Genomic DNA, 268763 nt, shown 5'->3' on the forward strand with positions numbered 1-268763 from the left:
TGTAAACTAGATATTTCATCACTTTGCATAACATGCCAGTTTCTCTTTGCATGCAAAACTTTCCACAAGTTTACTGTATGATCTCTCTCAAATAAATGCACTACAGTTCGAGAAATATATATATAGTACAATTTATTACAACATTACAAATGTTTTTACTGTTACTTTTGACGATTTAATGTGCCTTTGCTGATTAAAAGTATTTATTTTTATTTTTTAAAGTGACACCAGACCTGGGCTGGGTTTTCTGATAACGATTGATTTTAGCGCTTAAGAACGTTTTCTAAGAGTAATTTTACGATCGTTCGTTATTGTTTCACATGCGTTTCCCAACAATGCATGTAAAGCAATCACATGTAGCTGTGCTTTAAGTGCTACTTAAGAGTCGCTGTCCGTTTGTCAAGTGCTGAAATGTCACCTTATAGAATGGCTCTTAGTTGTAGTACACGATCGTTTATTGATGTTAACCTAATGCTGCGTTCCAGACAGACAACTTGGATATAATCACTGTAATACAATACAACATTATATTATAATATAGTGTACAATATTATACTTTACATAATTAATAATATATAATATACTTTATATACTTGTGTTAGGTAAAAAATGTAAGTCGCTTTGGATAAAAGCATCTGCTAAATGCATACATTTATTTAGATTATTTATTTATATACAGTATATAGAAAGAGAGAGTGACACGTTATCTCGCGGTCTAATACAAAGCTGGTTTTCGTGCATTTCAGCAAGTAATTGACTTTTTTCCCCTCACGATTTGAAGCATTTCCTACATTACTTCTCTTAATTAGTTTTTTTCAGTCATTAAATTTTTTTAATTATTTAACTTATAAATTAATAAAATAAATTACGAGTTATAAAGTGTACAATAAAGCACAGTCAAATTCTTATATTATAATCACATTGCACTTTATGCGCTTTATGATTACTCCAGAGCACTCTACTATGATTTTCAAGTGCTACTTAAGTTACGATGCTTTTGGGAAACAGACCGTAATATTAAGATCAGTCATGCAGTCGTTTTTACGAACTTCTTAGGCTTACAAAGCTTTTGGGAAACTCAGCCCTGAATGGATGTGCATAATTAAAAATATCTATATTTCCAGTTGTTTCGTTCCAAACACGTATAACTCATATTTTCCTGTGTGTTGCCGTCATGTTGAATCACATCTTCTTACATGAATCTTCTCGTAGGCAAAGGCAAAAAGACGTCTCATTTAAGCAGGTCCTCATCAGGCTTCGAGTCCAGCCATCTCTCCTCCCCTGAGTTTCCCATCACACCCCTCTGCCATTCCAGCAGGTTGAACCCACGATCCAAACAGGACGGTCCACGTCCACTGCAGATCGACTCCATCAAGAGTCTTCATCTGAGGAGAAACCATGGCGTGCTCAGAGGAAGATTCCTGAGTCGCAGCTGCGGTGCGCTTGATCAGCCGTCCACTCAAGCTGAGCTGAGGAAACTTTACTTCTCACTAGAGGAACTTCATCTGCAAAGTCCTGAGAAAAAGCAGCCATACGACAGCACTGAGGAGAATCTTCTCACACCTAGCGAGTCTAAAGAGATTGGAAACAGAAGTCAGCCGTCCTCAGTGGAGTATGATGAGGTGCCTGTAGATGATGTTCCTCCAAGCACACAGCGCATGAAACCACCAGTTCCTCCAAAACCTCTTCCTCTGCTGGCATCGAAGGGCTTTGATGCTGGTTTCAGTAGAAAGGAGGTTCATACAAGCGTATCTGAGTCAAACTCCTGTTCAGAAGTTCCCAGGATCTCCAAATCGCTCATTTACAGACCTGCAAAGAAAGTTCACACTGGAAAAACATCTAGCTTTGAGACTTTAGTGGAGGAAAAGTTGTGCTCGGATGGCATCGATCTCACAGAAGAGCCATATTCTGACAAGGTATGTCTGCCTTTTTTTTTTTTTTTTTTTTTTTTACTTGATTTATTGGCATTGAAGATAAATGGTGTATAATGTCTTTGGTCTTTAGACTGAAAAATATTTATTTTATTTTATTTTTTTATCTGTACTTCATCAGAATGATAGAAAACTTGACTTTTGTGACACTTAGGAACACAAAAAAATAGAAACATGCATTAGATGGTCTTAAAAATAGTCACACTTTACATGGTCAAAAAGGACTGCCATAATAATGTAAAATATGAAAATAGAATCTGAAAAATAATTTTGGGGTGTAATAATGTTTATAAAACATCTGCAAAAAAATGTTTTATGTTTTTGTTTTGTAACTTAAACACCATAATTGTTTACTGTAATTAACTGTTATTCGAAAATAGGATTAAATATTTTTTCTGTGATTTTATATTATAAAAAAATAAATTATGAATATTGTCTAATACCATTAAATACACTAAAAATACAAAATATTAAAAAATATTACTAAATATATAGTAAAATCATTTCTTTAAAAGAAAAAAATACTATCAATGAATGGGGGAAAATAAAAATGACCAAAACAGAGCAATTTTGGGTAGAAGTTTTTGTGTCTGTCTAAATATATAAAAAAAACATATATTCTAAATATTGTATTTTAAATACTTGTGTTCCATTTTTTACCAACACACTGTATTAACCGAAAATAATATTATACATTTATTTTTATAGAAATAAATGTTGAAAATAGTCTAATGGCTTTCCCTCAAAATGCAAAATGCTAAAGAATAAATATGCAGAATATAAAAATCTTTTTTTTTTTTTAAGTTATGCTTATTTTGTACCCTGTTGACTTCACCAAAGGGTTAAGTAAGATTGCAACAACATCACAAAAAAATAAAAACGCTCTATAGAAACTAGTTTTGCATGGCCAAAGATCAAATTTTATTCAGAAAAAATGTAAAATCTAGTTAATATTCTTCATTTCTGTTTTTCAGCATGGCCGTTATGGAGTGCCGTTCTCTCTAGTCCAGAGATATTCTGAAGATCTGGACAAACCTTTGGGTGACATTGCCATTGTGATGGATCAGACGAGAGTCCATCAGCTTCTGAAGCAGCATCGTATAGCGGTGAGTTCATCTGCTGAAGACTCGCAGCATGATGTTCTGGACAAATGTGTCTGACTTTGACTTTATTTTATATCTCACAGATCCCACTGAGAAGTTTGTCCGAGATATGTGTGATTCCATAACGGATTTCAGAAGTGTGGGAGCAGCTTTACAGAGCGACAGATGATCGAAAGCACACTGAACTGATTCCTGATGAATCGGCTGAATGTTTTTCCAGCTTGCATTTGTCCTTACCTGACTTTTTCTGTCCTTTTAGGGTTTAGACAGCACTGTAGAAACTGAAATAGATTGACTTTCATGTGTGGCTGTGTTTAGAATGAAGTCACTGATGAGTGATTTGTTTTTGAACTGTAATGGTCTAAATGCAACACATACATTTGTTGTGTAATATGCTTTGGATATATTGGATAGACCGTAATTTTATTTTTACTTTTGTATATTATTAATATTTGATATATATTACAAAATCTCCCCAAGCTAAAAAAAAGCATGTTTTCTGTACGCTGCATTGTCTTATATTTTTTGTTAACGTTCTGATTTCAAAGCATATTTATTTCCTTCTGTAATATAGAATTTTTTTCTTGTAACCTTTATCATACCTATTTTAATCTGTAACTTTCTGTTATGAGAGGTTGAAGGGTTCTGTTATTTTATGGACTAATGCAAGTGGGTGTGAATGAACTGTGATGGTTATAAATGGATTTTAAGAGACAAATGTGTTTTAAAAACTAGTAAAGTCAAAAGCCCTAATTCGTTTATTTCCATATGGTTTAGTCATTTGACTACATACAGTTCTAAGAATTAGCATGCATAATTTGCAAAGGCTGGAAATGTAAGATAATAGGTTTAAATAATAATATGTGACTCATTACAGTATGTAATGTAGCACGGGTATATTTGTAGTTTATTTGGTTGACAGTGAATTCATAACACCGCTCAACCAATCAGAATCAAGGACTGGAACTGTCTGTTTCATAAAGCAAAAACATTGTATGGGTCAAAATGATAGATTTTTCTTTTATGCCAAAAATCATTAGGATATTAAGTAAAGATCATGTTCCATGAAGATATTTTTTTAATTTCCTGTTGTAAATATATCAAAATGTATATATATATATGAATAATTCCGGTGAAAAAGCCTCCAAGTGCCATCTGAAATTTTCTTCTAAAATTAGCTTTGTTATTTTTTTAAATCAGGCTCCTGGTTTCTTTTCATTTCCATTAAAGTGAAAATAACTGGATATACATTAAATCATGCCTACACTTGCCATACCAGTAATAAGAATAAAGTCCATTGTCCATTCCCTCAATGCAGATTAAAAATATTTATAACATGTACAGATAGTGTTACTGTAATAAATCAAAGACAAGTTTATTCAAGGTAAAAAGAACAAGCACTGTGCATTGGCAGATACTACTGTAATATTTCAAATACATTTTACAGAATGTTAAAGCAGGGGCACATTTAGGTAACACATTTATTTACTATCAGCTTACTAAGATCCGCTGCAGGATAGACTGTCCTATTTAAAAATCATCATCCAAAAGCATCATGGGGATTGGAGTTTCACTTGTCGTTTTTGAATTTTTAAAGCACTGTTGAAGCGCAGATACTAATATAAAACATTTTAATATGAGTACAGTAGTTACCATGGTTAGCAGCACAACCATAGACAGTAAAAGAAACACAACAGTGGCGCTGTTTGCAAATACACTGGGTGACAAAAGTTGTTGTTCCCACGGTTGTGCCGCCAGGGGGCGCATTGAGACCAACAATTAAATAAAAAAAATATCCCAGAACGTACTTCAGCAGTGATACCTGAAAAATGGGCACCTGCCTTTAAATTCTATGTAAAGTTATTTAAAATAATAATAATAATAAACTTTGAAAGTGGTGGATTAAAAACATAAAATAATCAGTTTTGGTATTCACATCTTGCCTTTCTATCACACGATGCAATTCTCGCGAGATTTGCCTGTCTGAGACGGTTACTTTAAGGTAGGGTCCTGAAAGCTTAATCGTATATTATAGTCCTCCGGGCCGGGGCAGTGCAATTATTCTTTGAAGTGCGTTTTGCTGATAAAATGATGTAACTTTCAAATCAGCGAGAGTCTTTTTTAGAAGAGAAAGAGAAGCAACTATGTTGCTACACATGGCGCTGGGCTTAAAGCATTGTATTCATTTTTTACTGTGTTCGAAGACCTCTGACACAGATATACATGAAGATTCACACTGCGCGCGTGACCTACTGTGCACAGAATGTGTGATGCAGTACAGAACATCCTCTGCTCTAAACCAAACTGTGTTTACAGCTCAGGTTGCGCGTGGAGTTGTGTCTTATGAATCATTAATGCTTGCGCTTGCTGAAATTTCTATAAAATGATTCACAAGAACTAAATTATCAAATAAATATTGGATTATATAGTGGTTTGGGTCCAAATATAGAAATAACATTGGTTCTGAATGATTACCATATCCATGTACCATATCGTATTTAGGCTAACGTTACATAATGCATGCATGGTGCATGGATGGTAATAACTAATAAATGTGTTGATCTGTTCTGATGGGTCAAGGACAGGATTGCATTTTGTTTGAAATGTATAAAAAATGCATTAACATGTAAAAGAAATGCAATAAGCTAAATTTTAGAGAGCTTTTTGCTAACTTAATTGCATCTTAATATGTTATTTAATTGTTGTTTTTAAAATATGCTTAAAATGTACTGCTGAATGGGCTGACAAGCATTCAACTAAAATACACTTCAATGTAATTTCTTTTGAAAATGTGTCATGTATTATATATATCTTTAATTCTGCATTTTTAATGATGAAGTTACAATTTATAAAATGTAAAATATATAAATTTAAATTAAAAATATAAATATAGTTCGAATCCACTGTGAGACACTAATGTGTCCCTGAGCAAGACACTTAACCCCTAGTTGCTCCAGAGGCGTGCGACCTCTGACATATATAGCATTTGTACGCTTTTGGATAAAAGCATCAGCTAAATGAATAAATGTAAATGAATAAATATTAACTTATTTGCTTTTGTATGTTATTCAGTATCAAGTCTTTCTTCTTTCTAGCATGATTCAATATTATTAAAACATGATTTAAAACAAACTTTAATATATAATATGTAATATGCTGTTAAAATAGAATTTGAACACAAAAATGTATTATGAAGATTGTTGGTAACCAAACAGTCATTGGGGAATGTAAACATTTTTGGTTACTACAATTCTTCAAAATATATTCTCTTGTGCTCAATGATGAAAAAATAAAAACTATCCCTTTAAAGGTACAGGTTGTAGGCCTTGCCACTAGAGGGCGCACAACCAAAACAATAACAATCACGTGGTTTGATGATGCTAAGAAAGAGCGTGGAATGATCAATCAGACTGAAAGATAAATCATGGATTTAACGCGAGTTCAACGATTTGCGCGAGTGGATTATATACAAAGTCAATGCACAGACTTGATCAGACGCGTCCTCACGCAGGTCTAGAGATGCGATGCCCCGCGTTTGGCGTGTATGGCCCATAACACTAATTTTGTTGATCGTTATAATAGCATACGTTTTCTGTAGAAGTGAATCAAAACACCTCACCAGTCGAGTAAAACACAAGCGAGATCGGCATCTCTTTCTAGTTGAAGTTTGTCGCGAAGCTACTTCCGCATATGTTTACAACACTGTTGTCATCTTTTACTGTCTATGGTGGTCATGTGGTTTCTACATCAGTAAAGGCGGTAAGGGTAACTAACGTCATTGACAGGCGACTGCACTGCCCTGTGAAACTGTTTAAAATGGGAATTTTCTCATGATTTACAAGTAGTTAGAGACTTTAGACATTAGAAAACATTAGAGATATTGTTAGTAATCAGCGGGACAAAATATATAACACCAGCCTAGTGGTTTTTGGATATTTTACTGCAAATATCTTACAAATTGTACCTTTAGGTTGACTATTGTTTCATATGTATTAAATTGTCTGCAAGGAAAGATTTTAAAAAAATATACTTATACAATCTGAAGTACACTTCAAGTCCATGTTCAATACAATTAAGCAAACTTTCACAAGAGTGTGTATAGTTTGATTTGCATATAGTAAACAGATTTATCAACTAAAAGACAGTTTCAACTTTTTCCTCTCAAGCTCACTGTAACAGCATAATGTCTGCCCTGTCTTCTGTTCTCGTCCTGCATTCAAAAACACACAAGGACACAATCTTCCATGAGTTTGACAAGCTCAGAAGAAGGGAACTGCTCTGTGACATAACCCTCAATGTAGAAGACGTGCACTCATTAATGTTCAACGCTGAAAAACAGGTAAGCCAGTCAGTGTACAAGCTGGATGGCATGGCCACACGGCGAAAACCTTCTCGGCTGTGCTCGAGTTTACGGCGCAAATGTGTCTGTGGACAAGAGCAGCTATGAGCAGCTGGCACAGATTCTGGACATCTGAGACTTGCTCAAAGACTTGCACACAAGAGGACCTTCAAAATGAAATTTCAACAGCAGAAAATGTGATGTTTACCGAGGGATATAGTGTTGATGAATGCATAAAGACAAAACGTAAAAGAGCGAGGCCGAAGAGTCAACATTCTTTTCACTTTTACATTTAATACCATTGATACAGATTTTAATTACATTTTTTATATTCTTTTCACAATGTTTAAGTAATTTTATTGTGTTTTTGACATTTTTATTAATAGTTTTTTTATATATATGCCTATATATGTTGACCTAAGCTTCTCTTCTCCTTCAGTTGACAAACTCTGGCACGCAGAGCCACGACACACATCCGCCACCGGAAATCAGACGTGTTTACTGAACATGTAGTCAAGAAACATGGAGTAATACACACAAACAAGCAAAAGAGACAAAAAAACATGAATGGTGTAGACAAACCTGCTCTCTCTGGTAAAGAAGTTGTTCCTGCTGTTGAAGGATTGACTCATAAAACTGGGAATATCGCTTGAAGACACTCCGCTCATGATTCATTGCAGAAAAGCCAGTTCAGTCAAACACTCCTGGAGATGAGCGCTGGAGAACATCACCTAGAAAACACTCAGTGTTTATATAACAGTCCATTATTAATTATAAACCTATATCATAACCCCATACTCTTTAAAATAAATGTTCTTTATTGGCACTGAAATTTTTATTAAGAACCTTTAACATCCATGGAACCTTTAAAGTGGAAAATGTTCTTTATGAAGAACTGTCCATTGAAAGGTGGTACTGTCTCTTTTGGGACCTTTATTTTTAGAAGAGTAGCATGAAATATTTACCTGTCCATCAATCTCACGCTCAACACCGCTGGATGAAATGCTCCTCAATCGACGTTTCCACAGTTCTTAATGACATGTGAAGTCATGTGAATCCCATGCATTTCAGAGAGGACTATTTTGTTGTTGTTCTTGTTGAGATGAAAATCAATATCCTAAATATAAGAGACTAGCTGTGGTGAAGTTTATTGGCTTTCTAATGACAGCCTGCAGAGAGAATCAGGCCCAGCGCCATGCTCCCACCGTGCTCTTTGATCTCCTCTGGGTTCCTGCAGGAGAAGAGGATGCTGGGTAACTGCAGGGAGCTATGTGTCATGCAGAGAGCGCTCTGATATCACTAGAGCATTATGGTGGTAAGACTTAAACATTTACAATGAATTTTCCTCAAAACTGCATCACTTATTTAGTTTGCAGTCATAAAGCATATTGATTTGATGATTGTACAGATCTTTCCTTTACAGATCCCAGTGTTTGTAAATAAAACCAGGTAAACATCAGTGTTATTTTAGTATACTATTAAAGTTGTTATTTTATTTTGAATTAGATTTTATTTTTATATTTGATACAGTTTTCATTTTTTGTTTAGTTTTTTTTTTTTGTGCTTTTGTCCATTTTACTATTAGTTATATATATATATATATATATATATATATATATATATATATATATATATATATATATATATATATATATATATAAGTTTGTTTTGTTCTTTTTATTTCAGGTTTATTATTTGTTCTTATTTCAGTTTAGATTTTATTTATTTCCAGTTATTAATTTTAGTGCTTCAACTTAAACATCACATATTATATAATTTATACATTTTATTCAAATATTGAATCAGCTTTATTTTTATGTAATGTTTACATTTTAATGTTCCTTTATTTTTTATTAATTTTGTTATGTACTTTTACCATTTTAATTAGTTTTTTCTTTTTAAATAACACTTGTTTAATTGCAGTTTTGTTTATTTCAGATTTAGTTTTTATTTCCACTTCATTTTAAAGCTTCGACTTAAACTTAACATACTATTATAATTTATAAATTATATGCTATTATAGTTTTAACTTTTACTGTTTTACATTTTATTTTAGTTTATTTTATGCTTTTGTCATTTTCATTTTGTCACATTCATTTTTCTTAAATAATACTATTTAGGATTAAACTGTTTTTATTTCAGTTTTAGTTTTTAGTTCAGTTTATTGTAGTCCATTAGTAATTTAATTTGGGTTATTTGTCCAGGCAACATATATCATTTTCGTTTAGCTTAATTACATTTTTATTTAGTATTTAGTGTTTAAATGGCAATGAGAAAAATATGAACACACTATGAATCCATGCTCTCAAGTAACAGAAATGCAGAACACAGACTCTAAGATCAAACCTATTTTGTCACAAAATTGATTTTTTATTTATTTATTGCAAACCAGTAAATTTATTTTCCTGTCATTCGAACTTTAACTTCTTGCTGTGTCTAGGCTAAATGAGTGTGGTAGTTAGTTCCCAATCGATTAATTGTTTTCATAGGGATTTAAAATAAAATATTTGTTAATAAGTTTAAAGCCATGAAACAAACCAACCAGCAATGAAATCAAACAAACTAAATTTGATTTGAAACAAAAAAGTATTTAAGAATCCTCAAAAAGATATAAGATTTACAGTCACAGGTGCATCCTGTTTGCTATATGCTGGACAGGCCTGGTGATTCCTCACCTGAAAACTGGCCGGTTCTAGCAGCTCAGGAACAGAAAGGAAACTGGCTCCTCCTATCATGCTGTCACTCAAGAGAGGGAGGGCGTGGCTCATGTTTTCACTCACAGTCTGATAGGCCGAGAGGTTTCCAGCGTCGGAATGCCTCCCTTTTGAAAAGAGACATAAAGTACTATGTGAAAACAGGTCAATAATCTAATACTTATTTTCTGACATTTACTTAAGAACATCCAAGGTTATTATAGTTAACTAAAGCTAAACCTATATATATATATATATATATATATATATATATATATATATATATATAAATCTATGTTAACTGAAATAAAATATTTAAAAAGTTACAATTATTTTATTGTAACAAGTTGTCAAAGTGACATTTCTTATTTTAATTTAGTAACTGTATGTACTAAACTAGCCAAAACAAATGTATTTTACTTTTTAAATGTATTATTTTATATTTATTTATTTTTATTTATATTTTCTACTAGTGCTGTCCAACGATTAATTTTATTGCGATTAATCGCATACCAAATTTAAATTTTTTTGTGTACATTATATATGAGTGTGTACTGTGCATATTTATAATGTATATATAAATACACACACACATGCATGTATATTAAATATTTTTTTATATATTAAATATATAAGTTATATGAATATAAATATATACATGTAAATATATACCGTATGTGTGTGTGTGTGTGTGTGTGTGTGTGATAGGCTACATAATACATACACAGTACACACACACACACACACACACACACACACACACACATATATATATATATATATATATATATATATATATATATATATTATGTTATAAAAAAAAATTAGGTTGTGATCAATTGTGATTAATTGTTTGACGGCACTAATTTTTACAAATATTTTTACCTTAATGTCAATACTATTACTACTAATGTGTACTTTCTATGCAAATGTTAAGGACAATTAGGAAAAGTTATTATATATTATTATTATTATATTTAATTTTTTTCCTAATGGTTTCACCACTGGATATTTCTTCATCTGTAAATTGAAATAAAAATAAAAAAAAAATCTAAAACTGAACATTTCGATTTAGATTTTTCAAAAACTCGTAACATCGTTGTCGTTGGCCCGAATACTGTGAGATCTGTAATTTAGCAGCACCTGATCATGTAGCGCACTGCGGTGTTAAAGCTCAGGAGGAGCACGTCCCTGTGGAGCCTCTGAACTTCTGGGCTCACAGAGAGTCAATCTGTCGCTGGATGTCCCACAATTCAGCCCTTTTGGACAAACATCAGAAGGTACAGAAACACTGGGCTGGACGTCACCCAATATCTTTAACAAGAATACAGCGCGTTCAAAAGATAGAAAAAAAATCGAAAACACAAAAGAACTTTAAAAGTGTCTCTACTGTCAAAACTTTTGCTACAATGTATCAGTGTTTGCGCAGTTGCTGTAGAGACACAAGACGCGCGCAGACGCGTTTAAAATAATTGGCGGCAAATCACAGCTTTAGATCCAAACACAGGCGAGTTCACATTAATAGGCGCAAGAAGTTACATATCATAGGTTAAAATACAATTAAGGGCTGTCAAAATAAATTAATTGTTTTATTTTAGTTTGGATTGGTGCTTAATGATCACAGAAATTCCAGTGGCATTCCTTTAGACACTTTTATTATTTTTAACACACACACAAAAAAAACATGACTGTCGTGAAATTTAGCAGTGTAAATGTCGCACTGTTACATTTATACAGCAAGTGAAGGCATTTTGAACCCTTCCACGCCTGCTCTTTGAACCTGCAGAGGGCGATGAAAACTCACTCAAGTGACTTTATTTTATTGTGCCGACACAAGCAAAGAGGACAGACCTGTCTCAAAGCATAATGTATACCTTAAGTCATCATAAAGATCTTTTTTTATTAGTTATGTTTCACATAAAAGAGTTCTTATACTGATCTTATAAAATGCAAGACCTCAAACATCTTATTTTAACCGAGGTAGTCAAGTCTTTGGGTGAGAATATGCCGGAAACCAAATATATATATTTTTAAAATACTCACCTTAAACATATACAGCGATGAACTTTTCAATCAAACGATATTCAATGTAAAAGTAAATCATTTAGATCCATCTTCTCGGGATTTAAATAGCTCAACATTCCAAGTTGACTTGGATACAGAAGCACCGATTGGTTCGTGGCAAAAGCAGCCGATAGCCAATCAGAGGTCCTCACCAAGGTGCTGTCCCACCAATGAGTGCACAAGGACACGGGGCACATTTTACAGCTATTGTCCCTAGGGGGTTGTTTTCCTCCCTGCAGAGAGCAGTAAAACATTATGAATGATTTTCTTAACACAATCAATCCCACTGATTGTACGGCGCATATGAATGAGTGCGTGATTGCTACGTGTGCATGAATAAACAATAATTTTGGAGAAATATCAGCCATCGAACACAACTACAAGGACTCCGTCTGAGTTAACATTTCATACATTTTCATAAGACACGTCTCATTGGTAACCATAGACAACCTGGACGCCCTTCACAAACTAGGACAAGAAAAGACTTGGTAAAGGTTCGAAGTCTCTTTGGGCCATCACAGACTTGGTCAGTTTGGGAAAGTGGTTAGAAGCCATGTGATAAAACAAAACTTATAGTCTGATGAGACTGAACCCTAACACACGCATCATTTTCACTGTCAAGTGTAGTTATGTTTAAAGTGACAAAACAAGTATAGCAGGAAGAAAAAGAGGTGAGAAATTTGAATGTTAGTGATGTTTAAGCAAATATGAGCTGAAAAAACAAAGATAACTTTATGGCCTATTAAACATGCTTAAAAATATAATATTTTAAGCCACATCACTTGTGGAGTATTTATAGAACCCTGTTCTGTTTTTAAAAGTGTATTTTAGATGAAGGATGGCTTGGAGAGTAAACGGTTTTCATTCAATTAAGTCTGTGCATTCATTAACCACATAAAACTGTGCCACTTAAATCAAATAAATGAGAGGATTTTTGCCAACTGACTCTTAGACCTCATTGCATATTGTTTGCAATTATGCAAATAATGGTTTAAAAGCATTACATTTTCCAGTCAGGTAAACACTGTGAAAAAGAACATCATTTTTCGTATTTGGTTTAATGAAATGGGTTTATGCAGTTTAAGTTTCAAAAACACATTATTTTCCAAATACAGTACATTATTATTTCTCCTCTATGCCCCACCTTTGTAGATTTGTACAAAGCTCATCGTTCTGAAAAGCGAGGTGTGCTCTGATTGGCCAGCTATGCAGTGTGTTGTGATTGGCTGAAGCGTGTGGCGGAAAAGCCCTTACTATACTGTGATGCCTTGTGTCCCCGAGCACTGAGACAAAAACATTAAAACCCATTATAAATGAGGCATTTGTTGCATTCAGTGGGGACATAATTACTGATTACAATGACAATATACCGTCTTCTTCCCCATTGCGTTGACTCGCGCTGCATAAACATAAAACCACGTCTGCATTTGTGATCGGAGAACCAACAAACAACAAATGCTACTCTATACTGCTCAAAACTCGCGTTTGAATCATCAATGGCACAACGACATCTCCACCACATGAGAGCTGCAAAAAACAGCAGAATAAAGGTTATGCCCCATTTATTTGTGTGAACATTTGGGTGGTGTTATGCAAATACTCCCACATCATGACATAGACATGTGGGGGCAAGTTAGAATGAGCCGTTTTAGGTAAACATGGCTGACTCTTAACTTTTACAGAGATTATCTATTTGGATTTGAGACTTTAGTCTTTGCAACTTTACAAAAATGCTTTATGCACCAAGAGCTTGTAACACTCCAAAGAGAAAGGAGAAGTTGAAATCACTTCTTATGACCCCTTTAAAGGAAAATCACTTAAAAAAAATAAATAAATAAAAATTGCTGTAGTGTACTCATCCTCAGGTCATCCAAGATGTTGAGGAAATTATAAATGTAGCATTCCTTCACTTGCTAAACAATGGATCCTCTGCAGTGAATGGGTGCCGTCAGAATGTCCAGACAGTTGTTAAAAACATCACGATAATCCACACCACTCCAGACCATCAGTTAACATCATGTGAAGAAAAAGCTACATGTTTATAAAAAGCCAATCTTCAACCATTTTTAACTTCAAACCTTTGCTTCCAGCTAAAATATGAGTCCATAATTTATAACGTTGCTCCCTCCAGTGCAAAAGTTATCAGTAGATTATTGTGATGTTTTTATCAGCCATTCAGGCACTTATTCTGATGGCACCCATTCACTGCAGAGGATCCACTGGTGAGCAAGTGATGTAATGCTAAATTTCTCCAAATCTGTTCCAATGAAGAAACACCCTAAAGTAAATTTGGTGAACGATATATAACTTACTTATTTTACAACAAATTAAAATAAGGACTACAGAAACGCATTGTGTTGTACAAGCTTTATTTACATGCACCTTGCCTTGCACTACCTGGTTTACATTATCCAAAATTGAAATACACCGGTAAAGTCAAGCAAACACTGAGTGGATAGTAACTAACAGCCAATTGTGGTGAAAGGTGGTACACACGCAGATTACGTTCTCCATTTGTTAATTCCCTCTTTACAATTAAACTTCAAAATGAATGAAGATTGTAGCAGTTCTTTTGAGAAGTACAACTATCCTACCCAAAACAATTAAAAAAGCATGTGAAGGAAGCAAATTATGATGTTGAAAATGTATTACACAATTTAAAACTAAACATAACACAATCAACTTTTTATAGTCACCTTAAATTCTGTGACTCCAGCTGATTATAAAAAATCAGTGCTTAAGAAGCTTATGAACATTTTGGATGTGAAGCTGAACTTAAGAAAAGGTACATTCAACTGATGTTAAAACAACATTTTGTGTAACTACTGAACATCTGCAAGATGTCCCTGAATGGCACTACTATATCATCAAACGGAGTAGTTGCATTATTTCTCATCAGCCTTGAATTTGGATGTCTGGCATGTTCAAGCTCACCAATGAAATACAGTACATCATAGGTGCTTTGTCAAATAGCTTATCCGAACAGGCTTTAAAACTACAATGTGGCTGCCTTTCATTTTAAAACTATTAGGATGCTTAAAGCACACTGGCATCACAACTGATACGCACTTTCTATTAGCACCAGCCATTGTGTAGATATATACACATAAATGCTAAGAATGTGACATGTCATCCGTATGAACTGACCAGACACAATTTCACTTAGCACCAAATGCTCTTAGCTTAATTTGTTTTTCCCCTGCTACAAATTCACAAACATCTAGTGGTCCTTAATTAGCACTCCAGAATTTGTTACGGTTAATATACCTTATCTCTAGAATGAATCCAACATTTATGTGTATAGAGACACACACATACATATTAAGTGCACAGCACATATACACATAAGCACTACGGGCCTCATTCATGAACAAGCACAACAGAAATTAATGGTTTGCAGAGAATTTTGTAAAGCCATTCTTGTGTATATGGTTGCATGCATGTCAATGTACAGTAAATGCACAAAAACACTAAATAGAATCAAATGCAACCATTTAAGAACTGTTTAAAGAAGAATAAATTGTTCATAAAACCATTGATTTTACAAACAATTTATACAGAAATGACATCATGAATGAGGTCCTGCGTGTGTGTGTTTGTGTGTATACAAACAGAAATACAAATATATAGCTCATAATCTACTAGTTGATGGTTTACTTCATAAATGAACACAGTTTAGAGGTGACGGAGATTCTCATGTTCAATAATTCTGAGAAAGATAAATGCACAGGTTGTGTTAGGAAATCCATGGGAAACACTGACAAGTTAGTTTCATACAGCAGAACACTAAATATATAGCTTATCATCATATCATAGTTTACTTTTCTGTAAAAGGAGTCAAGGATACATCATGTTCACTGGTTTCACAAAAACACAACATCTTCCCTTTTTCAGTTTCACAAAAAAAAAAAAGTTGGAGAAAAAGATGGATTTTCCATGGCCATTTTTTTTCGGACAACAGAAACATTCTCAAATGGTTTATGTTGTAAACAGGCCATTTCTTTAATTGTCCTGAGGACTAGTTTGGCAAAAGGCTAGTATTTTGTTTCGAGGACTAGAAATCTATTAATCTCAATCACAATTACAAGAAACTACAACAACCTAAGGGTACCTACAGACTAGAGTTTACTTGATTTCAGTGGGGATAAAGTATTACAATGACGAAGAAAATACAAAGGATTTGCCAATGTGACAACCATAAATTGACGATATTTTAACTGTCTGCAGTGCAATCTGTCATAAGTACCTGTTGACTAGTGGGAACTCGAGTTCTTGTTTGGTTTTCAAACTGACCCAACTTTTTCCACCCTCCCAAATTCTTTCATAAGAGATTCTTATGGCGTAGGCACCCTCATATGCAGTGGTGGGTTTTAGGGGTTTCGTTTTCTAGATTAACCAAAGGAGGTTCACTTGTGATCTTCTCTCTATGATCCTCCATATAGGTACCAGCTGACCAATAAATATACAAGATTCTCAGTTGGTGTTCTGACTGAGCGACTCTTTTCACATTCCCAATTGCTTTAATGACAGATTTCTCTAGTTTGTAGCCACCCTTGTACGCAGAGGTGGATTTGGGAAATGTTTTTATTATAGACCAACCAAGGAAAGTTAAATTGCTCATGCTTTTATACATAGAAAACCTCCACTCTATGATCATCCACTTGTCGTAGGTACCAGTTAACCAATCACTTCTTGAGAAAACTGACTTCCACGTACCCAAATGATTTTGAGTTGGTTTTTCTAGTGTGTAGGCACCTTTTTGTATGCAATGGTGGGTTATGGGGATTTTATATTCTAAGTGGACTATTTAGACAACCTTCTCTCCACAGTGCTCCATTTGTCATAGAGACCACTTTACTAATGAGTATTTAAGATTTCTGGTTGGCTTTCAAACTGACTCCACTCTTTCCACACTCCTAAATGCTTTCAAATTTTGTAGTTTTAGATGAACTGAGGGAAGTACTGTTGGCCAAGCCTTCATATACGCATAAACAAACTAACCTCTACAATACTCCACTTAGCATATTCCAGCAGATTCAGTTCAATACCTAGTCATTGGCATTTAGAATAACCTGCAAGCATTTCAAGGTTAAATTTGTTAAAACTCTTCACAATGTCCATAAAGCCAGCCTCAATCATGACGATTCAGAACATACATCCACAAAACTACAACACTGACTGGGTAACTCATTGACACTGACTCAAACTCATTCCAACAGATGTCAAATAGCTTTTCTACAGCATAATGTACAGTTGCTTTACAGTGGACAGTTGGCTCAAATGCAGAGTTCGGCCTCTTCATTACATTCCTGGGCCTGGCTGCATCAACCTGGCACCCAGCTTTGTGAGGAGGTTCGTTTGGAAGTGGAGAAGCTCCCTGAAGTCAGGTTAGCATTCTGAGAAGAGATGAGATGCGAATCGAAGCTGAACTCCAGGCCCTCTGCATCCATCAGATCGTTGCGGGTGATGGTGTCCATGTCGCAATCGAAACTGCCACTTAACACCTCAAGATCCAAGTCAGATGGGAATTGGTCCTGAGACACCGACTGGATGGAGGTCACGCTGCCGTTGAGACCTGCCAACAACGAATCAGACGAGTTGAGCTGCATAGATGTGCTTCTGAAGGGAGACTGTTGGAGATGTTGCTTCATCAAGCTTTGGTAGTCTGACTCACTGCTCGAGGCACAGTTCATCCGCCATCCAGATGGCGACACCTTCTTGAGCCCCACTTGTCCTACAGGCCCAGCCTGGTTGGACATCATAGGGTCATTACGTAGCAACAGGACACTGCGACGGGCATTCTGGGAGGAAAGGGAGGCACTGGCTTGTGACATAAGTGGATCAGATTGGGTAAGAAGGACATCGCTGCGATTGTTGGACTCTGAGCTGAGCAAGTCCTGAAGACTTTGATCGCTAAAGAGGGAACCGCAGGAGAACGTAGCTTGCTTGTTTTCCTGGATTGTTTGCATTGGAGATTGCCTCAGGCCAGTGACGGATGGAGGGCTAAACATGGAGTTTGTGCCATAGCTGCCAGAGGGAATTGCCAGACTGCTCCCAGAGCAGCTGAAGGTAAACACCGGGCTTCCCTGTAAGTTGGACCCACTCTCGTCTTTGCCTGGAGATTGGGAAGCTGTCAGGCTGATGTTATCTAGAAGGTCGTCCATTAGGTTGTCGGAGAGGCCATCATTAAGGTTCATGGTTCCTGCAAGATCAGCTAGACGGGGTAGTTCTATTAGTCCAGTGGATGGAGACATACTACTAGGGCTCGAGTACAGCATGGGCGACAGGGGGGAGTCATCATCGGGAACTTCATCCACCTCAAGGTTGGCCAGAATTGGGGAAAGGCGTCCGCTTAGGGTGCTGGCATTAGAATTAGTGCGGGAACGGAAATCCGTCCAAGCGTCAAGCTCGTCGCTACTGCGGGAGGTCGGGCTGCCGGTCCATTTGGACAGGCTGGAGGAACTCTCAGAGCTTCCGTCCTGAGTCGCCTGAAGAGCAGCCTTCTTCTTTGTGGCACGGCCACGGGCGCTCTTGATGAGCTTATTACTGTTGTCCATTGAAACAGCACGTCTCCGTGGAGCTTTACCCCCTTTTCCGCCATCAGGGTTAACCATCCACCATGAACTTTTTCCTGTTCCTTCATTCTGGACCCGGACAAAGCGACTGTGGAGTGACAGGTTATGTCGTATTGAGTTCTGCAAAAAGAGAAAAGTAGATAATGAGTGGTGCATCATAAGACATGCTTGAAATAATGCCCTCATGTTCAAGCAAAATAATGTTGAACTCTACAGTGCACAATACTGAGTGACGAACAATGCCACTCTGACTTGATTGTTTTAAACAGAGATAGAAGGGTCATGTGACCCCTCTGACCAATAGAGTCCATTTGTGTAGGTCAAGAATTTAAAGCCTAGGTCTTCAACCCCTGCAGCTGGGTACCACTGTCCTGTAGGGCTGCACGATAAATCGCATGCAATATTTAATGTGCATCTTGTCAGTAAAGCCGATTCTGTAATCAACGGTAAATCTCCATCACCTGCGCGCTTTCACATGGAACAGAAATAACTACACAGAGGCATTGTTCACTGACAAGCTAGGCAAAACATGCACAAAATTATCGTGTTTTTGCGCAGCTTGTCAGTGAGCAACGGCTCTGTGTATTTAATTCTGCTCCATTTGAAAGCACCAAGCTGATGGAGATTTACAGGACCGGCTTTACTGACAAGATGCGCATTAAATATTGCATGCGATTTATCGTGCAGCAATACATTTCCAACCCGCTTCAGCGCACCTGCTTGTGTTTTTTCAAGTGATCCTTACGAAGACCATGATCAGCTGATTAGTTAAAAAGGATATAAACTAAGGATGCCCCTTAAAAGTCGACTAATCGTTAGTAAACTAAATGAGCTTTCTGCCGTCTCAGGCTGTAAACTTGAGCGTAGGCCTATATTAGACATCGCGCAATATACAGTATGTAACATGACCTCAATAATTTTTGGTGAAAATATATTGGCCATTATATTTACTTAAAAATTTATTACACCATGTTTTGTACATTCTACTTTTGCAGCTTCTCGTACATAACGGTGTAGTCGTGAGGAGCTTGTTTTAAACTAATTTAAAACATTCTTTTTTTTTTACCATTTATTAAGGTTTTTAAGGTACCTAATATTTGGATACTTAATTTCCAAGATTTAAATATTCTCAAATATTAAAAGTTAGTTGTCATTTGAAAGTGTGTAGGCCTTCTTGCATTTTATGCGGTTACATTATGATTTTGGCATAAAATGATCTTTAAAATGACAAAAATATTGAATATCGCAATTATTTCTGGGGCATTGAGGTTTGCAATCAAAAAGCCTGTGCTGAATTTCAACTAAATTTGCATAACACTTTTAAAGTATACAATTTTCCAAAGCAGCTTTATAGAAAAAAAAAAAAGTACTGTTCTCATTTGAATTTCTCACACACTGTTCAAATTGGTCTGGTCTCTGTGGTCAAAACCAATCTACAAGTAAATCAACCCATTCTACGCTGTCTGTTGGGCTGTGCAGATAATTGGTCTGTGCTCTTAAATTCAGCTTGGTAACTGAGTGTTTGGTTTTTGCCATTTCATGTTTGCAACAGAAAACAGGCAATATTAGGCACACCAGTGTAATCACTAATGAAACATCCCATTTGGTGACCAGGATTTTCTTATGATAATACTACCCCATAATACTAGTCAACACAACCATCTAAAACTTTTCCTACTGCAGAGAAATCTGAAAGATTCATGGAGACTTCCTCAATCGTGTACAAAGTTTAAGAGTGCAGTGCAGTGAAGCTGAATTAATGTGGACTGCAGCACAGAAGGTTCCGCAATCCATAATGCAGCATAAAGGGATGTGAAAAAATTCACGAGCGAGACATGGTTTTCCTCTTTGATGAATAGTCAAGCAGAGTCTAAAAATGGGGTGAATTTACCAAATGCAGTGTCTGCTACGTCTTGTAGAAAGCTGGACTTAACGTTGCTCAACACTGTCCATATCCTTTGAACCTCTCAAAGAGTGAATGGGCTGACCTCATAACACTTCACTTCCATTAATGCCTTTGCTTCAAGCCTATTACTGGATTTAATCAAAAACAGAACTTTCTACTCTCTAAGAAGTTTCCCAACTCATTCTTGAAGCAGCTTTCAATTTTTTGATTTGTTAAACTGGCTAAATCAATTTAAGGGACTGAGAATCTAATCTAAGACACATTCATCAGATCGTTTGTTGACATGCATAGCTACATCATTACCAACTAGACTTCCAATAAGAGCAATATCTTCAATGACAAATTCAACCAGGGTTCAAACCAGTTTTAATATTTAATTTATTCAGGTTTGCTCTTTCTGCAATTACAATAGCAATTGCAACTGAAGAGCATATTTTTGACATATGTTCTTTATGTTTATTATATCCAAATGTTTTTGAGTCCAAAACCTAAGTTTGTTCTCAATAGTTTTTATTAGATTCATATAATTTGCATTAGTAAACCACTGAATTAAATAAAGAGTCAGATTATGTGAATGTAGCACTGCAAATCATTTTAAAGATTGTGTGGTGCTGCTTTCTATTGAATTAAATCTACACAGGACCATGAAAATAACTATAATAGATGGAAAGAGGGGCTGAAATCATCTGAAAGCCATGATGCAGTCCCTTTTGAGCAAAGCACCACTCAGAACAGCACTGGAGCGCCGCCAGTTTGCACAAAATGCTGTCTCTCGGAGTCAAACACCAAAGCTCTTCACACGTTGCTACACACTGACCTACATAGTTTCCAGTCAGCTGATTGCTTCTTATGCTGTAGCCGAGAGCCAATCAGAAGTGGAGGTGGGGACAAAACAGCCAATAGCAACCATGACAGTGACGATATGCCCATGGTTTCTGTTTTTTGCCTCCTTCAGGGGCAGGCAGATGCAAACGCTCTGCAGGATGGCTTTATCTGCACTGAGCACGGCTGACTGTTTCTACAATCTCATGACAGAATCACCAATGTCTGTTTTAGCATACACACAGGATTTAAACAATCAATTTGGCAACTAACCTCGATGTTACTGTGGACTGCTATCATTATGATCTGCAAAACATACACTGACTCTTACATTTCTCAATGATTATGCAAAAAGGGCAAAAGTTAATCAAATTAATTTCAATATTAAACAACAAATTATAAATTCATTATTCTATTTAACTATTTAATACTGGAACGCTGCTTTTACACAATCTGTGATTTTAACGGCTTGTTCAGGAAGGTACCAAATCATCTTTTTACATCTAATATCAGCACAGCAGCATTACATCTGCAGGATTGCACAGGGATTTCCTGAGGTTTTTCTCTAATTCAAATCCAGCTATAACGAGAGCATTCATTAGACTTGATTCCATGTTGGATAAATTGCTTTTCCAGGCCAAGCTAATCCCTCGAATCAAACAGGGATGAGAGAAGCGAGCATATAAAAGCCCTATATTGTTGGAGTTTATTTTCAAAGAAAAAGGTGCGATCATATTGATAATACAAAGAGTGATTCGTGAAAATGTTTTAGATATTGCTACAGTACATGCATTCTTTTGATAATGCTTCAGTACTTTGAGGAAATTATGAAGAAAGCAGGGGCATTTAAAAGCTTTTTATCAGGGCACTTTCAAGAGTTTATCTGCTGCATTACGCCCTTTTGGCTTGACCACAACAGCATGCACTTTATCAGCAAACCACACATTTTCAGCATTTGTGTGGCACCCTGTAAGAATATAAGCACCGATATGGGGGGTAAATTCTAGGGACACTTTTTGCTATTGAGATGTCCCAATGAAACTGAATTCACCCTATTAGCTGCAACAAAATGGATTTCAAGAACATTAACAGTCACTGATCTGCACGTAAAGCAAGACAAGGTTAAAAACCAGCCCGTCTCTTTGACCTGACGTACCTTCCATCCTGCAGAGCTGTTGCTGTCACCTTTGTCCTTGAAGTATGCCACATTCCGGACCATCCAATCATAAATCTGGGCCAATGTCAGCCGTTTCTCGGGCGAGCTCTCGATGGCTTGTGTGATGAGATCCGCGTAGGAATAGTTTCCCCAGGCGTTCCTGCGGGCAGAGGATTTTCTGGGCTGCTGAGGAATCAGACCGTTGATGCTGGAGTCGTTGCATGCGGGCAGAGCATTTTGGGAAGATAGAGGAGAGCCGTAGGAGTCTTTATCACTGATGGCAGCACTGGTTTCTATAGCAGGAGTAGCAGCAGGAGCCTGGTTTCCTTCTGTCACACTGACGGGATTTGATGCGCCTGTACTGCCACTAGATGCTTGTGCATCATCGTCAGTGCCATTTTCATCCACCTCTTCCTCAGGAATGATTCCCACATCTGCTGGTTCTGCTTTCTCACCATTAGAATCCGGTCTGGGCAGAGGCCAGGTGCAGGACCTGGGCCTTTTTTGGGGCTCAAAATCAGGGTCTATGTCGACATCCACGTCCACAGCCAAGGGCTTATCTATCTCCTCTGCCATATTTCCCGGACTCCTTCAAATGAATGATGTATGGACGGCTTTTCTGAACACAACAGCAGCAGTGGCCTCGTGCATGCCATCTAGAGTCCACATTTCATGCGGGACACTTCAGGAATCGAACTGATATCGTGAGATGTTCAGGAATATTTCCAAATGCGCTCATGGCCACTTCCAGCACACCGAAGGATTCGTTCATGAATCTCGCTCGTTTTTGATTAGTTCTAAGCATTAAATAAACGACAAAATGAGCGAAAATGTCCCCATTCGACTCGTTTAATGAAGCTTCCGTGGTTTAAAAGAATCAAGAATGGAACATAGCGGACGGTCGGATTTGTAACATTGTTGCACGACGTCCCACTGCGAATGTGTTACATTGTAACATTACATCATAATGCGAATGTTACATTGTTTCAGAACGCAGCTGCCGCCTTTTAAAATCGCTGCTTGGAAGCCATCAGAAGGGCTGTACGTACGCGAAAGTGTCCTCAAACGATCAAGCCATACCTCCACAGCCTTCCCGCTGCAAATCAGCACGAATGAGTCCTAACACACACAGGATTTCCCCCAATAAACTTCCATGATCCCTCTTCCATGTCGGAGCAGGACGTTGCGTCCCGCCGCTTCCCGGGCGATCCAGCACTGCTGCTCCGCTACAAACAGCAGAGAAGAACAGCAACACAAAGATCACGCGCCCCCTGGAGCCAGACAGAGGAACTGCTTCTTAAAGGGCCGGAGAGCAGCACACTGGAGCTCACCATCCCCACCACTGCCACACACGTCTTCTTCACATTACACAGATTATGCCATTCGACTACATCGAACATACATGAGCTACATTTTTATATTCTTTTAAATATATATACTATCATTTCTTCATAGGTCCTGTTGGTATCTGCTGTAATAGGTTTATTTTCTATTAAATTGTATAGATTAAAATAAATGTTTTTATTATTATAATTATTATTTAAAAAATATTACAGCATCATTACTGTATCATTATTAAATTAGGCATATTGTTATTCTTTTTTATGTGACCTGCTTTTATCCAGCTATGAATGCAATCTTTATCTCATAGAAGTGTAATTGTTATTTTTTTATTTGATTTTTTTACTTATTTTTAAAGTTCTACTTATTTCTTTATTTTTTAGTAGAGGCATTTTTTAATTAAGGATTTTTCTATATATATATATATATATATATATATATATATATATATATATATATATATATATATATATATATATATATATATTAATAGGAATATTAAATAAAAATAACTCTGAGAACAATAAAATAAAATAGTGTAGAAAAGTAACTTTACTCTGACAGATTTGTGGCATCACTCATGAACAATGTCTGCTACGGATAAGATACCCGCCACAATGTAATACATAAAATTTAGGGTTTGAACAAATTCTTCATCCTAAGTATGAGATTGATTTAGCAAAGGTCCGAACATGTCTCCTTCATTATACTTAAATATGCATGACTAATATTCTCATATTATGTCTTGGACACAAATAATGATGAATAAACCATGTAAACCTACCTGTAAACAGAAGCACTAGAGAAAGCTTCAGAACAATCAGACATCAATAAAAGTTCAAATAATTTTAATGCAAACTATTTTAAATAGGTTGCATATCAGCTATCTGACAACTATAGGTTGTCAATAAAATATTCCACAAACAATTTAAATAACCATAAAGGCAGCCTGATTTCAAAATACATCTTTGGCAGATCCACATCCTTCCAACAAAAAACTTATAATTCAAGACCAAACCTCAAAAAGAGGCTAGTCTGTCGTTCATGTTTGCATGTTCGTTTATAAAGTGGAGCATTATTCCATATTAAAATACAATCCTCACCAAATCAAAATGGAGTTGATCCCAGAACCTCATGAGAGGCTGAGTCTTATGATAGTTGAGATGGCCACTGTATATGGAGTTAGTAATGATAAAAGCTACTTAGAGCTCCGATCTCCTGCAACCCAGTACTCCTCTGTTTGCATCTCAGTAAGGCGAGATATTGTCCTCTGGAAGGCGAACACCTCCTCTTCTCCTGTTAAGATCGCCAGTGAGCTGCCTGTATCCTGATGCATTAAAAGAGAAAATCAAATCACTGCCACCCATCAATGTGAAGAGATCATCAACACACCAAGGATAAAAATCTAAACATTTTTAAAGTTATAGTTAACCTAAAAACTGACTCCCCAGCAGATCATCCAAGATGCAGATGAGTTTGTTTTTCAATAAAGAAAACAATATTATGGATTATGGACTTGTATTTTAGCCAGAGGCAACAGTCTGAAGTTAAAAAACAAAGTTTTTGGCTTAATAACAAGATGTTAACTGATGGACTGGAGTAGAGTTGTGTGGATTACTTGTGTATTATTGTGATATTTTTTATAAACTGATTGGACTCATTCTGATGGCACCCATTCACTGCAGGGCATCCATTGCTGAGCAAGTGATGCAATGCTACATTTCTCCAAAACAGATCTGAGGAGCAACAAACTCCTCTACTTCTTGGATGGCCTGAGTTTGAGTAAAATTTCATCAAATGTTAATTTTGGGGCAAACTATTTTTTTTTTTTAAAGACGAGTAAAGACTTTTATTTTGCAGTATTAATAGAGCATTTTATTTTCATGACAATTAAGCACATCCCACCGGCTATAACGAAACCAAACATTCTCAATTCATTTACTCTCATTTTGGCCAGTACCCTGATATCAAAGATATTAGAACTTTTATTCAACAAGGATACAATAAAGTAAGAAAAATTGACAATGAAGACATTTATGTTCCAAAAGATTTCAAACAAATGCTGTCCTTTCTTTTCATCAAAGAATCATGAATTGCAGAAAGATTTCTGAAAGATCATGTGACACTAAAGACTGGAGTAATGATTAAAAAATCATCTTTGATCACAGGAATGATTTGCATTTTAAAATTCAAATACAAAACTGTTCTGTTTAGGTGTAATAATATTGCAAAAAATTTACTATAAAAAAATGAATTAAATTAAATAAAAAATCGTACCAACCCCCAAATTTCAGCTTGCAACAAAAAGGTTCCTTATTTAATTCTCAAAGAATATGAATAGGAAACCGGTTGTAACTTACCCTTGAAATGCCCTGATTATCCAATAAAACATGAGTGTCATGATGGTTGTGATGTTCTTGAACAAACATATCATCTAATGGAGCATCGGCCTGCAGCACGACTCACACTAGTGGAGATATTCCCCGAACTGTGAGAGGTTCCTTTAAGACCTTCCAACAGAAATCACAAGTGTTTCACCATGACTTAAACTTTGTGCTCATAGAGTCCATCAGTGATAGTTATGAAGCATCTGGCTTGCGTCTTCTTGTTTAAGGTGAGCAAAGGAATGTTTCCAGTGAAAACAAACACAGCCGATATCTCCATGTAGTCGATAGCTCCTATCGGCTAACAGTAAAAAACAACACATTACTCACTAATACAGTTCATTTCAGTGGAGGATGGTGAAACAAACAGAAAACAGACTTACTCGATCACACAGCTCCTCAAAAGTGCAGTCTGCTATGTTCCCACATGCTTTGCAAGTGTCTGCATCCTACCATGTACCAAATTTGCATAAAATATCAAATTAAAACACAATTAAATTCTCAACTCACAAAATTTTGGATGCATAACATAATGGTAACCTACATTCACATCTGTAGCAATATGTCATCTAACAAGCTGCATTGAAATTCTATTTACTGATAAACCATCTGCTAATTAAATGAGTGTTTTGTTATTTAGCAAACACATTAGCAGCCAACTTCTGTTTGAATTACATCGAACAGCTTATCGAGTGTTGCATCAACATCAGGTATTTAATAAATAATTCATCACTTCATAATACAATGTTGTTGTTTTTTTTACTCATACCTGGTCAAAGCACTAACATTAACTGTTTAAGCAAAGCATGTCATGTTTTGTGTGCATAAATTATTTTTAATGACCCTTCTTAATAAAGGACGACAGAAGCAAATCACATGATGATATTCAAAACATGGCACATCCTGTCTTGCCTAAGCATCAGTGACTCATCTAATAATGCATGTTTGGATTGTTTTTTTGGTAGCATTAGTGGAGCACAAATTTTACACACCAGCTTTAAACACTTCGGGAATACTTTTTAAGATGCAGGTCTTTGATTAAAGAAATTAGTCAACTCCCATAACTGATTAAAAGTGCATCACTAATACAGCAACATCTATTTTGTACAACCTACTGAATTTTTTCTTACAGGTAGAAGAGTTTCCCAGCTGCAGTGCGATTTCTTCTCTAATAATCTATTCCAGAGTTCAATACTGCTGTTTTCAAGACATTTGACTGCTGCTTTATTTGCAGCACGTATAAAAAAGTAATTTAACACGCATTATCACTGTTTTGACCTTATTCCCAAAAGTACAACAAGAGCATTAAATAAATTGCTCACCCTTAGGCCATCAAAACTGTAGATGAATTGGTTTCTTCATCAGAACAGATTTGGAGAAATTGAGCATTTCATCACTTGCTCACCAATTGATCCTCAGTAGTGAACGGGTGCCGTCAGAATGAGAGTGCAAACTGCTGATTAAAAACATTACAATAAAAAAAAAGGCTTCACAAGACAATAATTGGTGTGCTGGAGAGGTTTGGATTACTTGTGGGTTACTGTGATGTACTCAGCTGATGGGACTCTCATTCTGACGGCACCCATTCACTGCAGAGGATCTATTCTCGAGCAAGTGATGGAATGCTACATTTCTCCAAATCTGTTCTGATGAAGAAACAAACTCTTGGACGACCTGAGGGTAAGTAAAGTTTCAGCAAATTTTCATTTTTGGGTGAACTATTCCTTTAAGCACACTACATAACACCAATAAACACTGCACTAATAATCTAATAAAAGTGCTTACCTTTAGCACCGCGATTAAGGTCACAAAGTTCCCCCTCTGTAATCCATTTTTGTACAAATCTGTAAAACAAGATATTGTGCTCAAAACAAACTGGGATTTGGAAGCCAAGAGCTACTGAAAGAAACTGCACATTGTGTGATGGCTACACTCAAAAGAAAAAAAAATGGTGCATGATTTACTTTAAAACAATTTCCCCTCAGATATTGCTGGTAAACATTGCTGCTGTAGATCTTTCGTAACTGTCCATCTTGTAAGTGTTGAATGACCTCAATAAACTTAGTTCAAACACCTGTTCAATGGGAGACCGGGGCTAGTTGTCACAATGGTTGAAACTCACAAGCTATATGTTTTTTAATCAAGAGCTACGTTTTAACAAGGCTTGTTTTCTCTAGTAGTGGTTTTATATGTATGTTTAAGTACCTCGATCAAAACTGATGATCATTTATGTAAATACTGTCCAACAAACTAAAATTACAGTATTATCATAAATTCTGTAATAGCAGTTGAACCACTGACTTACATTAAAGACAAGAGTCGAGAGAAAAAGGAAATAAAAACCTGTTCTACTTTAAGATAAAACTTTTTTTGATATTGATTTTATTCGAGACATTTATAACATTTCTCTTTTTGTCTTGCCAGAATGTCAGTGTCAAAGACACAAAATGAAACAAAGTCATTCAAGGGTCATGTAAAGCAATTACCTCTTTTAATACAGCTGACAGTACAAGGCAGAGCTGGCTTCAATAGAAGCTTATTTTTCACACATAACCGGAGTTCAAGAGCCATGTTGTTTCAAACTGCGGAAACTTTGTTGAAAGTGCCCAGTGAACTGAGTGGGTGGGCGTGGTCTTTGAACAAGGGGAGCGATTACTCATGAATATTAATTATCTGACGTGCCCCTCCGCTCCAGTCAGCAAACAACGTCAGAATCACTTAATTTATATTCATGAGTTTAGCGTAATTCGCACTCTCCCTCATGAATAGTGAGAAGCTAGGCGTGGCTTAACAGTATAAACGACCTTCCACTGACAAACTACAAATGCGTTCAAATGCAGACATTAAACTGTTCTTTAAATGATAGTTTTGTTTTGAAAGTAAAATAAGGTAATATCGCTTATAGGGTGTTTTATAACACATATACCCTAGATGTTAATATTAATGAAACAATTTTGTACAGTGTTCACTGCATTAATACTCACTGGAAAATACTGCTGGCCTGACAGATAAGCATAGGATCCAGCCCCCAATCCATATATGGATAAAACCACAAAATATATTTGCTAAAATGTATTCAAAATATTAAAAAGCATGATTTTATTGATTTGTTTATTTTTTATGGCAGGATTCTCATGTGTATTCCTTAAAATTGTGAAAAAATTAAGTTGATATAGATCTTATTTTATAAAGTGTGATTAAAACTTTATTTTTCTTTCTTTCTTTTTTGTCAGTGTCCATGCTGTTGAGCTGTTCATTATCTTTCTTGTTCACAAGAACAAATTTCTTAACCCTTTGCATAGACTTGAGTATTTCTCGCTGAGATTTCCAATACTGTAAAATCTCATAAAATGTCTAAATAATAATAATAATAATAATAATAATAATAATAATAATAATAATAATAATAATAATAATAATAATAACAACACATTTCTTAAGGACAATGAAACCATTCTCCCTCATTAACTTGTCCTTGGTTTATCTGTTTGTATTTTTTCTTTCCTTCTTCCTTTTTTTTTTTCCCATTTTGATGCAATGCAGTTTCTTTGCAACTAATACTACCCATGTTAGTCTAATGTGTGCATCCATGTAAAGTCAGATAAAGAAGAATTTGATAATGAGTCAGCCAGATGTTCTCATTAAATAATAGAGTTAATGTTGACATATATAATGACAGCCAGCAGCTTACATATTAGCTTTACGGAAGAATCTTTTATGAACATGTGATGGGAAGCAGCCCAGGATCTGGATGCTTGTTTCCATGACAACAAGGACTGGGCAGCATCATGAACTCTGAAACACACGCTTTGGTTTCATGACATGCCGTGGATGATGAGAAAAGCAACTCTACTGAAGCTTTCCTGCATGCTTTTGTCATATTCTTATTGCTTTGGCTTTGACTGGAAGGTAAGGTGAGAAGGTTAGCATTATTTAGTTGTGCTCGTTGTATTTGATTATGTGTAGTGCTTTCATTCAGTGTCTATAGCTGCTTAATGCAGGCTCTTGCTGAATGGTGTGAGGGAGATGGATGTTAATGTGTGTGTATCCATGGCAAAAGCACTTGTCTTCTCCTGCACTCAATGCTTTAGTCTAATGAGAGGACTGAACCTGTGTGTGAAGACTCAGACTTCTGTAGCTCTAGACGTGCATTCAGTGAAGGTGAAGAATAATACACATATCTGAAACAAAAGGACAACAGCAGCTATAATTAACTGCCTTGTTAATAAGGGATAATAAGAGTGTGAAAATACAACTGTGAAAGAAAATCTTATTCATAAAAATTGTCATATTGCATATAGGGAATGTGTATCTACATTTGAGTAACAAAACTTTTATTTGATTTAATTTTAATAATAAAAAGGCTGTATAACAATATATATAATACAAAAAAAAAACTGAATGAAGATACAGTTTCAGTCTTTTTGCCCTAGGATTCCTTTAGTAATAGTTTAAAGGAATGACATTATTTAAAAATATAGATCTTTTGTAGGATTAGAAATACAGCTGTCACTTTTAATCAATTTGATGCATCCTTGCTGATTAAAAGAATTGAAATATAAAATCATATTTTCTGATATATCTGATCAGGCATATTGATATAAAAATAAATATAATAATGTCAACCCAATAAACAGGTGGAGAAAACTTTTTTTTAAACGTTTTTTTTATTCAATGCATCAAATGACATGTCTTTGTAATTATTTGTGAAATTTTGCAATTTCTGAAAAAAAAACCACACACACACAAAAACCACATATTCATTACTGTTTTTTTTTTTTTTCCAGAAATCTTCAGTAAACATTTTAACTAATAATTGTACAATAAAAATCTACTTAAAAATTACATTTTATTATTTACTTTTATTTTATGAAATTCAACAAGCATCCTTCCAAACAGTTTGAATTACAAACATGTTGATGTTTATGATTACTCCATTCTTACACCAAGTAATTTCCTTAAGTTGCTTGTGATCACTGTACATGCACTTTTTTATGACTGCACTCACAAAGAGCAGTTTGAACACTCATAAAATATTTTAAAGTACACTTACAGAAAAAATAGTTCTAAAATTGTCACTGAGGTGCCAAAAGTTATTTTAGCACTTTAAAGGTATATTATACTGTTTGAAAGGGTAGCAGTGACAGTTTTGTGCTTAACTTTCAAATCACTATCCTCAGCCTCCCACAATGAAAATGCAAAGAAAAGGGGAGAACCAGATTTAAGGTCAGCCCCTTCTAAATCTCACGTATGTGGCTACAGTGAATTCTATTACCTATTTATCACTCTCTTTCTATTCTCCGCACTGCTCTTTAAAGCAGCTGCTGCATTCATCCATCACGTCTGTTATTGATTAAATGTCAGCTGACCCGGCGGATTATCTTATTTAGTTATAATTAGATATTATGGCTGTATACTGAAAGCTTGTTCTCCCATTGGCAGCTGAAGCCAGGAATGGTGACCTCCAGAAGCATTGTTCCTGTATCAGCTCAGCACTGTTGATTTTAATAGAGCATTCGATCTCTAAATAATGTTCTGTTTTAATTTGTTAAAAAAACTTGGCTATTTTATTTGAGGTAATGAAATTAAATGCCACTCAGTTCAAGAGAAAGAGATTTATTTAAATTACAATGGCAGGAAGAGGAATTAACTGAATTACAATTCTAAGAAATTAAACACCCACACAACCGCAGTGTTTCATTAGTTCAAAACAGGGGTTACATTAATAGATAAAAAAAAAAACATGACTAATTATGCCTATTTATTTGCTGATATATATAGACTACCGTTCAAAATTTTGTCTTCAAAATGTCTAGATGTTTTCAAAAGAAGTATCTCACGCTCATCATCATATATTGATCTATTGAAGTTATTTGATAAAAACAGAAATATTGTGAAATAGATCTACAATTCAGAATAACATCTTTCTATTTGAATGTACTTTATATGTAAAGCTGAATTTTAAGCATCATTAATGTGTCCTTCAGAAATAATTTTAATATGCTGATTTGGCGCTCTTAATAATGATGAAAAGTTTTGCTGCTTTATATATTTGTGAAAACTTTTTTTAATCTTTGAAGTTCAAGTTCAGTATTTCAGAAGTTCAAAAGAACAGCATTTATTTGATGTATAAAACTTTTATAACATTAAAAATGTCTTTACTGTCACTATTGATCATTTTAATGCATCTTTGCTAAATAAAAGTATTAGTTGTTTCAGAAAAATATTTCTGACCTCAAACTTTTGAACGGTAGTGTAGAGTACGTTTTCATTCCCAATAGTTTATCTAAAATAAGTTAAATACTGTCAATACAATTAGTTGGAATTAAGAGAAAACATCTGGTACATATTCTTTCTCTCAAGTGTTAATACCATAATAAATGAAGCACAAGTTTTTTGATTAAAACATTTTCTGATGTTCTATATTTCATGGAACAAAGATATTTTGAAAGGCAATGACATCAACCCAACACTTGAATCCACTGACAGAATATAGAAAGTTATATGAAATATGTTGATGTTGTCATGCACGAGTCCCTCCATCATTCAAGCACTGTACTCTTCACTAAACCCAGCTGAGTCACCGGATCCTGAGGATTATTCTGCACCGCCGTCATGTTCAGTGAACCCCAGTGATTCACTCACATCCTGATTTCACTCATTCACTTCAACCCGCATCACTGCCCACAAAACATCACAGCAGGTAAGAAGGAAACCCTGCTTCATCTACAGGAATAGAAGCATAAATGGATGGAATATGGGCCGTGTTACATCAGAGGGGAAAATGATCTCATTCTTTCCTTTTTTTCCTCCAAATGTTGACGTCAGACCTCCACAGAGCCTACATGATTGGTACAAGATGTTTGGTTCATCAAAGATGCTTATATGTATGTGTTGATGAAGCATTAATAGTTTTTAATGCATTTGTAAGATGTTTAACTCTTTATGAATGTAATGTTTTTGGTTTTTGTTTTTCTCACAGGAGACTGATGTCAATGCTTTGAAGACTGGTATAAACATCAAATAAATGGCACAGAAATGAGAATCTTAAGTTCTACTGTCACATTGAGGGGAAAACAAATAAACATGTCATATTTTCACAAATATATTGTTTCTGACTCAATTATAAATTGCCATTTAAAAATGCATGTTTGTATTTTATACAAAGTAGTCTGACACAATGCTTCAACTGTGAAACACTTTTGGTAACAGATGTTCTGCTTTGCCAGTGAAATCATTATTATAATGTGATGAATCGCTTTTGCTCATCAGCTGTAAGTCTCCTTGGATAAAAGCATCTTCTAAATGTGTCAATATGTATATTTTTTGAGCCAGAACAGAGATGATTTATAGTTTATATAAAACTATCTTGCTCTCTTCTGCTACAGAAGTAGGTCTTGTGTTTCCACTAAAATAACTTGAAAGGCTGAAGCCAATTAAAATAAATGTGAGCAAAATCATATAAATATACAACTGTTTTCTAACCGCTTAATTGGCTGGTACAGCTGTTGAGTTTAAGACTCAAACAGGAAGCAGACTACATTCGTAAGTGATTAAAGAAATCCTTCTTTAACCTTCCTTCAAACAGAATCCGTTTAAAACCACACATACAATATCTCTGCTCTATTAGCCTTCTAGATGTCACTAGAAAATCATTTAAATAAGCCTCATATTCATGTTGTTTATTTTTTTTTATGTAAACATTAAATATTTGCACTACAAACCAGGATGTTTAGAATTCAGAGCATTTAAACATTCTAAGGCTGATGATGATAGACGAGGCAACTTTCTGAGCAATGTTGCTTGAGCACTTTCCCAATGAGAATGGGTAACACATTTCTATCTGGATACTTTACATCGGTCGTGGGCCTGTGTCTCACCTGGTCGCCCGTTGATGGCAATATTGTCCAAAAAGTTGTGCCGTGTATCAACAGCCTAAGATTCGAACACATTTACCAGCTGTTTTCCTTCACTTCTTTAACCTAATATTCTGGGCTCAAACTGACCCAAAATTCTCTAATCTTTGTCTAATGCCTAAAAGTAAAAACCAGAAAGCAATTCAATCGTTTAGAATATACATTTTTCTGTCATTTCTTTATTCCCCTGCATGTTTGGTTACACTATTTGTAGAAAATATCTGGTTCTAAATAAAAAATAATTTCTAAAATCATGTAAAGTGCATGCGACTTTGAATACGAAAAAAGAAGAATACTGTCTGTGTTCTGGAATTTAACTATATGTCAGATGAACACATTTACAGAAAATGGGAGTAAATGAGGCTGATCTCAAATAAACTGGTATTATTCCCTCACATATCCCATTGGAGTCTTTGAGAATTCGCAATAGGTAGCTAGTAATAAAGACCGTGCACCAACAGATTCGCACGTAAAGCATGCATTCTGTGGTAAATCGACTGTTTACTGTCACGAGCTCCCTAAGAGCAGGGTTGCAAGCATCCAATTTGCGCAAACGCAGGCGAGGAGCAGCATAGCGTGGTGGTGATGCTCGCTGCATGCCGCATGTCTCGCGTCGCATAGCGCACACACACAGACGGAAGCGGGCTCGCGTCAGCTTGGAATCACCTTTACACATTATTTGGCGTTCAGTAAACGCGACGAATCCCAGGAATTTGGGTTCGACACACGCGAAACCGGACGGTTTGCGAGCACCAGCACGTTTCCATCAGCCTCCAACGCGTTACTTGAAGGTAAGAGGCGATGCATGCGTGCATGTGCGGCTGTGAAACATTTATGAGCGTCGCAGTCATGTGTGTTGCTTTTTTTGCTTTTGCCATTTAATGCAGCGAAACGATCTGACAGGCGTCAATGGTGAATGGGTGAACGTGTGAATGAATGAATGCATGCACGAGTGACTACTCGCATGCATTATTACTAGCCTGCGTGGCCTGATTTGAGCACTTTGCGCAGGTTAAAGGTGTATTAAGCTTTAGTAGGTATATGTGATGCTTTTGGCGACAAAAGCTCACTGGTTGCTTGTTACTGCCAATTTGCTCAGAGACGAACCTTTGGTATTGTGTGATGAATTTGAGAGATGCACTGATGTTTCCCAGCCTCACTTGAGATTAGAGATTTCTGATGTGATATGAGCGCAGTGCAATGCACAAGCAAAAGGTACTGCGTCTTTTCTGCGGCTCTGGCGGAATGGTGCAGATTCACAGTGGTGCATCAATAAAAACACACGAAAATGCCCGTTTGGGATGGTAAATGTTAGTAGGCTCGGTTATACACGTATATGCAAATGCTGTTCTACCCATATTCTGTCACACCAAAAGGCTCGTGATGTATAAACAGCATCTAAAGCAAACGCACAGATGGTGACAGGAAGCTCTTCAACGGATCTTCAAGTCGTGAAGTCCAGAAATTCCTCCGTTAAAGATCACGGATAGTTATTCTGCATCGCTTCCCACTGGTTTCCCTTCTCAAGGTCATTCGTTCAGCCATTGGAGCTTGAAAAAGCCTCAGCACTATTACATAAGAGTGACATGAGATTGGGTCTTGGGTAATAATTCCTGACTGTCTGTAATTAAAGCAGCATTCTTATCAAATGTGTTCGAGGCTGCTGTTTTTCACGCTCAGGTTTGATGCAGGAGAGGCTGCAAACACAGACAGACGCTCCAGATGGAAATAAAGAGCTCCTCTCCAACCCCTCCTTCCCTGTTTGGAGCCTGTTTTACCTGATGCCCATTTACACACAAACTCTTGTGACTTTGATCTATTTCGAGAAGCACAACAGTCAGGCCGCTGGAGATGAGCAGATCACACTTGACATCATTGCGTTCATCATTTAATAGTAGCCTACTTTGTGTGTATTATATTGCGGAGATAGTTGTAAATAGCCTATACATTTGCATTCATATTTGAAATAATAGAATATGCTTGACATCAAATTGCTCCTTCTTTATAAATCTAGTTTATTTTGCAATGCGGAAGTAGGCGATTTTCTGGGAAAATGAAATTTCCAATGTGTTAGGCACAAATAATATTTTTGGAACTGACAGAATGTGGTATCATTCTGTTTATTGTCCATTAGCCCAATTATTGGCAATAACTTCAATTTCATATTTAAACAATTAACAAAATATAGGCCTGCAGTTGCAAGAAAGATCTTACATTGAGAAAACCTCAAATGACAATGCACTTTTCATTATATCTTTCTATAGCCTATATATATATATGTGTGTGTGTGTGTGTGTGAATAAATGCTGAATAAATATGTTTTCCATTGATGTATGGTTTGTTATGATTTGACAATATTTGGTTGAGATACAACTATTTGAAAATCTGGAATCTGAGAATGCAAAAAAAAATCAAAATACTGAGAAAATAATCTTTAAAGTCCCCCAAATGAATTCTTAGTATTGCATATTACTGATCAGAAATTTAGTTTTAATATATTTACAGTGGGAAATTTACAAAATATCTTCATGGAACATGATCTTTACTTAATATCCTAATAATTTTTGGCATAAAAGAAAAATCGATAATTTTGACCCATACAAAGTAATTTCGGCTATTGCTACAAATATACTCCAGAGACTTATGACTGGTTTTGTGCTCCAGGGTCACATATATAAATTAAAAAGTTTCATGCAATTGGGTCCCGGCCTTATTGGCTAATAATGTAATGTATAATAAAAAATAATAAAAAAATCAACATTGTCAAGAGTATATATATAAAATCGTTGGACAGCACACATTTTATAATAATTTATAAAATGTTTAAGAGTGATTATTTTTAAAACATAAATATTGTTTAGAATTAGCATTATTTCAGCAAATTTGTGTACTCAAAAATGATGTAGAAACAATTTTTACTCAAAAAAAATACTAGTGAATTTCACAAATAATTACAAATTCACAAGTACAAACTACATTAAATGTAAAATTCTGAAGTAGAAAAAAAAATAAAAAAGTACTGTCTTTTATAAGTACTACAATAATCTTTATTTACAACTTTGAAATAGATATATACTGTATATTTTACAGTGTACATATTATTTGATATTATTGCTATATTTCCGTAAACCTCCTACCAATACATGGTTTGTAATGGCTAAAGCTCATACAGATTATCAGCACTGGCTTTTAAACCGTGTGACCAACCACAAAAACTAAAACTTTAAAAAAGATTATTTTGTGACAGTTTATGTTGTTTCTCTATATATTGATATCAGTGTCTATACATGGATTTCAAATCTACACCCGCATCTCTTATTAGATACCTGGAAGAACATTCTATAACCCCATTATTTCTGTGTTTCTTATGCAGTAATCATGGGAAAACAAAACAGCAAACTGACCCCTGAGGTGATGGAGGACCTTGTGAAGAACACAGAGTTTAATGAACATGAGCTCAAGCAGTGGTACAAGGGCTTCCTGAAAGACTGTCCCAGCGGTCGACTAAACCTGGATGAGTTCCAGCAGCTCTATGTTAAGGTGAGAATCTATTGATCTGAACTCAATTCAAAGATCACCATTACCACTATTACCCCCTAACTGGGGCTTTTACTAATGGGATAGTTCACCCAGAAATTAATCTTCTATCATCATTTTCCCTCATGTTGTTGCTAACCTGTTTGACTTTCTTCTGCTGAAAAAAAAAAACATTATACATTACATTATATATAGATATCTCTACTTTGAGGATTATTGATAGTAACCATACAACCATGCAAGCTTTGAAAAAATCTAGATTTAATAATAAAAAAGAGCTAAAGAAATTTGGGGCCTGTAAAAAAACCATAAAAAAAAATAAACAAGAAACATCCGGCAACTGTTCAGGACTCCCTTTTAATTGCATTGCAACTTTGACAGCCACTAAATTTGAAATAATTTGAAATTTCACTTTGAAGATTATTTAAATTAACCATGCAAAAATATATATTTAATAAAAAGATCAGGAAAATGTCAAAAGAAAAAAAGAAGCTGGTTTGTTAAAAAAAAAAAAAAAAGTTTAAATAATATGATATTTTTCTTTGTTTTAAAAAAAATATAACTGGTTTAATAAAAAAAAAAAATCAGGAAAAAAGAAGACATTGAAACAAAAAAAAAACAAAAAAACAAAAAAAACAGAGCCTGAAAAAAATTATTCAGACGTGGCAATGATTCAGAAGACTTTAGCAAACAGCAAATATAAAATTCTACTTCAAGGATTATTGAAAATAACCATGCAAGTAAAAAAAATAAAAATATAGATGGATTTAATGAAAGGGTCAGAAAAGGAAAAGAGCTACAAAAAAGAAAGTAAGTATCATAATATGTTCAATATGAGACAGTAGGGTTATACATTTTACTGCAGAGAAGCACAAACTAGTAAAAGCGGCCGTCTGTGAAATTGTATTCATAGAACGACTGTGAGATGTGAGGACCTCAGTGAAACACGCTGTTAGATTTACTTGTACACACTGCGCAGTGCCCACTTATTTTTGAATGAACTGCCAAGGAATGAACCAGAAGCAAAGAACAGAACCTGCTGTGGCGGCTATCGAAATATTCAGACATGAAAATCAATAAGTGTCCACAAATCCCTCTTAAAGGAACAGTTCACTCAAAAATTAAAACGCTGTCATTATTTACTGACGTTCATGTCAATCCAGAGCTGTCTGTGGGCAGACGCTTAGAAGAATTTGAAAATAAAACAGTGAAAATATTGGCAAATCTCATTTTCTTTTTCCTGCAGTTCTTCCCTTATGGTGATGCATCTAAGTTTGCGCAGCATGCGTTCAGGACCTTTGATAAGAATAGTGACGGTACTATCGACTTCAGAGAGTTCATCTGCGCCCTGTCCATCACGTCACGGGGAAGCTTCGAGCAGAAGCTCAACTGGGCCTTCAACATGTACGACCTGGATGGAGACGGCAAGATCACTCGAGTGGAGATGCTGGAGATTATAGAGGTACAGAAAACCCCTTTACATGCATGGAATGAATGCCTCTTATTAAAAAAAGCACTTCCCACAAATAGTGTACAAAACGGCACCAGGAAGTCAAACTAAAAATATTGCAATTATTTTATCTCAGGTTTGTAATATCTGCGACCAGAATTATTTCTATGCATCAAAACACCTTGAGATTTTGATAATTGAGCAATAAATAATCAAATCAAATAATAAAATAAATAAGCATAAGTAAAAAGGTAGTTAAATTAGTGCTTTTATTTCCAAAAGACTGCAGAAAACTGCTTGTTTTAGGGGAAACCCAAAATAAAGGTATAAAATAATAAACATATAATATATATGATTAATAAAAACATGTCTGAATGAGTAACAAGGTTGGAGATTCATTTTATTTTTATTGTAAACTATTATGCCTTCATTCCAATAACTTGATGTTAACAATTTGTATTAAAGGTGAATCCAATTTATTTTAAAATAAAATATAAGCTCTGCAATTTTTACAAGCAATATTTAAGGTGTCTGAACAAATACCAAGTGATTTTGATATTTGAGCAATACAGGTAATACATAGGTAATAAATGAATTCAATAAATGTTGGAATGGGCAACAAGGTTGAAGATTAATTATTTTCAATAAATTGAAGAAAACTATTTATATGATAATGTCTAATAGTTCTCATAACACAATAAAATGCTTCCAATGCTATGAAGAAGATCTTTTCAGTTTTACATGAATTTTGGTAGTTTTTCAGCCAAAAATTTGAATGTTAGAACAGAGACCCTGAGATTAAGATGTTTTTTATAAATAAATATTAAATAATGAATACAATTAATACAAATAAGGTTGGAGTTTCATCTTTAATTACTATGTTTATTTCAAAATAAATGTGAGAATTTTTATTTGATAATATCTAATAGTTCTCATAACTGAAAATGTCACTTAAGATTTATTTTCTATTATTTTATGGCATTACTATTTAATTTTAAGACATATCTGAACAGAGACACTGTAATTTTGATTTCTGAGCAATAAATACGATGTAATAAATACAATAAATTAAAACCTCAGAATAGGCAAAAAGGTTGAAGATTCATCCTAAAATAGTGCTTTTATTTTCAACAGATTTCTTAGAAATTTTAAATGAAGTTTGCAGTTTTTGCAGCCAATTAGTACACATCAGAACAGAGACCCAGATTAATCTTTAATTAGTGTGTTTATTTCCCATTAATGTGAGAATTTATTTGATATCTAATAGTTCTAATGACAGAAAAGGTGACAGATGCTAATAAAATACATTTTCTATTCATTGATTTATTACCATTTTTATTTTAGGACACTTCTGAACAGAGACACTGCAATTTTGTTATTTGTGCCCCTGGAGCACAAAACCATTCTTAAAGGGTACATTTTAAGAAATTTATACATGAGATTTATACATCATTATAAGGAGATTTATACATAATCTAAAAAACTGAATAAATACACTTTCCATTGATGTATGTTTAATGATAGGACAATATTTGGCTGAGATACAACTATTTGAAAATCTGGAATCTGAGGGTGCAAATCTAAATATTGAGAAAATCGTGTTTAAAGTTGTCCACATGAAATTCTTAGCAATGTATATTACTAATCAAAAATTACGTTTTGATATATTTACAGTAGGAAGTTTACAAAATATCTTTATGGAACATGATCTGTACTTAATATCCTAATGATTTTTAGTCATAAAAGTAAAATAATTTTGACACAAACAATGTATTGTTGGCTATTGCTACAAATATACCCCAGACACTTAAGACTGCTTTTGTGCTCCCGGGTCACGCATGAAATAATAAATAAATGTCAGATTGAGTAGCAAGGTTGCAGATCCACCCTTATTTCGTTTCATATGGACTTGTTTAAAGGTGTGTGACGTTTGCAGCACTAACAGCATCGAACAGAGTTGCGATCTGTATATCTGAGTGACCCAACGGGCCTGGACGTGATTTGCTTGGTGATGCTAGTGGCACAGAATTCACACACTTCAACTTCATTTAAAATTAACATGCGTCATATTTATGGAAAGTGCCAATGGCAAAACTGAAAAGAAAAATAAATAAATAAGAAGGACATTTCAGCACGAACACTGGCAATCTCAGCGCCTCCTCGTGTCATTAAAGCCATCTTTTCTCCTCTCTGTGTGAAGGCTATTTATAAAATGGTGGGCACGGTGATAATGATGAAGATGAACGAGGACGGTCTGACACCAGAGCAGAGAGTGGATCGGATCTTCAGCAAGATGGATAAGAACAACGACGACCAGATCTCACTAGACGAGTTCAAAGAAGCCGCCAAGAGCGACCCGTCCATCGTGCTGCTCTTGCAGTGCGACATGCAGAAGTGAAGCATGCTCCGGACTGAACCAGTCATCCGTTTCCACTCTCATTTCCACAAGAGTAACATGTCTGGACTACTTTTAAACGAACTTTCTTTGTGTGATCGAACAACTAGTATGCATGAGAACGTTAACCGCTAAAGAGTTTAGAGTATATCCGTTTAAGTTTCCAACATGCAACAACATGAGACGTGTAAATCGAAACACGTCCGGTTGTTTTCACGCATCCATCGTCAGTGAAGTGCTCCGCCGTATTTCATTTCTAGCCGCAATACTTCCGATCACACGCACTACGTTGACTGCCGTGCTTCACGCGGTAATTCGGGAAGCGCGACACACTAAATATTACGATGAAATCAGTCTGTCGAACTTCAATACTGGACATTAAGGAGGGCGGCTTATCAAAGGTCCAAACGTGCTTGTACTTGAGAATATAAATGTAAGTTATTTGTGCTCCTAAGTGTAAAAAAATTCAGATTGAGTAGCAAGGGAGCCTTATTTGTTTCATAACAATGCTAATGTGTGAGTTTACATTCGCTCACGGTCCATCTGATATCTAGTCCCCCGGGTGCATGTTTTCACTTAAAGTGATGTGTGGTAAAATTCAAGGTACTTCAACTTCATTTAAAATTAACATGCGTCATATTTATGGAAAGTGCCAATGGCAAAACTGAAAAGAAAAATAAATAAATAAGAAGGACATTTCAGCACGAACACTGGCAATCTCAGCGCCTCCTCGTGTCATTAAAGCCATCTTTTCTCCTCTCTGTGTGAAGGCTATTTATAAAATGGTGGGCACGGTGATAATGATGAAGATGAACGAGGACGGTCTGACACCAGAGCAGAGAGTGGATCGGATCTTCAGCAAGATGGATAAAAACAACGACGACCAGATCTCACTAGACGAGTTCAAAGAAGCCGCCAAGAGTGACCCCGTCCATCGTGCTGCTCTTGCAGTGCGACATGCAGAAGTGAAGCATGCTCCGGACTGAACCAGTCATCCGTTTCCACTCTCATTTCCACAAGAGTAACATGTCTGGACTACTTTTAAACGAACTTTCTTTGTGTGATCGAACAACTAGTATGCATGAGAACGTTAACCGCTAAAGAGTTTAGAGTATATCCGTTTAATTTCCAACATGCAACAACGTGAGACGTGTAAATCGAACACGTCCGGTTGTTTTCACGCATCCATCGTCAGTGAAGTGCTCCGCCGTATTTCATTTCTAGCCGCAATACTTCCGATCACACGCACTACGTTGACTGCCGTGCTTCACGCGGTAATTCGGGAAGCGCGACACACTAAATATTACGATGAAATCAGTCTGTCGAACTTCAATACTGGACATTAAGGAGGGCGGCTTATCAAAGGTCCAAACGTGCTTGTACTTGAGAATATAAATGTAAGTTATTTGCATGCATGTCCTAAGTGTAAAAAACTACTCTCTCTTCATTTCGGCAACCTTGACGAATAATGCAAGGGAGGCCTTATATAAATGATAGTATCAATAACAATGCTAATGTGTGAGATTTACATTCGTTCCTCATCGGTCCATTAGATGTCCTCCCCGGGTGCATGTTTCCTCACGTTTAAAGATGTACCATGTGTGTGGTAAAAGCTTTCTGTAAGGCACACCTTCCAGCTCGGCCTCCGGCATGATTTGCATCTGCTGGTTTCACCCTATTTTGCACTGACTCCTAATATCCAGTATAACCAACCATTATTTTTCTTAACATTAAAAGACCACCGCTTACTTCATTTTTTTGTTCCTTTGTGCACATGCATGAATGGTTGCCTGTGAATTCGTTTTAGTAATTATACAGAAAGGGCAATATAACATTGTAAGCAAATCTTCCCTTGGAGGGCATTTGGTAAAGGATCCACTTCTTATTCAACCGTTTTTTGTTTTTTTTTGTTGTAAAAACATTTCTACTCCAGCACCCATGGATTTCAGCTGCATCGCTCAGAAGCAACTTTTCAATTATTTCCAGTACCCTCGTTATGTTATTCCCTATATTTTGTATTCTCCGTGTGTTATGTTCTGCTGAGACTTGACAAATATGGCATTCCAGATCTCCTACTTTCACATCTTGTGACATTCAGGATGGTGACAGTCCCTTTGGTGGAGAACAAGACACATCTTTGTAAAATGCACCTGCCCAATAAATAGTGTACATGTTTGCCCTGTAAATATTTGTAACTATTACGGTAAAGCCAAAATGAAGCAGTCCTTTAATTGTGTTATAAGAGTATGTGTTTTATTTGTGGCATGTCTTCAACTTGGTATGTAACAGTTGCACTGACGACATTGTGATTAAAATCAATAAACTATCTATGGGTTGTTTTCAGAACGTAGGTGCCTGGTCGTGCACAAAATCAGATGGTTAGTGATATCTAGGAAGAGCATTGTGGTTTATTACAAGAGATGCTGGTTCAAACTGACAAATACCAATTCTCAACATGCTGAAACTGTCATGAGCAGATGCTAACAGCTGGAAACCGAAAGGAAGTTTTATCCCAAAATGGAAAGTTACTCACCCTCAGGACATCCAAGATGTTGATGAGTTTCTTTCTTCATCAGAACAGATTTGAAGAAATGTAGCATTGCATCATTTGCACACCAATCGATGCTCTGCAGTGAATGGGTGCCGTCAGAATGAGAGTCAAACCAGCTGATAAAAACATCAAAACAATGGTGATCCAGGCAATGAATCCATCAATTAATATCTCAAAAGATGTGTGTTTATAAGAAACAAATCCATCATTAGGGTGTTTTAATTTCAAACCATCAATTCCATAATCAATAATAACGCTTCCTTCAGTGAGAAAGTCCATCTCCTGTTGTCCTCTCATGTCAAAATCCACCAACATATTAGTTTTATAACTGTTTGTTTTGGACTGTTTTCACTTGTAAACCTTGATTGATCTGTGTATATTTCCATCCTGATTCAGACTTTTTCACTTAAGAAATTAATATTACAGTACGTATAGAGGACTCAGATTTTAGCTGAAGCTAAGTTTGAAGTTAAAAATGTCTTGATGTGCTTTTTTCCCACAAACACACACTTCTCACTTTGCAATCGTTAATTGATGTACCAGAGTTGTGTGGATTACTGACGGCAACCCATTCACTGCAGATGATCTTTGGTGAGCAACTGATGTGATGCAAAATTGGTTCCGATGAAGAAACAAACTCATCCAATTACTGGATGGCCTTAGTACATTTTCCCAAAAAAAAAAATCATTATCAAGTGAATTATTCCTTGAGTCTCCTTTTTTTCTTTTTTTAGAACAAATGAACTTGATGAAATGGCTTGGACATCACAATAACACAAAATAGGCGCACACTTTGTGCTTTTAAAACATCCTTCGCAGACGAACTAGAACCATAAAACTTCTTTAAAAATAAATAAAAGCAAATGCATAATAAACATGTAAACTTTACACACTTTGAGTACAGTCTCTCCAGGCAATCTCACTCCTCCTCTGCTTCTCTCTCTGGATCCTCAAGCTGGTGGATCGTAATATGGGGACTATCAGAAAGATGGCTGAAAGATAATGCAAAGAAACATCAATGTCTATATCCAAAAACATTGACTCTATAATTCAGTGCTGTGTGAGGATACGGTGTTTCTGATCTCTGAGTTAACACCTTAACAAACAAGGCCCTGGGCAAAGATCAACACTTCAAAGAACAGTTTCTCTTTTACTGGGTTCACAATTTTGCATTTGATCAACTGATGTCTGCAAACGAAGCACTAGCTCAGCGAGTCAATAAGAAAGCTGCTTTTGGGGTGTGTGGTCTACAAACCATTTGCATTTCCTTCCTGAATAAATGTGACTATGAGGACAGGAGATAAATGAATGCTGTTACTCTGATTGGACATTTGGTATCTCACACACACACACACACACAAAAAACGTTCAAGTTTGGTCATATTCAGCACAAAATGATAAGTATACATAATGATAACTTTTGTTTTACTGAATTTATGCACATTTGCATAAAAAAAAGGAGGAGGAAATTTACCACAAGTGTCCAGATTACAGTAATGAAAATTTTTTCTTTAATTATCACAATTCAAACACAGTAATGGTCCTAAAACGGGAATCATACACACATTTTAATTTCTTAAAAATTATTTTTAAATAAAATGTCCAAAAACAACACGATGGCGATGACTTTAATTTACAAAAATTGTAACTTTATCATTTTTGTTTGGCTTTTGGGGTTTCCCATAATTAAAAACGACAACAATAACAACAACAAAAAACTATGCCATAATTTAAAATACCTTTATTTCAAACTAAGTATACTTCAAATCGACATATTACACTTTATTTTTAGTATTTAAAAAAGAATTTTGCTCAATGCACATTTCTTAATATTTTGCCTAAAATGTGTTTTAATATCACCATTGATGATTACATGATCTCTGTAAAATATCAGTCTTTAAATGCAAGATATTTAAAGTTTACTTGCAATAGTTCCACTTTAGCAAAATCAAATATGCTTAAGCGTATCTTTAGTTGAACCTCAGCACTACATAATTAAAGTACATTAGGTCCAAAATTAGTTGTTTACATTAAAAATACTTTTAACAATAGTTTAACAAATGCACAGATGCAGGGTATGAAAATACACATTTTAGTTTTACCCCCACTAGGGTCAGTTAGACAGGTTTCAGTGAGTTTCACCATAAAACGTGTAATAACTTGTATATTCTACCTGGTGGACTGAGGGGTGATGAAGATGAACTGTCGCTGATGCTGACGTTCTGAAAGTTCCACAAGCATGTTCATCGAAATGCTGCGATTGTGCATGTCCTTAAAAAAAAAAAAAAAAAAACTTCATATGTAAAATACTAATGTTTGACATATCAAATGTCTTCAGTAAAGTAATCATACAGGCAAGAGTATACACCATGAACACGTCGAACTCATCGAGGCACCGGAAGGGCGACTCTGTAATCTCCCAGAGTGCCAGGATGAAGCAGACGGTGGAGAAGGAGCGCTCGCCTCCCGACAGGGAACGCATGTCATTGACGTTGTTTTCTTGCTGACCGGGGGGTTTCACCTGAGCCGAACAAGCAACATACATCACAAAAGAACCAAGGATGGTTGTGTACTCACTTAACGCTAGGTATACAACAGAATCCTGAAAATATATTCACAATTTACACAACAATATTAAGCAGCACAACTGTTGTCAGAACTGATAATAATGTTTTTTCATCAGCAAATCGGCATTTGAAATAATATTTCATAATATTATTAATTTAACTGTATTTATGATAAAATAATTGCAGCCTCTATCAAAAAGGTAGCTTACAGAAATGGACAGAGTTTCATTGCTGTGATCGAACATCATCGAGCCACAGCAGTTCAGCTTCATCATGAAGTCGTTGAAGTACAGCTTGCACCTCAGAGAAAGTGACCTGGAAACACGATTTAAAACAGACTGTTCAAACCTGAAGAACAGGAGTGGAAACCTTTTAAACAGAAACAAAACTCTTACGTACAGTTGTTACGCTAAGTTACCGTCGCATTATTTTGCATCGGTCCTGACGGTCAGTCATGATGAGGTCCAGACGATCAATAAACTTCCTGAGATCCCTCAGCTGGCCGGACTTGCTTTTGTAATTACTGTGAGCCTCTGCGTACTCTCTAAAAATATATATTCTTCAGTCATTTATTTCAGCTATATTAAATATAGGCTTCACATTTATGCTTTTTAAATCTCTAACATGCTTCTCTGAGTCCAAACTGAGTCAAAATGAGTGGAAAAAAAGTAATTAAATGTATTAATATTAATAAAAAAACATAGTAAAAGAAAATATCACATGAAAATAAGCTAACAGTCAAAACTACCTTTCTTAAAAATAAAATATAAAATATAAAAAATATTATAACAGCTGAGCCAAGTCTAAACTACCGTATTTTCCGGACTATAAGTCACACTTTTTTTCATAGTTTGGCTCGTCCTGCCACTTATAGTCAGGTGCGACTTATTTCTCAAAATTAATTTGACATGAACCAAGAGAAAACATTACCGTCTCCAGCCGCGAGAGGGCGCTCTATGCTGCTCAGTGCTTCTGTAGTCTACACTGAACAGCATCTCTGGCAGCATAGAGCGCCCTCTCGCGGATGGTGACGGTAATGTTTTCTCTTGGTTCTAAATGAATGCGACTTATAGTCCAGTGCGACTTATAGTCCGAATAATTTTAATAGTGAAAATTAATTTTAATACTTAAAAAGGAAATAGAATAAAACCAGCTGTGCACACCTGATAACTCGTTCCTTGTCTCCGTGGCTGCTCTCTTCTGTACTGATTTTTTGTCGCAGGCGTGTGATTTCAGCATCAATGCCTCTGGCACTCTGATATACCTGCTGTCGCACAGGACAGATGGCTCTGGCTTTGGCTTCCCAATCCTTCAAAGCAACAAACAATGAGCAAGTGCAAGATTTCATCATACTGCTCTTTGGATGAAAATAATATGCACATTTTCTTATTAAGGAGTTTTCTATATGAGATTATATGATATGAAAAGGAGTGATTGCCTGTGTTTCTTCCTCTCTGAGTGACAGATCTTCTTTCATGGTCTGAACAGTAGCCTGATGATCCTCAAGTTTCTTCTCTAAGATCTTCAAGGTTTGATCAAGTTTACTGCACTCAGCCTCTGCCTTAACTTGCTCCTCCTATTCAAGACAGATCCATCTTCCAATAAACACTATGTGTGTGTGTGTGTTTTGAATGTGTCTTAAAGAAGACTTTTCTGCACACCAAGCATGAATTTATTTGATCCACAGTACAGCAAAAACAGTACAATTTTGAAATATGTTAGCTATGTAAAATAACCGTGATTTCAAAGCTGATTTTTTTGCATCAATTCTCCAGTCAAATGATCCTTCAGAAAACATTCTTATATTCTTTGCTGGTAAAAAAGAAAGAAAGAAAAAATAATTCATTATCGTCATCATGTTGAAAACAGCAGAGAATAATTTTTTCAGGTTTCTTTGATGAATAGAAAGTATTTTTCTGAAACAGAAATATTTTGTTTACAATATAAATGTCTTTATTATCACTTTATTGTATTTTTATTTGAAAGTATAACATTTCTATAACCCCCCCCCAAAAAAAATTCAAAAAAAAAATTCAAGCTTTTGAATGGTATAGTGTATGATGTTAATAAAAGCTTTCTATCTTAGATAAATGCTGATCTTTAGATATTTCTATTAATCAAAGAATCCTGGAAAAAAATGTACTCAACTGTTTTAAATATTATTATTATCATGATTATTATTATGATAATAATAATAATAATATATGTTTCTAAAACAGCGAATCAGGATGTTAGAATAATTTCTGAAGGATCATGTGACACTGTAGACTAGAGTAATATGATAAAAATTCAGCTGTGCATCACAAGAGTAAATCACATTTTAAAATATATTAAAATATAAATCAATTATTATAAATAATAAAAATATCTAACAATATTAGTGTTTTTGCTGTACAGTATTTGGGATCAAATAAATGCAGGCTTGGTGAACAAAAGAGAATTCTCTAAAAAACATAAAATATCTTAATGTTTAAAAACTTTTGACTGGTGTATATATATATATATATAGCATAAAATGACAATTCTAAAATTTCCAGGTTGTTCCATGAATTTGTGGGAATCCTGTAGTAGTTGATATACCACTGACAGTTTTTTTTAAGAAACCAAAAAATGTAAATATTAAAATCTCAAATGTAAAATATTTAATCTGAGCTGAGCGAACTGATCGTCCAGCGCTGTCTCTCACCTTCAGTTGTTCCTTCTCATCTGAGAGCTGCTCCACTTTAGTTTTCACATCATTATATTTCTGATTAATATTCATAAGCGCCGTCTCATGTTTCTTTAACTCATCCTGGGCCTCTTTCACATTTCTCCTCTCCGATTCCATCTTCTGTTCATTTTCTTCTGCTTCTTCTTCCTGTACATTTGACATTCGCTATTATTCCATGTCAAAAAACAATAAACATCAACGTTTGCCTGGTAAAACTGATGGAGAAGTCACCAGAGAGCTGACGTCTTCAGCATGCGCCTCTTCAGTGTTCTTAAGTTCGGTTATGGAAGCTTTAACCTTGTTTATACTTTCCTAAAAAAGAGCAATTAAAGCCAGCATCAACTACTGTATTCAGATATGTTTGGACATGAATCTAGACTCTATGATATGATAATATGATAATACCTGATTCTTTTTGCAGGCCATGATGACACTCCGCAGCTTCTCCTCCATGAACTGAATGTCTTTCTTCACAGAGCCCAAGTGAAGCTGGAACCGTGAAAGCTGAGCCCGATTGTTCTCCAGCTCGGAGTCCACTAGACTGGAAATCAGTAGAGATAAACACATACAGTACATTCAAGTATAACTGCCTCGGATCATGCCTTAAAGAACTGGGCTCCACAAGGGTTTGCATGAATTATCATCACTGCGCCAGCTTTAACTTGCTCCAGGTACAAACAGAGACACTTGCCGTATTTCTGCCTCTGGGTCTCCACCAAGATACTGGGCCAGTACTTCATGTTCAGCTGTGTAATAGCGATTGGTGTAGACCTGATCACCATCTCCAGTGAAGGCCTCACGACAATTCTTTGGGGGTCGCCCTGACCTTCCTCGCACGAGCGTTCTCCTGTTTAAAAACAAAAACAATATACATTTTAAATATCGAAATAATATCTAAAAATTAAATATATAGATAGACTGCATTTTATCTTTTTATATATACTTTTAACATAAACTATAACTTATTCCAGTGAATTTTCAGCATCATTACTACAGTGTTCAGCTTCACATGATCCTTCAGAAATCATTCTCATATGCTGATTTATTAAAAGGCTGTGCAATAGAAAAAATGTTTTTAGCCTTTGATACTTTTTTCAGAACTCTTTGATGAATTAAGAGTTAAGAGTATAATTATTTACTATCACTTTTTTATTGAACATATCAATGCAGAATAAAATAATTTATTAATTTAATAAAATTATAATAATAAATAAGTTTAATAAAAATGTATGGACCCAGCTTTTTAACTGTAGTGTTGTTGGTTACAAAAGATTTCTATTTTAAACAAATGCTGTTCTTTTTCACTTTTTTTAATTTGCCCTGTTTAGTAAATCTGGCCTTAAAAATCCCAAACTTTTGAACATTAAACTATAATGAAAAACAGATTTACTCAATTCTTAATCAGCTGAATGCAAAAAAGGTCTTTTATTTAGACATGTGCACCCTGTGTTACACATTATTATAAATGCTTTTACTTATTACTATTACTTCACAACTTACTTTGATAATCAGAATGCTCTCAATGCCCCTCATGTCAATCAGACAGTTTGTTATCACTGGGTTCTCGATATTGATGCATTCCAGCACAGATGGAAACTCAGGATGCTGGACTCCACTGACAAGAACACGTAGAAACATCATGTTTACTGTACCCTTATAAGACCTCTGGATCCATTTCTGGACATTTCTTACCGGCCTTGCAGGTTATAAACTCTGTCTGTGAATGGACACACGATTATCTGAGGCCTGCCGCCTCTGGGGAAGTATGAGGACATCAGTCCTTGCAGGACTTTTTCGTCCCTGTAATTATCACAGCAAAAACTTTTAATTAAACCTCGTACGCAACTCTCCACAGCCACGGCTAAACTGGGATCCTTTAGGCTGATGCATGCACCTGGTGAAGATTGGAAACAAGATTAGGAGTAATTCTGTGTGAATAATCTGGAGATACGGAAGGCCTCTCACCTATAGGTCCCACAGGTTTCTTGATGAATCGGCCCTGAGCGAAGGCTTTGTTGATGGACTCCATCAATTCTGGCATTTGATCGCCGAAGCGTCTCAGTCTGTTGGATCTGCTGGCCATTAGCTGCTTCTTTCTCTTCAGTCTGGACTCCAGAGAGACCTGGATGCTCTTTTCCTCCATGCTTTCCAAAAATGATAAAAACTCTAAAACTGTAATTTATCGAAAGCAAGATCATGTACAGATGGGTCTATATTTAACTCATCATTATCAACTGGTTTTTGCAACAGTTTTCAAAATGCTAAATATTTATTTTACTTATTCTACTGTATTTCATGTCAAAAAATTAGTGCTGTCAATCAATTAATCACAATTAATCGCAACCAAAATAAACGCTTTTAAATACATAACACTATTTCTTAATACATAATACAAACACATGCATGTATATATTTAAGAAAAATATGTTATGTTTATATATTATATATATAGAAGCATACACATGTAAATAGTTTCAAAATATTATACATAATAAACACAGTACACATAAATATATTATGTAAACAAAAACTTTTATTTTGGAAGTAAATAATCATTGGACAGTACTAATTTTTTTTTTTTTTTTTTAGCTAGATTTCAAGTCAAAGCCGTGCCACATGACATTAAAGGCCATCATGTTTGCATACACCTTGTGTCCCTGCCATAAGAAGTAAAGCTGTCAGACTTTACCTCAGTTTATCATATTCCTCTCTTCCTTTAAGCAGAGCTTGTTGTTTGTCCTTGATCTCTTGATTCAGAGCGCTGGACTCGTCCTCAAGCTTTTCCAGCTGCTTTTTGAAGGCAGATATTTTTTCTTGATGCTGTGCTTGCTCAGACTCATGGCTTCTTCTGCCACTGCTAAAAACCTCATCAAATTACGTAGTCAGTTACTTAAATCACGTTTTCAACCAAGTCAAACACACAGCATGATGTTAAACAACTTATCAACATATACAGCCTAAAATTAGAGGTGTTCCCTTAACAAAAGGACTCACCCATGACTTATTTTGTGAACTCGGTCCTGAAGAAGGCATTGCTCCTTTTCTAAGTTCTTCAACTTATTCTCAGCGCGGAAGTAAACCACCTGAAAAACTGGCACTTTAAAAATCTAAACAAACTCTTTAGAAATCAAGAAGAACCCTCTTTATAAAATCTGCCAACTTAAAGCAGTAGCTCACTTAGAAACTAAAACCATGCAATCATTTACTCTCCATCAGGTCTTTTTAAAACCCATATGATTTTCTTTCTTCCATGCAACACAAAATGAGATGGTTCACACTTCTCTTTTCCATCCAATGATAGCAAATGACTGGAGCTGACAAACAATCTGCACCAAATGTGTAAGCTATATTTAAGTCTTCTGTCGTTATTTAGGTTATCAGTTCCTGAAAAGTTGAATCATCCTCTTTTATGCAGATTTTTTGTTCTTGTGCATGATAACCTCTGGTCACTTAATGCCTTCAACTGCTTGGGGAAGAGAAGCACAAACGCTCTTCAAAATGTGTCTCTTTATATTCCATAGAAGAACAAATTTTGGGTGACATTCCTTTAATAATAATATAACACTGCAAACAAGCAAATGTTGCTCACATGTAAAGAGCTGAAGAGATATGCATGTTTTCATTTAAAATTAATGCAGCTATTACATAGCTCGAGATATTAAAGTACATTTGTGAGCAGGAGCAAAAACTCTGTAACAGTAACTAACAGAAAGAGAAAAGAAAGAAATCTCACCTCCTGATTTTTCTTTGCTTTCGTTTTGACTTTAATCTCGTTCTTCATCTTACAGCTCTCCTCGGCCAGACGCTCCTGCTCTTCTCGAAGCATGCAAACCTTCTTCTGAATGTCCTGCAATCTCTTTTCAGCGGTGGTAACTTTGCTCTTAAAAGCAAATAAGTTTTTAAGTCAGATCGACTAATGTTACATCTGGATGATACACACTTCACCTAATGAAGTTTAACAGCTACTAAAAACCATATATCACACTATCAGTCGTGTTGTTCTGTTAAAAACTTTACACTGCCGCTCAAAAACATAATAATTATGATTTATATTGTTTTTGAAAGATGTCTGCTTTTCCATATAAGCATATTAAAATGATTTCTGAAGGATCATGTGAGACTGAAGACTGGAGTAATGATGCTGAAAATTCAGCTGCGCATCACAGGAATATATTTAAATAAAGAAATGAAAGCGTCTCAGTCTGTTGGATCTGCTGGCCATTAGCTGCTTCTTTCTCTTCAGTCTGGACTCCAGAGAGACCTGGATGCTCTTTTTCCTCCATGCTTTCCAAAAAATGATAAAAACTCTAAAACTGTAATTTATTGAAAGCAAGATCATGTACAGATGGGTTTATATTTAAGTTATTACATTTTACTCTCATCATTATCAACTGGTTTTGGCAACAGTTTTCAAAATGCTAAATATTTATTTTACTTATTCTACTGTATTTCATGTCAAAAAATTAGTGCTGTCAATCAATTAATCACGATTAATCGCATCCAAAATAAACGCTTTTGCAAGCTGACAAACAATCTGCACCAAATGTGTAAGCTATATTTTAAGTCTTCTGTCGTTATTTAGGTTATCAGTTCCTGAAAAGTTGAATCATCCTCTTTTATGCAGATTTTTTGTCCTTGTGCATGATAACCTCTGGTCACTTAATGCCTTCAACTGCTTGGGGAAGAGAAGCACAAACGCTCTTCAAAATGTGTCTCTTTATATTCCATAGAATAACAAATTTTGGGTGACATTCCTTTAATAATAATATAACACTGCAAACAAGCGAATGTTGCTCACATGTAAAGAGCTGAAGAGATATGCATGTTTTAATTTAAAATTAATGCAGCTTCATGCAAACCTTCTTCTGAATGTCCTGCAATCTCTTTTCAGCGGTGGTAACTTTGCTCTTAAAAGCAAATAAGTTTTTAAGTCAGATCGACTAATGTTACATCTGGACGATACACACTTCACCTAATGAAGTTTAACTGCTACTAAAAACCATATATGACACTATCAGTCGTGTTGTTCTGTTAAAAACTTTACACTGCCGCTCAAAAACATAATAATTATGATTTATATTGTTTTTGAAAGATGTCTGCTTTTCCATATAAGCATATTAAAATGATTTCTGAAGGATCATGTGAGACTAAAGACAGGAGTAATGATGCTGAAAATTCAGCTGCGCATCACAGGAATATATTTAAATAAAGAAATGAATGAAATGAGAAAATAGTTCATGCAACTTCAATTTTTGATCTGCTGAGCATTAGACACGTCTTTCAAACCCAACAAAAACAGTTTTAATGTACCATAATACAAACATAGTTCTGCCAGATCAATACAGTTGAACACACAGACCTGACAGAGCTGCAGCTTTTCTTCATGTTTATGATTAGACTCTTCTTTTTCAATTTGTTCCATCAGTTGTTCAACAAGTCTCTCCTTCTCTCTCACCTAAAACAAACAGAGACACTGCTGAACAAAGACTCTCTAACGCAAGTGACTTTTCACACGTCTGCATGAAGCACTAAATCACGTACCAAACACCATGCCATCTTCTTTTTCAAGTCCTCCAGAGTCTGTCTCATATTGTCAAGCGATGACAAGCGCTCAAATCTTTCTCTCTTTTGCAAAAACAACTGCCTGAGATCTTTAAGACACTAAAAGTATAAAGATACAGCCAATGTGTGATGTTAGTGTTGAGTGCATGTGTAAAACAGGCATTATGGGTGGTTAAGTATGAGAAACACTAATAATGATGCTTGAATATGAATTAACAAATCACCTCCTCTTGTCTTTCCACCTGTTCGCGAGTCAAGGCTTTAGTCTGCTTGATGTGAATGTAGTCTTTCTTCATTTGCTCCAGAAGAGTTGCTTTCATGAAAAACTTAAGGAAAAAAAAGTGTGAACAGCCATACAACACTGCTTCAGTTATTGATGGCATGCGTTTCCAGGACCAAAAAGTGTAATTTTCAAATGAGATTTATACATCATCTAAAATCTGAACAAATAAGCTTTCGATTGATGTATGATTTATTAGGATAGGACAATATTTGGCCGAAATCTGAAATCTAAGGGTGCAAAAAAATCTAAATCCTGAGAAAATCGCCTTTACAGTTCTCCAAATTAAGTTCTTAGCAATGTATATTAGTAATTGAAAAAATTTTAGTTTTGATATATTTACAGTAAGAAATATACAAAATATCTTCATGGAACATGATCTCTACTTAATATCCTAATGATTTTTGGCATAAAAGAAAAATCTGTAATTTTGACCCATACAATGTATTTTTGGCTATTGCTTTAAATATACCCCAGCAACTTTCTGACTGCTTTTGTGCTCCAGGGTCACATATATGAAAAATAAATCACCTTGTACTTGTCTGCTTCACTTTTTGAATGCAGGAATTGTTTGCTCATTTCTTGATTCAGCACGGAAACAGGATTGTCAACCTGTAATATGACATTAATCCAGAAACAGAAATAAATCGATTACATGTTTGTGTGGTTTACTTTATGCAACATCAATACTAAAACAACTAGATGTTTAACTTAAAATAATTACTTCTCAATAACTAAAAGATTGCACTTAAAAGCATGCAAGTCATATGAGCTGATATCTTACTTAGTTTTTCACCAATAATACCTGGATGCCGAAATGGTCTAGTATAGCAGTTAACTCTTCCTTCTTTGTGGAAACGACATGACCTAGAAATAGAGAGTCTAAATATATACGAGGAAGTCCTATTTCTGAAATAACCTGACTGAGAGTAAGTCTTGATATTACCAGTTTTATTCTTGATTTTACAAGTCCTGCAACCGTCGCTTGTGATCCGATGCTCAATGCAGATGCTGTCTCCATAAATGTCACCTTTATAGGAGTCGTTCCCTCTGTTTTTTAATTTCACTTTAATGTCTGCAAAACTGGAAACAAAAGGATCTCATGAAAAATAAAAAGTATCTCATGAAGTGATACTAGTGCATTCTAAAATATACGAACCTCTCTTTATATTTGACAAAGCCCTTCAGAGATGTTCCTCTGTTGGTTATAGTTGCTTTTCCACCAAGACCCACTATAAGAGCTGTGAGAATGGCACTTTTCCCAGCTTAGATTGGCATAAAAAAAATGCATACAGTGCACTGGAAAAGAGTATGTTTTTATACCTGTCTAAAAATCTAAAAATCATCTTACAGTGATTTGAATTTAGTTATATTACCATAATCTAAATTACAATGCTACAAAATAAAGAAGTGCACCATTAAACTGACATCGTATTTATTGTTTTTTAATGAATAGTTGTATTTTTAGGAGTACCCGAGGTGTAAATCAGCTTAGATAGAAGGGCTCTTGAAGTCAAAAATGTTGAGAAACATTTATTTATACACTAGCAGTCATACTTTTGGACACATTGACCCATTATTTGCTATAAGTATTTTGCAATAGTATTCTGTTTACTTTTCCATCAGCATCCAGCCAAACAACACATTTTATCATTTTTTTTTTAAGAAAAATATATATTAAAAATAAAGAACATATAGAAATAAATACTAGCCTTTTTAAACCATAGTGTTAAATACTATTTATACATGTAGTTATTTGCATTTCAGTGTACAGATAGTTGCTACAAGTAGTCGTGACAAAAATGTTTACATTTTGTGCCACCTAACACGATAATTATTGTATAACACAATAAAAACAGATGTGAATTATATTTTAGTATAGGACAAGCTAGCATAGAGGTTTCCTATTTTTAGATGAATCTTCAGTGTTTTTTATAGTGTTGATTTTTGGCAAATTGTAGGTCAGTTTTTTAATTTGATTCCAAGACCATTTTTTTTTAATTAAACATCTCATATGTAGGCACAAATGATTTTAAATGCTTTCAAGAGTTCCAAAATTGTGTTTGACTGGTAGTTTAAATCATGAATGTTTTATTAATTCAGTCCAATTAAAAAAATGATAATAATAATAATAATAAAAAAAACTTACTTCCATTGTTCCCAACAATGAAGTTTACGTTTGGTCCAAATTCGAAAGGTCCGAGCAAATGGTGGCTCATAAAGTTCCTCAAAGTGATACTTTCTATCACGCCGATGTCTCCCACACTCTGGAACAGCACAAGATGTTATCTGAACCGGAACTGACACTACAACATTTAGTGATGGTATGTTATGCATTCATGAAATCACTAAACTGACCGAAGCAGAGAGTGACTGATCTTGCTGGACTTCATCCTCCTCATCATCCAGAACATGTGTTTTGCCATCTGTCCTAGGAGTCTTAGAAGGTTTTACAACATTATGGACACAAGACTTCCTCTTACTCATGACTGAAAGATGCCCAGCCTAGAAGAAAGGAGCACAGAAACACACCCGTATGCATCTTGAAGCGTTTCTAACGTGCTGTCAAACAGTTTGTTTCACTTATTCAGAGTTTTATGAAACATGATATTTCAAGCAAGAAAGTTCGCATTTGATGTCAGAAGCTGTCACTGAAATGCATTATAAAGGCAGGGTTGCCAACTCTCACGCATCTGGAGTGTCACGCCAGATGCGTGAGAGTTGAAGCACAGATGCTGCATCGCAGAGAGGAACAACAGATACTCTCGCGAACATGCCAGTATGACATCACTCAGCTGACATAAACGAACAGGTGTACAGACAGTAATAAAAGTAAGATCTATTACATGAATCATGTATATCTGATTGTGCTTACCCCTTTCCTCTGCATCTGGAAAGTGAATGCGTCTTCTTGAGGTCTTCCTGGTTGACTGGCGCACAACTTCAACAAACTCCACCCTCCTGCTATGACTGTAAAACTTCTGAGCAGTGCTTATTATGCTGCATAATGTCCATAAACGTCGTAGAATATTGTAGAAAAATTTTATGGCAAATTACCACATTAACCTTTTTATCAAACTCATTTTTAGTACTTTACAGTGAATTTCCTACACACATTGGTTAAGTCATTGTTATTATTTATTTATTTTAAACTGTCCATGAAAGTTGTGGCTAATGTAACTTGTGTTGCGGAAAACTTTTAAAAAAAATAAATAAAAATGTAATAAACATTTTACAAAATTAAATAATAAAAACTTTGTATTGGCTTATTTTAATTAATTGTAAACCACTTTTTTTTTTTTTTTTTTTTTACATGATCATACATATTTAAACGTACTGTTTAAAAGACAACACACGTAATGTTACATACTATTAAAATCGTGCGTTCCTCACGTGACCGCGCTAACTGACGTAGACCAGATTGATTCGTTAAAACATCCGTTTGAGTTTTTTGAAGTGCGTTTGTGTTTAGTTTACTTTATAAGCGCTGGAACATCAGTCATGCAAAATCATTTGTGTATATGATGGGGAGAAGTTCACGTTGGTAAGTTTTCGTTGAATTAATCGTTTGTTAAGAGCGGGAGGACGAATCCACTAGTTTAAACGGGTTTTGGGTTCAAAAGCTAAGGGCTTGGTTCATGAGCCTTTGAATAAGCCACACATCTAGCTCAGGACAAGGGCTGTAGCTAAATTAATCAATTTAATTTCTAGCTTCTGTGATGTCTGTTTTTTTTTTTTCTTCTTCTTGATCGCAGGTACAGATGTGTGGCTTCCTTTTATTGTAGCCTATAGTTTGTAGTTTGAATCCTCAATTAGTTTTTGATTACTTTTTCCCCTCTAGCGTTTAGACTAATGTTAGATTTCTATTCCACTGCTTAATAATGCATTTTTTTTTTTCATCTGCACTTGTCAACAGGTTAACAAACATTTGGTTCTTTGGGCTGTGTTTATTTCTTTAATTGACTAAAAATGAATAGTTTAATGTAAAGAGAGCCTTAAGGACTAATTATTAATTAAACAATTCTAATTTACTGTACTTAATCTCATGTCCAAGCCCATGCTGTTATTTTTTTTATTGAACAAAATATTAATATGTCTTTCTCTTTTTCAAATGTTGACAGTTGAAATCATAGTATATTTTTAAATGCATGCTGTAGATCTAATTAACAATACATCCATGCATGTTTCATTAAGTCCTCGTCCTACATTTGTTTTAGTTTTTCTTTTGAAATAATGTTACACTAAAATGCATGTCACAATATGGAAGTTAAGATCTGTCTGACATTATTTTGTTTTTATTGACTTTCATCTAGTGACCATGTGTGTACTGACAGATGACATAAATTGATTAAATGCTATAAGGAAAAAAAGCGACTACAAATATCAGTTTGACTAGTTGAGTCTGTGTACAAAGTCCAAACAAAGCTAATGTGTCTTGCCATGTGCTGTAAAAGATACTTAGGTGTACTGTCCAACGGGCCTATATCCTTGCCAGTATTTACATTTTGCATAAAGGCTCTTCCTGAATAGTTTCTGTTAAACATCACTGTTTTCACTGAATGAGTATTTATTTGTTTACATAACCTTCAACTTTTTTTCTTATTTTTTAGTAAAATACACAAAATACGGCTTTATCTAATGTTGGAAAGAAGCCCAAGTGAAGATTTTTTTCATTTTATTAAAAAGTAACAGGATGAGTTAATTACTGTTAAAATGTTATTATTTTCTCTTTTCTCTCTCTGTCTAGATTCTCCTTATAATTCTGCTATTTAACATTTTCGAGAGGCCAGATTCTCAACCAAGATGTGTTCAATTCCCAGTTTGCCAAAAATTGGATCCAGTATGACTGTTCAGATCACAAGAGTCAATTTAAACCAACAAACTGTCTTGGTACAATTTGGAGGTAGTTTAAATAATGGGCAAGAGACCAGGGAAGCATATCAACAACTTAAAAAAGACATTGAAGTCCCTAGGAAGCGCCACCATACTTTTGAAGGCAAACCTGGAGAAGTTTGCTTAGTGTATGAAGACAGAACTTGGCACCGAGCAAGGATACTTTCAAAGTCTGAACATGAATACAAGTTGTTCCTAATTGACGATGGTAAATTGCTTTGGGCCTCAAGTGAGGTTTTGACAAAATGTCCAAGAAACCTTTGCAGTCCACCTCCCAAAGTAGAGCTTTGCATACTGGCCAATGTATCGCCTCTGTGTCTTGAAAGTGCATGGTCTGTGGCTGCTTCAAAGTTCATTAGATCTTTGTGTGGGAAAGACATCTCTGGGTGTGTTCAGGATGTGTTAATGCCATCTAGAATCATCATTCTTGACATTCCAAGCATATCCAAACAAATGTATGAACTTGGATTTGCTACAAAGACGCCTAATGAAGACTTCAGAAGCCTTGTAATCCATTCACTGCATTTTCCAAGAAGAAACCCTTTCATACAGTCTGACCTTGATGCTACAAATGGTCAGCAAGAGCATGCCAGTGACCCTGAAAAGTTGCATCAATACTTGTGTCCTGAGTTGTTGCCTGGAACTATTGAGATCATAACTGTGACACAAGTTATTCATCCATTGAAAATCTATTGCAAATTGCGTGTCTTTTCACTAGAGCTAAAGAAATTAAACGATCAGCTCCATGAATACTATGAACACTCCTTCTCTGCTCAGATGCCAATGCTGCTGTATGATGGGTCTCCATGTGCAACCAAAGGCAGTGATGGCAAGTGGTATCGATCTGTACTTCAGCAGAGCACTGTCTCCGATGTTGTTAAGGTCTTTCATGTGGATTATGGAATTGGAGATTTTGTTAAACTTTGCAATATCAGACCTTTATCTCCAAGGTTCTTCAAATTGCCAGTTGTCACCTATGCATGCTCTCTACATGGTGTCATTGACAAAGGCATTGGATGGAGGACCGAACAGATAGATTATCTGAAGTCTGTTGTGTTGGATCAAATCCTTGTTGGGAAATTTGAGCATCACAGTGTGAACGAGGGTGTCTATTATATAACTCTTTATGGAAATGACAATGGGAAAGTGAACAACACTTTTGGCCACAGAGAGCAGTGTTTGTCAGTAACTGAGAGGACTTGTGATGACCAAACTCTCAAGACTCTAAGCAAAGTGGCACACAAATATATGTATGAGAGAAATGTGCCTGTATGTTCTCTTAATTCAGCTGCTTTAGCCAAGTGCTCTGATTCTCTTGAAGATGGCATTGTAGCCAGACCTTCCAAAATGGGAAAAAACCTACAGCCGGCAGAGGGACGTCATTCATCAAATGGTGCTGCAGCTCCACCTTTTCAGAACGAATCATATGTTGTTTCACCACCCAAAACTAAAGTGGGTGCAAATGAGCAGGTTCAAATAACCTGTGTCCAAAGTGTAAACCAGTTCTATGGCCATTTTGCTGAAAATACTGATACAGTTAGGAAAATTACCAAAGATATTGAACAACTCTGCTGCAAGCCAACACAAGAAAAGTTTTCAATTTACCCTAAGATGATGTGTCTTGCTAAATATGCTGATGGCCTCTGGCACAGAGGACAAATTGAATCGATGAATCCAAAAATACTCGTCCAATTCGTAGACTATGGTGACCTGGTGGTTTTGGAGAAATCTGATATTCTGCCACTTCCTCCGAAAGCTAGTGCAATTGCATCCATTCCCATTCAGGCTGTTCAGTTTGAACTTTTCAATGTAACATTACCTGAGCAATGTGAGCTTAATGAGTGGTTTAAAAACAACACTACAGACCGCATGTTCACTGTGATTGTTAAACAGAATTCTTCAGGCAAACTATCAGTGGAGATGTATGATGAGACAACCAACCTCAACTCAAAAATTAAAGAGCAGTGGAACCAAAAGTCTAAAAGAAATGGGTCTAACATCAGCAGAGGATTGGAAAAGGCTCATAATTTCAACAAGTCCTTAGAAGGCATGGAATCTAGTGCCGTGAGACGCAATTTCAACACTACATCACAAGCACATGAGAAGACCTCCAAGAAAGTCCCAAAACCAGCTATTCAAGGCACATTGGAACAAAACTTACAGGCTGTTACTAGTCACATGACTGGACACAGTAGAGCTAGGCCTAATGTTTTACAGCAGCAAGTGTCATGTCATTATCCAAAGCTCAGTGATCTACCCTCGAAAACGTTGAATGCAGGATATGTTTCAGACATCTATGTTTCACATTGTAATAGTCCATCAAGTTTCTTTGTACAATTGACAAGTGATGAAGATGAAATATTTTCTCTTCTTGATGCACTTAATTCTGCTCCTTTAAGTGATGCACAAGTTGAACTAGACCTGTTGCGGTCAGGTGACCTGGTGGTAGCAGAATATCCTGCTGATGGTGCCTGGTATCGTGCTGTTGTTCAGAACAAGAAAAATGGCATGGTTCATTTGCAGTTTATTGACTTTGGCAATGAGGCAACACTCTTGCCCGTTAAAATAAGGCAACTGGACAAGCAGTTCCTCAACACCCCCAGGTTCAGTATTCAGTGCACACTTGAAGATGGTAGAAGAGGAAAAAGAGATTGGACTCAGGAAGAGATAATGACTTTCAAAAAAGCAGCAGGTGAAAGCGGTGAGAAGAAAATTCGGTGCAAGTTCATCCTAGGGGACGTTTCTGCTTGGATTGTCAGTTTAGATCTTGAGGAATGGCCTTTGTTTAATGCTACTCTCAAACCAGGTGCTCAAACCAAATCCCAACTGCACTACAATGAAGAAACCTTAGCATTCAAGGAACCAGCTGTAACTCAAGGACAAATTGTGGACGCATATGCTTCATCTATTGCTGGACCAAATTATTTTTGGTGCCAGTTCAAAAACTCAGAGGATCTTGACAAAATCTCCCTGCTTGCACAAGAAATTGGAAACTCTAGTCAAGCAAAGCCCATTCAGCCAGATCAGTTATGTCAGGGACCATGCCTGGCACTCTTTTCTGACCAGCTGTGGTACCGTGCACAGGTTATCAATACACATTCTAAAACGGTCTCTGTTCTTTTTATAGATTATGGCAATGAGTCTGAGTTTGACCTAAACCTGGTTAAATCCCTTCCCACCAAGCTGTTAGAAATTCCCCCACAAGCATTTCTTTGTCAGTTAGAAGTTTTGGGGTCCGTAGATGGCACTTGGAGTGATGCTGCAACTGACAAATTCTTTGAGCTTCTGGTGGATGAACCTTTAAAATTGACTATTCAGAATAAAGTCATGTCCTCTGACCTTCCGGACTGTCCTCAGTATAGTGTACTTGTTGAATGTAATGGGATAAGTGTTAATGATCTTATGAAAGATTACTGGTGTGATCCCAAATCTCAAGTTTGTAGTGAAGTGACAATGGATGCTAAAACTAAACCCACTGCAGGAAAGGAAAGTTTTGGTGTAACAAGCTCTGAAACTGTTCAAAAAGATAATGTTCTCAACTCTGGGAAGTTAAATGGTGGTGCATCAAATAATGTAAACCCTGAACTTCATAGCTTTGTCGCTCAGATTTCACAAAACAAATTAGTTGCAGCCGAGACCCAAGAGCAAAGCATTACATGCCCAACATTGACCACAGCAGTTGGAAACATGATGGTTCCTGAAGTATCAGTGCAGTGTTTACCTCAAGCTGTAGATCTTCCTCTACGTATGATAGAACCAGGCAAGGTGTCTGAAGTTTATGTTTCGCACATCAACAGCCTGACAAGTTTTTTTGTTCAACTGGTAGAAGATGAGAATACATTATTCACCCTCACCGAGCTACTGAATTCCCATCAGCCATCAGAGAACAATGAAATTCATGCAACCAGTGTTCAACAAGGAAGTTTGGTGAGGGCCATGTTTCCTGAAGATGATTCCTGGTACCGTGCTGTCATAAAGGACATGACTGAAAATGGCACGATCCAGGTAGAGTTTCATAGATTTTGGAAATGAGGCGACTGTTTCTCTCCTTCAAATTCGCCGACTTGATGAGCAACTGCTGTCTTACCCGAGGTTCGGCATTCACTGCAGCTGCAGTCTAGATGATCGATTCAATGCGCAGAAGGGAATGACGGAGCAGATATTTCACTTCAAAAAATTATTTGGTGACGCTGGTGAGAACACGCTGTCTTGCAAGTTTATCAAAGAAGATGGCATCACTTGGGAAGTGAAACTGACTCCCTATGGCATCACATCTGATTCAAGTGACAAATGGGATAGTTTAGAATTAAATGCATCACCGGTAGTATCTGAACCTGTGAAGGAAACATTCCAGCTGCTCTTCAAGAAACCAGATGTCTCTTTGGGGCAGACAGTAGAAGTCTTTGCATCAAGTGTTGTTGGACCAGATTACTTCTGGTGCCAGTTTTCAAACTCTGAAATACTTGACCAAAATCACCCTTGTTGCCCAAGAATATGGGAACTCGAGTGAAAGACCTCCGATTAATCTGGATGATTTGGATGCTGGAAGCCCGTGCCTGGCTCTTTTCTGTGACGATCAGATGTGGTATCGTGCGCAGGTTATTAATAAATGCACAAACACTGTATCTGTCCTTTTTGTTGACTTCGGAAACGAGTCTGAAACCAGTGAAGACTCTGTTAAGGCACTGCCTTGTGATTTGCTAGAAAGTCCACCTCAAGCTTTTCTGTGCAGGTTGGAAGGGTTTGATCCTTCTAAGGGATCTTGGCACGGTGCAGCTGTTGACACCTTCTACGAGCTTTTAGTGGATAAACCTCTGAAACTGACTGTGCAGGGCATTGACACTTCAACTGATCCTAACAGCCCTCCATATTATGTTAATGTTGAGTCTCCACAATATCTTGTAAATGAGCTGATGACAAAATTTTGGAGCGGTTATGCACAAAATGATCAGAACCCTTCTGAGGTGATTGAATCCTGTGAAAAATTAAATATATCAACCTCTTATCAACTTGTTTCAGAGGATAAACTAAGGGTGAGCCTTGCAGTTTCTACAGAGGATATGCACACAATTGAATCTCATGGTGCAGAACAACATGGAGCTAATCAGATTGCAGCATCAGAAGTAAAACGGTGACTTGCATAGTGTACCTGAAAAGAAAGTGGATGATCAGCTTGATGGAGCAGATGTGATTGCTGCTGACACAAATCCTGATGTCACTACTGATGATCCTACAGGAATTCTTTCAGATTTAGAAATGCATGAAGTATGTCATGAATCTGATGATGGAGTTCCTGTTTTATCAGCTAAGCAAATGCTGCTGAACACAGAGGAAAGTATAAAAGATGTAGAAGATGGAGGATCTGAAAAAGGTTTGTGTGTGTTTCTGTACCTGATTTTTCTTCATATTGGATCAAATTGGTGATAATTACTTACAGGCGTATTTTGCTCACAATGCTTATTTATTTTTCAGATGACAACCTGAGGATGACCAGCAGACGTACAGATTGGGTAGCTGGTTTACAAAATCCAATGTTACCCATGGTATTTGCATTTTTTTTTTTTTTGGCATGTGGGCTTTTTTAACGAGTAATCTTTTAAATTAGTAACTGTATTTTTTTATTTTTTAGGTTTGCACTGAAGATTCCTGTGACTCTGTTAAGTGCATCTTCAAATGAACAGAATTTTAAATGTCATTTATTGTGAAAAGGTATAAATAGTTTTTCATAGGGAGAATGAATTTAAACTGACACATATTTGTTTCAAACAGACTGTTTGAATTGTTGAGCTTGATCAACATTGTTTCATTGCACAGTTCTGCTCTTCCTTCACTTAAGTCTGTAGTGGGGTTTCTCCTTAGTGTGTAGCTATTGTTCTTTATTTGGAGGTGTTTGAATAATTTGTTGGAATAAAATCTGTTCATATAATTGGGTTTGTGTTGTGGTTGATTCAACATTTTTAAAGGTGGAAAAAATTGGATATGTGTACTTGAAAATTTAGTTGAGACGTTTTCCTAATACATAGTGTTTATTCCTTTTTTTTACTCTCTAATGCCATGATTTGCTGGGTTTCAATGAATACATCAATCTCCAGTCAAAATAAATGTACAGTAAACTATGTAAGCGAATCTCCTGAATGTGTGTTTCAGGATTTCTATAGTCTATTCTCACAGTACAATATGCAGTACAAGGTTCTTTCTCAAGGGGGAGCACAGCGGCACAAAACCTTCGACGAGTATTCATTCAGATCTAATGGCTGTTTTATTTTTTATCTGTACTAAACATGTTACATTACAACGCATATATATACATATAAATTCATCGGAGTGGTACCTGACATGCTTATGTAAATCCGTCCAAACAATCTCCATCTTAAAAATGCCGTAATTGTCACAAGTGATTGGTCCATGATGAACCACGCTGAGAAAAGTAACTGTTGTCACGTGACAACACGGTCACTATAAGCGGCTATAGTTATTATGTACAATAGTGTAGCACGAACTTAAAATAGACTTTCAATTGAAAATATATATTGTGAATATTTGTTTAACAGAATAAAAAATTATTTAGATGTTTATTTTTTTTTGTTTCTCTCGAGTTGCTGTGGTAACAAGTCAAGCAAGAAAAGCAACAAACCGAAGGGTTTCAGTTCTAATGTTACTGATTAAAAAAAGATGACGGAGTTGCATCAGGCAGCAGCTTCTGGAGATTATGATCTAGTGGAAGAAATTGTGGGGAAAAAATCGTGTGACCCTAATCAGAGAGACTTAGACTGGAACAAGAAGACCCCGTTGCATTGGGCAGCATCCAAAGGCAGGTTGTAGCCTACTTTCTGGACCAAAAAGTGTTATTTTATTCAAAATGTATAAAAAAGATCATTATTATAACTTAATAATCTTTCTCAAATTACATGTAGCTTGATGGTGAAAATGTGACCTGGTCATTAACCCATTTTTCTGCTCTATTTTCACACACTAATTTTGTACTCAATATGCTAAAGTAATTTTTTAGTACTTTTAACATCTAAGTGCATTTGAACTAAAATGGGCTTTAAACATACGATATCTGTATTAAAGTACACTTTAACCCATCTTTCAAACAGAGTTCAAGTGTACTACAAGTGGTAAATAAATACATTTTTAAAACAATATTAAACGCATATTTCAGTTCATCTTCACCGTGTCTCAAAATAGATGTTAGATGTACTAAAAATTAACCTTTAGTATATTATGTACAAAAATAGAGCACTTTGAGTGCATTATGGAAGTGCACTTTTTTCCGCGTGGGGTTCTTGTGTGATGCTAATGCCATTTAACCCCTGATCTCGTTTAAGGCCAAACAGAGATGGTTCGGATATTAATTGAAAATGGAGCCAGGGCTTGTTTGAGGACGGATAATGGATGGACAGCCGCACATTTTGCAGCAGAGTCTGGAAAACTAGCAGTACTTCGACTCCTTCATTCCCTACATGCACCTGTAGACAAAGAGGATTCCTCCGGCGATAAACCTGTCAGGATTGCTGAAATCTATGGCCATGAAGATTGTGTTCATTTTCTTAAAAAGTAAGATGAATCTGTTGTTCTGTTTTCTGAATCACGTTTGTGAAATAATCAGTTCTTACTGATTGAGGCTGTTTAGTCAAAGAAGTGGCAGTGTGATCCAAAATGTTCAATAACAGTGTTTTCTACTTTCAGGGCAGAGATTGAGAGCAGAAACTACAGGCAAATGGCAAAGATAAATGGGCTGCCCTTAGACGATACTGATGAAGAATGGGAAAAGGAGAGAAAAGAAGCCAAAAAACAAGTCATTAAAAAGTAGGTTTTATCAGGACATGGTAGCAAAATACAAATTAATGGATGCTTATAGGCAACATCTGCAATTTTTGTTGCACGTCTAACTGAAATGAATATAGTAAAGATAGTAAAATATTAAACAAAGCTTGGTGGACGAACAGAATTAATATTCATGACTGTCAATAATTAAGAGTAATACCAAGTAGGCTATATATAGACATACAAGCATAAATATACATACATTAATCTACATAAAACTGAATAAACCATTTAAGAAAAAAAATTACTCATTCACCTATTTCATGCCAAAATTCATATTCATCTACAACTTTTACAAGTTCTGACTATTAGATATCAATAAGCATAAATATACTTACATTAATATATGTCAAATTTAATAAACCATTTTCAAAAATAAAAAGATTTCATTCACTAAATTGTACGCCTGAATTAATATTAATCTTTGACTTTCAACCGTTTTAAGTATAAGCTATAAAGGGCATAATTATACTTACATGAATATACACAAAACTGAATAAACCATTTTCAGATAGTAAAACTAATATATTCACTAAATTATATTCCAAAATTCATATTCATCTATAGTTTGCACCAGTTTTGAGTAAGAGTAGACAGAGTAGAGCATAATTATACTTACATAATTATACGAAAAAAGAAAAAGAAAAATTAACTCCGTCACCCCGGCAGAAATCTACAACAAAACCATAATATGACTAACATGACTACATCTACATGTGACCACAAAACCAGTCTCAAGTGTCAGTTTTTCAAAACTGAGATTTATAAATAATTTGAATAAATAAGCTTTCCGTTGATTATGGATTGTTAGGATTGGACAATATTTAGCCGAGATACAACTATTTGAAAATGTTGTGGAATCTGGAATCTGAGAGTGCAAAAAATCTAAATATTGAGATAATTTCCTTTAAAGTTGTCCAAATGAAGTTCTTAGCAATGCATATTGTTTATCAAAAATTAAGTTTTGAAATATTTACGGTAGGAAATGTATAATACATCTTCATGGGACATGATCTTTACTTAACATTCTAATGATTTTTGTCATAAAAGAAAAATCGATAATTTTGAAACATACTATGTATTTTTTGCTATTGCTATACATATACCTGACTGGTTTTGTGCTCCAGGTTCACATATATTGTTATCCTCTGAGCTAGAATATCACCAGTTATTGTACAGTTTTCTAGAAAAAAAATGTTGAATGTGACAGAATTGAATCCATGAAGTTTTTCAAGTTTCCCTTGAACCTCATGTCTTCTCTTCCAGTGCTCTTAGAAGGCACCGACTAAATGATTCACATGCAGATTTGGGAATAAAAACAACATTAGAACAAAACACATAGACACTTAATAAAATATTCTCTAGAGTGCAGATGTAACTTACTTTTAATCTGTCCAATCTTTATTTCATCGTAACTGAAGATGTCGCTTTGCCCGAGCTTTCACTTTTAGCATTCACTGATTGCTGATATAAAATAAATGTGGGAAAACAAACTGTGTTATTGCATGTGTTTGTAATGCATTTCGAATTTATAAAAGCATGTATTTCTCTCGTACATACTAACCTTGGATTGGAAACGCTTCTGAAGTGCATCAATAACCTTTGGGGAAAATTAAATATGATTATAATGGGCTTGACTGTAAAGTTTCTACAAACTAAAACCTTACAAATGTGATCAGTAATAATCAGCTGATGCAAATAAATGCAAATTTTCAGTCTAAATTCCTTCATCAGTCATACAGAGGGCATGTGTTGTAGGCATAGGTACCTTTTTCTCTACCAAGCAGTTTGTCAGCAGTATCAAAAAGCCCTGCAGGAAAATATTTGAATGTAAATGAACGAACGAGAATATAAACGGAGAAAGTGTTTGATGCTTGATCCTTACCTGCAGTGAATTGAATATTGTAAATGCATAGCTCACAATTTGGGCAAAAGGTTTTTGTGTAAGATCAAGGTACAGCACTAATATCCCGAGGAGCCAAGTTATTCCGAGGACAGGGCTTAGGAAAACTATTGTCTTAATCATACCCCTGGCAACGTCCTTGTTGTCCCGCGCCTTTGAATCCGACACAGTAGGAGTTACTATCTTCATGATCACCACAACCAGCGTGAAAAGGTTTACCATCACGATAGTTAAGGCAGGAATTACAAAGGAAAAGAGGGAGCCCTTCAGCACACCCTGATATATGAGCCAGCAAGTCTCTTTGGAATAGTATTTATCTTCTTGACCGTTCTCGAAAGTAATGAAGGTTGTAGCCACACATATTAAAGGGCATACGTAACCGACAGTGATAGACAATACCAAAAAAACCTTTTTCCTCAGCTGGTCAAAGACAAATATCAGTTGGTGAAGAAGCACGATACTTAAGCACAGCATCCAGAAGAAGACGGCGAGGAAAAAAAAGTGTTTGAACACTGTGAGGATGGAGCACCAGTTTTGGGGGATTGCTTCCGGTTTTGACGTTGCTAAAAATCCACAGTGTGCCATCAGCAAGCAGAAAGAGATGTTGACTAAGGCCACGTGCCGAAAATTGGAGATGTCTGACTTTACAACTGTATCCCACACCAAAAACTCAATGATTAAACACAGAACAAGTGAGACGATGGATACTCCTAAGCCAGCGTAGGTCAGTTCCTTCATATACGGAAGGGTTTCTGCATTTTTGGACATCATTATGGTGAAGGCAGAGTTGTGTGTACATGTGCACAACTTTTGTTTTCCCGCTCCACCCCACGTACAACCATCTTTAGACCAAGTATTGTTATGTTCATCCCAGAAAAGACAATACATTTCATGATTCCGAAGTCTATCTTCACCGTGATCGAACATCATCTGGACAGAGATGGGATTGGTCTTATTGTTTACAGTGGTGACTGACAAGATGGTGGTCTCTAAGGGCCTTGTTTCATACTTGGGTAAAATTTCGTGAAGGTTCCGGAATGCAACGACAACGACACTACTGTCTGTGCTGATGCTTGCATTAAAGTTGCTGCAATGTTCGCCTCCAGTCTTATTACAGACTTCCAGTTTAACATTATTTGATTTTTGAGGCTGACTCATAGTCAGATTCGAGTTGCTTATAATGTTCTCAACAGTCTGTAGATACGTTACAGATAAATTAGTGTTTTTAGTTTCAGGATTGTTCCAGGAATCTGTTTTATTCAAAGCGTTGCTTATAGCACTGACAAAGTTCTGCAATGTAAAGTGAAATGTGATTAAACATTGAGAAAACACAAGGATTTGATTATTGATTATTACTTGGAGTAACTTTTTTTTACGTTTTTATAACAACCACTCATCAAACTATTGCAATAGAGTTAAAAAAATAAATAAATAACAACCCTGTTCCCAAACCCAATATCACTGAAGATTTTAAAGATGTTAATAAGAGGGTCAACACACAATGTCACAAAGAAACTGAAGAGAAAACATACATACAGGCATGACAGTATCGTTCCATTGATTCGACTGCTGTTTAGACACTTTGTTCATGGCTTCTAGAATACCCACAGATGCATTAATATTTGCATATGAGTTGAATGTCTGCACAGTGGTCGAATCCTTTATTCGTATGAAAAGTCCGTCTGCATCATCCTTAATAAGGCCAATGCCTTTATTTAATGTCTGTTATTATGACAGCAACAAAAAAAAAAAAGTTAAAAGAATTTAGTGCTAAGTTTAAATCTGTCCAGCAATAACAGTAAATGACTGTAGATGAACATAAACAGTAACAGTAAATGAATACAAAAACATAAACAGTAAATGAATACAAAAGAATGATACCTCTATATCCTTTTTAATGCTGTTTAGTTCCAAATTCACACAAGTAGAGAATTCTTCTTTCCATCCTTCATTGCACGGCCTCATTTTTGAACCAACAGCAGAGTTCTCACAGGGTATAATGGCGGTATAGTTGTTTTTTGTAATGGGCCACACTCTATCTTCTTCGCAGAATTTTGAAATGCCTGTATTAAAGAATTATATACAGTACTATTGATTGGTTTTTCTCATCAATTGTGTTTTTATAATTCCAATAAAAAAAATTAATAAAAAGTCTAATATTCATCTTAGTTATTCAAAACATTCAAATACATTACTTCACTTTCCCCCTTTACTCACTATCATCCCATTCCAAACCCGTATGGCTTTTTTTCATCACATATTAACATTTTTAAAAAGAAAAATGCACCACAAATGTCATTCCAAATGATAAAATATAATCATTCATTGTTCATCTTCCACTGCAGCTCTCAAAAGTCATTTTGTAGTCTGTGGTCTTGCGCTCCAGTTAAGATTTCAAAGAGACAAAAAGGTAAACAACAGCAAAACTTACCAAGAATGACTGGGATCTCCACTTTTTGGGTTTTATTTTGGTTGGACTTGGCTCTTTTGTTGGTGAATGTGCATGCAACATTCAGTGTCTCATTCCTATTCATATTATATGATTCACAATTTATGATCGCCTCTGCTTTGTAAGTTAAAACATTGTTCTGGATTTCTAGAAAATACAGGGATATGAAAATCGTTTATCACAATGTAAAAAAGTATAAGTAAATAAATAAATATTTATCTTTCAATCACATTGGTTACGCCGGCTGATTGCACAGAGAGAGCAAAAGTGGTAATGAGATGCTCACCTGGTCCTATTTCTGTGAAACTAAGAGCAGTATTCCAAGTAACGGTGTAATTTTCTGTACTTTGTGAAATTTTACATTCAATGATAGCCTTTTTGAATTGGTTATTTATACAATCAGAAAACTGGGGAGTGCTCTTGGCCTGTATTTCTGGCAGAAGTGCTATGTCCAACACTGTACTTGCTGTGTGTTGTATGGACCCTTTTGCATACACGCACTGAATTGATCCTTAAGATAGATAGATAGATAGATAGATAGATAGATTCAGTTATTTAAAATTGTAATATACTTTTAAAGTTATGGAGTTATCCTAGTTGTGTATGCATGCAGAAACTTACCTTTCCAGCTGCCTGAAATATGATTTAGATGAACATTGTCCTCCATTGTCAAAACGTTGCTTGTAAAGTCTGCCTCTTGTCCTGTTGTGATCTCAGTTTTTTTTGTATTCCACTCATCTATTAAGTACCACCTTACCACTCCAATCTTTTCTTGCGGACGACAAGTTATATTTACAGAGGAGTCGATATCAATCGGACCCTGAGGACCTTTAATAAGGACAAAGCCTTTGGAGAAAATAACAAGGTGTGAGTGTGCAATAAACCTCTCTTTATAGCAAACCATTATAAGCATTGTAAATAATACTAATACTAATAATAAAAGTTAAAGGAGTGGTTCACCCAATGAATGAATGACTAAGTTACCTGTTGTTTTCAGATCAGAAGCAGGCAGACTGTTGGTAACATTTTCCAACTGTTCAAGCGTAACTGAGCCCATTACCTGCACCGTATAATTTACGATCACACTGCCACTCCTTTAAATCAAATGGGAAACGTTACTACATTTCATGCAATTTTTATGTGTGTCGATAGAACAGTAAAGAGGTGCTATCATGATTACCTGTAACTGTTGATAATCAGAGAATCAAAATTTTTCAATGTGCTGAATTGTTTTGCAAGCTAAAAGAAATTGAAATATACCGGTTAGGTATATATACAAACAGTGCAGATATTACTGGAGTTGATAAAGTTAATAAAAACCAACAATACAGTGACAGTTTTTAAGCATTGCACTTGACAAAACAGTGCCTGTATATTTTACAGTTCATATACTGTATTTCCTTTTTGCCTACAGTAGGCAAAAATTAATGATGACATAAAATTTGTATTTGTTCAAGTAAAAGCTAGATAGAATATAATGAATTAATTAAACAACATAAAATGTTAAACATCAAACACCATATTGAAAAAGTATAATAAAAACAATGTAAAAGCATAATATTTATCAATTTACTTTAAAATGACTTTTTTTTTTGCACTGATTTTCAGCAGTACATACCATTTGGATCATTTTCTCGTTGTTTTCCTTGTACTCGTCAGTATTTTTTTTGCTTGGATCACATAAAAGTATGCAAGACTCGTTTGCAAATGTAGTAACTCCATTGATGCTTACTGGACAGAATAAGAATTGTAGCATTTAATGAACAGTATTTATTTATTTATGTATTCATGTATTATTTTTTTTTTTTCAAGAAATCCTGTGCCCATATCAAACAATACTCTACCTCTTGATTTAGGCAGACACACAGCAATGTCATTAACATTCTGCCTGCAGGTGTCATTGCAGCAGCCATATTTTTTGCACATTTCCTCACTGTATGTGTAGTCCACCATGCATGAACAATTTTTATGCGTCTCATCCAGTTTGCAATCTGCAAACAACACATTATATGTTTTTTTTTTGTTTTGTTTTTTTACAGATTATTCAGAGATGTAGCAACTGCCCATAATTTCTATTTTTCTTGAAACCTATATGGGTCAGTTCCCTTATGCAGTACATTTTCATGTCCCCATCATATATTTGATCAATTATCGTACCTTATAAATACATTGTATTAGCTTTCCTAAATATCAGGTAAACATGGGGTGAATTTAACCTAAAAATTATTGATTTAGAAAAATTTGCTCTTTTTTTCTACAATTGAAACCTTCCAAATCCTTACTTCAATTAAATCTTCAAAGCAGTCTTTCAAAATGTGTATTCTTGGGAAATTTATTTTAATTTGGAATCAATGTGTAATTTTTTAAATTTCTTTCATTTTGGATTTTTTTTCTCTTTTTCTTTTTCTTTTTTCTTTTTTGTAGATATATTTAACTGAAGAAAAAAAAGCAAGCACATTTATTCTTAAACTTTCTAATGCTCAACAGGGAAGCCACAATTTATATTTTATTTTCATTCTTTGTACTCTAAAAATAGGGTGTTAACATGAAGGATTTTTGAATTACACTTTGCATTGTGTAATGTTTTGGGTTAAAGCAAAGTCCATAAAATGTACAAATTTCTGGCAGAAAATTAAACATTTTTCTAATTTTATTTTATTTTATATTTCTTTATTGTATTACTTTTTAAAAGTGTGAGATATGTTGAAGTGTAATCTCAAGCATTATATGTTTGTTTACCTGTTGTGATGGTGATGTCTGTTACAGATGCATTAGTTATGTTTATTATTTTCAGCTTTTTCAGATAATCAGTGATATTGTCGTACACCGATGACTCGATTTCAAGCTCTAACCAGTACACCTGTGTGGAACTATCTGCAATGTAGCATTGTGACAGTATTCAGTCTAACATGCAGACGATTAATGGAAAAATACATATTATTTATTCCATACATTGATAATGAGCAGAAATAAAATCTATGTATAATACCTGCCACAGCAACCTACCAAAGAAAAGCATTAAAGAGTTAATGCTAAATGTAATAAATTCTGTATATATGCATAACTGTATAAATACATACTGTATATATATATATATATAAAACTGAATAACTTTTATAAGAGTTAAATATTATCCCACCTTAAAAAACACTCCCAGAAAAAGGAGAATGATGACTCTTGACAGTTTCATTTTCGTGCCATCAATTTCTGGTGGATGGAACAGAGAGCAGTCATTTATATGAATATGTGCATATGTTTTGCATCAGTGACATCAGTAATACAATTTAAAAAATTTCATTTGCAACAAGTGATTCATTTTAAAGAGACATTAGACACAAGAAATGAATACAAAAATGTAAACTTTTCCAAAGTCTTGATTTAGTTTTATGGGTAATTGTTAATCACTGTAGTCTTATATAAATGCATTGAAACTGCTTTTAAGCTTCACTTTCGAGATTCGCAATCACACTATGCTGTTTATACTTGACCAGCAGTATTTCCACACATTTTACATATATTTTTTTGTTTTGTCAGTGGTGCATAGAATCTGCAAATCATTTGCAATCGTCCTCAATCATCTCTCCTACTTACTTTATGTAAACGTACGTAATTTTACATACAGTAATGTAAACGTTATTTGTTTTCCTTGCTTTTCTGAATACGGATTCACGCTTCAGCCCCCCACTCACCCACTGAAAACACAACCACATTTATTTAGATACAATACAAGGTTTTTATTTTCCGGTATTGTGACCAATACTGCATTTATTTGGTCAGAAATACAGTAAAAACAGTAATATTGTAAAATATTTTATAACTGTTTTCTATTTGAATATATTTGAATAAGTAATGTATTCCTGTCATGTAAAGCTGATGTGCTGCACTGTAAAAGATCAAAAGTAAGGCGGCCAGCTTCAGGACATTTGCGAGTTTTCTTAACTCCTTGTGTTCAAAGTATAAAACAAAAAGTTGAGAAAACAAAAATCTTCTGAAGCTGGATGCTTTTGACTTTTAGGTTTTCTCAACTTTGTTTTTTTTTTTAAAGTGTGCTTCATATTTTTATGGAAATGGTCATGAAGTACCATTCAAAGGTTTAGGGTAAGCATCAATTTAATGTTTCCTGCTGAATAAAACTATTAATTTCTTTTCAATTTCTCTTTCAAAAAATGAAGTTAAAGATATTTATAAATATCAAAGATGTCAAATAAATGCAATTTATTAAAGTTTCTACTCATCCAATAAGCCTAAAAAGGTTCAGTTGAAATGGTTATCTTCAGTACTGATGAAAATAAGAACCATTATTAATAATCGGAGACCACTTATAAATGATAATAATTTAATGAATGATTTCTGAAGATCATGTGACACTGAAGACTGGAGGAATGATGCTGAAAATACAGCTTTGATCACAGAAAAAAAGACATTTCAAAATTCACTCAAAGATGTTTTTTTTTCATGTTTTTGTAGCTGTGATGTATTGTTTTCTCTATGAAACACTCGTGGAAACTCACTGAAACAAAACTTCCCCAAAGGGATAATAAAAGCTTATATGAAGAACACTAGCTAGAATCCATTAAACATCAACGTACCTCTCTTCCTTCTCAGTCCTGTCAGCGGTGGATTCAGGATGCAATTTTTTTGCTGTGATCACTTTCATAAAAAGCTGCAAGCGGCTCTACAGACCATGTGAGAAAATGGAATGATAACCCGCTCAAAGAATATTTCCAATAACCATCCTGATTTGCATTATTTCGGTCACATGACTCAAAATATAGCCTACTGTATAGGAAACAACAGTTCCACTTAAATATATATTTTCCACTTAAAAATAATTTTTGATGTTTCATCAAATTTGTTTGTTTGTTTGTTTTTTTCATAAATACAGCACACTGGGTTCAGAAAAAAAAAGTACACCAGATAATAATAAAAAAAAAACTTCTAATCAATCTCATGAATGATTGTAAAGAAGCAGCATGTATAACATAGAGGTAAAAATTCAATTTTATGTGTATGTGTCCTTAAATCTGTCCTCAAGGTCTGGTAAATTGTTTCTTTATTAAGTAACCAGATGCACCATTTTCACCATAAAACAGGTGAAAAAATACCAAAGATGCACATTTAGTCAAACTTAGATAGGGTGCTGGACTTTTTGTCACACAAAACAATAAGAAAACACACAAAACCCCCCGAACAAGAGATCAGCATTCTGGTGTTTTTTCAGCTGCAAACACCACCATTGTAGACGTTTTGGTCATTTGCGTCATCTGATTTGTTAGAATGTAAATATGTATTTACAGAAGACATATTCCTGTATTATAAAACCCACAAATGACTCTGCTTATCTTGTGTCTCCAATACTGCCTTCTTCATTTGCATTTATTTTGCTTACAAGCAACATGTGCTCCACATGTTCAAGTTATAAACCCTATCTGCTCTAAACTTGTCAAACTTTATGACCGGTTTTGTTTGCTTCAGTTCTTTGGCGTCAGTGCACAGTTGAGGAAATGAAAGTTATATATTATTCAATCATTACTTCTGTGCATCTTAAGACAAAACAAAGGCACTGACATGTTTTATGATCATTCAGTGCAAGTTTCTTTCAGTTGAAACAGCTCAGACTTTCATTTAAGCCTCGTCTGTGAAACCAGAGGGGATTACGTTTCAAATCATATCCAGGTCATTTCAATTTCCATACACTTACATTCACGTTTAGACACTTTTATCCAAAGCGACTTACAAATGAGTACAATAGAAATACATTCTGTATTTAAGTGCTATTTGTGTATATACAAAACATATTTCAAGATTTAAAGCGGAAGCTTAAGATCAATCGCTTTTTTTGTTGATCAAAATAAATATTGTGTTCAAAGTTATGGTATAAAAAAAAATTGCATTGAACAGCACAGAATGTTCAAGAATGACCATCCCCCAGATGCTAGTTTGACTATCAGTAAAATCCAGTTGTTTGGGGAACCAAGCCTCAAGGAAGCAGATCCTGTCAACAGCAGGCTCATTCATTTACACTGAATAAACAAAAGTACCTACAGTCGCTAGTAACAAAAATACTCAAAATAGCACTACTCTATTTGCATTTTACTTTGCATGGCATAATTTTTATGGAATGATAACTACTGACTTTTGCTTTTCTGTGATAATTTATTGTCATTTCTGTATACTACTTAATATTGTAGCCCATATTACAGTATATGCCACACCCCTTTGACTCCCCATGTAGATTAGTTCATTTCAACAACTGAACAATCTGTAAATGGTTTTCTGGGGCCAGCTGCATAAACATAGACATTATGTTAAGACTCTTGTCTTAAGAACTATTTTGAGGTTAGCAAAGAAATCATCAGTCTCACTTTTCTGATTAAAATTCTTCAGGAACAAATGTTTAGATAAATGTAGCATTGCATCACTTGCTCACCAATAGATGCTCTACAGTGAATGGGTGCCGTCAGAGTCCAAACAGCTGATTACAACATCACAATAATCCACAAAGGACATGTTATTATGTATTTGATTTATATTGATGTTAAAAATGTCTTGATGGATTACAAACATGCAGCTTTTCCCTTCACATGACGTTAACTGATGGACTGAAGACGTGGTGTATCTCTCTATTAGTTTTATTGGATCTTAGTGCTGCGTTTGACACAATTGACCACAACATTCTTTTGCATAGACTTGAACACGTTGTTGGCATCAGTGGAAGTGCATTAGCATGGTTTAAATCGTACTTATATGACCGCCATCAGTTCGTAGCAGTGAATGAAGATGTATCATATCGATCACAAGTGCAGTATGGAGTACCTCAAGGCTCAGTACTAGGGCCGCTACTCTTCACGCTTTATATGTTACCCTTGGGAGATATCATCAGGAAACATGGTGTTAGCTTTCACTGTTATGCTGATGATACTCAGCTCTATATTTCCTCGCAGCCCGGTGAAACACACCAATTTGTAAAACTAATGGAATGCAAAGTCGATATAAAAAATTGGATGATGAGTAATTTCTTACTGCTAAATTCAGAAAAAACAGAGGTGTTAATTATAGGGCCTAAAAAGTCTGCTTGTAATAACCTAGAACATTGTCTAAGACTTGATGGTTGCTCTGTCAATTCTTCGTCATCAGTTAGGAACCTAGGTGTGCTACTTGATCGCAATCTTTCCTTAGAAAGCCATGTTTCTAGCATTTGTAAAACTGCATTTTTCCATCTCAAAAATATATCTAAATTACGGCCTATGCTCTCAATGTCAAATGCAGAAATGTTAATCCATGCATTTATTACTTCAAGGTTAGACTATTGTAATGCTTTATTGGGTGGTTGTTCTGCACGCTTGGTAAACAAACTACAGCTAGTCCAGAATGCAGCAGCAAGAGTTCTTACTAGAACCAGGAAGTATGACCATATTAGCCCGGTCCTGTCCACACTGCACTGGCTCCCTATCAAACATCGTATAGATTTTAAAATATTGCTTATTACTTATAAAGCCCTGAATGGTTTAGCACCTCAGTATATAAAATGAGCTCCTTTTACATTATACTCCTCTACGTCCGCTACGTTCTCAAAACTCAGGCAATTTGATAATACCTAGAATATCAAAATCAACTGCGGGCGGCAGATCCTTTTCCTATTTGGTGCCTAAACTCTGGAATAACCTACCTAACATTGTTCGGGAGGCAGACACACTCTTGCAGTTTAAATCTAGACTAAAGACCCATCTCTTTAACCTGGCTCACACATAACACACTAATATGCTTTTAATATCCAAATCCGTTAAAGGATTTTTAGGCTGCATTAATTAGGTAAACCGGAACCGGAAACACTTCACATAACAACGTACTTGCTACATCATTAGAAGAATGGCATCTACGCTAATATTAGTCTGTTTCTCTCTTATTCCGAGGTCACCGTGGCCACCAGATCCAGTCTGTGTCCAGATCAGAGGGTCACTGCAGTCGCCCGGATCCAGTACGTATCCAGACCAGATGGTGGATCAGCACCTAGAAAGGACCTCTACTGCCCTGAAAGACAGCGGAGACCAGGACAGCTAGAGCCCCAGATACAGATCCCCTGTAAAGACCTCGTCTCGGAGGACCACCAGGACAAGACCACAGGAAACAGATGATTCTTCTGCACAATCTGACTTTGCTGCAGCCTGGAATTGAACTACTGGTTTCGTCTGGTCAGAAGAGAACTGGCTCCCCAACTGAGCCTGGTTTCTCCCAAGGTTTTTTTCTCCATTCTGTCACCGGTGGAGTTTCGGTTCCTTGCCGCTGTCGCCTCTGGTTTGCTTAGTTGGGGTCACTTCATCTACAGCGATATCATTGACTTGATTGCAAATAAATGCACAGACACTATTTAAACTGAACAGAGATGACATAACTGAATTCAATGATGAACTGCCTTTAACTATCATTTTGCATTATTGAGACACTGTTTTCGAATGTTGTTCAGTGCTTTGACGCAATGTATTTTGTTTAAAGCATTATATAAATAAAGGTGATTGATTGATTGATGTGGATTACTTCTGGAATATTTTGTTATGTTTTTATCAGATGTTTGGACTTTTGTTCCGACGGCACCCATTCACTGCATTAGAGTGAAAATGATGGAATGCTGCATTTCTCCAAATCTGTCATTATGAAGAAACAAACTCATTTAAACAGCACAAGACTTTTTATTTCTTCTTATAGGCTATTTCAAAGATGAATTTCCTGTAAGGTTGATAATGCAAACGTAAAAAAATAAAATAATAATAATAGTTCACTACGCTGAACTTCTTGGGTTGCGTAGATCAATCAGCACATCGTTTTCCAGTAAGGCTTCTGCTTAACCTTCTTAAACACTTTCATTTGCAAGAGGAAACAACACTCAGATGTTTAAACACAAGCCTTCTTCAGTGAATCATACAGTGACATTTCCTACAAGCGTTCATAAAAAAGAAATGAAGTCCAAAGATCACCTGGTGAAACGTCACAGAACAGGTGTTAGTGATCACGAACTTAATTAACCAATCAAGCAAGCAATTGAGAAATAAAAATAAGAAATAAGATAAATGTACATCAAACCATCAGCATAAATCAAAGAGACGTTCATTAGTCCGTATCATATCAAACAATAAAGGGTTAAACGTTTTAATTTTAAATTAAAGAAAGCAAGAAATTTCAAAGTCCTCATGGTTTAGAATCTTTTAGTATACTTTTTAAAATAAATTCCAATAATTATCAGAAACCTGTCTAATTTATCATTGAGATGATTGTTTGTTTTTGATAAAAACTTATTTCATAGGCTTCTCCATTAGCTACAAACTCTGCAAACTATAGAGCAATTTGAGGCAGAATAGGTTTATTACAGTAATCCTTTTTTAAAAACATGTAAAATTATGGTAACTTCATATAGACGACTATTACCAAAACACTATCCATTTTTTCGAAGTCTAAATTGTATTTACTTCTGGAAATAAAAAGATAGAAACATAACTCTTGCTGTGGATAGTTTTCATGCTCTATCGTTAAAAAGGGTTTTCCGTTGAGTCAATTTCATTGAATATGTTGAATCTGTGGAAGAAAAGAATTTGGAAGAAAGTTTTGAGGAACAGTCTCGCATACAGTTCGAAGCTCGTGGATATCAACACACTTGGCTTCAGTCGGCAAAGTGTTAGATAGGCAACAATTATTACATGCAAATGTTTGTTTGTTTTTTTAGTTAAATGTGTCCTGACTTTTAGCGAACAGTCTTAACAGATCAAGGAAATTATAACAAAATATTGGAATGTTCTTTCAACTGAACCTCCTTTAGGTGATTTTTTATTTTATTTACTAAAGATCAAATAATATTGGCAATAAAAATTTGATATTTATACTGACAAACGTGTTTTTCCCTATTGTGCTGCCTGCTTGTCGTTAACAAAACCCAATCAATTCAGAATATGCTCATGCGAACATAGCATCATCACAGCAAACATCTATTTTACAAAGCATATCTGTCAGAGAGTAACGAGACGCAATAAAATCTAATCTGAATGAATGGCACACTGTATGCTGTTACATCACAGTATCATCTGCTTTGAATACATTGTAAAAAAAAATGTATCATTGTAGTTACAATACATAAAGGAGCACACTGTAAACATTTTTGGAATTGCATTTTAATCAGAATCATTGAGGTTGAACTGTAAAGGCTCTCATCTCTGGTTGCTGTAAGTTAAAAAAGCCCTTCCTCAAATCAGTATCATATTCTGCTATAGATTTATAAATAGGTGCCCTTATTGGATCAGAAAGTTCTGCTGAAAGCCTCATTTAGCAAAAAGTTCCCACTGGCTACACTTTAATGCCATTCATCTGTCTTTGTACGGTTGACTCACCATATCTCAGTTAAAGAACTGACATTTAGCCAAGAAATAGCACTCTGAAATGTCAGCATGACATTTGTCTGTTTATAAAGTTGCATTTACGACATCTCAGCTGAGCACCTGACCCTAAAATCATCTCACCCAAACTGCTTTAATAAAGCACAGCATTAGCCTGAAATTTTTACTTCGAACCATTTCTCTTGAAAATGGGCCTAGATGTTGCACTTGTGTAGGACCACAGGAACCACAAATGGTATATTTGGTATGTTTTCATTTTAGAATTGAAGTATTGTGGACATTTAGGGCCTTAGTGTGTTTTGTGCATTGGGGACACCTGCTGGACATATGTGGGCATAACCAAAACAAAGGTTGGCTATGTATTATTAATGCATGTATAATATAAGTAAATAAAAATAAGTATATATCTTATGTATACATCACTTATTTTTTTATTCATATTATATAAAATATTTTTGCATCTTAATTTATTGAAACTTGTGGCGATCATGTCCAGGGCATGCATCACCCCAAGATTCCTTAGATTGTTTGCATAAAATTATTTTCATGAACATTTTGATTTCCACAATTCCCATTACAATTCTGCGAAAACAGAAAAGTATTATTTTGATAGTGTTGTTTATTCTTATTTGAATAACATTTAAATACAAAAGTTAAATGTCCCTGTTTTTATTCTGGGGTGAAATATGGGCCAGACTTGTGAGGTTCACCCACGAGGGCTACAACAGCAGTAACACATGATGCTCACCTGCTTTTATTAGAAAAACTGATTTGCTGAACATTCTCTTTTGTCATTTGGATTTGTCCTTTATATTCAACGTTAACATTTTAGCACATGTTGTAAAAATAGTTTTCTTTGGTCTTTATGTACAGCAGCTACTCATACAAAACAATACAACTGTGACAGAAGCATACAGTCTATTACAAAAATGAACACCTTGGTAAAATTATTACAGGAACACATCTCTGTAATACTGACATCATCAGCATACATCATATTTAAAATACTCAGTTTGCAGGGCAACCCTTTCTAATTTTATTTCTATATGCTCCACATGAAACACTGGATGTGACACTGGCAATCTTCCTCTGTTCCAGCATCCTCCTTTACATTTCCAATAATTTCTTTATGACCATCGAGCTGTTAGAAGCAGGTTTACTACAGTAAAATCAGCTAAAGCCACAATGCATTTTACTGTAATTAAAGCCATAGGACCATCTTACCGTGTGCTCCGGAGGAGCTGTACAGAGAATATAACCCATTCAGCCCTACAGGTTTGCTGGAAGATGAGGATAAGCATTTAATATTTCCCTAAGCATATACTATACAGTGCATGCTGGTACTGATCTACAAGTCACATGGCAGTATCTATGACGGCAGGCACGACTGTGATGTTCTCAGAGTCGGCTGGTACGGTGATAGTAAAGTTAAGTGGAAGAACATGTACAGAAATGGGCATCTGGAACAAAAAGCCATTCATGCCAATCCAGAAAGCCATGACAAGTCCTGCAGCAAGTCCTACTTCCTTATTCATGTGGGTGGACTTATGGCTGGATTGATGAATGGAAGGAAGGAGCTTACGATGCTATTTGCACAAGGGAAAAAGATGCCGAAACAAAACAGACTGAGCAGCAGCCTCCAACCATCCCAATGATACTGCCTTAAAGAGAAATACAACCACACGCTTAGAAACTAATGTTATAAAAAGGGGTTGCATAAATGAATAGTTCAACTCAAATGTACTCACCTTCAGGCCTAAGATAGGTGATGGTTAGATCATTTGTTTGTTCATCGGAACAGATTTTGAGAAATTTAGCATTACATCACTTGCTCACCAATGGATCCTCTGTAGTGAATGGGTGCCGTCAGAATGAGAGTCCAAACAGCTGATAAAAACATCACAATAATCCACAAATTAATAATCCACACTACTGCATCCACAAATTTCATTCCTGGTTTAAATCTTCATATCATCTGTTCTCCTAATTATGTTCAAAAAGTCTTACAATATTGCTACAAATTAGGGTAATCGGTTTTACTTTAAAATGTATAATAAACATTTGTATTTTAAAATAGTTTTATTTATTTATTTATTTTTACTGGTAGAACGTTTGTTCAGAACTTTGAGAGAACGTTAGCCAATGTTCTGAGAACGTTCTCTGTTCGCCGGGTTTTTCAAATTCTCAGACAGAGGAGTCACTTTCACTCTTCACCGCTGTTTTCTGTCCACGAGCTTTGACGTAGATCTTTATTTCCTACTTCCTGGTCTAAACTCTGCCCAAGCCCAATGGCTCCACTTCACTATTCGCCTTTTAAACGCTGTACATATCAGTAGAAATGAATACACGAGTAACTTGATTAAAAATCCACTACTTTTCATAAACGGTAAGTGATCGCTTTCATTAATTATTAGTTGGCCGTCAGATGAGGATCTCTGACAGGCCTGACCTCAAATCAGCGCCAGTCTACTCAAAACTAAAATGTCAAATGCTTTCGTAATAAAAGCGGAAACATTTTTTTGTTAACGAAATTAGTAATGTAACTGTCTAGTCGTTTTGTGGATGTATAAATAACTCTGGATATTTCTTTGCACTTAATATCTTTTTAAATGGATAAAAAATATTGATAATATTACGTTATTTCTTGTTTTGTTTGGTTGTATTTCTTGGTTGTGTTTGGTCATGTATGCCCTGTTTGGAATCTTAAGGACACATTTTACTTTTATGAATGACATTGTTATTTTTCTTTATTATAATTGCTCATTGTGGTTGAATCAGCTAGTGATTTGGTGGTTATTAGTGGATATATAATGTTAGTTCTCACAGTTGTCCACTTTGCTTTGACATGTTGTTATCTAATGCAATGGCATCCGTTTTGTGGCATCCAAATGCTTCTATATAACAGTAGAGAAGATTGAAAGGATGGCATAATGACTTTCTCCATTTGTGTTCTTCAGTCTTTAGTGCTTTAGCAGAATTGGACAATGGCAGATACAAGCCGCCCTCAGCGAAAGCTGTCTCGAGCTGGAGAGAGTTTATACCAGATATTAGGCTTACCGAAAGGAGCTTCATCTGAGGATATTAAGAAAGCATACAGGTATTCTGGTTTATAGCTTATAGTAATCAAGAAATCACAAATGCAGCATTCCTATAAAGGCTTTGTGTTGTAATCCCCCACCTCAAGGAAACTGGCACTGAAGTATCACCCAGACAAGAACCCGAACAACCCTGAAGCAGTGGAGAAGTTCAAAGAGATTAACAATGCCAACACCATCCTCAACGACGACACTAAACGACAGATCTACGACGAATATGGCTCCATGGGCCTCTACGCCGCGGACCAGTTCGGAGAGGATGGTGTTAAATACTACTTCCTCATGTCCAAATGCTGGTTTAAGGTGAGTAGTTTGCGTCTATGTTTATATATTTTTTATTTCTATGTTTATATGCAATGTAAATAATAAAAGTTATGGCACTGCATCTTGAAAAAAATCGGAGAATTTGGAAAAACCTCTTTCTCAGGGCCGAGTATTGTTTGCACTTATCGCTAGTCTGTGATCATGTCCTGATTCTTGCCTCTTTATCTTGGATATATTTGCCTTCTGTTTCGGACTGTGTTTGTACCTTGCCTGTACTATTGCTTGTGTTATTGGATTTTGCCTTTTGTCATAGTCCTCTGGATTTGGGTTCCCCGATCGAAGACCCACACTTGTCCTAGGATTACTCTTTGTCTTGCCTGTGTTGTACCTGTTTGCCATTGTTTGACCCCAGCCTGTTATATAATAAACTCGGAAATAAAGCCTTGTATATGGATCTGCATGTCTCGTTCACCCCATAAAACCATGATGGCGTACAGTTTATTTTTGAGCAAATAAGAATGAAGATTTTTCTAATTATATGTATCCACTTTAATGCACTTAGCAAAATAACAAAAACACTCAGTTTAATGTTAAAGGTCTTGAAACTGAGACTGAAAAATAAGATTTTTTTTTTTTTTTTTTTTACAACATGTCATTTTCTGTTGCTGTTTGGGTGCAGTAAAATATCCGCAGATGTTGTGGAAAACATCTGGCACTGGGCATGATTTTAACCTTAAAATCAAGATTAGCCATAAATGTCTACAAAATCATTCATGTTGAAATCAGCCGAGAATTGAGGAAGTGGTTATAATGTGGCTCAGAGGAGGACAGGAATCATGTCTTACAAATGGATGCTGAAAGCAAAAATGAACAAGAACAACAAGTAATTGTTTTCTGTTTTTGTTTCAGGCACTTCTGGCATTGGGAATGATCTTCACATGTTGCTGCTGCCTTTGCTGCTGCTGTTGCTGTTGCGGTAAATGTGGCGGTTCAGAGAACGAAAATCATTTTCATTATGTGGATCCAGATGAGCTGGAGGCGGAGATGTCAGAGGAGCAGAACAGAGGTGAGGAGCGGGACTCATGTTTTCAGATCTGGAGCCCGCATCACTGCCTGATTCTGCCTGTGCCCCCAATTGTAAATCATGTAAATCACTGTATTTTGTGGTTTATAGGCAATGACACAGTAATAACAGGACAGCCTATTCCCAGTCCAGCACCCGGAAATTCAGGTGAACGACAGATGCACATTTTTAATAGATAGATAGATAGATACTATACAGTTTTTCTAATACTTTCATACAGCAAGGACACAAGGTAAAAAGAAATTCACAATATTACAGTTTTTACTGTATTTTTACTACTGCTTTGGCGAGCAGAGCCCCAAAGTGGTAGTGTATAAAACTAGTGTAATTATGAACTAGTGAAAGTCAACAATTATGAAACGCTCATTGGTCATTGAAGTGGTAATATTGCTAGCTGTTCTTGTTTTGTTTCTATTAATTAACTATTACTTTCTTTGCGTTGCTTAACAGGAAACACTGTGATTGTAGGAATGCCCATTCCTGCCCACTCAGGTGAATATCAGCATCAGTTAATAACATTATAACGTTATATTCTAAGTGATGTGATGCTAAAAAAAATGGTGTTCAAATTCAGATTCTGAGTTTATTTATTTTGCTGTGTTCTCCTGCAGATGGAGACTCACATGTGGCACAGGAGTAGAGCAAACTAGCACCTCCAGACTTATTAGGAAGACTGAATCACTCCTGTTTTTGGTTGTAGAAATGAGGACACTGCTGTAGAAATGCGTTTGAGCGTCAGTGGTTTGTATTACACAGTGCCTGTGCGTTTGATCTCCACACATAATGCTATTTCTGTTTACATTATTTTATTATAATTGTCTTTTGGTTGCTTGAATGTCTTTTGATATTTTTTGCAGAAACACTTTATTTTGTAATGCTTCATTTAAAGCAGCTGTATGTAGTTTTCATACCCGGAATTTCATATTAGACGACGTCAGAATGATTTTGATACTACAAGGTAAAAATGTTCATAGAGTTGCTTTAAATGACCTCTAAAGTACAATCAAATATATCTTGCACAACAAATTCAACCTGAAGTAATACCACTAAAATGTTCTGTTTATATTATTTAACAATACCAGAATAATTCATTTGTGCAAAATAAAATTTTCTATTTATAATCTTTAATAATCGTACATTGTGGAAAGTTAAACCATGCTTTTCCATTGAAATCTAATATATGCACTTTGTGTGCTTTTTATTACAGTAATTCTTAAGATCAAATGTTTGTATTATTAATGCTGTATTTATGTGGAGTCTTTGACCCTCCAATACAAAACCAACAGTCTTTTCTTATCTGTATATGCACATAAACATTGATATTTTATCTAACAGACAACTATATGTGGTTTCTTTTGCCACCATTTCAAGCGAACATTGAAATAACGTGTAACTATTTTATGACACACAATAATTTGGTATGATGCTGAAGATTAGACGATTCAAATGAATGTATATAAATAATGAACATTATGCAATATGATCATTATAGCCAGGGTTCAGAGTTTAAAGGACCACTGTAATCGTGCCTCACTGGTGATAAAGCTGCTAATTTGCAGGTGAATGTTTCGTTTATCATGGTAACATTGCACAGCCTCAGGGGTGCTTGAAGAAAACGTTTTGTTTATAATTGAAATTATATGATTTTATGTGAAATTATGGAAGATTAATAAATGTAGTTGATTACTCTCTGGGTATCTCTACTCAAGCTTTTTATGTCAGTTTATATGAATCTTTACAGCAATAAAATCTAAATAAAATAAGCTTTTAGAATGTTATTTCTAAATATTTTCATATTGTTAAAGGTTTTTATTGGTTATGTGAATATAAAAAAAAACACTAGGGGTTTTTAAAATTTTATTTTGCAAACATTATGGGAATGTTACTTTTGAATGTTGTCTAAATCTTCTGTATCGAGTAGTAACATGAATAACATAGACAAACATCTAAATGACATGTTTGACAAAAACGTTCCATAGATATAAAGTGTTTTTATGTTAATAACATATTTAGAGACCAGATCACTTTGAACGATCATTCTGTGAATGTGTTACTTGAAGAGTGTTTGTTCATGACAAACCTTACCAGTTCTGAGAAGGTTTCCTGTTAGCTGGGATGTGTTAAATGTGAGCATGTTTCTCCTTTATCTCTTTATCTCTAGTTTTTAAAAATCTTAACATGCACCCACACATTTTTCTTCTATCTTATAGCAGCAGCGTGTGAAACAACTGCAAACTTTAAATTTCATTTATCTACAAAACATTCTACAAATTTGTATTCGCACTTCTCAAAATATCTTGAGAATATTCTGTCCTGTAATTACGAGCACTATTTATTGACAGGATTCAATAAATTAAAACCAGTTGGGGTCCATTTATGCTCTAATAAAAAAATCCTTGATCACAATTTGTTGCACAACAAAACACGTTTGTTATAAACAGCAGCTTTGCATAAGTCCCTTTTAATGTCAGGCTTTGATAAATGCTTTTAATTTGGGGAAGAGGCGCAAGGCATTCTGGGTAGTGACCTCCATCACCTTCTCCAAGGGAACACCTTTGATCTTGGCGATATATTCTGCACTGATGCTGATATTCCTTGGTACATTCCTCACCTAAAGTAAAAACAGAGTTGTAAATACGTTTCAGCAACGTTTCATGTTTATGACAAAAAATAAAATCCACTGCACCTGTTTTTCAGGCCCGAGTGCAGGAGCATCCGTCTCTAAACACATGCTCTCCAGAGGAACCTGCTTCACCAGCTTCTGCTTCTTATAAAAGGGGGACAAACATGTAATGTGTGACTAAAGAAATTGTATTAAATTGTATAGATTTCACACATATACGGATATACACTTCCAATTACAAGTTTGGACACACTTGAGTGTCAACATGTTTATCAGGAGATTTTCTTGTACAGCTCCCTTTTAAATCAGTTTGTAGAAAAACATTTTGTCAGTATATATACATATCTGCACTAATTAACCCAACTAAAATAAAAAAAACTCATGAATTAGGTTGTCTGAAGTTGAAGAAGCTCAAATATAAGAGTTTTAATTTGATACTATAGTTTATTTCTGATTGGTACAATGTCTGATAGTAGAGCTGTAAACACTGTACTATCTGTAAAACACTGTAAATACTGTAAACAGACCTTGCAAATATTGGCATGAGAAGTAAAATGTTATAGATTAGATTTACCTGATCACTTCTGACAATGGATGGAGGTATTGAGAAAAAATAACCAGCTTTTACACCTTCCATCGCAACCGAAGGTTTTCCGTCAAATGCATGAAGAAGTGCATTCTCTACACCTGATTGAAACGGTATAATCATGAAAAGCAAACAGTTTATGAATAAACACTATGACTATGCATGCTTTGTTGCTGTACGCATTGCATACCCAACTCCTTCAGAAGATGGATGGTTGGTCTTCCAGCGGATCTTGAGTGTACATTCCTAATAGACCAAATGCAGTGCTATATGAAAGATCATAATATTATTTCCTGAAAAATACAAATCCAGAAGAGCGAGACATACAGAGGCAGATTCAGCTCTTTTGCGATTTCAGCCTGTCGAATGAGCACCTGTCTCTGACTGTCTTTCCCAGCGTCATTGTTGACTACACGTGGTGTGAAATCCAGACCGACCTGTATGTGATGACACACATTCGTGAAGACTTCATAACACTAATAATCTGGACTGACATAAGAGGATCCATTGGTGAGCAAGTGATGCTAAATTTCCCCATATCTTTTCAGAATTAAGAAAAAATCATCTTCTACTGTACATCTTAATTTTCATTTTTTGCTGAACTATTCCCCTAAGGGTTTAAGTGCACATGGCACATACAGGTGCATCTCAATAAATTAAAATGTCTTGGAAAAGATCTTTTATTTCAGTAATTCAACTCAAAGAGTGAAATTCGTGTATTAAATACATTTAATGCACATAGAATGATGCATTAAAAGCAATGCCCTCAGGTGGTGTTGGTCCATTGTGTTTTTTGAAAACCAAAGTCACTGCACACGTTTACCAAGAAATTTTGGAGCACTTCATGCTTCCTTCTGCTGACCTGCTTTTTGAAGATGCTGATTTCATTTTCCAGCAGGATTTGGCACCACATTGCCAAAAGCACCAAAAGTTGGTTACATGACCATGGTGTTGGTGTGCTTTATTGGCCAGCAAACTCACCAAACCTGAACCCCAGAGAGAATCTATGGGCTATTGGCAAGAGAGACGAACTGATCACCTCCATGCCACGCCGAAATCAGGCAGTAATTAAAGCAAAAGGAGCCCCTACCAAGTATTGAGTACATGTACAGTACATGAACATACTTTACAGAAGGCCAACAATTCACTAAATGTTTTTTTTTATTGGTCTTATGAAGTATTCTAATTTCTTGAGACAGTGAATTGGTGGGTTTTTGTTAAATGTGAGCCAAAATCATCACAATTAAAAGAACCAAAGACTTAAACTACTTCAGTCTGTGTGCACTGAATTTATTTGATACACAAGTTCCACAATTTGAGTTGAATTACTGACATAAATTAACTTTTCCACGACATGCTAATTTATTGAGATGCACCTGTAACTGTATAACCCATATCTACAGTCCATTCTTTACCTATAACCCAAAAGAATAACTAGTTAGAAATACAATATACGTCTAACCTCACCAATAGCCACAATATCCTCTTTGTATTTGTCGATCAGTGGTAATGCTGCGTCTAGATCCTGTGGGGCAGAAAAGAAGGAAACAGTGTCAGCTCTAAGACAGTCAATGAAATAAATCTATCTTTATATGGACATATATCAGACCTCAAGTAAAGCACCCCTGGGTTGTGCTGGATCTTGGACAGGATGAACTCCAAGACATGGCATAACGAATCCTGGGAACCTATAGAATATTAAAGCCATTTAATACTGAGTTTGCTCAAAATATGATGTGGTAAGATATCAGATATACCTTTGTGAGAGCTGTATAATTTTCTCAAATTCACCAGCATGCTCTGCTACTGCAAGAAGGGCAACAAGCCCAGCCTAAAAACGAAACCGTCAATATTATTGCATTCTTAATAAGGCAGCATCCTGGACAGCAGAATAAAACAGAGCTACCTTTTTAGACTCCTGAATGACATCGTCAATGTCCTAAAATATAAAACATCATTAAAGTACTCCTCAGATTGTATCAGTTTCATATTACTTAATAAACCTCGCACCCATATCGCTTACGCTGTCAAAATCCTCAGCAGATATATGACAGTGACAGTCGATATATCCCTGCATGGGTTTATTTATTTTTTTCAGATCGTTTATAACGACAGTCCAAACGTGGATCAGCAACAGCAGAACCGGATGTGACGATAAATTTAACCCTGTTACCAGAGCCTGTATAGTGTCTACGGAGAGCCTTCCCATTCCTTATTAAGTCATATTGTACCGAATTTTGGTTGCAGTACTACCAGAGTTCCACTGGGGGCGATCGCCATGAGTGCTAAATGAATGGGAGTCTATGGGGCTAGACGGCTAAATTTGTCCCTTTCACCCGATTGCCGTTGAGAAATCTCAGATATGATTGCAGGTTTTGCAAGTTCAACATTGGTTATACGTCGAAAGTTGAATGAACGAGTACTTATGTCCTTTCGATTTCTTACAGGTTGAGTTGTTGTTGCCCATAACACGCTAGCATTCTGCTAATGAATTTGAATGTTTATGATGTCATTGACATTTTAAAAGACTTTTTAAAGCAAATAAGTGACTCTAAAAAGTCTAACACCCAGCATTGTGTAATTTCTTTGCATCTCCTTTCGAACACAACATTCAAATTACTAGACAAAAAATTATATCCTGAGAAAAGTGGATTTTGAGGGGTATACCGCCATTGACCTCCATTCATTCTGCACTCGTCCTGTGAGCGCCCTCTTATGGAATCAGAGTGGAACTGCAACCAGTTCAGAAGCCGGAAGTGTAGTGAGAGTGAAACTTCTCGCCATATTAGACATTCTCTAATTTAACCCTGTTACGAATCCCAGTATGGCGAAGGTGTATATCATGAATATTAATCATCATTTAGAACTACTCGGCGAGCGTCTTGGTACGTAGATAATATTCATAAACCAAGTGTTTGTCGTAGTGGCGTTCACGCAGGTTTGCTTGTTTACCAGTTACAAAATGTGTAAGCTTCCGCTGTATCTGTATTTCACCTAGTAAACGATAAATGTTTATCATTAAATTAGTCATAACATGGTATATTAAAGTTCCATGGTTTACCATCGGATATTTCACTGTAGGCCTACTGTGATACTGTAATGTTACTGTTTTATAAGGAGAACAACACAAGTTTTGCATGAAAAACATGAAATCAAACCACCATTAAATCAAAAGAAACAAAAAGGCAAGAAAAAAAATATATGTATACTAATTTTTTTTTTTTTTTGGAAGTAAATACTACGTACTACTGACAACCTATTGATATTCCAATGAGTCAATCAATTATTAATAATAATACGAAAAGACATAGAGAAAAGATATAATATAGTTTTTCGTCATGAATGCACAATAATAGCCTATAACAATGCTAAAATCTTCTTAAATTGAAAAAAATGTTTATTGTTTTTAAATGCTAAATGTTAAATGCTTTTTGACAGATATAACCCAAATATGGTTTTGTGAGATTCACTCACAATTTATTATTATTATTATTATTTTTCAGTTCCTCAGGTTTTAAATTATTAACCCACATGTTAAGAAATGTTTTGGTTGAGGTTGAAACTGAGAAGACAACAGATAGAGAAAAATATTCAAAGTCTATTCCATTCTTTAACCCACTGGTGTTCTGATGTAATTGTGACCCTCGTGGTCAAAACAGACCATAGGCAACAGTGATGCGCGGGTCAATGTATTAATAACCCGCACCCGACCGACATTTTCAACTAACCCGCCCGCAACTCGGACCGCAAAAAAAGGAAAAGAAAATATTGTACCCGACCTGCTTCCTGACCCGCAATTTTTAATATGTAGGCTAGTAAATGCTACACTCTAAAAAACGCTGGGTTGTTTTTTCAACCCAACTGCTGGGTTGAGGCCGTTGGATAGGACTTTGGGATGTTTTAACCCAAGTTTGGGTTGAAAATAACTTTATTTTTTAACCCAGCGGGGTGGGTTGAGGACGCGGACGTGAAGGAGAGCACGCACGTCACGTCAAAATCGTACGTCTCCAGTGCGAGCAGCCGCCATTTTCTCAGCGTGATAGTAGCGAGAAGCGAGTGAAAGACTATGGTAAGTAACGTTAAATATTCAAAATGTAAAGTTATCTTTTATTGTTTACCCGGTTGTATGAAAGGCGGAAGGTTTTATGAAAGGCGGAAACAAAGGAGCTTAACGTTATATATATATATATATAAAAAACGGACGCGGTTTTCGCCTCGGACACGGAGGTCTTGCCTCATGTAACGTTACTGAACGGAGGATGTACTTTTAATATAACGTCTGTGAATGTATTTTGTCATATTTACATAAGATTTTACATTATCTGTTCTCTTTGAGGCGTTAACAGACGGTTATGGTCACGGTTACGCTCATGTGAATTTGTCTTTTTTTTCGCGGTTAAACTGAATGTATGTTTGTCTCCTAAAGGAAACGGCATTGTGTAGTAAAGACTAGCATAATTATTTTGAGGCTGTTGAAGTGTTAACTGTTAAAAGTATGTTTTACATGTAATATTTCAGACTTGTCAAGCTTGTGTCTTCATTGTCCTCGCGCTGAGAGTTAAAGACACAGAAGCTGTTTGTGTGAGGAGTCACAGACCTGTGTGAGGATGAGGAGGAGGTGTTCTTCTGAAGAGAGGGACAGACGGTTTAAGGAGAGTAAACTTCAGAATAACATCAAGTTATCTTTATTTTGACTAAGACTAATATAATGTGTGTGTTTTTTTTTTAGATGTTGAAATCCAGAGACAAGATAACTTCATTCTTTTGAGACTGATGTAAGTTAAATTATTATTACTTTTTTTTAGAAAATTAATGTTTCTGTTGTGTCCTGCCTGTTAACTTCACATTTTGATGCAAAAACAGTGTGATTTTATATATGTATGTATGTATGTATATGTTAATATTTTATTGAAACCATTGATGTCCCTCTTTGCAGAACTCAAACTAACTGGAGTTAAGGACACACAAGTCTGCTTGTGTGAGGAGGTGGTTTTCTCAGCTTCTTCTGAAGAGAGGGAAAGATCGTTTAAGGCAAGTAAACTTCATAATTTCATGTTATCAGTTGTTGTTTTTTTACTAAGAGTAAAATAATGTTTGTTTTTTGTTTTTGTAGATGTTAAAAGCAAGAGACATGGGAGAGCATCATTCCTTTGAGATTTTATGTAAGTTATTTTTAGAAAATAAATTTTTCTGTTGTCTCCTGCCAGTTTACTTCACATTTTGATGCAACAACAGTGTGATTACGTGCTCATTTCATTAAAACCATTGATGTCTGTGTTTTTTATTGCAGAACTCAAACCAACTTTGGAGTTGTCTGATTTGGAGAGTCATTATTCTTGGTCTTCGCTCTTAGAGGTAAAGTTCACACAAAAAATCATTTACTTGCCCTCAAGTCATTCCAAACCTATAAGACTTTTGTCTGTCTTTACAACATAAATTAATATATTTTTAGTTTTCTCATATTTGTTAATCCATTTATAGTTTAGATAATCAGTATTTTCAAGCTTCATAAATATAGAGTTATTGTAGAAGTAAATTCTGATATTTATATATGAATACATCTTAAATTATATGATAGCAAACATGTATGTTCAAAATAAAATACTGGTCTCCCAGACCAGCAATGGAGGACACAAAAAGAGAATATTAAATATATTCATACGTTTTCCAAAAAATTAGCAGATTTTGTATGAGTCTGGAAAAGCATGAGGAGAGTAAATTATAAACATTTTAATTATTTGGTGAACTAACGGTTTGAAGAGCAGCCCTCCACGTACATGAATATTGTGAGGTATGTGAATGTCATGTCTGTTTTAATGTTTCAGTAAAGAAGCTTTCTGAAAGCAATATTTATTCAAACAATATCGCATGTCCTCACACTAGTGCTGCCATTATAGCATTCTGGAGCCATTAAACAACCGCACAAAGTGTTGAAACTTTAAAACCGATTATTTACCTATCCTTACGGATGTGAATACACCTCTACCTGAAAATGGATAGTTTAATTAAATGTTTAATTTTTTCAAATGTGTTTCTCTTAGGCCACTGATGAAGAACAGGCGGTGACTGGGATGAATCCTGGTCAGAGAGGAGAATCTTCTTTCCCCTAAACTGATGCAGCGGTGGTTTTAAAGGAGGACGCTGCCCTGGATGATGTAGAAGATGTCACATGCTGTGCTGATGGGGTTTATGATTACATCAGTTATGCTAAAGAGATCATGAAAATTGACCGTGATGCATGATCTGTATTCATGGACTTTGAAACAAACTGTAAGTGTATAATTTGTTAAAAAAAAAAGTTAAATGCTTTTTCTGCGTTGTTTAGTAGAAGAGTTTACACTCTGTCATTCATACACCTGCTCACATTCTTTCACACACACACACACACACACACACACGCACACACACACACACACACACATGCGTCTGTTAAATGTTATAATATCAAAGTTAATGTTGTGATTTATTTGTGTACTGTCATGCCAGAATAGTTGGAAAAAAACCTAACTAATTGTAAATTTATTGTATGTGTTTTCGTATATTTTTATACAATATATACAATTGAACAAAGTCCAATTTGATCTTAAGTTATATTCATCAAATGTTCAATGCTTTGTTTATGAACTCTGTAGCTGTTAATGCCATCCTTTTCTGCATTTCTTCTAACATGTTACTTTTTGACTTTTCTCTTGTTTTTAATAAATATTTTCCTTTTGGTAATTATTATTTGTGTGTAAAAGTGATATTTAAAATGAACAACATTTGTAGGTTTAATGGCTAGCTCAATTTGGGTTAATTTTATTGTAGAAATGCATCGTTTCCCCACATGGCTGCACTCTGCGAGTTTATTTTCTGCCAGCAGGAGGCGCTAAAAGCGGGAGAGGTAGGTTTCTCCGGTAACGGGTGCTGAGCTCACAAACGCTGCCTTATCAAGTACATGCGAAATGATATCGAACATTTTCTAAATACAGTAGTTTTCCTTCTGAAATACAGTGATAAAAAAACACCCGCTCTGTTTTTTGAAACCCTGCAATATAGTCATTTTAAACCATAAAAAATGCAACCCAGCAGGCTGGGTTAAATATGATAACCCAACTGGTTGGGTTAAAACAACCCAGCGCTGGGTTCGTCCCTTTTTGACCCAGCGCTGGGTTGTCAAAATAACCCAAATTGGGTTGTTTTCAACCCAGCAGTTTTTAGAGTGTAATCATATCGTCATTGGGCCATAGACATATGAACTAGGCAAAAAAAGGAAAACTAAAAAAAACTAAAACTAAAACAAAATCCTTAATATATTCTAATTTTGTCAAAAAATATTTAAAAAAAATCGTCAATAAGCTCATAATTTGTTCTAATTTGCTCCGTTCACTCATTCCGTGGGGTCTCGCTCAACCCAGAATGGCCTGCTGGTTCCAAAATATGCAAGGAGACATTTAATTGTTTAGTAATAATAAACTGGTGTTTTCTGTGTCGCTGCAAAGATTAAGTTGACAAGGCCAGAGAGAAATGCACATTATGGATTAGCCTACATAATCAGAGAGTAGCCTATTTATTTTGGTTTTAATATTTTCATTTAAAAGTAGACATTTCAAGCTTTCTGTAATAGATAGCCTTATATTTCTCAAATCTGTGAGGCACACGCTGAGTTTCAGCGCCCTCCAGGTCACATGCAAGTGATCCTGCCGGCGCCTCATTACATTGTCTGTTATATATTTGCTTCTTATTTATAAAATACGGGCAATTGATTGATAAAACATTGATCAAAATTAAGATACAATTTATAGAAAACGAAAATCTTTATATTAACAATCTGATTTTCTACAAAAAAATTATTTTTATTTTTATTATCATCATTATCATTATTATTATTATTATTATTATTATAATTAATGTTGAAAAGAGCTGAGAATATTTTTTCAGGTTTATTAGGGGGGATAAATTGAAAGAACAGCATTATTAAATTTGTTACAGTCACATTTATTTGTTATTTATATTATTTACATCAAGCTTTTGAATGGTATAGTATTGTATATTGTTACTGAAACTTCATAATGTTTCACTTGATTATACATTTAGTCAGGAATTATATTTTGGAAAAAGTCTAACTAGTAAAATGTTTACAGGTTATGTGAAAACTAGTACTACAAGTATATACATAAATAAAAAGAGACTTAGGCCTACTCATGTTTATGATCTCTGCTGAATAAAGCACTTCATCCTTTTTTCTGAGGAAATCCATTTCTCAAATCCTCAACCACATCACATATTTTTGGGGTTCATTATGTCTTATTGCTCTCATCGCGAAGCAAACAGTAAAATAAAAAAACTTGAACAGTCTCGCTGCTTTTTCTTCTGTGTGGCCGTATTCAAGCCGCGCGCTTCAGTTTGAATCTGAATAGCGCGTTCAGCGCGGGGGCGTGGTCACAGTAAATATAATGAAGGGAGACGTGAAAAACTAGTTCATTTTAATGACGTGTTTTTACATTACGATCAGCGCAGACAGCACACCTTGTTATCTTTATTTTATAAGTGCGCAAAGTTCTGTTGTTATTATGTCTGTATTCAAAAAAAGTAGACCCTTTACAGATTCGATTGATGTATTACTCTTAACTGTACGATCAAAACTGAAAGTGTAATTTAAGTTCTTTTCGTGGTTATACATGCGTTAATCGACTACAGAGGGTTAAAAAGAGTTTTCTATAAAACAACACTTAATGAAGTCTTTAAAATCATGTTTTACCAAAAACAGGTCTTCACCTTTTCTCGTGCCGCTTTCATCTCTACGTGCAGACTGAGCTCCTGCGTCATCTTCGTGCCAGTTATTCAGCCAATAAAGTGTAGGCCTATGTATTTCAAAATTGTGTCTAGTACTATATTAATTACAAAGGTTTAATTGGCATCTATATTTCAAACGACCCGACCGACCGCGACCCGAATATCATTAAAAATATTTTTGCATTACTCGTAACCGCGGGCAACCGCGGGTGACTGCAGGCACCCGCTCATTTTGGATCAACCCGCGCATCACTGATAGGCAATAAGTGGAACATTTTCGAGAGGATTTCATGGTACTAGATGATATTCACCTCTGAATTATGCACCATTTATTTCTATATAAAATAATACAAATATTATAAAACAATTTAATATAATTTTGAATTAGTACAGTGTTTAAGTTAACAATAGTCAGCAAAGGTATTTAAAACCCATTGCACTTAAAGCAGATTAATGGGAATTAAATAAAGAAAATCACATGTAATACCGTGGTATAACCTCTAGATGCCTGTATGGCCCTATGAATTATATATATGTAATTTTAGAATGACTTTTAATTCTAAAAATAATATATGTATTAAATTTGTGCATTGTATTTGGATATATACAGTATTTAGACATTATGGAAATACTGCTTCATCCATTCTGATTAGTAGATTGTATATAAAAAATTTATTCATATCGTTACTTGTTTTTGTATTTATATAATTTTATATAATTTATAAAACATCCTGTTTTAAAATGCTTGATAGAGCATGGCCTCAGAAAAAACAATCATTGATAAAACATCATTATGTTTTGCATTTATTATTATTATTTTGTCATAATACATGGCTATTTTTGGAGAACAATGCAGAATAGAGAAGTTATGGCAAGCTATAGTCAACAAGAGTCTCCTTTCATGTAGATGAACTAGAAACTAAGCTGAATGATCCTCAGTTGTGATTTAATCCTGGATCTTGCTTTGTAAATTTGCTAAATAATAATATAATCTTAGAGAATGGAAACTTTGTCGTTGCCTTCGTGTAGCCTACCTTATGGCCAGTATGTGTTTTCAGCCATGTGCGTGACACTGTTGTGACCGCTGGGATATGGCACTGTATTAATTAATTTGTGGATATTACACCTGCTCAGATCACTACAACCCTGGACCCCTGCTGAAACACAAGTGAGAGAACTGCATGACCATTGACCAGAAGAGGGCAAGTGACTTAGACGTGAAGAATGCTGCAGCTAGCAGTGTCTTTCTTGATCTACCTACAGTAGATTTGAGTTTTTAATGCCTAGATCCATTTGTAATTGTGATGTATTGAGGAAAGTAATTAGTACAGTTGAGGTAATTTTACTTTAACATGCTGTAAGAGGCACTACAAGGACAATATGAAAGTAATATCCGTGTGATTATTATTAGAAACATCATAATTACTGCTTATACTTCAAACGGCTTGTGAGTGGGTATCAAAACATCATCGAAACTCGGGTGACATGGTTTTATCTATTATGACAATATAATAATCTAGTTTTTATATTATTTTAAAATGAAATAAAAGATTAGAAAGTACATTCACATACAGTGCACCAATGTTCAAAGCTGTTTTTTGTTCACCAAGGCTGCATTTATTTGATCAAAAAATACTGTAATATTGTGAAATAATTTTAGAATGTTAAATAATTGCTTTCTATTTGAATATATCTTAAAATTATATTTATTCCTGTGATCAAAGCTGAATTTTCAGAATCATTACTCCAGACTGAAGTGTCACATGATCTTCAGAAATCATTCTAATATTCTGATTTGCTTTTCAACAAATAGTTGTGCTGCTTAATAATATTTGATACAGTTTCAGGATTCTTGGTTGATTTTTTGCAACAATATGAATGTATTTACTGTCACTTTAATGTCACATTGCTGAATAATAGTATTTATTTAATAAAAATAGGCCTTTTACAGCAGCAGAGCATTAAGAGTTCTTGTGTTTCATTTTTTATACATTATCTTTTTCACCTTTATTTGCTTTTAAATGAAAGTATGGTTTTGTTTTGTCAAAAACAGGTATATGTGGAATCAGAAGAATGTAATCTATGCTGTTTTCCTTTCATGGCCCGCTGATGGTTATATTGTTCTGAGCCACCCAGTTGTATCATCATCTAAGACACAGGTATGTTTATTAAAATAATTATTGAATAATTGATTGTTGACTAAGCCCTGCCGTAAAACATTAGCAACCAGCCCTACCCTAACAGTTAAAAAAATAAAAATAAAGATTACTATTATTCAGCAAAGACACATTAAATTGATCAAAAGTGACAGTAAAGACATTTATAATAGATTCGTTTTTTTTTTTTTTTTTTTTTTTATGCATGAAGAAATCCTGGAAAAATAATAATTGTTGAGCATCAAATCAACATCTGACAGAAGACCAGAGTAAGGATGGTGAAAATTCTGCTTTATTCCATCACTTAAATTTCAATTTATTTTATTTAAGTTTGTTGCCAAGGCAAAATGTAATAGATTTTAATCAATTTTTATATTTATAACATTTTGTATACAGTTAAATCAAATAGTTTTTGTTAACAGTAGTTAACTATAACAGTCTTTCTTTCTTTCTTTACTAGCATATTGACTTTTAAGTTTAAGTTACGTAAAAAGTAAAGGAAGTGAATTGTGTTCTGTCTTTTGAATTAGATTTGACACAGAGACATGTTTGTTTGAATAGAGCACTGTGTGGCAGCCTGAACTACCCATAATGCTCTGCTCATGGCCGTCTTTGGAACCGGAGAGCATCACATGCTGCATTCAGACACACGTGCCACTGCTCCCATATCAGAAACTCCCTATCTGAGTTATTCAGGGCAGCTGTGCCAAGAATAGTCCTGCACTGTTTATGAACATCACAGCCGCTTTGACTCACTCTGCAGGGGGGAAATTCACAATTAGCAATACAAGGTTCCTCACATATGTGAGATTCCCTTTTTTGTCTTTTCCATCTTTCATCCATGTGTGTGTGTGTGTGTGTGTGTGTGTGTGTTTTGGCAGGTGTCCGGGTGTCTGGTCTGAGTGGGGTGAGCCGGCCGCTGGGAGGTAAAGAAGGAAGGACCCTTGGGCTTCCAGAGCCAATCTTCCATTACGTGTAGTACGACAGAATGAGGGGGTCTGCGAGGGGATTTCGTCCTGCTTTTTGCATGTGCACTAAGTTTGCTTCACTCTCAGAAAAAAAAAGTACAAAGCTGTACAAGGTTGGTACTCCCAAGTATCAAGTATCAAAATCTAAAAGCTACATTTTTGTACTTTATTTACTCCTAAATGGTATTTATTAGTACTATTTAAAAGTTCATATTCTTACCCTTTGATAGGCCTTAAGTTCAGCCTTATTGTTTTAATTATTAGATTACAATTGGAAACTTTGCTAAGTTAACAAAATAAAAGGTGAAATAAAATAAATAATGAAAAAATAGATAAAAGAGAATCGTTTTATTTCAGGAAAGACAACACTTCACTTTTTTTTTTTTACTGCTAATTTTACAGATTCTTTTTTTTTTTTAGTGTATGTTGTGATTTGTGATTTCCAACAACATGTTATCTGTAGCTTTTATGTTATAGACGTTAATGAATGTCTCAAATCACGTGAGTTGTGGAAAGTCATGTTGATTTTACTGGTAGCTTTTTGATGAATGTACAGTTTTTCCCTTAATTGTAGATAATCAAAACTGGGCAAAAAAATCATATATCATATAAATATCAGTTGTCACGTTGTATCTCCAATAATGTTTTAGCATGATATTTAAATGCTTAGTGTTATGATTAAAATATAAGGCAATGCAATCCAATGATGATTGAAAGATGCTTGATGAGCATATTTGATACTCATATGATTTTTCAAAAAAACAAAAAAAAAGTATAATCAAGTAAACTTAAGTTGCTTCAGTCCAGTAAGCGTTCATCTTAAAATGTTAGTAATAAAAAAAGTCATTCTTACATTTACTTTATAAAAATAAAATCTGTACCACAAGCCGAAGTGAGAAGCTTTTACAATTATTATAAAAGGCCTAAAAAAGTGTGAACCATCAATCAGATGACAGAAGACATGTAGTAGATTGCGAACAACAGGTTTTAGTTAGTTCTAGATCAGGATTAACATTTTTCTGCACACGCAAGCACTACATTATCTTCTGGAAATGTATAAATCTAGTTTATCATTCATACTTTATGTTGAGGCCGTGCTAATAAATCTGCCCGCACACTGAGCAGTATGGCATGCTGCAGGTGTGATATTCTAAGCTAATGTCCTTGCTTTCTTATGTCTGTGTTCATCTTCCCTCTCAGATTCCCTCCGGCTTTCCCTCCCTTCCTCTGCGCTGGGATCGTGGCGCTCCAGAGTGAGCAGAAACCTATTTCTGTCTCTGAGTATATGTTGCCAGCAGCGTGTTGTCACGGTGATGGACATCAGCCCTCAGCCAATCAACACGCACATGTTTATGCCAAGAAACATGATCATTTTCCACTTACTTCCCACTGCTCTTATGAGTAAGTAAGGTGCTGTAGCTGTGCCTAATGGAGAGAAGTCTGTGTAAAATGGGAGTCTTGGCAGTCACAGAGTGAGGATGGGAATTGCACTGTTTAACCTGACCTGAAGGAGAGCAGTGGCTTTCAGGGAGAAAATCTGGCCGGGTGAGAGAGTTTGATCTTAATTATGATCTGAACATGGTAATGTAATGGCAGTGTGAAGGCGTTTTATCCTGGCATGTGGTTATTGGATTGGTCTTTTGGTTGTATTTAGTGGTCACATCTTGTATGCTTTGGAGACCTTGTAAAAGAGATGTGAAGGTTTTCATTAGTATTGGGTCTTTTTTTTTTGTGACTATCTCTCTTATAGTTGTCTTTAAGCCAATGTTTTGCCAAAAAGTGTGTTTAATTGAGCACCATGTAGCAATTTTGAGCTGGCTACATTCTCAAAATGAAGGGTTCTTCATTGGAATTGTTGAAGCTTTAAAGGGATAGTTCACCCAAAAAGGAAAATTCTTACACTTGTTCCAAACCTGTATACATTTCTTTCTTCTGTTAAACAAAAAAGAATATAATTTGGAGAATGCTGAGAAACAGAAAGTTGCTGGTAGCCATTAACTTCCATAAGTTATTTATTTTTCATACCATGCACTGTATGCTTTAGATATTATTATGTACACTTGAGGTACTAATATGTTCCTTTCAGGTACCAATAGGGACAATTTAAGTACTAAGGTACCAGCCCAGTGACAGCTTTTTTGGCTACAAGCATTCTTCAAAATATCTTCTTTGGTGTTCAACAGAATAAAGAAATCCATTATTGCCTTGGAACAACATTAAGGTGAACTATCGCTTTAAAATCCATGAAACGTTCCCATACCACAAATCACTACTTTTAAGAGCTATATACTGAAAGGTTCTTTGGGGAAGGCAAAATGGTTCAGAACTCTATTTTGAAGAGTGTAGTAAAGCCAAAACTGTCAGAAATCTACAGGCCGCCTTTGGATTTTGTGTTTATGTATATTCATAGTGAATTTTGAGTATATATTATATATACTGGTAACTTGAGTTGGCTTTGGTCAGCAGGCATGTTTGAACAAGCATTAACTCTATCCAGACATGTCCTAATGCTTCTGATCGTGATGATGTACTGTATGTTGTCCTAGAGATTCTAGTCTTTCTCGCACACTTGAATTGAAGCTTGTTCATTGTTAGTTTTCACTGTGAAAAAGCACTTAGAATGTGTTGCCATGGCGATCAGAGAACACTGTTCATCTAACTCTTAGAAACTCAAGGGATTTATTTTAAATCTGAAGCTCGTGACCTTATCTAGTCGGAGAAAGAGTGGGAAGATGCACAATGAGAACTGAATTTTTTACACAGAGAACTACATTTTTTATTTTAGGTGTTCCATAGAATATATAGCAGCATACAGGTTCAGAACTACAGGGAAATAAATATAGATACAATTACAATTTTTAGGTAAACAATTTCTTTCTACAGTATAAATCATTAAAAATGTTCCTTGTTACCTGGAAAAGATGCATGTGATTTTCCTGACTCCCATCAGTTGTGTGCAGTGATGTATGTATGAAAGGGGCTCTAGCGGAGCATGTGATGTCACAGGTGCAGGAGGTTTACTTGAGGATGCCTGTTGGCCTATTCAGTATCCACTTATGTGAAACAAAGAACGTGAACGCAGCAGGAATAGTCGTTTGGTTGTCATAGGAACATTCCTCATTTCTGCACAGCACATGCGTGGTGATTGGCATTTACAGTATCATTTCCAGATCAAGGCCATTTGCGTATGGCACAATTTAGTGCCATTATCAAACCTGTCTAACAGGAATCTGCACATACTAGATAATCATGATGATAAGTCAGTTAATCACAGGATTTTCGATTTCTAAATATGTAAGTATGTAACAAAATGTAAATGAATATTTTTATTCAACAAGGATGCATTAATTTGTTCAAAAGTGACAGTAGAGATATTCATACCATTACAAAAGATTTCAAATTAATTATGTTCTTCTGAACTTTCTATTCATCAAGGATTCATGAAAAACATTAATTATGGTTTCCAAATGATATTAAGCAGCACATCTGTTTTCATCATTGATAATAAATACAAATCAGCATATCTGCATATTAGAATGAAATCTGAAGGGTCATGTGAACACTAGAGTAATGATGCTTGGACTCATGCACATTCAAAACACATTTAAATGGAAAACAGTTATTTTCAATTGTAATTATATTTCTCTGTATTACTGTTATTATTGTTTTTCTTTGTTTAACCAATAAATTCAGCCTTGGTCAACCTTCAAATCATCTGAATTTTTTTTTGTAACCAATCCCAACATGTTTAATGGCATTTTATTGTATATGAACACCTTTGACCTTTGGGAAAAAAGGCTAGTTCAACCAAAACACTGGCATAGTTAATAAGCACAACAGTACAAACTAAGGGTGAAGTAAACACGGGGGTCAATCCTCTGGTTTATGACTCCCATAACAGGCTCTGACATGCACAGACAGGCTGTATATATATATATATATATATATAGAGAGAGAGAGAGAGAGAGAGAGAGAGAGAGCACAAGGCACTGCAGCTTTCTGCATTAAGTATACTGTGGAAAGGCCCTGAAATGGCTGATCCTCCACAAGCATTGAAGGTCAAGTCTCTCGTCTCTCTATAAATATGATGGTGTGTCCCAGCGGGTGCTCCATAACACTGCTCGGCTTTTCCACTGTCTAAGGCACACACGTTCGCTGACCAGCAGAATTCTGCACATTTGCATGTGATTTGATAGCGTGCAAACGTTCCTCCGCCGCTGGCTGCCCGTGTCATTATGATGCATTACTGCTTTCTGTGAAAGTAAATAAAGTGATCTCCAGGACTGCTTCTGTACTAGAACACATCTGATAAACCAGACATCCACACAGCTTTCCAGACTCAGCATAACATAATTATTCAAGCACAGAGTGATAGTTGCCTGTGCAAAACATGCTGCACTATCCATGGATATCTCTGTGCTGTTTCTGACGAATTCTGCAGCACTTTTCTATAATGGTTCCTTTCTTCAGTGCGTGTATGGGATTTCTTAGCCTTGTTTTATTGTCCACCAGATGACAACCGTACACTTTCTAAGCGAGTATTTTGGCTTGTTTTCTCATACAAATATCTATACATTACATTCTTAACTCAAAACTTATTTACTTACATTTTAAAGATAAGTTTGTAAATTTGCTTGATTTCAGAATATTTTGAAATTTGTACTGGAAAAAGTCAAAAGTAAAAATAATGGAGAGATAATAAAGTCAATTTTTTTTTTTGAATTGTAAGTTATGATTTGAGTTAACATTCATGTTTTTTTTTTATTAAAACCACATGATATTGATCTTAATCTTCATCTCCTCATTTTGCTTTAAAAGCTAAAAGTAGGAATTTTTTTTCCTTTTTTTTATTCAAAATTAAATGCGTTTAATCTTAGGTAAAAGAGAAAAATATCTCCAAATGCATGGGGTCAAAAAAAGAAATCCTTGATTTAAGCCCAAACTAATTTGCTAACATGCCTTAATATAAGTCATATGTGCTTCTTAAGTTAATGCATCATAATTAAGTTGGCTTGAAAAAGCCAACTTACTGATCTACTATTTAATCTTATTATTATTAAGTTGGCTTGAAAAAGCCAACTTACTGATCTACTATTTAATCTTATTATTATTATTATTATTATTATTATTCTTCTGAGCCAAATTTTAAACACTATCTCCTCCTAGAGCTTTCAAGCTAGAACCACCAAACTCGGGTCAGACCTTCAGACTGGTCTGACTCGGGTTGCTATATCTTTTCTAACTGATTCGGCTTATGGTTTTCGTAAACCAGACTACCAAAACCACCTTAAATCCCATAGACTTTCATTACGGGGGTACAAACTTTTGAAAAATAAGGCTTATAATATATTTAAGCTGTCTACTACCAGGGCAAACCTTAAAAACTCTCTACTGAGAATACAGCTAAAACCAGCCTAAGCTGATCAGTTGTTTTGGCTAGTCTCCCAAACTGGTTTTTAAGTGGTTTTGACCACTCTCACGCTGGTCTTAGCTGGGTTTTAGCTGGTTTTTACTGAATCCACTGTTTTTAGCTGGTTTTTGCCAGATTCGCATAGAAACATGCTAACAACATGCTAGTTACTCACTAATCAGACTAGAAACATACTTCTAACAAGTTTTAAAGTGGTTTTGGCCACTGTCACGCTGGCCTTAGCTGGTCTTAGCTGGTTTTAGGTGGTTTTCTTTACTGAATCAACTGGTTTTAGCTAGATTATCATATAAACATGTTAATACCATGTTAGTAACTTGCTAATCAGACTAGAAACATACTTCTAACATGGTTTAAAGTGGTTTTGGCCACTGTCAAGCTGGCTTTAGCTGGTCTTAGCTGGTTTAAGGTGGTTTTCTTTAATGAATCAACTGGTTTTAGCTAGATTATCATAAAAACATATTAACAACATGTTAGTAATTTGCTAATCAGTCTAGAAACATACTTCTAACATGGTTTAAAGTGGTTTTGGCCACTGTCAAGCTGGCTTTAGCTGGTCTTAGCTGGTTTTAGGTGGTTTTCTTTACTGAATCAACTGGTTTTAGCTAGATTATCATAGAAACATGTTAACAACATGTTAGTAACTTGATAATCAGACTAGAAACATACTTCTAACATGGTTTAAAGTGGTTTTGGCCACTGTCAAGCTGGCTTTAGCTGGTCTTAGCTGGTTTTAGGTGGTTTTCTTTACTGAATCAACTGGTTTTAACTAGATTATCATAGAAACATGTTAATAACATGCAAGTAACTTGCTAATCAGACTAGAAACATACTTCTAACATGGTTTAAAGTGGTTTTGGCCACTGTCAAGCTGGTCTTAGCTGGTTTCTAACTGAATCAACTGGTTTTAGCTCGATTATCATAGAAACATGTTAACAACATGTTAGTAACTTGATAATCATGTCAAAAACATGCTTTTTAACATGGTTTTAAAGTAGTTTTGGCCACTGTCACGCTGGTCTTAGCTGGTTTCTAACTGAATCAACTGGTTTTACCTGGATTAGCATAGAAACATGTTAGTCACTTGCTAGCCATGCTAGCCACATGCTAGTCACATGTTAATCATGCTAGCAACATGCTAGTTGTATACTAATCATGCTACAAACATGCTAACGACATGCTAGTCACTTGCTAATCATGTTAATAAAATGCTAGCAACATGAAAATCATGCTAGAGACATGCTAGCCACATGCTAATCATGCTACTAAAATGTTAACAACATGCTAATCATGCTACAAACATGCTACAAACATGCTAATCATGCTAGCAAAATGTTAGCGACATGCTAGCAACATGCTAATCATGCTACAAACATGCTAACAACATGCTAGAGACATGCTAGCCACATGCTAATCATGCTAGAAACATGTTAGCAGCATGCTAATCATGCTACAAACTTGCTAGCAACATGCTAATCATGCTAGCAAAATGTTAGCGACATGCTAGCAACATGCTAATCATGCTAGAAACATGCTAACAACATGCTAGAGACATGCTAGCCACATGCTAATCATACTAGAAACATGTTAGAAACATGCTAATCATGCTACAAACATGCTAGCAACAAGCTAATTATGCTAGCAAAATGTTAGCGACATGCTAGCAACATGCTAATCATGCTAGAAACATGCTAACAACATGCTAGCAACATGCTAATCATGCTAGAAAAATGCTAACAACATGCTAGAGACATGCTAGCCACATGCTAATCATGCTAGAAACATGTTAGCAACATGCTAATCATGTTAGCAACATGCTAGCAACATGCTAATCATGCTAGCAAAATGTTAGCGACATGCTAGCAACATGCTAATCATGCTAGAAACATGCTAGAGACATGCTAGCCACATGCTAATCATGCTAGAAACATGCTAACAACATGCTAATCATGCTAGAAACATGCTAGCAACATGCTAATCATGCTACAAACATGCTAGCAACATGCTAATCATGCTAGCAAAATGTTAGCGACATGCTAGCAACATGCTAATCATGCTAGAAACATGCTAACAACATGCTAGAGACATGCTAGCCACATGCTAATCATGCTAGAAACATGCTAGCAACATGCTAATCATGCGAGCAAAATGTTAGTTACATGCTAACAACATGCTAATCATGCTACAAAAATGATAGCAACATGCTAGCAACATGCTAATCATGCTAGCAAAATGTTAGTTACATGCTAACAACATGCTAATCATGCTACAAAAATGCTAGCAACATGCTAGCAACATGCTAATCATACAAGTAACATGTTAGCAAAATGCTAATAATGCTACAAACATGCTAGCAACATGCTAGCAACATGCTAATCATGCTACAAACATATTAGTAACATGCTAATCATGCTAACAAAATGCTACCGAAATGTTAACAACGTGCTAATCATTCTACAAACATGCTAGTGGAATGCTAGCAACATGCTAATCATGCTAGAAACATGCTAGTCACATGCTAGAAACATGCTAGCAAAATGCTAATCATGCTAAAATCATGCTCTCAACATGCTAGAAACATGTTAAAAACTTTGCTAATCATGCTAACGACATGGTAGTCACTTGCTTATAATGCTAGTAATATGTTAATCACTTTCTTTTTTAAACTTCTTAACTTTTCAAACTTTTACATTTTTAAAACTTTTTAAGCTTTTCAAACTTTCTACATTTTTCTAACTTTCTGGCCAGGCTTTTTCAAGTCAACTTAAAGTTTGAAAACAAACTTTACTATCTAGTTATTATTATTATTATTATTATTCTTCTGAGCCAAATTTTAAACACTATCTCCTCCTAGAGCTTTCAAGCTAGAACCACCAAACTCGGGTCAGACCTTCAGACTGGTCTGACTCGGGTTGCTATATCTTTTCTAACTGATTCGGCTTATGGTTTTCGTAAACCAGACTACCAAAACCACCTTAAATCCCATAGACTTTCATTACGGGGGTACAAACTTTTGAAAAATAAGGCTTATAATATATTTAAGCTGTCTACTACCAGGGCAAACCTTAAAAACTCTCTACTGAGAATACAGCTAAAACCAGCCTAAGCTGATCAGTTGTTTTGGCTAGTCTCCCAAACTGGTTTTTAAGTGGTTTTGACCACTCTCACGCTGGTCTTAGCTGGGTTTTAGCTGGTTTTTACTGAATCCACTGTTTTTAGCTGGTTTTTGCCAGATTCGCATAGAAACATGCTAACAACATGCTAGTTACTCACTAATCAGACTAGAAACATACTTCTAACAAGTTTTAAAGTGGTTTTGGCCACTGTCACGCTGGCCTTAGCTGGTCTTAGCTGGTTTTAGGTGGTTTTCTTTACTGAATCAACTGGTTTTAGCTAGATTATCATATAAACATGTTAATACCATGTTAGTAACTTGCTAATCAGACTAGAAACATACTTCTAACATGGTTTAAAGTGGTTTTGGCCACTGTCAAGCTGGCTTTAGCTGGTCTTAGCTGGTTTAAGGTGGTTTTCTTTAATGAATCAACTGGTTTTAGCTAGATTATCATAAAAACATATTAACAACATGTTAGTAATTTGCTAATCAGTCTAGAAACATACTTCTAACATGGTTTAAAGTGGTTTTGGCCACTGTCAAGCTGGCTTTAGCTGGTCTTAGCTGGTTTTAGGTGGTTTTCTTTACTGAATCAACTGGTTTTAGCTAGATTATCATAGAAACATGTTAACAACATGTTAGTAACTTGATAATCAGACTAGAAACATACTTCTAACATGGTTTAAAGTGGTTTTGGCCACTGTCAAGCTGGCTTTAGCTGGTCTTAGCTGGTTTTAGGTGGTTTTCTTTACTGAATCAACTGGTTTTAACTAGATTATCATAGAAACATGTTAATAACATGCAAGTAACTTGCTAATCAGACTAGAAACATACTTCTAACATGGTTTAAAGTGGTTTTGGCCACTGTCAAGCTGGTCTTAGCTGGTTTCTAACTGAATCAACTGGTTTTAGCTCGATTATCATAGAAACATGTTAACAACATGTTAGTAACTTGATAATCATGTCAAAAACATGCTTTTAACATGGTTTTAAAGTAGTTTTGGCCACTGTCACGCTGGTCTTAGCTGGTTTCTAACTGAATCAACTGGTTTTACCTGGATTAGCATAGAAACATGTTAGTCACTTGCTAGCCATGCTAGCCACATGCTAGTCACATGTTAATCATGCTAGCAACATGCTAGTTGTATACTAATCATGCTACAAACATGCTAACGACATGCTAGTCACTTGCTAATCATGTTAATAAAATGCTAGCAACATGAAAATCATGCTAGAGACATGCTAGCCACATGCTAATCATGCTACTAAAATGTTAACAACATGCTAATCATGCTACAAACATGCTACAAACATGCTAATCATGCTAGCAAAATGTTAGCGACATGCTAGCAACATGCTAATCATGCTACAAACATGCTAACAACATGCTAGAGACATGCTAGCCACATGCTAATCATGCTAGAAACATGTTAGCAGCATGCTAATCATGCTACAAACATGCTAGCAACATGCTAATCATGCTAGCAAAATGTTAGCGACATGCTAGCAACATGCTAATCATGCTAGAAACATGCTAACAACATGCTAGAGACATGCTAGCCACATGCTAATCATACTAGAAACATGTTAGAAACATGCTAATCATGCTACAAACATGCTAGCAACAAGCTAATTATGCTAGCAAAATGTTAGCGACATGCTAGCAACATGCTAATCATGCTAGAAACATGCTAACAACATGCTAGCAACATGCTAATCATGCTAGAAAAATGCTAACAACATGCTAGAGACATGCTAGCCACATGCTAATCATGCTAGAAACATGTTAGCAACATGCTAATCATGCTAGCAACATGCTAGCAACATGCTAATCATGCTAGCAAAATGTTAGCGACATGCTAGCAACATGCTAATCATGCTAGAAACATGCTAGAGACATGCTAGCCACATGCTAATCATGCTAGAAACATGCTAACAACATGCTAATCATGCTAGAAACATGCTAGCAACATGCTAATCATGCTACAAACATGCTAGCAACATGCTAATCATGCTAGCAAAATGTTAGCGACATGCTAGCAACATGCTAATCATGCTAGAAACATGCTAACAACATGCTAGAGACATGCTAGCCACATGCTAATCATGCTAGAAACATGCTAGCAACATGCTAATCATGCGAGCAAAATGTTAGTTACATGCTAACAACATGCTAATCATGCTACAAAAATGATAGCAACATGCTAGCAACATGCTAATCATGCTAGCAAAATGTTAGTTACATGCTAACAACATGCTAATCATGCTACAAAAATGCTAGCAACATGCTAGCAACATGCTAATCATACTAGTAACATGTTAGCAAAATGCTAATAATGCTACAAACATGCTAGCAACATGCTAGCAACATGCTAATCATGCTACAAACATATTAGTTACATGCTAATCATGCTAACAAAATGCTACCGAAATGTTAACAACGTGCTAATCATTCTACAAACATGCTAGTGGAATGCTAGCAACATGCTAATCATGCTAGAAACATGCTAGTCACATGCTAGAAACATGCTAGCAAAATGCTAATCATGCTAAAATCATGCTCTCAACATGCTAGAAACATGTTAAAAACTTTGCTAATCATGCTAACGACATGGTAGTCACTTGCTTATAATGCTAGTAATATGTTAATCACTTTCTTTTTTAAACTTCTTAACTTTTCAAACTTTTACATTTTTAAAACTTTTTAAGCTTTTCAAACTTTCTACATTTTTCTAACTTTCTGGCCAGGCTTTTTCAAGCCAACTTAAAGTTTGAAAACAAACTTTACTATCTAGTTTGAGAATGTGATATTTGTACTGGAAAACAAGACAAAATATTCACGATATAAAATCTTGCCAAAATGTAACGCTTAGGGTTTGGGGTTTGATCAAACACTAGCCCTGATCAATATGAGCAGTAGTAATAGTGATGCTTGCTTGCTTGCTTTTGTTATACCTGAAGTCTCTATTGTTACTTTCCAGACTATGACTACAACACACTGACGGTATCTGTACTGTATCATGTTATCCTGACCCCTCCGCTCCTCTAATGCAGAACCCAGTTGTCTTCTCACATTGTAACTTTAGATGATGGTCACAGCAGGTCAAACATTTTTAGCCGTGTAAATTGAATTGTGTTGAGAGGTCAAGGTTACAGGCCAATTAAGAAGTAGTGAGGATTTACCCCCCTGAACGGGGCTTGATTTCAGTTACTTATTTACTTTAAAAATGGCAAGAAATTGTCAACATCCACGTGTGGACGAGATGTATCCTTCACAGAGATATATCCTATTTAAGGGAGGAAAAGCTGCACATGATTTGATGTTATTCAGACAATAATTTAAAGAGTGTTACTGTGAGCACTGATATTGTTAATCAATGATATATGCTTATGTCGAAGCCAACTTATTTTTAAATAATCATATTACAGCTTAATTCCTTTGAAAAACTATACTACCCTTAATTCTGCAAAGGAATCCCCACCAATCAGAGAATCACGGCAAGCAAAAGATACGCCCACTTCAATTAAGAAATGTGAATGACATAAGCTCTCAAATCACAACAAAAACAACAACAACAACAATAACAAAAACCCCACAAAAAACAAAGCAAACCTATAATAAATAGTTTCAATATATAAAAAAAATATTCTTCTGTAAATGAGTTATTTTATACTTCACCACTGGTTTTATTTGATTATGTCAGAGTCTTATATTTTTGTCTGAATTTTCATATATTTTTTTGCTTCAAGTCAAAGTTTATGTTTTGATTCTTCTCATAGTTGTTTGGTTTCATTCATGGCTTATAACTCTCAAACTAAGACTTTTTAAAAAGCCCTATGGGAAAAATGAAAGGGAAAGATATTCGGGAAACAGCGCTGCTGAAAAAGTGGCACCTGATTATGTTTTGATGAAAACACAAACTTTGTTCTGGAATAATGCACAACACTAAATCATGTAAAATAAAGCCAGTAACTCATGTTGCTTTTAAGATACTGCTGGTAATTTATCACTTCCATGAGCTAAACATGATTAATATGTGATCTATCAGGATTTTCAGTCCCAGACTAACGTTGTGTTTGGAATACCATATTAGCATACTGCTTGTTATTTCTGCTGTATATCACAATCCTATACATAGATTAAACCTTTTAATTTCAGTGCAGTTTAGGTTTTATGCTTTATTCTAATCCAAACCTTCCTGATTCCAACTCCTTTCCTCAGTTAGCATGGCCATTCACTTCTCCCTGTGCTGATGCAAAAGTGGCCCTGAATGTGGGCCGTTGCATAACCCTATCCGGGGCCCCTTTTCTATTTTGTTCCTGGATACGCGTCTCAATGAGGTATTTTCTGTGGTGACTCGCATACATCTGTAGCGCTTCTAATGTACTCTCATTGAGCAGGACATTGATGACTGTTGAGACTTATTTCTGGCACATTTGTCTTTTTTTGTAGGTGATGTACAGCGATACAGGAAGAAGGAATTATGAGAACAGCTGCATTTGATTGGAGACATTGTACAAGGCTGAATTTGGACACCAGGTTTGTAGATTGATAGCAATCACTGTGTTGTACGTCTTACTGGGACTCAAAAGCAGGTGTCTCGTCAAAGTCAGTCCTTGACTGCTCTGCTTTTTAAAGTACGATAAGCTCTTCTGTGGACATTTTGTTCCTTTTGTAGTTTTAAGATGCAGCACAGCTGTATTTCATGAAATGCCAGGCATCCCACCGGGTAGTGATGCCAAGGGGGGCTGATATATGACGTAATGACATTCTTTCAAGTCTGGTTATATTTTCCCGCCTCTGGCTTTGACATGTTGAGCCGGTTGTTGTTGTTGTAGATGTGTTAACACAGATGCTTGTCTGCTCATTCAATAGATGATCGAAGGTCAAACTTGGACACTTATAGTCTTTCGATGTTGTCCTTAATCGATGAAATCACAACATGCAACTTGGACAGATTTGATGTGATTATTGTCTCGTGTCTGAATACCGAACACCACTGACACATTTAACTTGTCAGCCCAGTTTTAAGAGGTGCATTTAGCCTCTGGCAGGTTTATCCACCATAATTCTCCTCCAATGTGTTGAGGACTGCACAGGATTGAGACTGACCTTGAAAAAAGCATATCTGATTGCTGTGTTTTGTCATTCCTACATCAACGCTCTCATCTGGTCGCTTTCTCCAGACTGAAAGGCTGTTTAGATACTAACTCGACCTATGGAAAACATTTGACTTCGTTGTAGAGCATGTTAAGATTTGGTTGTAGATTTTATAGCCTGGTGGAGCTTGATATTTCTTCTCTGATTGCGACGAGTTTGAATGTCCCAGTTAAGAGGTTTGAACCAGATAACCTTATGTAACCTCATTATATAAACTCTGATGTATGCAGATGGTAATTACAGGTGCATCTCAATAAATTAGAATGTTGTGGAAAAGTTCATTTATTTCAGGAATTCAACTCAAATTGTGAAACTCATGTAGTAAATAAATTCAGTGCACACAGACTGAAGTCGTCTAAGTCTTTGGTTCTTTTAATTGTAATGATTTTGGCTTACATTTAACAAAACCCACCAATTCACTGTCTCAACCAATTAGAATACTTAATTTTTAGTGACTTGTTGGCCTTCTGGAAAGTATGCTCATTTACTGTACATGTACTCAATACTTGGTAGGGGCATCTTTTGCTTTAATTACTGCCTCAATTTGGAGTGGCATGGAGGTGATCAGTTTGTGGCACTGCTGAGGTGGTAGTGAAGCCCATGTTCTTTGACAGTGGCCTTCAGCTCATCTGCATTGTTTGGTCTCTTGTTTCTCATCTTCCTCTTGACAATAGCCCATAGATTCCCACTGGGGTTCAGGTCTGGTGAGTTTGCTGGCCAGTCAAGCACACCAACACCATGGTCATTTAACCAACTTTTGGTGCTTTTGGCAATGTGGTGCCAAATCCTGCTGGAAAATGAAATCAGCATCTTCAAAAAGCAGGTCAGCAGAACGAAAGTGACGTGACATACAGCCAAGTATGGTGACACATACTCAGAATTCATGCTCTGCATTTAACCCATCCAAAGTGCACACACACACACAGCAGTGAACAAATACACACCGGCCACAACTTCCCCAGGGAGCATGAAGTGCTCCGAAAATTTCTTGGTAAACAGGTGCAGTGACTTTGGGTTTCAAAAGAACACAATAGACAAACAACAGCAGATGACGTTGCACCCCAAATCATCCCAGACTGTGGAAACTTAACACTGGGCTTCAAGTAACTTGGGCTATGTGCTTCTCCACCCTTCCTCCAGACTGTAGGACCTTGGTTTCCAAATTAAATACAAAACTTGCTCTCATCTGAACAGAGGACTTTGGGGAACTGGTCAACAGTCCAGTTCTTCTTCTCCTTAGCCCAGTTAGCCCATGCCTCCAATGTTGTCTGTGGTTCAGCAACTTCATTGACACGTCTGTGTGTGATGGCTCTTGATGCCTTGACCCCAGCCACAGTCCATTCCATGTGAAGTTCACTCAAATTCTTGAATCGATTTTACTTGACAATCCTCATAAGGCTGCGGTTCTCTCGGTTGGTTGTGCATCTTTTTCTTCCACACTTTTCCCTTCCTCTCAACTTTCTGTTAACATGCTTGGATACAGCACTCTGTGAACAGCCACCTTCTCTGGCAATGAATGTTTGTTTCTTACCCTCCTTGTTAAGGGTGTCAATGATTGTCTTGTGGACAATCTTCCCCATGATTGTGTAGCCTAGTTCTCACAATGATGAAGTCACGAGATCCAAGTGCGAGGTAAAAATGCTTTATTTGTAGCTCAGATAGTCAGCAATGAGAACATAGGAAGACGATGGCATAAACCCAGATGAATCACGTCCAGACCACTCAAGCAGCAGTAATCTCAAACCCAGCGCAGGAATCTCAGGCGGGCAAGGAGTAAGGTCCAGAGAAATAATCCAACTGGAGGAACAAAGCACAACAAGACAAGAGAGACAGACGAGAAATCAACAAACCAACATCACAAACCGGAAACCAGCCAAACTTAAAGGCAGCACAAATGAGTTGCTGCTGGTGCTCATTATCGCAACCGCTGCTAATTAACAGATTCACACAATCAGACAGAGACGCAAAATGAGCACACTGACCCATGAACCTTGACACTAGTGAACCTAACTGAGAGACCATTTTGAAGGCTCAGGAAACCTTTGCAGGTGTTTTGAGTTGATTAGCTGGTTGGCATATCACCATATTCTAATTTTTTGAGATCTTGAATTGGTGGGTTTTTGTTAAATGTGAGCCAAAATCATCACAATTAAAAGAATCAAAGACTTAGACTACTTCAGTCTATGTGCATTGAATTTATTTAATATACAAGTTTCACAATTTGAGTTGAATATCTGAAATAAACAAACTTTTCCATGACATTCTAATTTATTGAGATACACCTATATAGTTGCATGTCCATTCAAAGAGTGCAGGCAGAGGTGGTGTAAGTCACCAATATTATTTTTTAATATTGTGGCACTACTTTTTAAATTATTTGACCAATAAAATTAAAACTGTAATGTAATTGGTCACACATTTGTATTGTATAACGGATGTGAATTCAGTGGTTCATTCATTAATCTTTAGAATCTCTTTACAGGGTACTTTACTTTACAAGGTATGGTACCTTATATGTATTTGTATGAAATCATTTGGAAGAATTTGCCCTTGTATTTTAATTTTATTATTATTATTATTATTATTATTATTATTTATTATTATTTTTTTTTTTTTTTTTTTTTTTGCAGATTCAACACAAGTGTTCCTTCAATTTGTAACTTTTGTAATGCACTAAGAAAAAAAATATGTTAATTCCCTGTGAATGTTATTTATTGTTCTACTAAAGATGAAACAAGATTCAATACCTTAGATTTAGATAAGTTATTTTAATGTTTTTGAAAAAAAATATAAAAGCTCACAAATGCTGCTTTTATTTAATATTATTACCATTTAAAAACAACTGTTCTATTTGAATGCATTTTAAAATATTGTTTATTCAGGTAATGGGAAAGCTAAATTTTCAGCATCATTATCCAGTCTTTATCCAGATTCTTCAAAAATCATTGTAATACAGTATGCTGATCTAGTGCTAAAGAGACATTTTTATTATTAGCATTGTGAAAACAGTTTGTGCTTCTTAACATTTGATGATGTTAAAATTATGTCATGATACATTTTGTGTTCAGGATTGAAATGAATAGAAAGTTCGAAAGAGCAGCATTTATTTTAAATACAAATATTTTGTAACATTGTAAATATCTTATTGTCACTTTAATTTCAATTCAATTTAATGTACCCTTGGGAAATAAAAGTAGTATTTATTTATTTATTTATTTATTTTAATGTGACGATTTTCAAACTTTTGAATGGTAGTCAATATTATTCAGTTGATCTTTATTCATATATATATATATTATATTATATATATATATAGATAGATAGATAGATAGATAGATAGATATTATTTTTATTTTATTTTATTTTATTTTGAAATGAAAGAGTTTTCCTTTGAATAGCAAAGACATTCCTAATAGAGATTAAAGTGGAGAATGAATGATGGTGTTACAGAGATAAATTATGCTTGCACAGCCATGTACTTGTAATACTTGTAGTTTGGTTAATTCTCTAATGGAGGGATTCCTGACCTTACAGTTTGAGACGACCTTCACATCAATCACAAACGTCAGAAAGACAAAGAGATGGTGCTGGCAAACTGCCCTTCAGAAACACTCTACTCAGGGCATGGTGAGTTTATGGGCCATTTGTCTTGAAGATATATGGCTTTTCTACTTAAATAATTGCCTCAGAATTATACTGTACTCTTCAAGTTATTCTTCTTTGCTTAAAACATTTTGAATTTGTTTTTTCTGTTTGCAGACAATTTGGATTTGGTGCCCAGGCTTAAATGTATATAGATTGACTGAACATATGGAAATTATTATTTCAATGTTTTGAAAATTATGCTGTTGGACTGACTGCTGTACAATCACAGGGAACTGTTTAAACCACTGAAGGATTAACCATCCACTTTAAAGAGAAACTTTTCGCTGTTCAGTGTGATGATGTTCATTGTGTCAAAACCAAGGGCAATGTAGCAATTGTAGATAGCAAATACTTATCATGGAGGCTGCTAATACCTCAGGTGATGTGGAATGTTCCAAACAGATTACTGGTTTCAAAGAAGACGAAAAACACTTGCCATCCGAGATGACCCAAAGAGGCCAATCCTCTGGCACAGAGGACAAAATAAGACTTGCGGAGCAACCCCAGACCCCAGCTGTAAGTCCATCTCCTGGTATGGAGTCACAGGTCCTTGCTTCAGGAAATATTCTTACCTCAAAATCTAGAGAACAGTGTCACATCCAGCTCAGGAGGAAAAACGTTTCTCTCCCAAACAAACGATATCTTCAATCAGAATATGAGCTGCTGTCAGAGGGCCTTCTCAAAAAGGAGGAGAAGTTGGTTAAGACTGGGAAGTATGTATGCCAGTATTGTGGCAGAGCTTGTGCCAAACCCAGTGTATTGAAGAAGCACATCCGTTCTCACACTGGCGAAAGACCATATCCGTGTATTCCTTGTGGTTTCTCCTTTAAAACTAAGAGCAACCTGTACAAACACAGAAAATCCCACACCCATGCAGTGAAGGCAGGATTGTTTTCATTTTCAGAACAAGACAGCAAGCATACGGATGAGGAGTTGGTGGTGGCAGAAGGAGAGATGCATTCTGATGCTGAGCAGAGCAGTGACACAGATGAAGAAGTTGTGGAAGACTTATCCTTGTATACAACAAGCCATATCAAAGAAACAGAGGGTTTTGTGCAAGAAAAAGGGAGTATATTGGCAAAAAAGGACACTACTTTATCTGCTCAAGCATCACTCAAAAAGGAAACGGGCTCATCAGGAAAAGTATCTTTATGGCAATTCCGGGAAATGAAGGCACCTGCAACTATTGCTCAGGTGGACCAAATGGTTGAGTTCTCCACCATCAAGCAAAGACTGGCACTTCGGCTTTCAGAGAAGAAAAATCAAGACTCTGATCAGTCTCTTTCTCTGCCTAGTTCATACAGTAAAGGCAGCACTGATTCAGGATACTTCTCGCGTTCTGAGAGTGCTGAGCAACAATTCAATCAGTCAAGCACAAGTGCCAAATCGTATCAAGAGATTATGTTTGGTAAATGTTATAGGCCAACAACCAGGCCAAAGCAATCAATCACTGTACAAACTTGCATGACAGACATAAATGAAGCGACATCCAGCTTCATGATTACATTGAACAAAGGCATAATTCCAGGTGACACTGACTCCTCAATCCACAAAAGCAAAAAAGACCTAGTGCGATCAATAAAAATGGATTCTGAGTCCTTCCAAAGGGAAGATTATCAAGCATGTCAAATCTCTAGCTCTGACGTTCTGGAAACAGCGTCAGAGAGTAGTGTATTCTTGCGCAGTAATTCTCTTCCAACCTCATCTAATTCAAATCTGAATGCCCCACAAGGGCTAAGAATCAGTAACTCATTTGATGAGAGAATGGCAGGTGCTGATGTCACCTACCGAGGCGCAATGGGTATGAGAAAACTCATGCGGCAAGCTGCGTTTGAGCACTCCGCTACTGAAGGACATGCTGAATCTGACTGCTATGCTCATCTGGCTTGTAGCTTAAAATCAGACTTGAAACTTCACAGCATAGATGATCCAAAAATGGGTTCTTTAAACTATCAAGAAACTGAGTTGTGTTCCATATTTCCAAGCCATTTATCAGAAACTTCCACAAGGAAACGAAGAAAGGACAAAAATGTCATGGAGGAAGAGGACTTTCATGTACAAGACAAGCCTTCTGGACACTCAGAGGACAATGAGACAAAGCCAACTATTTTAGATACTGCCTTTTCTGACACTGAGAAAAGGACTGGCAGCAATGTTATCTCTGTCATTCAGCACACAAATTCATTAAACCGACTAAACTCTCCAGAAAGGTCAAGTGATGTTAGATCATTTCCCTTTGACAAAACTGGCATTTACAGATTCATGGAGAAGAAGCATAGTATGGAGGGTCACAGAACAGAAGGAGCAGACTGGCAATGGCGATGCAGTGGTTTTCTGCACCAAAAACTTAATTTGAGTAAGCAACCAACATCTCAGCCTACTATCCAAGTTCCAGAGATTAGAGTAACCGTGGAGCCTGACAGGTCGGAAAAAGTTCTGGAAGTAGGGGTCAAGCAAGGGGATAAGCATGCTGAAGAGTTCCAGTGGCCACAGAGGAGTGAGACTCTATCACAGTTTCCATTGGAAAAGCTACCACCCAAAAAGAAACGCTTGAGATTAGCAGAGATGGAATGTTCTTCTGGGGAATCTAGTTTTGAATCTGCTTGCACAAGTCTCTCCAGAAGCCCAAGTCAAGATAGCAATTTGTCTCACAGCTCAAGTTTTTCCCTGTCCCTCGACAAAGAGGAGACCATTAACCTTGTGTCTCTAACCAACCCAGATGAGTTTAATAAGCCTTTGGAGTTCTTATCTGTTCCAGGACGTTTACAGAGTCATCACAGAGAGATGATACGTTCTGCTTCAGAGCAATCAACTTATAATTTACCCTCAGAGTTTCCAGGATATCGAAGCAAGTCTTTCGATTATGGTAGTCTTTCTCCTTCATCTACATCTAGGCAAGAAGAGGTTACAATGCGTAGAAGGGCATTCTTAGTTAGGCAGGCAACATTAAGTGGTGAACCTGAGATGCAAGGCGGCACCATCTCAGATGAAATGAGCAAGAGATCAACCTCACCAAGCAAACCGTTTACACTTGAGGGATCCATTGAGAAAATTAGGTATTCTTTGATTTCTGGTAGTCCTTCTCCCCAACACAAACAATATTGCCGAGTGCAAGCCTCATCTCAGTATGCAAAACCCAATGTTTGCAGTGTTTATGATATGGATATTGTAACGCATTTTATAAAGAAGGAACCTGAAGAATCCAAGGTAGCTGAATCTTATATTAGCTTAAGGAACACCCAAGAAGATTGTTCCCAGAGTTTAGGCAATGTTTTGTCCACAATAGCAGTGCTTTCACAAGCTCAGCAAGTATTAGCCAGTCAAAGTATGTCCGGTTTGCTAGTGCCTGTTAGAATTCAGATGCAAGTACCATCTTATGGGAATGTAACGTACACTAGTATATCTCATATTCTGGATTCTCAAACACAGAATCCTATGTCATTCATAGAACACAAAACACAATCCCCCTGTCAAAGTCTTGCCATTTTCATGTCACAAAATAACCCAGATTTTGAACCATCTTCAGGATCAGGGCACCCTAGGCGACTACTTCGCAGCCCACAGGCATCACCAGCAAAGCTAAATACAGGCATACCTCTATCCTTGACCTCCAAAACCATCTCAACTACAGAGGCCCCCAGTGGTGGAGCAAACAAACGCATGCTCTCACCTACAAGTAGCATTGAACTTTTCATTGAAGCGAAGCAACAAAAACGAGTCAAAGATGAGAACATTTATGGACAGATTGTTGAAGAGCTTAGTGCTGTGGAGTTAGGACATCTTGAAGGTGAAAGAGAAAGTACCAAGAAAGCTTTCAAATCAGGAAGCACACCAGAGACATGTGAGCCCACTGAGGAGATAGATGTGGATGAGCCCAGCCAAGACTTTTACAGCAATCTAGAGTTACAATCTACTGCCAGAATTCCTCAAGATACTGCTATGATGGAACAAAAACCAACACCTGAACTTATAATGGCCAGTAATCTTCCTGGTTCTAGTATAGGTGCAGTGCCCTTGTCAATCACAGGTGCTTTACTTTTCTCCAAGTTTCCAGGTCTTCACACTACTACATGTGTGAGCTGGTGCTATCTCAACTCCACTAAGCCAAATAGTACCCAAACAGCAGCACATTTTTCAGAGTATGCCTATTGGTTTGTGAGATGCCGTAACCCTAACCCACCTGATCTTAGCACTGGGATGGTTCTTGCTCTTCTCCGATCTAAACAGAGGAGGCAGGATTCTATTTATTCAGTCGCCAGCATTTACCAACCTGGACTGCTAGTGAACTCAACCCCCTGGAGGCCGAAGCAAGAACAAGTATGTTATCTGTTGTTGGTTTTTGCTGATTTACCACTTGCTGCTGTGCTATATTTAACTGTACGTTTTTATTTAGCCATCTGTTCCATAAGGTCTGTTGCACTATTGCAGGTATCACTGGACTACAGAGAGGAAGATAGAAAGCAAGCTGTCAGGCTAAAGACATTAACAAAGACATTAGCCAGAGGTGCAAATATTTACGAGAAGATGTGGAATCCACCATACGACAAGCAGAGCCAGTCCGCGTGAAGATTTTTGAAGGAGGGTACGAATATGTAATTTGATCATGCTGCTGTTTATATGTGACTGTAGTAACGCATCGAAATGAAAAAATATTGTATTTTCTCTATCAGGTATAAGTCCAATGAGGAATACGTGTATGTGAGAGGCCGTGGTCGGGGAAAGTATATATGTGAAGAGTGTGGCATTCGTTGTAAGAAGCCAAGCATGCTCAAGAAACACATTCGAACACACACGGATGTGAGACCCTACATCTGCAAGTGCTGCAACTTTGCTTTCAAAACTAAAGGTTGGCTTTACCACATTTACATTCAAACGTGATTGCAAAAGATTGGGATAGAAAAATAACCCCTATTTTATTTAGGGAATCTCACCAAGCATATGAAGTCAAAAGCTCACGTCAAAAAATGCCTTGAACTTGGAGTTTCACCCACAGCTATGGACAATACAGAGGATGCTGGTAGGAAACCTTTTTTTTTTTTTACTACTTTTTCATGCAGATGTAAAGATTTAGAGTATCTAGCTTAGTTCCTTTTTAAGAGCCTTAAGCACCCCAAACTAGTTCCATCAAGGTTCTAAATGTTATGAGAATGTTAGAAGCACTAATTTCATTTTCTTCTCTTACTCCCCTTGTAGATGACACACAGAAGTCCTTAGGCATCATGTCAGTGGAAACAACCATTAAACATCAGTTCTCAGATGCAGAAGATTCTGATGGCATTGATGAGGATGAACCAGATGATGATGAAGATGATGAATGTGATGGTGATTCTACACCAAAAACATTGTCCAGAAGCACAAGTCCTCAGTCCTATGCAGTCAACAAGACATGTCTGTCTGGCTGTCTCCCTAAACTCTTTGACCCAAGCCACAATCCACCGAAGGAACAGCTTGGAGTTTGTTCACGGATTATTGATGATGATCTGACCTTTGAGCAGTCAAGCAGTTCCTCTGAGCCTTGCCCACCGCAGCGGTTGTCACCTTGTTGGGATTCACCTTGCCAGAGGTACATGTCCCCAAGAGGAGATCTCTCACCACAATGTCACCTGTTGTCAAGTCGTGATTCATCTCCTTTAAGGGCAGTTTCCCCAAGGAGAGATCTGAGGATCAGAAGGGATTTTTCACCTATCCGGCAGCTGTCACCTGTTAGGCCTACAGGTTCGGACCCATCAGGGCAGCGAGCGCAGTCTCCGCTGGGTCAACAAAAAGGGGTGCTCAGGACAGTGTCCCCGCGGAGTGGGTCTTATCAGCACAGGACCCTCATGGATCAGGGAAGGAGTGTGAGATTTCAAGATTCTTCCCTTCGACCGGTCATCGGAGTGCGAACAAACACCGGAATGGTACGCTTTAAGATTTACATTTATGCATGCTTTTATCCAGTATGACATATACTGAATTCATCCTACACAATCATTTCTTGCATTCCCAGGGATTTTAACCTATTACCTTGGCATTGCTAGCACCATGCTCTACTGATTTAGTGTGCTTTCACACTTGGTTCGCTTGCCTGGTCTGAACTCGAGTTCGATTGCCCCCCCCCCTCCCCATGCCCCCACTGGACTGAATTCATATTATTTTATTTGGGTCCAAACCATTTGTCATTTGCATCATCAATTCAGCAGCTGTTTACCCTGTTGCTTAGCAACAGCAGCGCAGAAGAAGGTGGCAAATGCATAACATTGCTCTCTGCACTTTTATATATTTACATTTTTGAACCGTTTGTTTCGTTTACAAAGCTTCGGTACATAACAGCACTTACGTCTGTCTTACGAATGTACTGCAAATTATCTAAAGAACGTTTGCAGGAAAGTGAGTGAAACACATTTTTATCAAATAATACGTCATTCACTTCCGCAATTCGGTACAGTTGCATTCACTTTAGCAGCTAACCGTACTGAAGTTCACATGAACCGTACTCCAGACCACCCTTTTTAAGTAGACCTGGGTAAGGTTCCCAAGTGCGCAGTATTTCAATATGAATTTTGTTCATATTGAAATATTTTGGCATCAATGGCATCAAACCAGGCACCAATGTTTATCCTTTTAATAGTGTTTTCGGTTCTTTTTGACAGCCGTGATCATTAATTTTTTTTTTATAATTAAAATCTTTATGATAGAATATAGGGATGTAACGATTCACTGCAGTTCAATTTGATTCCCGATTCTGATTTCACTCTTTGAATCGATTCACAATATTATTATTATTATTATATATTATATATATATTATATATTATATTATATATTATATATTATATATTATATATAAGGCAAATTATAAATAATTTTGTTTTGGACAAAAGCGTGTGCTAAATAACAAAATTTAAATATAATGTAAATGTAAATAACAAGCCCCAAATCAAATAAATAACACAAATAAAAAATATATCTTTATATAAAAACAACACAAGGCTTTCCCTGTGAAAGTATGCATAGAAAATATCTACATGAAACAAAAAGAGCAGATGAGCTAAATGAAATACAGATTCACTCTCTGCCAGCAGTTTGAGCTCAAAGTATTTCCTTGGTTTCCGCTGTAAACAAAGCAGCACTGCACTTCTGAACTTTAATATGTATTATACAGAGGCAGGATAAAAAGACAAAATACCATCTAAACTTTTCTAAAGACAGTTAGTTCCCCTCAGACATACATTCAATTACATTCAATTTTGTCATTTATTTTGATTTTGTCAACTCTATCATGGCCTGGACAAAGGAGAGTTTTCTCCAGCTTAATATTGACAAAACCAAAGAAATGTGCTCCGGGGTAATTAATGCACGCACATTTTTTAAACCCTTGATAATTAATGGAGAGGAAGTTGAGCAGGTGGGATCTTTTAAATATCTGGGTACAGAAATTGATTCCCAGTTTAAATTCGACAAGCACTCAGAAAGTGTCTTTAAGAAAGCATATCAACGCCTAGGCTTATTGAGGAAATTGAGGAGCTTTAATGTGGAAAAAGATATTCTGATTGTTGTGTATAAATCCCTTATCGAATCTGTGCTTACTTTCAACATTGTATCCTGGTATAACTCTCTTTCTGTTAAATGCAAAAATAGACTTCTAAGGATTATAAGCATAGCTGGTAAAATTATTGGTGAGAAACAAGTAACCCTGTCTGATCTTTATATTGTGGCAGTAAAAAGCAAAGCATCTGCTATTGTGACAGACTCTGCCCATCCTCTGCACAGCTCATTTGATTTACTTCCATCTGGTAGACGATTTAAAGTACCTTTGGCGAAAAAGGCAAAATATAAGAAGTCTTTTATCCCGACGGCCGTTGACATTTTAAATAGGAAATAGGGGAGGGGGTTATCTTAAATTGTGTGGTTGTCTGTTGTATTGTATTGTTGTTAGCTGTGTATTGATAGTTGTATATTGTTTGTTGAGCCTCTTGTCTAAAGACAATTTTCTACCCTTGTGGGGATAGACAATAAAGCTTTTTTGAATTTTTGAATTTGAATTTGAATTAACTCCTACCCCTAATTGAATCGCGATTTGTTTTGCATCAACCATTTTGAATCATCACATATTTCAATTGGTTTTCAAGCGGCTCGTGGTTAATAGCTACATCCCTAAATAAAATCTGCATAAAGAATTGATGCATTTAGCAGACGCTTTTATCCAAAGCAAATTACATTGCATTCAGTCTAGCAATTTTTCTCCTAACATGTGTTCTCCTGGTATTTGAACCACCAACCATGCGCTTGTTAAGGCAATACTCTACCACTTGAGCTACAGGAACACTTTAATGCCAGAATAACGGCAGCATTTTTGGGTAAAAAATTGTTATACAGTCAATTCTGGTGCCAAGCCTTAATGGCATAACAGAATAAATATATAAAAAAAACATTCCACACCAAATCTACACCAAGTCCAATGACTTTAATTCTCAGAAAATCAGAATGAATTGGTCAGCATCATGAACAACATCATTTTTTTTTCAGGATCAAGGGGATACTCCGAATCTGTGCAGCCGTCAAGGTCTGTCCACAAACCTGCAGCCAGACATCTTCAGCCATTTGCCTTTGCACTCTCAAGGACAGGTGCCAACGCCTGTCCCGATGATCCCTATTGGGGGGTTAAGAATGCCCACAATGTCAACATCTGGTGCTGCTGGGGAGAGAAATTTGCTCCCGTCAAATCCACAGGAGAACATATTAGAAACTGCTAGGTCTGGCTGGACCTCAGCCCCTGTCCTAGATCCTGGAGTTGCCTCCAGTGGAGAAATAGCAACCTCTTCCACTGGCCTTCCTAGCAAAGATGATAAGAAAGAGGAGAGCGTCTACATCTGCGCTAAAGCTATCGCATCCCTCAGAATCACATCTGAAGATGCCGCTGATAAAACGCCTGAAAGCTGACTTTATAAGCACTATATAACTGCATTCAGAAGTAAGACTATAATTCAAGCTCAGACTAGAAACGTATTTTATGCAAGTATTGAATCATTGTGTTCAACATACATTACGTGGGTTCTTGTGCCGCACTGGCGGTAGCAAACTTCTGTACTCAAGGGGGCGATAGAGTTACCTATAAGTGTCTGTGCTTTTATCCCAGATGTTTTATTATTCAGGTAGCTGCTGTAAACATGCCAAGTTTAACAAACTTTAACTAACTTGCTCAGTAGTTGACCCTTAGCGCCCCCTTGCAATCTGACATATTTCAGAAGACCAAGATGCGCAAAATCAAACTTAATTATAGTGTGTTTTTGGCCTTAGAGTCTGACAAAGGAGTTTTGGTAACGTAGGCAGAAACAATACACAGAATATGCACAGCATCTTGCATTTATGTTCAGTGCTCATGCCATATTCTCCTCCCATATCAGTTACAAATATAAACATATACAAGCTTTCAACAATACATGCAAAAGAAATGGTATCAATATTTCATGAAAACTTGAGTTCTGAGTTTCACAGGACTGGAAGTGCATCATTTGCGTCCCAAGTATCGCCGTTCTTACTGAAATTGTCTTTGACTTTTGCTTGTGCCTTTAAGAAGATGTTTGCATATCCCTCCATGAGAGAAAGTCATTTGATGTACCCTGTTTATGCACTTAACAATAGTGGTAGTCATTAAGTTGAACTAATATTAAGTACAGTGGTTGCTTTTGAGATTGCATTTATTAAGTGCGTTAATTGCATTAAGCTCTGCTATGACATTGCCTTGTATGCTGTTGTATATTTTTGCTAGCATCTTTATAACTTAACTGCATTATGATTCAAGATTAAAAATCCAAAAGTGTTGATAAATTCTTTAAACAGTTTAAACCACCTCCACCGTATAGTATTTTTCTAAATGTATCATACCTCGTTTCCTTATTTAATCTTTATGTTTCTGCACTTAAGTAAAGAAGTGTCATTACAAGGCATTTTTAATATAGACCTGCATATGACATCATATTAATATATAAAAAGCGGTAAGTATCATGCATAAAGTTGACTATTCAAAGCACTTTCTAACGAGCTGATAGACTGAATGCCGTGTCCTCAATATTGAAGCTCTTTTAAATGATTTTTCATTGAATTAATCATATGGCTCACACATTCCAGTCACTGTTAAGTCAACTATATGTGCACACACATATATACGCACACACGTATTTACACAAACACACACACATAATTGCTATCATGTACTGTAATTACTTTTGAAGAGTGGCTTGTGTTGAAGTAAGCAAACATGAATTGTATATTTGAAGGGATAGTTGCTTTTTCAGGTTTTTCTTGGCATCATATTGAAGGGGTCTTGTCTGGTGAAACTGTCTGACTGATTGAATGTATGCATTTTTAGCCTGTCATTTTAAATGTCTCTAAAGAAGGTATAAGTGCTATCTCATATTAAACATACGCATATCATATGAAGTAGCAGTCAGTTTATGGTATTTATATGAATAGTCTTGAGTATTTAAAAATGCTGTGATGAAGTTAAACTGAGTTTATACTGAAGGAACTTTCATGTCATGTTTACAGTATTACATATTAAAGGTTTTGAGGTATCTAGGTTGAATTTATGGTATTTTAGAAATTACAGCTGATATTTATCTTATGGACTGGTACATGGTCATCATTTATAGAAGTTCATGAATATTTATTTTGTTTTGCCCATAATGGCAGCTGATTTCTTCTTATTTAATTGTTTGTTTTTGTTCTACTCTGATTACAAGATGTCCTTTAAAAAAATAAAAAAATAAAGTTCTATTATAAAAACGTTCACATTGCTCTTACCTCAAAATGAAATATGCACATATGAAATATATAAACAAACCAGCGTAATACATATATATTAATCTCTAATGTTTTAAACATCCAGATTACTTAGCACATAATTATATGCTTTTTTTTTTTGCATTATTTTGTATTTTTCTAAATCGCTAATTTTATAGTAAGCATAACGATTTCAGCAAAAAGTTTAATATTTATAATGAAACATACATCTACAATAATAAACAAGACGGTGACATTTCATTACAAAACAAGTCATTGATTATTTTAGAGACTAAGTCAGGTGAACACTACATTATTATTGTGCAAAATATTTACAAGCACTTATTACAGTATTTCACAGTGAGTCAGAAAATAATTGTAAAACCTGGATGGAAGGAATGCAGTTTGATTCAATGAAAAATGTCTATTATACATTGCATTCTTTTGTGTGCTATTTTTAAGCTGGTCACTGATGTGTTAAATAGCCCAGCCTTCTGCAGAGGATTTCAAAAATCTCTGCCATACACAAAATCATGGTGATAATTGTGAAAATGTACATTGCACTGAAGACGATGGTCTCAGGTACCACGCACTTGGTGAAGTTGAATGAATCAGAGAAGTACAGCCAATGAACCGGGAATCCAAAGAGACAACTCTGGATCCAGAATGCTGCCACCTCCAGGACGATGTCTAACAGTACAGAAATGAGACCACCTTGTATGTTGGTTGTTCTAGAACATTGGTCTCAAACTCAATTCCTGGAGGTCCACAGCTCTGCACAGTTTTTCTCCAACCCTAATCAAACACACCTGATCCAGCTAATCAAGGTCTTCAGGATTACTAGAAACTTCCAAGCAGGTGTGATTTGGAGCTGGTTGGAGCTAAACTCTGCAGAGCTGTGGCCCTCCGGGAATTGAGTTTGAGACCACTGTTCTAGAATATCCTCTTGGTCTATGTTTTTATATGCCGCATACAGATGGAATACGGCCCCTGGAACAAGAACCGTCACTACTGTAGCTGCAGGGCCCACAACCTGCAAAAACAAAAACCTTCCACATTTAATTATTTTGTAAGGTAGGTGCATTTAAAAAAAAAATAGTAAATCGCTTTGTAAACCTTTCTTGAAAAAGAAAAAAAAGGGAGAGAAAATAAAATAGACAAACAAAACTGTTGAAATCTGTTGACTTAATGTTGTCGCTAGTATGAAGCATCCGATAATGCAAAAAACCTAATAATATGATTTCTTGATTGTGCCATAAAAATAGTGAAACATCAGAAAAAATAAAATAAAACCTTCCTCCATTAATACCAGAGGTACAAAAAGACAACAAAAAGGGAAAAACAAAGGGATTAGACATGGTCCACACATACATCAGCAGAAACAAAATACAGGCCTTTGAGGCACATTAGGGGAACAGCTGACAAAACTACAACAAATGTAAGGTTTAAAATTAAATTAAAGAAATGTACATTTGTACATGTTTTCAAAACAAGCTTGTAAATACTTTTAAAATATTGCTTATGCCTTTTTTTTTTTTGGAAGTTGCATGCATTGCAAACATGCATGCATACTTAGTCATTTTTGCATGTAGCATTTTCGAGTTTGATTTAAAAAGCATAACCAGAATGAACAAACAGAATGAACAAGTATTTGTAAACTTACTAGGCTGATCCCAAGTAAACAGTTTGTCCTCCACATTTAACCAAGCATTAAAGCAAGACTTCATGGGAAATAATTCTGTCCCAGCATCGTCACATATCAAAGCTGATGAAGCTACTAGTGAAAAGATCAGCATTTATCCATGTGGCTTTCCTATGCGATCTGTGCAATTCCATGCAAACAGAAGGTCATACCATGCGATCCTGAAAACGTGCCGCTCTGCTGATAGACTTTGTTCACACTGAGATGAATGGAGGCTTGGTCAAAGTATTGGTTACTAGAAGAACTGCAGTGGACTGTATAATGAAGAACTTTCGAGGGTAAATACTGGAGTTGTAGCTTACTGTGCATGCATACTTTCAAAATAATGTGGTCTTTTTCAAATAATTTGTACATTATTTTTTTAAATATGTTGCATTTGTTTCATTATTTCATTATGATTAAGCACGTTACTGCAGAATATACATTTTTTACTTGAAATCAGCATAGACTAAAGGTAGTACCATGAATACAAATATGCTGCACAAATAATTTGTATACAATTTAAATCATATTATTATATTTTTTACATGATTAATTCATGAGATTTTTTTTTTAATTAAATGACAGTAATGGTAAATGGCAAGAAAATATACTTAGCTGTCATGAAACAAATCCCACAATAAAAAAAAAAAAAAAAATGTGCTAAATTACATATTCTTGACATTTCATGAGATTCACAATTTCACATTACAATATAATTTAATTAGTTATGATTAACTGGAACTATATAATATTGTTTATAGGCTAGATGTTTTTAAAAAACACAAAACATTTTTTAAATTAAAGAATGTTTTTGTGGCATACATGACTGGTAACAATATTGTGATCCTAAATTGTGATGCAAAAAAAAACAACAAAAAAAACAACAACAACAGCAAAAACAAAAAGTAAAATTCATGAGATTCTCAATTTCATATTATAATATTCAGATTCTAAAATGCTCTGATTTGTTTTGAAACATTTTTGCCTTTGTCATTCATGTCTACAGATTTCCCAACGATCAGACAGAATCCACGCATGATATTCTCAATCTACGGAGCATGGTTTGAGAGTCAGCGTGTTGGACGATCCCTCCTGATTATTTTAAGGTCTGTCTTCCTCCAGCAGCTGCTGTGTTTGTCCTGAGAGCTTCTGCTCCTCTCACTCACTCATTCCCTCACTGCTCCTGCTGGTAAGTGTTTCCTCTCGTCTCCTGAACTTTACCCAACATCTCATATACTGTCTTTATAGCTTTTAAAACGTGAACTGGTTTGACTGCATGTTTGTCATACGGTTAAGGTAAATATATATATCGACGTGCTCCGCATGTTTCAGTGTAACACAGCGTGTGTTTTTAGACTCAATTTCTGTGTAAAAGTCTTGTGTGTCTGTTGAATCCTTGAAGATATAAGAGCAAGAGGAATGGAAATATATTCAAATGCATGAAAGTTCAGTGTAGGTCAACTGGAAGGTAGAAAGCATTCTGAAAAATAAAACTATTTTGCATTTAAAAAAATGTATATGTATATATATATTTATACTTTTTTTATTATTATTATTAAATGTGCAGTGCAGTTTTACAAACTATCATTTGAACACTCATGAATGCTGACATGCTGGAGAATAAACAGACAAGCTGACCATATTGAGAGTCTCTTGAAATAGACTCCAGGCCATGAACAGGTGCCATGTGCTGTTCTTGTGAAAGAGGGAGTCATCAGCCCGGACAGAGCGGCTAAATTTAACCTGATGAACGGGGTAAACAGACAGTCAGAGGACAAACAACCCCAAGCAGCTCTTTACAATAATTAAGAGCAGATACACATAAAGCAGTCATCGCACTTCATGATCTGATCTGACTGTTTCACTGTTAAACATACGGGTGATTTTCAAGTGATTCTATAAGAATTTTTCTATGAAAGATTCCTTTAAAGCTCTAGTTGTGAAGTTTAAAGTATGTCTAATTTGAAATAATTTCTGAATAGTGTGATACAATCATGGAAATTCTATTTCACAATATCTTTGGGTATTTATGTTTACAATTTGTTCATTAGTTTAGAAGCAAAAATTGCTGTCCCTGTTACTACATTTCATTACAGGGAACGTTCTCAGAAAGTTCTGGCAAGGGCCTCTGTTCTGGATCAAAGTTCTGAACAAACGTTCTTCCAGGAACAGGAATAGCATGTTCAGTCAAAATGATGTGGTCTTTAATAATGTTCTTAAACTTTAGCACAAAAACTGCATTTACATCACTCATGGAATGTTTTTTTTTTCCTTAATTGTTTTAGTTGGATGTTCATCTCTATTTTTTTTAAAATGTTGTTACTTGTTTCAGAATGTTCAGATTCACATTCAAATGTAACATCCTCATAATCTTTCCGAAATGAAAAAATGGAATGTTCGTTAACATTCTCATAACTAAGAGAAACATTTGTTGCATTTAAAAAACTCAATGTTTTGAATGTCCAGACAACATTTACGATTAATATTTTCATAACATAATGGGAACATAAAAAATAAAAAAAAAAATATATATATATATGTATGAATTTCTATCATTCATTAATATAAAATATTAAAAAGATGTATTTCTTTGTATTTTATGAATCAAAGACTACTAAATAAATCTTAAATGTTTTTCTCCAAAAATAGAAATAATTACCATCACATTAAACATTATAAAAGATTGATACATTTTTCATTTTTTGTAATGTCATAAAAATGATTTTTCTAAGCTGAAAATACATAAAAGATTACTGGATTACATAGAAAACAAAATTTCAAATTTCTTGTTAATTTCAGTGTTTCTTGAATTCTTGAATTGTTTGTAAAATTTACTAGCAATTTCTGAGTAAAAATTGTTTCAAAGTGAAAAAAAGGAAAATAATAACACCAACTACTAACAGGATTTAATGGGAATCAAAACCTGTGATGAGATAGCTCTGTTGTTCAATCTTAAAGCGTCTCTATCCTTTCTCAGAAGCAGATTTCCATCAGAATGGAGAGCTGTTCCCAGTCTACAAATGGTGACACCAAGGCTGAAGTGACCCATGACCTCACCGAGGATCTGAGTCAACAGCTGGAGGACATCATCAGCACCTATCAGGTGAGCGAACAGCCAGGTGAGGCCGAGGATGTTGAGGAAGAGGCCGTTCAAGACAAAACCAAAGACCAGAAAAAGGAGAAGAAGATGCTGAAAGGCCTCGGTGAGTCACATGCAAGAAATTTAACCCCATGTTAATCTATCTGAAATGTCATTAGTGATCAATTAAACCAAATTATTTTCTTACTTAATGCTATCAAACTCTGTGACCAAACAACATTGTGTAACAAATCACAGGGAAGGAAGCCATGCAGCTCATGCAGAGCCTGAATAAACTGGGAAGCCCCGAGCAGAAACTGGAGGCTCTCATTAAAAAACACGCTGAACTGGTGAGTACAGTCATCAACAACGTTCTGCCTTTAAAACATAAAAATAAATCACTTTTTAACAAGCTACCTCATTGAAAATACTAGTTAAATGAAAAAAAGGTAAATTGACTTTGTGGAAACATTTCAAGTATATTAAGAAAAAGAAAGACTTTGCATCCTTCTATGTTAAAACTCTTTTATTTCAGTGCAGTTTTGTTTTGGATTGTCCTATAGTAAACGGTCTTACACATTTCAAATAAATCATTTCTAAATGTAAATGAATAATAAAATAAAAATTCCATTACAAAAATCATCTTAATAAATAAATAATCATTTATATAGTACATATAAAGCATAATAAATATTGAGCAGAAAAAAAAAAACTTTTATGTTTATACTTTTGTGATTTAATAACCTGTTAGGTATAATTTTAAGTATATTAAAGCAAATAAAAAAATATAAATACTTTTTTTGTTTAGGGATATCCTATATTAGTCTGTCTTGTGTTGTACATTTCCATTTTAATTAATTAATTAATTAATTATAGATAGATAGATAGATAGATAGATAGATATTTAGTGTACATGTAACCTGCAGTTGGAGGAGCACCGCTCGGACCAGAAACAGCTGAAGGTCCTGCAGAAGAAACTTCTCCAGGTGCTGAAGGAGAAGGATCAGCTTCAGAGTGAACACAGCCGAGCCGTTCTGGCCCGCAGCAAACTAGAAGGCCTGTGCAGAGAGCTGCAGAGACACAACAAGACGCTAAAGGTGACAATATCATGCACATGCTTGTGTTAAAACATCAGAGCTTGTTTGAACCATGCACCGGTATCTGCTAATGAGCACAAATCAAAACCTGCAATCAATATTAAAAAGCAAAAGTGTGTCGTTTTTTCCATTTTGAAACATTCTTAGATTTTAAACATTGTATCAATGTTGAGAACTCGTACTGAAACCACAGTTTTTCCACTCCGAAACTGCTAATAAATTCACAAATAACAAGTAATGCATTGAATTTAACATAAAAAATTTGAAGGAGAAAGACTTCATACTCTAATAATAAAAACATTTATTTTTACTAAAACTATAAAACATTGACAAATACCATATTTTGGTGCAGGAGGAAACTCTACAGCGGTGCCGTGAGGATGACCTGAAGCGGAAGGAAATCACCACGCATTTCCAGAGCACACTGACGGACATCCAGGCCCAGATCGAGGAGCACAGCAGCCGAAACAACAAACTGTGTCAAGAGAACAGCGACCTGGCTGAGAAACTCAAGGACCTCATATCTAAATATGACCAGCGAGAGGCGGTGAGGGAAAACCAGTCCACATAGTTTTTTATCCTTTTTTATTTCAGTGTTAGTTATGTTCTAACATGAAGGTCAATTTGTCCAAAATGTAGATGAGTGTGTTTCTTTATCTGAACAGATTTAGAGAAATTTTGCATTAACAATAAATCCCTCACCTATGGATCCTCTGCAGTGAATGGGTGCCGTCAGAATGAGAGTCCAAACATCTGATAAAAACATCACATTAATCCACAAGCAATCCACACCACTCCAGTTCATCAATTAGCATCTTGAGAAGCAAAAAGATGCATTTTTTTTAAGAAACATATCCAACATTATGATATTTTCAACAACTTCAAACTGTTGAATCAGGAGAGAAATATGCAAAGATCAAGGCAAGCATTGTTTACAAGTGAAAACAGTCCAAAATTATTCTAAGCACATTTGGGTAGATTTTGATGTGAGAGAGAAAAACAGGGGATTCATTTTTCACTGGAGGAAGCATTATCATGGATTATGGACTATTTTTGCAAGAAGCATTAGTTAAAATATTAAATGTCTAGATGATTCATCTTAATAATGTATTTGTTTCTTACAAACACGCAGCTTTTCATCTCACAAGATTTTAATTGATGGACTGGAGTGGTGTGGATTATTTTTATGTTTTAAATCCGTGGTTTGGACTCTCATTCTGACGGCACCCATTCACTGCAGAGGATCCATTGGTGAGCAAGTGATGGAATGCTACAAATCTCCAAACCTGTTCAGTTGAAGAAACACGCTCATCTACAGGATGAGTAAAAAATCATTTATCAAATTAATATTTTTGTGTAAAATAGTCCTTTAAATATAATGTGGATAGCAATAAACACATTTAATAAAAACTGAGAGGTTGTGTTTTGGCCTCCATGCAGAATCTTGAAAAAGTGTTCAAGCACAGAGACCTGCAGCAGAAATTACTGGAGACAAAACTCACACAGGCCAACATGATGCTCAAAGAAGCTGAAGAGAAACACAAGCTGCAAAAGGAACATGTGAGTAAAACGTCCCATGATTTCATATAATAAAACATATTCTTATTGCACAAATTATATTTCTGCTAGTTTGAGTCCAGTGAAGTATAAATACATTGCTGCCATTGTTCAATGTAGGTAACTCCTGAAATAAGTTTACTCTTGTTTTCTGGGATTTTTTTTTTTACTTCCGATCTATAATTGTTCTCCAGTTACTGAAGCAGACTGCAGAGGCCAAATTACAGGTTAAACTTCTGAAAGAACAAGAGACTGACATGAAGGCTCAGGTACATTTATAATGAATGATACACATCACTATTGTTCTCTCAAATTTGTTCTGAAATTAACAAATTTCTATTCTGTCAGCTTGCAGTATATTCTGAGAAGTTTGATGAATTCCAAGGAACGGTGTCTAAGAGCCATAATGTGTACGCCAGCTTCAAACAGGACATGGACAAGGTGTATATCTCTGAAATGATAAAATCTTTTTTATATATATACATTCCTCACATACCCAATCCCTCCAAACTAATTATGTATATATTATTGAAACTTCAGCACATACCTTTCAGAAATGTGGATAGGTCCAACATAGAAAACATTTCAAACGTGTCGAAACTCGTTTAAGAGTCTTATATTAAATGCATCAATCTTTAGTGTGTCTCTCAGACCCTGGACAGAACATTAGGGTTCATTTCTAGCATGTTTAATCAGGCTTATTATTGGTGACTAAGACTTACACTAATAAAAACATTTTTGTTATTTAAAAAAAAAAAAAAAAAAAAGATTTTTTTTTTTTTACAGAAAATCTTAAACTACAGAAAAATTAGAAATGTTGCATTGGCAACCAAAACTAAAACTAAGACTAAAACAAGTTTTAGCTGAAGCAGCAAAATAACTAACTAGAAATGAATAAATCTAAAACTGCAACTAAAACTTAAATAAAAATATATTAAACCTAAATAGTAATATATAAAAATAAAATAAAACCCTTTCTCCAATAAAATAAATGCTGAGTTCTGTTAATTAAAAGAAATAAACTGAAATAAATCTGAAATAAATTAGTTGAAAATCTTAAAACTAGACACAAATTAGAAATGTTGCCTACGTTTAAGCTGAAGCACTAAAAGTACTAACTCCAAATGAATAGACTTAAACTAAACTATAACTGAAATAAAAAAACTGAATTAAACCTAAACAGTAATATCTAAAATAATAATAATAATAATAATAATATGATAAAAGCACACAACAATCTTCCTAAAACTATAGCCTAAAAAATAGAAAACTGAATTAAACCTAAACAGTAATATCTAAAATAATAATAATATGACAAAAGCACACAACAATCTTCCTAAAACTATAGCCTAAAAAATAGAAAACTGAACATTTAATTTAAATTAAAGCAAGTTCAAAATATGAATAAAAATATAATGTGAAATATGAAAATATGATAGGCCTACTACATAAGAAGATGAACTGACTTTAACTGAAACTGAGTGTTTACTGTTGTTCTTTTGTATTATTACATACAAATTTTCCTATTTAATACTGTAAAGCTGCTTTGACACACTGTCCTTTTAAAAGTGCTATATAAGTAAAGGTAAAAAGCAGCTTGCTGTCTGTCTGATTTGATCTCTCTTGATTTGTCTTACAGATGGCAAAGAAGATGAAGAAGTTGGAGAAGGAGGCAGTGGCCTGGAAATCCCGTTTTGATGGCTGCAATAAAGCTCTCATTGATATGGTTGGAGATGTAAGTTGCTCAGGTTATATATCAATCATACTTCAATATGGTTGAAATCAGTTAAACATAGTAGGTTCTCCAAAGAACCTTATAGTAATTAGTTCTTAGTTATAACAAACCTTTTTAACCTTTTGATTCACTGTAAAGAAACTTTTGTGCAATGGTTCCATGCATGTTAAAAGATCTTCACTGAACCATAGATGCCAACAAAGTTGTAAACATGTAAACATTTTTAAAGTTAACCCCCATTATGCCATTTTTATGAATCCTAATATTGTTTTGGGAGTCTCCTACAATGGGATTACATGCATGCAAGGTCACATAACCCTTTTGTTTTCTCAAAATATGCATTTAATATCAACTCATTCTCCAGCGTTTCTCAAACGATTAATTCGAAGCAGTTCAAAGATCCAGTTTCTCTAAAGTCCTCTAATGCTCTGATTGGCCGAGGCTGTTGTGGTTGGTCTACCGCGTACAACGTGTTCCTGAAACAATATGCCTTTTTCAATAATTCTGTATTTGAAATGCTCTATAGAAAATATAAACATCTATTATTTATCAAACTTACAGGTTGTGATTCAGTGGAGCAGCTGGTCCAAATAAACAAGATATTGATCCATTGCCCAACAGCAAGCGTTCTGTAGATCCCACGTTGAGCTCGCAGAGATTAGACAAGCAGTCATCAGTAGAATGACGTAACAATAGGCTCGCATTATGCAAATGTGTTACCCAAAGTGGGATTCGAATTACTAACGACTCATTTCCCCTGTTCAGAGTTGATTTTTTATTTTTGGGAGACAATAACTTTATCGTGCACTTTTTAGTTTTACAACTTTGCAGATCGTTTACTTTCACATACAGCTACATTACACACTGCATGAAAGGCAATATTGGAAATGGCATAAAAGAGGCACTTTAAGGATTTATCAACTATCTGTACGCAGAAAGCGCTGAAGGAGAAGGAGTTTGAACTCATCACCCTGAAGACCCAGAAACTGGAGAATCTGTGTAGAGCGCTTCAGGACGAGAGGAAAACCCTGTATGAGAAGCTCCACGGGTCCCAACAGCCTGGAGTCGAAAACTCGGCTGCTAGCGAGCCAATGACTACTGAGGAAACTACAGAGGAAGTGGCAGTTCCTAAAGAGGAAGTGACAGGCCCAACAGAAGCGGTCACTGAAGATGCAAACACCCCCATTGAACCAACCTGTAAGTCTCCCGCAGATGTGACGCCACTGGCCAAAGAGCTTGCCAACCTGAAGGCAGAGAAAGCTCGGCTACAGGAACTCTCGACAGCATTCACCATCCATCGCCATCTGCCGCCAGAGGCCTACGAGGACTCGAACATCTGCGTTGAGAGCGCAGACGACGCTCAGGGTGAGCAACAGGTCGACATGGAGTCCAACTTCACAGAGGAGACGGTCACAGACACACTGTCCGAAGAACAACAAGATCTCAGAGACAAAGACATGCAGTCGGTCGATTAGACAGACTAATCTCAATGTCAGTTTGTCCCATTAACAAATAAACTTTATACAACTACATCCATGTGTATCGCGCTTGTTTGAACTTTGAAAGCATGCACTCATGTAGTATTATGTATAAATGGTTATTTATGTTGCATACATTGGAGAAACTTCATTGCAACTGTTGGAAATAATAGATACGTAATCATTTAAATGCTTTTTATATTTGATATAGTATTAACTCCTCAAGCTAAAAAGCCTACAGCCAGTTATTTCCAATTGTTGAAACAATTGAAATTGTTTTTCGAGTTGGGAGATGAGAACCTGTGGATGAACATTGGTGAGTAATCAGTAGTCGAATTGTAAAAACATTTCTGTGGGGGTGGTGTGGTCAATATCTTTGGTTATTTTTGGTTATCTTGAAGTAAATTTTACTCAATTCAAATTTTCCTTATTAAATTAACAATTTAAACTTTTTTTCCCTTCCTGGTGCCTGAAGTTGAGTAATTTTGGTCAATGTAGATGATTGATATTTTGTTGAATGTGTTTTTGTGCTGGCGCCTTGGCTAGTTTAGGTGAGTCATGGATAGTAAAATAAAATTGCCAGTTTAATAAATGATTTATTGAATTATTCAAATCAAATGATTCTTTCAAAATGGCTGATTCCGTTAGAAACATCTGAATGGACCATTGGCTCACTCGATTAATTCAAAAACAGATTCATTTCAAGCAATGAAACACTGTATTGCACTGCACTATTGTATAAAATGAATAGCAGTGTCTCAGTCCCTCACAGTCACACATACAGCACAATAACATTATACAGGGAAATGTCTTTAAATTCTAATCAAGGAAAAATCTTAAAAAACTTGAGCCAACTTGTGTGCAGTTTGTTAGAGTAACAATACAGTGTTACTAGCAAGTTCTGATTGGGCAATCACCATTTTTATGTTTGTGAATTATTATAAGTAGAAGATTTTAACATTTTATTTGCATGATAAGTTTGACATAATACACAACATCAATAATCAAATGGGGATGGTAAGGGGGGATGGTGGTTTTACTAACGTCATAATTTTTTATATCCCCGGTTTAGCCCCATTTCTTTATGAAGTAACTCTGACGTCATCAATATGATTAATTTTCTTAGCACCCCCATCCCCCCCCCCCCCCCCACACACACACACACTAGCACTGGTAGAAAAAAAGATTCTTGCCTGAATGGGAGATACCATCCCCCTCAATTCGACCCCTGAGTATAATTAGAAACCCAAGTGAAGTACATATCATGTTACAAAAACCAATAACAAAGTATTAGGGCCAAAGCAGATGTATAAACATCATCCCAAAATTGTAAATCATAGATCATACATACGGTTGCTTTGATTTTGAATAAAACTTTTAATTGGTCAAATCATTTTAGAGGTCTTAACCTGTTAACCTGCACTGCGATGCCGTGTTTACACTTATTTCAATATTTACGAATACAAAAAACTGAAAATAAGATTACTTCAAAATTAATCTTAATTTCACTGTTTTCATAGCCTATCTAAAGAATGTTGTAGCTGCTACAATGTAAAAAATCACTTCAGGATTTGACAGTTATGGAAGGAATTCATTATTCATTTGTAATTATTGTGGGCGTTGGTCTGTATAGTGAAACTACAAACAAGTAGATTACTGTATAAATGGCTGCCAACTGATCCGGGTGTGTGTTCACAGTGTGTGTGTGTGTGTTCACTGCTGTGTACACTTTGGATGGGTTAAATGCAGAGCACGAATTCTTAGTATGGGTCACCATACTTGGCTCTATGTCATGTCACTTACTTATTAATTGATTTTTTGGGAGAGGCAAATTTGGTTTAAAAAGTGGTCGAGAAGGCAAAAAATATATTGGCAATTTTTAGCTATATGCATTTTTTTACAGTCTCTAACACTGTTTTAAAGTTACACAGATTATTCAGTTTCTCAGTTTATCAATTCTTATTTTATCACAGACTGTTTAATTTACTTTTCTTGTTTAGTTCAAATCGATTCAATTCAGAGTTTGAAAGCAAAGTTATTTTTAGCTTCCTCATAATAAAAATATGAATCTACATTATAAACTGTAAAACACAAATACACTGGGTGACGAAACATTTAAAGCATTAGTTCACCCAAAAATGAAAATTATGTCATTAATGACCTACCCTCATGTCGTTCCAAACCCGTAAGACCTCCGTTCATCTTCTGAACACAGTTTAAGATATTTTAGATTTAGTCCGAGAGCTTTCTGTCCCTCCATTGAAAATGTATGTACGGTATACTGTCAGTGTCCAGGAAGGTAATAAAAACATAGTCAAAGTAGTTCATGTGACATCAGAGGGTCAGCCAGAATTTGTTGAAGCATAGAAAATACATTTTGGTCTAAAAAAAAAAAAAAACTTTATTCAGCATTGTCTTCTCTTCTGGGTCTGTTGTGAAAGAGTTCACGACTCTGCATTAATGCTGATGACGTCCGATGCTGCTGAAGTGTTATCTCTGTTATTGGACGCGCCAGAAAATACGATAGCAGCGTCATAAGTCAGCAGCGTCAATGCAGCATCGTGAATGCGCTCACAACAGACCTGGAAGAAAAAACAGTTTTTTAACTGATTGAATGTTTGAATGATTGAATGTTTAAAAAATATGTTAACTCTTCCTTCAAATTAAAAAAAAATTGACCACAAAAAAAAAAATCCCCACCTAAAGGGGAAATTTCCCCCCATTTTCCAAAATTCAGGCCCTGGCTGCCCTTACAGAAAATAAATTTATTCAAGTGTGATATTAGTATACTTCTTTAAACTACAAATACGAAAGTATGCGTTTAGCTTTTATGTACTTCTCAGAAATGGGATTTATGTACTCCTCAGAAATATACTTAAAATAACAACAGTAAACTTACAAAAATTCTAAATATATTTGAGCTATACTCCTAGAATCCGTGTTTCCATTATTATACGGCAGAGGGCGCTAGTACACATCTTTTGCACAGAATTTCCAAAAAAAAAAAAAAAAAAACACAAGTGAAGAAGAAAAAAGAAACACCAGATACTAACACATGTAATCTAACATGCTCATCTGACATGAAACAGCATCAAAACTGTAAAGTTATCAAATAAAATGACAGATGAAGAGGTAATAATTACAGTCAAGCTTTGTGATGTTGATCGGCTTCATCTACATTTTGATTATCATTCTGAATCCAATTCATAGTCTTTTTTCAGCTTTTTCTTCAAAATGTTATTTATTTTTTATGAAACACATTCAAGTGTTTAAAAAAGAATGCGTGAAGCTAGAATAACATTTTTTTGTTTTCAGGCAGATACCCTGTTCTTTCTTTGGATGTTTTGTATGTTCAGATATTCATACAGCAAAATATATACAAATTATTCAAAGTTTGCTGTTATACTTAAAGTATACTTTTATATACTAGAAAGTGGGACAATTTAGTCCCAAGCAGTATTGAAACAGTACACTTACAAATATACTACTAGAACATTGATATTTGTATACTTGCTACATAACGTAGGCTATTTTTAAAAATACACTTGAACTTTACTTAAGTATATAATCTTGAAGTATACTACTTTTTCATAAGGGTGTAGTATTTAAAAAAAGAAAAGAAAAAAAACACATCACCTTTCTTTAATACTTTACACAGGTTCCAAACATTTCGAATCAATTCTGGCTGTTGATTCCTCAGAATGACTGACGCGGAGGAACTTTGAACAGGTTCTTATGGTTTCATAACTCCTCCTCCGCGTGACTTAATCTGAAGTATCTGCAGTAAACCACACCAAACGTCCAACCTGAAGTGTCAACGTCAGACTGCCTGATAAAACAGGGTTTACTATAGAAACCGCTTCCACCAGCCCTTATAAAGATGTATAGTTTTGACCAACTTTTGCGACAAGCTGGAGACTTCGGGTGGTATCAGAAGAGGATCTCTCTCCTGGGGTCTTTGCCTATTTTGTCACTCGCGTTTGTGCTGATAGGAATCGTATTCTTAGGGTACACACCAGACCACTGGTGTAAAACTTCGGGTCTCCGGGAGAAATGCGGTTTCTCGGAGCAGCAGGTCCGCGATCTGACGGTTCCCCGCACGGGGTCGCGCGGCTCCTTCAGTAAATGCGCGAAGTTTGACGCGCTTTGGAACGGGAGCGCGCTTACATGTAATATCTCCATTGACCGGTCCACTTTTACCAACAACAGCACACATCTATCCTCTTGTAATGAAGGCTGGGCCTTTAATGAGAACCGGAGCACCATTGTTACAGAGGTGAGAGTTGTTATTGTACCAGCTTTGACTTCAAACTGAAGTGAAAGTAACAAATCATTAACATGCATTTGCTTGCTTTGGGAATGCAGGCTTTAAAATGTAACTGATCAGTGTTTAAACTTGAGCACACTTCTGTCAAACGATTAATCGCATGCAAAATAAAAGTTTACATAATATGTGTATGCTTGTACTGTGTAAATATAAATACACAAATGCATGTATATGTTTAAGAAAAAATATGCATACATAAAATAAATTATATTAACGTAATATATAAATGTAAATATTTCCAAAATATTTACTGTGTGTGTGTGTGTGTGTGTGTGTGAGAGAGAGAGAGAGAGAGAGAGAGAGAGAGAAAGTGTGTGTGTGTGTGTGTGTAAGTACATAATAAATATACACAGTACACACGCACATATAAACAAAATCTTTAATTTTGCATGCGACTAATGGTTTGACACTATTCCTTGATGTAGTGACTAAATATAGATTAATCTCTTTAATTATGAGTAGTGACATGTAGATACTCGCATGCACGTTTTTTTTTTTATTAGTTTTGCAGTCAGAGCATTGTTTACTTGCCCTAATCTGAATGTTGTCCCCTCATGTATCCCAGTTTTCATTGGTTTGTGAAGACTCTTGGCTTGCAGACCTGAACCAGGTATCTTTAGCTGGAGGGTTTTTTATAGGTGCCCTGGTGACTGGATACCTAGCAGACAGGTATTTTTCATCTTTCGTGTATCAGCATGTTATATTCAAAGTGCTTAGTAAAATCGATTGGCATTACTATCATGATATAAATACATTCCAGACTTGAAGTAATAACATTCTTCTTTACAGGTTTGGGAGAAAATCTTGTTTTATTGCATCAATATTTGGCCTTGCAGTTTCTGGGATATGCATTATTTTTTCACCATATTACCCCCTCCTCCTGTTTTTTCGATGTTTGCAAGGCTTTTTCGCCAAAGGTGCATGGACAGCCACATATGTGTTGGGTGGGTATACATAAGATGCCATACAATAGCTGTTATTGGTCGAGTATGTGAATTAACATCAGACTAGAGCTCTAAATCAGTTAAATATAACTACTTGGTCATTTACATCTGAAAATTGGATCACCAATCCAGTTTTGAGGTTCAAGTGCTTTAAGCTCCAGAGCTTTAAGATTGCAAACTTGTGTTATGTATATAGCATTCATGCATTTTTGCCCGACACTTTTATCCAAAGCAACTTGCATTGCATAGAAGCTATGCATTTTATCAGTTCATGCATTCATTGGGAACCAAACTTATGATCTGGTAGTTGCTAGCACCGTGCTCTGCCATGTGTGCTACAGGAATGTTTTTTTGATATATTTTCCTTATTCGAAACAGTTATCGAATTCTTTGGATCAAACAACAGGAAATTTGTTTCTGTTATGTCCCGTACTATGTACTCATTGGGTCTGGTGATCCTTCCTGCTCTGGCGTATTACATTCCTTCATGGAAAAACCTACAGCTGGCAATGACTCTACCAACTTTCATCTTTCTGAGCTATCACTGGTAATAATAACATATTCACTTAAGTTATTGTCATCTTTATGTAAGATTCTATCATATATCATTTGCTGGATATGGCAGACATTAATGTTGTAACAGGGTTATTCCAGAGTCTCCCAGATGGTTACTGTCACAAAGGAAGACAAAAGAAGCTGTTAAAATTGTTGAGAGCATCGCCAAGTGCAATAAAAGATCACTTCCTGAAGACTTTCAAGAGGTAATTAGACTATTCATCAAACTCGATGCTGCAGTATAACCAATGAAAGGTTTTTCATAACATTAATCATTCCGTTTTTTTTTTTTTGCAATAAGTGTGTAATTGATGCTAAAATATTTTATCATTAATTTGATCATTTCTATGCTGCTATAGACACATTTGCAAAAGGTAGTTTTGTTGTGCAAGACTTCTGGCTTTAAAAACAGACAAAATTTTAACATAGTATAATGTAAATGTTTGTGATATGCATTCAAGATTCAAGATTTATATATATATATTTTCTCACATTATCACAGTTTATTTGCTATAGTTTAGAAAATGGAAGTAAAATAATATGTCATTATATTGTACATCAAATATTGACTATTGATTTTTTTAGATGGATCTGCTGATAGAAAAACAAGAGGAAATTGTCCGCCCTTCATATAAAGATTTATTTAAGACTCCTGAAATGAGGAAACACACCCTCATCTTGATTTATGCATGGTGAGCTTTCTATATGTGTCTCGAAATACACCTTTATATGCAACTGTTTAACAGTATAAGTATCAAAATAATCAAAACCACTTTAACTTATTCAATCAAATGCACTATATACACATTGTGCCGTTTATTGATTTTGTTGCATCCTCTTCCTGCAGGTTTACTGGAGCGGTAGTGTTCCAGGGTTTGGTGTTACGTTTAGGAATCACAGGAGACAATGTTTTCCTCGATTTTTTGATTTCAGCTGTGGTGGAGCTTCCAACTGGAATTATATTTTATTTCTTAGTTGACCGAATTGGCAGACGCCCTCTCATGGCAACAGTCAACTTTATTGGAGGGGCCGCTTGTTTGGCTGTGCCATTTATTCCGCCGAGTAAGCTACAGTACACCCCTAGACATGTTTTTAGCATTTATTTGTTAATGTTTAAATGTTTCATTTATAGTGTTCATCAATCTGTTTTTCAAGACGTTTCGTGGCTGAAAAGAACCATTGCGATAATTGGCAGACTGGCTGTTGCTATTGGGAATGAGACTGTGAATTTTGCTAATGCAGAACTGTATCCAACACCACTCAGGTATTTATCAGTCTTTAATCAATTCAATTCAATTCTATTCAAGTTTATTTGTATAGCGCTTTTTACAAAACAAATCGTTACAAAGCAACTTTACAGAAAATTATGTTTCTACAATATTTATTAGTAGCTAGTAGTTTGTGCACATTTGACAGGATTTTAGAAAAAATAAAAATAATAATAATAATAATAATAATAATAATACAAGACGTAGTCAGCTAGACGATGAACTATCAATATTATTAATTAAGTTATTATATGATGCAGTCACACATTTAGCAATAATTGTTAGTTCTGTTTGTTGATTCAGGGTTAGCATCATCTGAGGTCCTCTGAGGGTCAGCATCATCTCTTCTCAGGTGTTCTGGATCCAGACTGGAGCTTGTTTAAATCCTAGTTAACATGGGATGTAAATCCCGTGGCGAAACATAGAAACAAAATACAGACATCATTAGCATAGCTGCTGATCCAACAAAGTAAAATTAGTTTAACCCAAGCTAATGAATAAAAATGCACTTTTGATCAGATGCAACTACACTCACAATTAAAAAGATACATTATTCGAATGCTTGGCGAAAGAGATGTGTTTTTAATCTAGATTTAAACAGAGAGAGTGTGTCTGAACCCCGAACATTATCAGGAAGGCTATTCCAGAGTTTGGGAGCCAAATGTGAGAAAGCTCTACCTCCTTTAGTGGACTTTGCTATCCTAGGAACGACCAAAAGTCCAGCGTTTTGTGACCTTAGGGTGCGTGATGGGTTGTAACGTGGTAGAAGGCTAGTTAGGTACGCTGGAGCTAAACCATTTAGGGACTTATAGGTAAGTAATGATAATTTGTAACTGATACGGAACTTAATAGGTAGCCTGGGCAGAGACTGTAAGAAAGAAAGTGTGTTAATGCTGTTTTTAATCACATAATCCTCTAAAATTAAAGCCACACTTTAGTTTGGGGATCAACTGTCACTATTATTTATTTTAATTAATTATTAATATGTGGTAGTTAAATTTAAGTATAGGTACTAGGAATAAGGGATCTAAAATATGGTCATGCAGAATAAGGTATTAACATGTGCTTCTAATAATCGGCCAATATGCTTCCAATATGCATGGTGATAAGCAACTAGTTAATAGTGAGAATTGGTCCCTAAACTAGTTTTACCATATTTTTAACACCTGTATTAATGTTTTAAACAACTGAGCATCGCCTCAAAGTTTGTCTTCCTTTTCTAGATTAGTATTTCTTTAAATAGGCATAAAATGTTTCTTGGTTTTGTAACTAATTTACTTATTTTTTTGTGTGTTACAGAAACTTAGGCGTATCGGTGTGCTCGTCAGCCAGTGACATTGGGGCAATTGTTGCTCCGTTTATTCTGTACAGATTAGCTAGTATTTGGCAAGAGCTTCCCCTCTTTGTCTATGGTGAGAAGTCATTTCAGTTTCATAAATCATCATTTCCTTGTGTTTCTTATCGACTCATGTTTCTCTCTGTCCCCATACACAGGGGCCATGTCAGTTCTGTACAGTGGACTTGTGATGCTTTTACCAGAAATGAGAGGTGTTGATCTGCCAGAAACTGTGGATGATGTGGAAAATATGAGACGGTAGGTGTTTTTAGTTCATATAGTTAATATAGTTGTTAATTTAGTTTGTTAATAATGCCGTATGTTCTTAAGCAGGCGCAAACACAAGGAAAAAGATGGGCCTTCGGTTCCTGAAATCAACATTGAAACAATGAAAGCAACTGAGAGTACATCCTAGAAATTAATTCCTTTACAAACAATAAATGTAATCAGAACATTTATGGTTTATTGTATATCCCAGTACTGTAAAATTAGCATAATTGAATATATGTAATATGCATCTAAAAGAAAACAGTATAGGTGCATTCATTATTTTAGACATTTTAATGACTTTTTTAATGCTTTATTTGCTTATTTGTTGACTATATTTCTTTTGTTCATTAAATGTGTCTCTTCATATTTAATATCTGATGTGTCTTTATTTTTATTATTGTTCACATTCTGGCTGATGTAGCCTGTTTTATATTCATGGTCATAACTCACATCCAGCCATCCGTGAAACTCACTTTTAATGAAATCCTTGTATTGACACACAATAGTTTATGTTAATTAACGTGTAGTGACCTGTAAATGTTCTTTTATTATGTCATATGTTAGTGTCTGAGTCTGAACAGACTCATTGTATTCCTTATTTTGGGCACATTCAGCAACACCCAATCGAGTCATTCTAGTTCATCAGAGCATGTTTAGTCTGCTTACTAAATATATTGGACAAAAACAATCAATTTACAATGAAATGGATGCTAAAAAGTGAGCATTTCCTTTAAATTAGGCTTGAGTGGGCTAAGTATGGCCATCCCTATTTTAGCCATCATGGGAAATGAGCTTAGTCTCTGAACTGCTGTGTGTTAATGGGTCAAACAAACTCAAACAATCAACCATTAAACTGAATGTTAATCAGGCTGGAACAAATCAGTGCCATGCAGGCCATTTGCCGTGAGAATAATGTGAAGTTTAGTGAGCCTCCATAGCTCTGACTGCTTCATTTTGATACCAAGTTGGTTGATTATTGTTTAAAAATAAAAATCAATATCTGATAAGCTCATCAAGATATGAAGCAAAAACAAAGAAATGCTATTGATTCGGATCATGATGCTAAGATGAATCCAGAGGAGCGCAGGAGACTTCAGGAAAACATCCAACAGTGGAATTCAAACCGACTGAGTCTGTTTGAGATCACTGGACCTGATGAGGTAAAACTCTTCTCTTTTAAGATTAGACTTTTACTACTAGGTTTAGAAATGTTAGGGCTACAATTTTACATTAACAACAGTTCAGACTGTTCGTTCGATACTGTCTAGAATAAATAAAATATTAAATAAATTCCATAATTTTTTTTTTAACATTTTTTCGTGGAATCTCATTGCTTTCAAAGATAAAGAACTGAGATTTTACAGAAGAAAAATTGCATGCTTTATTTATTTTTTAATTTAGGTTGGGTTTCATGTTTTCCATTCTATTGCTGCTAGTATAAAAAATTCAGATTTTAAAGAAATTATATTTCTTTAAAATTATTTTTTTATTTAATTTGCTTTGTTTACATTTTCTATTTAATCTCATTGCTATCTAGGATTCAAGATGGGGATATTAAAGAAATTTTTTATTTGGTTTTAATTTTTGATTTAGTTAATTTGCATTTAATGTTTTATTTAATTTCATTGCTATCTAGCAAAAAAAAAATACGATATTAAAGAAATTTTATTTATTGAATTAATTTAGTTTGCATTTTACATTTACTATTTACTCTCATTGCTGGTAGGATTCATTGAGATTTTTTTAAAAAAATCTCTCTTTCTGTCGTCACAATGTAATCTTTTTTATCTTTAGGATTCTGTATTTCATGGAGTTATTCGTTTCCACCTCCAAGACCATATTTCAGGGAACTATGCCACAAAATGCATTTGTATCTCAAGTGCTTCTACCACACAAGAGGTCATTGAAACGCTGTTGGAGAAGTTTCAACATGACGGGACCTCTCTGCCTTTCTCATACTCATTGTATGAGGTCTTAAAAAATCAAGGTGAGAGCAGGACTGAAATAAACTTGTGATTGAAGACACACTTCTTTTCTCAGTCCTTGTCATAAATGACTTAATGTTCTGTGTTTTTGCCAATTTAGAAGAAAGAAAACTGGACCTTTCAGAAAAGCCCTTGGAGGTTCAACTCAACTGGAATAAAGACACAGATGGCAGATTTGTCTTGAGGAATGACGGTTGTGTAACTTTACAGGTGTGTGACATCCCTATCAATCTACTAAATCAAGCAAGTTAAATAAAATAATTTTGGAGTTAACTAAAAAAAATTTTTTTCAGGATGGCTGTGTGGAAAATAAGGAAAAAGTTGGAGTAATTGAACATTTCAAGAGGACATTATCAAAAAAAGAGAAGAAAAGTAAAAAGACGAAAAACGTTTCTAGCAGTCACAGTGTCTCTGACAGTAAAGCAAACAGGTAGGTAATAACTTTTTTTTAATGGACATAGAAAGACAATCAACCTAAAATAGATTTTTGTGCCCAGAAGCCTGTGATGAAAGATTAATTTATTAAAGAGAGGTTTTTGAGGTGGTTTCGCATACCTTCTCAGTCTAGGGTTGGGAAGGAGTAACAAAGAAAGTGGTGCAGGAATGTAATAAACCGGGGGCTCGTCCGGGATATGAAACGAGGAATCCCACTAGAGGACACTCCCACATGTCCTGGCCTGGGACATAACAGTGGAGAACTGTTCAAATTAAAAGTAATGCTATAAATATAGGTTTATTGTGACTTAAACCTTAAACCACTAGTCAATTTTTAAAAAGAAAGTCAGGCATCTAATGTTTGAGTATGCAAATATTATAGCATATGCTATGTAGGCACCAGTGAAAATGTCTTAGCCTTTGTTTTTACTTCAATGTGAATATGTGAATTGGTCGGGAACTCTTGCTGGTATATTTAAATACAAATTCTAATATATATATATATATATATATATATATATATATATATATATATATATATATATATATATATATATATATATACACACACAAAACACAAATGTCAAGGAAAAAAAGATTCTCAAAAAAACATAATACCAGAAATACTGTATCTTTAAAAAGAAATCTATATCAAGGCATGGTAAGGCAAGTTTATTTATATAGCACATTTCATACACAATGTGTGTAATTCAGAGTTCTTTACATAAAAGTATGTAAATTAATCATAAAAAAATTAAGTGTCTGCATGTAATAAAACATAATATAACAGCATACTAAAGACTTAGTTCACCTGAGAATGAAAATTGGTCTATCTTCTACTCACCCTCGAAGCATCCTAAGTGAATGTGACTTTCCTCTTTCAGAATAATCCAATCGAAGTTGTATTATATATTGTCCTTGCTCTTCCAAGCTTTTCAATGAGCAATAAGCAGGTGTTTGTTGTCAGCGGTTCAGAAGACGTGAAATAAAGTGCGTGCATCTGTAATGAAATGCCCCTCAATGAATAAAGGCTCCCGTAGCGAATCCAAGCATTTTTATAAGATAAATATCCAGATTTCAAATGTAATAAACACTGTTTTTCTCACTTCTGCTGACTGTGGGATCTGGAAGACGTGCATTCTGGGGTGAACTAACCCTTTAAAGTGACATTTTTCATTGTATTGTAAATTACAATACAGGTAATTTGTCACATGTACTGAATAGTTAAAGGTCATTAATTAACACATTCATAGTTGACTGCTTTTTTGGGCAAAATTTGGCATATGCTTTCCAAAAATGTATTTCAAAATCTTGCATGCAATACAAAGCAACATTAAGAATACCAATAACATATCTTTTTTATATAATATTTAGTAAATAGTATATTTTTAAAAGTATAATGGTCTTGATGGTAGTATAAAAGTTTATTATAAAAGTATATTTTTTCTCCCGACTAAAGGCTGACACAAGACTATCTCCCACTCAGCATTTCTTTAAAGGAAAAAGGTACAGTTGTTGATCCTGGCTTAATAAAATCTTTCAGTCAGCACAATTATACAGTTCTCTCTGCTCTAAGGTAATTTACATTTTGTCTTTGATTTCTGTTTCAGATGAGGAGTCTTTCTTGCTCGCTGTAATAAATGACATTAACAGCTCTACGATTCACTTTAAGCTCTCGCCTGCTTATGTGTTTTATCTGGTCGGGCGATTTATAACCAGTCATAAACCTCTGCAGTCTGAACAGAAGGTCTGCGGGATATTTGACAAGATTGTGCACTTGATTCAAGGCGTCATTCAGGTAGATTGAAGACTGTAATTAGAAAAATGTGATATACTCCCTGACCTCGAGATTGGATATTGTTTTTGGCCTGGAAATCACAAGTTAAGTCCCTGATCATTTCCTTCCCATTTAGAAACAGAGGAACATCGCGGTTTCTCTTGCCTTCTGGATGGCCAACACATCCGAGCTCCTGAACTTCATGAGACGGGACAGGGATCTGTGTCCCATCACGCTCCAGGCTCAAAATACTCTCACTCAACTTGTGCAGCAGGCTTTCAGGTATGATAAAAGCATGATTGCATTGTGATGTTTGCAGGAAGGGCGATGTATTTTGAGGGTTTAATTAGGCGTTGATGTTTCCTCAGGTACCTGTCACATCGGCTTCAGGTTGATCTTGAAAATCAATTACCTGCATTCTTTGCTGATGTAAAAAAAGAAATGGCACAGGAAAAAGAAATAGGTAAAGTGTTTAGTAATAATAAAATGTTTTCAGTGTTTTTGTACAGCGGTTCAAATTGACCGCTATGGGATATTTTGAATGCATTTTGAAAAGAAATTGTTTCATTACATCAGCATTAACTGCAAAAATATATTTATACTCAGTATTTTTGTCGTGTTTTCCAGTACAAATATCTAAACATAATGCAAAATGACAAGATATCAGGACTTGTTTTCTGAAAGATGCATCAAAATTAAATTAATAAAATAATAGTTAATGACATTATATATATAATATGATAGTGGGTCAGAAAAATAACATTGTTTCCCATTGTTTACAAGTGAAAATAGTCCAAATCGGTTGTGTTGGAGATAGACTTTATCCACATTTTCCACATTATTATAGGTTTTGTTCTTATATTTTTATAAAAGCAATGATTTCAAGTTAAAATGCAGTTATGGATTTTTCTAACAAATATGCAGCTGTCACAAGTGTGTGGTGTGTATTAATTGTGGATTATTGTGATGTAAGTGATGTAATGCTACATTTCTCCAAATCTGTTTCCACAAAGAAACTAAATGAATGAGTAAATGTTCATTTTTGCATTACGTTGCTTCAGATGATAAAACATCTGGATTAAAGATGGTGATGTGCGTAGTGTTGCAAATAAAGAATCTTGTCTTGAATTTGTTTCTTAGAAGGCGTCTTGAACACTTTCATGAAGACCATGAGTTTGCTCCGAAGGTGTCAGGTCAACCCTGCTCTGAGCATCCAGCTTTTTTCTCAGCTCTTTCACTTCATGGGGGCATGGATCTTGAACCGGCTCACCGCGCCGGGATCCAGGCTGTGCTCGAACTACTGGGGCAAAACTCTACAGCAGCGTCTGATGCACGTGGAGGCCTGGGCAGAAAGACAAGGGCTGGAGCTGGCCGTTGACTGCCATCTCAGTCGTATAATCCAGGTAGTGTTTTTAGAAAGATGATAAGGAACACGGCATGCAAAATGATGTAACTGAACATTATTATTTAGATCTTTATCAACATCAAAAGATCTGACCCACCCGTGGTTATTTCCCTAAAAATGTTGCTCCCTTCAGGCGACGATGCTTTTAACCATGACCTCTTCCTCTACACGCGACGCCCAGGTGATTCAGTCCACATGCTACAAGCTGAACTCACTACAGCTAAGAGCACTGATGAGCAAACATCCCTACAGCCCAAATCAACCCCACTTTTCAGCCGTAAGTGCATGAAGAAAAATGAACGCTCACCAAAATCAAAACGGCTACAAATTATTATTATTTTCTTATCATCCAGTACAAATATCTAAACATTCTTACATAAAGATGCTTAAAAATAACAAGCAAAATGACACGTGAAGTCTTTTTTTATGCATCAAATTGAATTTAAAATAAGAAAACAATATGATAGATGGAAAACTATGCTCCAAAAAGTAAAATTGTTTCCCACCAACTTAATATTTTTAATGCCTTTTGCCCATAAAATCAATAAGCATTAACCTGAAAGGAAATTAATTAATGGAGATAACTTAAGTGAGTTTAAACTTTTTTCTTGTTTTAGGCTTAAACATTTTAAAACATAATTTTTTTTTTGAGAATGTTTAGACTGTTTTTATCTTATTTTCCAGTACAAATATCTAAACATTCTTGAATCTACATACATTAACTTCAGAAACAAATTGACTTAAGATAAAGCATGCATACAAGTGTATTTTTTGATTTTCTGAAAAATGTATAAAAATCAAGAGCATTTTGCCTTAAAAAAAGAAAATAATATATATATATATATACAGACTTGTTTTCGCTTTGAATACATTTTCTTTTCTTTCCCCATTGGCAGATATTTTATTCTCATTTAACTCACTTGATTTTGATTCATTTTTCAGAGAACAAGACTTAACACTATCCTATAGTTTCAGAACTAACTGTATCTTGATATAAGAATGTTTAGATATTTGTGCTGTAAAAGGTCAATAAAACTGAGGAAAAAAATCTTTTTTTTTAAAAAAAGATGCCGAAAGATGTTGTCTACTTAGTGTTTGTCATTCATAGGCACTGATTGAGCGTGTAGCTGCTTTAGCAGAAAACACAACAGACGTTCTGAGAGGAGAGGGTGGAGAGATCCGACTGGAAGAAGAACTTGACCTTCACCTGCCTTTCCTGTTGCCTGAGGACGGATATTCAAGTGATTCCATGCGTGGCATTCCTAAGGGATTTCAGGAGTTTTTAGAACCCATCTGTCGCAAAGGTACAATAGCATTATCTGTTCTTCTTTTGATTGTGCAAAGTCAATATATAGACTTAAAATCAATAGTTAAAGATACATGTATCTGTAATTCTCTAGGTCTCTGTAAATTAATTCCCCATTCCAACTGTGTTGGGACATGGACCATTTTCTTTATCCAATCCGATCACTCCCCAAAGGGTTCATTTTGGGTAAGTTGGTAACTTACAGATTAAAGTTATTCATTCCCATAAAACAGCTCTACTGAGTTCATCCTCTCTATACACTCATTATATTTAAGCAGACATGTTTTAACACTGAACACAACTGTAATTTTATTTTGTCCATACAGAAACCTGAACCAATGAAAATAACTCTAAAGAAACCTTTGCACGGTGGAATGGGAGTGAGCATTGTAGCAGCCAAGGTGCGTTAATTTACATTAGTTAACATGAACTTACACTAAAGAATACTTCTACGGCATTCAGTAGTCTTACTTTATGTGAATTTCAGCATTTAATTCCTTTATTTTTTAATCAGAAGTTGTTTTAATATTGTTTAATGCACTGCCAACTATGCACTTAGTAACAAATTAGACCTTGTTCTAAAGTGTTAGTGTCATTTTATAATACAATTTCAGAACTTATTTTGCAATTGTCTGTGATCAAATTGATTTATTATATCTCTCAGAGGGCTGGACAGGATAAACTTGGCATTTTTATCAAATCTGTCGTCCAGGGAGGAGCAGCAAATGAGGTCAGTATCATTAAGAAAAGTCATAATGTGCCTGTTTGCATCATATTATATTAACAGTGTTGTGTTTGGATGAAGGATGGCAGACTGAATCCAGGAGATCAGTTACTGAGTGTGGATGGCAAAAGCCTTGTGGGAGTGTCACAGGAAAGGTGAAATCATCTTAATATAATTTAGTCATTTAGTGTTTTTGAGCAGGAAGGCATGGCTAGATCTGTTGCATGTTTGGAAATAAAACTGATTTAACTGATCCTATTCAGGGCTGCCGAGATAATGATGCACACTGGAACAGTTGTGTCACTGGAAATTGTCAAGTCAGCAGCCGTATATTATGGTTTTGAGGGAGTATTTACCCAGTCGCCACAAACAACATGTAAAGGTAGTGAATGCTGAGCACACAACATTATAATACGCATTGCACGTATTAAGTCTTGCAAGATATTGAGTCTTATTTTCTGAAGTTAAATGAAGCTATAAAATCCACTAATGCAGTAAGATAAATAAACTTTTTTTTTTCCATTTGATTTTTTTATTTTTCTTACCCCACTGGTGGATATTTTTTCTTGTTTTAAGCTCAAACTCGCTTTTCATTTTTGTAAAACAAAGCTTAATATCTTAAGTCATTTTGCTTCAGATTTTAGAATGTTTAGGTATTTGTGCTGCAAAACAAGACAAAGTACTGAGAGTGTACTGTATAAAGTACTGTATAGCCAATATATAAGCTATGGCTTTGATCATATGCGTGCTTGTTGCACATTTGTTAGATCATGATAACGGTGGACCTTCCAATCAGAAGTCCAGTGTCTCTGATCTTCATGACAGTGCCGAAGCATCTGTTTCTGGTCCATCAAGACCATTAGAAACCTTTAGAAACCAGCACACAATCAGCAGAGTGAACACGAAACAAAACCAGAAATGGCTCAGGCAGAAACTGGATTATCGTTCCAATCCCAACCTGGCATGTGAGTGTTTATATTCACACTTCGTTTTCTGTTCGTTTTTGGTTTGTTAAGATCTTTTTCATTCAATCTTCATCAGATAACCAGGAGATGCCTGTTGATTCGGTTCCTCCTGAAAAGATGACATTATCCTTCTCCATTGAAAATCTCACCGATTCTGTAAGTAAACTTTTTTTTTATTAAGATGAACATTCCTATGTTTTTTTTAACTATTGACGTCATTATTTCACTTGTCACCCCAGGGGAAACAAAGAAACACTCTTTCAAATGCAGAGACATTTCACAGAGAATATCTGACCCTGCCAACATCCAAACCGCACGGCAATAAAACACCAAGAACTACCGAACATCCTCCACGTATTGCTCCATTCTCCAGGGATCTCCAAAAGAGCAACTTCATGGTATTTGTGTGTTGCGTCTTTGTTCTGTCTGTTTTATTGCTGTGTTTGATATTTATGCTTCCATAAGCTTTGCATGATTTTGTTTGAAAGCACAATCACCGGCCAAATAGAGGAAGCCGGGGTTAGCTGTCACACATTTTACTCCACTGAATATTACTCAAGGTTTCTGTACAGACACAAACATTTAAGTCTTGACAGAAAAAAGCTTGTGAACTGTTACTGGCCCTTAAAATCTGCAAATGGTAGTAAAGAGATATATACAAAAACATCATACCATATGTATGTTTTTTGCCAACAGATTGACTATAATAATAGTTATTATTATCAGGGTGCAATTTGTTAACAAAAAAAATTAAAAATAAAAATAAATATTATGACTTATTTCATTTTTATATGATTATTTATATTAAAAGAATGTAATCATTCAAATTTTAATGTCTAAATGTATAATTTAAATGTTTAAAAATCAGAAATAAAATACAGAAAATAATGGTTTCAAGTGAATTAACTAAATGAAATGAAATTATTTAACAGCTTATTGACTATAAATGTATTCATTACAGGCCCCATGGAGCATTAAGTTCCTGACAAGTATTATTTTAGTCTAGGATAAGACTAAAATCACATTTTATATATAAATTAAATATTGAAAGGCTTTATCCATTTTCTTTTTACTGTAGAAACAAGCACTTTCTCAAGACAATCTCTGGAGTGAAGAGAAAGGAGGTCCTCTAGTGGACAGACCGAGGTATTTGAAGAAGCAGCCAGATCTGAGCAAATGGAACAGCATTGCAACCATAAGCCCAATGGATTCCAGTTTATCCAGCCTGGGATTCTGGAAGATCCCGACAACAGCCCAGTCCGTGCCTCTATCACAGCCGAAACGGATGGACGTCCCATACACACCCCCCAACGGTCTTTCATTCAGCACGTTCCGCCAGCCTGAGGAGACCCAAATGATGTCTCCAGCACACCATCGCTATCAGAGCAACGCATCACCATCTCAAAGACCACAGCAGGTTCGCAAGAAAAAAACAGTTGTCTTCCAATCAACTGCGCAGGCATTGCAGAATAGCTCAGCCTCTCGTCTAAGCGCGAACCCTCATCACAAAGCGCCAGATAAAATCAAAAAGCTCTCTGTTGGAGATTCATGGAAGCAGGATGCTCAAGATAAGCAACAGACTGCAGACCTGCTGCAGCAGGAAGTACAACAGCTGCAGACTAAAGTGCAGCGCAGCATAGAGGAGAGTGACCGTCTGCGCAGACTCTCTCTAGAGCTGCAGTTCCAGAAGAGACTGGAGGAGTTCCAGCAAGAGGAGGATGATTATGACAGCGATTCGGGGACAGGACGGAAGTGGTTTCAGACAGGAAGTGATGTAGTGGTGAGTTGTTGAGTGTGCACTGAAACATCACAATGATCACTTGTATGCATGCTTTTATAAATAATTTTGTCATTCTAGCAGAACTGTGAAGACACTGAAACCCCCGCTGACCAGCAAAACGAAAGCCACTTTACTAAAGAAGCCGGTTTGAAAGGTACTGGATGATATTTCATAATCAATCGCTGATTAATATCATCTCAGGCTTGATCAGTTTGTCCAATGTTGATTTATTGAACTGCAGATGGAGTCAAATGTGAATCTACAGGATATGACAAAACGTCACCCGAGAAGCTCTGTTCTGGGTAAGTCTCAACTATGAATGGGTTTATCATCAGATTTTTCCTTCAGCCTATACTTTATTTATTTTAAATGGTATTTTAATGGCTTTTCAGCTTAATTTTACTGCATAAGCAATTATGTAGCACAAAAATTAGCTAATAAATAATGGACAATAAATGCTGTAATTAAATATTTTGATAATTTATGTTTATATACATACTGTATATATAAAAAATTGAAGGCACCAGTCAAAAACCCTCTGTATCCTTTGTTCGACGCTGCAGGAATGCTGCAATATTAATATTATATTATTATAGAACCTAGTTTTATTAAATTGCTCACTTTTGTCTTAATGTATGTTGGTGTTTTGCTATTTACTTATTAACTGATGGTGTTGGAATTTTGATCTCAAGAACGGAATGCACAAAAATTCATCATAATTTAAAAAGGACCATTCTTCTAAAATTGCCTTTGTGAGAACTTTTTTTTTCCGTTTCACATACTGGATGCTTAGAGAAACTTGTAGTATTCAATTGTAATCAGGCGTTTTTGTATCCATATTCTTCCAGTGAAATAGATCACAAAAGCTTCAGAACTGGACGATCCCCAGAGAATCTGACCTTTAAGGAGCGTCAGCAGCTGTTTTCTTTGGCAATGGTCCCTTCAAGTAAAGTCAAAGTGTCCTGATGAAAAGGCGAGCCTCAGAGACTCCAAATCTTTCAGACAATAGTGTCTTAAAGGATAAACAAGGTTTAATATTTCATGATTTGTTTCTAGACCCTCATGAGGTAACTGGGCCACTTTTTCATTTCTGTGACTACAGATGACCCGCTTTTTCTGAATTCACCAGTATTTTTCACATAGTGTCATAAAAAATATACTTTAGGAATGAATTTATGTTGGAAATAGGATTGTTGTAGTGACTTTAACAGATATTTAGGTGATAGCAACTTATAGGTCTTCAAAAATAAAAACAAACATTGGAAATAAATAATCTTTATTGCTTTGTATAACATTCATAAACATCTGCATCATTACACTTGATTTGCTTGGTTTTTATTCTGTGAAACCTTACAACGTATATGGAATAACTGTTTCTGAAAAGCTATAAACCCAGCGAAGCCGTGGTTTAAAACAGCTAAGGGGGTTTTAAGTTATAAATTCTCTGTAAACCACGGCTGATTAGAGCTTTTATTGCTTTATTTTACACCTTATTTTGTTGATAAAACTGCACCACCATTTGTTCCTGCTCTCTGGTTTCAATGGACCCTCGGCGTATGCTTCTTATCTCATTAATGGCATCGATTCCAGTGATTTTCCTGCTCTTCACCAGGTAACAGGCCAGCATCGTCCCCGTCCGCCCAAAACCATGCAAACAGTGCACCGCAACAGCCTGCCGAAGACAAAGACTTCAGCATACACATGCTTAAAGGGGTTATATGACGTTTCTAAAAAAATTTTTTTTGTGTGTATTTGGTGTACTGCAATGAATGTATTTATGTGATTCAAGGTTAAAAACACATTATTTCCACATAATATACATTATTGTTTCTCCTCTATGCCCCGTCTTTCTGAAACATGTTTATTTTTTTACTAAGCTCATCGTTCTGAAAAAGCGAGGTGTGCTCTGATTGGCCAGCTATCCTGTGCGTTGTGATTGGCCGAATGCCTCAAGCGTGTGACGGAAATGTTACACCCCTTGCTATATTGTGATGTCGTCTCGTGTTATTTGCTGTTGTTTTTAAAGTCAGTCGTTATAAAATAAGGTTACAAATGTTACATCAGAATGATAGCTGTTCTTACATCTGATAATGATGTAAACTATAATCTATATCTATATATAACTATTTAAAGGCAAACAGACCAAATACTACCTGGTTTAGGGATTTGATTTTGTACCAGCGGCATTCACTTTTTTTTTGGTTCAGTCGGTTGAAGATGCTCACTGCGTATACTATTTTTGTGAACACACAAATGAATTATTATATTTTGCTGTATTCTTTTTTGAGTATTCACTCAATACAACGAAACAATACTGCTGTAATTTTTGTTTTACATACTCAAAATTTTCTATTTTTTATCTGATGAATATGGTAACATTAAAAGCTCTCGGTATGTATTAGAGTACTGTATATTAGCTATCATAACTATAAATAAAGACTTTAGATGACATTAAAAACTGGTCAAAAGTCAATCATAAATGCGAGAGAAGGTTGCTGTCTGCTGTTATGTCCCCTCCAATTTCAAAATCAAACCTACACCCTTGAGTATTAGCCTGGCCTTCTTTAATTATTAATCATTATTTAATAAATTCATCAGCTCTGATGTTATTATGTGCAGATGAATGATAAAAGCATGCTTTATCCAGGGAAATCCATCCCGAAAACTCTAAAAAGTACTGTAACTTACCATAGTGAATTAAAATAAGGTAAAAACACAGTTTGAAGGATGTTTTTTTTTGTGATGTACTTGCTCATTATTTAAATTTGGTTCCTTTTTGAACACAAAAACATGATTTATTCATGGTTCATGAATTTTTCTTTTACGAAGACATTTGTCTAACATTTTTTACATTTTACTGCTTATTTTAAAAAAAGTTTAGAAAACTTTCAAAAGTAAAATTCCCGTAATATTAGCAAAATAATCAAATGGAATGTTCCTCAATGGGTGCATAAAAACTCTTTTTTTTTAAACAATTCACAAAAAATCACTAGTTTGCTAAATATTTCTAAGCTGCGATTATGTAGCTTTAATAGATATTTGAAAAACATAGAATTAACATAATTAAATGGCCGGTTTTACCTGTCCTCTAGCATTGGCCTCCTCCACTATGGACAGGAATCTGTTGATCTGATCAAAGGTTGGCGCACAGAAGTCGTGAATCCTGATGTGGTGAAGGGTCAGGTCTGGACAGGTGTCGTGGTAAGGAGGTTTGCGCTCGCTCAGGGTCACCAGATGTTTAATGCCGTTGTTCAGCAGATACTGATAGTGGGCCGTCATCCGAGGCATTGCCAGGCCTGCAACCTTACCAGGATCCACCCAGGAGAAGTTTGGAGGCTGTGCCGAAGCCATAGATTTCTGATTTAAAACATCATTTACAAGTAAACAACAGCATTTCTGCAACATGAAGGAAAAACAGTCTAATATTTGGGCCTACTGAAGTTCATGAATATAATATAATTAAAATCCAAACCTAAAACCAATTTTAAATAAATAAAAAACCGTTACTTTAAATAAATTTCAACTAAAATAAAATATTAAGCTGTATGTATGAAATATTTCATATGCTTTTTAATAATCACAAAATATTAATTACCGCATATTAAAAATACCACATATAAATTACACTAAAATATCACTGGGTTTCAAAAAACAACATTATATTATGTTTATGGTCTACACTGTATCCTCTACAGGCCTGTGGGGTAAATTAATCAAGCATATTGATTGCAAATGCAAGTAATTTGCTCTGTACCTTGTTTAGTTCAGTGTTTTCTCGACGTGGTCCATATATCAGCACTACACGGTTCTCTTCTGAACACCCTGATAATCACACGCTGCTCATTTTCTCTAAATACACATGCATTCATTAATATATTGTTATTGTAGCTAATACAATGCAGAAATAAGTGAGCTCTCTGGAACTGAATACGGTGGTTCGGTACATGCTGTTCAGTTGGAACTGAAGCAGCTGTCGCGTTTGACCATTGGGTGGCACATGACAATAACTAATCCTTGCAGTCTGTGTCACATTTATCTCTTCCTCCAGAGCGCGCACTAAGGCCATAACCCTGTGTTTTCTATTGAAACAGGGTGAAGTCAGAGCGAGTGTTTTGTCTTCGTTGAAATAGTTTTTTTTTTACATTTTGAACATAGTATTTGCGTGTATTTGCTGATGAAATGTATTTTAAAAAGTTATACAATAATCACCGTGAAATTGATCAAATAAAGTACGTTTTACTTTAACCATAAACTACTGTGATTGGTCGATTTCGACCAGCGCTGAGTTAAGTAACGTTCATCACGTGACAGTTTTTAGCGTCTGGAAATAGCTAATGTAGCTAATGCTACAGTGCAGTGTACTTCTGTGGTGTAACGGTCTTTTCACTGGGACGATCAAAGACGATCGTGTCAGAAAAGGTTTGTAGCATTGATACAATGCATTAAAGCACAATACACAAGATTAAATGTGCAAAATGTTATTATTTCGCACTGCATATATTATCAATGAAACTAGCATAAATGCTAGCTTGTAGCATGTCAGGATGGCCGAGCGGTCTAAGGCGCTGCGTTCAGGTCGCAGTCTCCTCTGGAGGCGTGGGTTCGAATCCCACTTCTGACAAGCATATCTTTTTTATGCAGGTTAAACAATTAGATCTTGCCTTAATCTCATATTTCTCGCATAGGGTCAGTGACAGCATACTACTTTTGCAACACGCAGTATGCGTACTTGAATGTGCACATTAAACAAGAGCAGCGAGTTCACAAACGTGTCAGATATTTCTTTTCGAAAATAAAAATATTGTTCCATACAGGGTTCCATAATCTTAAAAAAGTTGTTTGACTAGATAAAATCACTCGTTACGTTTAAATTTAGTTATTTAGCAGACGCTTTGGATACAAATGAGGACAATGGAAGCGATCAAAATCAACAAAAGACCAATGATGCAAAAGTACACGTAGCAAGGTTTGTGTTCTTTAATTATATAATGAATAAAAAGACAACAGGTAGAATATAAAAAAGAATAGAGCAAGCTAGTCGTTAATCGTTTTTTTTTTTAAAGAAAACAAGCAGTTAGTAAATTAATATAGAGTTTATAAGTCATATTTAAAAGTCTAAACGAAGCTAGTTTTATTATTATATATATATAAAAAATGAGAATTAGAAATTAGAAAAGAGATTGCTCGAGGGTCAAGTGATGATGGAAGAGATGTGTTTTTAGCTGATTCTTGAAGATGGCTAAGGTCTCAGCTGCTTGGTTTGAGTTGTGCAGGTCATTTCACCAGGAGGGAGCATTTCATGAACAAGTCAGTGAAAGTGATTTTGTGCTTCTTTAGGATGGCACAATGAAGCGACATTCACTTGAAGAACACAAGCTTCTAGGGGGCACATAAGTCTTGTTGAATGTTAAATTGTAGTTAAATGTATTTTATCTAGGGATCGTTAAAGGGATAGTTAACCCAAAAATATATAATTCTGTCCATAATTATTGCCCCTCATGTCGTTCCAAACTCGTAAGAGTTTTGTTCATCTTCAGAACACAAATTAAGATATTTTTTATGAAATCCGTGAGGTCTCAGACCCTCTGTAGACAGCAACACAACTGCATTGTTCCCATGTCCAGAAACATAACAAGTACATCGGTAAAATAGTCCATGTGACTTCAGGGGTTTCTACCGCTAATTCATGAAGCTACGAGAATACTTTTTGTGCGCAAAGAAAACAAAAATCAAAAAATAAACTAAAGAATTCTCATCCCGTCTACAGCGGTGTACCACCATTATAGGAAGAGTATTATGATGCATGGGCTTGCTTCCGCATGTGCGTGTTAGCGTAAGCAGTAGCACCACGTGCATGCATTGTCAGATTTTATCAAAAATATTTTGATTTGTTTTCCGAAGACTAATGAAGGTTTTATGGGTTTGGAACGGCATGAGGGTGAGTAATTAATGACAATATTTTCATTTTTGAGTGAACTATCCCTTTAACCAAACCTAACGTTCTGCCGAGGTTCTCTCAAAGTTTTATTAGAATGTTTGTTTGTTCAAACTTATGTGGTCTTTAACAATAGTTGCATCCCAAATGACGCACTTGTATACTATGCACTTATGCATCCAACTGTGTTGTAGTGGTGGAAACCTCACATTTCGATTCATATCCATTCTTGGCATCATTTATTTATTTATTTTTCATCTAATTTTGGTGTGCTCTAGACATCAAACGCACCAGTATTTTGATACAAAAACACACCAGTCAAAAAATCTGTGTTTCCTATAAACTATTAACTTTCTAATAAATCTAAAATATTTCCCATACATTTCCCATAATTTCAAAAAAGCTAGAATTAAGATAATATTTTAACACTTTCCCTCTCTAAAAAATATGACAGAATGTATTTGTTTTTCCACCTCCATCCTCATGTTATTATTTCTTTTTCGTTGGACGTTTGTCCAAGATTTTTTTTTTTTTACAACTGAATTTAAAAAAAGTAACATTCCCATAATGCTTGCTGGTAGCCATTGCCTTCTATAGTATGGAAAATACAATGGAATTTAATGAACTGTTTGATTACCAACATTCTTCAAAGTTTCTTCTTTTGTCTTCAACAGAAAAAAAGGAATTCATACAAATGTGGAACAAGATGAGGATGAGTAAATGATGACGTTTTCATTTTGGGTGAACTGTTGTCCCTTTAACGTTCTCACAACCATGAAAACAGGTTTTTATTCCTGGATGTTTTGAATGTCTATTGAACATCCAGAAGCAAAGTTTCATAACATTCAGAACACATTGTTAGCTGAGTAGAGTCACACCGCTTACGAAAAGCATTTTTCTAAAGTCGACTGCATTGTGAATATAATCTGTTGTGAATTTGAGTGTTTGATAATCACACAAACAAAGTGGTTTATTACAAAAGAAATAAGATACAAAACCAGATAATACATAATAGAAAATCAGTTTCAGATAAAACAAAGAACATTGCATACTTTTTACACAAATTGTGCCTTAGCCTTAGTTTCAATGTACATAAATCTGTGCTATTTACATGAAGGAGACATTTCTAGTCTACAAAGAATTTACTTATTCACCTTCTAACTTGGAATATAGTCCAGAGGACTCTGTAGGACAGGAAGTGTCTTCAGAGGACAATTGATTTCCTGCATTGACTCACTGCACATGTCATTTATGGATGTTTTCACGTCACATGTTAAAGAATGAATGTTCATGGGTGGTTTTAGTGGTGTAACGGGATGGGATTCAGGTGTCGCCATCACACGATCTTGCTCAGGAGCCCTGGACAGCTGCCACAACTGAATGTCCTCCTGCTGCCGGTGTGTCTTCATGTGGGCATTCCGACTTTTCACCTTTAAAAACACCCTATGAAACGAGACAATCGTGAATCAGACCGCAACCGCTGTGATTCATAACAGTATGAAGAATATGTTTCTGTGTTTGACTCAGGACGTGGCTTACTTTCCACACTCGTTGCAGGGAAAGACGACGGCTGAATCTGTGTCTCCGCTGGTGGTGCTGGAGGGAGAACTCCTCACAGAAGCCGAACCCAAAGGCAGGGTCAGCGTGGACGTTCTGCTTTCGGCCGGAGAGCTACAGAGCAGCCGGAGATTGGTCTGGGTCCACATTTCTTCTTTCATCTGCTGTGAGAAACATAGTCATATTTACCCAGAAACAAAAGGTTCCAAATCCATTTTTCCATAGGACAGCGGTTAATAAGTTGCAAAAATACCAAGGGAACACCCTAAATCTTAAAGGTGTCATATGATGCAATTTCAATTGTTCCTTTCTCTTTGGAGTGTTACAAGATCTTGGTGCATGAAGAAGATCTGTAAAGTTCCAAAGACTAAAGTCTCAAATCCAAAGAGATATTCTTTATAAAAGTTAAGAATCAACCAAGCTCTCCTGAAATGGTTCGTTCTAACACGCCCCCACACGTCTACATCACGATGTGGGAAGATCTGCATAACGCTGCCCAAATGTTCATGCGAAGAAAGAAAGCGTCACCTTTATTATCGCTGTTGCTGTCGCCTACATGTCATGGAGACGCTGTGTGCCTACTCTGTTTGGTCTTCGAAAAGAGGACATAAGTAATCAGGTATTAAGTTGTGTTTACAACACTGTTCCAGAACAGTTCACCCCAAATATTCAGATGTGTGCAGTGCATTTAACAGAGGATGAGGACAGGGCCAGTAGCCTACAGTGGTTCTCTGCACAAAGATTATTTCTATAAAGTTGGGTAATTCCAACTTTGCATGAACAGTCTGGCGCTTCTGACTCACAGTCTGTACGTGTGTTTACATACAGTATGTAAAGAATTTTCCACTGTAGATTAAAACACGAGTTTTGAGCAGTGTAGAGTAGTGCTTGTTGTTTGTCGTTTCTCAGATCGCAAATGCAGACATGGCTTTGTGTTTATGCGGCGTGATACGCAACACATAAAAAGACAGTGTAAGTCATTATAATCAGTAATCATGTCCCCACTAGATACAAAAAATGGCTAATTTATAATGGGTTTTGATGTTTTTGGTCTCAGCACTCCGGGACACGCGGCATCACACTACGGGCCGTAAAATTTCTGTCACATCCTTGAGGCATTCAGCCAATCACAACGCACTAGATAGCTGGCCAATCAGCATACACCTTGCTTTTCAGAACGGTGATCTTTGTAAAACTCCACACAATTCAGAACGGCCGGGCAGAGGAGAAATAAAAATGTACATTATGTGGAAAATAAAGTTTTTTGAACCTTTAACTGCATAAACACATTGCATTACACCAAATACACAAAATACTGTTATTTTTAGCAACGTCATATAACCCCTTTAACATCCATGCTACTCATGCACTGGTCTTCCGAAGCCATATGATAGTTGATCATATTGTAATTGTAAACCTAGAAGATTATCTGTTGGAACTGGTGCTTTTAACGTGTTTTTTATATGTTTTATATGGAGATTGACAGAAGTCGTTGTATGAAAAAGTACACTTTAGGAATACCTTCCAAATGTGTACTTGTTATTGAAATAATGTATTTTAAAAGGATACATTGGAGTGTTAACTAAATATAATGTTAACTTAATGGCATGCTTTTTACAATTACAATAAAAGAAAATTGATTATAGTTTAAATTAAATTAAATGCAATTAGTTGAAATTGGGAGTGTTTTTTGACACACTCAGGACTTAAGTTCATCTTTGTAATTGTTATAACTAATTCACTAGTTTTTAATATATGGTTCCTGACAAGCACTTACGGTAAATTAAAATATACTTAAATTTCAAGTTAAAAATTTTAACTTGAAATTTAAGTATATTTTAATTTATTAACTTTACATGTAATATAAATTACACACTAAAGTTGAAATTCTAATCAATTGAGAAAAACTATTAGAACATAATAATTTGTGATGTACTTTTAAGTAACTTTTAATTTGACATTATTGTAAACTGCACTTCTTAAAGTATGCTTAAGTGTGTTAAGAAACATAGTTATAAAAGTTTTCCTAAAAGTACACTCATGTGGTCTTTTATTTAATTTAGTACAGTTTTTTTTTTGTTAATATAAATATACTTAGAAAATTTTAAGTTCACTACAAGTGTACTACAAGTGTACATCCAGTACAAGTAAGCAGATTTGGAACAGCTTGAAGGTGAGTAAAAAATAAATAATAATACAACGTCATTTTGGATTATTATTGTCAAATCAGTATGTAAGGAGATTTGTTTTTTAGTTTGAATCCTATAACTGAATATCAGCTACTGTATATAGTAGCATAGTATCTTCTCCATTATTAGAAACATGTCACATTGGCTTTTGTAACATGTTTCTAATAATGAAGACATTGATAGGCTACAGATTACTACACAATCACATTCTCTAGATTAATATAGTACACATTTGACAAGACTGCAGAGGCAGTATAAAGCATATTTGAGAGAAAAGGTGTGGGCATACTAGTAAATGACAGGAAGTGGAGAAAGCACCTAGAGGTTTCAGTATGTACACCGGCTCACAGATACTCACTGAGTTTGACACTTCACAGACAAACACCGCACTGGAGTTTTCTGATATTTCATGCTCCCTGGTTTTGCTGTTGGCTTCTTTATTTGATTCTGCGTCTCCCTAATTCATGAAATATACAGGCAATGCATGAACAAATATTTGAAAGTCACTATATAATGTAATAATAAATCACAATAAAAATGCCTGAATGTCTTGCCATTAAATTAAAAGTCGTTTTTTTTTAAAAAAATGTTTTCTTTTCTAATGCAATTATTAATTGTGTAAATTGTCCAAATACTGGCAGGTGAAATCAGTGAAATAAGCTTTAGATGAGTTTGATCTGTAAAACTGTGCTGTAACTCACCCGCGGGTCTTGAACAGGTGTAGACAGAGCCGAACTGACTCTCGTACCCAAGCGCAAACGCTTTTTCCATGTGTAATAGTACTCGACACACTGAGACACTGACTTTGTCTTGACCTAAATAATAAAAGAACACATTCTCACAGTCACTACACCACAGGGGCGCAAATGAATGCTAACATATTAATGGAGAACAAAAGATTAAATGAATAAAAGGTTTCTGCAGGTCTTAAAAAGTCTAAATTCTTCCTTATACAAATTTTGACTTAAAATTCAAAGCAGAAAATCATCACCCAAATGCTACGGCAAAAAATAAATATGTTCCTCAATATTTGTTTTGTTTTCCTAGACAACTATCTAAACATCCTTAAATATAGAAACATTTACAATGTTAGAAATATTAGAAATGTAATAATTAAATGGGTTTATGCTTTAAAAAAGGACAAATATCCGTCTTTTATGTTTATTTTTTTAATGAAGCTGTTTTTTCTGATCCCACTGGCAGATTTTTGTTATTTTAATCATCAACTCGCTTTTTTTTTAATCTTGATATAAGAATCTTTTGCACTGGAAAACAAGATAATGATAGTTTTTTTGCTCTGTGATTAGTAAAAGCTATTTCCATATTCCAGTGGATTAGCAGAGCTATTCAAGATTTAAAGTATTTCTGGTTACTCTTTATTTTAAGGTGTCCTTGTTACAGTATAATTATACATTTTATTTCTGAGTAATATTAATTAATGGTTAGGGTTTGGCTTAGGGTCACATGCATGTACAGTAATAATGCATAATTAATTGTGTGTAATAACATGTAACAAGGACACCTTAAAATAAAGTTGTACAAAGTTCAACTTATTCCTTAAATAATCTTTACTTGGGCTTAAAAGTCTTAAACGTACCTTCATAAAACCTGCACAAACCTTTTAAGATTAACTGACGACAAATACCATTTTCTGGACGAGAAAGAAATCTTTGTGATGACTTAGAAGTGCTTTGTTCAGCTGGCGTTTTTCCTGAAGCGTCCATCTGTCTGATCCTAGTTGATGAGAAGAGCAGACGAAAAGCTGTAATGTGGTGCATTCAGTAATTCGAGTATTTAGGGCCAGATTTACGAAACAGGTCAAATTATAGCGTGAGAGCGCAAACCGAGCACCTATAGGAGTGGAAAGTTCTGCGGCTGACAGTACGCAGATTAAAGAACAAAGACAAGACACAGATCTGTTCTGTAATGACCAAATCAATCTACCAAGAACAGCTCAAAATAGTGTCTTTTTTGGAGCTGGAAACAATAGGACAAATACCAGTAAACTGACTTGTGCAAACCTTAGTAAATCATGTTGTGTGATTCATTTAGATACAGTACTTTCCTCCCATTAATTTTGGCTCTGAAAGAGAAACTCCCACAAATGCATATGCGATAAGATCAGCCACAAAAATGACTGTGTCCATATCCTTCCAGCGCTAACCTTTACTGCGCGTTTTTAGAAAATCCTGACAGTGTAGTTGTTTAATGCCAAAAGAGGGTTTGTGCAAAATCTGGCGCTTTATAGGTACTCTTTTATATATACTTCAATATTTCCTCAGGAAGGAATACTTGCATATAAGAATACCACAGTAAAAGAGAGACGAAAATAGTATTTTTTGATTGCACAAAATGTTACGCACCTGCATAATGATAGTCTGTTTTGGGGCTGGATGTGTTTCTCGGCGGCGTTGGCAGGAGAAGCTTTTCAAGAGTATTCTGGAACATGATAGTTATTTTAAGGCTTTTTATAGATCAACTTTAGTGTCAGGAAGCGATAATATGCAAAATACTAACCATAATATCTCCTCTGCACTCAAAAAGACAGTGCAGGACATATTCTGTGTTTGCTCCGCCGCCTGGTAGCACACTAGAGCAAGCCATTTTCAGAAGATTGTCCACTAGAAAGGGGGAAAAAGTCAACAGTAATCAGATATTGGTGGTTTCTTTTTCCTTCATGTGCACAAAAATAAATTAACCATTTAAAAATGGGTATTTTAGACTCTAAAAACCTGCACATCATATTAATGGGGCACATTTTTTTATTTTGTGTTGCATTGTTACTAGCCTGCACTGAAAACAAAATAGATTCAGAAATTGAAAAGAAATTGCACTCAGAACAGAACCTGCGAGTTACACGTTGAATTGAGGATGACATTTGTAAGTGGAAAGAATGAAATAGCATTTTCTTTCAAAATGTACTCAAGTAATTTTTCAAAAACCATATTTTCCAGTGTATAGTGAACTTAATTACTTGGCTGAAGAATGATTTTCTTTGCATCATACCTCCTGCATTATAAAATCACTGCATGTCTCCTATTGCTACATTTAACTCAATGTTATTTGTGTTGAATGTGATTTCAGCTACCTTTCTGCTGGTTATCAGGGGCATCCAGGTCTTGGGAGGGCGACCACAAAAGAACAGCATTATGGGAATCTTCCTCTGTGAGGGTTTGCCTCTTAATGTCTGGGATCTTTGCTTGAAATTCCTCGCCAACATTTATCCGGCTATAAAGAAATCAAGTCAGTTATTGATTATTAATTTGTTTTATATTTAAATATAATTTAATTATTGAATAAATCAAGCAGCAATTGACAGTTAAATGATGTGCAATAACATTGTTTTGCTGGTGTAGCTTTAAGGTGAAGAGTGTTATGTTTCGAAACACTTGTGAAAATGAAACCTTCAGATCATGTGGTTTTATTGAGAGGAAGTGTGATATTACTTTAGTGAATAAACTCACTTTTAAAAAATGAAACCAGAGGGAGGATGGTGTTTCAAAGCTTTTTCATTTGCTGGAAAAAATTTGGTTGTCTCCGAGAAACTGCATTCATTGGTAAAAGTATTGTGAGAACACAACATTTTTCAAATGCAAATGCAAACTTTCTCGGGAGAACAAAAGCATCCAAATATAAAATATTTTTCCATTTCATATTTTTTGCCAATAAACAACTACCTACATGATCAACACCCTAGCAACAGACCACAACACATCATGGGCACCATTAACATTTTCTTTAGAAAATCTAACACATAGTTTAATTAGTTTTTCCTAGTGACATATCTTTTGTAAACACATTAAAATGCTTACGGTGTTACATTAACCACTTTCTCCCTTGCAGTCTCACCAGAGTCATCCAAATCACCTGTTATAGACAAACATGGATAATGCATATTATAATTTGAAAAATACAGGTGCTTTAACAATGCATCTAAAATATTTCAGTAAAACAAGTCTTTAATCTTTGCTATTGTCATGCCAAGGACTTTGACTGCATTAACTAACCAGCCCCATCTGCAGCATATTCGACCACGCTGCTCTTGGCTCTTCCATTGATGGCGTTGAAGAGGCCTGATCCCGGGCGTACGGGGCTGAGCATGGGTGGAGGGGTGTACGGCACGTCGTCCCCAATGCTGCTCGCCGTCTTGAGCTGACTGCGGAAGAGCACTGCGCCTCTGGACTCCTGACCGGAGCTGGGCGAGGGAATCATCAACGGGACCAGACAGTGGCGGTACCTCTTTTTCACCTGCTTTTGTGCACATCCTCCATCTGAGACAGATCTCTTTATCTAGAATGTGTTATGTGGGGGGGGGGGGGGGTGAGGTTAACATTAAAATTGGTCAGAATTACATGAATCAGTTAAAGGGATAGTTCACCCAAAAATGAAAATGACAAAGCAAAGTTGGTAACCATCGGCTTTAAAATACTTTAAAAGTCATTGGCTATGGAGGGTGAGTAAATTATATTTTTTTTTTTGGTGAACTATCCCTTTAAGAAACACAAACTTAATATGTTCTCATAACTTCTATATCATCGAGTTGTTTTGTTAATGAGCCACAGAACATTTTAGCATGCTAAATGCTAAGTCTGCTCCAATTCTTCACCACAATGGTAACCTAATGTAATTGAAACGGTTCTAAATTCCAACATTCCAAATTCCAACTTTAAACTCTATCAAGACTCCTGTTGTCATTTTGTTCAGAAATACAAAAAATAATAGTCAATTTTAGCATTTTACTTTAACACTTGGTTTAAAGGTGTACTTGTTACACGTTACACCTTCTATTATAATAACAATAATTTATGCATAGTTATAAGCAAGTAAATCTAATCCAAACCCTGATCCTAAACCTAACAATATAGTAAGAACATATACTTAATGAATATTACTCAGAACTTAAATGTATGTATAATTACACTGTAACAAGGACACTTTAAAATAAGGTGTAACCCATTCTACTCTCTCCATTAAATCCTGTGCAAAGCAAACAGTTTCAGTTCGGCCAACATCAAAAACAATTATCAGATGTTTGATTGGTTCACATTCGCCCTACTTAACTCCTTTTTGAGGTTTGCATTAACTGAAAACAAAGAAATCACGTTTAGAAGAGAAATATAATTTTACTGTGTAGTTCACAAATAATATGGATCACATCGAATTGGACAGTCTTTATGTTCCCATTTTTCACTATTTGCAGTAGCAATTTTGTTTTGTTTTGTTTGTGAAGCACTTTTTAATTATGCATTTCCTATTAAACCTTGTAATTTTTTATCATAAAATACAGCATAAGAGTGAAGTTTTACATTTAAAAAATACTTTGAGCATCTGCAGTCTATAAATTCTTTCGAGCTTATAAATTTCTCAACAGGTTTTAAAAATAACTATATGCCAGAAACTCACACAGGAAGGGTGGTTTCGTACCGACAGGAGGGGTGACTGTGCACCAGTCTTAATTAAACCGCTCTGTTCCTCATTTTTCTGCTGGCACAGAAGGTTGAGCGGGAGTTTGGTTGGGGTCTGGTAGTCCTTGACAGGTACTGACACTGGTAAGATGATGGGGTTGCTTTGAGCAGCCTCAGACAGAATGTGCCCGTCTCTCTGTTAAAACCAAGAAAGAAATACCAAGCAATGGGGCAAATCAGCATGCACGTTTTCACAAACCACTGATGATCAAAATGACTGGTTCATACCATTTTGAGGGATGTGGGGTGTGTCCGCAGTCCTCCATGAGAGCGCATGTGACCATTCAGAGCCGGGAGACTTTTGAACTCCCTGTGACAAACAGTGCATCTCATCTTTGCATGAGATCCATCCTCTCTCGACAACTCTGGTTCTAATCTACAGAAATCCAGAATACTATATTATACATCAAGAATATGAGTGGAGCATTGAGTTTTTCGGGGTTGCCTTTGCTTGCATACTAGAGGACTAGTGATATTATATATTACACTAAAAACAATGGTGTAGAAACAGTTTTCACCCAGACACTGCTAGTAAATTTTACAAAAATAAAAACAAAAAGGCATCAAGTAGCACTAGTGAAATTTTGAGACAGAAATACTGAAATAGTATTTCCTTAAACATACTACACATGACCAAATAGTATTAATGGTTGTCACTACACCTAGTTTTTTATAAATCGAATACCAATTGTGTAACAAGACCTCAGCTTTCATAATTCTCAATATCACCAGATGGTGAATTAATAATAATCAACGAATTATAAATTAATAATGAATTATACAATTACTGTAGCACTTAAAGCCTTTATGCACAATGCATTATAAAAAGTTGTTTAAATGCATTAATTATGCCTTGTAATGCACATTTCAATGCATTAGGATCACATGAATAATTGTAACCATAGTTCCACGTTATAACACTTATCAATTCAATTGTTATACTGTTCATTTTAAATTTGGTCATTGGTAGTCTTAAATAAGATATAATGTATTACAATGCACATTATGAATAATTATAATACATTATACCCTTTAATAACACTTTATAATGCATTATATGTAAAGGCTTTAAGTAAAGTGTTACCACAAGTATACCCAACCTTTACATTTTCTTATATATTATATAAGAAATATTATATATATATATATAATATATATATATATATATATATATATATATATATATATATATATATATATATATATATATATATATATATATATATATATATTATGTTAATATACAGCTCTTTATATAAAGTAGGGTGTATATATATATATATATATATATATATATATATATATATCACATAGGGCTATGTATATAGCAAAATACTTGTTTATTTGCTGCAAAATTTAAACTATATTATCACCCAGCGCTAACCTGCTAAATGTGATAAGGCATTAATGGACTGACATTATCAACATTGACATCACAACTTTCTGTAAAGCTGCTTTGAAATGTGTATTTAGAACATGCTCTATTCAAATAAATTAGATTTTTCCTAAATGGATAGAAGTAGGGTTGGAGTCAAACCTGAAATGAGGTGAAATGGACTCCTCTTGAAAATCTGGTGAAGGAGCCTGCAAGGTATTCATGAGAAACCTTTAACTTAAATGCAAATGAGTCTATAATGAAGTAATAAAATAAAAAATACAGTACCTTTGACCACTGAGAAGCATGTGGAGTGGCATGATGAAAAATTTCTCCCATCATAGTCATCTGTGGAAGAGTTTTACAGACCCCTGAGCTCTTGTTTTGGTAGAGGTCTTCATTTCGGTGGGAGAAGTTGAAACCAGATTGATCTTCTTTGGGACTCGAGAACACTGGTGTGTTTGGTGAAGAGTGACGAACATCGCTAAACATGTTATTTTGCTTTGCAGGGATTGATTGGACGTGATCTTGTGCGAGGTAAGGATTGCCGGGTTGGGAAAGCGAACGCAGATGTTGTTGGTCTTGGTAATGGAAAATCTGCTGCTCCGGGACTTTGAAGTCTTGACGGTGGTCAAAGGTTGGCGATTGAGCAGGTTCTTGAGAATCCAGGTAAGTTTTGTGTGCAAACATCCCTCTTTGTTGTTGATTCAAGGCCATTGGATATGGCACTGGAGGGCTTTGATAACCATGCCAAGAGCTCTGTGGTTTTTGGAGGCTCCTGTTTACCTGCTCCATGTTGTTTAATTTCTGCTTGTGTTGCTGGTATCCATAGTGAAACTGTTGATGGTTTTGGTAAAGGCTGTGCATCGAGTTTTGGCTTTCTGATGGATGGAAGCCAGTCTGATCACATTGACCCTGAATGACCATTGGGTTAAAAACTGGAGACTCCAAAGGTTGCCTGTCCGATCCTTCTGGGAGACTTTGAGGCATGTGCAAAACCCCTGAAATGTGATTTTCTGGGTGCTTATCATTTGTCCTGTTGCTATCGTCAAAGAGAAGTTGAATGTTTTTAGTAGGGAAGGCCTTTGAGAACGAGTCCAGCCTTTGAGGATGAGAAATACTGCTGTTGTCTTTGCAGGTCATTGATGAGATGTTCTGACACGTGATGTTAAACGGATAGATTCGAGACGTCTCTGGTAGTTCTTCGTGAGAAGAAGATCCCCACGATGATGTCTTTCCAAACTGATTATATTCCCAAGTTCCGCCACTGTTTGGCATCTCAAGCAATGGAGAAAGTTCATGTCCTGGAGTGCCAGGAGATGATAGCGACTCATGGTTGAGTCGAGGAGACATTGGAGACGATTGGATCGAGTTTATGTTTGGTACACCATAGTGAGGTGCACCCAATGTGCTTGGGCTGTGCTGGAACAAATAGGTCCCGTTGGTGTGGTTTGTAAACTGATTCGTCTCGTACAAGTTTTCTGTCATCTTCAGAAAGATTCAAATGAAACTTCTCTATTGTTAAACTAATTGCTTGAGGCGACGTGGTTACATACTGGTTTGAATGGCACTATAAAAGAGTTGAATGCTTTTTCCATCATATGTTGTTTAGTCTCTCAAATTATTCGGCTGATTTCAAGAATAGGTTTTTCCTGTAAAAAGAGACAACAAGTTGTTAAACTTGGCTGAAAATGTACAAAGACAATCATTTTGGTCTTTTAGGAATAACCTACACAATTTAAACCTGTGTTAATATGTACGGTGTCATTCAAATGTTTGAGGTTGGTAAAAATATTTTAAAGAGAGAAATAGTTTTATCTAGCAAGGGTGCATTGAATTGATCAATTTTACGGTAAATTACAATAGAAAACGGTCATTTTAAATTCCAATAATATTTCATGAGATTACCTTTTATACTCGTTACGTGTTGGTGTGCAAGACAAAGCACACAAAGGAGTATAACAAATATTTCACAGGAGAGAATGGGCACAACCAAACACAAATCCAAATGATAGCAGACATAGGGGAACACAGACTTAAGTAATAGAAACTTAATTGGGAGAACTGAGCTAATTAATAAAAATTTTAAAGTCCATGGAAACAACCATGCAGGAGAACAGAAACACAGAAAACTAAACCAAAACGGATCACACATGTGACAGTTCGTAGGAGTCCAGGATGGAGCAGGAGTTTCAGGGCTGGGCGGGAGGTAATACTCCTCCAATCCAGTCTATTAAGTCCACTTTAAACAATCCATAAGTTCCTCATAATGTGGTCCAGTGACCAGTTGTAGACCCTTAGCGGTGGCAGTGTGGGCAGGGGCTTCCCCCCAAGCCCTCGATCTCCAGTAAAACTCCATCAGGAACGGACAATGTTGCCAGCTCACACACTTGGTCAGACGATGCTCGATGTTCCAGCTCTGTGTCAATGATCGGCTCAGTCGCAATGGGCTCAGACTCTCCGTCTGCAGTGGGCTCAGGCATTTTATGGTCTCTGGTTTGGGAATGGGACTGGAGATATCCTCCTCAGGGGGGCAGACAGTGAATGGTGATTTGTTATTCTCCAGCCCAAACTCCACGAAAGCGTACACGTATAGTGCATAAGGCACGTCAGATCGAAAAAGTCCCTGGTATGGCTCTCCAGCGAATGGTTCTGTTGCTCTGCTGGGATAGCCATTCCCGGAGAGAGGAAAAACAAAACAAGAAAGAAAGAAAAATGCCGCTAATCTTACTTAGTTGTTCTGCTATTCTGTTACAAAGGAACATAGGGGAACATAGACTTAAGTAATAGAAACTTGATTGGGAGAATTGAAACAGGTAAAGGCTAATTATATAAAAAACCATGGAAACAAACAAGCCAGGAGAACGGAAACACAGAAAACTAAACCAAAGACAGATCATACATGTGACAATACTGTATTTTTGATCAAATAAATGCAGCCTTGGTGAGCACAAAGACAATCATTTAAAAAATCTTACCAACCCCAAACCTTTAAGTGGAAATGTGTATTTTGTGTTCACTTTAAAATAAATTGTTCATAGTTTATTGCAATAAAAAAATCAAACACTTGTCAAAATCTAAGTCATGTGTAAGACTATTTTGTTCATTTTTCATACAGAAAGGAATGTCTTTAGCAAACTAATAATATCTTATTTTTCCACCCACAGCAGATACAGTAAATTCACACCATGACTCAGTCTGAGGCTTCCTCTCACATCTAGAATATGAAGTTTAGACACCATCTTATCACTTCCTGTCACATGGTCTGCCTATAACATAGGACGGCAGTTTGATCCTTATCTAAGTTCTTTGAAAGATGCTGCTGTCCTAAAAATCATTTTAATGTAGAAACTTCTCATAAATTCATCGCGATTGAATGAATCTCAAAGCAAAACTATGGTGTTTAAATACCTTAAAAAAGTACTTGCAGAAACATTTTTCACCTCTAAAGTATTACCAATCTGAGGTGTGTTTTCCAAAACAGCATGCAAAAATGCATGTGCTTTTACCCATGTGTGCTTTAGAAAGGCAAAGTATCGAGTGTGTTGTTTGAAAGAAAGAAGTCTGCAGACAGATCATTGGTTCACCTCTCTGAATCAGATTAACACAGCATCTCTGTGTCAAAGGCTCAAGTGCGCTCTGTGGTTTTGAAAGTTTCCATCTTCGCTTTACTCTGTTTAGTGAGTGTGTGAAGCCGTCAGACTCTGACCAGTGAGTGGAACAAGACAACTGTTAGACCTTTAGAAAAATAAACGTAAAAGCAATTCGTGTTTGTAGCGACAAACAAAGATCTGCACTATCTCTAAAAATGATGCTACTGAGGCACAACATCAACTCAACCCTCATCCGTTTTTTTAATGATTAGCTAATGAACCTTTGAGTTAATGCCAAGTATATTTACATTTGCATTTATTCATTTAGCAGAGGCTTTTGTCCAAAGTAGGATATTCACTTGCAAATGAAGGTTTTATTTTGAATTTCATTTCATTTTATTTATTTTTTAATTTATTTTTTTATCCCCTTTTTATTTATTAGAGTAGTTGCACCAGTTGATTCACTAATATCATCAAGTATAAAAAATAGTCTTTAGTTTTGAGTCCAGTTGGAATTTGTTCTCTGTCAAACTGGAATATATCACGATGAAGAAAATTCAACAGCAGTATCAAATTATTTTTATAGCTAAAAAGTGACATTTGCATAAAGCATAAAATTATGGGTGACTCTACACATTTATCCTGACATCTGCATTATTATTAATAGACTAAAATATGTATTGAACAACATCTTTATTGAGATATTTTCATATAAGAATACTTGCGTCACTTCATGTGCGTGCCTAGGCACAAATGAGATGACAAAAATCATATCTGTTTTTTTAACATATATGACTGTTATTTGTTCATTTCAACATTATTTGAGCAACATGTTGAGTTGCATCTCAACGGTTTCATTTATGAGCTATCTGAACTTTATCCACTCTTGAGGTAAACCCAGCTTACCTAGTGTTCATAACAGTAAAGTTGGCTATAAACAAAGCATGTGATGTGTTTTCAGTTACAACCATTTTTAGAAAATGCAGCTTACATATAAGGCTTAACAGAGACTCGTTACCATGTCAGTTGAGTTCTTTAGACAATATCAAGGCTTACGAAATCAATCCTGAACACCGCTGAGGTCAATGCATGCAACACTATATAGTCTGACAGTATGACTTATTAATTCAATTCGCTGTCTGTCTTTAAATTGGTCTTGACATCTTTTAAAGATGCACATGCTGCATGCATTTTTGTGATTGAAAGTGTGATGATGACAAATAGTAATGCTTACCTCTCATTTCTTTGTGTCCCGAAATGCACTTTTCTAGAAAAGTTTGCTTTCTCAAACTGACCCATCAAGATGCTCTGAATACTATGACGCTCTGGATATCATAACAAACATAGACGAGTCAAACTGAACTGCGGATAAAAAACAATAACTCAAAGGCACAGCAGAAGTAGGAAGTAAGTTCGGTTCATACTGCTGACTAAGGAATTACGCCTGTGTCCTCTCATAGCTACAGCAAGTGTCTAAAGGCCTGAGAGGGTTCAAGGAAGTTCAGGAAATATCATCTTTCTCTTTAAGCCGAGAGACTTCCGGGGTTTAACCACAAGCTATTTTCTCAACCTGCTATTATTTGTCTCATACATTCGTTAGCTGTAAAGTGAAAGAGGATAAAAAGAGAGTTTTTTCGGTGTCAAATTTTGCATAGAACTCTCAGATGTAATGACAGTCCATGATGACACTGTTGTAGTACGTTGTATATTGCACAGTGCGTCTAAACACATGTAAATGTAAATTATGGTTGCCTTATTCTTGTTTTAGCATGTATTGCCAGCTTGGCCACAATTCTTTGTTCACACATGTTAAGAAAGGTCACTGTTTCTGTGAATGTGTGCTGTGGTGAGTGCATACTAGCAGAGATTTGCTGCCATCAACAGTTTCATAGTGAATGAATGATATGAAGTGAATGTATGATGCGAGGTCATAGTCTCCTTTAAAGGAATAGTTCATGTAAAACTGAAGATTTGCTGAAATTAACTCACCCACAGGCTATCCAAGATGTAGATTAGTTTGTTTTTTCATGGGAACAAATTTAGAGAAATGTAGCATTCTATCACTTGCTCACCAGTGGATCCACTGCAGTGAATGGGTGCCGTCAGAATGAGAGTCATACACCATACCCGTCATCTCTCCCATTTTCTCCCATAGTTTACCATTCTATCCCGCCATCATCCCGTTTAAGTATTTTACCACGTTTCTCACATATTTTTAATCTTTCTATTGAAAGATTTTCAATCTGTTTTGTATGTTTGCTACATTCGCCTGTGGTAAAACTCCTGTAATTTGTATGGCCCAAACCTCATTATATGATCACGCCAACAAATTTGCAGGAAATGCATACTTCTCACACAATCAACACATACAAATTTCAACCAATTTGATCCCTAGACTTGGCAACCTACAACAGCGATGTTTACTGCGGGAAGGAAAGGATCACTGATGGACGCTAGGGGAAGACTGTGGTGGTGTTCCGCTGAAAAAAAAATATATATATACATGCAAATTGAGATATAGCTTACACTTGAAAAGGCTATGGTTTAATTGATTAAATATGAGCACTGCAAGTTGCAAAATCAGGTGCTGTGCTGCTTTGTTTACTGCGGTTACCTGGGAAATGGTCATATTCATGACAAAAAGAGAAAGAATGAAGAGAGAATGAATCTGCATTTTTTTTCATTAAGCCCTTCTGCTTTTTGTTTTAGTCCAAAGCCAAAAACAACCCTTAATTTTTCGCCAAAACACGCAAAAAAAAAAATAAAAAAATCTTAATTTAAAGAATTCTGTGTGCTTTAAATGTGAATACTGAATATAAAGTTTATTTTCGTTTTTTCTTATGTTTGTTCTTCCTTGTAGTCTGGTTGATGTCCAGAGAACAGAAGACTTGCTGTGCCATCTTCCTAATCTCCATATCAAACCACTAGGTTACAAATATACAATGCATACAAGTATAAAATCTTTAGATAAATACCCGCCACATCCATCTGTAACTGATCGCTAAAGCGATGTCACAGGAATCTTGCATGCATGGTCTTATTTATATCTGGTCAGAGACTTTTGTGTTATAAATAAAAGTGGCATTAACTAAAACAGGAACTGACTGTGTTTGCATGCATGATAGTTTTCCAGTATTAATCAGAATTAGGTCATTATATGGTTTTGTAAGCAACCCGTTTGCTATAATGTGTGAATTATGTATATGCAAACTAGGTCGCTGTTAAATTCACAATTAGTCATGTCCTTCAATGTTTTCAGTAAGATTTGAATTAAACATCAATTTATTGTGGAGCACCAAACCTTTTAAACTTCTTACCTAAGATTCCACAACTAAGCCTCATTAATTAAAACATTTGTCTTCAACTTCAAAATAATGAAACACTTTTTACTTGCAGTGGGGTTTTCATCATCAACATTTTATCTGATCATAAAGTTGCACCTGTTAACTGAAAACTTCAGTTTCCCATCTGCAGTTAAATACATAAACTACTGCAGTTTAGTGCAAATTAGAAGTTTAAAATAGGAAATATTCAATAATATTAAATTACAGGAAGGAATATAATTAGCAGAATTATTTCATAACACTCTAATCAGAGCAAATGTTATAAAATTATATTTTTATTAGCCTAAAGGATATTTAAATCAATAGACTCTCATAACCTGCTTCCATTTTTGACCATTAAATATAGTGTTTGAGGTTTAGAAAAAAAATGCTGTAGAAAGGAAAAGTACTTACCTTTTTAGAAAGTGAAAGGAGAGATGATGAAGCTCTGAATAAAATTCATGCTTCATCTTTCAGGTGAAGGATCCAATGATCACATGACACATACACACACACACTCACACACACACACACACATGCTGCCATCAGCTCTAAAAACTTTTTTTGTTTCCAAATAGCAGCTCAGTTTCCAAGTACTAAATCCACATGCAACATTTTAATTCGCGAAGAGATCTTCAGTGAACGTCAGCAGTGCCCTCTGCTGTAAAACACACTTCCGTATCGACATCCTCTAAACACAGTTTCACTATGACACATTGACACTTTTTCTGATCAAAACCACCTAATTTTAACATAAGAGTTTATTTGTTTGTTTTTACTTTATACAAAAGAAGTGTTGTTGTTGTTATTTACATTTTGAGCTAAATAATAATAATAACAGAGTAAATCCATATAATAAAATATATTATTATTATGCTCATTATATAAGTTCTAATACAAAAAAAATTATAATAAAAATTGTATTATAAAATATAAGGTAACAGAATTTTTAAAATCATACTTTTTATTATGTTTATTTTTTGTTTTGTGCAAGAACTGTATAAAATATGTTCATTGAAGAAATTAATATAATAAACCCATGTTTGAGGACATTCCTGAAGCAAAATATTCTTAAAATTATAGTGAACTGATAAAAACAACAACTTCTTATGAAATTCATGGCAGAAAATACCATCACAATTATATTAAAATATTAAAAACCAACTTTTGAGGACGTTCGTGAATAAAAATATTTTTACAATTATAGTAAAATTATGAAAACTAACTTTTGATGTCATTCATGAGGAAAACATATCCTCACAATTATAGTAAAAGTAAAAAAAAAAAACTTTTGAGGACATTCATGAAGAAAAATATTCTCACAACATCTTTTGACATTCATGACAGAAAATACCATCATAATTATATTAAAATATTAAAAACCAACTTTTGAGGACATTTGTATGAAAAAAATATCCTCACAAATATAGTAAAATGTTGAAGATCAACTTTTTGAGGACAATATGTCCTTAAAAATAGTAAAATGTCAAAAAAACTGCTTATGAGGACATTCATAATGGAAAAATTGTTATGATCCAGATGGGGATCGAACTCAGGTATGTATTGTGTATAACCTTGGCACTAACCACTACTCCACTGAAGCAGGTATCCCAAATGCAGAGGAAATAACCAAGAGGCTCAGAGTCTGACTCCTAAAGATCTTTACTCAAAACAAAACAAAAAACTCTGTCCTTAAATGTCAGACAAGAGAGAAATCCAAAGCAACACTCAACAGAAGACAGCTAATTCTCTAACCAAAAATCCTTGGCAGCATCAAACTCAAAAAGACTTTAGGACTGAACAAGAACAATAGTCAGTGAGGCATTTAAATAGGGTGTGCAATTAGCAAAGAATCAATACAGGTGTGCTACAAGTCTCTAATAAAGAGGTGATCTGGGGTTGAAAGTACGCCATCCAGTGGTGAAACCAGGCAGAACATTACAGAACCCCCTCTTTTAGGAACGGCTCCTGACGTTCCCAACAGCTGGGGTCGGGTGGAGCCGAATGAAGTCCTTAATAAGACTCTTGTCCAGTATGTGGCGAGCAGGGACCCAAGACCGCTCCTCTGGCCCAAATCCCTCCCAGTCCACAAGGTATTGACGTCTTCCACGAACCAGCCGAGAGTCCAGTAGCCGCCGGACAGTGTATGCCGGCTGGCCATCGATGATGCATGGTGCTGGGGGTGGCCTGGTGGCAGGAAACAGAGGGCTGTATTTAACAGGCTTTAAACGTGAAACATGAAAGGTGGGATGAACACGTAAGGACTTGGGTAGCAGAAGACGGTAGGAAACAGGATTTACTTTCCTTATAACCTTGAATGGTCCTATGAACCTTGGAGCCAATTTTTTTGACTCCACTTTGAGGGGAAGGTCCTTGCTTGAAAGCCAGACTTTCTGCCCTGGACGCAGAATTGGTGCTGGTCTGCGCCGACGGTTGGCCCGTTGCTGTTGTAGCCGTGAAGTCTTAAGAAGCGCAGCCCGGGCCCTCCTCCATACCCTGCGACAGCGTTGAACCAGATGTTGGGCAGCTGGGACTCCAACCTCAGACTCCTGCTCAGAAAACAGAGGAGGTTGAAACCCATATTGACACTCAAAAGGTGACATACCCGTTGAGGAATGGCGAAGAGTATTGTGTGCGAATTCCGCCCAAATTAGGTGTTTACTCCAGGACGTTGGGTTGGATGAGACCAGGCATCTCAAAGTTGTCTCAATTTGTTGATTAGTTCGTTCAGTCTGTCCATTAGACTGGGGATGAAACCCTGATGACAGACTGGCTGTAGCTCCAATCAGCTGGCAGAAGGCCTTCCAGAACCTGGAAGCAAACTGGGGACCACGGTCTGATACAACATCTTGGGGAAAACCATGCAACCTAAACACATGCTGCAAAACAATCTCAGCAGTTTGTGGAGCTGAAGGAAGTTTTGGGAGTGGTACAAGGTGGCAAGCCTTTGAAAATCTATCCACCACTACCAGGATCACTTTGTTACCTTGTGAAGGTGGTAGGCCAGTTACAAAGTCCATAGAAATATGTGACCATGGCCGAGCAGGAACAGGGAGGGGTAGCAGGAGACCTTGTGGGCGGGATCTGGAATCCTTATGCTGAGCACAAATTGAGCAGGCAGCCACATAGGCTCTGATGTCTTCAGCCATCCTAGGCCACCAGAAACGTCTGCCAATGAACTCTAGGGTCCTACTAGATCCTGGGTGGCATGTAATTGATGAGGAGTGTCCCCACTGCAAAACATCAGACCGCACTGCTTTAGGTACAAATAGACGGCCTGGAGGTCCATTACCTGGGTCAGCCTCCTGCTGCTGTGCCTCTCTGACGATGGACTCTATTCCCCATCTGACTGGTGCCACAATCTTGGAGGGGGGAATGATCTTTACAGGGCTTGAGGTCATGTTGGGTGGGTCAAACTGCCTGGAAAGAGCATCAGGCTTTTGATTCTTTGATCCTGGTCGATAGGAGAGAACAAAATCAAAGCGGTTAAAGAATAAAGCCCATCGGGCCTGGCGAGAGTTAAGTCTCTTGGCTTCTTGGATATAGGCTAGATTCTTGTGATCGGTCCATACTACAAAGCAGTGTTTGGCTCCCTCCAACCAGTGCCTCCATTCCTCCAGTGCTAGTTTGACAGCTAACAACTCCCTGTTACCAATATCATAATTTCTTTCCGCAGATGAGAGCTTGTGTGAAAAGAAAGCACATGGATGTAACCTGTTGTCTTTTATGGCTCGCTGGGAAAGTACAGCTCCTACTCCTATCTCTGAAGCGTCCACCTCCACTATGAAGGGTAACTCAGGGTCTGGAATGGTAAGTATGGGTGCTGAGGTGAATCGGTCTTTAAGTTTGCAGAAAGCCTTTTCAGCCTCATCTGTCCACTGAAAACCCTTAACACTCTTCCTAGTTAGAGCCGTAAGTGGAGCAGCAATTGCACTGAAATTTCGAATGAACTTTCGATAGAAATTGGAAAAGCCAAGAAAACGTTGTACCTGCTTGGCGGAGGTGGGCTGAGGCCAATCTCTAACTGCTTGGGTCTTTGCAGGGTCCATCTGGATATGACCTTTAGACACAATGAAACCCAAAAAGGAAACCTTTTGAACATGAAACTCACTCTTCTCCAGTTTGACAAAGAGATGGTTTCTCAGGAGTTGCTGAAGGACCAGGCGAACATGCTGCACGTGTTCCTGTGGGTTCTTGGAAAAGATAAGAATGTCATCCAAGTATACAAATACAAATCTGTTTAGCATGTCTCTTAGCACATCATTAATCAATGTCTGAAATACCGCAGGAGCATTTACCAAACCAAAAGGCATAACTTGATACTCATAATGGCCAGTGGGTGTATTAAAAGCAGTCTTCCATTCATCACCAGTACGGATGCGGACCAGATGATATGCGTTGCGAAGGTCCAGTTTAGTAAATATAGTAGCCCCCTGGAGTAACTCAAAGGCAGTAGACATCAATGGAAGAGGATAACGGTTCTTTATGGTAATCTTATTAAGGCCCCTGTAATCTATACAAGGTCGGAGACCACCATCCTTCTTAGCAACAAAAAAGAAACCAGCTCCAGCTGGTGATGTTGAAGAGCGAATAAAGCCAGATGCCAGAGACTCCTGTATGTAATCCTCCATGGCCTTTCTCTCTGGTGCCGAAAGGGAAAACAATCTTCCTCTAGGGGGGCACGTACCAGGCAACAAGTCTATGGAACAATCGTACGGTCTGTGAGGTGGCAAAGACAAAGCCTTCTTTTTACTGAATACCTCTAACAGGTCTGCATAGTCTAGGGGAACACATGAAAACTCTGGAGAAGTCCTTGGTAACTGTAGAGCAGACATTAACCGGCTGGGGGTAGCCTGAAGTAACTCGGGAGAAACAGAAATTCCAAGAGATGAGGCAGAGAGACACTTATCACAGTCAGACCCCCATTTGAGAATGTTACTGGAGGGCCAGTCTATCTGGGGATTATGAAGGACTAGCCAAGGGAACCCCAGGATTAAAGGGAATTCGGGTGACTTGATTACATAAAACTGTATAGTTTCTAGGTGACCCCCAATCCGGAGATATAAAGGAATAGAGCGCAGACTCACCTGTCCAGACCCCAGAGGCCTCCCATCCAGTGCAGTGATAGTCAGGGGGTCATCAAGGTTGGTGAGAGGTACTTTAAGACGTTTGGCGACTTCCAAATCCATAAAGTTACCAGCTGCCCCAGAGTCTATGAATGCCTTTAGAGGATGTAACTGATCTTTCCATAAAAGATGAGTATTCAAGAGAGCCCCAGAAGAAATTGAGTGGGGAGAGGTTGCTTTTCTCGTCACAGTCCTCCCTTCCCTGGACGAGAGTTGGCTTTTCCCGAGAGAATTGGGCAGGAAGCTCGAAAATGGCCAGACTCACCACAATACAGGCAGCACCTCTCTTTCATCCTGCGGTCCCGCTCGGAACGGGTGAGCCGTGACCGGCCCAACTGCATTGGTTCCTCAGTGCATGTTACATACGTGGCAGGGAGGTCAGGAGTCATGAGGGGTGCCAAGGATCTTTGACTGGGGACATTTCTAGAAGTTTCAGTGCGCTCTCTACGCCTCTCTCTAAGGCGATTGTCCAGTCTAATGGCCATATCAATCAGGGATTCTAGGTCTGTCACAGGGTCCCGGGCTGCCAATTCGTCCTTAATATCATCAGCCAGCGCCCGAGTGAATGCCACAGTAAGTGCCTCTTGGTTCCAGCCACTCTCCATAGCTAGAGTTCGAAATTCCACAGCTAGTTCAGCAACACTTTGAGAACCCTGGGTCAACTGAAGTAGGCGGCTAGCAGCCTCACGTCCACACACAGGATGATCAAACACTCGCCTCATCTCCTCCATAAAGCGCCTGTAATCTGAACAAACTACTGGTTGTGGAGACTGCTCCCACAAGGCAGTTGCCCAGGCAAGGGCTTTCCCAGATAAAAGAGTAATAATATAAGCCACTTTACTACGTGCTGTTGGGAATCTATTAGGCTGCAATTCAAAGTTCAAAGAGCACTGGGTGAGGAAGCCCTTACATCTGCCGGGGCTTCCATCATACCTTTCAGGATGAGGAAGGTGGACATCTGAACCTTGCACTGCAGTGATAGGAGGTGCTGGTGGGACCTGGGGTTGAGACTCAGCCTCCTGCTGTGGGTTTGAAAGAGACTGAAGATGATGTAGGATTTCCGTGATTGCCTGACCCAGCTTTGAAACTGCCACCTCTTGTTGTGCAAGTACTTGTTCATGTCGTTCCATGGTGGCTGCCTGGCTTGAAACAGCAGCAAGGATGCGCTCTGCATTGGATAAAGGTTGGTTCTCCTCTGCTGGGCTTGTATCCATGGTTCAGTCCTACTGTTATGATCCAGATGGGGATCGAACTCAGGTATGTATTGTGTATAACCTTGGCACTAACCACTACTCCACTGAAGCAGGTATCCCAAATGCAGAGGAAATAACCAAGAGGCTCAGAGTCTGACTCCTAAAGATCTTTACTCAAAACAAAACAAAAAACTCTGTCCTTAAATGTCAGACAAGAGAGAAATCCAAAGCAACACTCAACAGAAGACAGCTAATTCTCTAACCAAAAATCCTTGGCAGCATCAAACTCAAAAAGACTTTAGGACTGAACAAGAACAATAGTCAGTGAGGCATTTAAATAGGGTGTGCAATTAGCAAAGAATCAATACAGGTGTGCTACAAGTCTCTAATAAAGAGGTGATCTGGGGTTGAAAGTACGCCATCCAGTGGTGAAACCAGGCAGAACATTACAAAAATATCACAATAATAGTAAAATGTTGAAGACCAACTTTTGAAGACAGAATATGCTTAAAAATATAGTAAAATGTCAAAAAACTGCTTTTGAGGACATTAATAATGGAAAAATATCATCGCAATTATAGTAAAATGTTGATGACCAATTTTTGAGGACATTCATAATGGGAAAATATCCTCACAATTATGGTAAAATGTTGAAGACCAACTTTTGAGGACAAAATATACTTAAAAATATAGTGCAATTTCAAAAAATTGCTTTTGAGGACATTAATAATGGAAAAATATCATCACAATTATGGTAAAATGTTGATGTCCAACTTTTAAGGACATTCATAATAGGAAAATATCATCACAATTATAGTAAAACGTTGATGACCAACTTTTGAGGACAAAATATACTTAAAAATATAGTTAAATTAAAAAAAAACTACTTTTGAGAACATTAATAATGGGAAAATATCATCACAATTATAGTAAAATGTTGATGACCAACTTTTGAGGACATTCATAATGGGAAAATATCATCACAATTATAGTAAAATGTTGAAGACCAACTTTTGAGGACAAAATATCATTAAAATTATAGTAAAATGTTAAACAACTGCTTTTGGGGTCATTAATAGAATCAGAATCAGAATCAGAAAGAGCTTTATTGCCAAGTATGCTTACGCATACAAGGAATTTGTTTTAGTGACATAAGCTTCCAGTACACAGAGACAACAACACACAGACAAAAAACAAAAACAAAAAAAATGTACTAATTGGCAAATAAATAAGTGTATAAACAACTGTGGAAAATATCATCACAATTATAGTAAAATGTTGATGACCAACTTTTGAGGACAAAATATACTTAAAAATATAGTTAAATTTTAAAAAAACTGCTTTTGAGGACATTAATAATGGAAAAATATCATCACAATTATAGTAAAATGTTGATGACCAACTTTTGAGGACATTCATAATGGGAAAATATCATCACAATTATAGTAAAATTTTGAAGACCAACTTTTGAGGACAAAATATCATTAAAATTATAGTAAAATGTTAAACAACTGCTTTTGGGGTCATTAATAATGGAAAAATATCATCACAATTATAGTAAAAAGTTGATGACCAACTTTTGAGGACATTCATAATGGGAAAATATAGTCACAATTATAGTAAAATGTTGATGACCAACTTTTGAAGACAAAATATGCTTAAAAATATAGTAAAATAAAAAAAAATCAGCTTTTGAGGACATTAATAATGGAACATATCATCACAATTATAGTAAAATGTTCATGACCAACTTTTGAGGACAACATATCCTTAAAAATATAGTAAAATAAAAAAATCAGCTTTTGAGGACATTGATAATGGAAAAATATCATAACAATTATAGTAAAATGTTGATGACCAACTTTTGAGGACATTCATAATGGGAAAATATCATCACAATTAAAGTAACATTTTGATGACCAACTTTTGAGGACAAAATATCCATAAAAATATATTAAAATGTCAAAAAACTGCTTTTGAGGACATTCATAATGGGAAAATATTATCACAATTATAGTAAAATGTCCATGACCAACTTTTGAGGACAAAATATCCTTAAAAATATAGTAAAATGTCAAAGAACAGCTTTTGAGGACATTCTTAATGAAAAATATGATCACAAATATAGCTAAATGTTGAAAAACTAATTTAGAGGAAATTGATTAGGAAAAATATAAGTAGAAAACCAACTTTCAAGGACATTCATAAGAAAGGAGGAGGACCTCACAAATAGTGTTTGTAATTAAGTTTCTCTGATCTGTGTGTGTGTGTGTTTTTGCAGCAGCGGCTCTGATGAAGTGGTGTGAAGTTTGAGGAAGTCAGTGACATGTGTGGGGTGTGTCCAAAACACTTATGTCAGGACTTCAGCTCACACTGTCAGTTTGGATTCGTATGAATTAAACAAACACCAGACGAGAAGGAGTGAGAGCGAAAGAAATCTGCACTGAACACCAGCTCATGCTCAGGTCTGTGACACATTTACATTTTCTTATTTCAGTTAGCAAGTCTGAACATTTCAAACCTTGCAGTCACAGTGTAGCATTAAAAAGGAAGTTCAGTAGATGCTGATGTGTTGCAAATATCATTAGATGTTTCCATTTTCAGTTGACTCTATTTTAATGGCATTGTTGGCAGAAAGAGTCAAAAATGTGAGGCATCGTCTGATATTACGTGATGTGGGTTTATATGTATGTTGTGGGATGATCTTTGTCATCATGATTCATCAATTTGAGCTGATGCCATAAAAACATGGTAAATATTTTGCCATTTTATTTGATTAAGAAGTTAAGTAAACTTCAGCAATACTTATTTCCTCTTCAAAGCATTTTTTTATCATGGCAAAATGCGAATGTTTAACACCTTCACTATTTCCAACACATTCTTTAACATCTCTGAACCTGCTACCACATGACAGGAAACCAACGTTGTGGTAGATAGTTTCGATGCATTTAAGATACATATAGTAGTTGATAGTCAATGTTTAGTATAGGCAACGTTTCCTAGTTGAATTCTCTTAGCGAAGCTTAACCAAGCTACATTTCACTTCCTATTTTCTTGGAGATATTGAAAAAGGCCATTGCTTGTGCATGACAACATTTCTGTGAATCTCGTCATTATTTTAGCCTGTCATGATGACTGTCCTGTGACACACAGATCATACGGTAATACAGGAGTAAAGTGGTTCACACATCAGTCATGGAGCATGTTCAGGTAGGATGTTGCATTAGTTTCTTGTGTGCTGACTTGTTAAATACAGTGTGTTTGGTCATGAATGTCATGTGCTTTTACTACTGCTGTCTGTAATATTAGAATTTATGTATGAAATGTGACCGAATGCTATTGTATTATTATTATTATTGTTATGAATTGTACTATGTAAGCTCTGAATGTACTGAATAAAGCTACATTGAAGTGGTTCTCCAGACAGTTATGCGTACAGTCAGATAAATGTATATAATCTTTTTAAGGATTATTTTTTATTTTATTTGTTTTGATCAACAGACTCTAATAATAATAATGGAATTCAGGTTGTTGTTATTAATACTAATTCATTTACTGTTATTTGTTTTAAGCTTTTTTTTTAAGACAAGCTTACTTTCAGGCAGTGCTAGGATTTATATAATTCTAATAATTATTAATGATGACAACAAGAATAATAATAATGATTTTTCATATATTTTTTAACAGTTTTAAAGCAACAGTATTTGTATTTTAATGCCAAGTACTGTCTAATAAGGATAATAATAATAAAATCCCACATTATTATTATTATTATTATTATATTTTTAATTGTATGTTAGTCTGCTGAGCATCAAATAAATTTTTTGTTTTACTTTATAACATTTCTTTGTTCTTTATTATTTCCCAGTTTAAAATTACCAGATTATTTTTTCTGACTTTGATTATCTTATATTTAAGTCGCTGGGATATATCTGTAGCAATAGCCAAAAAAAAAAAAAAAAAAAAAGCTAAACATTGTATGGTTCAAATATGATTTTTCTTTTAGTCCCAAAATCATTAGGGTATTAAGTAGACATCATGTTCCTTGAAGATATTTAGTAAATTTCCTACTGTAAATATCAAAACCTAATTTTAAATAAGTAATATGCATTGATAAGAACTTAATTTGGACAACTTTAAAGGCGATTTTCTTAGTATTTATTTATTTATTTATTTATTGCACCCTCAGATTCCATATTTTCAAATAGTTATATCTCTGCCAAATATTTTCCTGTCATAACAAGCCATACATCTATGGAAAGCTTATTTGTTCAGCAAAATTGACCCTTATTATTGGTTTTGTGGTCCAGGGCCACACATCAGGAAATGATTCATCCCTGCAATTCAAAGTTTTCATGTTCTCATAGTTTATTATTGAATCATTCAATGATTTATTTTGGCTGCGTAACATACCTGCGTGAACTTGAATGTATTATTTCTCCTCCATCTCACCACACAGCTAATAATCAGTTGAGGAGATCCATCTCATGACAGAAAGCCTATGTAGAGATGTCAGGTGACACCAGTACTTTATCATGGAAACCTCCTCCTCCCAGTCCACCGCATGCACACACCAGTGCCGTGGAGAATAAATGCACGGGGCCGGTGAAAATCCTCAAAGTGTGCTTCATCAGCAACAGCGCCAACCTGGGCAAAACCTTCAAACTGGTTAAATGTGAAAGTTCCTGGAATATCAGGGTGAGAAGAAGAACGTGCATTTTCACACATTAATCATGACTGCAATACGAAGCACATTATCATGCCCATCAGCATAACTTCCTGTTGTTATAATGAAAGATTACTTTGAGTTAGGTTTTTTTGTATTGATTTCATAATGAATGTTAAATAAAACCAGGTCTTTCTTTCATTAGTAAGACATTCCTTTCATGACAATGATGGGTAAAATTAAAGTATTGCAAAAAAGCTTAAAACATATAGTCTTAAACATCATTTCTTATTTCTTTTTGGGGTGAAATAAATGCACAAATGTATAAATGCGTGATTTGAAGGATGATTTCATTTTGCAGAGAATTATTCAGTCCATCCTGGACAGTGGGCGACTCGGTCCTAACATCAAGTTCTCAGAATGCTACGGTCTGCTGCTCAAACACCTCAAATCAGACGAGGTTCACTGGCTGCACCCCAACCTCACCGTAGCAGAGGTGGAGCAGAAATATGAACAGCAGCACGTCGAGGCGGAGTGGAGGTGTGTGTGTGTGTGTCACATGGCAAAGCTATATATTTTTTAAATGTATTGCTAATTTTAATCTATATTGCAGTAATATATTTTCATTATGCTCTTATTTGATCTAAGTTTAGGCCATTTTTAGTATATTGTCAGTCTAAATATATAAACACAACTGTTCAAAAGTATTTTTGAAAAAAGTCTCTTCTGCTCACTAAGGCTCTATTTATTGAATTAAAAATACAGTAAAATTGCAAAATGTTATTGCAATTTTAATTTTCTGTTTATATTTGCAAATATTCTAAAATGGAATTTATTGCTGTGATCAAAGCTGTATTTTCAGCTTCATTATTCCAGTCTTCAGTGTCACATGATCCTTCAGAAATCATTCTCATAGCTGATTTGCTGCTCAAAGACAGTTAAAAACAGTTGTGCATCTTAATTTGGATGAGGAAACTGCATCCTAAGGCAGTGACAGTGTATATTGTCTAAAATATATAAAAAAATGCATTTTGTAATATACTTGAATGTAAAAATAATATACATTTTCTATTTGAAATTGACATTTAAAGGGATAAATCACCCCCAAATTTAAATTCTGTCATCATTTACTTACTCTGAAGTTTTTTTCTAAACCTGTATGAGTGTCTTTATTTTGTTGTGATCAAAAGAAGATATTTTGAACAGTGTTTGTAACTTAAAAGTTGTCGACACCCATCAAAAAAATTAAATAAATAAGGCTACCGTTAACTATTCGTTTTCATTTTAATGATATTACATTTAAACTATATTTTCCCCTTTAGTTCATGGGGTTTTTTACAGTTTTTGTATAGGTTCCTAATCCTGTTTTTGTTCTGCTGTCATGATCAGATATGACTTGAGGATCCGTTACATTCCTCCTAATTTCCTGGAGAAGTTAAAGGATGACAAAACTACAATGCTCTACTTCTACCAGCAGGTCAGTACCTGTCACACATGGAGTGTTTCTTCACATTAAGCACTCTGTATCCTGAAACGGCACAGAAAAGTGAGTCACACCATGTGCAATGAGGCGTTGTGGATGTTTGATGTAGCACTGAAGTGTTAATGGTGGTTTGCACATCTAAAATGCGAATGAAGGTGTGTTATTATTATCGTTACGCAGGTTCGAAGTGACTATATGCAGCACAGCGCGAGAAGAGTAAGTGAAGGGATGGCGCTGCAGTTGGGCTGTCTGGAGATTAGGTATATTTATACAGATGAATTATAATAATAACATTTGTTTGTATAACACCTTGCAAGAAATGCAGCTCAAGTTGCTTTATAATAAAAAGGCATTACAGTAAGCACCAAGTACTTCACATGAAGTTAAAATGCCATTATTCACCTAAAAATAAAAATGTACTGAAAATGTACTTAAGACCATCTAAGATGTAGATGAGTTTATTTCTTTATCACAACAGATTTGTGGATTAATGTAGCATTCCATCACTTGCTCACCAGTGGATCTTTCTGCAGTGAATGGGTGCCGTCAGAATAAGAGTCCAAACATCTGATAAAAACATCACTATAATACACAAGTTAAAAATATCTTCATTTATACTTTTTCTTACAAACACTTAACTTTTGGCTTCACACGATGGTAACTGATGGACTGGAGCTGTGTAGATTACTTGTAGATTATTGTGATGTCTCTCATTCTGACGGCACCCATTCACTGCAGAGGATCCATTGGTGAGCAATGCAAAATTTCTCAAAGTCTGTCGGAAAATTGAACTCAAATACATCTTAGATTTCTTTAAAAGGAAACCTAATTTATAATGATAGTAAAAGAAGATAAGAGTAAACATAATATGTATGTACACAATACACAGAATGCTTTAAAAAGTTTGTTATAAGTACATGCCTTTCATTTGTCCTTTAATGACAGGAGGTTTTATAAAGACATGAATGCCAGCGGCCTGGAGAAAAAGTCTAACTTTGATCTGTTGGAGTAAGTAGTTAGTATTGTGCTTTAGATATATTTACTCAAGAATATACATAATGCATCAATGGCATTTCTGCTCCTTTCAGGAAAGAAGTTGGTCTGGATTTGTTCTTTCCTCAAGAATTAATCGACAGTATGAAGGTGAAAACATTTTCTTGACCCCTTTGAGAATGAAGCAGCATAGCAATCCAATACACACTGACAGCTTTTGTAATTTATGATAACTAACGATGAAATATTGTTCATATGTGTCTGGTATGAAACAGCCAAAGCATCTGCGGAAACTGATCCAGCAAACCTTCCAGCAGTATGCGTTTCTGAAGGAGGAGCAGTGCATCATCAAGTTCTTTGAGACATTATCTATCTTTTCCAGTTTTGATGAAGAGGTTTTTTCTTGTGAGCTGGTGGTAAGATCTCATCAACTTGTTTTTAAGTTACAGCCATGTTAAAGCAATAGTTGAACCAACTATTACAATTTTGCTGAAAATGTACTCACTTGCTCACCAGTGGATCCTTTGCAGTGAATGGGTGCCGTCAGAATGAGAGTCCAAGCAGCTGATAAAAACATCACAATAATCCACACCACTCCAGAACATCAGTTAACATCTGATAAAATGAAAAGCTGCATGTTTGCAAGAAACAAATCCATAAATGCTTTTTTCAGCAAAAAAGTAATCTCCTCTGAATCAGGAGAGAAATCTGCACAGATCAATCACCATTTACAAATCAAAACAGTATATATGTGGGTAGATTCTTTGGTTCAAGGAGCTTTCCCAATCCCGCCCCGCTCTCTCTCCCACTTGGCTTCCAGTCTCTATAATGTCCTATAATAAAAAATAGATTTGTTCCTTAAACATGCAGGTTTTTGCTTTAGAAGATGTAAACTGATGTACTGGGATAGTGTGGATTATAGTGATGTTTTAGCACCCATTCAGCAAATGTAATTTTGGGTGAACTCTTCCTTCAGTGATGTGTGTCCTTTACTCTGTGAAGAAGTGTGAGGACTAGTTGTGGTTGGACAGTGTCCCAAAATGTCTTTAGGAACTTTGGGCATGTATACAATCATGTGAAAGTCACTGCATTAAAAGAGAGTTTTGAAGCAACTGTCATTAGCAATTAAATCCAGCAAAAACTTTTCCAGTGACTATGAAGTCCAATTTCAGTACTTTTCATCTTCATTTTCAGTTCTTTAAATGTTTATTTTCCATTATACCATATAAAACCCAACAAACGTCTTCTGCAAAGTGTTTTACTGGAAATTCCTTCCTGTGTTATCTTTCTGCAGCACTGATAGCATGTTGCTGTGCTATTTTGTTATCTAACGTGTGACATTGATATGAATGTGGTTTAAGTGTGTTCTACAGATGTTTATCAAGTAGCAGTTGTTGTGTAAAAGCTGCAGTTGTTGCTCAGTGTAACAGTATATTCTCCTGTAGCAAGGATGGAGCGTCTCTGTGGATCTGGTCATCGGGCCCAAAGGCATTCGGCAGCGTACAGACAAAAGCTCTGTGGTAAGAAGATCCCCTCACACAAGTGCACCGCTTGATCTATTCTCTAAAATGCAGCACTCAATAACCACTTCTGTTTGTCAATTAACCACAATGGAAAAATGTTGTATCCGCCAATAGTTGTAGGTGAGAAATCATGCAGCGGTTTTATTTTAGTATCACTGGCATACTAATACTATTGAGATACATTATAGTGCATTATAGTTTTTATTAATATTAAGAATTAAAGGGGTCTTGTGATGCATTTTTAAAGATCATTATTTTGTGTATTTGCCTCCAGGGTGTTTGTAACTATATACATTATACACAGTGAGAGTACACACACATTTATTATGTAAATACAAACTTTTATTTTGGATGTGATTAATCACGATTATAATTGACTCAGCCCTAGACTCAGAATATAGCTGTCATATATAATAAATATAATGCAATAATTTAGTTTAGGCTATGCATAGTGCCTAGACCTGCCAAATGATTCATGTTAGAAGAAAACAAAACAATACTTTAACTCTGTATCACGACATTTACCAAACGTCCTTTCACCATTGGCGTGTGTATCGGTGTTGCCGACTTCTTTCAATGGAAAGTAGCTAAAGCCCGCCTGAAAAGTTGTTAAATGTCACTAGATGACGTCATACGCTAATTAGCATATTCAGAATATAAGTGCGTCGCATTGTCTTGCCTCCCTGTTCTCACGTACTGCATTTTAATGAAATAAAACTCAATAAAACTGTTTTTATTGCTATATTTTAATGTTTCTGGTGTCAGACGACGGAATGAATATTATAATGACTGAAACGCGGTCTTTTTTTTAGCTGAAAGTGCTGCTCCTCTCTGCGCTCGCTGAACAGAGCAGATGCAGAGAGAAGTGCTCGCGCTCGTGCGGCAGTACCTCCAGTTATTTGCAGTGCTCTTAAAGCTGTCAGTTCACACCAATGCAACATGACGGTGCGGTGCATCATCTTAAATAGCACAATGACTCTTTGTACTTCTGTCCAGTTTCTGACTTTTCGGCTATTTTTTGTACCTGGATATATATCATTTGTTGCATCTAAATATGAATGAGGATACGGTTATTGATAAATCGAATTGTTGTTGACTGTTGTTCTTATCATTTGGGGGGGCTTAGGAACATTTTGGGGTGGCTTCAGCCCCCCTAAAATAGGCCTAACGACGTCCCTGACTGAAACCACGACTTCTATCTTTACCTGAACATTTTGGTGGCATTACACAAGTATTTCCACACAGTGATGTAGATATATGTGGGGGCTTGTTTGAATGTGCCGTTTTAGGGGGGCGTGACAGAGTCTTAACTTTCATAAAGAATATTTATTTGGATTTGAGACTTTAGTCTTTGCAACTTTACAGATCTTCTTTATGCACCAAGATCTTGTAACACTCCAAAGAGAAAGGAAAATTTAAATTGCATTGTATGACCCCTTTAATATTTATTCTTATATATTCTGTTTTCATTTTAATTTGAATCTTATTGTTAGTTTTGATTTCTTTTTTCAGTGTTTTTAATATGTCTGTATAGTGTTTTTTAAATTTTATTCCAGGTTTAGTGTTGGTTATTTTAATACATGAAGCTACAGTAAACTAAGAATGTTTTGTATGAAAATACAAGAAATATCTTCAAGAAAATATCTTTCCACATCAAAATGTCACATTTAAAATGTAATTGCCTCTTTTTTTATTTAATTGTGAGATTTACTAGTTATTTATGAGTAAAAAATGTTTTCAACAGCCAGTTTTGTCAGTGTAGCTGAAACCAGTTATATTTGTATGTGTGTGTATATATATACTTAAATATAATAACCCTATTATATGCTCATGTATAGTAACATGTGTTTTTTTTTGTCTTGCTATGTCCTCTTCAGCCAGTCTGTCTAGCCACATTTGCACAAATTCGAAGTATTAAATGCACGCCTGAGAATGACGGAAAGACGCTGCTACATATAGATATAGAAGGAGCTAAACAGGTAAATGGATCCACACATCTTCTTGAAATTAACCCTTTCAGTTTAAAATATTGTACCTGAGCCCACAGGGTGAGTTTTTTTAGGTGACCATTATTTTAGAATGTATCCACCTTTTTCCTGACGTAAAAATTGGCGCGCACCATTTGTAAATTCTATGGGTCTAGCTTCCGGTCTCATTTGCGTCCAGCTATTGTTAGCTGTACAAAACAGTTTGTTTTGCTGCTTAATATTGACAATTGTTGTGTCCTATCATATTATTTTAATCTGTTATCTTAATTAAGAACTCACTGGTTTGTACTGCAAACAGTGTTACAGTTTACTGCACATTGTTATTCTCCTTGTTATTTACCTATACCAGCTAATGAACTGGAAGTCTCACCCATAGGCTTACTTCCGTGTTGAGGAAAAAAGTGGATAGCCTTATTGTTTCCATGTTGAGGCGTCATGCTTGTCATGTGACCCAACACAGCCACAATAGCTCTGTATGACACATGGATTGCTTTTATTTAGTTTTTCAGTTTTTTTTAATTAATTTTTTATAAACATAATCACTTTTTTATGAATTATCTGTGCAAGTAAATGTATTTGGTCTGCTAAATACTTAATTATGACAGTGTTAGTTGATCCATACCGGGTGTTGGGCACCGCCATGTTAAGTTTTGGCTGAATCCGTGCTGTGGGATTTACAACACGTAAATTCATCCTCTCCTCTCAAAAGACATTAAAGTAAGTCTCCAAGACGTGGTGCGCCCCCTACTTGGCCTGAGTAAATCCCTCTACAGCAGCAGCTCTTATCACCATTGATGGCACTGATGATGCAGCAAGTGTTGGTGCTGTATACAATGGCGGTTCTTCAGGTGTTTCTAGTCAAGCTTCTCTGCAGCATGGACGAGTCTGGCCAAGAACACCAGAAGGCTTTCTAATAGCTGCGCACAGCAACAGTTCTAGTTTTGGTGGTGCTGGTGTGCCACCTATGGTTGAATCTCATTGAGATCAGGGACCCTGAGAAAATACCCTTTACCGGTCTCACTGAAGAGGCTGTTCGACCCCGCTGTGGACGGGTTTGCAGAGAGGTTTTCGAAAACTCAGAATACATCGCAGGCCCCAATGCAAATCTGAGCCTGGGCTGCAACAGCACTCTCCCATATGGCGAAATGCTTCCCTTTTCCCTCCTGGTCAGCCCCGGCGCAACGCCTGCATATCAACTGCCTAGACATTTTGGCAGTTTCCTTAGCCCTGAAAACCTTCCTTTCAGCCTTGAAAGGGCACCACATCTTGGTCAGGGCAGAGGTTGACCTCTTGTTGAAGACAACTCTCACTGCCCAGCATACTTCTCGATACGGCGAGATGCTCAGATCCCCTGATTGCCCGGTGCTCACCTATACACATTTCCCCTGATCGCCCTGATTCCTTCTCTCACAGGCAAAAGGCATGATTTGGCATCCCCGGCTGGATCTGTGGAGCCTTCATGTATGCTCCCAGTGAGATTAAGCAATACCTTTTTGGAGGCGAGAGCGCTGTCTACAAAACAGCTTTACTGCCAAAAATGGTCAGTCTTCCTTAAATGGTTGTTCTGCAGTTTGGACCTGATATCATGTGATGTGTCCTACGTGCTAACCTTTTTGCAAGAGCAGCTGGATAAGGGGCGCCCCCCCCCCTCCACACCCAAAGTAAATGTGCCAGCTATCGCAGTGAACCATTCTCTCAATGCTGGACATTCAATCGGCATGACCTGAATGACCTGATTGTTAAGGTCCTGAAAGGTACAGCGAGGCATAATACTCCTCACCCTCAGATTGTGCCATCTTGGGACTTTTCTATAGTCACTCAGCTCGGCCAGTTTGCAGCCCTTATCATTTAAAAGGGCCCTTCCCCTTGCCTTGGCATCGTTTAAGCAAATGGGGACTTGCAAGCATTGTAGATCAGCCTTGCCTCGTGTCTTGTGTTTGGGCATGACATGGAAAAGACATGTTACTTTCCTAAGTTCCATTCAGAGCTCAGGTGATCTCCCGTTTGGTGCTCCCCGTTACGGATGGTGAGCAGGGTCCAAACATGCTCTGCCCGGTGAGGCTTCAAAGATTTTACCCGGAGCGCTCTAGTCTGTTTAGGCAGTCTGAGCAGTTGTTCGTTTGCTTCGGTGGCCACCATAAAGGACTACCAGCAACAAAGCAGACACTTTCTTTGTGGATTGTTGATGTGATAGCCCTGGCTTATGCATCAGAAGGTTTGCAATGCTCTATGGGTGTGAGGGCCCATTCCACAAGAGGGATGGCCTCCTCCTGGGCGTGGTCCAGCAGATTATCGATTAGTGAGATCTGTGCAGACACCAGCTGGTCGTCGCCATCCATATTTGCCAGACTTTATAACTTAAACATGCCTGCTTTGCAGGCGCATGTTCTGTCTGTTTGATGTTCCACTCTTCTCCTTGGGAAAAGGGATTATATTAGAGCTCTCAGCTACCAGCTTGGAATTTTTTAGGGGTCCTTGGTAGTGCTCCGAGACTGGGCTCGCAGAGCTGGAGATCCTGTATCTGCTCATCTATCTGCAATGGATGCGTTCCCCATACACACAATGTGAAGTTAAAGCGATAGTTCACCCAAAAAGGAAAATTATGTCATTTATGAGATTACAGTTTATTATCCAGATATTTTTAGATTTAGTCCGAGAGCTCTCAGTCCCTCCATTGAAACTGTGTGTACGGTATACTGTCCATGTCCAGAAAGGTAATAAAAACATCATCAAAGTAGTCCTTGTGACATCAGAGGGTCAGTTAGAATTTGCTGAAGCATCGAAAATACATTGTGGTCCAAAAATAACAAAAACTATGACTTTATTCAGTATTGTCTTCTCTTCCGGATCTGTTGTGAGCACGTTCACTGCAGTGTATTGATATCCGGTTCGCAAACGAATCACTCGATGTAACCGGATCTTCTTGAACCAGTTCAAGACGAGTCAATCGTTTGTTCGTTATCTGGCTCGGCTCGGTGCTCATCTTCAGGTCTCTCTTCACAGCAGTTCAGTCAGTGTACTGTTTGAGTAAATGAATTACTCCGGGATATTGGTTTGTTTGAACTCAGAGGGAGTGTCAGCCACATTAAAAAAGTTAACAGCTTAAATCATTTGTGGATTAATGCTTATTAGAGATGTGAACCGTTTCAACCGATTCAGTTCGATTTGGTGAACTGGTTCAAGAAGATTAGTTTACATCGAGCGATTCGTTCACAAACTGAATATCACTACACTGCAGTGAACTCTCTCACAACAGACACGAAAGAGAAGAGACAACGCTGAATAAAGTTGTCGTTTTTTGTTATTTTTGGACGAAAATGTCCAGTGTTGTGTCAATTGCCACGCTGTAAGTTGTAAGTGATGACTGCCGCTTCAGTCGAATGATCTGATGAATGGTGCTGCGAGTCGTCTTATATACAGGTTGGCTCCACCCTTTCTGGTGGGCTAAAGCACCATTGGTTTGTGCAGCTACACAAATGTGAACAAATCAGGCTTCAGTACAGAGTAAAATAGGAGTTTTCCCCATATACAATACTTGTTCCATTATCTAAGGGAACCGAGGTTATGTTAGTAACTAGAGAGATTTGAATTCAGCAGTTGATGACGTGACACACTGAATGTTCAAATCACACACACATCAGAAGGTTAATGCTTGATTAATTAATGTCAGTTTAGTTTACCTTTTCTCATGAAGATTATAATTATGCATGTTAAAAAGATTTGATCTTCCTGTTGTCATTTTCAGCCTTTGTCCATCAGCATAGCCTCTCTGGCCATCGCAGAGAACATGGCAGATTTAATTGATGGTTACTGTCGTTTGGAGCACGGAAAAGAGACAACTTTAATAGTACGGGCCAAAGGTGTGTGGGTTTTATTATTTTGTATTACTAGGACATGAAACCAACATCATCATTTATCTTAAATACCACTAATCCAATTAATTATCCACTAATGAAACCAGTTCAAGTACTTCCTCTGTCTAAACAGTTTTTGATTTTGCCTAATCAGTGCTTGACCATAACTAGTGTAGAAACAAAGTGTTCGCTGTGTTCTCCACCATGCTAATAACAAACAACTGCTTATGTTTACCAGACAGAGAATCTAGAATCTCTCTACCTTCTTTACCCAGCAGGTGAGCACTGATGTTTCTATATATACATGCATATATATATATATATATATATATATATATATATATATATATATATATATATATATATATATATATATATATATATATATGCAATTTGAAAGTTGCAATTTTCTAATTTACTGTGTTTAAGGTGTAATTTATTCCTGTGATCATAGCTGAAATTTCAACACCATTACTCCAGTCTTTAGTGTCACATGATCCTTCAGAAATCATCCTAATATGCTTATTGACCTTGTCTGATCTTATATTGTTAAACAGTATGGAAAACACCAGATCTGACAAGGAAAGCAAAAGTACGTAAATCATAATATATATTGCAAAAATACTGCCTTTAATATATTTCTTTTTTTTCTTTTTTCTTTTTGAAAAGATAGGTTCATCCTAAATGTTATTTCACTATGTTTTTCCCCCCACAGATTCAGATATTTATGCAGAAATACCAGAAGATACACCAGTTCTAAGTAAGAACCAAATAATATTTTAAGAGACAGATTAATTGGTCATTTTTATCTCAAACACTTGTTTTCCAGCATCTAGATTCAGAATCTCACGAAACGACATTGTCCTCGGCCGGATACTGGGTGAAGGTTTCTTTGGCGAGGTGCATGATGGGATCTATAAAAGCAAGGTTAGTGCTTCAATCACACACCTACAGGCCCAAATATTAACAAAAACAGATCACAAGGATTTAGTAGAAATCACTAGAAACGTATTCAAGCTGATGAATCTTGTGTCTTCTTCCAGACAGGAGAGCGAGTGAATGTGGCTGTAAAGACATGCAAGGACTGCTCCGCTGATGTGAAGGAGAAGTTCATGAGTGAAGCTAGTAAGATGATTCATCTTCCCCCCGTAGATTCAGATAGATACCTGAATAGAATGATCAAAATCACTGTTTTCATGCAGTGATCATGAAGAAACTGGACCATCCGCACATTGTGAGACTTGTAGGAATTATCGAGGAAGATCCCGTGTGGATTGTCATGGAGCTTTACCAGTATGGAGAGGTGAGATTCTTTCATTTGTTTGTTCAAATCCAAGAAAATTGGTAGCAATTACTCAAGAATTAAATTTGTTTTAATGTCTATTAAATGACTCATCCTCAGGCAATCCCAGATGTATCTGAGTTTGTTTCATAATCAGATTTGGAGAAATGTAGCATTGCATCACTTGCTCACCAATGGATCCTCTGCAGTGAATGGGTGCCGTCAGAATGGACTACAATGTTTTAGATTACACCGCTTGTGGATTATTGTGGTGTTTTTATCAGCTGTTTGAACTCTCATTCTGACGGCACCCATTCACTGCAGAGCATCCATTGGTGACCAAGTGATGCAATGCTACATTTCTTCAAATCTGATGAAGAAACAAACTCATCTACATCTTGGATAGGTGAGTACATTATTAGCTAATTATTATTTTTAGATGAACCTCTTCCTTCAACAATCACTACGTATGTCTATGTCAAATTAAGGGGTAAATCCGACTCATATTAGTACATTATGCAGGATTGTTAATCAGACTTTATTGTGGTTATTATCCTGGTTTCTCTGTTTTTCTTCAGCTAGGAAATTACCTCATGGAGAACAAGCACAAATTAACCTCTGTCATACTGATCCTGTTCAGTCTTCAGATCAGTAAAGCTCTTGCTTACCTAGAGGGCATTAACATGGTACACAGGTACATCAATTCACCTTCTGACCAACAGTTTATGCAATAACTAATCATTACCCATTTGGTTTGAACTTTTAAGGATTTGGTCTGGTTTGGTTATACAGTATCTCTAAAAGTATGAAGAAATAGAAAGGCTGCTCAAAAACAGCTCTTCCTCTTGACTTTTCACTTACATTGTCTCAGCTTCAGAACAGTGTCAGACACGAGTAAAAATGTAGCAAATAGCAGAAGGTAAAAATCAAGGTCATAGGTATAGGGAAAATTATATGGGGCACTTTATATGGGGCATCTGCACAACCGCTTATGTTGCATTGTATTTCTAGTGTTTCTGTTCCTATAGAGAAATAAAATAATAAATAATAAAAAAACTAATCATCTTATTGAACCCAAAATATACACACACATTCTGTATATTAAATTTAGGACACAGAATTATAAATTGCGTTTGCATTTGCTTGTTGGCGTCTTCACTTCTCCTTTTTGATAATCATCTGTATCTCATGCCTGTGGTTGAACAGGAAACTATTTTAGTGGTGCATAATCAAGTTATTCAGTTCAGTGTTTTTCTATCAGGGACATCGCTGTGAGAAACGTTCTGGTTGCCAAAGCAGACTGTGTGAAGCTGGGAGACTTCGGCTTGTCCCGATACATAGAAGAGGAGGAGTATTACAAAGGCATGACTAAGGCTGACTAGTCTGTTTAAACGTATCATGCAGTTGGAGTCTAATATGTCACTCTGTTTTCTTATGTCTAATGCGGTCACATGACACTGTTTGTTTTCTCTCTGAAGCCTCTGTGTGTCGATTACCTATCAAATGGATGGCGCCGGAGTCCATCAACTTCAGACGCTTTACCTCGGCAAGTGATGTCTGGATGTTTGGTTAGTGAGTTTGAAAGCGTGACGAGAGATCAATGCATTTAAACATGTGTCATTTCTGCAAAGTGCAATGCAGTCTTTTCAAAGCTCAGTCACTGTTCTGACCACATTGGACAACAGATCAACTCATGATCGATTGAGTCTGGTTGATTCAAAGCCGGTTCCTGTGAAGAGCCACATCTTTCACAATGCCATGAGACTTTTTTGCAATTAATTTCTTAAGAAGTTTATGGTTCCTGATTCTTGGTGGTTTCCTGTGCTTCTCCTTTCAGCTGTGTGCATGTGGGAGATCATGAGTGGAGGTCAGCAGCCGTTCTTCTGGCTGGAGAACAAGGATGTGATAAACCAGCTGGAGCAGGGGGTCCGTTTGCCCAAACCTGAGCAGTGCCCGCCGACCCTCTACTCCCTCATGACCCGCTGCTGGGCCTACAGCCCCGGCGAGAGACCCAGCTTCGCAGAGCTCGTGTGCAAGCTGAGGTACATCACTGCTGCCCTAGTCATCAAACACGTAAAGGGTTGTCAGTTTGAACCATTAAACGAGTCATAAGTATGCATTTCAGAGCTCAAAGCAGAGCACTAACCGTAAAGCAAAACAGAGCTTTTATTAAAAAAAACAGCTGTTAAAACAGCTTATTGGGATTTTCTGCAAATTACTTAGAGTACACATCAACAGTACACATCAACTCATCAGAAACTTACCATTAAAAACTAGTGCAGTCAAGCAATTAATTGCAATTAATTGCAATTAAAATTTTATATTGGATATACATGTGTTTAAAGCTGCAGTACACTGTTAAAAAATTACTGTAAATTTTACAGTAAAATACTGGCAGCAGGGTTGCCAGCCAGTTACTTTAAATTTTACAGTAGTCGTACTGTAATTTAATTTACAGATTTGTATTGTATTCTCAATTACAGTAAAATTCTGTAAATTAAATTACAGTAACTGGCTGGCAACCCCTGCTGCCAGTATTTTACTGTAAAATTTACAGTAAGTTTTTTATATTTTGTATACTGCATTTTTAATACATTGTATATGGCATTTAACAATTAATTAAATAGCAAATGCACACATTCAAGTAGTTTACTGTGCAAAGCAATTCTTTGAAAAAAGCATATGTGTATTTGCTATATTTAAAGTATGTAAAATGATAGCATACAATATATTTTCCCTATTGCTGACTTAACTTTAACTGCATAAAGTGTTATATAATGCATAACTTAATTCACCAAAAAAAAAATTACATTTTTAAAATCTAAAAAAAACTGGTCAAAATGTTATATATCACTTTCAAATTTACATGAAAAAATGACATAAAAAGTATATTATTTTTAACTAATTTTTATTTATTTTAAAATTATTTCATTTTTTTTTAATGGATATGAAATTTGGCATGATTTATTTTTTATTACTTGGAACATATTGGCCATAATGGACCTAGACACAAAGAAATATTCAAACTGCGTTATAACCGAAACATGACCAACATGGTCATATTAAAAACAGTTCACCCAAAAGTGAAAATTCTGTCATTTCTCACCCTCATTTCATTCCACACCCTTAAGACCTTTGTTCATCTTCACAACACACATTAGATATTTTTTTATAAAACCTGATGGCCCAGTGATGCATACATTGCTAGCAAGATCATTTCCTTTTCCAATGCCCAGAAAGGTACTAAAAACATATTTAAAACAGTTTATGTGACTACAGTGGTTCAACCTTAGTGTAATGAAGCGATGAAAATACTTTTTGTGTGCCAAAAAACTAAATAATGACTATTCAACAATATCTCGTGATGGATGACACTGCTTCATGAAGCTTCGAAGCTTTATTAATCTTTCAATTCAAATCAGAGCATATTAAACTGCCAAAGTCACATGATTTCATGATTTCATGATTTGGCAAAAAAAGTATTCTCGTCGCTTTATAATATTCAGGTTGAACAACTGTAGTCACATGAATTGTTTTAAATGTTTTAGAGGCTTTCTGGGCATTGAAAAAAGAAATGATCTTGCTAGAAATGCAGGCTTCACTGAGCCACATCTTAATGTGTGTTGTGAGGATGAACAAAGATCTTACGGGTGTGGAACGACATAAGTAATTATTGACTTAATTTTCATTTTTGGGTGAACTAATCCTTTAAAAACCACAAAGACATTTTCAGATAGCTTTCATCATTAAAGAATAGACCAATATGGCCAAACAAGTCATACAAAAAAAAGTGCTGCATGACTCACCGGAAGGAGCCGCGCACTTGCAGAAGTCATACAAACTTTCCATCAAACAGATAAAAATCAACCAAATAACAATTATGCTCCAGATGAAGTTCAATCCCAGGATTCAAAGTGTGACTAGAAATATTGAAAAGAGCAAAGAGGACAATACATTAGTTATATTACAAAACATAATAATACTTTCAGAAACAAATAGGGGGAGGACAGATACAGTTAGTGACAGATACAGGGATGAGAGGTACAGTCAGAGAGAGACAGAGGGATGAGAGGTACAGTCAAAGGCAGATAGAGGACAATAAAAGGAAGACGCAATCTTGGTGTGTGTGTATCCTTACATTTCAGAAATTCCATTGGAATTTGCACAGAAGAGTTGCAACATGTGGGTTGACTGCCACACATTTTCTTCTGTATCACTTGTCCTGTTTTTATTTCGATGGCACTTTTCCCTTGGCTTTGGATCCTCTCTCTGGATTTATGCCCACAAAGCACCTAAAGGGTCATGAAACAGACAATATGTAATTAAGATCGGTTTTAGGACCTCCAAGAAAGTTGGAGATGTCCACTAATAAAAAAAAAACATATTTAACTCAATAGCTTGCTGGTGTTAAATAGGGAGTCAAATACACATTGTTTTAAAGGCCTCAACAGAAATAACACTTATAACATAACATTATTAAAAGGAATGTTCTGATATAACTTATCTATAAAATGCTGTTTCTGAAGTTGTTAGAATTCAATCATTACCTTTGAATGAACTCCAAGGTACACACTGCTTCCTCCTGGTACTCAAGATTAAACTAGTAATAAGCAGCAAACAGAGTGGCAAGGCCGGACAGGAAACTGGGCTGAGTGCCCTCACACACCACCTCACCTTCAATACTCAGCATCCAGTGCCCACTTGTCAAAGCATCTCCTAAAACAATCAATATTAATAGTAATTAATACCTATACCATTTTATTTATTATTATAATTTTTTTTTATTTCAGATTTTTACATTTACATTATATCCTATATTTAGTAGGGGTGGGATAAAAATTTGATTCTTAAATGTATCGCGATGCATAAGCAGACGATTCTTAATTGATTCACAAATGTCAAAAATCTATTTTCTAAACGTTTATTAATGTAATGTTGACGGAAAGTAAAAGGCGGATCTCTGAAACGCGGAAGTGCATGCCCAGACAGTCTGTGACATGCACATATTTCTTTTACTGTCTATGGTGTGTATCCACTGGCGCAGAGCAAGCGTTTTGAGACCTATAACGTTACTTGAGCGTTTTCAGTCCATTTAATGGAAGTTGAGCTTTCCATAGTTGCATATGTTTTGTGGTGGATCGATTATGCAGCAAAATGCCTCCTAATGTGAAACAGACTGCAAGAACTTTGTTTTTTTCTTCCTGATCCTTCTGGTTGTTCGTTCATTTGAAATGACTCGAAAAAAGATTCGTTCATTTTGCTGAACGAGACTCAAAAGTCCAATTCGGTAAAATTATCCAAACTTCCCATCACTACAACTGATTATAAGATTCAAGTCATAGACGCGATAAAACAACTCGTTTGTTTATTGGTCAGTGTCGCGCATGATCAGTTCATTTGTTCAAGTGTCACCGCACTGATAAGGTGCCTTTGTGCACCCTGTGCCAAAATACACACAAGATTTGCCTGCCGACATAAATATAGACACATATCTATAAATAGCATATTTAATAATTTCAAGGAAAAAGTATTTGGTCGCCCTAAGGTAATAAATTAGGCTAACTATACACGAACTTCGAAACACGAAGTTACCGTAAATATAAACTATAAGCACTGAAACATGTCATTCCAGAGATTTTCTGTCCATGGCTGCTATAGCGCCGGGGGATGTGTGAAATCCTACCGCGACCGCGCTACTGAAACCCCGCGCAATTCTGCCTCGCGCTCCGCGGACGGATAATGCTTGAATCTGGGGTTACCAATATAATCCGCGAATGTAGATGCATTCATATACTATAAACTACCAGACAAGAAATATAAAAAACTGAATTCACTTATCACAGTTGTGAACCACTCCTCTTGACTTTAAAGTTAATCTCCTCAACCGTTGAAGACCTAACGATGCGGCTCTGAAGATTTGAAATTTACAGCAAAATTCTGTAAATTTGAGTCAGACCTACAGGTGACCCCAGAATGCATTGCAGTTTACAGCAATATGCTGTATTATTAAAAAAACAGTCCGCGGCTGTAAAATAATGCTGTAATTTTTACAGCAATTCATTACAGTGTAGGTAACTTTTGTAAAAATATATTTTTTACATATTTGTTAAACCTGTCATCATGTCATGACAGTAGAATATGAGACAGATAATCTGTGAAAAAATCAAGCTCCTCTGGCTACTCCCAGTGGTCCTATTGCCATTTGCAGAAAGTCATCCACTCCCGGTAAAAAACAACCAATCAGAGCTGCGGTCCGTAACTTTGTTTGTGTTCAAAATGTAGAAAAATGTATATAATAAGCGAGTACACCATGAATCCATTTTCCAAACCGTGTATAATAAGTGTTTAAATTCTGACTATTTTAGATTGCTTCGGGGGTACCGCGGCGGAGTAACCCAGTACCTTTGTGATTCTTCATAGACATAAACAGAGAGAAGTAGTTCCGGCTACAATGTTCTTCCGCAAGACGCAAGCAGTTCTGTTTATTAACCGCTAGAGCGTCAAAAGTTACCTACCGCAGCTTTAATATATAAACATAACATATTTAGTTATATAATTAGCATTAAAACTTTAAAATGTAAAATTTAAACAATAATCCAACATTAAAAAAAAAAATAAAGTCATTGATTTAATAAATAAATTAAAAAATAATGTAAATTAATAATATAAAAATATTTAACATAAAATAATAATGTAAATTTAATAAAAAAATAAATATAAAATATATAAAAAATAAATATTAATAATAATAATAAATAATGCAAACTTACTAACAATGTAATTGGATTTTGAGAGAAAGGTGAATATGAAAAATAAAATCAAAATGTAATAAAAATAATATAAAAATATGAAAATATAAAAAATTATAAAATAAATATTTAAAACAATAAATGATGTAAATACTGCTAAAATATTTGTAAATAAAATAAACATCATAATAATAATAATAATAATAATAAATACACACTGGCTAACACTGTATGTGGACATTGTTGGGAAAGATTAGTATTTAAAAAAGGTCAATCATAAAAATAACAATTGTTTTAAATATATAATAAAACTAAATATAAATATAAAATATTTTTTTAAAGAATACAAAAAACATAAAAGACAACAATAAAAACAATACAAACTGTAACATGAAATTTTTCTATTTGCTTCCCACAGTGATGTTCATAATATGGAGAAAGAAGTGGAGATGGAGGAGCTGCGAACCAGAACTCGCTCCAGAAGTATAACCCCATTTACTGATGCTCCACCGAAGGTGACTTGTCTTTTTTCTCACACTGTTATTCTCATACTATGAATGATACTCACTCCTTTTCTGTTCATCTTCATTCTTGTTTTGTGAAAAGCCATCAAGAGTGAAACCATCTGGTTTTAGTACGCTCAATCCACGTCTACATCTCCAGGTGATTTTTCCTCCTATTCATTCTGTAGTTGTTTTAATTGCACAAAACGCAGCTTCTTTGTAGTGATAAGTAGAACTTTTTTTATCAAATTTCCCAAGTTGATATTTTAAAAAAATTATTATGTATCCTAAACAATTAAAGTAGTATGTTTTACTCAGTGGGTGATGCATTTAAATTGGTAGACCGTAACTATAAACTAGACAGCAGCTTTATGTTGGTCACGTCTATCTAGGTCAAGTCACACCATTTCCAGCAGCTGTGGTTTCTGCCTGCTTTTCTGCATTTGCGCTTAAAACCGCCATGTTATGCATGTCACTGTGTGAATATGTTTTAACATGTGGTTTAGCTGTGTTTGTCTGTGTGTTCTTGCTTGCACGCCCAACTTTCCAGCTGCCCGAGTCTCTGTGCTTTAGTTCGCCAGCTCTTGCCCTGTGCTCGTGTCCGGCTGCACGCTGACCCTGCCGCCGTCCCCTCACCTTGGTGGTATGGTAAGAGCGCCACCTGCCTACAGTACTGCAAACACGCTCCTGTGTGTTTAAAGGAGTGGTTCACCCAAAAATGTACATTTGCTGACAGTATACTCACCCTTACGGCATCCGAGATGACCAGGTTTGGAGGAACGAGGCATTACATCACTTGCTCACCAGTTGATCATTTGCAGTAAATGGGTGCCGTCAGAATGAGAGTCCAAACACATGATAAAAACATCACTATAATCCACAAGTTATCCACACCACTGCAGTCCATCAGTTAACATCTGGTGAAGTGAAAAGGTGCATGTTTGTAAGAAACAAATGCATTATTAAGGCGTTTTATCTTTAAACCGTCACTTTTGGCTAAAATATCTATAATAATCCATGCTTCCTAGTAAAAATCTCCCATTGTCCTCTCATGTCAAAATCCTCTCACTTATTTGTTTAGATTTGTTTACATTTTGCATTTAAACAGTGAACAGATTTCTCTCCTGATTCAGATGAGACAATATTATGGATATTATGGATAGAAGAGTCATATTCAGCCCGGAAACACCAGTTAAAGTTAAAAACATCTAAATGATGGATTTGTTTCTTACAAACACAACTGTTAACTGATGAACTGGAGCGGAGTGGATTATTGTGATGTTTTTATCAACTGCTTGGACTCTCATTCTGCCGGCACCCATTCACTGCATTGGTGAGCAAGTGATGGAATGCTGCATTCCTCCAAATCTGTTCTGGTGAAGAAACAAAATCATCCTAAACTTGGTTGGGTAAGGGAGAGTAAATTTTTCAACTCCTTGAAATAAGTCTTTAAAATGGCAAAAATGAAACATGCATTGTACTCACAGACTAAACACTGTCTAAAAACACCTAATGAGTTTTATTTCCTGTGTTGATGTATTTCTTGTTGAAACAAGAAGTTCGGGTGGGTGCACATTGAAGGGTTCGTGTTTTTTCTTTTAAGTAGCCAAGAGCCATTCGTTTACATCACAGTCTGTCAAAACCACCAGCAACTGCTTGTGGACAGACGAAAAAAGACTTTCGCAATGAATGAATTTCAGCCACTTCCTTTGCAGACTATTCATGGCTGAGAAAGGAAATCGTGAATTATGAATTATGAATGTTACCATAACATAAGACGCACCGATGAACCTTGATTTGCTACCTGCAATGATTCAGAGAGAGGGGCATTCTGATTTACTACATTAGCATTTATATCTATGCATTTTGCAAAGATTTCTTATCAAATTGCATTCAAGGTACAACAGTTTACTAGTGGTTGATCTACAGGTCAGGGGCCGTTCACATATCGCATCTTTTGCACATTCAGGTTCGTTATTTCAAATGAAGACGCTCTAATTTTGTCCAGGTGTGGTCACACCGCATCGAGATAAAAGTATTTCAACGTTTCAGAATGCCGCAGGCGCACCGCAGGTCATGTGACAAGAACCGACCAATCAGCTTCATCCTTTCCTATAACAACATTGAAAGCTCAGTCAAGATGAAGGAACAGCTGATCATAAGCTGTATATGAAAAGCAGAGCTACTGCAAGCGATTAAATATTTCTATTTAGCTTAAATATGTATACATTTTTGTTATTTTAGTGCTTCAACTAAAATTTGATGCATTGACCTGAGTTTTTATGTATTTATTATTTATATACTATTATAGTATCTGTTAATATTCTGAATCACGTTTTTAGGGCACTGAATTACGGGTACTTCTTTTCCAAAATGAATTTTCGAAGGCCTAATTATGCTCGAAAACTCATGAAACTTCACACGCAACAGTAGTGGCAAAAATGATATGGGTCTCAGAAGTGGTTGTGGCAAAATAGCTTCAAAAAAGTGCCACCTATAAAGTGCCCCTCGAGCTGTTTTATATACATGCATGAAAATCAGTAGACTCGTGTAACACACCGATACCTACAAAAAAGTCCACCAGTACGAAGTCCATTTTGTGCCAATTTTGCCATTTTCAGGCGTTGTGTTAAATGAACTTCCCGAGAGATTTAAAGTTCAACACCAAATTTGTTCATTTCCTTTCGTTGAAGTCCTCCTAGAGATTTAAAGCTGCAGTCAGTAACTTTTGACGCTCTAGCGGGTAATAAACAGAACTGCTTGCGTCTTGCGGAAGAACATTGTAGCCGGAGCTACTTCTCTCTGTTTATGTCTATGAAGAATCACAAAGGTACTGGGTTACTCCGCCGCGGTACCCCCGAAGCAATCTAAAATAGTCCGAATATAAACACTTATTATAGGTGCACCCTAGTGATTCAGGACAAGCCAAAAACACGGTTTGGAAAATGGATTCATGATGTACTCGCTTATTATTTACATTTTTCTACATTTTGAACACAAACAAAGTTACGGACCGCAGCTCTGATTGGTTGTTTCTTAATGGGAGCGGATGCATTCCTGCAAATGGCAATAGGACACTGGGAGGAGCCAGAGGAGCTTGATTTTTTCACAGATTATCTGTCTCATATTCTACTGTCAGGACATAATGACACAGTTTTAACAAATATGTAAAAAATATTTTTTTACAAAAGGTACCTACTGCAGCTTTAATGACATCATCATTAAATTTGGTCAGTCTACTCTTAAAGGCCTTTGCCGTGTTAATCTTCATATTTTTGATAAAATTCCTGGCCTGAAGAAATATACACATCACTTTTCAGTTATAATTATAGAGCCACCAGCTGGTAGCTGGACGTTTGACATATTCCTCTTATATTGACCGCTTTAAAAGCATATTGTCCATTGTTCAATGTTTGCCTAAAGCCACCCAGGATGCAAGGGCCCTTTCAATGCTGCTTGCAGCTTTCATTTATTATACTTTTTTTTGGTAAGTTTTCATTTTAATTTAAGTTGAAGGTTTAGTAACTTTATGTTATTAAATATTTCTGTTTACTTTTATATTAATTGGAGTAATTTTGCTTTGTTATCGATCATTGGTGCATTGATCAGTGTTATTTCAGTTTATTTATTTACTATAGTCTTTATTAATATTTTGAATGAGCTTTTATTTTTATATTTCAATTTTTTAGTTGAATACTTTAGTTATGTGTGCTTTTTTATTAAATATGTATATGTAGCTTTAATTTAAATTAATTGTAGTAATTTTATTTTTTAGTGTGTTGATCAGTGTAATTTTAATATTATTTAATTACTATAATAGTCTTTATTGATTTTTATTTTTTTTATTTTTACTATATTACATTTTATTTCAGTTAACTAATGTTTCATAAGTTTTAAGTTTTAATTAAAGATAACCACACTAACTTTTGGCCCAGTTTCCTTACTAAAATTGTCAGGTGTAAATGCATACATTTTAAGAGTACTTACTCTGAGCATATTTATGAACAAAAGCTGCCAAACACCTGCAGTACATATCAGCGTGTGTGTGTGTGTGTGTGTGTGTGTGTGTGTGAAGGAACAAGGTTTCCGGGAGCCCAGCAGTAAGGAGGACGCTCAGCGGCTGTGGGAGATGGAGAGGCAGTGCATGCAGGACACTTTAAGGAGACAGAAACAGGAAATGCTGGAGGACAACAAGTGGCTGGAGAAAGAAGAGAAGCTTCTGGTTAGTCATCAGTAGCGTTCGTCTCTCGTTAAAACTGTGGCAATGTGCAATGCTCGCTGGGATCATTACAATGAGTTTAAGTTTAGAGTTACAATTCAAATGCATTTGCTCAGCTGACTGGAGCTTGAAGTGACTGTTATATAAAAATAGATTAAAGTTAACATAAAGTCCAAATTGATATTATTCACAGGCTGCTGATTATATTATGCCTAATTAATCAGTGCATGTTATTCAGGAGAAGACAATATTAGTCTTTCTAATCTTTGATCAAAAAGTAATGACTTGCTCCTCCACTGAAATGACTTTCCTTTTATTTTTCTTGTCCCTATGGATTTCTGTCTTATATTTTATCTTTTTCATCTTGACATTATGAAAGTAAAATGGGTTTCATCATTTCATGTTGACTTTATGTTTCTCTTTCAGGATCCATTTGCCAATGATGAAACAAAGGCTAAAGTGGTAAAATACTTCTATGTATTAAATATTTTTTTATTTAAATAGAAGACTCATTTTTATAATTTTGTATCATCTGTCTTCCACTGTTATGCACTATTATTATACAACATTAGCATCATTTTCCTCTTTTTTTATTTTAGATGTCAGAAACTGAGAAAAGCCAAGGTCAGTTCATTTTAACACACACAGTAACCTGAAACTATAAACACAGATCCATAAACAGATGACAGTAGTTATCATTTAATCGCCTACGTCTATAAAACGCGAGTGCTGTTAATTTTTAGCATTGATTATTATTTTAGTATTATTTATGTACTGTTATAGATTTTATTTAGCTTTTTATTTTTTATCTTTTACATTTTTGGGCTTTTAATTATTTTATGTGCTTTTGTAATTTTTATATATATATATATATTTATATGTATATAAAATCAATTTATTAATTATTTAATTTTTATAATTATTAAAAAAATATATGTTTTCATTTATTTTTATTTATTCAGTTGTAGTTTTTTAAATAAAACTTTTATTTTTTAATTTCAGTTACTCATCAAGACAACATTTTTCATTTTCATTTAAGTTTTTAAAGTTAGTTTTATTTAATTTCAATTTTACTTCAGTTACTGAAAATTTTAGTTTTAGTTAACAAAAACAACACTGGCATTGATGCACCTATTCTTGAACTATTATTATTACTATTATTATCAGTCAGTGTCTCAGTGACCATTGTTATCCTAATGATCACTTCATACCATCTTCTGCTGTCTTTTGACTGTGTTTTGCTGCGTTTCTCTCAGCTTCTTCCCAGACTCCTCCGGAGAAGCCCCCGCGGGTGTCCGCTCAGGTAATTGTGGTTTTAATGTGGTTAGGGACGGGCTGAAGGCCAGCAGACACTTCTGATCTCTTTTTGAAGCCGCTCAGTAAAGGTGTCAGCCGTCCTTTGGATGTTTCCAGACGAGCAGCAATCAAAGCGGAGCTCTGTGACTAAAACCTGATGAGCTTTGGGCTTGTGAGCTCACCTTGATAATGTCTCAGTAGATTCTCTCCCCTCCAATCTTCAGACTTCAGCCTCGGTGAAGCTGAAACGAAAGCGATCTCCTGTCTCCGAGTTACTGTGTGCAGTGACTAATAGTAGCTTTGGTCAGCAGCACCGAAGGAGAGTAAAAATGCCTTTGGGGAATAAATACAATTGAGAGACTAGATTGAGAGAGTTTTTATTTTTAAAAGAAGTTCAACATGGTTGAGGGTTATTTTATATATATATATAACTGAACTTACTTATAAACAAACTAACTGAAATGACAGTGAAATAAAAAAATGTCTTCTTTTTTTTTTCAGTTCGTTGCCAAAATTTCTCATTTTCATTTAAGTTTATGTTCTAAAAAAATACAAATAAAACTGAAATAAATAATAAAATAATTTAAAACGTAATAAAAAGCCCATAGCAGTTATAAACTGTTTTAAAAATAATAATAAAAACAGCTTTTATTTCATGTCTGTAATAATTAAGCCTTTTTCATTAAAATGCTAAGAATACTTCTGAAAATTAAATCTTTAAATTATTTGTACATTTACAGCCTGTAAAAAGTAAAAATATTGCACCAGTGTTGTTATCATTAATTAAAACTAAAACTTAAATATAAAAAATGTTAATTACAACACAGCTAATATATATATATATATATATATATATATATATATATATATTAGATTAAAAAGAATTAGATTAAAAACTTGAACTTAAAAAGTGAAAATGAGAAATGATGTCTTGGCAACTAACTGAAGTAAGTCTAAATTGAAGTAATAAAATAACTGAATATTTAATAATGATAAAACAAAATATCTAAATCATTAACTAAATTTAAAATGAAAATTTTAAAATATAAAAACTCTTTAAAAAATGTTAAAGTTTAAAGATATATGTATGAAATGTATATATGAAAATATAATAAATCTGTTTCAAACCTTGCACAATCAGTTTAAGAAAATGCATTAATATTATCTTTTATTTTATTTTCTTTTGAAGACAACAAAAAAATGAAAGCATAGAAATAAAAGCTAATTCTTTACATCAACAAAAATGACTAAAATTATCTTAATACTGCAGCAACACACACATGGTTTAAATCACAATTCAAGAAAGATTCTGATTATTTGTTCTAATAAAATCCATGCATGAACATGAATGCAATGATTTGCTGCATGTATAAAGTTAACACTGACTTGTTTTGTCCATCACAGCCAGCGCCGACAGCAGAACTGGACCGCACGGATGACACGGTCTACCATAACGTGATGGAGATGGTGAAGGTCGTGGTCCAGCTGAAGAACGATGTCAACACATTACCAGCCTCAGAGTACGTCACTGTGGTGAAGGTAGGACCACTTTCTATTTCTTTGAATGCTGAGGTACTGAGTCATGTTTCTGTGTTCAGTAAGCTCATTATTCTCTTATTTGGCAGTCGGTAGGAATAACGTTGCGCAGTCTGATCCGCAGTGTGGACGACATCCTCCCGACTCTACACGAGTCCATCAGAACGGAGGTAAAGCATCGTGAAACTAAAGCTATTGTCAATTACTCAACTTGAGCTATAAATTATCAACGTTTTTTCCCAAAAAAAGGGAAACTGTTACTTTTTATTTAAATTAGATTGTACGATTCTCTCAAATTGTGAGATACATTATGACTATCAAGGGTGTAGAATTCAGTAGGGACACTATTAGGGACCAATATTTAGAAATGACTAAATTGTCCCTAGCAATAATTACTAGTTAGCAGTAAACTGGTTACCTCACCAAATTTGTGTTGGATGTTATTTCTGCAATGGAAATTTGGATATTTTATTTGTAAACTAAATCATTTTTGCAATTATTTCAGTTAATTTCATTAAACTAGCTAGCTTAGCCAGCAGTAGTACTGAGTGTTAATGTAAACATGGCTAAAGGCGAAAAGAAAACCAGGGGAAAAGACAAAATGATTCAATTGAGTGAGTCATTCTACTCCGATTGATTCAAACGCCATTCACTTCTAAAAACCAGATCAGGAGCGTCATTCATTTTAGAATTTAGTCATCACTTATTCATAAGGACTTATTGCTAATTATTTGAATTAGATTAGGACATCGGAGCGCTTATCTCGAGTCTTTTGATTCAGATCGGGACTTCAAAGCCTGTATCACTTGATCACAGAGTGCTTCTTGTGAATCATTTGATTCAGAACTGTACGTTGGAGCGGGTTATGAATTATTATTCAGATCGGGACTTCAAAGTCTGTATTGTGAATGTTTTGAATTAGATCTGGCTTCAGACAGTGTGCTTATCGCAAATAATTTTAATTCAGATCTGGACTTCTGATCATGTATAGCGAATCTTTTTTCTTTCTTTCTTTCTTTTTTAATGAAACGGTACGAAACATCAAACCATTAAAGCAGTGCAGATATAAAAACAAAATAAAGTAAGTATACACGGATACAAATCCCTTAAAATAAAATTAACCATGGTTTTATTATAGTAAAAGAATGGTAGTGTAGATTATAGATGCCTATAACCCAATTTTTTTATTCCAATTGTGAGTAAACATCTTTTTAGAAAGAAAAGTCAGAATTGTAAGATCATTCGTTAACATCTCACAATTCTGACTTTTTCTCACCACAGAATTGCAAGATAAAAGAATTGTGATATAAAAAGTCAGAATTACCTTTATTTATTTTTTTTCTGTGATGGAAAACGATGTGACTATTTCTATACAGTGGAAAGTATGAAGTGTTGTTCTGGTTGCTCTCTGTTTGTCAGATTGAAGGAACTCAGAAGTTGCTGAACAAGGATCTGGCCGAGCTGATCAGTAAGATGCGTCTGGCTCAGCAGAACGCCGTCACGTCTCTGAAGGACGAGTGTAAGAAACAGATGCTGGCGGCCGCTCACACGCTGGCCATGGACTCCAAAAACCTGCTGGACGCTGTGGACCAGGCCCGAGTGCGAGCTAACGTGGCCAAACCCAGCACACCCTAGATCTGACCCCTGATTGTTTCATCCAATGAGAAAGCTGGAAAGCTGGAGGATGAACTGAACCAGCTTGCTTTATTTATGCTTCTGGATGATGATGAAAGCAGTGCTTTCGACACTGAATGTTTGCAGATGTATTTTAACAAGTGTTTGCTAGTGATTGTTTTCAAGGATGTTTATTCTCAGGACAGTTTGTGGGAGGAAATAAATACAGTTTTGTCATGTCAGAGCAGTAACTTATTTAATTCTCTAAACTTTACAAGCATGTTTTTATAGAAAATAAATTTGTATTTCTATGCAGTGCAGCTGATTTAGAAGCACTAAAATATTTTAAACGCTTAGTGTTTTCAGAGCCTATATAAATTATGAATCTTGTGCATTAAAAAAAAACTATGTTTTCAATATATTTTGAAATTTCATTGAGTTCACCATTTGACCACTGAAATACCATGTCAGTTTGGATTATTAAATAAAGATTTGTTAAATTACGAAAGTCATAATTGAAAGATATAAACTCTTTAATTGTGAGAAAGTCAGATTTGTCAGATAATACGTTTGAATTAACTGTTTAATTTCTTGTTTTTAGAATTGTTTTCTTATAATTGCAAGTTAACATTTTTCAATGCACATTGTTTTTTTACTCAAAAATTCTAGAAAAAAATCTGGATTGGTCTCTATAAATTATATAAAAAATGTTTTTATTAAAATATATTAAAAATTCAATATATTTTCATTAGGCCTACTGTATGTTTTGAACATTTATTTAGACTTCACATTTTGACCAATATTTTATTATACAGTATGTTTACATATATTTTAATATTATCTGTTAACATTTTGATGAAATATTCTTCTGAAAATGTAAATTTGAGCTTTAAGGTTTAAATGGCTATTTAATTTTTTTATAATTTGTATTTATTTGCACATTTCAAATACATAAAAATGGATTCAAAAATGGTAAAACAACTGTTTAACTATAGTGGAGCTGAAAAATTTGCCTATTTTTTGAAATAGTGGCGTGTTCCTTTAAGGACCTAATGCACAGCTGTAAATTGACGCTATTAAGTGATATGTGTGTCAGATAGAGTCAGTTTATTAATTACTAAGTAAATCAACTGAGGCATTTTAACATAAGGATTCATTCCTGATTGCAGCAGATAAAGGCTCATCCTAGTTGTTATCCAACATTTTGGCTTTAATTTCTTTTCATGTTTGACAAAACACTATTTTAGTTCAGTGGTCATTTCAAGTAGTAAAAATCACTTAGGTCCCATTTAAAAGTAATCAACCCATATGGTTCACAGACCCGACTTGCATAATTGCACGACCTCTGCAATATCGAAAGCATTGTGTTTTCAGACTTGAGAAAGTTTTTAATAAATAGGAGTGAGCTTCTGACCTTAGAGATAATTGCTGCTGAAAGCGGCACAAAATGCAATCTACGATTCATTGAACAGTTGGATGAAGGTTAAAGAGTGAACTGAATTGAACTGCCACCCGTCAGGGACACATAAGCTTAGCCTCTTTCCCAAAGGTTAATTTAGCATATTGCGGTGTTGACGCTCCTGCTCTTTATGCATGGAGACGACAGGAGTTTGATAGAGGTAAATGTCAGGCATTCAGCGGGAGGTGACATGTGTTTCCTGCGTTGTAACAATGAACCACATTCACAAATAATCCCTGAACGAGCGGGTATCTCTCATCAAAGGAAGAGATGAAAGTCAGATGAAAATCATTTTTTTCTATAACAAATGTTTGTAATGGTCTCCGGGAAAAGCCTTGGCTTCCATCGGGGAAGTCCTTATCGGAGCGCTTGATGTCGGTCTGTGTCTCGGCTCTTCAGATCATTCCTGATATCCAGGGAGGTAAGAAGAGGCCGACCGTCCCCAGCAGGCACACGATGATGAACATCCACAGGAAGATACGGTCAATCACCATTGCTACATATTTCCAGTCCTCCTTGACCTGTCCAAAAGCAAACACAAGGTGCGACTCGAAAGTGGTCAGAGCAGGAAAACTAAAGAGAATAATGTCATGTGAATAGCGTGATGAGGGCAGTGGCAATGAAACAGGATAGTAGACTGTCAATGTAGTTAGTGAAGAAACATGAGATAATATTCACACCACAGGGTTAAGCATTTTATTAATCAGCCCATTTCCAGTTTAAACTTTTTAAAAATTGTAATTGTAAGAATAGATGATTATTAGAAATGTTATTTTGAACTACAACTTTTTTTCCACAAATCATCTCTCATTTGTTAAAATATTTTTTAATGTATTTTATTATTTAGCATTCATGTAACTTTAAATTGCATTGCACAGCAGGTTATTTTAGTATTTTTATATTTTCAGTAATCAATGTTAGCTTAATTTTTAGTAATTTTGTTATGTGATAAATGAGACAAATAAACGCAAGCTTTTGACATAATTTTGTCTTTTCATCTCAGAATTTTCACTTAGTATAAAGTCAACCTCCTATTTTTGATTATATGTCAGGTTTGACATTTATTTCAGTTTCAACTTATAATTTCCACCTTTTAATCATAATTATGTATATATCTTATAATTTGAATTTTCTTTTTATTAATTTTCACTTATAATTGCTTGTCATAATTTTAACTTGTATCTCATAATTTAACATTTTTAATGCATATCTACTTTATCTCATAATTTGACTTACAGTAAACTCATACATTACTTTATTATTATTAAACGAATAATATGACTTATGTAACCATTTATCTTATAATTATGACTTTGTGTCATAATTGTTAGTTTTTAACTCATAATTGAATTTTTAATTCTCATAATGAGTAGATTTTATCTCATAGTTATGACTCAGAATTTCACACAACAGAATTTTATCAAATTAGTGTCAGAATTTCATCCTTTTGTCTCATAGTTAAAAATAAAATCTTAGAAACATGACATAAATTTGACTTTATCTCATAGTTGAATTTTTATCTCACTCTAGGTACGTCTTTATCTAATATCTATGACTAAATATTAAATCATTTTGACTTTTCAATGTTTTAAATATAACTATAGCAGAATTTCAACCTTTTGTCAGAATTTTGACTTGTATCTCATAATTAGATTTTTTATTGCATATTCACTTTTTATCTCATAACTATGACTTAGCATCTCATCCATCTGAATAATCTTATAATTGTAATTTCTCTTAATTTGTTTAATACAAAATATATATATATATATATATATATATATATATATATATATATATATATATATATATATCAAATAATTATGACTTTCGTCACAATTTTGCCATAGTTTTTAATTTGTGGCATAATTATAATTATGGTTTACCAATAATATATTTTTTTATGCATTGGAATTGGGCTTCTATAATCCCTAAACAATGCGTTGAATATTTGCGTGACTCACTGAGAAGTCTTCGTCCTCAGCACGCAGATGATCAGCGATGTAGCGCATCCCGTCCAGAGCCTGTAGGACACACGGTGAGAAGGTCAGAGTGGGGTCTGACACAAGATCTGTAAGATTTGCTGGACGCTGACACAAGTTCAACACGTGTCCTAACTGCTGGAGCAAAGGCTCCGAGTCGGACAGATGCAGAGACGTGGATATTCCCATCCTTAACCCGAACTCCTTGTCCTGACAGTTAAGCCCATCCACATCCGTCTCCTGCTGGAGCCAGCTTTCGGACGTGCTGGGGATGGGCATATTGTGGCGTTTCTGGTCGAGTTCTGGGCGTCTCATGAAGAGCCAGCGGGGAATGAGGTCCAGGAACACTGTATGGACCCAACGGGGCATTTTATGGGTGCTTGGTGAACGATGGTGCACGTTAAGCACAAAAACAGTAATGACTATAGAGAGGGTGACGAAGATCATAGTGAAGAGCAGGTACTCTCCAATCAGTGGAATGACCAGAGACGTCGAAGGAATGATTTCGGTGATGAGCAACAGGAAAACTGTGAGGGAAAGGAGGACGGAAATGCACAAGGTGATCTTCTCTCCACAGTCTGACGGCAGGTAGAACACCAACACGGTCAAACACGAAATGAGCAAGCAGGGAATGATGAGGTTGATGGTGTAGAACAGAGGCAGACGGCGGATGATGAAGAAGTAGGTGATGTCCGGGTAGATCTCATGACAGCAGTCGTATTTCTTTGTGTTGTAGGTTCCCACGGCATTGACGATGGCCCACTCGCCGCTCTCCCAGTAGTCCTTCAGGTCCACGGTGCTCTCGATCGGCTCCAGGTCAATCTTGGCCTTGTCGTAGGTCCAGGAGCCGAACTTCATCTTGCAGTTTTGTTGGTCGAATGGGAAGAAGGTGACGTCAATGCTGCAGGAGCTCTTGTAGATGGCTGGAGGAACCCAACTCACCTTTCCAGTGTGGAACAAGTGGGCTTTGGTCATGTGGGTCACCGCAAACTCCCCATCTGCACTGCAGACAAAACCATATGAGGTTACAGCACCGTTTTTGAAAGAAGTCTTTTGTGCTCACTAAGGCTGCATTTTTCATAATTTCTCATCATTTTCACTTATAATTTACTGTCATCATTTTTACTTATCTAATTATTGAATTTTTAATGTTATAATTTTGACTTTCTATTTCATTATTATAACTTTTTAGTGTTTAATAATTTATAAATAATTTAATAATTCGTGTTTAATAATGTATAAATAATTTAATAATTAGTGTTTGTTTAATAATTTTGACATCTAATTACTGAAACTTTAATGTAATATTTTTTTTCTAATAATAACTTTTTTTGTCATTTAAACTTAATATTTAAAATTGAAATTTGACTTTTTATCTCATAATTTCAAAAAATTTTCCTAATTTTGCCTTTTTACAGTTATCTAATAATTGAATTGATTTTAACTTTTTATCTAATTATTTAAACTTTAATGTCTTTTTTATCTCGTTATGACTTTTTATCTCAATTATGATTTAGTAAATTTATCTCATTATAGCTTTTTAATATCATAATTTTGACCTTTTTTTAGTAGTAATTACTTTTTATGTAATAGTTTTCACACATAGTATGGCATAAATATGACTTTATCTCATAATTTTGACTGTTATAATTTCACCCTTTTGTCTAATAATAATATTTTTATCTCATAACTATGACTTTGTATGTTAGAATCTTAACTTTGCCATAAATGCAACATTTTAAAATCAAAATTATAATTTACTAAGGGATTTCTTTTTCATATGTGGTGAAAATGGCCATTTATTTGATCATTAAAAAACAGCAATATTATGGATTTTTTTTTTTTTTATTTAAAATAAAAATACAAAAGTTCTCCAAATATATTTCAAACGTAATTTATTCCTGTGATGGCAAAGCTGAATTTTCAGTAGCCAATATTCTATCCTTAAGATATAATTGTAATATGATTATTTAAACTAAATGAAAATAAACTTGTTTATATTCAAATAATATTTATATATTTTTTATAATTTTTATAAAAGCAATGATGCAAGTCTTAAAGTGATAGTAGCCAAAATTCTAAGGACCATAAAATATTTAATTATATTAAATTATATTATTTTTTTTATATATATAAAAAATAAATACTAACATTTTAACTGGATCTCATACAGTATGAACCTTTTAAAAAAGTGCTTTCTGTAAAATATGGATGAATTATAGGAAGCGTCTCTGATGTATCTGGGCTACAAACTTTCTTTATGCCTCGGGGAAGATGTTCCATGACAATTGCATTAATTACTTTAAATCTCAGCACTACAGTATCTGATGATGCAAGAGGACCTCAATTTTCTCATTTGTCGAGATCAAATATTCCTTCTAGATAAAGACAGACCTGGTGTTTCTGAAAATAGTCGAGTCATTTGACATTTCATTAGGAGATTAAAACATGCACCTTTTTTAATCAACTACAGCAGTGCTTAACATCTTATTTCACGCTGTGTCTGTTTAATTTGATATATTAATGTTACAGAAACACCAGAGCATCAGATCTATGGCCTGCAGATATTAATAGAGCTATTAGATCTTTGACCATCCTCTTTCTTCCATAATTTTAACAGGACACTGTGTTACAGTAGTTTAAAGTGAAAGTTTAATGTCCAAATTACTGCATATGTTGTGTGTGTGTTACAACCTTTTACATCAATACTTACTTATTGTATAAAACAATGTCAGGCACCCAAATCATCTCTGACGGGACTCTAATAGACGTCACATTATCAAACTCAGAAGGATTCCAGCGCAGTTTATAATCGTTCCATTCCTGCAGAGGTCAAACAGTCACATTTGGCCATAGAATTATATACAGGTATAGCCAAATGACACATTAATAATATGTTGTATTAACCAGGTAAATGACATAAGTAAAAAAAAACCTCTGTAAAAAATCTTTAAAGTATAGTTAGGAATAAAACTAAATTTGTTGTGTACGTAAGCGCCGCTGAAGTTACTCTTGTGATTTAATGGGCTTTTTATAATATATAGAGCATAATTATTGCATTAGTTTTCAATAAATGTGACCCTGGACCACAAAACCAGTCTTAAGTGTACCCTGAATTGAGTGAAATTGAGATCTATACATCATCTGAAAGCTGAAGAAATAGTCTTTCCATCTGGAATCTGAGGGTGCAAAAAATGAAAATACTGAGAAAATCGCCTTTACAGTTGTCCAAATGAAGTTAATAACAATGCATACTAATCAAAAAAGAAGGTTTGAATTATTTATGATAAGAAATTTACACAATTAGACAATTTTTTTTTTATCGGCTATTGCTACAATTATACCCCAGCCACTTAAGACTGCTTTTGTGCTTCAGGGACACATATAATTATCCGAAGGGTTCGTGAATTATATCAGTTTGGCTTTGACCACAATATAAATTATTAATTTCTATTTTTCGGACTATAAGTCGCACCTGAGTATAAGTCACATCAGTCCAAAAATAAGTCATGATGAGGAAAAAAACATATATAAGTCGCACTGGACTATAAGTCGCATTTATTTAGAACCAATAACCAAAAGAAAACATTACCGTCTACAGCCGCGAGAGGGCGCTCTATGTTGCTCAGTCTAGACTACAGGAGAACTGAGCAGCATAGAGCGCCCTCTGGCGGCTGTAGACGGTAATGTTTTCTCTTCATTCATGTCTCTTAGTTCATTTCTCTCAGTTCATGTCAAATTAATTTTGATAAATAAGTCGCACCTGACTATAAGTCGCAGGACCAGCCAAACTAGGAAAAAAAGTTCGACTTATAGTCCGTAAAATACGGTAAAAAGTTAAATATTAAGACTTCACCTGTTTCAGCCAAACGTTTGTTGTCATCATTTGATTCTTCTCGTCCTGCAGAAAATCAGAGTAAGAAATAAGCATAAAAAATATATACATTTGGTCTGGTAGAAGAATAAATCATACAGACGTATGGAGAAGTGATTGAAGCTGAAGCACCACTTATATTTTCAGCAGAAATGTAAAAATCATGTTCATGTAAAAATCATCAATTTTTCATTTCCCTGATTGAATGTACTCATGATGGTTTTATTGGGGCATTTGAATTGAATTTCCCCCACTCAATTATTACCTGGGGCCTGTTTCATACAACAAGTTTTCTAAATAAGCCAGGCTTATTTTTAACCTAATCAATTAACAATAAGTCAGAAATAAACCTTAAAACTTGTTTTAGCCAAGGACTCTTTCTTGGAACGTTTTCAAGGCAAGCATCAAAAACATGCAAAATATCAACTTACCACATCAATAAGCTGAGCGATCGAGAGGCCAAATTTGATGATAACAACATCACTGCTGTTCCGCACAGGTCTGGACCACTTATTGTAACCGATGAAGAGTTTTTTAAAGAGTTTGTCTTCTGCGTGTGCATGGATCCAACCGTCTGATAATGCTGCAAGAGATATTTATACACAAAGAGAGAGTTTCTGACGGGTCTTGATCATGCAACTTTATTTTGCTCTGTGCTATTGCAACTTTCAGCTACAATTAAGATACAAACTCATATGCATCTTCTACAGTTTGATATGTTTGTATAAATGTTAAACCTTGTGCAATATGATACACAATATGCTTTTCAGTCTTATAGTCATGGAGTCGGTCTGTAATTTATGTATTTTTTATAATTTGCTCAGATTTGTATTTATATTAGGCAAAGTAAAAGTTGTTAACAGTTTTCAGCAACTACTATTTTTTTTTCAACTTTCATGTTCTCTAAGCTATTTTATATAGAGTCCTCTTATTTAAAGTTGTGGATGATTGTCCTGACAAAATTTGATACGCCAAGACCCTCTGGAAAACAATAAAAAATAAATAAAAGAAAAAAAAATAAAGAAAAATTACTTTTATTTAACATTTATTTTTATGGAAGTTTGTTTCCACCTAAGATAAATAATAAAAATAAATAAAAAATTTAAGACTTTTTTTCTTTCATGTTAATGTTAAAATTATGACACTTCCCCTTGCAATTATAATTATAATTCTGTCTTTTTTCTCAGAATTGCTAGAAAGAAAAAAAAACAAATTCCACCACTGGAAAAAGGTGTTGCTATTATTCCATAATTTTTAGTTTTTGTGTTATTCAACATACTTCCATTACAAGCCCCACTCTAGTTTTATCGGAATACAGATGCTGATTTTAGAGGTCCGCTGCACACCCCTAGTGACAACTGATTAATTCAGTACTGTAACTGATTACAAAGAGTCTCATAAATGTTTTGGAAATGTACTTTAGAAAATGTACAGGACTGAATAGTTCACAGCTGAGGTCACTCACACTAACTGAGTTATGGCTGGGTAAAATAAGAGCCGCCTCCTCACTGTAATTACTATTCGTTCCTTAATCACTGCAGTCAGCTCTAATTAATGCAGCTGTCCAGTGATTTGAGATCTTTTTTCTTAGAGGGTGGAAACTCCTCAAACAGCTGAGAGGAGTCACACAGAAAAACACAGAGAGTGTCGGAGTGGGCTCAACAAATATGAAAATGCTTCTTTTTTCATTCTTTTTAATATAATTTAAAAATGAATAGTAATTTTAGAATGTCCACTTGATTTAAGAATGTTCCAGTTAATAAGCTTTAATACAATGTGATCTGAGACTTTTAGATCCCACTGTAGCCTAAGAATAAGCACTGAAATGTTATATTAAAATATACTACAACATTAAATATGATCCACGTAGATTTTCTGAAGGAATAATGTATGGATTTATCGTACCTGTTCCACTGATATTAAGAGATTAAGATATAAAACTTTGTGTGTCTCATTAGTCTGTTCATTTCATTATTTTAAGTGTTTCATTCACAAATATGATTTGAAACACGCAAATGAACTGAATAATCATTCCTTAAAATATCATTTATTTCACTAATTAAAATGAACTGTGCACTTACCAGGTTTCACGTGTTCCAGGATAAGAAAGAACAGCGGCAGATTCTTCAAAAATAATTTGAAATGATTTTGCTCCATGTCCATCCGAGGAAGTCTAGAAGCGTGTGAAACGCTCTGTCATGATTGCTGTATGTGCTGATCATGCAGTGGTTCTGATAGTGCTGCTCTGGATCAGCATCAGACTCGCTGAGCGGCTCTGACGGACTGTGAGCCAATGATGATGATGTGCGCCTCCATTGAGGATCAGTGGGAGGGGTTTCCACTGTGAAATAAGCCAGTTTGGTACTACAAAAGACCAAATAATCAAAATTATTATAATTATTATTATTTATTAAATATAAATAAATAAATGTTTACATGACACAATTTGTTTTAGAATTAGCCAATCAGCGAAAATCACAGCCTACTTTGAATTCAATTCATCACATAGCAAATTAAATCGTTACAATTAATTAAGGACTTAGTACAGTAAATAATTTGATATTCATTACATATAATAAATGTATTTCTATTATATTTTATTGTTTATAATATTATATTACATTCTAATGTATAAAATTATTTCGTTTTTTGTTATGACGTTTGTTATGATTTTTAAAGCATTTTCAAGTGTTTTAGACATATTAATAGTGTGAAAAGGCATATTATAAAATAATAATTGATGTCTATAAATTTAAATACTGAAAAATAAATTAGTACATTTAATTGTACCATTTAAATTGTTACATACTACATGTATTTTTTTATACTTCATTATCAATATTATAAATCAAAAATTCTTAAATATCTGCTGGATCTATCTTTTTGACACTGTGAATCATAAGATCCTCACGTTCACACTCTAATCACTATGCATCACAGGGAATCCACTTCGCTGGTTTGAATCCTATCTCACAAGTAGGTCTTTAGGGTGATTTGGGGAAGAGGGGTATCCAAAGCACATCAGCTGGTCACTGGGGTTCCTCAGGGATCAGTTCTAGGACCCCTCCTCTTTTCCATATATACTTCATCACTGGGTCCCAATATATACGTGGTTTCTTCTACCACTGCTGATACAGTTGATGACAGTGATGATAGAGCTCTATCTAACCAGAAACAAACCTCTACAAATGATTCATAATGCAGCGGCACTACTGGTCTTCATTGAGCCACACCACACCTGTCACACCTCTCTTTATCTCCTTGCACTGGCTACCGGTTGTGGCTCACAACAAGTTCAAGACATTGGTGCTTGTGTATACAGCCACAGGCTCAGTACCTACTTTCACTCACTATTATGAATCTACATCCCCTCCAGAAGTCTGAGATCCGCTAGTGTGCGACGCCTTGTAATGCAATCACAGAGAGGCAAGAAATCACTACCAGAACATTTTCTTTCACCATTCTTAGCTGGTGGAATGATAATAAAAATGTAATAAAATGTAAACAAACAACAACAACAACAAAAAACTCTTGCTTCTCTTTACTTAATCCCCAGTCTAGCTTGTACTTTTTTGAACAATACTTTAAAAACTTGGTATTACAAGCACTTCAAGTGTCTATTAGCCTTTTTAAGATGAATTGCTTGATTTATTCCCCAGTTGTAAGTCGTGTCTGCTAAATGAAACAAATGTAAATGTAAATAAAAATTATTTTTAGATTTTTCATATGATTATGATGTTATGTTTTTCTAAACACTGTTTTGTGAAAATGCATATTATAAAATAACAAAAATAGTATTTAATTATTTACTTATTAAATAATGCTTTGTGCATTATGATACACGTCTTTTTATCATATTTGAATATTTTTTTATATTATATATATTAATATTTCTTTAATATATTATATATAATTAAATAATCATTTATATATTTACTTGTCATATTGCAAGTTAAAAAATAAGTCAAGACTGCTTTATTGTCAATTCTTCCACATGTACAGTACCGATAATTAAAATTTCATTACTGTCAGACCCTTGGTGCATACAGATAACACTAACAGTAAAACATTAAATACAGATAATAAACTAAAGTACAACTATACAAACAGGTCATGTAAAAGAAAGATAAGGAGAGCAGCACAAGGCACATGGCAGATATAGTGCAAACCAGTGAAGTAAACACTGCAGATATAATGATTTTAGTGCAAAAGAGCTTATTTAATCTGAAGGCATTTTACATTAAAAAAATTGTTAATAATAAAGTATTTACATACGTTTCTAAAGTTTGAGATTAACATAACTTTCTTGTCTTTTGAGTTCTTTAAACTACTGTAGTGAAGGCTTGGCTTATGACTATTAAACAAGTCTTGTTTACGTAGGTTGGCAACATTCCTGGAGCTTGACTCGCAGGATTGTAAACGCGCCATCTGTTCATCGCGCCCTTGACTTTACCGTCGCCTGCCTTTCGGCCAATCAGTTACGAGTATTTGGTGAACGTGAGGATAACGCGATTAATATTAATTAGCTATTCCTCTGTCGTAGTAGAACTCCTGGTATTTACGCCAGAGACAAATCAAACTGAGAGTGCCCCATAGTACATCGATCTTCCAGTTTCTGCGTCCAGAATTCAGAATCTGCACTTCAGGTAAACATAAAAGTTCACCGAGTTAAACTTTTTTGCATTGCGTAATGAACTTTGTACAGGCAGAAGTGGCAAGCAAGTAACTTACAAGTCGTGTTATGTTTTATGCCCTTTGTTTGCTTTTTGCCCAGACTTGTTCGATTTGAATAAAAGAAAATAAAACTAGTTTCCAATGAAGAAGGCAGTGCTGTTTAGCCTGTGGGGTGTTGCTGTTACACCCTCCCTTGCCCAGATCTTGCAGAAGTTTGAGGAAACTACTGGTATTTCGAGGTATGTGACTTTATTTTATATAAAATATTTTATATAAAATAAAAAAATAATAATTTATCATAAATGTTTCTTAATTATTTCTATTTTATGTCAAATAAAAATGTAATACATTTGTTTATATATATATATATTTTTGTATAATTCATAATTCAATTGTATAATTCATTTATAATTATATTTAATTACCAATACTATTTTGCTCTAGGGGTTTCATAAAGAATGTAATTGCAAATCTTGGCAGTGAGAATGCACTGTATCGCCTGGAGAAAGGAAAAATCAGCTTAACTCAGGTTATTTTCATTTTTTCATCAAATGTATTCATGCATATGACATGACAGGACATGCCAGCAGTGCAGCAAAAATATTTTCTCTTGTATAACTGGTTTCACTTATCAGATGATTCCTGAGCTTGAAGCTGAGTGCCAGAAGGTTGCAGCTGATCAGGGACTTTCTTTACCTGCACAATTCTCAGCGCAGAAGCTTTTCAGTGACATTGGTCAAGTAGAATTCAACAAGCCTGTTCTTGATGCTGCAGCTGTCCTCCATCATCATGGTACGTTGCTTTTGTTTTGCAAGGTTTTGAATAAACATTTTTTATCCTTTTCTGTTGAATTGTTGATTCATCTCTTAAAAATCTCTTATCTCTCTCTCACACACACAAACACACGACGGGCAAAACTCTGCATTTGAACATTCAATAGCAAATACTTCAACTAATAGCAAAACATTCTTACAGTAGCCAGATTGTCGTAGCAAAGTCAGAATAAACTCCTCCTATAGGTTCACGAAAAAGGTTATCCACTGAAACCAAGGATTATTTCTTTGCGTGAACATTTGGGCGGCAATACGCAAATATTTCCACATAGTTATGTAGATATGTGGGGCGTGTTTAAAACGAGGCGTTTTAGGGGTGTGTGGCAGAGTCTTAACTTTGATAAAGAAAATCTCTTTGGATTTAAGACTTTAGTCTTTGCAACTTTACAGATCTTATTTATGCCCCAAGAGCTTGTTACATTCCAAAGAGAAAGGAGAAATTGAAATCACATCATTTGACCACTTTAAAGTAGTATTTCACCAGAATATGAAAATTTGATAAAACTTTACTCTCTCTTAGGCCATCCAAGATTTAGATTGGATTGTTTCTTCATCAGAACAGATTTGGAGAAATGCAGTGAATGGGTGCCGTCAGAATGAGAGTCCAAACAGCTGATAAAAACATCCACAAGTAATCCACACCACTCCAGTCCATCAGTTAATGTCTTGTTAACTGTTTATTTATATAACATTATTCATAATTACCCTTCCGCCAGTGAAAAAGTCCAGCTCCTATTGTCCTCTCACAGCAAAATCCATCAACATATTTGTTTTTATCTGTCCTTGATCTGTGCATATTTCTCTCCTGATTCAGACGAGATGACTTTTTCACTGGGGAAAGCAGTGTTATGGATAGAAGACTCACACTTTATCCAGAGCCAATAGTTTAAAGTTAAAAGTGTCTTGATGTTTTTTTTTCTTACAAACACACAGCTTTTTGTTTCATAAGACATTAATTGATGGACTGGAGTGGTGTGGATTATTGTGATGTTTTTATCAGCTGTTTGGACTCTCATTCTGACGGCACCCATTCACTGCATAGCATCAATTGATGAGTAATATTACATTTCTTTTATTTTTATTTTTTACGGTGAAGAAACAAACTCATTTCTGGGATCTGGGATGGTCTGATGGTGACTAAATTCTCAACAAATTTATATTTTTGGTTGAACTTTTCCTTATAGGCATCTCTACCGGCGTCCTGGCCAATATCTGGGTGGATGACACTAATCAGAGAGATGGTGTCGCTAGGGTTCTCTCCGTTTTGGAAAGCCATTTCAACCTGGTTGTGAGATCTTGTTATGACGGTGCCAGAATCCCAGAGCCAGACATCTTTACCAGTGCCCTTGAAAAACTTGCGCTTAAACCTCAAGAAGTAAGAGCACTAAATAATTTCAGAAGCTCTCCGATTGGAACGAGATGGATTCAAAACCTGCTAGCTAAGGATGTAACCAAATGCTCTTATAATTGACTTGTTTAAGGCAGTCTGGCTGGATGTGGATGAAGAAAGTATCAAGGCAGCTGAAGGTTTGGGAATGACGGCTGTTCAAGTCAAGGACATCACTGAGGCTCTTAAGGAAATCCAGAAGCTTACAGGAATAGAGGTGAGGAATTCTGACCCTAAACCTCGTAATTCCATTGATACACTGTACAAAAATGAATTTATATAGTATAAGCTGCAAAAGGTCTACTTCCCTAATTATATATAATAAAACTGTAACTGTAATACTGTTAAATTTACCGTTTTTAGAAGTTAAAAAGAACAAGTCATCTTATAATTTTCATAAAAAACATAAATGACCTTTGTCATTTGATGGATAACTTGACAGGTCACCGGTGATCTCCAGCCACCCTTTTGTGATCCTGACAATGTCTCTCATGGATATGTGTACATTAAGGTAATTTATAATGCTTATCTCTGTTTTAATTGTCCCAGAGTTCACTGGCAGTGTGTTATGTTTAGCAAGGGTCATAAAAAGTTTGTTTCTCTGTTTATCAGCCTGGCGTGCGGATCCACTTTGTGGAATTTGGAGACGGACCGCCTGTTCTCCTGTGCCATGGCTTCCCCGAGAGCTGGTTTTCCTGGAGGTATCAGGTGGGGAACCTCAAATATTTCAATCGATGCAGCCTTTGAAGGTAGTGAGATTATAGTGAGTCTCGTAGGTTAGTAGTTAAAGATCAGGGCTGGTAACCCACGGGTATTGGGTTTACACGCCAAAAGCGGTGATTCACTGGAATAATGTAAGCTGCCTTGGATGATGAAAAGAAGAATGGATCCTTTTCACAGACTGTGATTTATTATGTAATCTAGCAACTTCTTTTGTGGTTTCATTTTTAAAAGATTTAATGTATAATTATAATACTCTGTGTTTTATTACTTTGGTATTAAATTACGGAAAATCGGTTAATGCTTCTGAGTGTTTCTAGTGAGGGCAAATTTCACATCTTTTTGTCTTCTGACCATCATAATCAATCTTTCTTTAGTTCTTACTCTTTTGGAAAGTCATATAAACTTTAATGTTTTTTTTTATTTGCCATTGGAGCAAATAGAAATGCAAAAAATAATTTATTGTGGTGAAGTTTACCCAACTGTTTTGACCTGGAAATGGGATGCAAGAGTTTTTTAAGGATTCTTAATTACTCTTCTGTGGCACTTTAGTGCTTATTATTATTATTATTATTATTATTATGTATCTTATGGATTAGGGGCTTGAACAAAACCTATCATAGAGACTTTGGGATGATTTATTTGAGTCAGTAAGAAATAACCTAACATCCTATCGACCTTGTAGCAATGCATTAATAACACTGGGAACATCTTAACAACCTCATAGCAAAGCTATCAGAGAACACAAGTGCCGCTCAAGTACTATATCCTTCAGGTGTTGTTGTTTTTTGTTTATTGTTTCTCATCAGATTCCGGCTTTGGCCAATGCTGGATTCAGGGTTCTAGCTCTTGACATGAAAGGTTACGGTGACTCCACTGCTCCACCAGGTCAGTTATAATTATACACAGTATGTCTCATGCTTTGTGTTTTCTTTTACATTACATTTACATGCTTTAATCTAAAGCGATGAATTAAAGAGGAACAAACGTGCTTCGTCAAGAAGCCAACAATATGCATGATATACAATGCAATGTTTGACAACTAGATTAGGAAGAAAGCTAGAGAAGAGGGGAACTTTTTTGTGAGGGTATACCGGTAAGTGCTTTGGTTCGAGATTGTGGGGTGGTTACAAAAGTTATCTTCAGCTGCTTCCTGAAAGATATGATTATTTCAGCAGTTTTGGGTGGATGTTGACAGCTCATTCCACCAGAGAGGAACAGTGAGGGTGAAGGTTTTGGCGAGTGGCTCTTTGCATGAAAGCACAAAAAGGTGTCACTTTTTCAGTCACTTGAGTGTTAATGCATTCTGTTCACGCTAGCTATATTCTACGCACACTTGAGATCTTATTGTGAACAATTCATCTGTGCATGTTAAAATTTTAAATGTTTAGACTTCTCTCTGGTGACAAACGAGGACATCTTCAGTCATCAAAACTCTTGCGTTCATCTGCCTCCAGTTTTGAGTGCAATGGCAACATAATTAAAATCTCATCAACAACTGATACATACAACCAAGTCAAGGCCATGCATTTGTTATACTCAGATGTAACACGATCTGTCTACTTGCGTTTCAGCATGACTTTAAATACTGCCCTTGTTAAAAGCAGTGTTAGTCCCCTTTCAAAATGAAAAATTAAATAGCATTGTTAAACACAGGGTTAAAAATGGCCTTAACCTGGGATTGAATAATATAAACCCCTTAGTTGTGTTTCATAAGATTCTTAACCTATGACAACAACTAACTGCAGTCTACAGAATCAGTGCATAGGTTGTTTTTTAGATGGATACTTCCTTTTTGCTCATTGTAGATTAAAAATGCATAGTCTTTCTCAGGAAGTTTCACAAGGTAACGTGTTAAAGGTTTTTTTAATTGCATCCTGTGATAAAGGACACTTAAGATACAGTAAATAAGAAATTCTTTCTGGAAACTGTATTGCCTTATAAACATAAGTAGTAATGTATAATAGGTTACTTCAACTAAAGGAACATTTAGTTTTTGAAAACAGCTTGTTTTTTTTTCTTTGACGTCAGCTATGTTTTCATTACTATTGGCAAGTTTGCAGAACATGATGCTTTGACTTAGTTTGCAATAGCATCAAAGCCTGTTCAATAGCCACTATGTCTATGAATTATACTTAAGTCAATGCATTAATGGGAGATCCTAAAATCTGCTGCCGAGAGTTTGTTTTAAATGTGTGTGTGCGTGCGTGCGCTGCTTGCTCAAATGTCATGCTTTAGCTTTAAAAGCAGCATGAATTTCCAGCTAACTGAAATAAATGCCTCAAGGGATTCCAGGCACTCCAGTTCCCATGTTATCGCTGCGGCATCATGCTGAGAATGAAAATGAAAAGCATTGCTCTTTAGTATGTGCATCAGGTCACTTCTGTGATGGGATCTGAAGTGTATATAAAGAACTGTGTGTGCAGTGACAGTGCATGTTTTCAGCAATAAGTTATGAGAGGCTGTGCTGTATATTGAATATATATTGAATATAGCATGACCTCAAGGCCTGCATCAAATTTGGCGAATGAAAGCCACTACCTGTTTCGTATGAATATGGGACTGCTAAAATCCTAGCATATCAAGCATTCTCACAAAATATAATGCAATGTAGCAATTTTGCTTTTGATAACCATTTGTAAGGTGACTAATTCATGTATTATCCTTTAACCAGCAGATAATTTGCCATGTCAGATAAGTCAGATTACAGTTATTTGTTCAAGTTTCAAATGATTTTTAACATTTATGAATGATTCTAAAGATATTATTTTAAGCCTAATCTTGATTTCAAGGTTATAATCATATAAGACTGGTGATGGAAGAAAATGCAAACAAGAGCCAGATGTTTTCTGCTACATCATGCTTTACTGCATTCAAACAGTGACAGAAAAAGCTTGCTTTGTAAAATTATTAAAGACATTAAATGGAGTATTTAAACATTTTCCACTTGTTGCAAATTGTAAATTAAACTATAAATTTTTTAATACTACATTTTCAAACACATTTGACATGTTACTTTGATATGTGCATTAAAGCTGATACATATACTGTATATAATTATAAAAATCGTATTATTATTGCCCTGTGAAAAGATAGAGAACATAGAAAAAGCTCTGTTTTATTCCCACCTTTTTCTGCAGAGATTGAGGAGTATTCTCAAGAACAAATCATGCTGGTAATTAAAACGAATCCATGTGAATTTATTTATCTATCTAAGTTTATAGAAAAATGTATTAATGTTGCATACAATTCTGTCGTCCCTCTCCTGGCTTTTTAGGATCTGGTGACATTTTTGGATAAAATGGTATGTACAAGTTTTTTACTTTCACACATGCACATGATTACAGGATTTCTGAACGGCTTATTTATGATATTGCATAATATTGATAAACATAAGATGCATTGCTAATATTTTAGCCTTCGTCTTGTAAGAAATAATTAGAGTTGGGACTCAAGAACAGTGTCTTATTATTAACAAGTTTGCTTTAAAAAAATACTGCAACCGGATGATTTTCATTATGTTGCATTAGAGGTTTTTGAGCTAAAACATGAGCGAAGTTTCCCTTTTTCAAGCCATTTCATAAGAATACAATGCTCTTTTTCGTCTTCCAGGACAAACTACATCACTTGCCAAATGATTGTATGATAAAAATGTTTAATCTGTTTGGTTGTGATTCTTTAATGAATGTGTGAACACAGAAGTGTTATGGTGGCGTTGCACATTATTTTCAATATTAATTAAAAGCATCACAAAACCATGTGTGGCAACAGAGCTGAGACGTCTAGACCTCAAACGAATAAGGGACTGTTTTTGAAACTCTGTTTATCCATATCTAGTTGGTCCACAGTTAGACCAGCAGATTCTGCAGTGCAGATAACACATGATTTGCAATTGGTTAGGGGAATAAAACACAAGAGTGGTGCAACCGTTCAGTGCATTTGTCCTAAAATGCATGCATTTGTAATGACCAGTCTTAAGTTAACCAGACTAGATGAGCGTGCTTCATTTTAGCAGATATATATTTCAGCATGTTCTTTGTCAGTGACATGCAGTGAGATTCTGTAGGCCTCATGAAGTACATTCATCAGAGGGTCTTTGGTCCCATTTATTTTGAGGTGCTGGCCATGGACTTTCAAAATATGTTGCTTTATGACCTCTGACAGTAAATATAAATGGTTATGGTGCTTGCTAGATTATTATTAGAGTATTTTGGCTTCTAGTTTCATATATATATATATATATATATATATATATATATATATATATATAAGCTTGTCGTGTATCAGAATAGGCCATATCACTGTATTTCTGGTCAACGTCTTTTGGAAAGTTTTCCAAGAAGAGTAGAAGCTGTTTTGATGCAATTAATTTACTATAAATTAAATGCATTTAGTCATATTCTACTTATTCTACATATATTCACCTTCCAACTCGTTGGAACCAATCATAATTTAGAATTTTACAATGTGACGTGTAAGGCATTAGAATCTTATGTGATGTTAGAATGATGTTAATTGACCCTTCACTGGAGTTTGATTGACAGGCGATCTGACCAATCATAAGGCAGGATCTGTCAATTGGTCAGACAAACAAATTTGACAGGAGAATCGATTAACCTTGGTGGACTTGAACTTGTAAAATGGTGTGCACTGATGTCTTTCCACGGTTGAAACAAGATCCCTTCTGATGTTCATTCATGTTTATTTCATGCTTTAAGTAAATGTGGAAAGATGATCGGTTCACATGCACTTGAACTGAGATGCTACAGTGATCTGTCATGACGAGCTACAAAATGGTATTTACTGTTGGAACTTTCTTTAAAAAAATTATAAAATCACTTAGTTTCATACCAAAAGGAACCTGCTCTGTCTTGTCTGTCACCGTGAAATATACATTTCACCGCATGAGAACATGATGTTTGGTGTGAGACTGGCGATCGTAACTTAAGGGGACAGGTTTTTGCAAAGGATAAAAGATGAATATTTTATTTACTTAAAAAAATCACCTTTAAAGTTGTCCAAATTAATTCTTAACAATGCATATTATTAATCAAAAATTAAGTTTTGATGTAGCTACGGTATGAAATTTACAAAATATCTTCAAGGACCATGATCTTTACTTAATATCCTAAGATTTTTGGCATAAAAGAAAAATCAACAATATCGACCCATGCAGTGTTTTTTTTTTTTATTATTATTATTTTTTTTGGCTATTGCTACAGATATACCCCAGCGACTTAAGACTGCTTTTGTGCTACAGAGTCACATACATAGTTTTCTTTTCCATGGGTTTCTTTTGATTTTGTACTGAAATATAATTTCTATGTCATGAAATGTTCCTGTGAACTTCAGGTAGTTTTATACCTTGTTTTTTTTGTTTTGTTTATTGTCTTCAGCAATTTGAATACTGTAGCAAAAACTATTGAAAATAAGAGCTTAATTAAAAATGATGATGAAAGTACATGCATTTATTACTATGAAAAAAAATCTACAATGTTAATCCTAAAATAGTATATATTATTTCTGAGATTTCTTTTGATTTTGGACTGAAATATGATTTCCTATGTCATGACACTTCCTGGTTGTAGTGTGATCATTATTGCACAGATGAGATTATAATTGTGTCTTTCTGCTCCGCAGGGCATCCCACAGGTCACTCTGGTGGGTCATGACTGGGGCGGTTCTCTGGTGTGGAGCATGGCACAGTTCCATCCTGAGAGAGTGAGGTATTGCATTTCAGAGAGAGCCATCGACAAAATGATTCAGGAGTGTCATGTGTGTTGGTTTAGTTCGATATCTGTTATGCATCATGCACAGAAATGCACACTTTTTCTTCCCATGTTAAATAATTTTATTTCGACATGCAGGGCCGTGGCGTCTCTCAACACACCTCTTTTTCCTGTGGATCCAAACACAAATCCAATGGAGAAACTCAAGGCCTTGCCGATCTTTGATTACCAGATGTATTTCCAGAAGCCTGTGAGTGATTATCAATATTGAATTATGTCCATTTATACACACACACACACACACACACACACACACACATATATATATATATATATATATATATATATATATATATATATATATATATATATATATATATAATTGTCTGTTGTTTCAGGGAGTTGCAGAGGCTGAACTGGAGAAAAACCTTGAGAGAACCTTCAAACTGATGTTCAATGCAAGTAATGATCCTGTAAGTTTTCTGAGTTTAACTTTACATTTATTGATTGAATTTCATTAGTCAGATGCAAAGCTGAGAAAGAAACAGCTCTTCTTTTCATACAATGACAGCTCATATTGGCCTTGTCTGTCAAGCTCAGAATGGGAAAAACACCATGAAAGGATTCTGGTATATAAGACATTTGCACTATATGTTTTCCAAAGCATTATGATAGCTTTGCGTCAGTAGTATTAAATTATTCTTTAAATGTGGTTGGTCACTTGTGAGTATTTATGAAGTTAATAGATGACCAAGATTTCCTCAAGATCATAATCATGCATGCATTTTAAAATGACGTTCAATAAAATAGTGATAATTCATGTTGCACTAGCAAACATCTAGAGAGAGCAGGAACCTTATATATGCGTGAGTAAAATCCTCCCTTCATCTGAAGTGACACGGTTATCTGTTAGATATTTACATTGCTTATCTTCGGCATCAAAAGCCAGCTCTGATGGAGATCACAGAGGCGAGGCGTGAGCGGTTGGTGCTGAATGACCCGGCATATTAATGAGGGCCACTTAAAGGGCTCCCATCCGGGACTCTGATCCTGGACTAATGAATCATGAACGGCAGGCCATCGCTCAGCCTCTGGTAGCCACACACTGCATCTTAATGGGGCAGACACAATCCCCTTCTTCTGATAACATCTGGAAATCACCATGAGGAGGGGAGACACAAGCCACTAATTGCATTCACACGTTTCAGTGCCATTTATCCAACAAAGAAGCACATTATTTATGCAACAGTCATTTGAAGGAATCTTCTTTATTTTTTAATTTCTGTGATATTTTGGCCTCGTTATATGTGATTCTGGGACATTTTTAGCCAATTTTATGGTCCACCAGGGGAAAATCGTATGTCTGATCGATTAGAAAAGTAATTGCACAGATTTTCCCAAGCAGCTGCACATTTTTGGAGGTGTAATTAATGCTTACTACATAGCAGCACCTTTTAAAAAGGAAAGGACTTGTAGTGTTTTATTATAAAGGAAGGACTGTATAAAAAAGATTTAATAACCAGAATGTCATGGAGAAACACAGTAGAAATTGCATGGTAAAAAAAAAACACTCGGAATACATTAGCAATGCATTTTTGTAAATTGAAATAAATTAAGCAGAAATATTAGATGACTTTAACTTATTTGTTTTTAAATTTTTTTTTTAAAGATGAATTACTAACATTAATAAATTGAAATTGAAGTAAAAATGAAAGATAAACAGAATTAAAAAACTAAATATAAAACATAAAAAAACTCAAATAAAAATAAAAACGAAATGTATTAAAAAAATTATTAGAATATATATATATATATATATATATATATATATATATATATATATATATATATATATATATATATATATTTTTTTTTTTTTTAAATAAAAGCTAATTCAAAATACTGATTAATACAATTATAGTAATTATTAATATTTTTAGGTATATAATATTAATATATTAGGTTTTTTAGGGTTTTTTTCAGTTAATTAATTGCAAAGGCAACATTTCTTCAGATAAACAGAAATTAACTAATTAAAAAACAAACAAGTGAAAGCATAATAAAATAAAAAAATTAAAATATAAGCTGAATCTAAATATTTATAATATTATATAATAAATATAATAATATTTATATTATTAGGTTTCATTGTTATATTTCATTGTATATATTTTTCATGTATTTATTTATTTTAGTCACCATTAGCAATATTTCTATTTAATTTCACTTAAGTTAAACTTTTAAAACTACTAAAACTAAACCTGAAATTGAAATTAGAGATACAAATAAATATTAAAAAATGTATAAAAACTACAAGAAATTTTAACTCAATTAAAATTTAAAACTGAAAATATAAAACAGCTAATTCAGAATATTAATAAATACTATAATAGTATATAAATAATACTAAAATAACCACCTAAAACATTTTATTATAATCTGCAGAAATCATTTCCTAGCACCGCAGGAGTCTGCCAGAGAGGTAAGAATGTCGTTTTTTCTGCTTTTTATTATTTGATGAATATGAATCAGCAATTCAAATAGTTTCTTTTATGTAGTCAGCTTCTGATTTAGATCAGTGTTTTGTATGGAAGAATGAATGAATGTGGGATTTGAGTCACACTCGAGAAGAACGCTACGAACTGTTTGTGCTCCGAGCCTCAAAAGACTGCATGACTGCGCTGGCCTTATGGGTTTCTTTTCCTTGGCTGCTCTTTTGTTCATCAGGTGGATTGTTTGTGGGGTCACCTGAAGATCCGCCCCGCAGTGCTATTCTGAGCGAGTCTGCGCTGAAGTATTACGTTCAGCAGTTCACCAAGAGCGGCTTCAGGTACACTGAGCAAAAAGTGCATCTTATTTATGTGCATTCATATGCATCGTGATGTGCTCAAGTAGGACATGTTGTTATTTTATTTTTGGCGTGCAGTTTTTAAGTCTTATCAAACTATCATTTCCTTCTGATTTTAAGTGTGAGTTCTGCTTGATATCAGTGTTGTTTCAGGCATGTCCTGCTAGACTGACTCATGTTGTGCTGTGGCTTCATATTTCTTCAAAAAGTGTTTTATATTTGTTTAACTTTTAAATAAAAATGAAATATTTATTTAAAAAAGGAAAGGAAAAAAAAAGTTAAATCTCTTCACCCTTAAATAAAAACATTTCATCAAGTCATCATTTACACATCATGTTCATTTTAAACCTGTATAACGATAAAATATATATTTTTAAATGAAATAATTAGGACCATTAAGATTTTATACTTTGTTACTTAATTTTGATTCTGCGAGAACATAATATACAACATATTTTGTATATATTTTTTGCATATATATATATATAATATATATATATATATATATATATATATATATATATATATATATATATATATATATATATATATATATACATATATATATATATATATATATATATATATATATACATATATATATATATATATATATATATATATATATATATATATATATATATATATATATATATATATATATATATATATATATATATATATATATATATATATATATATATATATATATATATACATACATATATATATATATATATATATATATATATATATATATATATATATATATATATATTATATATATATATATATTATATATATATATATATATATATATTTATTTATATATATATCCTTTTGTGTGTGTGTGTGTGTGTGTATTTGCATATGCATCTGTTCTGTATTTAACATTTCATATTTAATATACAGTGTTTTTATTTATCTATTTTGTTTTATGGTATGCACACACACACACACACAGTGTATAATGCATGCATTTATTTTGATCACACAGGAAGATGGTCAGAATGTTTTTATGCTACATCAGTAGTTTTGATGAATCTGCATGTAACTGAAAGTGTTACATGAAGGATGAATATATATAAGTGCAAATGAGATTTTCCGAACACAAAGCTTTTTTTTATATATATAATTTGTAAGTAATTAGGACTATTCTTGTGGTCTGTTCTTCCACAGGATAAAGAGTTTGACATGTGAACTAAGCCTTTAAACGTGAGGCACTGATAATGAATGCATGCTCATGCACGTGGCATTGATGACATGTTGTGACTAAGGGTCTGGTTTTGTCTCAGGGGTCCTCTGAACTGGTATCGTAATGGGCAGAGGAACTGGCTGTGGATGTGTTCCAGGCCGAGGGGCAAGGCAAGTGTCCTCACCGCGCTCCCGCTCTCTGACACCATCACTGTCAGAAATACTCAAGCGTTGCTTATTCCAGCAATTCAACAGCACATCTAGCACAGTCCTGCAGCCTGAGCGGAGCAGATGGTGTCTGTTCCCTCGGCCCCGACATCTGCTCCTACATCTCCAGCTGAAGTGCTGTAACTGGGCTTCACTCATTACTGTGTCTCTACCTGCTTCTTCTTTAAAATCAGTTGCACTTTTTAAAAATACTGATGCAGATTAATTAATCAAGTTATTCCATGCTGATACAAAAATAACACTTTTGACATTATTTTCAAAAATCTCATATGTTAAATAGCTTATCTTGTTGCATTATTAGTTAGTTCCTTAAGACTGTCAGAACTGATTCGATGAGTTGAAAGTACAATGCAGTGCTTCTGCCGTCACAGATCATGATGCCAGCTTTAATGGTGACCGCAGGAAAGGACCCTGTTCTTCTGCCAGCCTTTGCCGCAGGGATGGAGAACCTGGTGAGGAACCACTCTGTTCTTCTTCCGTTATGTTAATGCTGCATTCAGCTTGTGTTATAATTACCATAATAACGACTTGGAGATTTTGACTGGAGTTGTTCACATCCCCAGACTCACAGATATATGGAATCTGATTTACGGTGCAGACTTTTTATCACACAGATTAACGTCAATGAGAATTGTCATAATTCTGAGAAAAACATTTTAAGTGGAGTCAGAATTGTGAGATTCTTTTTTCTTACAATTCAAGGTTTGTCTCGTAGTTCTGACTTTTTCTCAGAATTGTGAGCTTAACTTTTCTCAGAGGCATAAACTCACAATTGTGATGTTAACTCAGTTCTGAGAAGAACAGTTAGTATTGTGAGATATAAACCCATAATGTTGCGAGTAAGTGATCTTTTTGAGAATTTATATTTCACAGTTCTGATTAAATAGTCTGAATTGAATATAATAATATAATATAATCTTGGAATTGTGAGAAAAAAGTCAGTTTATGCCTGCAATTCTTCCTTTTTTCTCAGAATTGCAAGATATTTTTTCTCAGATATAAACTTGCCATTCTGAGAAGAATAGTGAGAACTGTTTTATATATTTTTTTTTGTGAGTTTAGAAAAAGTCAGTGTCAGAATTCTGATATTTCTTTTTCAGAATTCTGAGTCTCAAGATTCTAACGAAAAAAGTCAGAATTTTGAGATATAAAGTTGCACTCAATTTTTTTATTCTGTGTTGGAATAAAGCATCCTTACAAATGTTTAGCTGATCAATGGGGAGTTTAAAATTGTGAGTTTAACTTACTGTAGATGTAAATTGCAGTTATTCTGATACTTCACATAAACAGTTACGTTACGTGTAATGTCTTACTATAGTACTGTCCATGCAAGCTAACTGGTGTTGTATGTTTGGGTCTGAAGGTCCCTAACCTCACCAGGGGTCACATCGAGGAGTGTGGACACTGGACTCAGATGGAGAGGTAAGAGTCACTGTAAACTGATGTTTGTGCCAATGTTTCCCCTCCAAAACGATAATGCCTCTTTGTGAAGGATGATGTCATCGAGGAACTGGAAACTGGCACTTTAGAAAGACTTTAGAAAGTGAAATGAAGAATACAGGGGAACAATATGTTAAATAATAGGTTTTACTTGAAATATTTTATTTTAGGAAAGAAAAGAACTGTACATAATAATATTTTTTTGAGTTTATTTTAAAAATATCACATCTTAAACCAAAATAGTGACATTATTTAATATTCACCGCTATGTTGACTTAATTTTGACATTGGGAAAAAACTAATATGATTTGCATCCTTATAAGCTGACATATATACATATATATATATATATATATATATATATATATGATGTGGACATGAAAATGTACTGCATTACAAGATTGATTCATTATATTGACATTAAACTTAATCAAAAACTCATATAGCGAAAATTTACATGTCTGAATGGCTTTAAAATTACATGGTGTTGCTTAAATGTCAGCAAGGGATCACTTGGTTTCCAGGAAATTGGAAAAAAAATAATAATTGACGGACCGTCCGACCTTTAGTACTTAACTTGACTGTTGTTATATGGGGAGTGTAATAACTGATAGAATGAAATAGGTTAATACGATGTCAGGTCAGGTTAGCTGGATTAAATGCTCATAGATCGTGTAAAATACAGCCTACAATGCATGGTGGAGTGCATTGCATCATATTGAAAGCATGTTCAGGATACTTGTGTCTAAACAGTCAACTCAACAGACTCTTATTTCCCGACAGACTGTTGTTCATTTTCATTTATAAGCCTTTGAGAGCAGCTCATGTTACAGAGGAGCGTTTACCATCAGGAGCGGTGTGAGCGTTCAGTTTTAAATGAAGGATTGCTCAGATCATTGAACCCGGGGTCAGGGCAGTGATTGTGCAACACAATCACCTCGGTCAAGCAGCAAATCACATAAATAACAGAAATGTGACACTGACGGAAACATCCAGCTCACCTCAAGGTCAAACCACCGTACAGAAAAAAAAAACATGCATTTAAAAAACACATGCCCAAAAACACTGATCTGATAAAGCAGGAGGAACCTCACTTAATCTGCTCATTTCACCCACTAATCAACAGATTGTGTATTATACTGTAGGCTTACGTAATAAGATACTTCAGAAGAGGAAGTTTAGCATTTTGTTTGTAAATATGCGTCCCGTTTCCAGCGCTTTTCCAGGAACTGTAGTTGTTCACAGTGGTCCTCAGCCCATTTCATTTGCACATTGCTTAAATGAACTCGGTTTTTGTGAAACCGCTTTACTAAGAATGACCCACAGTGTTGGCTGAAGAGTACCTTACATATTCTTTAAAGTGTGAAAGATGGCATGAAACTGTTGGCAGATGCTGTCAGATAAGTCACACATGGAAACCAAACCCACCTGATACATATCTCACACCACCAACGGCTCTTTCCATTCAGGTCACGGGGCATTTCAGAGCTGTATTCTGGTAAACTGACTGCTTCAGATACAGCTCACAAAATCAGCACATTTACTTAACATATACTTGGCCGGGGAAAAACTTTCAGCCAAAATCTCAGTGTCACTGCATTGCAAAAAAAAAAAAAAAAAAAACAATATATATATTTCTTACTCTTTTTTTTTTTGTCTTATTTTTCAGCACATATATCTAAAACTATTACCAGTACATTTATTTGAGGAGCAAAATCACATAAGATAGTGTCTGGTATGTAAGCTTTTTTTTTTTTTTGCTTTATGTGTGTGTTACACACACAAAGATATACATATACAATAATAATAAAAATAATAATCTATGGATACTTAAGTCAACCAAAGTCAGGGTTGGGATCATTAACTAAATGTTTTTTTTTTTTTTTTTTTTTTTTATTGAAGTATACATGTTTACTAAAATTAAACACACACACAAACACACACATCTTTAAAAAATGAACTTATTTCAAAGCAAAACCATAATTTTCTTACCCCATTGGCTTATTTTTCTTGTTTTAAAATTAAATTCATCCTAATAAAATGTCACAGTGTTTCCTGAATTGGAAACGTTTAGATCTTTGTGCTGGAATACATGACGAAAAATGTATTTAAATGGTTCTCGAAGCTCATCAGTATGTCCTTGTGGTGTGGTTAATGTTCTGTAATTAGCAGAGCGTCCGCACTGACCCGAGGGTCGATAACACGACCCCTGCGGCTGTAAATGATTTTAACGTCTCTTGACCCGTCCACCTCCATCACCTCTCCACCCTCCGCTGAACTTCAGCAATCAATAGATGAACGCTGACATTCTGAACCTGTCAAAAACACCTGGCTTCATTTCCAAGACAGGACACGAGACATGACCCTGTAAGACAGTGCACCCTGTGAGGAAGATTTTTAAGTATTAAAGTTGAGCGTGTGCCTCGTCCTGCAGTGTCTGATGAATTATTCCTCAAATCATGAGTCGTGCTGAGTTGCTTTAATAACCATGTAAAGCCTTACATATGCAACAATTGTCAATATATATATATATATATATATATATATATATATATATATATATATATATATATATATATATATATACACATATATATATATATATATATATATATATATTTAAAAAAAAAACAATTTTGAACTTTGTCAAAATCCAAAAAAGGTTTGCATATCTATTTTTAGAGCACTTGATAAATCAGGCTTTTATGGCTTAAGTAGTATGATATAATGAGAATATGGAGGAAAATCATTTTATTCATATGTTAAAACTGAGAAACATTAAGCCATTTGATGCAGACGCTGATATTTATATGATGATAGGGTCATGTAAATCAATGAGTCCAGCAGATACTTAAATAAAATTATATATCAGTCGTAGCTCTAAATCTGCCGAAAATGTCTTAGTTAAATGACATTTAATTGCTTAGTTTGATTAAAACATAATGCCATGCAATGATGAAAAGCCTGATTATATTTGACACATTTAAACTTCATTTTTTTGTATGATGATAATAATAATAATTATGATTGTCAACCTTAATCAGGGTTATTATTAATTAATAACTATATATATATATATATATATATATATATATATATATATATATATACACATACATTTTTAAAATTTCATTTATTTTAAATCAGGGCACTAAAATAACAAAAAATAAATTAATAAATATAGAAATTAAAAGATTAACTAAACTAAAATTAAAGCAGAAATTATAAATATATATAAAATATATAATTTATTCTTAATCAAAATATTAACAAAAACTAGTTTAGTACACTAACAATACTGAAGTAAAACTGAAGTGGCTTTAATTGGTTAGTGTTTATCTTGAAACATTACCAACAATATAAAAGTTATTCTTATGGTGTCATGATTCTGCCTTCATGTCCTGATTTCCTCTAGTCTTGAGGCAGGATCATGACAGACCCGTGTTTTGTGTACAAGCACATGGCCTTGTCTTTGTGCTTGTGTTGTCTCGTTCCCTTGCCCCGCCCCCTTGTTATCCTAGTTGTCCTGATTGCCTTACCTGTGCCACCTGTTGTGTCTTGATTAGTTCTCCTATTTAGATCCCCTAGTGTGCTCTGTTTTTTGTTGGTTCATTGTGATTGTTTCCATATTGTGATATGCGTTTCTACATGTTCCTGTGAAATATTGTTACTCGGTGTTGCTCTTGGAAGAAGACGTTGTGAGACCTGTTATTGTTTATTTGTAGTTAGTGTTCTTGTGTTTCGAGTCTTTGTTTATACCCAGTCTTGTTATTTAGTATATGCCTCTAGTCATTGTTTTCCCCCTCGTGGGTTTTGTTTTCCCTTTTTGTAAATAAATCCTGTTTAGTACATCCTGTCTGCACTTGAGTTCCTCCTTACCCCTCCACATGACATATGGTTACTTTATAAATATCAGTAAAGATTTGGCAGGAAAAAGACTCATGAGCCACAAGCTGAAGGTGGATGTTTTAACAATGATACTAAAAGGCCTTTACTTGCTAAAAAAAGACTCTTTTCAGCAAAGTTTTGACCATGATGATCATTTCGAGGCCTTTATAGGGTTAATGATTTGTTCAGCTCTCTTAACTCTCATCGTGAGTCATAATAATAGAAAGCATCACTAATAATTTTAATGGCAGTTGTTTGAGGTTATATCACATGATCACACCTCTTCTTCTTCTCTCTTCAGACCTGCAGAGCTCAATCAAATCCTCATCTCCTGGCTGAAGGAAACTCACCAGAAAGCCTCCATCCCTGTTCATCCCAAGTTATGAGAGCAGGATCTTGATTTAACTATACACAGGCTCAATTGCACTAATTTCCATGCTTGCTGATTGCATAATAATAATAATCAATTGTCATGTAATGCAGTGCTTTTTATATGATGTCTTTTATTATACACTGCAATAATGAAAAAACACTTTTAAGAGCTCAAACTCATATTTACATTTTGTGTGAACAGCATCTGTCACTGTGTGCACTTAGTGTAAATAGCCACTGCCTTTTTGAATGTAATATTGATGAATGTCACATTTTATTATGAATTGTTTTTATTAACAGCTTGCTTTGCAAAATAAAACCAATAAATATTCATTTGCGTTGTAATAAACTGAATCAATACTGCTTTACAAGAATCACTAATTGTATATTGTTTGCTACAAACATTGATATTTCGGCCTGAACAATTACTCTAATTGGCCTTTTTTTGATTAGTGGCTCCAGTCAATAAGTTTATTTCAGAATTGAATTTAACAGAAGTGTCATTTCTACTCACTGTCTGTCAGTTTATGTAGAAACATAAAGCAAACCTTTATGGATTTTTGTGTATTTGATTTGTTTTATTTCTCATTTAATGTTATTTGCTATCATATTTTATTAATAATCAGTCAATTTGAATTTCTTTAAAAAAAAGAAAAAAAAAAAATCTTCCACAAATATGCATCAATCTGATCAAAAGTGAAAGCAAAGGATCAAAATGTTTCTTCTTTTAAATAAATTTTGGTCTTTTGATCAAAGAATCTTGAAAAATAAAAAGGTTTTTACAAAAGTATGAAGCAGCACAACTCTTATTAGAAATGCTTCTTGAGCAGCAAATCAGTACATTGGAATAATTTCTGAAGATCATGTGACACTAAAGACTGGAGGAATGATGCTGAAAATTCAGATTTGATCACAGGAATAAATTAAATTTTTAAATCTATTTAAAATCTATTTAACACTTATTTCAAAGTGGAATAATATTTCACATTTTTGCTTTTTTTTTCATTGTATTTTTCAAGTAAATGCAACCTTGCAAAATGAGCATAATTTTATCAGTGAGCCTCTATTTCTTAGTCATTAGCTGATTTCCAGCTTTAATACATTGTATTTTCATCAATAAACCTAAACTCTTAGAGCGTCTGCTGTTAACTGTGTGGTATTTCCCGAGGAGGAGCTGTGATTACAGTCACTGCGTCTTGTCCTTCAGAACAGCAGACGCTCTCTTTGACTGATTGCCTTGACCTGAGATCACTGTTTCATAATGGAGTGCAGAGAGAGCAGCTCTAGAGCCGCTGCGACTGCTTCATTTGAAAAAATAAATGATTTCATATACGAAGGGGTCATTTTCTGCAGTAACAACAAGCGACTCGCTGTTTTCTAAAGGGACAGTCGTGCTCCCTTCATTTAGCCGTATAGTCTAAACTCTCAAGAGCACAGAGGATGTGTTTAGACATCATTCCTGTTTGCTAAGATTTGAATTATGTTTCTGCTTCAGAAACTCACTGAGAGATATACTTATCATTTCTGGTTAGATATTATGCACTTTTAATTATTTACCATACTCACATTCAGCAAGGGTTTTAGGCAAATTTAAGTAGTTTTTTTAAAGTACCCTCAAACTGTTTGAAAATGCCACCTTAACACCTAAATGTTGCTTTATTGTGCCTTTAAGATAGCATCACATGTTATTGGTATGATTTTTTTATTAAATACATGTCAATTATAAATATTTAGATGTACAGTTCCTGTGAATATATACAGTACCTGCTGTGTCATGGGTTTGATTCCCATAAAATGCACATGGTAAAATGTATACCTTGACTACAGTTTGATTTAGATAAAAGCATCTACTAAATATGCAATTTTTTATACATTTGCATATGCAAGTGCACTGTCGGATACACATTTACATGTGATATGCATTAAATCTGCATTCATTTAACCAAACAAAACCATTGAAACTCCATATGTAGCTATTCACATTCAACATGTGAATTATATTATATGCAACTGATATATTAAAACTGATACTGCATATACAGTATTCTCACAACACGTAAAACCATACATAAAATATAGCAAATCTGCTTTATTGCTTGTGCCATCACAAAATGTAAACTATTATCATCATGAGTTTTTGCAAAGCTGCTTTTAAATAGTTTGTATTGTAAAAAGTGCTTTGGAAATAAATTTGCTTTGCCTAGTTATAAAGTCATTGTGATGCCCACATATTGTTCAGAATATTAAAAAATTTATAAAAATAACTTCACTTTCAGAATGGTTGGTTGTTTGACATTATCCCTTCATACTCATCAGATGAAGGATACAGACGGACAGATGCTCCATCAAGTGATTCTGCTGATACTCCAGGGTCTTCTGATCGCAAGGTTTATTGTGCACAAGGGACAAACTAAACCAGGTCAAAATGCTCAGTCCCACCGGTGATGCATGGAGATAGCAGATCTGAGGGCCATGACAATTGATGTTTGTTAGCGTCTGTCAGTGTGGTGTGAATTGGCATGAGAGTTAACTCACAAGACGTAAATGATTTTGTTTCCTCATTGTAGCGGATTTTGACAAATGTAGCATTGCATCACTTGCTAGCCAGTGGATGCTATGAAGTGAATGGGTGCCATCAGAACGAGACTCCAGCTGATAAAAACATCACAATAATCCAAAAGTAATCCACACCACTCCAGTCCATCAGTTTAATATCTTACACAAATTTAAAATTTGGATCATAATCCATCATAACGGATAGTTATTACATAGTGTTCTTGTGGCTCAGTGGTAGAGTATTGCGTTAGCAGTGCAAAAGGTCATGGGTTCAATTCCCTGAAAACACACATACTGGTTAAAATAAAAATGTATAGCCTGAATGGAGTGTGAGAGACATTGGATAAAAGTGTCTGATAAATGTAAAAAACTCTTCCTCCAGTGAAAAAGCCCATCACCTGTTGTCCTCTTTTCACTTGTAAACAGTATTGATATATGCATGTTTCTCTCCTGATTCAGAGGAGACACTAGAGAAAATGTGATCATGGATTAAGAAATCATATTTTGGACAGAAGTGAAGGTTTAAAGTTAAAATTCTTGATGGTTTTGTTTCTTACATGATGTTTTGATGTTTTTATCAGCTGTTTGGACTCTCATTCTGACGGTACCCATTCACTGCAGTGCACCCATTACTGAGCAAGTGATTCCTCCAAATCCCTTATGATGGAGAAAAACAAACTCATCTTCATTTTGGATGTGCAGGAGGTAAGTATATTTCCAGCAAAGTTTCATTTTTGGGTAAATTATTCCTGTAATATGGCCGTTCATTTTGCAATGATACGAATAGATTTCTATATTCTCTGAAATGGTTACCAGAGCAGTTGCTTCATAAAGATTAGGATCAAAAGATCAGAAGTGTTGGATTATTCAAATCATTTAGTAACAACACAGCTCTCCTCAACAACATTCAGTACATGATTTAAGGCTTCATTCATGTTCACAGATGCTCAGGTGTTTGTCAGATTGAGAATGTATTGTGTTCAAATGTATGAGTGACAGTACTGTAATACTGATTCTTGCTCTGGAAATGCATCACTAGCTTGTCTCAACAGATGATTATCCAGGATGTCATTATATGCTATTAGCTCTGGAAAAACGTGAATCCGACCTCTTAGTGTGGTCACTCAAAAACACTCTCGGCTCTTCACGAGTCCATTTCTATGTCCATTTATCCTAAAACACGTCATCATGTCAGTAGTAATTACCAAGCAGTTAGTGGATTCCCTGTGTATTTCCTTTCAATCTTCATTATAAAGTGTTTTTTCAAAATCTGTAATTATCTTTGTGTTTTTAGGAGCTATTAAGCTCAGGTGGTTAGTTTTAATTACATTAATTCAAAAGACGGTAATAAGTGAGGCGGGTTTTTATTTCTTCTTTTTTTCATTTACGTGTGCTGGTGTAATTATTTCCAGTGACGTGAGAGATTTCTTTGAGCTCTAGCTTTGCTCTAATGTGTTAATTCAGCCTCAATGAATTTATTATGTGATTTAATCTTACATTCATATTGCACACAATAGAGACGAAGCTTAACAGATGAAACTGAGGTTCCGGTTCGGTTCCTTTATATTCCCGGATGGATTTATATTATAAAGAACTGATACGTGTACCAGATGAGTATTTGCCAGTTGTTTGGACTTTGCTTTTATTTAACTTTTAGAATTATAAGAAAAAAAATTCACACAAGTTCTGTAATATTAAACATGCAAGCTGTTAAAACGGTGATTATGCAAATGTTAGTTTAACTCTTTCACTGACGTCTTACTGAAGGAACCTGCACATCTCTGTTCATCACAATGGCTTTGGGCTAAAAAAGGTTAGAAACAAATGAACTCCTGAAGAGACCAGACTGAACCGAAAAGTAAGTGATGTGACGTAGTGCTAAATCATTGATTGCTTATTTTTTTAAATATATTTTTTTACAATGATATATTTACTTTTAGTTTCTGTTTTCAGCTTTATACACATATCTTATAACCTACATTCAAAGTCTTTTAATATTTAGCAGTTGATTTTTTTTGTAAATCCTATTTTTTACGTGGTTTATCGTTTATTTCTTAAGGATGATGCAATCCCAACGAAAAAGGGTCACGATCGTGTGTTGGAAGATCAAGTAAAAAACATGCAATGTTGTCATCAAACCGCACTTTTCACATGTACAGCTTAAAAAAAAAAAAAAAAAAAAGACAACATAAAGTGGAACTTATTCATTTTCCAAAACCGCTAAGCAAATATATACAGTTTCAGTACATACCACATAGAGACGTCGTTGCTGATGCTGCTCTTGTTGAATTTCAGCCTCTGGATCTGACTCTGGATCATAAATATACGGCTGAATCTGACTGTAAGCCATGGTTTGTTTTGGATGATGGCTTTTTTTCCTAACGGTAATGTCACAGCTTCCAATTGCTCTCAACGCAAAAGCCTACTGGCGCTCGTGATTCTTTAGCTCCGCTCACAAGTCTCGCTTCCAGGCGGTCGTGTTTTTCCGGGAAAAATCGGTACAGACTATCTTTCTCTTATGAATATATTAAACCTAACGACTTTTTGGAGTTATGAAGAATGCAGTACGACTCTATAGGTAATTAAGATTAACAGGATATTGAGTATATACATTTCACCCCTTACATAGCCATGGTATAAAGACTTTCAGGATATCTCACCTTTTTAAAATTAATTTGTAATGTTTATAGTTTGAGGTTCGATCTGTTGAGGTTCATCGACACGCAATCGATCATCAACGGTTTTTGGCGCCACTGCAACGAATTAATAGAACGAATATTCATATAAAAGTGTTAACAAACTACAAACATGGCGGATATACATGACCAACAGACAGGTAGAGAAGGGGATTTGAGTGATAAATAATCAATGTCTAAGCTAATGAAAAATATAAATTTAATGTAATTCATGTTATATTTCATCTGCAGTAACACTGTGAACTTTTATAATGATACGTTTGGTGATTAACTTTTAAATGCAAACACATGAGCAGAGTTCTCGGCATGATAGTCCTTCGACAATCACATCAAGGTGCCTCTTCATTTCTCTCCAATACGTTAGGAAATCAAATTAAACGAAATGTGGAAGTTAACTGTGATAAGATGATTGACAGTGCAGTTTAAACAGTGACAGGATGCACGTAACTGAGCAACAGAGCATCCATTAAAGTCTGCATGAAATCAAAATTTTACATATTTACTTTACTAGCGCACATTGCAAGTCTTCATGTGTGAACAATTAATTAGCTCATGATAATCCGCTGGAAAAAAAATTGTCTCGGTAATCTTTAATTAAAATCTGAACATTTGCTTCCACTATGGAATGGCATTCCTCCTTTGATGACGTCAGTTTGACGTCTTGGGCAGAATATCCTTAAACACACCCCTCCAACCTTTAGGTTATCTATGATGAAGTAGTTTGTCCCAAAGCTTGTTTACTATTCTGCTACATACTCACAAATATGTACCTTTTCTTCACAAAAACCATACATACTTTTAGGGCGCAGTATAAGTAGGCGAATCGGGAGGCAGCATGTGACTAACGGTCTTTACAATGGTTAGCACTGTATAAAGGTCATAGATCACGTACTTTTCACAACTCATAAGTAACTTTCGAAACTGTTTATGGAGTTTTTGTCTAAGCTACTGAGAAACGTGCAGTTCATTGAACGTCAGTCCATCACAGCAGCCTCATTTTCACTCTTTAATATCGTTTAATATCGAACAGTTTTTCCTTTATGCAAATCAGCACATATGAATGATTTCTGAAGGATAATGTGGCACTGAAGAATGAAGTAATGATGTTAAAAAAACATTGTACATTATCGAGTGCACCTAATTTAGTCTATGAGGAGGAGCTTGCCTTTCTGCTGGCGTTTAGCTATGTTTCGTGGAACTGTCCCTCTCACACTACATTTGCACTCTTTTCCTATTTCTCTATTTCCTTTATTAAAAATAAGATCATCCAAATACAGAAAGCTACCGGAAATACTTTTTTTTTTTTTTTTTTCATTCACCGTTGATTTCAGTCTTTGTCTGATGATTATACGCCCTCTATTGCTGGCAAATTGTGTTTACTCCAGTTTATAAAAGGTATTCTCAAATACTTAATGAGAATTTAAAGAAATAAATATATATCAGAGTTAAGCTTTAACAGGAAAATAATCCATGTATTTTTTTATAATGCATTGATCAGAAATGACTCGTAAGTTTGATTGAAGCCGTTTTAATAAACACTCTTAGTTTTACAAAATGTTAGTTGGCATTGAATCATGGCACATGAAAATCTGTAGAGTATATATCAACTTTTTATTAATCTAAAAGGCCAGAGAATTTCCTCAATTGTATATATTAGCTATGAATGAGAAATGCACAAGATAGCATAGCTATTTTTCCTTCCAACTATAAAACTAAAAAAAAAAAACATACATATATATATAAAGTAAGTGGAAGATTTTGCTTATGTAGATAAATGGGTTAACAGTCGTTCCTGCGGTTTACCTTCTTTATTCTAAAAACTTTAGCTTTTTTTTAACTTTTGCTAACTTTAGCTCTTTGTCGCCTCCTTCTGGACACACAGATATATTGAAAATATTCAGATACCAAATGCATTCACAAAAATAAAGATTTTGTAGCTTGTTTTGTTTTGAGTATATTTGACACAGGATCTTTTTGATAGGAATTACTTAAGAAATAGTTTTTGTATGGTCTTGAAGTCTTGTGTCTTCATGCAGAAGATGTGGCTCTCAAATCTTTTTCTTCTCGAACAAATCTTTCCAGGTGGGAACTATCTTGGAATAGACTTTTTCAATCTGGAAACAGTTTTCAGAAAAGTTACTGAAAAGTTCTTGTCTACCAATGTTTTCCGGAATTTTAAAATGAGAGGCTAATATTGACATTTTCATGGTGTCAGAATGTCAATTTAAATGCATATTTTGTGTGCAAAATGTTTTACCTGCTCTGACTTTTTAACCCCGTATCGTAACATTGTGGCCTGATGTTCGCTGTTGTTGAACAGGATGTCAAAGGTGATGGGTTTCGTCATGATTTCATCGATCTCCGGCTTGATGAGAACGTAGAAATCTCGTGGTGGATGCTTGTCATCCAGGTAGTTTCTTACCTTGTATTTTTTCCCGACTACATCAAGCGGGTCTAGCTTTACCGAGGCGTTTATAGCTCGGCCGAAAAGGAGGAGTTTGGTGTCTGAATCTAGAAAAGAGATGTTATGAGAACAGTCATAATTTTTAATTGACTACAAAGCTCCTCACTCTCAGGTAATCCAAGATGTAGATGAGTTTGTTTCTTCATCAGATTTGGAGAAATGTAGCATTGCATCACTTGCTTACCAATGGATGCTCTGTAGTGAATGGGTGCCGTCAGAATGAGAGTCCAAACAGCTAATAAAACATCATAATAATCCACATAACAAGGGAAAAGCTGTGTGTTTGTAAGAAACGAATCCATCACAAAGATTATTTTTTTACTTCAAACCAGTGCTTCTGGCTAAAATACGAACTCTCTATTCATTACACTTCTTTCTCCAGTGACAGATTTGTCGGAATCAGGAGAGAAATCTGCACAGATCAAGCACCATTTATAATCAAAACCAATGCAACTCTAAACAAATATGTTGTTGGATTTTATTATGAGAGACAATAATAGATTGACCTTTTCACTAGAAGCATTATTATGGCTTACTGACTTACCAGAAGCAATCATTTAAAGTTAATATGTCCTAATGATGGATTTTTTCGTCTTCTTAAAAACGCATAGCTTTTCATGTCATAAGATGTTAACTGATGAACTGGAGTGGTGTGGTTTATTGTGATGTTTTTATCAGCTGTTTGGACTCTCATTCTGACGGCACCCATCCACTTCAGAGAAACCATTGGTGAGCAAGTGATATAACGCTTAAATTCTCAAAATGATAAAAAACAAAGTCATCTATCTCTCAAACGGCCTGAAGCATGAAACATTTTTAACTGGATAATTCTTTTAAAAGATGACACAGACTCACCTCTGATGGTCAGATGGGCCACATAAGGAACTCCGTCTCTTTCTCCATAGTAAACGCCAAAATGAGAAAAGTAACTGTTGCCAGGAAACTCAAGAATATCTCCGGGGTACAGCTTCGGATGAGAGTTACGCTGAAAGAAAACAAAGCTGTTTAAAAGATCTCATGAAAGCAGGATCACATCAGAACGCGATCGATGCTCACCAGTCCCATTGGTGTTCGCGGTGTTATCGATGCCTGTGCCTTTACTGTCAAGAACGCTGGAGATGTACAGCGAGTGCTTCATTAAAGAGCAGTGAAGCATTAATCTTATCTGATATCACAAATGCCAAAGGGTATGGGGAAGCCTACAAGAACAATGAAAGTTCAGGTTAGTCGTGCGAATCCTCCGGACTGATGTGCTAAAAACCCACACCCAGGAACTCTCCTTCAGTGCCTCAGAAAGACATTCACATGAAGGCCTTTATTATTGCCATCTGTGTAGCCGTGATGCTGGATATTGATATTTGAATATCTCAGTGAATTATACTAAATCAAGGGAATAGACATGACAATCAGCTGCAACTGGAATTGCAGTGGTTTTTATTTACGCTAATAGTTTAGAAAGAGACATTTCAGGTCAACTGATGCAACAGATCCCCAAGAGAGAGAGTTAGATAATAACTTCCTCTTTTATCAGGAAACATCTGCTGATTAACTTGAAGCAAGTAAAATCCAAAATGCAAATAGCTGATAAATGGATCTCGCTCATCTCGGTGCTGTCGCCTCGTGGTTTCAGAAACCAGAAAGTTGTAAGCGTAAACCGGATGATCATGAAACTATCATCAAATGACAATAGAAATATTACGACAGATGTACATTTTTTTCTAAAGAAATGATGGGTGTTGTGGTTATGGTGTTTTGAGTTGTGATGAAGTTTAAAGAGGAGTTTAACACGGCTTTATTATTGGGTCTCAACATGAAGCTTGATTTGAAGTTTTATTCAAGTTTATGTGCATTTTTGAGCCTTTTAGTTTAATATTTTCTGAGCAGCACAAGTACTGTACTGTATGTGCACTAGTAATAGTGATGCTAGAAAGATTAATCAGGGAATTAGCATTAGCTGTATTATTATAGTTCAGATCTTATTAGAGTTTTTATTCAGATTTTATTTTTCATTTCATTTTTTAAATACTATATTCTATTTATTTCTCCATTTTTATTTCAGTTTTAGTTATTTTAATACATCAAGTTAAACTAAATAAAATAATGAGAGGCAACTATTAGCTCAAATAATTGTGTATCATTTATTCATTATACATATACAGTACACTCAATGGCCACTTTATTAGGTACAACTGTTCAATTGCTAATCACATGGCAGTAACTCAATGCATTTATGCATCTAGATGTGGTGAAGACGAGCTGCTGAAGTTCAGCAGAACGGGGAAGGAAGGGGATTTAAGTGACTTTTAACGTGGAATGGTTGTTGTTGGCTGACGGACTGGTCTGAGTATTGCAAAAACTGCTGATCTTCTGGGATTTTCACACACAGCCATCTCTAGGGTTTACAGAGAATGGTCTGAAAAAGAGAAAATGTCCAGTGAGCGGCAGTTGTGTGGACGAAAATCCTGACTTGTCTCAACGGTTCAGGCTGCTGGTGCTGGTGTAATGGTGTGGGAGATTTATTCTTGGCACACTTTGTGCCCCTTAGTACCAACTGAGCATTGTTGACATGCCACAGCCTTCCTGAGTATTGTTGCTGACCATGTCCATCCCTTTATGACTACAGTGCACCCATCTTCTGATGACTTCTTCCAGCAGGATAATGCTGAAATCATCTCAGACTGGTTTCTTGAACATGACAATGAGTTCACTTTACTCAAATGAACTGCACAGTCACCAGATCTCAATCCAATAGAGCAGTTTTGGGATGTTGTGGAACGGGAGATTTGCTTCATGGATATGCAGCAGAAAAATCTGCCGCATCTGTGTGATGCTATCATGTCAATATGGACCAAAATCTCTGAGGAATGTCGTTTGCTTCTCAATTTTCAAGTAACGAGAACATTTTCATGGTTTCAGTTAATTATAATAACCCTGTGATGTGGAGGTTAAACTGAAGAAGGCATGTGAAGCGCTCAGCTAAAGACTGGGTAAAGAGATACTGGTGTGTTTAACTGTGTCAGCTGTCAGTGACTTAGCAGAGATCAGATGTGACGAGAGAAAGTTCTGTCTGCATGATTTACCCGTCCTGTTGTCATCATGAAGAACACATGCGTGGAAAGACACTTTCTCTCTTTTCTTTCACAGTATGACAGACAGATCCTGGTAGGAAACATGTTTGAGAATGGCATATATACATGCTTGTACTACTGCAGATTCGGTTCGGCTCTTCTAGAGGACCATCGTTACACTCTTCACTATTAAATGTGTTTCAGACATGCCACAGAACGTTATACCAGTGTTATTTTTGTGTCACTGAGATACTCTTATATATTATATTATTTTACTCTAAATAAAAAAAAAAGTTTCTTTGACAGCTATCTGAAATAAAATAAATGTTTTTTAATTTTAGATTTTCTTTTCTTTCAATTAAAATTTATTTCAAGTAATGATGCTTTTGTATGGTTTTATAAAGTCATTTTCATGCCTCCATCTTATCGACTAAAATAGCTGAATTATTATTTATTTTTCTACAGAAATACTGGCAATATTTAGATACATCGCAGGTGTTTCTTCATATTTCTCCTTTCTATAACGACCATTTTAATCATTTCTCTAATAAAGGAACAAACTTTTTGCGAATTCATACTCTATTTATAGTTTCAGTTTCTATAATATCACTTTACATCCTTTTGTAAATTCCCTTCATCTTTAATGACATCATCCTCCAGGAAGTGACATCATTTTGGAAGAAAAACATCAGTGAGTAATCGAATTCTGGGGAAGAGAAAGCTAAGTTCAGAATTCTGGGAGCTCTTTGTAATCATTTGTTCAATTTATTAGCTATTTCTGAGTAAAAAAAAAAAAAAAAACCCTACAACCCTACTTTTTTTTTAAAAGTGTAGAATCAATAAATATTGATTTCAGCACTGCAGCACATGACCGACACTTCTGATATGTCTGTCCTTCACAGGAATCCCTAAACAATCACACGTCCTGCAGAATGAAGCTCCCTGCACAAGTGAGCGCACAATTGTCATGCTGGGCCGGAAGAAGCAGCAGCGGTCAGACAGAGGCATGTCTGCCATTCAGATAATGTGCTAGAAGCACATGCCTTTCCCTCGCATTCTCTCAGGAGCTCTCAGGATGAGAGACGGGGTCTAATCGTATCCCAGCTGAACATGCCGGCCTTGGAGAGAGGTGACATTTCTGAAGGAGGAAAAGTTTTGTGGTCGCTGCCACCTGCCGTTTGGAGCATATGCAGCGATCCCCCAGCTGCTGCTTCAACTGCCTCTGAGGAGCGTCTGCGATCTGGAGCTGGGATGCCCTGGGTTTATTGAGTTATTTAGTGAGGAAACTCAACAACACTCTCACACTTTTAAATGTATTTATACTGCAACCAGTCTGAACAGTTGGGTTATTAAAGTTAATTACAAATATGAAAAAATATTATATAAAACAAATAATAATAATTTTAAACAGTGTTACTTGAAAAAAAAAAAAAAAATTTAATTGCAAAAATATGTTAGCTACTTTCATTCCAGCTAGTTTCAAAGGGGACGTTTCTTATTTTCACTTAGTTTAACTTGATACTAAAATAACTAAAAGTAAAACTGAACATTATACAAATTAAAATTAAAGATGACAAAATTACAAAAAAAGTACTAAAACTTTAACAGAATTGAAATGAAATAATATAGAAATCTAAAAATAAAAAAATGACTAAAAACTATAAAAGTATTTCAGTAAAACGCTGGTGCCAACTGTACTGTAGAAAGTCTATAGGATCACTTTAGTTGGTAAGACACAATTATCTTTTTTCAAATGAATTTTCCTCTGAAGATCGGCTCAATCTCAGACCAACATAAATGATTTGAGGCATCAATCCCTTAATTATATATATATATATATATATATATATATATATATATATATATGTATATATATATATATATATATATAAAATCTCACCCTCCTTAGATTCTGAGCCTTTCTTTCTTTAGTGAAAATATATTTTTTATAATAATTTGCATGCATAACAGCTGACAATATATATATATATATATATATATATATATATATATATATATATATATATATATATATATATATATATATATAGTATATTTGAGTATATTTGTTTGTGAACTGTCCCTTTAAGAGCTGAGAATGACTGTCATATATTGTTATTCCATTAAATAATTTAGTTTCAGATCATTTGTCTTAATAATACACCCCAAAATGAAAATTTTGTCATTTAGTCACTTACCCCAATGTATTACCCCCCATGTACAGCCACAATTTAAGATATTTTGGGTGAAAACCGGGAGGCTTGTGACTGTCCCATTGACTGCCAAGTAAACTGCACTGTCAAGGTCCAGAAAATTATGAAAGACATCGTCAGAAGAGACACAGAGGAGACAAATTGTTGAATAAAGTCGTTATTCTTGTTCTATTTGCGTACAAAAAGTATTCTCGTCGCTTCATAACGTAACGGCTGAAACACTGATGGCAGATGAACTATTCTGATGATGCTTTTCATACTGTCCTGGACCTTGACTGTGTAATTTACTTAGCAGTCTATGGGACAGTCATAAGCCTCCAGGTTTTCATCCAAAATATCATCCTTAAATTGTGTGGGTACATGGGGTGTATCCCTTTAAGGTCAATCTAACTCAACTGAATATCATTTACGCACTGACCCTGCAAACAAAGCCTCTGTTTTTGACTGTGGTAAATGACTGAGGTTTAGGCGACAGCAGCACATGCCGTGTCCCGTCACGACCCACACCTGTTTGTGAAGCGTTGATTACGCTACCTTTGACCTCGCTGATAGAAACGTACACAATGGCAGGTCTTTCAGGCGTCTGCTCGTATGGAACAGCTGTATCAACCACAGGCCGGCAGCTGGCCGCTAACACTGGCCTCTTACTCTGCTTTAACGGCTCAAACGCTAATGATTCAACATGAACATGTGAGGAAGACATGAGCTGATCCTCCTCATCATGGCCTTAAATCAATCAGGTGATTTGGTAGTTCATGGTCTATCATAGTAATGAGTTGTAAAAAGCCTGTATGAATTCCACTTGAATGAGAAATAAAGGTAGTCAGCATCATAATGTTTGAATGGGTTTCCATGATGCTCAGTGCATTAAAGGATATATAATATTAAAGATATCTTCCTGGACATCTGTCTGGCATGTCCAGGAACAGTCCAATCCAGAAAAAAAGAAAATCTACAGTGCTGTCTTAAACTAGAATAATGTTTGTGAATTATTTCTTTTCGGTATTTCAGTAGAGGTAAGATGACAATTGTAACATGTATGTAAAAATATCTATTTATAAGTATATATCAATATTATTTTAGCATCATTGATCATTGATTAATATTGTTAATATTTTGAAATATTTTAGTTTATTTGCTTTGTCATTTTAATGTACTTAGTTTTTAGCATTTTAAAATTACATTTATGCATTTAGCAGACACTTTTATCCAAAGTGACTTACAGTGCACTCTGGCTATCAATTTTTACCTATCATGTGTTCCCGGGGATTTTTATCTACATAGTTTTTTTAATATTTAATAATAAAAAAATATTTAGTAGTAATTGAAGTCATTCTAGTTAAAAAGTAAAAAAAAAAAAAAAGTTGTCTTGGCAAATAGCTTAAATAATGTTTATGTTTCATACATTTTAAATATCATCATTTTCATAATTGTTTACTGTTACAATGTTGCTAAAAAGGTATTAAATTACTATATTTTCGATATGATATGAAAAAATGCTCTTTATGTAATATTACATTTTTACTATATAATACCATAAGATCAGTGTGTTAAATTATTTTTATTACATTTATCTTTTTTTTTTTTTGCTGGAGTAAAAAAATGTGACGACTAGCCCCGGTGTCCCATATCTGCATGTACTAGCCTACATGAAAATCTAAGAGCATCTACATGTCTGTTATTTATTTATTTATTAAAAACCAATCAATAAACTGTGATTACTCTGTATAATGAATAACTTCTGATTTTCATGAGCCATCAGTTCATGGACAGGATTCTTCAGGCAGCCGAGTCTATTTCCAGAGTCTGTGTGCAACTGAAATAGACTGCGAGTTGAATTTCAGAGTGAGTTCTACGCTCTGCGTCCATCTCTCTCCGGTGCAGCTGATTTTAGCACACAGGTGTTGACCTTAGACATTACGAGGAACATGTTCACATTCCCCTGAGCTCTGCTCTTTGTGCAGCGGTTGCACATGTAATCACATTCACAGAAAGAGTTACAGGCATATATATATATATATATATATATATATATGATCAGTGCATTTGTATGTTCTGCCATTGTCATGATCACCATCAGCCAATCAGATTGCAGGTTTAATATCTAGGCGGAGCTGAACACTATTCTTACCAGCCGATCATTTCCCTCTGACTTTAGTAGTTAGTTATATATATTAATGTTTGACCTGACATTTTTCATTACCACTGTACTATCTAATCATTTAGCACTTTAATAGTTCAAATTAATTATTTTGCACTTTAACTATTACAGCATTTTGTTTGTGTTGAATATAACACCTTCATTCCTTTAATTCTATTTTCTATTTTTCTTCTCATTTTGTTTATACTTACGTGAAAATAAAATTCCTTGTTCTGTTGCACTTTTTTGTGTTTATATTAGTGCTGTCAAACTAATTAATCACATCCAAAATAAAAGTTTTTGTTTACATTATATATGTATATTTACTGTGTATATTTATAAATACACACACAGTATATATTTTGAAATTTATTTAAATCCATTTAATTTAATAGTATATAATTAACTTGCCTTCATTTGTTGCTGACCTCAAAGCTCACGTTTAAAGGTTCATACTTTTTTGTTCTCAGAATTGAATCTAAATTTTAGAAATCAGATTAATAGTTAATACTTTTTTCTTAGAATTCTATCCCAAAATGTTCTATCTCTAATTTTTTTTGTCTAAAATTGCAAGTTTAGATCACAAATCTGACTTTATGTCTTACATTTATAAAGTAAAAATTGCAAGTTTACATTTTGCATATTTTTAAATATCAAACCTAAAATATAAATCTGAAATATAATTTCAGAACTGCTTTAAAATGTTTGAATTGTGAGAAACTAACTTTATTATTATATATATATTTTTTTTTTCCATGGCGGAATTAAGATCCATGCAAAACTGCCAAGAGTAAAATGGTGTAAAATTCTGAAGCAATGTTCTAGGAAGTTCACTGAAACTACAAGCGGATTAAAGACACGAGCATCACTGAGATACATTTCTGCACACACACCAAAAACATGCAGTTCTTTGTCAGCTGTGCCTCAGAAAGCATTTCCTATCATGCTGTCCCAATAAAAGCGGGTGGCAGTTGTCTTCTGGCCCACCCTGCCCCCCAGAATCCCCTCTTTTTTTTGAAGAAGCCATTGAGATTGGGTGTCTGGAGCGCAGGGTGAACAGCTGAGAGGTGTGATTTCACAGGCTCTGGTCTGTCAGAGCACTGAGGCCTGCCAACAGGAGGTCCAGGAGAGACCCAGGCCTCTAAAAGACATCGACAGGTGGAAGGCCGCCAACAAGGGCAGGGCGAGCCATAGAAAAGGCTGGGAAGCCAAGCCGGCTCTGGACACAATCCAGGAGATGGCAAAGGACGAGGATACACACGGAAGAGAGCGCCGGACCTGTGTTTGTCCCGTCTGATGGACTGGACACCATGGGACGGGCAAGTACTGTGTGAAGCCCGAGCTGAAACTGTCTGATACGTCAATGCTGTTGGACCGCAGGGCTTTTCAGTCTAGAACTGGCTCCTGAATGAGTCGCTCTTTACTGCTTCGTT

General features: G+C 35.4%; 17 protein-coding genes, 3 long non-coding RNA genes, 1 other non-coding gene and 2 pseudogenes across 34 annotated transcripts in view; 13 read left to right on the forward strand and 10 right to left on the reverse strand.

Annotated features, from left to right (window-relative positions):
• LOC113117714 (SAM and SH3 domain-containing protein 1-like) overlaps window positions 1–3409 on the forward strand; it is a 77415-nt gene extending 74006 nt beyond the window's left edge. For all 3 annotated transcript variants that reach the window (XM_026286603.1, XM_026286604.1, XM_026286605.1), the window contains exons 18-20: window positions 1213–1916; window positions 2906–3037; window positions 3118–3409. In XM_026286603.1, coding sequence (XP_026142388.1) covers window positions 1213–1916; window positions 2906–3037; window positions 3118–3159 — 878 coding nt within the window. In that variant the 3' untranslated portion in view covers window positions 3160–3409. The remainder of the gene's footprint in view (window positions 1–1212; window positions 1917–2905; window positions 3038–3117) is intronic.
• A 4423-nt stretch (window positions 3410–7832) lies between these two features.
• LOC113117946 (uncharacterized) lies at window positions 7833–12538 on the reverse strand. Of its 3 annotated transcripts, none has more exons than XR_003294244.1 (5): window positions 12110–12538; window positions 11210–11380; window positions 10049–10194; window positions 8339–8604; window positions 7833–8104 (listed from the first exon to the last, which is right to left on the reverse strand). It is a non-coding gene; the product is annotated as an uncharacterized LOC113117946 (long non-coding RNA). The 3 variants fall into 3 exon arrangements; XR_003294246.1 differs by having other exon boundaries at window positions 9995–10194; XR_003294245.1 differs by lacking the exon at window positions 11210–11380.
• Window positions 12539–14482: 1944 nt separating this feature from the next.
• Window positions 14483–23900, reverse strand: LOC113117715 (forkhead box protein O3-like). The gene is made up of 2 exons (XM_026286608.1): window positions 22590–23900; window positions 14483–18825 (listed from the first exon to the last, which is right to left on the reverse strand). The coding sequence occupies exons 1-2, from the start codon at window positions 23163–23165 to the stop codon at window positions 17455–17457; spliced, it is 1947 nt and encodes a 648-aa protein (XP_026142393.1). The 5' UTR covers window positions 23166–23900; the 3' UTR covers window positions 14483–17454.
• Window positions 23901–30113: 6213 nt separating this feature from the next.
• Window positions 30114–33468, forward strand: LOC113117947 (uncharacterized). Of its 2 annotated transcripts, XR_003294248.1 has the most exons (4): window positions 30114–30223; window positions 32890–33017; window positions 33143–33201; window positions 33297–33468. It is a non-coding gene; the product is annotated as an uncharacterized LOC113117947 (long non-coding RNA). The 2 variants fall into 2 exon arrangements; XR_003294247.1 differs by having other exon boundaries at window positions 32890–33201.
• A 1215-nt stretch (window positions 33469–34683) lies between these two features.
• On the forward strand, window positions 34684–41765 carry LOC113117716 (visinin-like protein 1). Its single transcript, XM_026286609.1, has 4 exons — window positions 34684–35021; window positions 37604–37770; window positions 39014–39229; window positions 41418–41765. Exons 2-4 carry the CDS (start codon window positions 37609–37611, stop codon window positions 41613–41615), a joined length of 576 nt encoding a protein of 191 aa, XP_026142394.1. The 5' UTR covers window positions 34684–35021; window positions 37604–37608; the 3' UTR covers window positions 41616–41765.
• Window positions 41766–44787: 3022 nt separating this feature from the next.
• Window positions 44788–58231, reverse strand: LOC113117717 (structural maintenance of chromosomes protein 6-like; annotated as a pseudogene).
• A 463-nt stretch (window positions 58232–58694) lies between these two features.
• On the forward strand, window positions 58695–66101 carry LOC113117718 (tudor domain-containing protein 6-like; annotated as a pseudogene).
• A 685-nt stretch (window positions 66102–66786) lies between these two features.
• ankrd66 (ankyrin repeat domain 66) lies at window positions 66787–68515 on the forward strand. Its single transcript, XM_026286846.1, has 3 exons — window positions 66787–66986; window positions 67507–67735; window positions 67868–68515. The coding sequence occupies exons 1-3, from the start codon at window positions 66848–66850 to the stop codon at window positions 67989–67991; spliced, it is 492 nt and encodes a 163-aa protein (XP_026142631.1). The 5' UTR covers window positions 66787–66847; the 3' UTR covers window positions 67992–68515.
• A 527-nt stretch (window positions 68516–69042) lies between these two features.
• On the reverse strand, window positions 69043–77032 carry LOC113117719 (adhesion G protein-coupled receptor F4). Of its 2 annotated transcripts, XM_026286611.1 has the most exons (18): window positions 76947–77032; window positions 75497–75564; window positions 75347–75359; window positions 75097–75231; window positions 74202–74348; window positions 73976–74088; window positions 73538–73596; window positions 73342–73451; window positions 72979–73203; window positions 72644–72868; window positions 72340–72504; window positions 71790–71971; window positions 71445–71630; window positions 69891–71198; window positions 69774–69815; window positions 69570–69605; window positions 69389–69469; window positions 69043–69290 (listed from the first exon to the last, which is right to left on the reverse strand). In XM_026286611.1, the coding sequence occupies exons 2-17, from the start codon at window positions 75545–75547 to the stop codon at window positions 69407–69409; spliced, it is 3060 nt and encodes a 1019-aa protein (XP_026142396.1). In that variant the 5' UTR covers window positions 75548–75564; window positions 76947–77032; the 3' UTR covers window positions 69043–69290; window positions 69389–69406. The 2 variants fall into 2 exon arrangements, with proteins under 2 accessions (XP_026142396.1, XP_026142395.1); XM_026286610.1 differs by having other exon boundaries at window positions 69774–71198.
• Window positions 77033–84024: 6992 nt separating this feature from the next.
• LOC113117723 (uncharacterized) lies at window positions 84025–84975 on the reverse strand. The gene is made up of 3 exons (XR_003294192.1): window positions 84838–84975; window positions 84485–84623; window positions 84025–84397 (listed from the first exon to the last, which is right to left on the reverse strand). It is a non-coding gene; the product is annotated as an uncharacterized LOC113117723 (long non-coding RNA).
• On the forward strand, window positions 84962–88977 carry LOC113117722 (dnaJ homolog subfamily C member 5-like). The gene is made up of 7 exons (XM_026286615.1): window positions 84962–85122; window positions 85694–85833; window positions 85921–86134; window positions 87005–87161; window positions 87270–87326; window positions 87630–87671; window positions 87791–88977. Exons 2-7 carry the CDS (start codon window positions 85721–85723, stop codon window positions 87817–87819), a joined length of 612 nt encoding a protein of 203 aa, XP_026142400.1. The 5' UTR covers window positions 84962–85122; window positions 85694–85720; the 3' UTR covers window positions 87820–88977.
• A 46-nt stretch (window positions 88978–89023) lies between these two features.
• Window positions 89024–92542, reverse strand: LOC113117720 (putative deoxyribonuclease TATDN3). Of its 3 annotated transcripts, none has more exons than XM_026286614.1 (10): window positions 92412–92542; window positions 92295–92327; window positions 92146–92219; window positions 91998–92076; window positions 91851–91913; window positions 90716–90825; window positions 90579–90634; window positions 90377–90489; window positions 89866–89940; window positions 89024–89790 (listed from the first exon to the last, which is right to left on the reverse strand). In XM_026286614.1, the coding sequence occupies exons 1-10, from the start codon at window positions 92463–92465 to the stop codon at window positions 89647–89649; spliced, it is 801 nt and encodes a 266-aa protein (XP_026142399.1). In that variant the 5' UTR covers window positions 92466–92542; the 3' UTR covers window positions 89024–89646. The 3 variants fall into 3 exon arrangements, with proteins under 3 accessions (XP_026142399.1, XP_026142398.1, XP_026142397.1); XM_026286613.1 differs by having other exon boundaries at window positions 89866–89943; XM_026286612.1 differs by having other exon boundaries at window positions 89866–89946.
• Window positions 92543–115168: 22626 nt separating this feature from the next.
• On the forward strand, window positions 115169–130378 carry LOC113117724 (human immunodeficiency virus type I enhancer-binding protein 2 homolog). Its single transcript, XM_026286616.1, is given in 9 exon segments — window positions 115169–115370; window positions 119526–119618; window positions 119751–123953; window positions 124065–124112; window positions 124115–124218; window positions 124307–124482; window positions 124558–124653; window positions 124830–125533; window positions 128141–130378. Coding segments are annotated over 7 exon segments (5502 nt in total). The 5' UTR covers window positions 115169–115370; window positions 119526–119618; window positions 119751–119993; the 3' UTR covers window positions 128555–130378.
• A 2747-nt stretch (window positions 130379–133125) lies between these two features.
• txlnbb (taxilin beta b) lies at window positions 133126–141080 on the forward strand. Its single transcript, XM_026286620.1, has 10 exons — window positions 133126–133269; window positions 135058–135283; window positions 135418–135509; window positions 136086–136256; window positions 136609–136803; window positions 137697–137816; window positions 138008–138082; window positions 138162–138254; window positions 139453–139548; window positions 140484–141080. The coding sequence occupies exons 2-10, from the start codon at window positions 135076–135078 to the stop codon at window positions 141021–141023; spliced, it is 1590 nt and encodes a 529-aa protein (XP_026142405.1). The 5' UTR covers window positions 133126–133269; window positions 135058–135075; the 3' UTR covers window positions 141024–141080.
• Window positions 141081–144723: 3643 nt separating this feature from the next.
• LOC113117725 (solute carrier family 22 member 3-like) lies at window positions 144724–150097 on the forward strand. Of its 2 annotated transcripts, none has more exons than XM_026286618.1 (11): window positions 144724–145302; window positions 145919–146022; window positions 146143–146297; window positions 146676–146844; window positions 146941–147058; window positions 147438–147544; window positions 147700–147914; window positions 148008–148116; window positions 149420–149532; window positions 149615–149714; window positions 149787–150097. In XM_026286618.1, exons 1-11 carry the CDS (start codon window positions 144907–144909, stop codon window positions 149869–149871), a joined length of 1671 nt encoding a protein of 556 aa, XP_026142403.1. In that variant the 5' UTR covers window positions 144724–144906; the 3' UTR covers window positions 149872–150097. The 2 variants fall into 2 exon arrangements, with proteins under 2 accessions (XP_026142403.1, XP_026142404.1); XM_026286619.1 differs by having other exon boundaries at window positions 144725–145302; window positions 149790–150097.
• A 696-nt stretch (window positions 150098–150793) lies between these two features.
• afdnb (afadin, adherens junction formation factor b) lies at window positions 150794–161240 on the forward strand. The gene is made up of 23 exons (XM_026285206.1): window positions 150794–150886; window positions 151521–151713; window positions 151812–151921; window positions 152005–152141; window positions 153606–153652; window positions 153757–153944; window positions 154060–154205; window positions 154292–154386; window positions 155064–155326; window positions 155462–155605; window positions 156437–156632; window positions 156729–156820; window positions 156961–157035; window positions 157299–157364; window positions 157440–157513; window positions 157622–157740; window positions 158126–158323; window positions 158400–158479; window positions 158563–158721; window positions 159402–160103; window positions 160182–160257; window positions 160345–160405; window positions 160952–161240. The coding sequence occupies exons 1-23, from the start codon at window positions 150794–150796 to the stop codon at window positions 161067–161069; spliced, it is 3432 nt and encodes a 1143-aa protein (XP_026140991.1). The 3' UTR covers window positions 161070–161240.
• A 123-nt stretch (window positions 161241–161363) lies between these two features.
• On the reverse strand, window positions 161364–164098 carry LOC113117727 (dual specificity protein phosphatase 23). Its single transcript, XM_026286621.1, has 3 exons — window positions 163858–164098; window positions 163185–163460; window positions 161364–161775 (listed from the first exon to the last, which is right to left on the reverse strand). The coding sequence occupies exons 2-3, from the start codon at window positions 163452–163454 to the stop codon at window positions 161587–161589; spliced, it is 459 nt and encodes a 152-aa protein (XP_026142406.1). The 5' UTR covers window positions 163455–163460; window positions 163858–164098; the 3' UTR covers window positions 161364–161586.
• A 543-nt stretch (window positions 164099–164641) lies between these two features.
• trnal-cag (transfer RNA leucine (anticodon CAG)) lies at window positions 164642–164724 on the forward strand. Its single transcript has one exon. It is a non-coding gene; the product is annotated as a tRNA-Leu (tRNA).
• Window positions 164725–166973: 2249 nt separating this feature from the next.
• On the reverse strand, window positions 166974–184075 carry LOC113117728 (transcriptional-regulating factor 1). 4 transcript variants are annotated; one of them, XM_026286623.1, is made up of 15 exons: window positions 183955–184075; window positions 176913–178276; window positions 176787–176833; window positions 175478–175625; window positions 175188–175385; window positions 173792–174074; window positions 173597–173651; window positions 172873–173012; window positions 172302–172405; window positions 172148–172223; window positions 171430–171518; window positions 170486–170599; window positions 170143–170241; window positions 167578–167759; window positions 166974–167481 (listed from the first exon to the last, which is right to left on the reverse strand). In XM_026286623.1, exons 2-15 carry the CDS (start codon window positions 178110–178112, stop codon window positions 167196–167198), a joined length of 3021 nt encoding a protein of 1006 aa, XP_026142408.1. In that variant the 5' UTR covers window positions 178113–178276; window positions 183955–184075; the 3' UTR covers window positions 166974–167195. The 4 variants fall into 4 exon arrangements, with proteins under 4 accessions (XP_026142408.1, XP_026142409.1, XP_026142410.1 ...); XM_026286624.1 differs by lacking the exon at window positions 183955–184075 and adding an exon at window positions 181452–181721 and having other exon boundaries at window positions 167578–167756; XM_026286625.1 differs by lacking the exon at window positions 183955–184075 and adding an exon at window positions 181452–181720 and having other exon boundaries at window positions 175209–175385.
• Window positions 184076–192181: 8106 nt separating this feature from the next.
• LOC113117730 (protein-tyrosine kinase 2-beta-like) lies at window positions 192182–221877 on the forward strand. 2 transcript variants are annotated; one of them, XM_026286627.1, is made up of 31 exons: window positions 192182–192324; window positions 192982–193069; window positions 194319–194557; window positions 194887–195065; window positions 195915–196002; window positions 196189–196268; window positions 196954–197016; window positions 197097–197151; window positions 197277–197417; window positions 198447–198521; window positions 200402–200503; window positions 204258–204372; window positions 204605–204644; window positions 204924–204958; window positions 205082–205126; window positions 205196–205293; window positions 205410–205491; window positions 205569–205669; window positions 206227–206342; window positions 206910–207010; window positions 207127–207216; window positions 207486–207690; window positions 212816–212912; window positions 213004–213060; window positions 216976–217122; window positions 217546–217581; window positions 217719–217743; window positions 218376–218422; window positions 219820–219954; window positions 220041–220121; window positions 221371–221877. In XM_026286627.1, exons 3-31 carry the CDS (start codon window positions 194369–194371, stop codon window positions 221584–221586), a joined length of 2841 nt encoding a protein of 946 aa, XP_026142412.1. In that variant the 5' UTR covers window positions 192182–192324; window positions 192982–193069; window positions 194319–194368; the 3' UTR covers window positions 221587–221877. The 2 variants fall into 2 exon arrangements, with proteins under 2 accessions (XP_026142412.1, XP_026142411.1); XM_026286626.1 differs by having other exon boundaries at window positions 193013–193069.
• A 596-nt stretch (window positions 221878–222473) lies between these two features.
• On the reverse strand, window positions 222474–231150 carry LOC113117732 (neuronal acetylcholine receptor subunit alpha-2). Its single transcript, XM_026286630.1, has 6 exons — window positions 230962–231150; window positions 229312–229463; window positions 228863–228907; window positions 227720–227829; window positions 224989–226009; window positions 222474–223545 (listed from the first exon to the last, which is right to left on the reverse strand). Exons 1-6 carry the CDS (start codon window positions 231041–231043, stop codon window positions 223420–223422), a joined length of 1536 nt encoding a protein of 511 aa, XP_026142415.1. The 5' UTR covers window positions 231044–231150; the 3' UTR covers window positions 222474–223419.
• A 2233-nt stretch (window positions 231151–233383) lies between these two features.
• Window positions 233384–252556, forward strand: LOC113117731 (bifunctional epoxide hydrolase 2-like). Its single transcript, XM_026286628.1, has 20 exons — window positions 233384–233526; window positions 233655–233793; window positions 233999–234083; window positions 234190–234346; window positions 235572–235762; window positions 235869–235991; window positions 236217–236285; window positions 236387–236482; window positions 237304–237382; window positions 239635–239669; window positions 239772–239798; window positions 242135–242220; window positions 242362–242473; window positions 242622–242696; window positions 244669–244705; window positions 244951–245053; window positions 246367–246436; window positions 246865–246945; window positions 247857–247915; window positions 252123–252556. The coding sequence occupies exons 2-20, from the start codon at window positions 233696–233698 to the stop codon at window positions 252205–252207; spliced, it is 1668 nt and encodes a 555-aa protein (XP_026142413.1). The 5' UTR covers window positions 233384–233526; window positions 233655–233695; the 3' UTR covers window positions 252208–252556.
• Window positions 252557–258960: 6404 nt separating this feature from the next.
• LOC113117733 (HRAS-like suppressor 3) lies at window positions 258961–261185 on the reverse strand. Its single transcript, XM_026286631.1, has 4 exons — window positions 260966–261185; window positions 260765–260894; window positions 259703–259956; window positions 258961–259559 (listed from the first exon to the last, which is right to left on the reverse strand). Exons 1-4 carry the CDS (start codon window positions 260972–260974, stop codon window positions 259494–259496), a joined length of 459 nt encoding a protein of 152 aa, XP_026142416.1. The 5' UTR covers window positions 260975–261185; the 3' UTR covers window positions 258961–259493.
• Between the last annotated feature and the right edge of the window lie 7578 nt (window positions 261186–268763).

Source organism: Carassius auratus, chromosome 17, assembly GCF_003368295.1.
Source record: "Carassius auratus strain Wakin chromosome 17, ASM336829v1, whole genome shotgun sequence".
Lineage (NCBI taxonomy): Eukaryota > Metazoa > Chordata > Actinopteri > Cypriniformes > Cyprinidae > Carassius > Carassius auratus.

Bases quoted from the DNA above. Each gene is read 5' to 3' on its own strand.
- LOC113117715 (XM_026286608.1), bottom strand. From the start codon at position 23,165: ATGGCAGAGGAGATAGATAAGCCCTTGGCTGTGGACGTGGATGTCGAC. The intron at 18,826-22,589 runs GTACGTCAGGTC...CTCTTTTTGCAG, and splicing joins ACAGCTCTGCAGGATGGAAG to AACTCAATACGACATAACCT.
- LOC113117716 (XM_026286609.1), top strand. From the start codon at position 37,609: ATGGGAAAACAAAACAGCAAACTGACCCCTGAGGTGATGGAGGACCTT. The intron at 37,771-39,013 runs GTGAGAATCTAT...TTTTTCCTGCAG, and splicing joins TCCAGCAGCTCTATGTTAAG to TTCTTCCCTTATGGTGATGC. The intron at 39,230-41,417 runs GTACAGAAAACC...CTCTGTGTGAAG, and splicing joins AGATGCTGGAGATTATAGAG to GCTATTTATAAAATGGTGGG.
- ankrd66 (XM_026286846.1), top strand. From the start codon at position 66,848: ATGACGGAGTTGCATCAGGCAGCAGCTTCTGGAGATTATGATCTAGTG. The intron at 66,987-67,506 runs GCAGGTTGTAGC...ATCTCGTTTAAG, and splicing joins GCATTGGGCAGCATCCAAAG to GCCAAACAGAGATGGTTCGG. The intron at 67,736-67,867 runs GTAAGATGAATC...TTCTACTTTCAG, and splicing joins TGTGTTCATTTTCTTAAAAA to GGCAGAGATTGAGAGCAGAA.
- LOC113117719 (XM_026286610.1), bottom strand. From the start codon at position 75,547: ATGAAACTGTCAAGAGTCATCATTCTCCTTTTTCTGGGAGTGTTTTTT. The intron at 73,597-73,975 runs GTATGTACTGCT...AATTTCTTTTAG, and splicing joins ACGAGAAAATGATCCAAATG to CTTGCAAAACAATTCAGCAC. The intron at 69,606-69,773 runs GTACCTATGCCT...TTTTCCCCAAAG, and splicing joins ACTGCTTGGTAGAGAAAAAG to GTTATTGATGCACTTCAGAA.
- LOC113117722 (XM_026286615.1), top strand. From the start codon at position 85,721: ATGGCAGATACAAGCCGCCCTCAGCGAAAGCTGTCTCGAGCTGGAGAG. The intron at 85,834-85,920 runs GTATTCTGGTTT...CCCCACCTCAAG, and splicing joins GATATTAAGAAAGCATACAG to GAAACTGGCACTGAAGTATC. The intron at 87,327-87,629 runs GTGAACGACAGA...GTTGCTTAACAG, and splicing joins TCCAGCACCCGGAAATTCAG to GAAACACTGTGATTGTAGGA.
- LOC113117720 (XM_026286612.1), bottom strand. From the start codon at position 92,465: ATGCAGGGATATATCGACTGTCACTGTCATATATCTGCTGAGGATTTT. The intron at 89,947-90,376 runs GTAAATCTAATC...CCCTTTTATAAG, and splicing joins CCATTGTCAGAAGTGATCAG to AAGCAGAAGCTGGTGAAGCA. The intron at 89,791-89,865 runs GTGCAGTGGATT...TTTTTACTTTAG, and splicing joins CACTCGGGCCTGAAAAACAG to GTGAGGAATGTACCAAGGAA.
- txlnbb (XM_026286620.1), top strand. From the start codon at position 135,076: ATGGAGAGCTGTTCCCAGTCTACAAATGGTGACACCAAGGCTGAAGTG. The intron at 135,510-136,085 runs GTGAGTACAGTC...TGTAACCTGCAG, and splicing joins TTAAAAAACACGCTGAACTG to TTGGAGGAGCACCGCTCGGA. The intron at 136,804-137,696 runs GTGAGGGAAAAC...GCCTCCATGCAG, and splicing joins AATATGACCAGCGAGAGGCG to AATCTTGAAAAAGTGTTCAA.
- LOC113117725 (XM_026286618.1), top strand. From the start codon at position 144,907: ATGTATAGTTTTGACCAACTTTTGCGACAAGCTGGAGACTTCGGGTGG. The intron at 146,023-146,142 runs GTATTTTTCATC...TCTTCTTTACAG, and splicing joins ACTGGATACCTAGCAGACAG to GTTTGGGAGAAAATCTTGTT. The intron at 147,059-147,437 runs GTAATTAGACTA...TGATTTTTTTAG, and splicing joins TTCCTGAAGACTTTCAAGAG to ATGGATCTGCTGATAGAAAA.
- afdnb (XM_026285206.1), top strand. From the start codon at position 150,794: ATGAATCCAGAGGAGCGCAGGAGACTTCAGGAAAACATCCAACAGTGG. The intron at 152,142-153,605 runs GTAGGTAATAAC...TCCCGACTAAAG, and splicing joins TCTGACAGTAAAGCAAACAG to GCTGACACAAGACTATCTCC. The intron at 158,722-159,401 runs GTATTTGTGTGT...TTTTTACTGTAG, and splicing joins TCCAAAAGAGCAACTTCATG to AAACAAGCACTTTCTCAAGA.
- LOC113117727 (XM_026286621.1), bottom strand. From the start codon at position 163,454: ATGGCTTCGGCACAGCCTCCAAACTTCTCCTGGGTGGATCCTGGTAAG. The intron at 161,776-163,184 runs GTAAAACCGGCC...TGTCTTCGGCAG, and splicing joins AGGCCAATGCTAGAGGACAG to GCTGTTGCGGTGCACTGTTT.
- LOC113117728 (XM_026286623.1), bottom strand. From the start codon at position 178,112: ATGACAGAAAACTTGTACGAGACGAATCAGTTTACAAACCACACCAAC. The intron at 172,224-172,301 runs GTTAGTATTTTG...ATCATGTTCCAG, and splicing joins AGTGCAGAGGAGATATTATG to AATACTCTTGAAAAGCTTCT. The intron at 167,482-167,577 runs GTAAGCCACGTC...CTCGTTTCATAG, and splicing joins CCCTGCAACGAGTGTGGAAA to GGTGTTTTTAAAGGTGAAAA.
- LOC113117730 (XM_026286627.1), top strand. From the start codon at position 194,369: ATGTCAGGTGACACCAGTACTTTATCATGGAAACCTCCTCCTCCCAGT. The intron at 204,959-205,081 runs GTACGTAAATCA...TTCCCCCCACAG, and splicing joins ATCTGACAAGGAAAGCAAAA to ATTCAGATATTTATGCAGAA. The intron at 213,061-216,975 runs GTGATTTTTCCT...GTGTGTGTGAAG, and splicing joins ATCCACGTCTACATCTCCAG to GAACAAGGTTTCCGGGAGCC.
- LOC113117732 (XM_026286630.1), bottom strand. From the start codon at position 231,043: ATGGACATGGAGCAAAATCATTTCAAATTATTTTTGAAGAATCTGCCG. The intron at 229,464-230,961 runs GTAAGTGCACAG...TATCTCTTGCAG, and splicing joins CCTGGAACACGTGAAACCTG to CATTATCAGACGGTTGGATC. The intron at 227,830-228,862 runs GTGAAGTCTTAA...TGACCTCTGCAG, and splicing joins CAAACGTTTGGCTGAAACAG to GAATGGAACGATTATAAACT.
- LOC113117731 (XM_026286628.1), top strand. From the start codon at position 233,696: ATGAAGAAGGCAGTGCTGTTTAGCCTGTGGGGTGTTGCTGTTACACCC. The intron at 233,794-233,998 runs GTATGTGACTTT...ATTTTGCTCTAG, and splicing joins GAAACTACTGGTATTTCGAG to GGGTTTCATAAAGAATGTAA. The intron at 239,670-239,771 runs GTAATTAAAACG...CTGGCTTTTTAG, and splicing joins CTCAAGAACAAATCATGCTG to GATCTGGTGACATTTTTGGA.
- LOC113117733 (XM_026286631.1), bottom strand. The intron at 259,957-260,764 runs GTGAGTCTGTGT...TCTCTTTTCTAG, and splicing joins GGCCCATCTGACCATCAGAG to ATTCAGACACCAAACTCCTC. The intron at 259,560-259,702 runs GTAAAACATTTT...AACTGTTTCCAG, and splicing joins GGGTTAAAAAGTCAGAGCAG to ATTGAAAAAGTCTATTCCAA.